A 270,816-nucleotide genomic window follows, 5' to 3' on the forward strand; every position below is an offset into this window, starting at 1 on the left:
ATGTGCCCGACAGCACTGCCCCCTTTCCTATGATCCTCCTTGCATTGACCCGTCGAGTCGCATCACTGACGCAACTTACTGCGAGTGACAATTTGCTGCATATGCATATTGAAATCAGAGAAAGCCAAGAGAAGGTGTGCATGGGTGCCACATATCTCCCAACAGATTGAAGAGGACTCACCTTCCTAGAATTGAATCAAACCCATGCCATGGCTACAATTGTCTCACAATCCGAATTCAAAGGGCAAAGCAAAGTGTTGCTATAGCTCTGCCCCTAATGGGGCAGTGCTAAAAACTCAAAAGTTTAATTTGAAGCTTTATTAATCCTTTTTGCATTTTTGGAGACTCTTTTCCCACGATGTTGGAAAATGCAAAATCAAACTCTTGGGGATAGTGATTGGATATATATTTATCTTTTACTTCACCATATGGTAACTACTCACATAAAATACATTGTGTGCAGGTGTGTGGATTATACCAATATATAGTGAACGAAAGATGGCTCCTAGAAATGTGCCCATTGGAGTACGTTCGATGAAGCACTAGGTGTGTGCGTGCCTGGGTACGTATTTATGTAACCTTAGGGAAGAAAGGGTTGATTTGTGCATACTAGACGGCAAGAGCTCTCAACTGTCAATCAACTGAACATGACGGACAAAGTCATTGGCAACTGAACATTGTAAGTCACATACACATCCGCACGACGTAGAGCTGGAATGTTTAACCTATTCAACGTTCACTAAAAAAGCAAGGTGGCAGCACGCTTCCATGTTGCTATATAGTATTAAACTTCATGTTAGCCTAGTTGCCTCTATGTTGGATACGGGAAGGACGGTGCAAGCAAGCTAGATAGCCTCGTAGGAGATCAAGATTCCAATGCAAGTGGACTTCAATAAAATGATGCTCGTGAGCATTAACAAAGATCTTGGATGTAGATGTCAATGGGCCAATTAAGAACACGATCCTTTATCGGATGGATGGCTTGTCGCAAAGGATGGGGACATTGTCTTCATCAATCTTTTCGAGGTAAAAGAAAAGAGAAGAGAGAGACATATCAATTGAGCAATTATGGTTAACGTGGTTAGCACATGGCATGCTTTGCCTAGGATTTATGAGGAGAGAAGGTCGCCTTGGGCTCGAAGTCATGAAAGACAAATGTGATTCTCTATGTTCAAAATGGATGCTCAAATTAGGTTATGAGCGACCATGTTCTAAGATAGACATATTCTGAACTTTGTGGGAGTCAAAGGGCCAAGGCATGACCTTGTCCTTTCTAATGATTCCTTTCAAAGTGCCTCAATCAGGATTGCTTATTAGACTATTGGTAGTAAATTTTACTGGGTGGGCTTCAGGGCGGCTTCAAGGCACTCTATGGAGACAAGTCTTTGGGGAGATCTTTCTAGGCTCACCACATGGGCCTTTAGAGGGGGAGATCCCTTTGTTCAAACTCATCCTAGACTAGCCTAAAGAATTATATAAGAAAGGTCTAAAAACATTTCGTGACATTTGGGACCCTTCCCTGAATGATGCTGCAACTATATTTGAGCTTTCGAACCATGAGACAAGAGAGATATGCCTTTTATTAGATAGAAAAAGGGATGACTGATGAGTGCAAAGGATTTACAATGTATCTTGGAAAACTATTGCATTGGTGTTCTTTAGAAGGAGTTTGGAAGATTCCAAGAGCCCTTGGTATAGTGGGTCACAACCCTAGCTCGGGATCAATGGAAGATTTTTGCCCCTTAATATAGGAAAATGGTTTGGAAACGAAAGGCTTAAATGAGTTTTGAAAGCAACCTTTTCTTCCAAAGACAGCTTGTTAGTTATGGAGGTTAATGATTCACTAGTTGCCAATCAGGGAAAGACTTGCTAAATGGAATTCGAAGGTTTCTCGTACCTTTTTTGGGATTGCGTAGTTATGAAGTATGTATGGTCGAAAATAAGCAGATGGTTGGAGAGGCACTCCATTTATATTTGGTCCACTTGGAAGAATGCTTTATTGGTAAGCTGCATGATTTACTTCATGCTTTATTGGCAAGCTGCATGATTTGCTTCATGACCTATTGCATCTATTGAGAGCAATAGTAATCTGTCATATATGGAAACTTCACAATGCGGTAGCCTTTGGTAGAAGTAAATATGCTTCAAGATAGGTGTTAATGGACTTAAAGTTGGCACTCAAGCTTTTAGGCAAAAAACATCAATTGTTTAACTTGGTATAGCTGAAATATGAGAAAAGTGATTTGGTGATTTTGTTTAAGTTGGTAGCTGAAATCTTGGATAAGTGATTTTGTGCACTTACATTCTACAACTTAAAAATCTACAGTACTTCACATTAAATCAACATTGTTATGTACATATCTTCCGAAAGCATAAAGGTAGTAAGAAAAATGCTTGATTAACCCTTAACTTGATGTAACCCAATCTCACCAACTCTAACCTAACACAACCCTTAGCCTAACCCAGTCTTAATCTAATCCATAACCTAGCCTCGATCTAGGCCTAATCCTTTAGCCATAGCCATTGCCGCTCCAACTTCTCCTTTCACCATCATAGCCAGCTATAAGCTAGCAAGCCATGAGGAAACAAAATTTTGAAGCCAACCCACTACCTTGTATCCATCTTCAAAAGTTTATGCTCCAATGCTTACACACTTACACCATCCATGAATGCAGTAGCCGGATAGCCATAAAAAATAAAGAAGCATTAATTAGCTGAGGGAGCATGATAATTTTCCCTACCTCTAACATGTAGGGAACACCACGTAGTAAGGAACACTATGTAGTTAAAAAATTCCCTCTCCAAGGATTCAACTCACCACCATGGACTTGATAATTTGATGATCAACTAACATTGAAGCCAAGGTTTTCTCATGCAAGAGAACAAAAATTCCTACTGCTAAGGTTGCAATACATACTCAAGCAACAAAACTAAGCCTCTTGTCCCATACATTCAATCTTTTGGATGAACCAGATGGAAATACTTTTGGGTACTCCTTTCTTGGTCAAGCCTGCTATAAATTATAAGGAACATTACCTAGTCCACTCCTATTCCAAATCTATTGATTAGCATTCCATACAAGAATAACCTTCTCAATCTCACTTATCTTGCCTGCCAATTTGTTATAGGCCTGGACTGAGGCCTGGACTGCTCTATCATATCTAATCCAATTGGTAGGCAACTCTTGTCTAAGATACTCTTCGTCTAATGCATGGTGAGAGAGGACCTGATCGGTGTTCATGCCCAGTATGGATTGGAAAATGGAGTAAATAGTATGCAGATGGGTGTCTAGATCTTAAATAAGCTGATTGTGCTCTTTGGTCTATCCTTTTCAAATCAGATTTCTACCAATTATGGGTTTGTTTGGTGTTTAACATATCCTGTGCTGCCCAGAATTTAGTATGGCTTGAAACATGAGGCATTTGCAAGATCATGATGACCAATGACCAAAATCAATACTTGTGATCTGAGATAGATGAACGGCTAATGCTAAAACCATTCGACGATATAGATTTAGGAGACAAAGGTAAAATTGCATGCAATCAAGATCAATGATGTTGCAATGGGACATATATGGTGGAAGAGAATCGCAAGAATTAGTTGATGTTTGATGGTCATTGAGTTTGAATTGAAAATCCTTTTGTGCAGGTCAGTGAGGCTTCTGGCAAATTTCGAATATGAGGTCCAACAAGTCCTTCTCAACAACCCCCACTCATCAAAAACTCACTATGGCTTTATTATGGCTTGCTCAAGCCCAACGAGTTCCTCCTCACCTCCATCAGCTCCGTGGGCATTTTCTTTGTACTTCTTTTATGTCTCTCAGTATCTCTCCTTTGCTTTAGGATCCCAATGGGTGTACCTTTGCATCCATTCATCTCCCCATATATGCATCACATTTTTCCATCCAAAGATACATTTCGACTATGTTTCAAGTATCGTAAAGCTACATTATGGGCTCATTTCTTGACCTCCGAAAGCTTTCCCAAAAAGTTATGCACATGAGCAAAAAATGCATAGTTGTGCGATAGCCATCATTTTGCTCATGCAATTTAATTGCTCAACTAGCTTCAAGCACTTAATGGAGTACTTGTAGGGAGCTTTACACAGACATCTAAGTATGGAGAGGGAGCTCTATGTTAGACTTTCCCATAAAAGTTTGTACTAGTTTGGGGAAGCATTGAAGTCATTTCAACAAAATGTTGGCACCAAATGCTAGCTTTCTATTGGCTGGTGAAGAAATGGCACCTTGGTGCTAGAAATGGGATCCTCCAAAATGGAGATGCCAATTTGTACACCAAAGGCTATTCAATGTGCTTGTCATTTTTGTGCCAGCCTCTAGAAAATGCCATCAAGCCTGCATTTTGGGCACTGTGTGCACATGGCCTAACTATGCTCAAATTCACTCACAAAATGTTTAGATAATTATAGTCGACGTTTGTTGCACTTGCAAAGTCACTTGTAATCATGGCACCATATCAATGGAGAAGTTACGATCCCAATCATGAAAGAAATGGTGGTTACGAGAAATGAAACGGTCCATGCTTGAAAAATTGCATCCAATGGATAGTATTTGATCTCAATAACTCATTGTTTTTTTGGGGTAGGAAAAAAGAAAGGCTAGACATGCAAGGACATGACTTTGGGAGAATACCCTCATGTTGTGTACAGTACGTTGAAAAAAGATGCTCTCATGCATTGCATTGTCATTTGAGAAAACAAATTCAGGTGGACATAAAAGGGCTGAACAAAATCACAAGAGTGCCGCCAAGGTCATCAAGGATGACAAGCAGTAATATGAAAGAAAAATAAACAAAAGAGATTATGGTAACTCAAAGCTTCAAAAACCCTGTTCTGAGGCCCCAGACAAAGAGAAATACTAGAAAACTTCTAACACTCTAATTTTTACTCAGAGTATAAAGTTTGGAGGGACTCTCCTATGATCAAACACTATAGCATTGTGAAAATACCACATATGCTGCATCACCATAGCACGTACTATCGACCACAAATGAAAATGAAAGTCGTTCATGAAGCCCTTATCTCCTAGCAATGCTTATTTCCAAGTAACTAGAAGAAAGGAGTGAGCTGAGGTGAACCACTTTTCAATGCTTCTCCGTAGCAGCTAGACAACTTGACAGTCCCAAAACACATGAAGATGAGTCTCGATTGACAGTTCACGTAACGGGGAGACATCCGACCTCCACTTCGAAACCTGATCCCTAGTCGAAAGCTGGCATAATAGCACCGGGAACAAAAGGAATTTAAGTCTATGAGAGGGTGTCAGGGACCATACTGTATGAAGCCGACCTCTGCAAATGAAGAGTGGATCATGAGGGGCTTTCCCCAAACGATGCACAACCTCTCTGGAGCATCGCTGGTATATGCAAAGGACAATCGATTATTTAAGGAGAGTTGATGCATCGCTGGTATATGCAAAGGACAATCATTTAAGGGGAGTTGATGAAGAGATTTTTCAGTCTCGCTGTGCACCAAACTTTGAGACCCTGTGGGATCACTAGAAGGCCAAGTCGTGCGACGTGCTGCAAGGATAAGAGCCATGCCACTCCTTTCTTCAAAGAGATGTATTACTCTTCAGACACTTTGAGTCGGACAAGCCTTCTAGTTTTTCATTACACTGGGTCTACGTCGAGCTTCCCTGTAGCTCTGGGGTCTGGACTCTGGAGAAGTCTCAATGCCAGTTTGCCACCACCATTTTTCAACAGCATGCCTGCATTTTGCGCCTCTAATTAATCTGTAAACGCCAAGTCGTCGCTTGAGGCAACAGCTTGGAAACCACAGTGTATAGCGTAGCGAGCTCACAAGCCTGCTGCTAGTAGAAATCTTACCGTGTATAATTCACAAAAAGAGAGACGGGTGTATCTAGTTCGTCAGTACCTCCGTTTCAGCTAATATGGAAGCCTTACCCGCAATTATATTTGTAGGGGACGGCACGCTTCGATTTTGGCAGAGCGCAAACTATATGTTGAAGTTGAAACGCAATACCCGGCCGGTCTCCCCCGTAGCTGCGTCTATGTTGGATACAGCGAGGATCGCTCTGCAGCAGCTCGCGGACCGCTCCAAGCAAGCAATTGAGAACTTGTTCAGGAACGATTCCAACTTCACCTCCTTCCAACAGATCAACGATCTGTACTCCCGGGGAGTTGATATGAGTATATGCAAGAAGAGGACAAATGAGGAAGAAAAAGCGAAGTTCACCGATCCGTATGAGCTCATCCGCGAACTCACGGCCGGCACCGACTCGAGTCTGCTCAAGTACCCGATTCCCAATGTGATTCGAGGTGCAAATCTCTTACCGTGCGCAAATTTGCCGCGAAAACAGAATTGTTCATGACTGGAGTGCGATGGCTTGATACACTATTTTGCAGAGAATAAGCAGGCATGGATCTCGGACGAAGAGTTCGCTCGGGAAACGCTGTCCGGCATAAATCCCTTGGTCATCGAGAGGCTAACGGTGTGCTGCCCTTCATAATCGACAGATCTCAAAGGGCCTTTTGAGTTCACATGTAATCTGTGTGCTATCGCCTCCGGCACTAATTTGTGGATACACTTCGTTGACAGGTTTTCCCTCCGGTAGGTGGTCTCGACGAGAAAATCTACGGGCCTCAAGCATCTGCATTTACCCGTAAGCACGTCGAGGCTTCTCTCGAGGGCTTGTCCATTGAGCAGGTGAACACCCCATGCTTCTTTGAAAGTTTCCAATCTAAAGATACGGGCGTTGATCCTGCTATATTTATGGTCCTCCTGATCCATTATTCAGGCCCTCGACCAGAATCGGCTCTTCATCGTGGATTATCACGACGTTTATCTTCCTTACCTAGACAGAATCAACGCTCTGCAAGGCAAAGGGTACGCTTCCCGCTCCTTGTTCTTCCTCACCGAAGAGGACACCCTGAGAGCAGTTGCCATCGAGCTGAGCTTGCCGCCTCCGACCAAAGGAGCTCGTAGCATTCAGAGAGTGTTCACTCCTGGCAATCTGGAGTGGGAGTTCGCCAAGACTCATACCGTCATTAATGATTCGGGATACCACGAGCTCGTCAGCCATTGGTGATGTTTCGTGAGGAGATGCGTCATGCTGGCTCCAACTATTACTTCTCTTTTCTGTCGTTGTTGAAGAGCAATGCCTCGCTGTGATTTTAGCAGGCTAAGAACTCATGCTTGCGTTGAGCCGTTCATCATCGCCACATATCGGCATATCAGCGCCCTGCACCCTCTCTACTCGCTCTTGACTCCCCACTTTCGAAACACGATGAATATCAGTGCACTTGCCAGGAAAGCTCTGATCCACTGTGATGGCGGAAGCGTCATCACTGGAGGAATCATAGAAAAGGCCTTCACGCCAACCAAGTACTTTATGGAGCTGTCGTCCGCTGCCTACAAGACCTGGAGATTCGACGAACAGGGTCTTCCAGCTGATTTGCTTAAAAGGTGACCAAAATGTCGTGCCTGTCTAGATGATCAATTATCACGGCTTTGTCAATGGGATCCTCTATTGCTTACTTCCTCATTCAGCGATGACAAAACCTGATCACAGGGGAATGGCGGTGAAGGATGATTCCGCGGAGCATGGCTGGACTGAGGCTATTAGTGAAGGATTATCCATTTGCCGTGGATGGTCTAAAAATCTGGTCCGCCATACAGGCTTGGGTAAGGGATTACGTCGAGCACTATTACAAGGACGACGCGGCTGTGAGGGAGGACACTGAGCTACAGAGATGGTGGAAGGAAGTCAAGGAATAGGGCACGGGGTGGGACAAGAAAGACGCGGAGTGGTGGACGGCGATGGAGAAGGTGAAGGAACTGGAGGAACTGGTGGTGACGCTGATTTGGGTGGCGGCAGCGCATCATGCAGCGGTGAATTTCGGACAGTATGAGTATGCTGGCTACATGCCCAACAAGCCGACGATGGGGAGGAAGCTGATTCCGGAGGAGGGACCGGAACAAGGGAGTACGCAGAGACGATGAAAGATTTGGAGAAATTGGCAATGGAGATGGTGTCGTCGAGGGGACAAGCAACCATCGTGATGACAACGATCAGTATCCTATCGCTGCATGCCTCGGACGAGGAGTATCTTGGGCAGAGGGACGTACTCAATTGGAGCAACCGTCAACGATGAAGCCGTGCTTGCTGCGTTCCAAAGATTTGGAGAGAAGCTTGCGCAGGTGACACAACGCAATGCAGATCCATGCCCGGAATACCAAGAATCGTATCGGGGCCGTCGTTGTTCCCTGCACGCTTCTCATTCCCTCCTCCCACGCAGGGAACACCGGCACAACAGTATCTCCGTTTGATTATGGGTGCTTATAAGAACCTGTTCCCACGATGGCAAACATGCCACGGTTTGCCGACATATCGGGATCCTCACACCTTTGGCGTGTGGACGTGAGACGGAATTTGTTCCTCCGAGGGTCGCTCTAGTTTTAGGAAAATTTCCAACCTCATAACTCACTTGATTATGAAAGAACGTCCTTCAGCTATGGCAGGGAAGATTGCTTGACTTATACACACCAAGCGACATCAACATGTGGGATGGAGGGCTCAGGCTTTGTAAATCCATGGTGCTTCTTCCTCCTTTGATCTCCTCCTTTCCTTTGGAGAGCTGCCTCCTCTTTCGTTCTCATGTATAAGCTACATAGTTGATTCCCTCAAAAACCTAAGAATTCATCTCAATTTTGTAAAAAGCCCAAAACTCACACATCTTGACATCCAAGATGCATTACAAATTGGAGTTTTAAATTTTTTGTTACCATGAGTAGGAGCACAATATGGAAATACGTTTTGGTGCTCCCATGTTTTGGAGATGTTTGAAAATAATCCTTTGTTATGGTAATGGGCATGTCAAGATTCAAGCTTTTCTTATAGGTACACACATCTTTCTACACTTCCACCTTCAAAATGGGAGCTCACTAGAGTGATCGATGTCTATAAAAACTAAAGTCAATATTCACCACAATCAAATCATAGTTACTCTACTAGTTTGTGACCACTTTTCAAATGTATTTTTCATGTTAAAGTTCCTTTGGAAGGTAGCAACAATGTATGTGCTTTCTATACCTTTTCAATGTTCATTCCACAAAACTTTGTTTTTTGTACTAAAGCATTATTCCTCTCGACCTTGAGCTCCCATGCCCCCCCCCCCCCCCGTGTGGCCACCCCCTTCCAATACCTATATCTTAGCTAACATAGACGTTCCAGAAAGAGTAGGGTTTCATATCACCACCCCAGAGTTCGACGGTCTGACCCCGGTGGTTCCCCTAAGGATGTTCAATATGCTCAAACTGCAAGAGAGGTAAGCAAGGGAACAATAAGGGTAAAATTAGATCTTCACTGGCTGACCTATGTGGGTGCCATGATCGCCCAGCACGAGTTCTCCTCTAAGTGGGGAAACATGGTGAGTAAGGTAACCACCCCCATCAGCTTTATAAGTACCAAGGAAGAGCCCCCTTCAGGTCCCAAATCCCTTGCATCCAAAGGCAAGGCAAAGGCCAAAAAGTCCATTACCCTGGTAGATAATGAGAAGGAGATTGAGGATAAAGAAGACCTGCGGCAGGTGCCAGCCCACTACAAGGCCTATACTATTCAGGATCGCAAGATCTTATACCAACAGGCCAAAAGAACCCGAGAGGACGATTGTTCTCAAGGATATGATGGATCGTATAGCTTCCTAGATGGATTTTTGGGCTACAACCAAGTCTCAATCGCCCCCCAAGATCAACATAAGGCCGCCTTCGCAACCGAATGGGGAGTATATGCAACCAGGGTTATGATATTTGGTTTAACCAATGCCCCAACAACTTTACAACGTATGATGATTACGATATTCAAAGAATACTTGAGGGACTTTGTGGAATTCTTCTTGGACGATATTTGCATATACTTGAAATGAGATGACCACCTGAAGTATCTCAAGACCGTCCTCGAGAAGTGCGGCTTATACCACATATCCCTCAACCCCCTTAAGTGCCAGTTTTGGGTCAAACATGGTGTCATACTGGGCCACATATTGCCTCGGAATGGAATCTCTACGGACCACAATAAAATCAAACTCATCTTGGAGTTATCGCCCCCCACCAACACTAAGGGAGTCCAAGGATTTACTGGCCATACGGGCTATTACTGTAAGAAAATAGTACGCAGCGGAAGATAACAACAAAACGCAAGTACACGATGGAAAGCTGGAGAGAATACAAAAATTCTGATATACCAAACTGCTGATACAACTGATGGTTGGCTGTCCACCCGTGCGCTCTACAGACAGAGCTTCGATGGTGATCTAGACAGATGCTGGACGGAGGACTATGAGCGTGAAGAACTGGTGATATGATGATAGGGGGTGGCCACTTATATAGTGTGAGTGGTTGACGGTCGGCCTTGTAATAGGCAGTCGGCCTAATAGACAGTCGGCCTGAAAGACCAACCGACCCTTCAGAAAACATGCCGTCGGGCAGATGAAGGATCGCGCATAGGTCATACCGTCGGGCCTGGGGCTACCGGCAGCCCCGGACCCTGCCGCTGGGGGCTTTGCCCCCAGACCCCCACCGGGGGCCTGCGCCCCCCGGACCCCCTGCTATCGGGGGGGCTATCGCCCCCCCGAACCCCCCCTTTGTGCAGATGGGTATCTACTCTTGGCTCCTAAGCCGTCTCATAACCATCTGGTCTACTCTAAGACCCCTTCCAGTGTCTAAATTGGGGATCCCTCCCAATATCTGATACCCATCATGGCTTCTCCTCATATGGGGGCCTTACAACATTGGGTACACAGAATATTGGTGGGTTACATGAGAGGTGGACATTTGAGCTAACTCTAACAATTACCGGAGATTTATTTTGTTTAATACCAACATAGCTCGCCCATTATATAAACTACTAGTATTCTTTGAGTGGGCCGAAGACTGCCAAACATCCTTTGAAACCTCAAGCTAGCTCTAGCCACCGCCCTAGTACTGAGGTCTCCCGACTAGAATTTAATATTCCACATCCACATTGATGCCTCTAACTTTGCCATTGGGTGTGTGTTAGCTCAGCCCGAGGAGCATAATTTGGATTACCCGGTATACTTTGCAAGCCATCAACTAAATGAGGCCAAAGTTAACTAAAACACCACCAAGAGAGAGGGTCTCGCCATGGTCTATGCAGTTAAGAAATTCAGGCACTACTTGTTAGCTAACAAGTTGTCTTCTTTGTGGACCATCAAGCACTGTTGTACTTGGTCAACAAGCCCTGCATGACGGGACGCATCACTAGGTGGATGCTGATCTTACTAGAATTCGACTTTATAGTCGCAGTGTGCAAGGGCAAAACCCATGTTCTAACCGACCACCTATTGAGGTGGCAAAGCTCCAACAGGAGTAGAAGATGATCTCCTTGACGCTGCCCTCTTCTTCCTCGATGTCATTCCAAATGGGCCATCGAAATCGGCCACTACTTGGCCAATGGACTACCCCTAAGCCAAGACCTTAAGAAGGATAGAGCCCGTAAACTCATTAAGGACGCAGCGCCATATCAATTGATAGCAAGCCAACTCTACTACATGAGTAAGGATGGCATACTACGAAGGTGCATATGCGAACACGAATACATCGAGGTGCTTGAAGAATCCCACTTAGGAATCGCAGGAGGCCATTTCGCCGTTGAGGTTACAACACGTAAAGTGCTGCAAGTTGGTCTCTGGTGGCCAATGCTCCTTGGAAATGCGACCGAATTCGTCAAGTGATGTGACCCCTGCCAGCGCATCCAAATCCCACATAGGGTAGACATGATGCCCCTGACCGGAATCCTGGCTGACCAACCCTTTGAGAAGTGGGGCATCGATTTCATTGGTCCCATAAGCCCAACTGCTAAGGGGACCGGGGCTCACTACATCATGCTAGGCACCAACTACTTCACTAAGTGGGTAGAAGGAAGGGCCACGGTAAAGGCTGATGCAAGATCCACCGCGAAGTTCTTATATGAACAAGTCATCACGCGGTTTGGATGCCCATTGGAGTTAGTCAGTGACCGAGGAACCCGCTTCCTCAATGAAACCAGGGAGGTAGCAAGCTAAGGGTGTCCACTTCCGGACCACCTGTGGGGGAGTGTGACACCCCCTCGAGTGAAAATACAAAGATTTTGCTTCGGTGTGCAATACCTCGATCGAGGTATTGTGTCCAATGAAATCGGCACACGTGGACATCCGAACCAAGCTAATAACTCGATCGAGGTCTTGCATTTTAATCAACTGAACCAAGCCTATACCTTGATCGTCGTGTCATGGCACCACAACTATAGAGGTATCGTGGCAAGTCCACATACCTCGATCGTGGTATGCTGGACCGATGACATGGAGGCATGTCAAATACCACGATCGAGGTATGTGGAATCCGACATGGTATTCAGCACAGTGTGTTGGTAGCTTACATATCACGATCAAGGTATCGTGGCAAGTCCACATACCTCGATCGTGGTATACTGGACCGATGACATGGAGGCGTGTCTAATACCACGATCGAGGTATGTGGCTTCCTACATGGCCAGTGGCTGGACTTAACGTGGAATGATTTCCTTACGTGGAGAAACATCCAAGATTATACATGGCACAAATACCACAATCGTGGTAATGCATGTGGAAAGCCACGTATGCATGTATAGACATGGCAATGCATGGCATGATATGTTCGTGTGAAATACCACGATTGTGGTATTTTGAAACCCTAAATTTTGCTACATAAAGAGAGGGACCTCAATCGAGCCCCTCGTTGTTCAAACCTCAATCAAGCTCCTCCTCATTGAAATCGATGGAATTGCTAGAGCGACGGAGAACGGCGGACGGAGATCGACGGAGAACGACAAAGCAACGGAGATGGACGACAGAGCGAGAGATTCCAGGTAAGGTTTTTTTAAGTGTAGCATTTTTTTTTTTTGGTGAAAATTTATTTAAATTTTAGTTTATACGAAAATGTAATTTGATTATAAAATATTTAAAATTTTAAAATGCATTTTAAAGTGTTTTTAAATTATTTTTTTAATTACTGAAGCTTTTATTTAAATGTTAAAATGTATATGTTTTGTTTTTTAAAATCATCTATTTTAAAAAAAAACATTAAAGTAGTTTTTATGTTATTTTTTAAATTAATGAAGTTTTTATTTAAATATAAAAACGTTTAAATTTTGCTTTTTAAAATCATCTTTTTCAAAAAAAAAAGAGAAGAGTTTAAAGTAGTTTTTATATTATTTTTCAAATTAGTGAAGTTTTTATTTAAAATGTCAAAACATATATATTTTATTTTTAAAAATCATCTATTTAAAAAAGAAGAGATTAAAGTAGTTTTTTTATTATTTTTTAAATTAGTGAATTTTTTATTTAAATATAAAAATGTTTAAATTTTGTTTTTAAAAATCTTCTATAAAAAAAAAAGAAAACAAGAGTTTGAAGTAGCTTTTATATTATTTTTCAAGTTAGTGAAGTTTTATTTAAATGTCAAAACGTATCTATTTTATTTTTTAAAATCATCTATTAAAAAAAAGAGATTAAAGTAGTTTTTATGTTATTTTTTAAATTAGTAAAGTTTTTAATTAAATATAAAAATGTTTAAATTTTATTTTTAAAAATCATCTATAAAAAAAAAGAAAACAAGAGTTTAAAGTAGTTTTTATCTTATTTTTCAAGTTAGTGAAGTTTTAAATTAAATGTCAAAATGTATATATTTTGTATTTTAAAATCATCTATTTTTTAAATTAAAAAAAAGAGATTAAAGTAGTTTTTATATTATCTTTCAAATTAGGGAAGTTTTCATTTTAATTGTAAAAACATATATAGTTTGTTTTGAAAAATCATACATTTAAAAAAAAGAGAAAACAAGAGTTTAATGTAGTTTTTATATTATTTTTCAAAGGGTGAGGTTTTAGACTCTATACTTAAAAGATGTAGTCTACAACCATCATGCGATCGATCATATAGAAATTCATCACATGTAGTCTACAACCATCATGCGAGCGATCGATCAATGTGTAGGGTTGTAAGAGAACCAAGCAATAGGTGATTGGTAGGCATGGCATCCTTCTTCAAGCTAACCTGGTGCTAGTAAAACTTTGGGTCAAGCCCTCGCATATCATAATAGTCCCACGCGAACACGTCTATGAACTTGGTTAGCAATGACACCAACTCCTTGAATTCCTCTTCTAGGAGTGAAGCTAGTACCTTAAAGGGCTATTACCAAGCCATGGAACTTTAAATATATTGATGGGAAACTCAATGTGTAATAAATTGTAAATGAAGTGTTCAACTTCAAAGAACATAGCTCTACTAAACTTGTCCTTCTAGTGTATTTGCCAAAATGGTTGTTCTCTTAGCATATCTTATCACCATGTATGTGACCACTAACTATACAATAGAAAGTGTAGCATCTTTAACACAAAGTTTGAAATTTCTTTGAAAATGAAATAAGACCAAGGATGTATAGTTACATAGACAAATACAAAGACTTATGTGATTCCATAAAACCTTGTCATGAGCTTTTATAAAAATTCAATCAAAATTGCCTAGCTAAAAGTTTTCATTACCCAAATAGAATATTAAGTCCCATTGAATTAGAATATTAATTTTCATTACCCAAATAGAATATTAATTTCCATGTGTTTTTTTGTGCATGCGCCAGCCAGTGCGTAGGTTCTAGCACCACTGTTCATATGCAGATAGCGATTTTGAGAGTTGAGATGAGGGCACTACAGGATGCTAGGGCACCCCCTCACTTGGTCACGAGTCTTGATTCAATCATCGATGCTCTAGGTCGATTAGGCACATTTAAGGACGTTTTGACACCGTAGGGTAGTTTGGACTAGGGTGTGGCCACATCACACATCTCCATTGCATGACCCGCAGGGATGATTTTTTGGCATTAGTTTCGTTAATAAGCGAAAGTTTTATATAGCTTGTGAAAGCTTATATGCTTTTATAAAAATAAACGCTTAGTATATTCGCCACAATTTGAAACTAAAATTAAAAAAAGAGCTAGGTTTAGCCTTTAAGATTATAAAATTATAAATACAGTCCATAAAAATTTGCCAAAGTTTTATATAACATATAAATATATTTGGAAACTTTCGCCAACATATTATATATACAATTTAAAATTTTGGCTAGATCTATAGAATTAAGCACCAAAAGAAGACTTGTGCAATCAAGAAGACTTGTGCCCTTATATCCAGCGTACATTTGGCTAACTTAAGCCTATGGTAGGCCCATCATTAGCAATATGTCTACCCCTCATCAAGTCATATAGTAGGGATATATCTCTTCATGCTTCTATCTTCAACAAGAACATGAAAGGACACTACATACATAGGTAAACAAAAACAACAAGTAGATTCTTAGCAAGAATAATCAAATGATTAAAATGACACAAAATTAAAAAATGAAATTTTCTATAATGGCCTGGTAGAAGGTGTCTTGTTAGATATTTTAAGTATTTCTTTAGTCATAGTTTATGATCGCAAAAAGTAGGTAAAAATTCAACTAAATTAATGAATAGAGCTAGAGTAGTGAATATGCAGTAAGTCACATATTTAGTTGTGTGTGTGTGTGTGTGTGAAAATCTAACTTTAATTTCATCATGTACTTCTATGCATTTATATTTAGTTGTGTGTATGTGTGTGTGTGTGTGTGTGTGTGAAAATCTAACTTTAATTTCATCATGTACTTCTATGCATTTATATATTGTTTAGAAATTTATCACAATGCAAAGAACTTGCCAGTCAATAGAGGCTTTAAATATAAATCTACCCCTCAAGCATTCTCATACATTTAGTACACTTAAGCCATCTATCTAGTCTCACAATCTTATATAGTGGAAGATTCTATATATTTATGACAACAAATAAGAAGAAATGAACTAAACTAAAATGCCACATGCAAATACTTAAATGTATGTATCAATGTATAGGGGGACATACTCTCTTTCTATTTTTACACACACACACATGTTGTTGGTCTTGGCATTGAAGTCCCATATGAGCAAGACCTCTCCTAGCTACTTGCACCTCTAGATGTCCTCGTGGAGTGCTAAGGAAGGTAAGATATGTCCCTAGAGATTGTCCAAATATAATCCAATATCTGTGGGGATACATAACATGTTGTAATCCCCTCTCTCCCAGCTCGCTTTAGGGATGCACATTGATGAATGAGCAAAAGGTGAGAGTGGAAGAAAGGAAGAATTAAGAAACCCCCTCTTCTACCATGTCTATATTAGCCCACCCACGTTCCCAACCCAATCCCATACCCACATTAGCCATCCAGCCCTGCGTGGGCATCATTTTGTCCTATCAAGATGTGTGCTCTAGCTTTTTATTATCCTTTCTCTCTTGATCTCTATATCTGCAATCTTCATGGAAATGCCACCCTTTTGAACCCTTTGGATCATCAATCATTGCTAATGCACCAATGCATATCGTTTTTGCTGATGGGCGAGGAAGCCTTTGCTAATGCGCGAATGCACATCGTTTTTTTTCAATAGCTTTTGTAGTAGGTTACATTGATAACATTGATGCACAATGGGCAAAGGATATTAAGTAATCTCCTATAATACTAGCCAACAATGCACGTCATTTCTGTTCCTAGGTTTGTAGTAGGTTTGAGTCCCAATATTGATGTACAATGCGCAAAGGGTATTTACTTTGTCTTGAAACATGCCTCTATTTAATGTATGCCAGATGGCCATGTGCAAGCACTTGAGTTTAGGGGCCAACCAACTCCACATGTCTCTTATGTACATGGCAACCTCATCCCTTACAATACTTGATTCCATTTGATTGGTCCCACTAGATGAGACCCCATTCGACAATTATCATGCAGCTAGTTAACTTTTAGGTCCTTTGAACTACATTTTAGGTTGGCTTCCATTCTATACCCACCAACTTTGTGGGTCTTCAAAACAAGGGCAAATGCCCTCCATACTCTTGCAAGGCCTGGCCCCTTCGGCCTTCCCTGATCTTAGCTTGGTAGGTTGGCTCTAATGTTGCTGCTCTCTAGTCGCCTCTTGCTAGGCTAGATATAGGACTTGATGCCCTCACCATCTTACACCCACAAAGTTGCCTTTAGATCCTAGCATATAAAGGAGCATCTAAGTGGGTTTATGGTATGAGTTAGCAGTTAATTGGATTGATTTCCTGTCATGTCTATCACCAATTTTACATTTAAGGTTATCTTGTCATAAAAACTCTCATGTACCACATTTGTCATAAAAGCTTGGTCCATGTGCTTTTACTCAAGTATCTAGAAATCCCATATTCATATCCCATGCCTTTGGAACTAACTATCTCACCCCCCAACTTAACCCATGACCACTCCTCAACTTAACCCTAACCCTTACATGTACTCACTAAATTGATGTAATTATATTGCATGCTGACATCACCTCCTCCCTCCCTCCTCCTTAGGAGGGGCCCCATAGGTTGGTTGAGTTTTGTGTAGATGTGTTAGTGTTTAAGTTAGTGTTAGTTGTTAATGAGGGACCTTAGTTAACCTTATCTTCCTCTCTTGCATTCTGCTCTACCAACAAGCTTCATGCCACCCCTCTCTCCTCTCAGCTTTCCCTCACTTTGAGACCTCATCTACGAGGTCAGCATCCTTCTTGCCTACCCAGGTCGTCATGGCCACCACCCAAGTCTTCAAGCACTCCTTCAAAGACTCAGAATCTTGAGAGCAGGAAGATATTCAATAAGCTTCATTGCAAACAATCTTTGATGAGCTTCGTTGCAACAATCTTCCAAAATGGTGACCCTTACGCATCACATTATGATTGGATTATTTTGGCAGGATGAAGGCCTGCGTACAATATCTCTAGGAGCAGTAGCAACAATAAGAGTGACCCCCAAATGAATAAAATTTGGTGTTTTAGATGGGAGGTGGAAGGAGAGGAGGAGGGAGAAGCTACAAGGGGGGAAGCAAAAGAGGGAGAAGCCATGAGGAGGGAGGAGAAAGGTCGATGTTGGGGAGAGACGACATGGAGCCGATGATGAGAGAAGACGATAGAATGGCAAAGTAGAGAGGAACGGTGAGGGGGAGGGAGATTAATTAGGGAGGCAGATTAATTTTGGGAGTTAAACTTAGGATAATAATTCAATCATTTGGAGGGACTTAGCTTAATTTTTCCATGCGAACAATACGAATTTCCCATTTTTCACCCATGTTCATGGCTCTCCTTTTTAACCCATAAAGCTAGGGTATTTTGATATTTGCGTGGGCGAAGGAAATTCAAATGCCAGTGTAAAGGGCACGTGGGAAAGGGTATTGGAGGTGATTTAGGTCTCGTTGGATTCTCTCCTACGATCGCCTCTCTCACTGGCTATGGCAAATCTACTTCTCTCCTACTATGGCGAGTTGTCTGCCTACTAATTTCGAGGTCCTTTGTTGATGTTTTGAAGGAGCAGGTGAGGTGCTCAAGGCAATGTTAGAAAAAAACCTTCCTTTAGTGTATTTCGAACCAGCAAAAATGGGAAAAAACCGGCTTAAGTGATGAGAAGAAGGTTATTTAAAAGGATAAAATTTTATGGCAATCTTGACTTTAAGGGTGTTTCCAAGATATATCTTGAAAATCAAGGCTAGATTAATAATGTATTAGTTATAAAATTTTAATCAAGGCACGACTTTAAAACTAAAGTTTATATTGGTATTTTCATTTATTATTGATATAAATTTAAAAAAATTGGTCCATGTGGCTTGCATGAGAACCTTTGATTAAATAGATCAAGATACAATCACCACCCTTGATTTCTCATTAGATCTATGGTTCTAATCTCTTATAGTTTAGGTCTCTTCCAAGTTCCAATTCCCTTTCCAAAATCAATGTCAAGTTTTGCCGCCTCCCCTTTCTCAAACTCTAGTATCTACAGTCTAGTCATTATGTCACATCTTTGCTCAATGACAAATACTCTATCCCTACTAATTGCAAATTGCTATCATCTTCTTGTGAGCACTGAGATTTCAGTAGTGAGTTGCGACTCGTGAGTGATTAGTGAGTCTGTAGGCTATCACATCAATCTTCAAAGGAAGCCCAAGTTCCCAAGTTCCCAAGTTCCCGAATCCCAACTTTCAAGTGCACTGTGTAGAATCCAAATTTGATAGGCATGGCCAATCATGCGACATGAACTCCTGAGTCGTCAGCTCATATGAACTTCGAAGGACCCATCACCCAAGACTCGTCACTCCAGGTACTTTCACTTTGAGCCTGTTTGAGGTTCAACTTTCATGCGCATTTCAAAGTTCTCAGTGAGAATCACGACTCAAGAGTCGAGTGTTTAAATGTTTTGGGTCTTGTCTAATTGCATATGTATTATGCTCGCCACTCTAGAGTCCATTTGGATTTTGGCCTCTAGGCTCATTAAAACTGCTGGTTGTAGCCTATTGGCCTCCCGAGTCCCCTCCTCACTTTAGATTCATCATTCGGTAGATACTCTTATTCCACGACCTGCTAGTCGCCTTGGCCCTTCAGCCTCCTAATCGCATATTGCCACCAGTGACCACAGCCTACTAGTCACCTTGGCCCTTCAACCTACTAGACTCTAGTCATCTTTAGCCTGCTATTCACCTGGCCAGAGCAAGGGACAATATGATGAAGGAGGGAGGCGGATTGTGCAGGTCGCCATAGTCCGCAACTCGCTATTTGGGAGGCGTATTGTGCATGTCACTAAACTACTCCAGCCCTAGTTCTACGAATGGAATTAGATGGTCATTGTGCAATGTCCAACGTAGAGTCCAGGGACCAGGACCTCTTACCTTGCTGGCTTTTCGCTATGCTATTTGGGTTAGTAACCTTCAACTTGACACCCTCGAACCTCTCGAGTCCCTCTGCCCTTAGCTATGTATGCAATTTTTTGCATGAATTGTGATCTGCAGAGTCCATATGGAAAATGGTAGAAGAATCGAAAGGCAGGGAAGGTACATTTAAATGTAGGAAAGGTGGATTGGACACTGCAACATGCAAGGAATGCTGTAAAACAGTTCGATATGTCATGCCCAGCCTTTTCGACCTGTTTCCAACTTCTTCATTGTGATTGCAAATTTCAAATGACCTTACTCGCAATTTGCAAGTTATGTCACATTTTTCTCCCCATCCAATCAATTTGATGGGTTAGAAAACCTTCTGCCCCTCAAACCCCGTGACCCCGCCTTGATTTTATTTTTTTTCTCTCATAGTGGCAAATCGTTAGGTATCTTGAATAGATGCTTTACACAATGTTGAATGAAGATTCATGACTCGTTTGAACTTTGCAAGCCTATTTGATTTCTTAAAGTAGGAGATATGCATGCCAATTTGTAATTTAAAGTTCAAGATAGGTGGTTCAAACTTGTTTCACAATTCATAATGTCTTTATTGCAAGGAGTCTAGCCATGAGTGTGATATAAACATTGACGAGTCTCTTTTGAGCTGCTTTAGAGTAGATTCAAGATAGCCATGGCACATAGTCTTAGATAAAATGGCCATCAAAATAGTAAGTAGTTAAACACAAGGTGATTATATTTTTAAAATGATTTAGGCATCTTTTAATACTTTGTTAAAGCTTTTAACTTTAATGATTTGTTGAATCAATGAGCATTAAGTATTTCCGCACTCACAAGGCAGGCGGCTAAGGGGCACCATGACCTAGGACCAAGTTTCTTAGATCCAACTGACAAACTGAAGAAAAATATGCTTATTTATTTTTTAAAAGTTTATGTTGTGGATATGCATATGCCTCATTGTCTGGTATGCATGATGTGATGTGTCTTTCTTTTTTAATGTATTTATTGTTCCTTTGTATAATATAAGTTGAAATTGGTTTGGGATGCTTTATGAGGTGTAGTATTATGATTTCAAACATGAAAGAAGGGCTTGGTTCAGGAAGTGGTGTCTGGTTTTTGTGCTCACAAGGCAGGGGGCTAAGAGGCACCACGACCTAGGACCAAGTTTCTTAGATCTAATTGACAAGCTGAAGAAATGTATGCTTATTTATTTTTAAAAATAATGTAAGTTGAAATTGGTTTGGGATACTTTATGTAGTATAGTATTATTATTTCAAACATGAAATAAGGGCTTGGTTTAGGAAGTGGTGTTTGGTTCCTATGCTCACAAGGCAGGGGGCTAAGAGACACCATGACCTAGGACCAAGTTTCTTAGATCTAGTTGACAAGCTAAAGAAATGTATGCTTATTTATTTTTTTAAAGTTTGTTGTGAATATGCATATGCATCATTGTCTGTGATGTGCTCTTTCTTTTTTAATGTATTTATTGGTGCTTTGTATAGAGTAAGTTGAAATTGGTTTGGCATGCTTTATGTAGTGTAGTATTATGATTTTAAACATGAAAGAAGGGCTTGGTTCAGGACGTGGTGTCTGGTTCCTACGTTCACAAGGTAGGGGGCTAAGAGGCACCACGACCTAGGACCAAGTTCCTTAGATCTAGCTGACAACCTGAAGAAATATATGCTTATTTATTTTTTAAAAGTTTATGTTGTGAATATGCATATGCATCATTGTCTGTGATGTGCTCTTTCTTTTTTAATGTATTTATTGGTGCTTTGTATAGAGTAAGTTGAAATTGGTTTGGCATGCTTTATGTAGTGTAGTATTATGATTTTAAACATGAAAGAAGGGCTTGGTTCAGGAAGTGGTGTCTGGTTCCTGCGCTCACAAGGCAGGGGGCTAAGAGGCACCATGACCTAGGACCAAGTTCCTTAGATCTAGCTGACAACCTAAAGAAGTATATGCTTATTTATTTTTTAAAAGTTTATGTTGTGAATATGCATATACATTATTGTTTGGTATGCATGATGCGATGTGACCCTTCTTTTTTTAATAAGTTGATACCAATTTCATGTATGTTGGGCTATGATAAATTTGTTCAATTTCTTAGATTTAAAACTATTTTTGAATGCTCTTTTGTTTTGATCTTGCATATGGTTTAGGGATGGAAGGATCTAAGCATAAGGTGAGAGTGCTCTCAACAAAAGCAAGAACAGAAGAAGGAGAGAGAGCGAGAGAGAGAGACAGAGAGCCACACAAGTTTTGGTGGGTGTAGAACCACCCTAATCTTTTTTTTCATTCATTTATATATGTGTTTGAGTATTGTACATAACTGGGTAAAGGCACAATGACCTTTAACCCCCACAACCTCCCACTTAAAGGATAATGTGCCTTTAAGGGAGAATAACCAGTGAGCATACTATCCAATGCCCATCAATACATGACAATACTCAAACCGCTGATAGGTAGACTCTTCGTCAGCATATCTGCAGGGTTATCATCTGTATGAACCTTGACAAGCTCTATGCGCTTGTCCTCAAGTACCTCCCTGATGAAATGGTACCTGACCTCAATGTGTTTGGTCTTTGCATGAAAGACCAGATTCCGTGCTAGCTGAATAGCACTCATGGAATCATTATGCAATGTTGGTACACCTGTATGAATCCCCAAATCTTCCACTAGCCGATCAAGCCATATAGCCTCCTTGCAACCCTCTGTGGCTGCAACATACTCAGCCTCTGTGGTAGACAAAGAAACGCACTTCTGTGCGCGAGACATCCATGACACTGCACCACCTGCAAAGGTGAACACATAACCAGAAGTGGATCTCCTACTATCCACATGCCCTGCATAGTCTGAATCTATGTACCCAAGTACACGCATGTCTCCTTTACCAAAGCAAATGCACATCTCGTTGGTACCCTTCATGTACCTCATGATGCACTTAACTGCCTCCCAATGCCTCTTTCCTGGATTAGCCATATACCGGCTAACAACTCCCACTGCAAATGCAATGTCTGGTCTAGTAGCTATCATAGCATATATAAGACTCCCAACTGCTGATGCATAAGGAACCTTGGCCATCATGGCCCTCTCCTCATCTGATTTGGGACTATCTGTATGACTCAGTTTCATATATAAGACTCCCAACTGCTGATGCATAAGGAACCTTGGCCATCATGGCCCTCTCCTCATCTGATTTGGGACTATCTGTATGACTCACTGCCTTCCCCCCCTCCATATTGAAATGCTACAATACTTTTGTAACATACTCTTTTTGTGAAAGCCAAAGGAGTTTCCTACTCCGATCACGCGTGATGCGCATACCAAGAATATGACCTGCAAATCCCAAATCCTTCATATCAAAGGCCTCATGCAACTTGGCCTTTAATGCATCTAGCTCATAAGTATTCTTGCTAGCCAATAGCATATCATCCACATATAGTGCCAGGATTATCAGGCTATTATCCTTAGCCCTTTTAGTGTAGAGGCAGTGATCAATTTCACTCCTCCTAAAATCCTGCGACCAATGAAAGCATCAAACTTCTGATACGATTCTCTAGGCACTTGCTTAAGACCATAGAGACTCTTCTTTAGCTTGCAAACTAAATGCTCTTTGCCCTTTTCTTCAAAGCCTTCCGGCTGCACCATGTAAATTTCCTCATGCAAATCCCCATGCAAGAAAGCTGTCTTGACATCCATTTGCATAAGCTCCATATCCTCTATTGCCACTAGTCCAAGCATGCATCTAAGTGTGGTCATCTTCACAACCGGAGAGAATATCTCATTAAAGTCCACACCCTTCTCTTGCTTGAACCCTTTAGCAACCAAACGGGCCTTGTACCTAGGCACATAATCACCTGTGACCTTCATTTTGTAGACCCATTTACATGGCAATGCTTTCTTTCCATGTGGCAAAGAAACCAAGTCCCAAGTCTTATTCTTCATAAGTGAACTCATCTCTGATTGCATAGCATACTCCCACTTGCATTGATCCTCATGCATCATAGCCTCTCTATAGCAAGAAGGCTCCCCGCAATCAGTAAGCATCACATAGTCTACCCCTGGAACAAACCTATCAGGCGGTCGGATGTGAAAACCATACTAGCTGCAAGTTGGGAGAAAAAGTCAGCAATTGCTTTCGGAAGGGTAGAGGAAGTAGCAAAAGGAGAAGAAAGTGCAAGGATTTTGAATGAAAAAATGCGGCAAGGTAGTGATTCTCAAAAGCTACAGATCAGGCAAGTCATATAAGCAATGTGTCCTTCAAGATGTACATAACTGAAAATGAGATCCAAGCTGGTGAAAAGATAGGTTCCGGCACATATGGATTTGTCTAAAAGTACAACTCATAGGTGCTCCAGGATTATTACAGTATATATTGGAAAGCAATATAAGGGTGACATAGGGGATCATACACGAGAGGCAAGGAAGGAGGGACAAATGCAAATTCGGCATCCTGTGCTTGTTCGTGTTATTGCAGCAACTCCAGATTCAGAGCCCTTGTGGACTATCACACCATATTTTAACGGCGGTGGCTTGATGCACTTCATGACTTTACCATATGAGCAAGGCAAGTTTAGGCGCTATGTTGACATCATCCTAAAAAGAGGTAAAGAAATGAAGGCAAGGGCACAAGGAACATTGGAAGATGTATGCACAAGGGAGCAAATAGAGCAAATTAACTGCTTTAGTGCAAATGTGCACCACATTATACATGCACTCATTGCTGGATTAGCAACGTTATATAAGGGTCAATGGATTCATACAAACTTACATCCTGGTAACATTCTGTTAGATTTCACAGCAAATGGTGCATGTAGAGTTGGCATAATTGATTGGGGGATGGCACTAGTTTCTTCAGAGACTAGAAAAGCTTTTAAGGATATGAAGAAGACATCTCTAGAGACTGACCAACAATTTACACAAAGGAAGCATAAAAAAGAGCAAGAGCATGCACGAAAGAAGTGGTTTGCACCTAAGCTTCAATGTTTTTCTAGGAGAGGCGTGTATAGCCCTCAATCAGACATATATGCATTAGGATGGATAATTACAGAGATTATACAGTTTTGGGAAGATGCAGTTGGGTATTTTGAACTTTCTCGCCACATGCCTGATAGTGCACTATTAAAGTGTATTAAAAAATATGCCTTTGAAAAGATGATGATTGAGAATTCTACAAAGAGAATAGCACTTATGGATACCTATAGTATCCTATCGACATTTGGATGTAATGCAAGTCTAGCAATGTGGCCCCTTGATGAGATGAATGTTGCTTTGAAGCTAGCAACATATAAAATATACTCTCTTACAAAAATATCTTGTTGTTGTATTCATGTGGTGGACTTGTATTCATTTTGTATTCATATGGTAGATTTGTATGAAAATAAATTAAAGTATTTCTGCTCTTGGAAGATGTGTTATACTTGATTTGCAAAACACTTGAAGTGCACATAATTTTATAAGGATAAGAAGTATTATGCTATTTTTTCAGCATGTGTTTAGAGAAAAGAAATTATGTTCTATTTTATGCTCAACTAATAAAGACATAATTTTTGAAACAGGTACTTACCATGGGAAGAAAGAAGAAAGTTCAAGCTTTGGAGAAAAATACAAAAATGACATCTTTCTTATTACCTTCTACATCATTGGGCACTAATATAAACATGTTTACAACATCAAGTACACTAGAGAATTTACTCTCAAGTTCATCATCCATGAATCATGAAGCAATTTATGGGACTCCTGAACATGCTTTGGGTACAATGCATCATGCTAGAAATCAATGTTCTAGATCACTGCTTAACGATGATAGTTTTAACAGGGATTTGAGTTTTCAAGTCTTGGAAGCAGGGAAGACAAAATCACAAAACTGTAATCAAGGGAATGCAATTGGAATTGAAAATTCATCAACTGGCACATCATTGACAAATAATGAGGTAGTGGATTTAACTGGATTGGAAAGTGGAAAAATGTCAGAAATAGTATCATCAATGTCAACACCAACTGAAGAAGCCATTGAGAATGCATCACAAAATTGCAACTCTTCAAGTAAGTAGAAGAGGAAGAGAGCTTGGGATATTTGTAGGAATTTTCAAGAAGATTGGGTAGCCAAATATCCTTGGTTACACGTAGAATAAGTTGACACTGGGGATGCACCAAAGTGGGCCATTTGTAAAATATGCACATGGGCAAGGAAAAAGGAGGCACGGTTACAATTGAAGATTGATATGATTGAGAAGCATTGTGGGAAGGTTTACAAGACTGTAGAAGGTACAAGTAATAAAAAGAAAGTGATCAAAGAATGGGACAAGGAAAATAACCGCCACTTAAAAAATGAGATTGAGTACAATAAGTTCTTGCTTGCATAAGAGTCTAGCAGTTTTAGGAATGTATCGATGATCAGGTTGACAGAGAAAAGATAGTGCAATTCTCAACTATCATGCAAATATTGAAGTACGGCCACTCAGTAATAGACTTCTCAGGTTACCAATCATATCTTCAATTTTTGGATGTTCCTAATTTGGCAACTATGCATTGGTCAAGGAGTAGTGCAATAGATATGGCTAACCACATGAATCAAGTCATAATTGATGATTTAAAGGAGACTTTAAAACTTGCAGACTTTTTTTCTATCATTGGATGAGTACACAGCTATGGATACTACATCGTGGTTGGGAATGCATTTGTACGTGGTAGAAAACAATAAGAGAAAACCATATTTTTTACATGTACACAAACTTGATTCAGAATCTAATGCTAATAGACATAAGAAGCAAGTCAGATGCAAGATGCAGCTCAGCTAACATACTTAAAGGGGCAGATGGCAGAACATACTAAGAGAAGAGAGATACTACACAATGTACAAAATGTCTGTGAGCTGCTTTAGATAGATCTTCCATGTTGTTTCTTTGCACCATGATTTGGCTCTTCATCTCTAGGTAGATGTGCCCCTTCATGTGTTGTTGGAAACTCCAAAGACTTGAGAACTTCTTGTGCTACAATCAACCTCTTCAACATCCACCATATCGCTTTTCTACTCCTTTGAGTGGACTGGATTGCCCAAAGATTGAGTGCTGCAATCAACCTCTTCAGCATCCACCATATGGCCTTTTTGCTCCTTTGAGTGGATTGGATTGCCCAAAGACTGAGCTGATGAATGCTTCCCCAAGGTGGTCCTTTTATAGTGCTGGAGGAGCCCTAAAGCGGGAACAAACTTCCCCACAAACTAGCTGACCCAATCCGTGGATATTCTATAGACCCGTATGCCTATAAATAGACCCAATCTGAGCACTTGACTACTGTGTGGTAGTCCCAACACCTACACCTCTATTGTGCCATGATTTTGGTGCTATCCTACTTGCTAAGCCCCCCTACATGAATTCGACTTGCTCCATTCTTCTCCAAACTTCAGCATAGCTTGCTCTGGCCCTCTGCCCACTTCATCCCCACAAAAGGTAGTTGCTATCAACCCAACTCCTTATAAGTCCGAGGATCTATTGCTTACAAGAAAAAAACAAATAGAAAACCTATGGTTGTTAAAGCCTAATTTACACTTTTCGATTGCCACCTTGTTAGTATACTTTTGCCAATACAAAAAACATAAGCAATCCAAAAAAAGAAGTGGTTCAATCTCAGAAAAGACTCCCATATGCTAGGTTGGCGGGGGGCATCACTTCCACCCGATCCTATGAATAGCGGGGGGGGGGGGATAACTTCCCCTGCTCATTGACCTCTAGGAATCTAGACCCTAATGCATAAAGAAGCATGCATATACAAGCAGTTTAGAGAGGGTAAGAAGGTCTTACATATCTCCACATTACAAAAACCAAAGAACAAAGGATTGTTAGTACAAAATTGTGCATTTGTAAGAACATGTGCAAGTTTGTGTTTGCAAGAACATGAGTATACCTAGGGACTATATGTACATGTTAAAGAGTATGTGCTCGTATTTGTGCATGTATAGACATGTGAGTACATCTATAAATATAGGTGCTTGTTGGAATCTATTGGGTAAAGCCAACGATTACTAAGAAAAAAGAAAGAATTAAGGTTAAACATAAAGGGGAGAAGAGAGAGAGAGAGAACGTTGACAAAGAGCCAAACCCATGCGTGCACCTAGCAACTAGGCCAAAGATGAGAAAAATGGACTATTTGTGTCCCAAACTTAGCAGGACAGAGCAACAATCAATTAAATCCTAACGAATGACAATCTATGGTCTAGTCCAATATGTAGAGCTCATTAACCAACTCCTCATCCAACATGCACAACCAACATAACAATGACTCGATACCACTACAAATTTAGGAAGGAGAATCCATGCCAATTGCTACCCAAATGAACACACGAAACACCAATCAATTAATCATGCCAAAGTCAGCCATAAGTTGATGCCACCAATAAAATTAAGCCAATATAGAAGCCATAAATGCATACATAATATGTCTATTTTCAAGCATTTGTTAATGCACCTTTCCATTCAGGATACACACACACATGTATGTATCTTACTTATGTGCGTAACATACATATATGTATGTATGTATCTTACTTACATGTGTATGCATGCATGCACATGCGCGCGCATGTGTGTGTGTGTGTGTGTGTGTGTGTGTGTGAGACAAAACTTTTTTCACCCAAAAAAAAGTGTGTAACAAGACTTTGCATCCATCAGATTGTTAAGTAACTATATAAGGATATTGACAACTTTTCATGTGGTATTTTAGTACTTATTAAAACATTGAGCATCATCAGAATGTTAGCAAAACTGGAGGATATCACCAATTACATATGTTGTTTGTTATCAAAGCTTTGCATTTATGATTCTCTCTCTCTCTCTCTCTCTCTCTCTCTCTCTCTCTCTCTCTCTCTCTCTCTCTCTTTCTATGTGTGTGTGTGTGTGTGTGTGATATGGGGATGCATGATGATGGATGACTGCCACTAGGGTAGATCAAAGAGTAAATAAAGGGCTACCACATAGCCATCATGCACGTTGCCATGTGTGCAACAAGTACCGTATCTGTGGCTACACTCAAGGGCTGCAAAGGCTCAAAAAAGGCCTTGAAAGAAGGTAGAGGTGCTAGCAAGAGCAACAACACAAGGAGCAAAAGAGTAGCCTATGAGGCCTACCACAAGGGGCCCTGGTACTGTGGTCAACAAAGGCTGGATCAAGCTAGAGGGGCAAAGGACAGTTGGTAGTCTACAAGGATTGCAAGGGAGAGTGCCACATTGCTTTATGACATTCATATACAATTATAATGGGTAGCAACATCTCATAGAGATCCCATAATATCCTTTACTAAAATGCCTATGACGAAAATGTCACAATAGCCTTTACTAAAATATATGGGACAATGTCTCATGGAGATCCCATAATAGCCTTTACTAAAATTCCTATGACTAAAGCTCTAGTGTTCAAATTAAAAAGCACTAGAGTCATCTACTTGACAAGCCTCATCTAAGTACCCATATAGAAATATCACTAATGTTAAAAGCCATCCCTACCTAAAAAGAATTGTCATCAAAAGCAAGTCGTGTTGTAATTGACCATGCAAAGGAATTCTCCTGCAATAAATCAGTTGAAACCAAAGCCCATTTAGCATAGTGCATGATAACTCTTCAGTAAAAACCTCTCAAACCCAATATCCCCTTAGTTGGGTAGAGTTTCTAGGCTGAGGCCACTCTTTAATTGCCCTTACTTTGGCTAGATCCACCCATATGCCTTCACTAGTTCAGCAACACTAAAGCCTCTCCAACATGGCAGCATGGACTTAGAAGAATGTGTAGAGTCGTTTATGTTAGAAATCGACCAACAAAGGGTACGCACAGTGGAAGACTAATAGAATAGCCCAAAAGATCACACAGTGTGGGGTGTAGAATTACAAACTTCTTAACTTAATGTGCATCACATAGATGTGCAGACTTATCAATAGACAATGAACTAGCCAGATATAACAACCACCAAAATAATATATTTCTGTCCAAATCTATGGACACAATACAAAAGAGAGAGATCTAGAGTCTCACCAATGGTGTGGTCCTCTAATCTTACCACAAGGTACTTCTACTATCTGCCGAATATCACTAGACTCGAGCCCGTGTGCTCCACCTCTAGCGTCTATAGACTGTCCTGGATGATCCTCTCCACCTTGCTACCTAAAGATTAGCCTAGGTGGGCAACCCTTCTAGCTCAGTCTGTAGCTTCTCCAAGTTTCTTGGTCCTCCAAGGTATAGGCTCCAAGATGGGTGGAAGACTCCAAGGTATAGGCTCCAAGATGGGTGGAAGACTGCTCCTGCGGTTGCATGTGAAGGCTGCTCCAGATGATGGTGAATGAGGGCCTAGAGGCCCTCCTTTTATAGGCTTTCAAGGGGCTACAAAAACCGACTAGTCAGGTTGCCCATGGCCAACCCAAATAGGCCGACCAGGCCCTTCACCTAGTCTACTATAAATGCCCCTTTTGGGCTCTCTTTTTTAGGGCCTATGGCCCACACTTCAAGGTAGGGGCGTAGCCCCTATGCAGGTTGCCTTGTGCCCTACCTCCCCATGGCTCTGTGGGGCTATAAAACCAGGGCATATGCCCTCTAAACCTTGAGGGGTCCATTCCCCCACAGTCTAGCCATGTTCCAAGCCTGGTAGGCTAGTTGTGACAGCCCTACTAGCCTCCAAACAATTGACTCCTGGTTGTTGGCTGCTGCACCATGTACAGTGGCTTGCTGTAGGTTGTCTTCCTGCCCACAAGCTCCGCCACCTGGCTCGCCTTCTCTCCTAGGAGACCCCACCATTACTGCGCTATCTTCTTACCCTATTCCAGGCCTGATGCTCAGTTTGTGGGTGTGCCTGCCCCTCTTGTGAGGCATAGGTAGAGTAGGGTTTGCCACGATGCTCAGTGCAAGAGAACGTGCTGGCCATGTGGAGGCTATTCAGGGCCTTCCTAAGGCTTTCTTTGTTTTTGTGTAGCAACCCCTATTGAGGCGCCTAGGGAGTCGGCTGTTGCAGGTCCCTTATGAGTAGGAGGATAGAGGGTGGTTGGCTGGTACAGCTACCTATGTAGGGCTAGAGGCAGTCGGCCCTAGGCCCTCGACCCTAGGCCCTTCTGGTCGACTAGCCACCCCCACTTAAGCATTTCATCATCTCTTGGAGAGCCTCGAAGACGAGCAGAGCCAGCCCTATTGTGCACCACAGAGGAGAAGAGTAGTGGAGCAGTTCTTCCACTCCCTCATGCTCTCTTCACTTGGTTGTTGAGCTGTGTGTTCCAAGCTCTCGAGCAGCCTGTTGTTTTCGAGGTTTTCCCCCAAATGTAGTGGGGTTTTCTCCAGAGATCACTTGCATTTCTCTTGTGCCTTCCTCTCTCCTTTCCCTCCTTAGTGTGTGTGTGAGGTGAGCTATCTTCTCTCTCTCTCTTCCATTCATTTCCGCTACACTTCTCACAGCTCTACTGTGAGATACCCTCTGTTGCTTCATTTCTAACATTCTTGTCCGTATCAAAGAGCTCATTTCCTTCACACTTGTGCTCTTCCTCATCACGCTACTTAACTAAGGTGTAGCCATATATCACTTTCTAGTTAAAACCTTTACGAGTGATTTCTAAAGCTATAGACAAAGGGAAAGGTTGTAGATTTAGAAGTATCATTTACCCCAGATAATATAGAAAATGTAGATATATTATTGAATAATGTCTGTAGATGCTTTTCTAGGTAATGCAGCTTAGTAATCCGTAGAGAATTTGAATTATAATGTAGATTGGAAACAAAACAAGGGTTAATAATACATGATTCTCTTTATTTAAAAGACCTCAAAACTCTTCTTGTGGGCGTGAAAACTTGCAGCAGCTAACTACGAATAGTTTCCTAAGAAGTTTGAACGTTTTTAATACTTTGTTTTCCTTCACTTATCAACACACATCTTTTCTCGTTTCCTGTTTGACCAATCAAAAGGCCCCATACGCGCCATAGCAGGTTTTAGCATTTCTGGGCTCCCCGCGCGATGCCGAACACATTTGCCTTCTGCACCATAGTGAAAAACATCATTTGACCACTCAAATTCACACTGAACTTGCATTCAGCACTACTACGTCTAATCCCCACATTGCAACCCATATTTTCGTCCAACCTGTTTTGGATTGGTAGAATGAGCATTAGTAATCATCGCTATAGGAACATAAAATTTGAAGCACTACTAGTGTCAATCAATATCCGATTAGCCTTTTCAACATCTTGACAACAATGGGCCTTTAGCATTCAATTCTGCAAAAGAAAATCTCATAGTGATAGATTTGTTCATGCTCATTGTTGCAAAAGTTCCAACTTTGCGCCTTACCTTCCTATGATAAATGGTCCATAAACTGCTGAAGTACAGGAACTCTAGAAGTGACGATTTGTGACTTGATATTTGAGTGATTTGAAGCATGCAATAGGCTATGATCAATGGATATGCAGAAGGCTATGAGGGGGAAGGAAAAGGCAAGAGAAGGGTGAAGTAGAGAGCAAGGTAGCAAGTGAGGAGGAGGGCCAATGTCAATATGATGCGGTTATGAGCTTGGAAGAGGCCATTTGAGATAGCCACGCAAAGGGAGAGAGGCTCAAAGGATGGCAATGAGGGAATGAGGGAGAGTGGTGACCGTGGAGTAGCGAGGCGGGAAGAAGAATGGAAGCCACATGTCATTCTTTGGTTGGTCTTTTTGAAACATTCTCATTAGAGGGCATTGCTTGTCATGCAAGGATGGAGGAGATGAGGAAGCAAGAAGCTCCCATTGGCTGAGCATGCATTGATAGGAGTGCATTAAAACCCTGCAGGTTTTTTTTAATATTTAAATAAAAGAGGGAGCTAGCTATATTAATAAGGAAAAAATGGGGTCAAATGACCTTACAAAATTTGGCCCACATCAAGGGCGGGGCCCGTGGCCTACACTACAAATAGCTAGACCTAACCTACCCATGAGACTCCGATCAACCTCGTATAAGGCTTGGCTGATCATCAGTTTGTGTTCTAGCAAAATCTTGAAGATAGGACTTAACTAAGGCAAGGCCTCGCCTTCCAAGCTAGACTATGTCTCAGCCCCCACCTCTTGTTCAGGCTTGCTACGGTGCCCCCACCTCTTGTTCAGGCTTGCCGTGGCACCCCCACCTCCCATCAGCTTCCTACATATGATTCTAGAAAAAATTTTGTCGATCTTGGTTTTTCCCATAGTCCAATGATGGTCCTTCGCCCCATTGGCCACCACCGTGTTCGATGGCTAGATTGCTAGGATCCTTTCCAAGGTCACCTTGAGCATATATGTTTCTCCATTGAAAGGTGCACTTCCCTCTTAATTTCCTCGAGGGTCTTTCAATCCGCCTTGCTCTGATCCCACAGGTCCTTCCAATGTTGAAATCCTTTTTTGTGAAGATTCTTGGCCTTCCTAATGTTGTGGAGAGCAAATACCTCCTCATCTCTTGGTGGGGCAAAGCTCTAACAAATACTCTCCAGTAGGCTCATGTCCCCTCTCAGCCCTTTTCTACCCTTCCACTTTAGATGGCGACTACAAAGCTTCCATGCATTGATCATCCCTGCGACCAAGTCTGAATCCACAATGTTGAGGGGGAATGCCGATAAGATTTTGTCATACCAGTTGAGACCTGGCTAGTACCCTGTTCCCTTACCCTTCGCCCTCTCAAACAAGGGATTTCACCACCTCCACCCATGGGGCATCATCCAAAAATAGACATGCGATCAATTTCCCAATAAGGGCAACGTTCCTAACTCTCACATCAGGCAAACCAACTCCTCCCTGCAATTTGGGGGATTTTAGGGGCTCCCAGGGGATGTAGTGCATCTTTCTCTTAGCCTCCATCTTAGCCCACAGAAATCCTCTAAAGAGGGCTTCAATTTCTAACCATTGTGTCTTCTTGAAGTGCCAATGGAGGCCACATACATGACCAAGGCCGCGAGGATATGCTGGACCACAAGGCATCGGGCATCCCACCTCAGAAAGATCCGTTCCATACACAGAGCTTGGCCTTAACTTTGTACTTAAACCACTCAAATCTTTGGCGCAGAGAAAACACCCACCCCTATCGGGGCGCCCAAATACTGACTATCACACCCCTTGGGACAATCTAGACTCCTAAATCCATCAACCATTGAGGCGAGGGATCCGTACTTGTTCGAATGGCAAAGGTTTTTGTCCAGTTGCATTTAGAGCCAGACGCTTTGCAAGAATACCTCGATGGCTTAGAGGAGGTGGGTGAGGCTACCTTGATCTTCTTGAGTGAACAAAATTGTATCATCACTGGCAAATAGTTGATTACAAAACTGATTCCCAGAGGGGAGAATCACACCCTTGACCAGCCCCTCCCACACACGATTCTTGATCAATGCTATGAGGGGGATAATGCGTAAAGTGAATAAGAGGGGGACCAGCGGGCACCCTTGCTTGATAGATCTTTTGAGCTCGAACCGACCCACAACATTGCCATTTACACACAGTACCATGCCTGTGTTCCCCAGCAAGCATTGGACCTTTTTGCCGAAGTCCGGAGTGTGCATGGGCCGATGAGTGCCGATGAAGAGACCGAGGCTAGAGAGCTTGCACAAGGAAATCCCGTCATATGCAGAGGTGCTGGCTAAGAAGATGCAAAGCAGATTCTCTTCGTTGCACGAGGAAAACCCTACAAGTTGTAGAAGGCCTTCTTTGCATCATTTTATTGGCTTAATTGGTCTCCATTAATGAGGTGAGAAGGTTCGAATGAGTAGCCCCTCATCTTAATGAGAGGCAATACTTCATTGTGGAGAGAAACCAATTCCCACCTTTTCGGGAACTGATTCAAGCCAATTTTTGAAATTTGGGCCATGAGTGGTTGTGCCCTTATTTCTTCTCAAATCTTTGATGCTAGAGGGAGGTCCTAAAACTATGGTGCAAATGTTGCAAAGTACAATTACTTAATCACAAATATCAGAACCATCATCTTGGCATCGTAGGAATGCCCTCTAAAAAATGAACTTTAGATTAAAGCGTTGCAGCCCACAATCATAACAAACAAGAACATACTTTTTTTGTAAGAAACAGGAACATACTTGTAAAGGTGGCAATCAAGATGTACTTTGAGATATTGTGGAGTATTTCTTAACCTTTATTAAAAGGATACTTGATTTGTTTAATTATAGCTCGCTCTAGGATTACAACCACTTAAAAATGCGGATCTAGCATTTATATATTCAATAGGTCCATAATGTAGCCAATACAACCAAGCTCTTATAGTCTAGCCAAAGCCAGCGGGGCTCACGTTAATGATTAGTTTTTTATGGGGGCCATAACTTAACATAATTGTATTAATTTTTGAAGGGGGGAGGGAGCGGGGAGGGAGCTAAATACTTAATTTAATTAATTTGTAAAGGGGGGAGAGAGCGGTGGGGTTGCATAACCTTGCCACCATCTCCCTACCCTCTCCTTCCATCCACACACCACCCATACCACCGTTGGCCCACTCCCCTCCACTCCAAGCTTGAGAATAAGATTTCTATTTTGGGAACTAAAGAAGTGCAGGACATTTTTGAGCATTTTGAGTGGCTTGTCTTCAAATTTCTTCTTCCAGCTAAGCTTCTCGACCCCTCCCATCTGCATTAGAAGAATCTTTGGAACTTGCCTTATGTGTTTACATGTTTGTTATGTCTTTGTGGTTGCACAAAAATAAAATATGAAATTTTCCTAGGAGAGATGCTGCCAAAATTTTCCACTTACTTGCTTGCTTGATATGATTGCATCTTGTTGCTTGCTTGCTTGATTTCGTTACTTTCTTGGTAGCTTGCTGTCTTGTTTTCTTGCTTTCATTTCTCTCATTTGTTTTCATTACTTTGCTACTTGACATTGTTGCTTTTTACTCATTGCTTGATTTTGTAGTATATTTTTTGCACTCATGCACAATGCATGGCAAGAAATTTGAAAATACACATGCCCAACCATGTAAATGATACCTAATCCCCATCAAACTTTGAAATCACAAGGGTTTTGATCTTGTTAAGGCTATGTAAAGTAACATGCCTATTAGACACACACAGATATGCTAGAACCATACCGATGCATATTTTTAACACTCATGCATGATGCATGTCAAGAATTGTAAAAATACACATGCCCAACCATGCAAATGATATCCGATCAACACAAAAATTTGCAAGGATAGGGGTATTACTATTATTAAGACTTGTATAAAGTATCATATTCTATCAAAACCACTCACATATGCTAGAAGCAAACTGATGCATATTTTTAACACTCATCCAAGATGCATGGTAAGATTGGACACACACACACATGCATATTTTTAGCACTCTTGCATGATGAATGGTAACTTAAAGAATGGTGAAAACACACATGACCAACCATGCAAATGATACCTACTCCACGTGAAAATTTCCATGCACAAGGAGCTTATTCTCATTTGGCTTGCATAATGAATCATACCCACTAGACACACACCGGTGCATATGTTTAATACTTTTGCATGATGCATGGTAAGAAACACTCATGCCCAACCATGCAAATGACATTCGATTCACATCAAACTGTATGAGTAGATACTATATATGTTTAAACCATAAATTATAAGAGGTGATTTGATAGGTGTTTGAGCAATGTTTGGTTACTAAAGTAAGGTTACATTGGATTATAGTTAGTGACAATTTTTATATATAGAAATAGTGACAGTAATATCAATGTCGTGAACGGTAGTACTAAATCTTTGGCAATAATAAGATACTTTGCAACATCTAAATGTCAACCATTGTGTAATTTTCCTCCACATATGCATTTGTGTTGCCATTTCCTGGTAAGAAATAGCAGTTAAGAAATGGTTGCCATTTTGTGCTGCCATTTCTTCACAAGAAATGGCAGTCAAGAGATGATTGCCATTTTGTGTTGCCATTTCTTTGTAGAAAATGGTAGTCAAGAATTGGTTGCCATTTTGTGCTGCCATTTCTTTGAAAAAAGTGGCAGTCAAGAAACGGTTGCCATTTCTTCGTACAAAATGGTAGTCAAGAATTGGTTGCCATTTTGTGCTGCCATTTCTTTGAAAGAAGTGGCAGTCAAGAAACGGTTGCCATTTCTTCGTAAGAAATGGCAGTTAAGAAATTGCTCTGAGTCAAGAATTGCCTGCCATTGTGTGCTGCCAATTATTCCTAAGAAATGGCAGATAATAAAATGTTACCATTTTTTGTTGCTATTTCTTCCCAAAAAATGGAGTTCAAGAACTAGTTGCCAATTCTAACTGTCATTCATACAAAAAATATGGCACTTTGAGAACCTCTTGCCAAAAATGAAAATTGTGTGCCATTTACTTTTGCCATTTCTACCAGCTAGTTTTGTAGTAGTGATCATAGCGGAAGCTCAATTGTCGACATATTTCATGGACAACGACTTTGGGAACTCGTAAGAGGTGGTGATTTGCTGCTCTTCACTTCTATCTTCCATTTGAACTTCCTTCTGTCAATTTTCAATGTGCCTTCCATTCATTGTGTTCTCGTTTCAGAACGGAGAAGACATGCGAAAAGGGTCCAATCCCAGTGAACGATGAAGGAAGTTCTTCCATGCAACGACCTGGTATGTGACAATAAGTTCCTTGGGTTGCACTTTTGAATTCTCCGCTCGAGGGTCAAACAAAGGTTGTTTTTTGTCGTGCTTGGGCATTTTCGTAGCCTGCAGTTACGATTCGTTGTTTGACATATTTGAGATGGGAGGTGTGATCCATGCTACAGCAACTGTGTGCGCGCATGCGATGAATGCCTTTAGATATTGCATGCCCACGCACTTCATATCGTGTGAGCCTCACGTAGATGTCCCATTGTGGAGTTGATTTCATTGTCGTAATTTCTACGTTGTTTCTGCTGCTGTTATTCGTAGAATTTGTGAATTTAAAATAAAGCTTTCTATTCACTGTGTTGTTTTGTTTCAGAAATGGAGAAGACATGCGAAAAGACTCCAATCTTGGTTTCACCCTGCAACTTTCCAAGCTTCACTAGATTCACTGCTGGTGATACGTTTCTATGGGTAGCCTTTCGAGTGATCTAAGAATGAGAGATATCATATGCAAATGGTTTAACGATACATTTCACAGTTGATTGTATCAACGACGAGTCGTGTGCTTTGAGAAAATGCAAATGTTGCTCTAGCAGCTGCTTCCAAGGGAGTAAGTGGCTGAAGGTAAAATAGTTGTTTGATAAAACAAGGATGAATTTTATTCATGAGGACTGCCCTGTGTATTAGAGCAATTAGGAACTATCTTGGAAAAAAGTGTACAAAATTGAGTGATCTGTCTAGTAAGCGAAGTTTGTGCCATATGTTTGTTGATTTCTTTTATTATTAGTCCATATGTGATCGATTGTTGATCCATATATCGTGATTGGTTTTTGTATCTTTTGTTGCATGTTATGGTTTGCCATGATTGTATTTAGATTTGTCAAGTCTTTTGTTTTTTTGTTAAAGTTAATGTTGAAGTTGCCTACAATATATGTTTCTTGATGTGTGTTTGTTTTGTTTAAAATTTGATTTAGGATTTCTATTAATGAGCCAGTTTTGTTTCTTGGGGGTTTTGTAAATATTTACTAAGTTTAGCTGTTCCGATTCTTTTGTAACAAATACTGTTAGCAAGCATTGTATACCGTTTTCCTATATGTATATTGTTTCTTTCAACTTGATGTTTTTTTTGTAATAAGTTCCTAATCCTAGTCCTTCGTGCTTTATTATTGATTTGAATCCTTTAATTTCGATGTTGTCGGTCGGGCGAGTCTGTGTTTCATGTACACATATGAATGTGGATGGCATAATGTTTGTTGTTGCCAGTATGTCTTTTTTGTGCGGCAGAAGACCCGCTATGTTGAAAGATTGGATAATGATTGCATTTGTAGTCAGCGGCTGAATTGGTCCTGGCTAGCCTCTTGTATGCCTGTAGGAGATTTCGGTCTTATCTATTGTCTAGGCCTTTTGTGGTTCTCACCTCATGTTCACTACTGCCTCATATGTTGAATAGTACAAACATCTCTAGGAGCATGATTAAATGGATAGTAGAGTTACAGGAGTACTCTTTTACCTTCTTGGTTGAGAACTCTACCAGAGCTTCCTTAACTGATCTCCTCACCTATAAGAAAGGACCTATTTTAGTTGAAGATGTGGAGAAGAACACTGACATGAATGAAGAAAAAGTACTAGAGGATGCATTTGTTTTACACTTTGATGGATCTTCCAAAAAAAGTTTAAATAAAAGTACAGGAGGAATTGTCATTTATGATCCAAGAGGAAATGAGATTCGGAAAATGGGAATTCAGCTCGAAGCCAGCAGTAATAATGAAGTTGAATATGCAGCCCTCTTCGAAGGTTTGAAAGTATGCATTAGTTTGGGTATTAAGAGACTCATGATTAAGGTACACACACCATTAAATTTTTCATTCATCCCATTACATTGAGGGTAATAGGGACTTGCATATCTGTGTATTTCTTTGTTTCGGAACTTCTTCAGGCACTTTACCAGTTAACAGGAAGCTTTCCTCACAAGCCAATGTCTCCCTTCCTTTGTATAAGGGCTCCTGCACTCCTATTGCATCAACATAAGCTGCTGTAATTTCCTGCGCAACATCATGTGCATTTACATTCTTACCTCTTTCAATATGCTGGAGTGTCCAAGCATCCAATTGATTTAACAGTTTCTTCACCGCGCTTATCCATCAAATGAACATGCTTAACCTTCCAGACACCTAAAATTTGCTTCACAACCAACAGAGCATCTCCCTTAATCATGAGTCTTTTAATACCCAGACTAATGCATACTTTCAAACCTTCGAAGAGGGCTGCATATTCAGCTTCATTGTTACTGCTGGCTTCGAGCTGAATTCCCATTTTCCAAATCTCATTTCCTCCTGGATCATAAATGACAATTCCTCCTGTACTTTTATTTAAACTTTTTTTGTAAGATCCATCAAAGTGTAAAACAAATGCATCCTCTAGTACTTTCTCTTCATTCATGTCAGTGTTCTTCTCCACATCTTCAACTAAAATAGGTCCTTCCTTACAGGTGAGGAGATCAGCCAAGGAAGCTCTGGTAGAGTTCTCAACCAAGAAGGTAAAAGAGTACTCCTGTAACTCTACTATCCATTTAATCATGCTCCTAGAGATGTTTGTACTATTCAACATATGAGGCAGTAGTGAACATGAGGTGAGAACCACAAAACGCCTGGACAATAGATAAGACCAAATCTCCTACATGCATACAAGAGGCTAGCCAGAACCAATTCAGCCGCTGAATACTTCCTCTCTACTTCACTCTTCACCCTACTGGCATAGTAGACTGGCCTGATATATTTGGAACCCTCTCCCTGTTGCAAAAGAATAGCACCAAGAGCATCTGGTCCTACAAATGGATTCACATAAAAAGTCCTGGAATAATCTGGTGGCTTTACACTTGAAATATGAGTCAAGGATTCCTTAACTGCCTCAAACACCTCTTCACTCTCTGTTGTCCATTTCAGAGGCTTAGATTTTACCACCTACTGAAGAGGATACAAAATCTGAGATAACATATGAATAAATCTCGACAGATACTTCACCTTTTGGAGAAAGGTATGCAACTGCTTGGTATTCTCAGGAGAGGACAGCATAACTAAAGCTTTCACTTTACCTGGATCTGGCTCAATTCCATTCTCAGATACAATATGCCCCAATATTTTAATGCTGGACCGAGCTAACTGAGTCTTCTTAGGATTTAATTGACCACCATTATTATCAATCTCATAGAATACCTGATCCAGCTTTCCACAGTGTTCCCTTCTTCCATTGTAGACATAGATGTCATCAATAAACACTACAAAATTTATCCAGGAAGGGTGATAAAATCAGAGCTGAATTCTCCTGATAGTGCGAGGGGCTGTTGGTAACTCCAAAAGGCATTTTCGTGTAACAAAAACAGCCCCAGGGGGTAATGAAAGTAGTCTTGATTTGATCTTCCTGGGCTATGGCTATCTGGAAGTACCCTGAATATCCGTCACACAAGCTGTACATTTCATGACCTGCCACTTTATCAAGAATATCATCCAGAAAAGACAGAGGATAGTGGTTTCTCTTTGTCACTGCATTCAGAGGTTTGTAATCAACACAGACTCTCCATTTGTCTACACCTTTTGGCACTATGACCACAGGACTTCCAATCAGAGTGAACTACAAGATAAATTATTCCTGCCTTGAGAAGGTTATCTACCTCTTCCTTCAACACATCTCTCTGTTCCGGGCTTAATCTCCTAAAAAACAGGTTTGGCACCTTCCTTCAGCTTAATCCTCAGAGGTTTCCCTTTAAATCCCCTGATCTCCTCATAAGAGGTGATAAACAAATTGGGGTATTTCTGCAACATCTTCAAATATTCTTCTTTCTCCTCAACATTGAGATCAAGATTCAATGATTGCTCAATCAACACCTGGGTTGATTCTTGAGAACATTTGGGCTGCATGAAATCCTCGATAACCTCAAACCTATCCACCTCTTCCTCATTAAACCCTGCTGTTCCCACAAAATCTACCTGTGAATTCTCATCTACCAAATCCACCAATGCTATTGTTCCTTCATCACTTTCTGAAGTCACCGAGCTCTCATCCTCACTGCTGGTTTCACTTCTCTCTTCCTCTTCACTTGCTGAATCTGAAACTTCAGCCCTGCTTACCATATCGAAATTCAATTTCTTCCCATTCGTATGTACAGAAAAGATTCCTTTCTGCCAATTCTGAATTGCACCTACCTTCCTCAACCACGGCCTTCCAAAGTAAGGATAAGCTCCCAACCCCGTAGGCATCACATGACAATCCACTCGACATGAAACACTGAATGCCTCAACCTCCAGACCAGGTTGTATCCCTAGAGTCTTCACCTTGGAGTGGTTTGCCATTCTAATGCGATAACTTGAGGAGCGATCTTCAGTCCTAATCTGTCCACACAAACTTGGGTAATCACACAAATCTGTGCACCTCCATCTATATAGGCCTCTCCAAAACCCTTTTCTTTATGCTAGGCTTCTACAGCAGGTAAAAGATTCGGCAATTCTGAAACAGACATTAGCTTGATTGTACCTTTATGAGAGTTCTTCTTTGTTGGATTTACAACCCGCCTCCATTCTTTTTTAAGCTTTGGGCATAGACCAATCATTTGAGCAAATGTAATGTCCGGTTTCCTCGCCGAAAGATCTTCCACCAAATCATAATCTCCCTGCTCCTTCCCCATGGGATAATCTGCAGTTCTGTACCTCCTTCTGGGCTTCCTGCTCTTCTTCTTTTGGTAGGTCATCATCTCCTCAGACTGCTTCCCCTTCTTTGCACTCGGACCAACCTCCTCTTCTCTATCTCTCTTTCCTAGTGGCATGACATCTTTAACTTCCTCCAACTCCAACAAGCCAAATGTAACTGCCTTACCTTTCCCTTTCTCTTCTGCAGTGGCTTTACAGATTCCAGAGGTACTAGGCTGACCTGCATCTTTTACTTCTACACTATGATCATTCACTCTATTATTTAACCGTGTTGGCAATGGATAAACATCACCTCCAGCACGAGGAGGCTTATCACAGTGTGTGCTGTAATGTCCCCTCTCTCCACAATTAAAGCACTGGACACAAGGTGCAAATGACCCTTGACCTCGTCTTGCTTGCCACGGGCCTGAATTATTTGAAGAAGGCATGCTGCCTCTGCCATAACCACCCGATGATCTACCTCTTCCCCTACCGTTCATCAAGTTCAAACTCAAACTCTTCATAAGCTCCGACATTTCATGAATTTCTTCTTTTATATTCTCCTCCTTCTTCACTTCAGGCTTCTGTATTTCTGGCTTCACATGAGAGATAATTTCAAGCACATGCTGAACCATTGGCATCTCCTGCATCATTTGTGACAATCTTATCTGCTTCCTCTCCTTCTCTTTTGCTACCTTGAGAGCATCCTCATAAGTGACCAGCTCTTTACATTCAATCTTTATCCTAATCTCCGGCTTCAGACCGGCAACAAACCTATCCTTTTTTATGACTCTGGGAGGAACTTCAGGTAATAAGGCCACCTGCCATTTAGTCCACAACACAGTGAACTTACCGACATACTCATCCACTAACTGAGTCGGCTGTTGTTGCAATAAACATAGCTCTCTCCAAATGCCATCAGGATCTTTAACACACATAAACCTATCTAGGAAAGCTGTCCTCACCTCTGGATAAGTCGGGTTTCTATGAGCACCCTGATCATCACGCATCCTTGCAGAGAAAGTTTGCAGCCAAGTTCTCGCTTCTCCCAACAAACAAAAGGATAGAATCTGAAGAAGGACTTTTGGAGCATTCCTGTCTTTAATAAGAGCTGTGAACTCCAAGCACTCTAAAAACCTCTCTGGATCTTCATTGGGCAATCCGTGCTATAGCATAAGCCCACACTTTCCTAGTTGCATCATCAATGAATGTCACATAGTATTTAGCCCCGCCTAATGACCGTGTAGGCATGGGACCACATATGTCTGAAGGCACCAAATCAAGCTTTTCAAACTCTTTCTTTCCCCTTCTTTTATGGGCTGATTTAGTCTGCTTGCCATAGAGACAGTGCTCACAAAATTCAAAATTAGAGAAACTCAAATGCGGTACATAACCCAAATGGCATAAGAGTTTCATTCCATTTTGGCTCATGTGCCCCAACCTGCAATGCCACAAAGAAGTGCTTGGCTGCTTGGTTATTGCAACAACATGATCAAATACCCTTGATACATGTAAGGGATACAAAGTCCCACACTTGGCACCCTTGGCCAAAAGCATAGAGGCCTTCTGAATTTTCCAACTCTGAAAGCCAAAAGTGGTGTGAAAACCAGCATCATCTAGCTGACCCAGAAATTCATGAGCCATCTCTCCTCTTAACTAACTTATCTCAAACACACCTCCAACTAGAAATACCACCCAACCTCTTCTGGGAAGAAAGCAAAAATAATCACTCTACTGAAGAAAACTTACCCTGCATGTGACTGGCATTCTTCTTCCTAAGAGCAATCACTTTCAAAGCCTTTTGAACCTTAGCACGTAGATGTATCACCCGAAGTTTAACATCAAGGCATCTATCTCTCCTGTGTCCACACCCCCCACATAACTCACAATGAACCACTCTCATGCGAGGCTTTGTCTTCATAGTTTCAATCCCTAACCACACAGAAATTCAAGCAACATTCCCCAGCCAATCTTCTGGGCTATTTTCTCTTGAGTACCCAATCTAAATTCAAAACTCCTCCATCCCAGCAGGATCGCCAAAAAGATGATAAGGGCAAAAAAAGAAAAACAACCAGGAATTATGTACTTCACCACGTCAGATAGTTGAGACTTCATAGGGATCAGCTACAATGTGGGCTCGTAGATGATGAGCTTATGAACCAGGTTTCAGAGCAGGTGTCTTTGTATTAGGCACCGAGACCAACCCCCCTCATAAACTAACTGAACATAGATCACACAGACTCAGAGTGAACCAAAAGACTACACAGCTTGAAACCACTGAACTTAGAATTGAACTTCCCCCCAAAACTCAGAAAACAGTCAGCCTCAGAATACTATGAACCCACAGCCCACACTCCTAAGCTTCCATCAAGAACAACAGCTCATAATTCCCGCAAAGCTGCAACAGTGCCTCCTCCTCTCCCTCTCTATCAATATCCAGAAATCTCCCGCGATTAGATCAACATAAGATCACAACCATGTCAAAGAGGCTTTTGATTCCTTTAGGATAGCTTCTCTTCCTAAAGACTCTCTAAGACTCCACCTTAAGACCCAGTGGAGTGGGTCTCTAACCCATCGTAGACGGGTCATGATACTCGTCCATACTACTAACACTTCTCTCAGAGCTAGAAAGTTCATCCTTATCCTTCATATTATCATCCACCAGTACACAGCGCGGTCTTGCTCCACAACTCTCGCTGACAGTCGATCCGCCACGCTGCAAAAGATTGTTCGCAGGCCTTAGTCTTTTGGCGGGTGGCCTCGATCGGATGGTCGAGATTTAAAGACCTAGCTTGTAAGGTAGCCCTCAAAAGTTGCTAGCAGATGGCCTACAAAGGGTGAGCGCCCAGATCGACGGTGTACGGGCTCCCTCGACAATTAGCCATTTTCAAGAGGCCTTAGCCTAAAGCCTTGCATCCAGCAAGGTCACTAGAAGCCCAGACGCGATCCGGCAAGTTGGTCAGGCTATGTGTGCACGAAGTGAAGGGTTCTATCAAGCAGTTCGGTTTGGAGGGAACACACGGTGGTGAGGCTATCAAAAAAGAGAGAGAGAGCAGATTCCAAGCCCCCGTGATGACAGGTGCTATCTCATGACCTCGAGTTTAGGGTGAATAGATGGTTATGCAATTTTGCATCGCTTAGCCCAAGAAGGAGCACTCCTAGAAAAAAACCCACCCTTTAGTTGATTATTAACAATAACATGAGAATCAATTGATGTGTCATGCATTCAATCATGACGTCTAATGTTATTGATTAGCTGAGTACAGGTGAAGACGTGGACAAATGGGAGTGAAGGAGCTCATGGAAATATTTCTTCTAGTTTTGTATGCAAGGCTACACACCTCATTTTTGTAATGTATTTGGCACCGGCTAAATTTGAAAAAATAACCTCCCTTTAGTGTATTTTGTACCGGCAAAATTTGAAAAAAACCAACTAAGATTTGGTTGTGCCTTTAAAATACTGGCTGGGATTTTGAATCGTTTAGTGTAAAAACCAGCAAATGTGTATGTTTTGAGACTAAAAAATCGGCATGAGGATTCTCCTTAATTTGATTGCTGGGAAAAAACTTCTTTTCTGGCACTGCTCCATAGCATCTGCAAATCCCCAAAACAACGGGTGAGCTTGTGGCTCAAGCCTCTCTTCTCTCACACTCTTCTCTCTCGCTCTGTGCGAATGGCCCCCTTCTCCCCTTACTTGTCTATTCTCCTTTCCTTATCCTGATCGATTGGCAGTCTTTCTATTCAAAGGCATGATTCTCATTTCCCTCCATTGGTATATGTCCCTACCCTTTGAACTCTTATCTTTGCGCTGTTATCCACTAGCTCGCTCCTTGATGCCTTCCGACTATGATGTTGCATCAAGAGACTTCACCATCTTTAGGTTCACCATCTTAAGGCGATGATTTGGCTTTTGCACCTGCACAGACTCCTTGGCGGTGTCGTAACTCCTACACCGTCTCCTTGGCAAGGTCATAACTCCTATACCGTCTTCTTGGCAGTGTCATAACTCCTTCATGTGGAGGGTAGCATCCATATGTATACTCTTTGGGAATCCAACTGAAGTTACCTTGGTATTGGTTCTCTTCGGCATCCATTAGGTGGGGCCGGTCGATTGGTTGGTATGGACTCTTCCATCATGGTGGGCCGGAGACCGTTGTTTCCGCATTGTCACAGTATTGGGACCAGGACTATGCTGGTCATTGGTTTACACACAAAGTCCGGTCGTCAAGTTAGGCTAAGTTTGGTCATCGGCTTGAACTAAGTCTGGTCACTGACTCGAACTTGATGAGTGACTTGGACCAAGTCTCATCATCAAATTGGATCAAGTTTGGTCATCGATCTGAACAATGGCTGGCCAACAGGTCCCCCGTCGCCGCTATCAATTCACCATCCCAGTGAATAGGGAGCAAGGATGAATGTGGAATTTGTGAGATAGAAGGAGGCATCTATATGGGGAGGGATCTCGCTGCAAGATCTGCTAGGATAATGTCGTGTGGAGCACATCTCTTCCCCCAATCATGCTAAGTAACATCATGACATGTAACCTCTCAAAATGAGCCCACTCATCCTCTTTTACGTCTGCTAAAGCACCTACATATAGGGGTGTTTGTTGGACTACGTAATCAAAGAGGACTGATCTCGTGTGCATATGTTGGAAATGAGTGTGGAAACAATGCCTCTCCATTCTCGACAGTGAGGCATGCCCAGGCCCACATTGAAGTTGAGCTTTGTTAGTGTTGAAGACTATAACCTTGGTTTTACCCACAAAGAAAGAAAGAAAGATATATTGACGTTCGCGGAAGGCCTCACGGGCCTATGGGACAAAGTGCAGAAAACACCAAAAGGGAAAACACTCATACAACCCACAAAGGGCTGGAGCAAAGTGCATGCTAAGGCCCTTGCTGAGTACTATGCTGAAAAAAGAGCTCAAGCAAAATCAAATACAAAACATGTCGGATTATATCATATCATGTCATGTCATATCATGTGCTATAGGTAGGAAGAGAGCTGGGACTACGATAGGATCTCAGAATCCGAAACCCGCCACTGTGGTGGCTCGTCTATGAGGGACGAAGATGTCATATATGCATCTGCTTGGGCTATGGTAGTGGACGAGGCGGTAGTCTCCTCGATCTCTAAACCCGTTGAGCTATGTTCAGAGTGATCCCTTGTCTCAGGCGGTCTCCTCTGAGGAAAGCTGTGATAGGTCGGACCTCAATCGAGTGTGTTCTGGTCGCTCTCTGTGTCAGAGGTAGCCTCTACAATCCTCTCTCAGCAATCTGTAACGCCCGCATATCAGCTAGCTCCTCCGCCTCCACCCCATTGTGGAGCTTACTCAAATGCATAGAAATCTGTGACATGCCGCTGTGTTTGGTCAGCCTCTGTATCTTGTGGTTTGGTCCCCTCCTGCTGCTCCCTGATTTGTCGTAGCAAGGTCTCCTTGTGGCGGCGCATCTCAATTAGATAGAGCCCAATGCAGACCTGGTCATGGAAGTGAATCAATTGCGATAATGGGCCGAACCCACTTCCATCCTGATAAAGATAGTTGTATCGCCCCCGGATCTCGTAGTAGGCTAGGCAAGCACAGAGAAAGTGCTCCTATGTCTCAATCTCTCCTAGTTTGCATGACATGTAGATCCGCTACTCTCTAGGTATACATGCTGGTCTCCTTGTCTCAATCCTCAACTGATGGGATGAAACCCCCATCTACCCAATGGCGATCCTCAGTGCATGTGACACTCCCCTATTCTCGAGATATTGGGGTTTGATGTGATGAATCTTTCCTCCGAGACTCTCCAGAAATGGTCGTGGTAGAACTAGGTCTTGGTGTGGAGCTCCTGATCTCCCCCCCAAGCCCGAGATGTGTGAAGCTAGAGGAAGTCCAACCGTATGATACGGTTAATGTCATCTTGTGGAATCGACTTAAGAGGATTGCATCCATATCATACTAAAAGGGAGGAAACCTGTCCATCTGCAAATCATGTGGATATCCGTGCATAAATGTGTCTGTCCCGCTCTCAGCCAGTCGTCTGGATGACTCCAGAGCCAACCTTGGCCGTCTCCACTAGGGTAAGTCCCAGACTTTGTGAATGAATGTCACTGTTTGGAAGATGGCATCAGTCTATAGTGGTGTCATGGCAAACTCTGCCTGTACTATCTCATGCGGGACTAAGGGCTTGCGTCGAATCATCCTAGATCCCATAGTCACCTGTAGCAGCTCAAATCTCCTCACTCTACTATCGGTAGGTCACATCCCCAGAAGGGTGTTGCATATGGTAGTCGGCTGCACTAGTGTATCGAAGAGCTAGCACTTCGTTGGTGGATCCTAAAAGTGTGCCTGGAAGCATTGTCTCTCCAAGTGGGCTAGAGCACCTCGCCCTCGTATGAATCGTGCATGGGTTGCATGTGTCATAGTGAAAAGGGGTCTTGTGAAGACTGCTCCTAAATAGGTGTAGGACTACACTATCTCCACTGGCTCATCTCAATAAGTGAAGCTGAGTTGATGGAGCACTGCATGTGAGTTGTTGAAGACGTGCTAAGGATGAGATCAAGACTATGTCATCAACATATAGCAATATCTGTATCATGAGATCGGCCAGAAGTGATCCTTCGCCTCCCAGGCGGTCTACAAAGAAAGTGATCTCATCAATGTAGAGCCCAAAGAGGGTTGGTGAGAGGGGGAAGCCCTGCTTCACTCTAATCGTGCTCTCGACCCAATCTGATAGACCACCTGGGGCACGAACTTTGCCTCTGATTAACTCATACATGTTCATCATCCCCCATATCAGTGTCTCTAGAATCTGTAGCTCCTGTAGTCTCCTGATCATGCGGGGCCGTGGAACAATGTCAAAAGCCTTCCGGAAGTCTACAAAGCATGTGTAGACCTTTTGGTGTTTGGACCTCACCTCCTCAATGATGGCCCTCAGAGTGAAAATGTGGTCAGGATAGAGTGGTACCTCCGAAATCTTGCTTGCCCTAGTGCCCGATGTCCCTGAGCCTGTGTGTGGCTGCTGAGCTCCCTCTCTAAAACCGATCCATGAATCTTGGCCAAAGTATGACCGGTCATGAGGATACGATTTAGTTAAGCTCAGGACCAATTTCGGATGAGCAAGTAGATCGTGATCTTTTGCTGCACAATAAGATTTAGGAGAGTATACCTTTGTCTAGTATGGCTGATTCTAGAGAACATGGAAGTTTGAGCAATAGGCTACCCAACAAGAAAATATTTGTGGCTCCAGATGATGATCTCCATGAAGAGGTAGTTAAGGCTAACATACAAGAGTTTGAAGTGTTGAAAAAGAATCCTCGATTTCAACATCTCTTTGAAGCTGGCCATATGGAGCAATTGTCCAACCATGTGTCAATCACTTCTCCCAAGAGAGTGAGCCACATACGTTCCCCTAGCCCATCGTCATATTCTTCAAAACAATCACCCCAAAAGAGCCACGGATCCCGGCATAGGAGAAAGAGTAGAAAACACAAAAGAAGATCCTCAAGTCCCTGTTCCTCTTCATCTAGCATGAGTTCATCTTCATCCTCTTCATTTGAAGCTCCACACCCAAAAAAATGAATAAAAAACAAAAGCGCTACAAGACCAAGGTAAAGAAGTTTATTGAAGAAGGCAAATGCATTTGGTTTCTTCCTTATGATGGAGATTATGGCCATACAATTCATATGACAATTTGATGTGGCCTTTGGCACAAAGATGTTTCAAGAACCATCCAAGCTAAGGATGGCAAATCTGCACCTCGCAGGGATGGTCCATGCTTGGTGGAGTGTAGATTTGGTTGATGGTACCACTCCCAAGAAGTGGAGGCATTTCAAGAAGCTATCCTACAAGTGATTTCTTTCAAACCAGTTCCTTGATGAAGTCCATAGTGCTTGGAAGAGCTTACACATGGAGCCAAGAAGACATATAATAAGAAGTTATGGGATGCATATTTATAGATTCCCCCGTTCAAGAAGCTTCCGAGAAGGTAAAGCTTTGAAAGTATCGAGCAGGACTGCCACAAGGTATCAGCTTTTGTAAATATCTTACCCAATACAAAGATCTAGGATCTCATGCATTCAGCTCAGGCAGCCCTTAGTAGCCTCTAGTGCGTTGTGCGCTCTTCTCTCCGTCTCTCCTTCATAGTTTTGAGCGCTTTTCTAGCTGCTAACCTTCACTCGCATGAACTTTCAGAAATTGGAAATAGTCTTGGACTTTGAGATCCGAAATACTAGAGTCTTGGACTTTGAGATCCGAAATACTAGAGCTACTGCATTTCGCTGAAGGGTTTGCAAGTCGACTGAGTTTCATGGTATTAGAGCATGGGTTCATTGCTTCTTTGGTGATGACGATCCCAAGCAAAAGTAGTTCATGGAGGGATTGCTGCTATCTAGAGTGCATGCGCCATCAGTGAGGATTAAGAAGAGAAGGGTATCCATGAGCTTGCGAGACAATCCAGAGAAGGAGCGGCGAGCAAATCAAGGCTTCTGGTGGATTTCGCCCAGGCCAAGCAAGCCAATTAGGCCCACGTGAGCAGCTAGGAAAGGAGCGAATCAGAGAAATTTTGAATTTTTGGCAATGCCCAAATCAGGTCCATGCTGACAATTTGGCAAGGGAACAGTTTGGCGAGAATTCGAAGATTCGTGGAGAGTTACTGTGTGTGTGATCAACCATCAAGTACCCCATCCAGAATACACTCAATCTTGTGGTGGTCTTTTAACTGTGCCACGCCTCTCTCTGTTTGGGTGGAATTATAAGCTTCCTTGTGCAAGTTTTGGAGCTCTCAAAACAGCGATTTAATATTGGTTGAAGTGTGTGTATGCACGAATTGAGATTAGCATAACTTTGATTTAATTCAGCTCGGGACCAATTTTGGATCAGCAAGTAGATCGTGATCTTTTGTTGCATAAAAAGATTTACGAGAGCATACCTTTGTCTAGTATGGCTGATTCCAGAGAAGATGTCAGTTCGAGCACTAGGCTACCCTGCAAGAAAAGATTTGAGGGGCCAGATGATGATCTCAATCAAGAGGTAGTTAAGGCTAATATTCAACAGTCCGAAGTGTTGAAAAAGAATCCTTGATTTCAATCTCTCTTTGAAGCTGGCCACATGGAGCAATTGTCCGTACATATGTCAATCACTTCTCCCAAGAGAGTGAGCCGAAGACATCTCCCTAGCCAATCATCTTCCTCTTCAAAAGAATCACCCCGAAAGAGCCATGGATCGGGCGTAGGGGAAGCAATAGAAAACACTAAGGAAGATCCTCAAGTCCCAGTTCCTCTTCATCTAGCATGAGTTCATCTTCATCCTCGTCCTCTTCATCTAAATCTATACATCAAAGAAAACAAGGAAGAAGCACGAAGCGCTCCAAGGCCAAAGTCAAGGAGTTTACTGAAGAAGGTAAATCCATCTGGTTTATTACTTATGATGGAGCTTAAGGCCATACAGATAAAGCAATACAATTCATCTAGTAGTTTGATGTGGCCTTTGGCACACAGAAGTTTCAAAAACCATCCAAGTTAAGGATGGTAAATCTGCACCTTACAGGCACAGTCAGTGCTTGGTGGAGTGCACATCTGGTTGATGGTACTGCTCCCAAGAAGTGGAGCCATTTCAAGAAGCGATGCTACAAGCAATTTCTTCCAAAGCAGTTCTATGACACTTGGGAGAGCCAAGAGAGTCTGCTGAGACATATAATCAAAAGTTTTGGTGGATGCATGATTATAGATTACCCCATTCAAGAAGTTTCGAAAGATGAATCTTCGAAAGTATCGAATAGGACTGCCACCGATGAAGATATGAGCTTTTGTAAATATCCTATCTAATACAAAGATCCAAGATCTCATGCATACGTCTCCATAGCAATTCTTATGCATATGTGGGATCCGCCTTCCTTTCAAAAAGGGAAGAAAGGAGGATCCAATAAGAAAAACTTTGTGCCTCCTTGAGTTGTAAAGAAAGAGTTTCAGTCTCAGAGCCGAGGGAAAATCAAAAGCCCTGTAAAAGCTAGATTAATTTCAGGCCAAAACAGATCAAGACCTTCCATGAAGAAGGAAAGTGTTTCTGATGTGAGAAAGAGGGCATACGGCTGCCCAATTCCCCGAAAAGCCCCCCAGATTTAGGGAGAAGACAAAGCCACAAGAACCACTAAAGACCTTGGCTAGAGGAACCCTTGATGTACTAAGGAGAGTAGCTAATCCAGAGGCTATCTTGGGAAAAGTAAGAGACCAAAAAAAAAAAAATCAAGAAAAAGACTTCTATTAAGTAGGAACAAAACCCTTGAGAGCAAGATCAAAACAGAAATACAACATGTAGTGCATGAAATAAAGCCTCTAAATAAGAAGAACCTCAAAAAGAGCTAGAAAACAAGCAAGGTTGAGGCTGAAAATTCCATCTCAACCCTATGAAAGACTCCGAGAAGAAGGGGGGGGATCTCCAATAGTATCTGTCCAAATATTGGCCAAAGTGTGAGAGGGGTGGACTTGGAAATGATCCAAGGCCTTTGTGCATCTGGTTCTCCAAATATGCTACACTAAAATCTCACTAGAATCTCCTAAGAGGAATCCACAGAAGCATGCACCGCTCTGAAGGGTGAGGCTAGAACATCATCCAGAGAGCATGACTCAACTAAGTGTCACCGAATCGAGAGAGCCCAAGAAGAGTCATGCCTCTTGTAAAATACATAAGGACCTAAAAGGGAAAGCCAAGCAATTGATCCCCGGGTCATGAAGAAAGGGTGGTGGGCAAAGGTACTGAAGATCCTAGCAATCCCTTTCCAAATGATCCTCGTGTGTGTGCAATCCCATAAGCAATGATGAATTGATTCCACAATAGAGTGACAATGAGGACATGTAGAGTCTGCCCCAAACCTGGATCGCCATAGGTTAACCGCAACCCCACCATGAATAGAAAGCCAAAAGAATAGATTGATTTTTCTATTCCTGTGGGACTTCCAGAGTTTCTTTCAAAAAAAATTATACAAATCAACAGAAATCTGAAAATTCTCTGAATGAGGAGCTCTAGAGGGTCTCCATAGTGTGATGAAAGAAAGAGAGGCTCTTCTCTCAATGGCCTTCATCTATCCATTCCCAGTCCCCTAGGCCCCATTGCAAAATTTTTATGCGGACTCCACCATAAAGCCAAAATCTCCATGAACCCAAGGCCAAGAGAAGTGGGTCGGTGTCTAGATGCCACTCAGAATCTGAGCCATTCTCCACAAAGCCAATGAATATGATAGCATAAAAAGCAATCTCTAGTAGAGAGTCGTTTGAAGATCTAGACGACCTGCTTCCACTTGGACATCAAAAACCAAGGCATCCTTGTGCGAGCATCGTAAAACAATAACCTGAAGTAGAATGCCCAAACGTGTAAAAGCTCCCAACCAAGTAGAACACAAAATAGGTATATGATCCATCTCCATCGAATCCACTAGAATGGCTACATCAATCTGCTGAATCCTCCCTGCACTTCCTCTGAAATGACTTACTAAATGCATTTTACGGTCCTCCGGAAGCTTTTTGAAAGCTTTCTAGGATCCCATGGAGGAAGCAGGGCCCCTCTTCCACATGGACCACTACACATAATGAGAAGTTCCCAGTGGTCTGCCATGCTCATCAAATATATTGTCATTCCACCTGATCGACTACCTATCAATATCTTCTAGAGAGGGAGGGGGAACTCTCCATAGAGTACTCTTGAAGCTGGTCCAAGCCTTCAAAGTAGCAGCCATAGGAGGGGAGGAAGGAGGACTAAGGTGGTTTGAAGCGAAAATCTATCTAGTACTACCCACCCAATCTTCACCCGAAGAAGGCGTATAGGAGTGTATGCATTGAGTGAAAAATAATTCCATGGCTCTTGCCCATGCATAAGTCCCCTCACAACAATCTTCCAAAGCAAGGCCTTGCATTGCAACTCAAGATCTACAATATTAAGATCCTTTTCCTGGATACGGAGAGTCAACGTCTCCCAAGCCACTAGGAATATAGCATCTGTTGAACCATCAAGTCCACTCCATAAAAATTTCCTTGATAGGTCTCTTGAGCTGAGCAATGCAGTCCCTAGAGTGGCACCAACAAGATGAAACAAACCAGGCTATGGAGGCTATGGCTAGCAAAACCCGGTTAACAAGCAGCACCTTGGACGCAAGGTCTAGCTTGGCTGAACTCCAAAAAAGGAGCTTCCTCCTGATGCTCTCTGAAACATGAGTAAATTGCTGCACAAGATCATTGCCAAAAGAAAAGGGGAAACCATTCCTATTGTATCAAATGTTTCAGTTGTATCATCAATAAAGTCTTCTATTTCTGCGTATATGATTTTCATCAGAGATAGAGGCCCCTAGCAAGAAAAGGACTTTATAATGCCAAAGGAGACGCAGCCGCTTTCCCCACTACTTTGATGGGCAATCCATATGCCAAATAGAATTGGCTTTGTCAGAACCCAAGATGGAGGTAACAACACTTTATATAGAGAAGGCACTGTGATATGTGACAGCTTCAAACGACGAGCTGACAAAGAGGAAGAATGGAGAGTCCAATCCTCAAGTCTATCCTGAAGTTCCAAACGAGGTACCGGCAAGAAAGGTTGAAGCATTTCTGAAATTTTGTGCCATAAAGGACGATAATGAGCTCCCAAACCATACTTGCTAGGAGCTGCAGAAAAAGATAAAAGAGTGCCATCATCCTGAAGTACATCCGCCACAGAAGCAATACCTTTGAAAGATATAAAATAAGAACACCTGGGTTCTTGTATAGCCAAAGGAGGGTGGAATACTTTGGACGAATAAATATTCTCAGCCTTCGAGGAATTTCCCAACAAAGAATCCCTGCCATTCCATTCGAAGTGGGATAAAATATGCTTCCAATCAAGAAGCAAACGAGAGACAAAAGGGCAGCCTCTGATCTTGCCTTGAATAGAGCCAAATAGAAAATCCCACTGTGTAGATTGCCAATGCTCAAAAGCAGAAGTATCAATATGCAACAAAAGAGAGCGGATCATGAAAGCCCAAGGCTGATCCCCTTGGATAAATTGCAACATCATTTTGCCCTTGTGGGCAAGTATATGCACTTGAATATTGAGTATGTTCAAACCCCCGTGCATCTTTGGAGAACAGAGACGAGGCATAGAGAGTAATTTGAGACTTTTCTTGCCATTTTTTGAACGCCAAAAAATCTCCATGATAGCAGACATAAAGGAAACCAGATCTGCCTTAGTAAACATAATGAGGGGCAGATAGAATTGTATGTATGCTATCAAAATGGATTGCGTTATTTGCAAACGAGCATGTAATGGCCAAGTTGCAAGCTTCCAATATTCAAGTTTTTTCCTCAGCTTTGTGAGCACCCAATTAGTTTGTTGAGAACGAGTGAGCCCCCAACCTAGAGGATAGCCAAGATGTCAAATAAATTGAGAAGGTGGAACAATTTCCCCAGGCCACAAAAGACTATGCCAGTCTTTAGCATGCAACGGCAATAGCTTGGATTTCTGAAAATTCACATGAAAACCAGTAGCTAAGCCATATGTGGAAAGAGCCTGCATAATCAAGGAGAGATCACTCTGAGTATTTTTCGGGGTAAAGAAAGAATCATCAGCATATGCTTGAGCAATCATGCTACGGCTGCCAGGAATTTCCAATCCATGCAACATGCCATTGTCCAAAAGGTGGTCGTCCAGGTTGTAGAAATATCCCCTGAAAGTATGCAGGCAGCTTTACTATCTTGATATAGCCAATTGATAACTTGCTGCATTTTTGTGCCAAATCCCAAGGCCTGCATTGTTTGTGGAATAAAGTCCCACTGAACAGTACCCACTGAACAGTATCAAAAGCTTTGGCAATATCAACTTGCAACAGCAAAACATCCTGTTGCATATATTTGGCCTATTCTATTTCAACATAGGCATTAGCAATGTTGTCTGTGATATGCCTACGAGGAACAAAACCATATTGCGCAGGATGCAACCCATCATGCAAATAGTCTTTTATCTGATCAACAATCATTTTGGTAGTAAATTTGTAAATAACTGGCATAAGCATGATAGGTCTCCAATCAGCCAAAGATTCACAGAGTTGCTTTTTTGGAAGGAGTTTAACAAGACCTCTCTTCCATGTGTCTGGCATTTTCTGATTTTGCCAAGTAGAATTCACCATATGCAGCAAAGTATGCTTCAAAAGAGGCCAATATTCTTTAAAAAACTCAATTGTAAGACCATCCCATCCTAGAGATTTCCATCTACCATAGGATTTGATTGCAACTGACGATTCCCTTTTAGTAAAAGGTTCCTCCAATTCCAAAGCTTGAGTATTGGAGATAATAGGAGAAACATGCTGCAGAATCAAATTTCTTGCAGACAAAACCTTCTATGAAGGAGGATCTGCATAACCAAACTGCTGAGAGAAATGATGTACACAAACAGAAGCAAGCTGTGACACCCTCTATGTCCAGGTGTCTTTCCACAACCTAAATGGCCAAGAGAGAACTTAGAACAACAAAGCTTCAAAAATGACAAATGGAATTCAAATGAAGGTCAGAATGATTGTAACCACTGTACACGGAAGAGGGACGAGCTCTGGCCTCACATGTATCCTTTGTCCACGCCCCCAGTAGTGCACAAAAGACATTCAATCATGAGAAAATAAAGGAACAGTAGCAAATGAACTCAAACCAGCTCCACATGGCATTAAACCAGCTCCTAGGTGCTCTATTTCGAGCTAGAACACCTCTAGAGGGCAGCAGAGCCACCAAGCAAGAGGCAGCAGGAGACATGGGCAGCTTAGAGAGTGAGAGAAAAGAGCAGTAGTTGGTGTAGAGATGATCACAGGCAGGAGAAGGGGATCTATACAGCTCATACAGCCAATTAATGCGCCTTGGAATGCAAGCAGCAAGTCTGCACGATCACGGGTAGGAGAAGGGGATAACGTGTAGAGATGATCACGGGCAGGAGAAGGGGATCCGTATAGCTCGTACAGCCAATTAATGCGCCTTGGAATGCGGGCAGCAAGTATGCATGATCAAAAAAATAGCCTTAGGGTGCGTGAGGCTAATCTGTACGTTCAGCCAAATACCTTGGGATGCATGCAAATAGGCCGCACAGCCACCATCAATTAGTCTAGAAATGCTTGCCAATTGATCCAGTAGGCATCACCATCAAGATCAGCTCCATCACCATCACTGTCTTCCATCAAGATTCTCGTCTTTTGGATTCTTTTTTGATCTTCTTTTGGAGGGTGTTGCCAAGAATGGATTGGATATGTACTGACTATTTCAACCAGGTGGTGCTGAGGTTTTGTAAAACACATTAAGCCTTTCTTAGACGGGTCTCCAACAATTCTCCACCACAAAGAGCATCTATTTTGGATCTTTTTTGAATTACATAGTAGACTATTGGACGGTGATTGGCTTCAATTTAGCCAAGTGTGGATTGGATATATATTTACTACTTTAATAGGTTGGTGTTGTGGTTTTGTAAAAGTAAATGGGTTTGTTGACATTAAGCATTTGTTGGATGGGTCTCACTCACTTTTTGCCGCTCGGTTCTTTAGGCCTACTCGCTTTTTGACCCTCGCTTTTTATGCATGCAAACAGCCGTACAACGTCTAACCAACCTCGAAATGCATGCAACCAGATCTGTACGGATGACCACGGGGAAGAGAGGAATCCTGTACGTCACATGAGCAGCCTCAAAGTCCACGATAGAAAGAGAAATTAACACATGCCATCACATGTAAACAAATGGCATCCACATGGCTCATTAAAGCCTCTAACCCACTCACCAAGGACACACTTATGCCTTCCCTTGGGCCCAACTTTTTGAGCCCTCTTTTCCTTGTCTTGGCCCTACAATTGGGCCTAGTAGGTGCACCTAGGGATTGGACCCACTTGTAACATCAAATCTTGGCCCTACACTTGGGCCTAGTAGGCGCACCTAGGGATTGGACCCACTTCTAACATCAAATCTTAAAGGTTTTTGCTATCCACGGGTTTATTTGCACATAGAAATCGCGTCCCCATGCAATACCCCCCTTTTGAGACAACAAACTATCTAGGTTGCTGCTGAAATTTACAGCAAATGAACAACAATGAAATAGGCATGAATAGCCCATACTAGAATGTGCATCATCTGCAATATACAACAGGCAATGATGAGAAGGTCCAGGAGAGCATGTAAGTCCATCCATATATCAATGCATCACCTTTGTGGAGTGATTGGTACACTCATTGTACAGGTGCCGTGGCAGAAATAGGTATGGCAGCTCACTTATGCTTGTTTAGGCTTTTCTGGAGGTCTTCTTTAATCTTCTTATAAACTGCATCCAAACTTTTCACACATCGATCTGCTTCAAAGATCTTTTCATTCGTGTGCAAAATGGGAGGTACCTTTCTTCCACATTCCACGATTTCAAAGGGTGCTTTCCTTGTGGAAGAATGCATTGTGTTGTTGTATGCAAACTACAATGCAAAAACTATTCCCACTTTGCCTTATGCTCTGAGACATTGCATTTTAGAAGATAAAAAACAATAGAAGTTGCCTCTTTTGATTGTCCATTGGAAGAGGATGAGAAATTCAGCGTAGTGCCCATGTTTTCAAAGAGACCTCTTCAGAAAAGACTGGTCATACATGGATCCCTATCATTGACAATGGATTGAGGCATTCCATGATACTTGAAAATATTGTGCACAAATATTTTTGCCATCTGATCCGTTGTAATCTTCTTGCTTGCTGAATTTGCATATGATTTTCCAGATCCCATCATGTCGAGTTGGAGTAGATCAAACACAAAATCCATGGCAATACTCTGCCAAGGCCTATCTAGAATAGGTAGTGGATGTAGCTATCCAAGCACCTTTTGCCTGTTATATTTCACTTTTTGACGAGTGATGCATGCTTTCACATATGCCTCAACATCTTTCCTCAAAGCTGGCTAATAGAAGAAATGCTCCACTGCTTTTACTGTGGCATCAATACGTGTCCTACATATGGTGAGGGATGACTCTCTGTTAAAACTTTTAGCCTTAGCTACTTTGTGACACAAAGTCTGCCATACATCATCAAAAAACCATCCTTAACAATATAGTGCTTATGTCTTTGGCCCTCAACCAACTGATCAGAAATCCCTGCAATGTCAACATCATTTGCATACTCATCCTTCATGGCATCAAGCTCACTATGGTATGCAATCGTGAAAGAGGGGCTGTTTGGCTTGGAGGATGCACGGAATGACAGGTTCAATATTTCCTTTGTTTGTCGGTAGGAGGACTATGGGAGAGATGCTCCATTGTTACAACATCTGGCCATCTGCATACACAACCAAGGTGGTAGCTCTTCACCTCTCAAGTGGTTGTGGAGTGATTTTGGAAACATTGCATCCAAAAAAAGATGCAGGCCAGGATAATTTGGAAGGGGACAGCCAAGATTCTCAGTACCTTTATTCGTCGCCCCTTCTTCATGACTTAGGGCTCAGTTGCTTGGCTCTCTCTTTCGGGGCCCCAGGTCTTCTATGAGAGACATGACTCATCTTGGGCTTTATCAATTCACTGGCTCGACTAGAGAGACAGTGCTTCCACTCCCACTTCCAGGACACTCGAACCAAGGCTCTTTTCTTCGACTCCTTCGTCCGACCAGCCAGTGATAGGATAAAACCTATATCAAGTTTTTGAGCACTGTATATAGCTATGGGTAGGCACATAGTTGTACACATCTAGGGTAGGTGTGGGCTTTTGGCATTTGTGGATTTTTCTTTCACAAGCATGATGGACTGATGTATAGTTTTTTTTGAGACAATAAAGTATGTTTTGCAGGGACTTCATGGGAAATGATGAAATGCAATGTGGTTGTACCAGACTTCCAGAGCAAGGGTGTCCAGTGTGTGGTCAAGCAAAATGTTTTTGGGGTTATGTAAAGTCAAGTCATGAAGGGTTTTTTTATATTTTCTTCAGTCAATGTGCACTTGCATGTTACAAGAATTTGATATGTTATGGTGTCCATGTCAAAGGGCTTTTCATATGTGTGTACGGGGTGGCATCCAAGCTTTAATGTGCATGCTAATATGCATGGGAATCGTGTGACAAGGTCCAAAATGTGCATTTAATGTGATTTGGGAGAAATGTCTTTAGAGTGGTAAAATGTCACTGATGAGGTGGCAAATTAGGCTGAGGTGGCTGGACTGATTGGGAAGGTATCGTGCTCATGCAAAGGTGGCTACGTGATGGATGAAGGGGAGCTTCTAGGTTGTGAGCTGGAGCTATGTGGAGATGGCGGCTGGGAGCTGATTCGGTTTTACACTGGAAGGATCTACGATGCAAGTGGGGGCTCCAAGAAGAGAAGGCTGAATGACGGAAAATGAAGGGGGGGGCTGCATGGTAGAAAGGGAGGCCGAGAAGATACGTGATGGAGTAGGGGCCTTGGCAGGGCAGCTTCTCGTCGAGCAGAGCTTGTGAGCAAGTGGACAACAACCAAGAGTGGCCAAGACATGAGCAGACTGGAGGTCCGTTGGAGGGAAGCTTGGGAGAGAAGGCCTACACCGGAAGCTACAAAGGAGGTCAAGGTTTGCGCAAGGAGGCAGGGAGGACGTGAGCTTGGGGTGGTGAGGAATTGCCAGAAGGTGGTAGCCGACGGGTTGGTTAAGGAGTAGCTAAGGGAGGCGACAAGGCAATTGGTGATGGGCGTACGTAGCGGTGCAGGCGTCGCCATTATGTGAGCTACTGGAGAGTCCTGAAGAGGGGGTCTCGTAGATGAAAGAGGGTGTGTGCGCTGAGAAGACCTGGGCGCTGGGGATCTCCAAAGATTACGAGCTGCTGTTCGTTGGCTGAGCATAGCTACTGCGTAGGTAGGACAGTCGTTGTTTGCACGTGAGCTGATGCAGAGAATCATGGTCTGGCTGAGATCATATGGAAGGGCTCTATTTTTATCTGATTGAGGAAGCTACGTGGCTGTGCGCGTGATGCTATAAATGTGAGCTAGTCTCTCTGTGAGAAATGAAGGCAGCAAGGCTATTGCTGGAAGTGTCTTCCGTTGGGTTTGTACGTAGTTGGTGATGGTCTATGGATTAGCACAGCTTAAGGCATAGCTGTGTATCGTTGTCTGCTAGCTTAAGGATTTTGGGCGATAGAGACTCCATGAACTCCGTATGCAAAGAGAGAGAGGGACCAAGGAATTGCAGGCTAAGGCGCAATGGATCGTGACCTTGATCGATGATGGTTGTCCTAAAGGAGCTAGGCAATTGATGCTTGCTGCAGATTTTCGTCAATCACTGATCCTTGCACACATAGATTTCTCCTTCTGGCTCATTACGGATATAGACTGCATCAAACAATTCAGATGGACATATGCAGGGCAATAGAGATTACCATGGCTGACTCTCTCGTTATCTATGCAGCTTGCAGCTGAGGGAGAATAGGCATGTCTATCGACCGTCTATTGCTTTAAATCATATCCACTAGACGATTCCTTCTTGTTTATTTGTGGGTATAGTATGGTTACATCACAGCTTCCTAGATCAGGACAAAATTGCGTAGATATGATGGATTACATATGCCCCTCCATAGGGTCTGCATCTCCTTGATCAAGGGTGCTATGTACACGTCCATATTTTTTGCCTTGTACTTCCTTGGCACAAGTAGGGCAAGCATGAGGTGTCCCTTATTTATTGTTGGCCATGGCGGGATATTGTAGTTCACCAAGATTATGGGCCATGTCAACCAAGATGTGGAGCGTAACATGAAAGGGTTCACGCCATCCATTGCGAGCCCGAGATGTAAATTGTGTGGCTCCCTCGCAAATTCCGGCCACATGTTGTCTATGTGCTTCCAAGCAGCACAATCTACTGGGATCCTCAAAGTGTCATCGATGGACCAGTCTATAGCATGCCACATCATCAGTTGTGAAGTAGTTGCGCAATGGAGTTGCATCTGAACATGTGCTGTATTCTGGGAAGTTGATACAGCAAGAGATTTATCAGGCTATTGGGGACGATCTATGGCAAGTATATACCCATAGGACATGGGTATCCCCCTTGTGCCACATGCAACAAAAATTGCTCTCTACAAAGAGCATTTCCTCAAAATCATACCATTAAAGTTTTTTTTGTTGAGCAAAATGATGTAGCAAAGCTGATATTTAGGTCTACCTATTCCTTTCTCTTCACAGGCATCTATATTTCCATAACTCTTGTTCTCCTCATTAATTCACTGTTATCCTGATATCAAAAGCTAGCAAGTTTGAAAGTTACAAATCCATCTCATTTTAACAGGCGAGGAAAGCTTATGAGAAAGAAGAACTTGATAATTGCTCCTTTTGGCCGAGAATAAATTGGCGATCCCAATTCTTTGATAAGATAAGCTACCAACCTATTCAGAAAAGGTTTCAAGAGCTTCAGGTATCATTTCAAGTCCACAGTATATTTGATACATTGTTCTTTTAGGAGTTTTTCATTTTGTTAATCTGGCTAATATTTTTTATTTTTTCTTTGGTGGGTGCATTATTTTGGTGTTCATAGAGACAGAAAGTTGAAAAAATAACCAATGCACAGTTGCAGAAGGATATTGGGCTTACATTCAAACCAGAGATAAATCAGAAATCAATACAACTCTGCAAACAGGTCTACATATGATTTTGCAAACTTGCTTCACTTTTCCTCTGCAAGGACATCCAGGAAGACAGTGCCCTGATCCTTCAAATTAATCACCAATCCTTAGTCTGTACTTCATATGTATAGAGCTTCATTGCTGATCTGACATTTGCATGTAATGTGCTTATCATAACATTAGAGCAAAAATCTCAATCAGTGGAGACTCTTTGAAATTTTATAAGAAAGTTATTGTGCCTTAAACAATAATCACAAGTGCAGTGAATACGATGTCCAACCGAAACGTTATTTTTCTCTGTAAGTCTTATGTTTTGGTTTTGGCTTTGTATATAATCATTTTGGGCCTCCTATTTTCTCTCCCTGCTTTTGAATCATTATGTTTCCTGCCACCTATTTTTCTCTAGCTCACTTTTGGGAATGCACCCAAGTGGAGTATCCATTCCTGCCAGGCATATCTTAAAGCCCGAAAGCCTCTTTGAAGTTATGAACAAGAACTGAGAAATTAGCGACTCACAAACATGATAAATCTGTGTATTTCAATACAACTCTTATCTGCAGGAAGGGCTGGAAACAATTCATGTAGCTGAACGCTTAACAACAATGCAACCTTCAGTTCATCTGGACTGCAAACTTGAGCCTGAGGTGCAAGATGACTTCACTATGAGAAAAAAAATACTTGACTTTTTTTCCCAGGATTGAATTGATGTTCTTTTAATGATGCAATATACTGTCCATAAGGTTTATCTATCAATGTTTGTAGAAAAGAAAGAGCACTTTTGGTCCAGAAATCAACAAAAACACAGACTACATTATTGCATCATCAAGGCACTTTGGAGGCTGTCCAGTTGGCTTTTTAGAAAGGCAGCAGCAATACCTACAGACTGTTGAAGATAGAAAGGTATTGGTCTGTTTACGTGAACAGTATGCTACATGTTATAATTTAACCCAAATTTTTGGTAGCTCATGGTCTTCTTGGACATACGTATGACATGCTGAAACGTGTAGCTGTTCCCTGCCTGGAAAACGTTCGTATTTACACTGAAAGTTATTTATTCAGTTCAGAACATATTTTGAGCATATTCTCTTCAAAAATGTGATCAAAATGCAGAGGTCAAAGGATCATGGAACACCTCATGGTCTGACATTTCGTCCAGATATTGGTAATTCTGCTCTTATTTTGAAGCAGTCTCAAGGTCAGAGCCTTTTACAAGAAACCACTCTGGAAAGGTACGAGAGACTTGCCTATAGAGACAAGGAGCAACTTTGGCATGCCCGTGAGAAAGTTGCTGTAAGTGTGGCCTCCTAATATTATCCCATGAACAAGCTGAAATTAATGCATCTAAAAAGGATTATGTATCTAAAAAGGTTGCATGTGAGATCCAACGCTGGCTGGAGAGAAGGCAATGCTTCACGTAGGTTGGGAAGATTATCGCTTCAAAAAATGTCCTAGGCAGCTCTAATTTTAACCCAGTCATTCATGCTGCGTCAGTTTGCAGCCTTTTGTTGCAGAGGAGATCTTCATCTTTGAATTGGAAGTTTCATCATATTAGGAGACCAAGTTGACCCTATAACTTGATTTTTAAGCCATTTTCAACTTCAGTGTTTCTAGACATTTTCAAATTCTCTTAGTTTTCGTTGCCTTTATCCATTTTTTCTCAAGGAATGCTTTATGAGGCAAAACCACAACAGAGGCAGATTTCCTGGATCTTATACAGATGAGCCTGTAGGGGTCAGCTTTAGGCATTTTCTCATTACCATGTACCATGCCAATGGATTTTCTAGGGATGGTGTTTGTACATGTCTCAAGTATGACTGTCACACACCATGTTGAGGATCCAACTCCACACTTTCTCTTGCATTGACCTCCACACCCTTGTTTTGGTGGACTGTCTTGAGCCCAAGATGGAGGAGCCATGGCATCAACAGACAAGGATTTTGGAGTGATTGGAAAATCTCACGTATCCGCTTCTCCAATTGTTTTACTTGGGCAAACGATCGTTGCACCTCGTACATGAGTGACAGATGACAGTTTCATCCAATTGGGTACCGCACTCTACAATTCCATACATAGGGCACAGGCGGAAGCTTTTCTGGTGGCCCCCCTACATAGGGGTCGGGGTCTGAGATTCAGAGCACTGAGACCCTGACTTTTAGTGTTTGGAATTGCAACGACACTTTATGGTCAGCTCATGGAATTTCTCGAATCCTATACAGGTGGAGACATAGCTTTTACATAGAGATGCATCAGAGTCCAAAGCGACCTTTGCCTATAGTAAGTGGGTACACGTGGGAGACATTGTATCGGGATGAGAACCGAGAGATAGGAAGAGTTCGAGGTCAGGAGGGGTGGCAGTACTCTACCGGTCATCACTTTTACTTGGATGGTCTCCATCGAGAGACGAGATGCTCATGCCAGGTTCTTATGGATTTGGATCTGACGATCTCCATGTGAAGACCTCTTCATCATAGTCTGCTATTTCCCCCTCGAGACCTTGCTTTTCACCAGAGACCCACACGAGGAGGCTAAGACCTCACCCTATGCAGTCCACTACCTCTTGGTTGGGGACTTCAATGCGAGGGCAGGTACACACCAGGTAACACTTCTGTATTTTCATGACGATGGTATCTTAGTACTAGATGTTTATAACAATGAGGCTGGGATGTCTCAAGTTTGCAGAGAGACGGGCACCAGTCACATCTTATGGGCATGCACTACCAGATTTGGCCAGGAGACATAATCTTATCATATATAATGGCCTACATTGCCGGCCCTCCTCAGGTGGGGTTCACATATTTTCCTCTTGGGCGGGGGGGGGGGGCGGGGGGGGCGGTCCATCATAGTTGACTATCTCATGGGATCTCATGCCTTCATCTCACATATGATTGACTTTTTTGTCTCACTACCACCCCCTGGGACATACCCCACATATCTGTTCTTGAGTATATCCATACCACTACCTAGCTCACACACTATGAAGTCACCTAGACATACCACCTACCATGATGACATACACTTCGATCAGCCTCTCAGACATGCTTAGAGGCATTGACCTTCTATTGCTCCTAGAGAATCGAGCTGCCTTGATCACACGCTCTCTCCACGAGGCTTCCCTACACACTTTCCCATACACCACCCGATCCATGCACCCCCCACCTCTAGGCTCGAAACCTTACAATAGCTGGTACGATGACAAGTGAAAAGCCTTACGCCGACAACTCTGATTCAAAACCAAGCATCGCGAGTACCGCCGGTTTGGTTCACTGGAAGAAGCAGGCCTTGATTCGTCGAAAGTAGGAGTTATTAAACATTTTGTTTAGTAACAACTCTAAAGACTTCTAGCAGAGGTTCCTAGAGCGGCGAGCCGCATCCCGTCTCACGAACACCAAAACTTGGCACTCTTAGGCTTTAGGTCATCACATATCTTTACCGCATTAGAGAGTATGGGTCTTACACTATAGGGCGACGTAGGCTTCCTTGGTTAACCCTATCCTCCTCCATGGTACTGGTAGCTGAGGGTGATCAAAGGCTATCACTCCTTAAGGATATCAATAGGGCAATTTCGAGCCTCATCATGTGTATCTTGTCACTATGGCTACCCTCTCTCTCCCGCTAGCCCCCCCTCCACTCGGCCTCTCCCACTAGCCTCTCTCTGTTCGTACCTCTCCCGCTAGCCTCTCTCTGTACCTCGCCTCTCTCTCCCGCTAGCCCCCCCTCCGCGCAGCCTCTCTCTCTCTCTCTCTCTCTCTCCCCGTTCGTACCTTGTCCGTACCTCCAAACCTCCAAACCTCCGTTGTCCGTACCTCCCCCCGTCCGTAGAGCCCAAGGATGGGTCGTTTTGAGCCTTCTTGTCGGTAATTCCGTGCATATGGAGAGGGTGTCATAGCTGCAACTGTAGAGTACAAAGTCTTGTTGGATGTTGAAGGAGTTGATATTGGAGTTGCAAGAAGGATTGAGCAAGTGAAGCAAAAGAGAGAGTTCTATTCAAGAGAGACAAGCCCAATATATAGGCTCCAGCTACATCCAGTAGTGACATCACATATGAGCTCCGTAGAGCATCTAGATACACAAATCTCTCAATCAGTTCCATGATTCTCTCAATTACACACCACACACCTAGATTCACTCAATCACACCTACTGACACCTATCCAAGCACACCATGTGTTCACACACTCACAAGCTTAGACCTTAGGACTCTAGATCCCATTACATCAATTTGTCCTTCATTCCCCCCCACAAATTGATGACCTCAACCCTAGCAGTAGTCCATGGGAAACTTCATGGCTTGCCCACCTCTAGTGGCAACACACACGATCCACAACCCGGTACTCACTCTAGTTGCATCAGCAGTAGACTCATTTGGGCATCCTTATCCCAACATGATCTCACTCTGACTTTGGTTTGTTGGTTTACAATTGGGAGATAGACAATGAATATGCATGGGAATACCCTTAGATCCAACAAGGTAACACATAAGACTAACAATCATTTGAGGGGGACATCCCAAGGCAGAGAACCCTTATTAACCACACACACAAAAACATTCTAAGTGGAAGATGTGGGGAAATACTCTCCTTTGATGGCATATCTTGTCCTTTTCCTTCTTCTCTTCCAAGCTGCCATAGTGTGAGGTTCATTGTCATTGGAGAGGTTCTTGGTGTAGCCAATCTTGTAACTCCTTTGCTCTTTGTCCTTCTCTACACTCTTTAATGTATCTTGTCCATATTCTGCAATACAAGATCCTTGTGGTCCTTCACCTTCTTTGAGTGTCCAAGTCTTAAAAACATTTTGTGAATCATATGGACCGAAGAGGGTCTTACCACTTGTCATGCAAGGGCAGTGTCTACTCTTGTACAAGAGGTGGTCATGATTGTATGGCAAGGTATAGTCAACCAAATGCAAGTACATTTCATACATCATGAAAGGTACTGAAACACCATAACTAAGGCATCTTCAAAATAAGAATCATAATGGTTGTAGTTGAAACCTTTGTGCCAATCATATCCATTGGAAATCATCATCCAAGTCATGATATATTCTTCCTTCATGTAAGCTCTTGTCATGGTCAATCCACATTAGTCAACTAGTCAACAAAATAGTATGACTTGAAATCCACTTCAAAGTATCATAACCTCAATCCTCAATATAAAAGACGAAAAATGCATTCAACTGAACTTCAAAGAGCATTCTCAGAACTGAAAAAACAATCTTTGAATCTCTGAAGTGTGCTTTAACTCCTCAAGCATCACCTTAGCATTTAGTGTAGCATCAAACTTCAAAAATAGTCTAGAAATGCTTGCAAAAAACAGAGGAACGTTTGGAGGGTTGCTACCTCACTCCACAAAGCATCAAGTAGAGGGCATTTGCTGCGCAATCAAAGGTACTTGGAAGTAGAAGACTCAGTGCAAGTCTCAGACCAAATGAAGATTCACACCACTAGGGGCAGCATCATCTTCTCCACCTCCAAAAACATGTCTTCTTCAAAACCCAACTGGTTTTTCCTTAGTTTCTCCTCATTCCCTTGATCATTTCCCCTCAAAATTCACCAGCAGGTAGCCCATAGAGTCGCCTAAGTGCACCTCATACCATTTTTGAAATGGTGGCTCCAGTAAGCTGAATTGACAAAAATGGCGTGGGATGAAGCTAGTATCAGTATGGGCTGTAGAAGGACAATTTCTAGAAACCCTCTGGAGTAGAAGTGCACCTATATGAGGGGAATCTATGGATGAAAGGGTTTGGATAATGCTTAAAGACTCTTCCGGAGAAGGGAGCAAGAAAAAGAAGAAATGCTTCTAGTGTGACCAACCTGGCCATCATGCGAAGGAATATAGAAGGAGGAGCTCAAGCAGAAGTCAGAGAAGTCACAACCAATGGTAAGTTTGATAACAACAACAAGAGGGCTTTTCTTGGTTACGAGTCACGACTCCAAGTATTGCCAAGATTGGTTTGCAGATTTAGGTGGAATTGTTTTAATGCCTGACATTGAAGATGGTCTGAGCTACAGGGACAAGAAACCTTTGTGAAGATGGAGGACAGAATTGGTTGCTCAGTGCTTTAGAAACTGAGGGGTTATAGAAATAAAAAATTCCACACATTATAGGGCATAACATTCTAATTTGAATAGCAAACATTGCACAAGGATATAACCCATGTTTGCTACATGGTCTGTCAGCATCACCAAACTTTCACAGGACACATCTTGCCCATGAGGACTACTTAATTGATTATCTCAAACCACCAAGGCGTGAAAATGTTATCTTGTTTGCAGTCCTATAGTCCAAGTGTGGCTTAATTTGTACCTGTGAACCATGGACCTGATTGTTTTCTAGTTAATTTGTAGTGTGACCCTCTCAGTTCATTCTTCTTTTGTTAGATTTTATGCATTTCGTGGCAAGGGCCACCTTAAGATATTTCTTGTATTTAAACCACATCACACGGACGTATTTTCAGTTTAATGGTGGTGATCTTGCTGCGAAAATGGATCATTCGTCCGGCTACAGAGAAGGTATCGAAGATAGCATTCGACGTTGTGAAGAGCTACTAGCTTTGCGGCCGCTGGCTTTCGTTTCTACGGAAAGTAAGTAAGAAGTTTCACTGTTATCATTTCGCTAGTCAAAGCTTGCATGCATGCAGAGCCGATTAGTGGAATGACCGTTAGCGTATAGGTTCGACAGTTAAACGGAAAGTCTTTAAGCATTATCTTTTCTTGTTTCAGCATCTTCTTCTAGCTTTAGGAGACTCTATGGTGTGAAAGAACCTCCTGTGAACGAAAACATTGGAAGTCCCGGAAGTGCTAAGGCTGATGTCGACTGTCCTTCCGAAAAAATCTGGAGAAAGAACATGGACTTGCTGAGCAGCGCTGCAGCCCCGTTGTCACGATCAGAAGAGAAAATTGAGCCAAAGTCTGAGCCTTGTATAATAGACATAAGTAGGGTTGAAGTATCGACCTCAAGCGAATGGTCACAATCGGGCCAAAAAATGCATTCAGTGTCCGAAAGCACCATCGAAAGTTCTACGCACAGTTTTGTGAAGAGAAGAAGTGAACGGAAATATGAATGGGAAAGTGAATGGTCTGGTGCATCTTCAGACTGGACGTTGGACAGACCGTCCCAGGGGAATAGTGCCTCTAATCAGAATTTTGTACCCCCCGATGAAACTTCCAATCAATCTTCCCATAAAACCGTTTCGATCAATAGCACCACCAATGTGGTGTGTGTCAACGAAGAAGCCTTGCCCGCACAATCTCATGCAGAGCAGGATAGACAAAATAATGTGCAAGAAAGCAGGGACACTCTAAGTAGCAAAGACAGTGGCGATGCGCGAGAAATAGTTTCTGTGGAATTCTCGGACCCGGGTGAGCATACAGAGGGACAATCCCCCGAGAAAACTCATCCTTGCAGCGATGAATTCAAAGGTGAAACGAAATTTGAAAATATTAGCCGTATTAATGACAGGGGCGTTGCATACAGCGAACATCCTCGATCCTTGGATTGCAAACGATTGAAGTTTGAAAAGTCTGGACCGTTAAGTCACTCTCAAAAGGCGTATGGTCGTCAGGAAACTGCGTCGGAATTTAGTGCCTCAGCGCAATCCGGACATTCTCAAGTAGCCGTTGATACTACCTGGGATATCTCGGATAGATCTACATCTCCATTGTCAGAACAGAGAACGGATACGGCAATTTCCACAATGTCAGAGCACACGGAGGACAGCCATTTCCAGAGCCTGGTAACACTTCCTTTCTCAGTGGTTAGGTGTTCTAGGTTGTACAGAGTATAGTAATACCGTCGTGAGTCCAAACTCTGCGCATGAAATCCCTTCATGGATCAGATTTTTACTCGAAGCGCTCCCAGAGTATTTCATCTAGCAATGGCTGAGTTTCTTGGCCCAGCTCTTAGCAAAGTTGAGAAGCCCACGTACACCAGCATCCCACCTAGAGCAAGGATCCACCACAGCGTGAGTGCTTTCTCTCCACACCGTCTTGATTTGCGAGCAGAACTCCTTACTCTGCAACCAGCCGTTATCAAATCTGAACGGTATATCAAGAGACCGATCAATAGTTAGGGGGATAGAAAACGACCACCATATGGGAGCATGGTTAGACATCCCCGGACTGGAAATCAGCCCCCCCCCCATCAGAGGTTTCATCCACCACCCCTCATTGGCGCAGTAGAACCGATCCAAGCGACCGGCCCTAAACTCCATCCCCTTCCTTCGATTAGTCCATGTGTACCCTAGCAGTCCCTCAGGATCAATCTCTGCACAGTCGGAAAGACCCCATGTCAAGCATAACATTTCCCAGGCCTCACGCTCCTTCCCCATAACATTTGCTTTGGCATGCGATCAATCTCGAGCATCCACTATCATATTCCAGTCACCACCAAGTAACCAAAAGGCTTCAAAGTACTTTTCCTTAAGGGCATTCCAGCAACTCATACGCAAGCCGGCAGAGTTGGGAGCATACATCCTCACTACACAAAAAGAGAACCCTTTAAGGGAGATCTTAGCCGCTGTATACCATCCCTCAGAATTCCAAAATAACTCTTGCAGCGTGAGCAAGTTGCAGACCACAATGGTTGTTCCGCCTTTCCCTCTGAAGGGACGGTTTAGAAGTTAGATTTTCAAATTAGCCATTCCAACTTCAATCGTTTGCTGAGATGCACATATTAGTGATTCCCATGTAGCATTATGTAGATTTTTGCTCCTTTGTGCATAATTACTCAAAACGTCAAGAGATGTTCTTTGCCTTTCTTCCGGTCCCAATAACTATTCTTTACTTGCTAGATATGTATACCTTGTGTTTAAAAAAAAAAAAATTATTAGCTCATTTTTCCTCTCTTTCGTTTCCTTGTTTATTTGCGTTGTAGAATTTTGGACTTTAGAACAAGAAAAATCTGAATTTGTACGATTGGATATATTCTAGTCTTACAAAGTTATATATGTTCTTTGCCTTTGTTCCAGTTTCAATAGATACTTCCGTACAAACTATGTGGAAGAGACCCATTAAGCTGTGCATTGATTAGAATATACTCCAGGTTTAAATACAAGAAACATCTTAAGGTGGCCCTTGCCACGAAATACATAAAATCTAACAAAAGAAGAATGAACTGAGAGGGTCACACTACAAATTAACTAGAAAACAATCAGGTCTATGGTTCACAGGTCCAAATTAAGCCACACTTGGACTATAGGACTGCAAACAAGATAACATTTTCACGCCTTGGTGGTTTGAGATAATCAATTAAGTAGTCCTCATGGGCAAGATGTGCCCTTTGAAAGTTTGGTGATGCTGACAGACCATGTAGCAAACATGGGTTATATCCTTGTGCAATGTTTTCTATTCAAATCAGAATGTTATGCCCTATAATGTGTGGAATTTTTTATTTCTGTAACCCCTCAGTTTCTGAAGCACTGAGCAACCAATTCTGTTCTCCATCTTCACAAAGGTTTCTTGTCCCTGTAGCTCAGACCATCTTCAATGTCAGGCATTAATACAATTCCACCTAAATCTGCATACCAATCTTGGCAATACTTGGAGTCGTGACTCGTAACCAAGAAAAGTCCTCTTGTTGTTGTTATCACACTTACCATTGGTTGTGACTTCTCTGACTTCTGCTTGAGCTCCTCCTTCTATAGTCCTTCGCATGATGGCCAGGTTGGTCACACTAGAAGCATTTCTTCTTTTTCTTGCTCCCTTCTCCGGAAGAGTCCTCCTCCTCATTAGATTTGTTCTCTTTCTTCTTGTTGGGCTTGCCATTGCTAGGCTTGCCCTTTCCTATGCCTTTACTCTTGCCTTGCGCAACAAAGGCTTTGTCTTGACCATCGTCCCTATCATAGATTCTTGCCCCTAGCCTCCTCTTGCACCAACATAACCCCCAACTCAAAGTGAGCCACCTTGACCTTTTCAAAGTCGTAATGATGGTCACATAGGTTCTAAAGCTCTTCGGTGACGTGTTGAACATGAGCTGTGCAGATCTGCCTCAACCAATCCCAGACAGCCAAGTGGCCTTTCCAAGCCCTTGCTGTCCTCCATGGTGTCTTTCATCCGCTAGGTTCTCTTTGGCTTGCTGCCCACAAGGCAGCCCATCCCCATGCTTTTCTTCTCTCGCTGGTCCATCCCCTGATGCACACCTCATTTGGGGGCTCACAAGTGGGGAGGTGACCATTCATATTCCAACAAATTGAACGTAAGATCATTTGGCCTTGCTTACCAGAGGTGGTTGGGAGGATATACGTTGTGCCATCGCCCATGAGTCAGAAAGGTTTTTGTGTTTCACTTTGGTAGGTTATTTAGTTGGGTCTAGCTCGGTAAATCAAAGCAAAATGTTTAGAAGAAACAAATATAGAGAAAGGTTAAGGCTTTAGTGGTTAGCACTCATTATACAAATAATAACATAAGAATTCTTAATAAACTAAGACGCCTTAGAAACAAGCATCTAAGACTTAGCTCAGATTTCACAAAGATAGATGCAAAGAGTTGAGACAGCTTTAGGTTTTGACTTTTTGTGGCTAAATAATAAACATCATGGCGTTGCTTCTAAAAAGAAAAGATGTTTGTTGTTGTATAGATTTTCTTGTAGATAATCTTTACATCACAGTAGGTGACTTTTTTTTTTCAACAAATCGTAGGAATCCCTACGGTCACTAATTGTACTATCTTTTTAGCAAACTTTATCTCTTTACTTATGAATTTGAGTTTATACTCTATCAATACCTGCCCTATCATACTACATAAGCTTAGCCAAGTTAGGCATTTTATAGATGATTTATTTGTCCCAGATCTTTCTGATTTTCAAGACTTCATGTACAAAGACACTAGTGCTTTTGGAGAAGGAATCTATCCTCATGACTCTTGTGACTTCAAGAGGGGATCCTTGTGTTCTCTTAGATCTTAAACTCTCTCAATATGCCGTAGAATTAGAGGTTAATATTTATGATAAACATCAACAACCTGAATATAGTGGTTTACAGATTATAAAAATGACCGACGTTGACTCAAACATTTCTAATATGCCAAAATATGGAGTTATTTCTTCCCAATTCCATAGGTTTTCCTACCTTTGTACAACTAAGGAGTCTTTTATTACTCAATGTAGTAATTTGATCACTTTGCTAATACACAAGAGGTATAATCTAAGAAAAATAATTAAAAAAGTACGCACAATCTTAGATGTGAAGTCTTAAAAAAGCTAAGTAAGGCTTGTATTCTCAATAGCAGCAACATGCAAAAGGAATTCAGAGATATGAAGAGGCCAAAATAGAGAGAGTAGGTGCAAGGCCTAGATTTCGATAGAGATAGAACACAACAATACCTCGCTTTTGTCCTTAAGGAGATGTCACGTCATTGGCTACAAGACTTCACATCTGAAGGTAAAAGACTTCCCCCCCCTCGCTGCCTTCTCCCTCCCCCCCCTCGCACCTCTCCCCTCCCTCACAGCCCTCCCTCACTGCCCCTCCCCCTCCTGCTTGCTGCCCCTCCTCCCCCTCGCTGCCCTCCCCCCCCACCCGCCTCCCCTTGCACCTCCCTTCCCCACCCGCCTGCTGCCCACTCCCCTCTCCCCCCCCGCCTGCTGTCCCTGCCTCCCCGCCCCCCTCCTTCCCCCCCCGCCCCCTCCCTCCCTCTCCCCCGCCCCCTCCTACACCCCCACCTACTCCCCTCTCCCCCCCCGCCTGCTGCCCCAGCCCTCCCCGCTCCCCTCCTCCCCCCCGCCTGCTATCCCTGCCCTCCCCCCCCGCCCCCTCCCTCCCTCTCCCCCGCCCCCTCCTTTACCCCTGCCCACTCCCCTCTCCCCCCTGCCTGCTGCCCCTGCCCCTCTTCTCCCCTCCCCGCCCCCCCTTCCCCCCCGCCCCCTCCTACACCCCACTTCCTACCCACGCCCCTCCCTCCCTCTCCTCCTCCGCCCCTTCCTACCCCCCTGCTGCCTAAACCCGTCCCCTCCTCTCCACCCGCTATCTCCTCCCTCTCCCCCCCCACCTTCCTCCTCTCTCTTCTCCTCCCTCCTCACCACCTTTTCCTCCCCTTCTTGCGCCCTTGTTCCAGGGCGTCCTGGGCAGCATTTCCATGGACGGAGTATGTTCAGTGTTTAAATCGGCCTTTTTACTTCGATCGGCGAATGGATCCCCACTCAGCCAATCTTCGTCCACTCCCACCGGCCACGAGAACCGTCATATTTTCAGAAGACAAGTTGCAGCAGCTCAAAAAAGATGTGGAGCTCGAGGGCTCCACATCGCTTTTCGCCCGCATCTTTGGGTCACACCCGTCCAGATCACAGGCTGGAGACTGTTGGATGCTAGCGGCATTACTAGGAGATCTCGCCCCACACCTCAGGGATATTTGACTTTTGGGACGAGGATTCTTCCAGGTGGTTTTTGACTCCCATGAGTCCACAGCCCTTGTTCTCAAAGCGAATCCTTTGGCTTTGGGTTCGAGGAGGATCTTTCTTTTGCCCCACACCTTGGGCTTCGATCCGGTAGAGGAGGACAGTCAGGTCACATCTCTATTCATCAGGTTCCCTGGTCTTTCTCAGGTCTACCATCGACTTCTTGGTACTATCGGAGCCACATTCAGAGTGGTCACTGAGATCCCCCTCCTTCCTAGCATGCCTTCTTCCTTGGCAAAGGCAGTCAGAGCGGACGGGGTGCCTTCAGTTAGGGTCATTAACCCTAACATTTCAGATAACCACATCATGCTTCAGCATCCAGATGGCTCTCTCTTTCGACAGAGAGTTGAGATTGCAGGTAGACAGAACCAGTGCAAGATTTGCAGGACCCTTGGGCACTTTGCTAGAGACTGCCCAAGGAAGAGAAAAAGACCTAAGAGGTCTTCTGGTGCAGCTCCAACTCCACGGTTATAGTCAAAAACTACCCAAAGACTCAACTCTTCTTCACACCAGGCTGCCAGTGCATGAAACAATCCCCAATCTATCATTGTGTCTTCTGTCGGCGTTGTCGATTCACCAACATATTCAAGAGTGTAAACATAAAGGATATGATCATGATGACCGTGCGAATAGCTTGAGCATCACCTTCACAATCTTCTAGTTCTCTTAAACGGGGAATTCTAGAAGGATTCCTCTTGCCTCCACACTCCTCCACATGCCTTCCACACGCTTGGCATGTGGCCTCTCTTATATTATTGGAACACATGGACATGAGCCCACCTCTTTATATGACTCACTCTTCCTATTTTCTAAAAACCCCATAATATCCCATACACAAATAAGTCTCACCCCATACCAAGGTATTTATAATTCATACCTATGGTATTTACAATGATCCATTCCACTCATCCTCTCAATCCCATACAATATCTTAGAAAATAGAAATAAGTGAGAGCCGCTAGGCTATCACTTGATACTCAAGCTCTTATCAAACATGGAAGAAAACAATACCAATGCCAAATAAAAAATATCAATTTTTGGCGTCACAGTATCTCCAACAAAATATCATCTGTGGATCTGGACAGCCTGTCCCCCGAAGAAACATCAAAGACTAGGGCATCCTCATGTGTGTTATGTAAAGCTATCACCTGCAAAGGAATTCCCAATTTGAAAAATGCCCCCATCCAGGTGGAACAAGTAATAGGCATGTCATCTGTGTCCACCCAATCCAAGGGCAAGGCTGCATCAATCCGTTGGACTCTCCTTGCACTCCCTCTGAGATTATGAACCATCTGGGCGTGACGGTCTGTAGGAAGCCTCCTGAAGGCTTTCCATGCTCCCACAGTAGATGCAGGGCCCCTCTCCGATCTGGGCCACTGCATGTAAAGAGAAGCTCTAAGTGGTCTGTCATGCTCATCCAAAAAACTGTCGTTCCACATGATAGGCTGCCTTTCAATATCTTCACGGGTGGACGGGGAATCCTACGAAGAGTACTCCTAAAGCTGGCTCATGCTTTCAGGATAGCAATCATAAGAGGGAAAAAAGGAGATCTGAGGTGGGTTGTGGTGAAAACCCATCTGGTACTGTGTGTCCAATCCTCTCCTGAAGTGGGCGTGCGAGACTGTATGCATCTGATAAAGAAATCCTTCCAAGGCTCTTGCCCTGGCAAAGGTCCTCTCGCAACGACCTTGCAGAGTAAGGCTCTGCACTGTAGATCCGGGTTGATGATATTCAAACCCCCTTCTCTTGTAGTAAGAATCAAGTTCTCCCAAGCCAGGGGGCTGTAACATCAGTTGTGCCATCTAGATCACTCTATAAAAAGTTTCGTACGGGCCTCTTAAGCTGAGTGATACAATCCCTAGAGTGGCATCAACAAGAGCATACAAACCATGCTGTGGCTAGAAGAACATGGTTAACCACATGGTTAACCACCACCACTCTAGATGCCAAGTCAAGTTTGGCTGAGCTCCAGAAAAGGAGCTTTCTTCTGATGCTCTCCAACACTGGAGCAAACTATTGTGAAGGAGAGATGTCCACTCTAAATTGGTAGCCCAAATATTTGACGGAGACACCCCTCTGTACCCAAGTGAAGCCAATATTTTTACCCCAATCCGGGGTGTCATCATCGCAAATCCAAAAACCATTGGATTTATGCCAATTAATGTGTGCACCTGCAGCCGTGCAAAATAAATCCAAGGCTGTCTGGAAGGAAGTGAGTGTCCTGGGGGAGGCATCCAAAAAAACAGCCGTGTCATCTCCCAATTCACTATCCAGGAGCTCTTCTTCCCAGCGGAGAGGAAGCCTTAGCGCATAAATATCAGCTTGAGATCTAAGGTAGATACTCATAGCTTCCGCCACAAACAGAAAAAGAAAAGGGGCAAGAGGACAATCCTGGCGGATAGATCTAGAAGTCTGAAACCTATCCCCTTTTACGCCGTCAATAAGCACCTAGCTATGGGCTGATCTATAGAGAGAGGATATTCCTCTAATCCATGCATCTGAAAAACCAAAGCGAGATAGAGTGCCCTCTAAAAAATCCCAGTCTACTCTGTCGTAAGCTTTCTCAAAGTCCAAGAGTAGAATGGCCAACCTCTGGCGGCTCTACATGGCCCATTCTGAGGCCTCCCAAAATGAGAAAATATTATCGAAAAAACTTTTGCCATGCACAAACCTTGTCTGCGTGTCATGAATCAAATTTGGAAGAAAAACCTGTAGCCGCAGACTGATCGCTTTCGCCAAAATCTTGTAAAAAGTGCCCAATAAAGTGATTGGTCTCCATTGTGACACTAGATTCCTATTACCCCCCTTTGGGATGAGATGAATGAGACCATCTGTAAGTGAGTCAGGCATCTCACCAGAGTCCCACACGCCCTGTAGGGCTGATGTAATGTGATCACCAATCTGCTCCCAAAAAGTAATAAAAAAGGAAGGGGTACGTCCATCTGAACCTGGGCACTTGCCCTTGTGAAAGGCAAGTAATGCAGTCCTGAATTCTGCATTGGTGAAAGGTGCATCAAGAGAGACATACATCTCATCCTTCACCAAAACAGGGATACACTGCCAAATAACATCTCTGGCATCATCTATGGCATGTGTGCCCGGGTTTGCAGTAAGAAGGGATGCAAAAAATTCCGAAGCTACATGCATGACAGCATCTGGATCTGACTATAATACTCCGTCTAAGTCAACAAGCTGCGAGATACTATCTCTACTATGTTTGGGCCCATGAGTAGAGAAAAAGTGTTTGTTGACCCTGCCACCCATTTGAATCCAAAAGGATGCCCGTGCATGAAAGGCATACTCTGCTCTCTGATCCAACAATGTCTGCATATGAGCCCTTGCTGCAACAAGGCGCTCCTGAATCCAAGCCTCTTCTGCTCTTCCCTCTGAACGGACGCTAACTGCTGGTGTATACCAATCTCACATCTGAGAATCTCACGTCTCCTAGAATCAGCGACTGTATGATAATAGTCACTAATTTCGGATATGGCTGCAACTGCCTGAGATGGCTAGACAACTCCATCCTGTATGTGAGAAACCCAAATCTGTAAAATATCCTTCGTGAGACTCTCCTCTGCATAAAAAGCATCCGGAATCCTGACATTGACAAAGCGTCCTCTTCGATGAGGCTCAAGAATCTGCAATACTACTGGAAAATGATCTGAGGTGGAAACCCCAGTAGAAATGCATATAGATCCGCCTCTGTCAAGTGCCCAATCGTCTACATAAAATCTGTCAATACGTGCATGGATAATTCTCAATGCTTTCAACTTCTTTTGCTATGCAAATGATGAAGAGTACAATCTTGAAGCTGTTATGTGCACTTTCAATTGTGAGAAGGGTGATTCTTGAGTACATGTATACACAATGTTTTCATGGTGCTGGTTGGTCACTTAATTTTGAAGATTTTGTTGAAGATCACATTGTGGAGGGTTTTCAACAAGTGATTATGCATAATAAGTTGGGCTTGGTATACTAAGGCTCTGTGGAATTATGTTTGAATCTTGTTTGGGATATTATTTGGATCTTGGTGTTTCCTTTTTGTGTTTCATCATGGTGAAGATTCCAGTGTTTCGGGGGACCCAAGGGGAAGACTCGGAGTCTTATCTTCGGGATTTTGTTCGAGGATGCTGGCTTTCTGGATGGTCCATGAAGGATCGGGCAGAGATTTTACCTGATTTTCTTGAAGGTGTAGCCTTGAGTTGCCTTGAGGCCTTGTCGGACTCTACCAAGGAGGACTGGGACCAAGTGATGGCAGCAATGAAGCAGAGATTTGGGCCAATGGAGTCGCGAAATGCTTTGATGTTGCAGCTGGACCGGTTCTATCAAGGAGAGAGTGAGATGATCTCTGCGTTGGCAATCCGATATGAAACTTTATGGACAAAGTATGAAAGGGCAGCTTTGCGAGCTGTGGCATCTGCATCATCGGTTTCTCAAAGTCTCTCAGGGATGGAGCACTTAAAGATGAGCAAATTTGTTATGGCTTTGGAGCCTCGTCTTCGCTTAAAAGTAATGAGTAAAGATCCAACAACATACATGGAGGCACTTCGCATTGCGACCAAGAAAGAAGCTTCTCTAAAGATTGAATCCTCTTTTGTGTCTTTAACAACTTCAACTTCTAAGGTGGAGGTAATGGGCACTCCTTAGGTACCAAAGTCCTCTGAGTAGATCATAATATCTCCCAATTGATGGCAGAGTTTATTGATTTGAAATTGCATTTGGTTAATGCACGACAACCTAGAACACCAAAGAGTGAAGATAGGCCTCGAGATAAGAGTGGGTCACTTGCTATGAATGTAATGAAAAAGGTCACTATCACCCCGAGTGTAGTTTTGGAGACCTAGATTGAGAAAGAAAGAAGAAAAACAAGTATCCTTATTAGAAGCTTCTTCAGGGGATGAGGAAAGAGAGGTAATGATGGCTAAACGGGGTGTGATAAAGCAAAAGAAGAAGAAGAAAGCAAGGAAGAAGTAGATGAGGAACATCAAGAAGAGGAACGCTGTATTAAGAAAAAGAGAGTATCTAGAAGGAGAATTAGCCAGTCAGACTTTCTTTTAGGACAAGGCATTGGAAGCTATGACTTGTTGTCCGACCTTAAAGAAAAGGAAGCTCATATCACCTTTGGTCAATTGCTTGCTTCGTCTCCAAAACTACGGAAGGAATGGGGAAAGCTAGCAAGCACAAGAGTGTCAAAGAAGAAAAAGAAGAAAAGTGCCAATCCTGCTGTTAAAAAGGTAGATATAGATGTTGGTGATGATGTACCTGTGGTTGATGTGATCATTGATGATCAAGTGATTTCTAATGTTTACATTGATGGAGGTGCATCGATTAATGTCATGAGTGAGAAGACCATGATAGATGCTGATTTAAAATACTGTAGTACTACCTCTCCTTATCGCATTAAATTGGCTGATAACACTAGGGTTAAGACCTCGAGAGTTGTGAAGAATCTAGAAGTGGATGTATGTGAAATTTCTGTTGCGACTACTTTTCAGGTGATCCCTATCAAGCCAGATATATGTGCCTATCCATTGATTTCGGGAAGGCCTTGGCTACGCAAGGTGAAGGCTATTCAAAAGTGGGATACTGGAGAATTGATTTTGCAGGGAAATGATAAGAAGGTGCGCTATAAGATCAGAAGTCACAAAAAGAAAGTTGTTGAGGAGGAGTCTTTAACATTAGAGAGTTCGAGCTCTGACTTTAACCGATGAAGAAGAAGAGACGGGGTGTAGCTTTGAGAAGTCCTGCTCAAAGGGTGAGGTGGAAGGAGTGGCCTTTGGTCTTTGTCTTGGTGCTGATCGGGATGAGTCAGGAAGGAACAAGGTGGTGGTGCAAGAAGATTCTGTAGAGACACTTCATGTGGAGGATGTGGAGCACACTAAACGACGCTAACACAATGAAGAGCTTCTTGGTGATTCTCTATCAGGTAGTGAGAAGCTCCAGTACTTGGATGTGCTAGATGATTTTCCATGTCTCTTTGCAAAACAAGCTATTCACAGGTTCGACCAGTCTCTCTTATGGAGCACAAGATTGAGTTGAAGCCAAAAAGCAAGTCAGTTGTGCAATGCTTAAGGCAATTGGGGGTGATCCAAGCTGAGGCACTAAAGAAAGAGATAACACACCTGCTTGAGGTGGGATTCATCTTTCCTGTTGATGATTCAGAATGGATATCTCCTGTAGTTGTCACACCAAAGAAAGGAAATAAGTGGCGGATTTGTGTGGACTTTCGTCCTTTGAATGCATGCACTAAGAGGGATCATTTTCCTTTGCCATTCGAAGTTGAAATACTAGACCAAGTAGTAGGGCATGAGATGTATTCTGTATGTGATGGGTATTCTGGGTACTTTCAAATTCGTATTCAGAAGGAAGATAAAAAGAAGACATCATTTGTCACACCTTGGGGAGTTTTTGCTTATAGAGTCATTCCTTTTGGGTTGACCAATGCACCAGCTACGTTTCAAAGGTTCATGAGTGCTTGAGCCTTACGCTTGAGCCTTACCTGGGAAAGTTCATAAGGGTGTTTTTTAATGATTTTTATTTATTCTCGGCGCATAGATCACATGGAGAAGTTAAAGATGGCCTTGGCTAGGATTGATGAAGCAAAAGGATGTCTAAATCCTAGCAAGTGTCGTCATTTGGCTCAAACAAAAGTAGTCTTGTTGGGGCATATTGTGTTTGAAGAAGCCTACAAATGGATCCTGACAAGGTTCAAGCAATCATGGCATTGCCAAGTCCTGAGAGTGTCACTAGTGTTCACAAAATTCTAGGAAAAAGCAAGTATTATCAACGCTTTTGTGATGATTTCACAGAGATAGTGCATCCCATGAACTTGTTGACAAGAAAAGGAGTTTCTTTCCAATGGGGTGTGAAGCAACAAGAGTCTTTTCAGCAACTTAAGGAGGCCATGAGTAAGGGCCAAAGATTGAAGCTCCCTGATTGGTCTTAAGACTTTTATGTAAATCCAAGTGTATCTTTGTATTGAGTTGGTACTGTATTGCTACAAAAAGGAGAGGCAGGTAGAATGCAACCCATCTATTATGCCAGCCGACAGCTTACAGAGGTGGAAACAAGGTATGAAGAAATGGAGCAGCAAGCCCTATCTTTGGTGTTTTCAATAAAAAAGTTTCGCTCCTATTTATTACCTCAGCCATTTTTCTTCCTTACCTCTCACTCTGTATTAGCATATCTAGTTCGCAAGCCTAATCCTCGGGGGAGATTTGCAAAATGGTTGTCAAAGCTTCAAGAGTTCTCTTTCTCTTTTGTTACTGAAAATACCACTAGGTCCACTATGGCAGATTTGCTCACAGGATGGCAGGATCTAAGAGAAGAAAATAAATATAAGGAGGACATTAATGATGAAAGGGAGACACCACCAACAGCTTTTGTCTTGTATTTTGATGGGACTTTTAGTCCTTTATGCCAACAAGGAGCTGGGGGATATAGTCTTGATGAATTCTGAAGGTCAAGAGGTGTGGGAAAGAGGACAAGAGCTTCCAAGTATCACAACTAATAATGCAGCTGAGTATAATGCCTTGATTCTTGGTTTGGAGGGTTGTTTTCAAAGTCAAGTTAAAGAATTAGAAGTAAGAGGAGATTCTCAGCTTAATATAAAGCAAATGCAAGGGCATTACAGGACAAGAAGTCCTCACTTGAAGGAGCTTAATCAAAAGGCTATGGCACTATGTAGTCAATTTGAATTTTGCAAGTTTGTTCATATAAACAGAAAAGAAAATCAAAGGATAGATGAGTTAGCTACTCAAGCTATTGTAGTACAAGACCGGGGGGTGGTTTCTTTGGTAGACACTGGATGGCTAAAACTGCAAGATGTTCAGCAATATGTGAAAGAAGGCGTGTTTCCTCGAGGGCTAACTCCACAACAGAAGCAGAGAACAGAAGCAGAGATTAGTAAGAAAGGCTTGTCCCCATACTAGTTTTGATGACATTCTTTATAAATTGGAAAAAGACAAGGTGCTCCATTGGGTGGTCCATCCCATGGAGACCAGGAGAATCCTAGAAATGTGTCATGAATGCTCCGGTCATTTTGCTTCAGCAAGCATATCTAGGAGGATTCTTAATGCAGGTTACTTTTGGCCACGCCTCCATAAGGATGTATATGAATGGTGTCGAAGTTGTAAAGTATGCCAAAAGTTTGGAAGGCGACAGTTGATTCCTGGGTCCTTGAAGCCTATTTTAGCATACGGACCATTTGAGAGGTGGGGGTTGGACTTTGTGGGATCACTCCCTCGCTCATCTCAAGGCAAGCATTATTTATTGGTGGCCACAGATTATGCGACTCGGTGGGTAGAGGCCAATACAGCTAGAAGCCTTGGATAAATGCATATTATAGGCCTTACAAAACTTGGAAGCTTCTCAAAAAAGGCTCAAGGCTCGTTTTGACACCAAATTACGCAAGAAGAAAGATATTGCAGAAGGAGATTTGGTAATGAGATTCGATAGCCGTCTGAACAAGCGGCTAGACAAAAAGTTTATCGACCGATGGAAGGGACCATATCGAGTTAAAAAGAAGTTCACGAATGGAACCTATCAGCTTGAGGATGTTGATGGCATGGTGATACCCGAACGCACCAATGAGTATCGCCTTAAATTCTTCTATGCTCGACCACCTTGAGGGCCAGCAGACCCTCTTTGTCATTAGAGAGGATCTGCTGGGAGGGGGGGGAAGATGTGACGCCAAAATGCGATATTTTTTATTTGGCATTGGTATTGTTTTATTCTATGTTTGATAAGAGTTGGAGTATCAAGTGATAGCCTAGCGGCTCTCACTTATTTCTATTTTTTAAGATATTATATGGGATTGAGAGGATGAGTGGAATGGATCATTGTAAATACCATAGGTATGAATTAAAATATCTTAGTATGGGGTGAGACTTATTTGTGTATGGGATATTATGGGGTTTTTAGAAAATAGGAAGAGTGAGTCATATAAAGAGGTGGACTCATGTCCATGTGTTCCAATAATATAAGAGAGGCCACATGCCAAGCGTGTGGAAGGCATGTGGAGGAGTGTGGAGTCAAGAGGAATCCTTCTAGAATTCCCATGTGGAATAAGGAGGATGTGGACATATGGAAAAGAGAGGGTTCCGATGGGCTCCATGTGGGGAGACTCTTGACTTTCTCAATATTTTAAGGGTCTTAAGTATCTTTTGATGGGACACATGGCAAGAGTAGCCAAAAAGGACATGGATGGTGACATACGGCGTTATGTGATCGATGGGGAAAAGAATCTACAGGTAGCAATTGTAGATGTGCGAAGGAGGGTAAAATCTCTATAAAAGGAGCCCTCCTCTCCCTTGTTCATGATCGCTTCCACCATTAGGCCTCATCCTCAAGCCTCTTTCATGAGCCTTCTCTCCCTCTTGTAGATATTCTCTTATGTAAACTCTTGAGTCCATCTCTCTGTTGTTTATTCTCTCTCTATGAGTAGTCTTGGAGCTTCTGCTCCCTCTTGTATGTATGAAACCTCTTCTTCTCCTTTGTGTTTGTAGTATTTTGAGTGTATTTGAGTGGAGTCTTACTCTCATGGCAATGAAAGTCACTTTTTATCATTTTCCTTGAGTCTCCATTCCTTTTTTTCATTCCTATGTTCTTTTCTCTCTATTCAAGTCTCTAAAGTAGTTCTTGTTCGGCCACTCACTGTGCACACATGGTCCATCCGTTTCCTGAGCTACCATGCAAGCTTCTTCCTCTCTTTTAGGCGAATTTTAGGGGTATTGGATCGTTGATAATTGTGGAGCCTTGAGGGAGTAGTTTGCTTAGGTGAAATCTGCATGGGCAGATGGCAGTTAATATAGCAGTTAGACCCCCTGTCAGTATTTGGTCTATAACTTTCTTCTCGGTGGTCCGATTTCAATGAAACTTATATCAGCGCGAAGCTCTCTTTAGGGTCTCCCTCCCATGTAATTAGTTTCTTGCATTGGGTCCAGGACAAGAAGTTATGAGTCTTTGTGTATGACTGTTTATTCCTGTCCATATCTCTTCAACTGGTTATCTGTTTTCAATGAAACTTATATCAACGCGAAGCTCTCTTTAAGGGTCTCCCTCTCATGTCCCTTTCCCAGTGATGAATATTTGTATCACTCAGTTCGAAAGCAGTAGGAAGTGAAGAGGCGCATGAAGTTTATTACCTCCAACTTCATGTCACAGTATCATTTCAGCCAGTCAGGATAGTGGGCTTCATGGAGCATGGCTCTCTTTCTTAGTGGTACTTGGATCCTGACCCGCTACTTATGACCATGGGCTCATGGAGGGTGTGGCTCTATGGAGGTGTCCCAATTAAGTTTTTGCAGTGCGACCCTGGGGAATGGGAGTGGATAGATGAAGGGCACCGAGAGAAGGGCATCCCCTTCTTTCGTTACAAGGTTAGTAATGCTAGGAAATTCCAGCGCAACTGTAGGGATTGGAGGTCCACTAGAGCTCCTTATTGGGATAATTTTCAGATTTTTGCAGACTTGCAAAAAAATTTTTGGCTGCCTTTCTGCTTTGGAGCATAGTTAGGGGAAATGGAAACGGGAAAACGGGGAGGAAACGGAAACGTTTCGGGATTTCTGGGAGGGCTGAAACGGGGAAACGCCACGTCAGCAAGGGAGGGGAGTAGATGATGATGGAGGGCTGAAGCAGGCTGCAGGAGAGAAAGGAGAGGAAATGGAGTGAATGGGGCTGAAGGAGGGCTAGAAAACCTTGAGGATGGAGAGAGTATGAGGCTGAAGGAGTGGAAGGAGCAGAAGGAGCCTGGAGACCAAAATCAAAAGCAAAAAGACAAAAAATGTGATTTTGGAGACCTAGCAGCCTGTGTTGTCTGAAACGGCACGTTTCAGAACTCTGAAACGCGTTTCAGACTGGCTGAAACGTTTCAGCCAGCCGTTTCAGGGTCCTGAAACGTTTCAGACTCTGAAACGCGTTTCAGGAAACGGGGCTTCTCTGAAACGGCGTTTCAGGCCTGGCTGGGCTCTGAAACGCGTTTCAGCGTAACTGTGCTTTGGAGACAATTCAACATTGCCTTTGGGATTGCAGACAGGCAAGAATCATATGGAAGGGGATTGCAATACTTTTCAGCACTTTTGTTCGCCTTGCCTTCTATATGACCTGGGGATCAATGGCTTGGCTCACTCTTTCAGGACCCCAGGTTTTCTTTAAGAGACATGACTTTTCTTGGGCTCTTCACATCCGACGACAGCTTGTGGAGTCGTGCTCTTTAGAGGATGTTCCGGCCACTCTCTTTAGGGCTGCTCATTCCTCGGTTGACTCTCCATGGGAGGTTTTAGCTAGCATTGCAGCATGGCATATTTGGAGAGCCAGATGCACTGAGGCTATGGAGGGTTCTCAGGTTCACCTTTCTCAGACCTTGGCCAGTACTTGGATAGATACGGTACACACTCTGATGGCCATTGGGCGACCATGCAGGGATCCTCTCGTGTAGCCTCCTCCAGGAGAGTTACTTTTCTCAGGGATTGGAGAGACTCTCCCTTCTTTACTGAGACTTCTACAGAGTTGAGTTGGCATTTTCAGCCTCAGCCTTGGTTTCTTTCTACCTCATTTTTCTGAGGAGTTTTTTATTACATGCTTAGCATGTTGTATTTCGGCAAAGAGCTTGCTCTAGCGAGTTTCTTTCTTACTTAATAGAAGTCTCTTTTTTGCAAAAAAAAAAAACTGACTTGTGGTTTGAAAGAGTGAGAGAGGAGAAGGTGTTTGACTTCCAAATCCTGGTCTACCAGAGATGAGCAATATAAACTCTATCCAATCTAGCTTCTCTTCTTAGAATGCCTATCCATCTATTGCACCAAGTGTTTGAGGTTTCCCACAAAGAAATATAAGATTTCACTAAAAAAAAAAGTAAATGCTAAGAGTCCCAATGTCAATCACTTGTAAGTTTTCCTTGAGGTCTTCCCAAAGTTGAAGTTCAGGACCTCTAATTACAAAGCCCTTTTGTAGCCATCTGTCCTTTGAGCTCTCAACCATATTAAAATCCCTTAGAATAGCAAAGTCACTGCCCAAGTTTTGGATTTCTGTCATCATGGTCTTTGAAAACAAGGACAAGCTTGAAATTGGGGATTTTGTAAGAAATCAATGCTCATTGGGGTTGGCCTTGAAGGAGGTGTTGGAAGGATTAGATGAAGAGGAGGTATCTTCTCAAAAACCTAGACAAGTGAGCCCAATTCTTTTCCGCCAAAAATATGCTGTGTTAGAGATTTTGGCCTTGATTATGAGTTCTCTATAAAATGTAACTGTGAAGATTCGGCCACTGCTCCTTTAGCCCCAAGCATATGCAACATGGACCTTTCCACTATCATTGAATGATGCTCTCCCAAAATTTGCCCCCATCTATATAGAACCAAACCCATTTGGCTGACACTAACGTTGCCCTAGGAGCCGAGTAGAGCATTGTTGCTTTCTCCTAGCAGTCCGTACATTGCCTGCATTGTTCCAGTTGTCTAGATTGTACTCATTGTAGGACATTTATGTTAGTGGTATGGACATGTAGGCTAGTCTAGGTTCATTTCTTTATTTAGACTTCCTCACATTATGTGACACACTATGGATCCATATATATACCTAGTGGTCACTAGGTGCACCATTGTTCATTGTACTCTTTCATCTTAGCTATTGAGTATATGTTCTTGGTTCTCTCCTGCTTGTTGTGTATGCTCATGCTGCTGTCCAGCTCTCTCTCTCTCTCTCTCTCTCTCTCTCTCTCTCTCTCTCTCTCTACGCGTTCCTACATATGGTATCAGAGTAAGTTTGCTGAGAGATTGAGTGCTGGACTTGCTGAGATCGCAAGTGCTGAGAGGTACTTGGGTTTGCTTGGTGCAAGGCTCAGTCTCTGAAGCATTAGCGGGGATCTGGAACCGTGGCTCAAGCTGGTCTATGTGCAGCAGAGGCGACGCTCCTCATTTTGGATAACTCGTATGGGAACAATCATTTGTCAAGCTGATTCATCAAATATGTTTGAGATTGAATTCATCCCATTCTGAGGTGACAATCATTCTGAGGTGATTTGTCAAATTCTGAGGCTAGAGTGAATCATTAGGTTTTGGTAGCGTGGATGTTAGTGTAGAAGCTCTTTGGTCGTATTTCATCAATGGAAGCATGTGGGAGCTGCAAGCGTTAACGCCATTGAAACTCTACAGTTCAGACACGAACAACGGAGTGAAGAACTATTTCTTAGAGGTCATAGGGAAGAAGAAGCACTTCTCATCTGATTTCGCTTGTGAAAGAAACAAAGAAAGCTGTGAAGCTACTAATGAGATGCATTATATGTTCCATCAGGCCTTGTACTGAGATCAATCATAGCTATCTTAGGTAACAAAAGTCTGGCCTCAAAATCGGCCTGACGTAGGAATTTCAAGAAGCCTTGGGACATGAAATAAATATGTTTCTTTAATTCTAATTATTCTGTCAACTATTTTGTGTATTTTCACTTGCAATGATTTTCAATACCGGTATGCTACCACTAGAGGGGGAAGCACTATGTCAATTCGTGGAATACCTCAACAAAATTGGGAAAAAGGATACAAATCGGATGTCACATAAAGCCATGGAGGCTAGAAGGATCATAGGCTGGAAAAGAGATGTGGAGGAATGGATGGAGATTTGGGGCCTATACGCTGCTGATATACCAGAAGACTCAAGTAAAATCAAAGAACTAGTAAAATGCAAAAAATGCTATAGAATATATGGCTAGACCCAGGAACAAAGATGCAATTCTACAAGCAAGAGATTAACTGGATGAATAGCGCATGACGTAGAGGTGGAGAAGGGAAGATGGGGCATGGCCTGAGATCCCAAGAGAGGAAAGAAATGTAAAATTTGCCCTACAAGGGAGGTAGAACACATGCTTTTGAAAAGCCGTGCATATACACACATCAGAGAAACATATACTGGCAGCAGGGCTAGTCTGCAAAATCTACTGGAACAGCCAGCCCAACAACTTGAAAGTTACCTAAAGGAAGTCCTGGAGCACCACAACAAAGTCCTCGAGCTAGCACACAAAACAGACCAGCATATACTCATGACATAGAACCAGTCCCATAGATCTTGAAGGATCTCAAGAGGACTTTAATACAATCATATTATCTCTCTGCCACACGCGCACAATTCCACTACATTGAAAAGAGATTCTCCCTCCCTCACCTTCATCCTCCCCTCCTGCCTCTCTCATCCCTCCTCTCTCTCTCTCTCTCTCTCTCTCTCTCTCTCTCTCTCTCTCTCTCTCTTTCCCCTACATGGGTGTATAAGAATGATGTATTCCAGATTTTGGTCTCATAGGCCTTTTGGATTTTATACTGATGTTAACAGACCTTTATTTCTTTCCTCTTTCTAAGGTGCGTACTTTTTTCTGAGTTAGGAAAATAAGCTTCAAAAGCATCAAAGGAGCAAGAGCGTGTCCAAAGAGAGGTTTGAGGTAGGGACTTCTAGCTATGCATTTTTGTAAATGAAAACTTCAATCTAAGATCATGTTAAAGTATTCTTTGGATAAAGGGATATGTGAAGATATATATGTCAAACAAAGCCTTGAAGCTTTCCTGCAGAAATAAAGAAAAATATTGCAACTTTGCCCCTACTTGTCCCTAAATCACAGGAAAGTTGTTTGTAATACCTACAATCTAAATGTGACTCTTGCAGGACAGGCTACAAACTTTATCAAGACCTAGAACTGAAGTTTACAAAAAGCTGGCAGAATTAAAAGCTATATTGGAGAAAGAAAAGTTACTGGAGTGCTCTTTTAAGGCAAACTTCCGAGAACCTACTCCAAGCTGCTGTATTCTCTTCTCCCAATTACTAATTGAATTACAGCGTGTTGTCTATATTGAATTACAGTGTGTTGTATATATGCATACAAATTCTGTTCTATCAAATACTTTTTTCAGGATTTGATGAGAACCCTAAAAAGATTTGAATAAAATATTTTGACTCGTGTTATGCTTCGCCAGCTTAAGTGCATGAGATTGTCATGAGTTGTCTGATATTCATGTTCCATCAAATGCATATTGTGTTCAGAATTGACTAGAAGACTAGAAAGATTGAAATGAAATACTGTGGCTCCTATTATCCGAGAGAGAAAGAAAGATGTATTAGTGTCTTTTGGAGACCTCATGAGCTGTTGGGTAGGCTAGGAGCTATGCTAGAGGCTAGGGGCTATGCTAGAGGCTAAGGGGACATAGGGGCAGCAAGGGAGGCTGAGCGGGAGGGGCGAGAGGCTGAGGGGGAGGGGGGGCAGGGGGCGAAGAGAGAGAGAGAGAGAGACCAATGGTCTATGGACAATAGAAAAAACCATCTAGTACATCAGCTTAGAGAGAGAAAGAAAGAAAAGAAAGAAAAGAAAGATATTAATCTCCACGGGAGGCCTCGCGGGCCTATGGGACAAAGTACGGAATCAAGTAACTCATATAGACCATTGTGGACCAGGGCAAAGGGCTCACTAAGGCCCTTGCTGATGAGTACTAAAATGCTATACTAGTACAAAATAGCAAAGTAGCAAAATGCAAAATGAGAGTGACATGAAGATATCTATTGCTTAGAGCTAGAGTCCCAAGTGCGTGGACCGGCCCTACGTATTCAAGCTCCATGATGGCTCTCTGATGAGATGCAAAGAGCTCACGTATCTGCATCTGTCGGGATGTCTCCCATGATGGTGGAGGACGTGGTCTCCTCGATCTCTGGATCCAAGAGCAAGTTGTTTCTTGATTCCTTCTTGCCTCATCCTCTTGCCTCATCCTGAGAGTCTGCATGTTTTCCTTCAGCTGCTCCACTCGGTTCTCACTAACATCAATAGCTCTATCTCATTCTAATAGCTGTAGTCTAAACTCTTGAAATTCTTTAGCAACTTCAATGCAGGCCTCTCTCAACACTGCCCAAGTACTTTGGGTATCAGAAAGGATGGAGGATTGCCCCTTCAAAATTTTCAAGAGTGACAACATGCTCCTCCAAAGTGGTATTGTAATTTAAGTGTAGGGCATTATGCCATTTTTCCAATATTGAGCCTTCTCTTTCCAATATTACACATTCTCATTCTCATTCTTGCTATGAAGTCCACCTTGGTTGCTCTCTGCTCAATCTGCATCTGAAGTTGGAAGGGACTATGTCTCACAATTTCAACATTGGAGGAAAGCTAAATGGGACTATGTCTCATGATTTCAAAATGGGAGGGGGTGGATGGCAAGCCAAAGGGATCCATTGGAGAGGAGGGGTTAGATGGTGAGCTAGAGGGATCCATTGAGGAGAAGGGGCTGGATGGTGAGTTTTGGAACTCGTTGTGGCTAGAGGAATCCATTGTGAGAGGGGATAAAAGTTATAGGACGGGATGGAAGTTGAAGGATGGCTGAGTGCAAGGGAGTATAATTGCAAGGGAGTGTGCTAGGAATTAATATGGTTGAGTGGAAGGGATTTTGCAAGGGGCTATGTCAAGAGTGATGCCTCGCCTCAGTCGATCTCCCCTAAGGAGAGCTGAAATAGGTCGAACCTCGATCGTGTGTGCTCTGGTCGCCTGTCGCACCGTGTATGATCTTTGTGCTCCTCGTCTGGTAGTGCTGTGTCGGCTACCTCCACTGATCCATATATCTCTCATGTCAACTAGCTCCTCCTTCTCTATCCCAGAGTGCCCTAGGGCCGAGTCAAATGCATAGAAATTTGTGACTTGTCTCTACACTCGGTCTACCTCAGTACCCTGTGGTGCAGTGGTCCCATCCTCCTACTCTCTGATATGTTGTAGTAGTGTCTCCCTGTGTCGTCGCATCTCCATTAGGTAGAGCCCAATGCAAACCTGGTCCTAGAAGTGGATCAGTCGTGAGAGTGGGACAAAGTCGTATCCCTCCTAAAAAAGGCATTGGTAGCTCCCCCGGATCTCATAGTAGGTTGGGCAGACACACAGAAAGTGCTCCTCTGTCTTGACCGCCCCCATCGTGCACAACCTGCAAGTCCGCTACTCTCTGGGTATGCGTGCAACTCTCCCTGTCTCGATGCTCAGCTGATAGGACGAGACCCGCATCTGTCCGATGGCAATCCTTAGTGCGTGTGAGACTTCTCTATCCTCGAGATACTGAGGTCTGATGATGAGCCCGTCTTCTGATACTCTCAGAAAGTGGTCATAGTAGAGTTGGGTCTTGGTGGGGACCTCTTGGTCCTCCCCCCAAGTGCGAGATGTGTGGAGCTGGAGGAGATCTAACCATATGATGCGGTTAATCTCATCTCGTGGGATCGACTCAAGCGGTGCATCCATGCTATACTGAAACAAGGGAAGCCGATCCATCTGAATCTCGTGATTGGCGAACCAGGCGGTGATGCGTGCAAACCATGCTATACCTGCCCCACTCTCAGATAGTCGTATGGAGGACTCTAGTGCCAGTCTCAGAAGTTTCTCACGAGGTAGGTCCCAAAACTCTGTGGAGGAAAGTCACTGTCCAAAAGATGGCATCAACCTGGAGAGGGCAAACTCTGCCTGTATTATCTGATGGGGAACTGAGGGCTTACTCCGAATCATCCTGCAGCCCATAATCACATGCAGCCGCTCGAATCTCTTCCACTCTGCTACTGCTGGAATATCACACCCCCAAAACGGTGCCACATACATGGCGGTCGGCCTCACTGAAAAGCCAACACTTCGCCGGTGAATCCTGAAAGTGCGCCTGGAAGCACTGTCGCTCTCATCGGGCCAAGGCACCATGCCCTCGTGTGAGTCGTGCTCTGGCTGCGTGGGTCATCGTGAAGACTGGCCTTGTGAAAACTGCATCCAAGTATGTATAGGACTGCACAATCTCCACTGGCTTACTTTGGTATGTAAAGCTATGTCGGTGAAGCACTGTGTAGGAAGTGTTGAAGATCATGACCTTGGTCTTCCCAAGGTTAACCATCAGGTCTCTCTCTGCAGAACACCTCTAGGGCATCTAGATGTCTCTGTAGTCCCTCTGCCGAAGATGACAGGAGGACTATGTCATCCGCATATAGTAGAATCTGTATCATCAAGTCCGCTACTAGTGGTGCTCCCTCGCTTCCTAGGCGGTCTATGAAAGATGTGATCTCATCAATGTAGAGCCCGAAGAGAGTCGGTGAGAGAGGGCACCCCTGCTTTACTCCGATCGTGCTCTCAATCTAGTTTGATAGGCCTCCTGGGGCACGAACTCTCCCTCTAACGGACTCGTATAGGCTTACCACTCCCCAGATCAGAACCTCTAGAATGTGCATATCCTGTAGTCTCTTGATCATGCGGGATTGCAGGATAGTGTCGAAGGCCTTCCGAAAGTCTACAAAACAAGTGTAGACTTTATGGCATCTCGACCTCACCTCCTCAATTATAGCCCTCAAGGTGAAGATGTGGTCTAGAGTGGAGTGCTGTCTCTCGAAGTCTGCCTGCCCTAGAGCACGGTGCCCATGTGCCTCTGTATGACTGCTGATCTCCCTCTCCAGTATCGATCCATAGATCTTGGCCAGCGTGTGGCCAATCATGAGAGTGCGATAGTTCCCAGTATCCATGGGGTTGCCTGCCTTGTGTATCGGTACTATGGTGGTGGTACTCCATGAGGGTGGGAAGCCGTGACATAAGGCATGTTTGAACATCTGTGCAAGTACCGGAACCAAGACCTCCTGTCCATTATCAAAGTGCTCAGTTCGTAGTTCCTCGTGGTCCTGTGCTCTCCGGTTATGAAGCCGGCTGAGTGCAGCCCACACATTCTGTGCAGTGAACAAGTGGCAAGTGGTAGGCCGAGGCATAGTGGACATATCAGGTGGTACCTGCATCGGGACATCATAAAGAGAGCATGCATAAGTGTGCCAAACGCCTAGGTCTGTGATGGGTATAGGTGGCTTCCCCTCCGATAGAAGCCCCCATCCAATGGTGGGATTCCCCCCCTCGAAATGAACTGATCACCTCGTCCATTCTATGTATGAGGAAGGCTTGCCGCTTATGACGTGTCAGTCGCCGTGAAATCCGCTGTGCCTCGGGTGATGTCAAGTGGCCAAGGGCTCGCTCGCGTGTGAGGTGAGCTCTCATCTCTCTGCACTCATCATCATACTAGGGATTTTGTGGCATCTTCCCTAGTGAGGCACGTGCAGATTGAGTCGTGGGGACCTGATGGCTGCGTCCATGACTACCGTGGGAAGGGTGTCTGAGGCGTGGGCGAGGTCTACAACATCTCCAAGTACTAGGGCTGGAAGTCCCTTCGCCAAGTTGCTCACATAGATGGGGTCTAGGGCGCGATCAAAGTGAACCTGTACACAAGTAGGCGTGGAGGGGACCCTCTCTGTGGTTGGCATAGTGGTACAAAAGGCTAGGTACGAGTGATCAGCCCCGAGTGGGGGAGGGGGCACAATGAAGTCGTATATCCATGAGGTAAAGGCCAAGGGACCCAATAGGTAGTCCACTGTGCTTGTCCCTCCGCCATGCGGGAAACAAGTGAGACCACCGGATGATGGCCATCTCTGTAGACCATTATAAATGATCAAATCATGAACCGCTGCCCCTAGCTCAAGTAGATGTCGTCCATCCTCTTTTACCTGTGGTGCATCTGCAGAATGTCTCACTATCCCGAGCTCAGTTGCATCTAGTTTTGGTGCTATGAGGGAATTCGATGCAAAGTCCAGTAGGCTCACCTGCCTATTCCCTGTGCACGCATTGAAGTCACCAAGAAGAAGGATGTCCCCCTGCCTGGAGAATTCGGTGATATCATCTTGAATCGACTCATATGGACTGTGCCATTCTGTGGTTACCTCACGTGCACAGGATGAGGTATCTGGAGGGAAATAGCACACTGCTATAAGAATCGGTCGTGCGTTTGGTAGTTGGACTCATATCTACATGTGTCGCGCATGCTCCTCTCTCCATGCCACTGATATGAGAGGTCTCATGTGTGATCTAAAGAGGATAGCCACTCCCCCCGAACCCCACACACCAGTGTCTCTCCTCGTCTCCTTCCTATGAGATGACTCCCATGTATATCCTGTCACAGTGGGCAATCCTCTCTAAGACCATATCTCTATCAGTGTATGTCTCCGAGAAACCACGTGGATCAAACCAGAGTGTGCCATTGCAATTCCACAGTGCAATTCTTAGTCCACTTTGCGTCCCTCTGGTCGAGCACCATCACAATTCACCCTCCTCTTTCTCACCCCGGTCCTGATCTTCTCTGTCTCGGATGATCACTATACCATCTCTGTATGCAGCCCATTTCCCTGCCTCTCTTGCTGCCACCATGACGTGTACCATGCCTTCCCTCCAGTGTTCTTGTTGTAGGAGGGTGAGGTCATCGTCCAGGTAGATCCGGGTTCCTATCAAGGTCACCCTTGTGCTCATGAGAGTCTTCCTATCCATGGCTGTTTGTAGCTTCATCACAAGTGGCCTTGGCGTGCATCGGGCTTACCAACTCTCCAAGCTGTCCCACATGTCAGGTTCACACCCATTTTGGTGAACAAAGCATTTGCATCTGCCATAGGGGTATCTCCTACTGTGAGGCCTCGGACTAAGACATTTAGGGCTTTACTGTTTCTCCTTTTATCCTCCTCTAGAGCATCTGAAATGAACTCTTTCTTGGACAATGCCTTTCTTGACCACGTCACTCTATTCTAAAATTGCAGCCTCTCCTTTCTTGATTTTCTGGGTGAATTCAGCATGTTTACCCTTCATAGTGTCTTGCACGAATGCCAAGTCTTTTCTGAGTTTTTCATTCTCAGATTTCAGTTCATTTATGATCCTACATCCTTCTTCAGACGTCCCCTTTGCGCCTTTGATCTGCTTCATTTGTTCCTCAATGATATTCAGCTCCTCGTGTAGGGATGGCTGAAGCTCCCCTTCATCTCCGTGTGTGTTTGCTTTCAATTTTGCATTCTCGTCTTGAAGACTAATCCCCTGAGCTTCCAAGCTCTCTATCTTGGATGTACACGTCCATTTCCCGCATCATATCCATATGCATTTTCCCAATTTCTTTTTCCCATTTTGCATGCATTTTTTCTTGCCACCCCTTCATGGCATCATTCATCTGAGCACGTATGTTTGAAAGCTCATCCTTCTTGTATTCTTCCAGTTTCTTTTGTAGGCATTCAATTTCAGCATCCTGTAGCTTACATACCTCTTTGATAGTAGATAGGCATACTTTGACATTCCCATCTTCTACTTTCTGCCCTTTGGTCCAGATTACGCTGTATTTTCTGTCCTTGTCCCCTCTAGTTTTCTGATCGGGTGAGCTTTCCATAGCCTCTCCCCTTTCTCTGATTTTTTAAAACTGATTTTTTCTGCTTTTTCCTGCTCTTTGGACTGCCCACCACCTAAGGGCTGCCCATAACAGTCTTTCTTGATTCGATTCTTGATTTCTTGCAGGTCAAGAGTTGGTTGGAGCAGAGGTATAGGGTTGGAGTCGAGACATGGGCCCTGTTTTGATGGCTGCAAGGGGGCCTGTGAACCCTGTTTTGGTGGAAGCCCCTTGACGTTGGTGGGCCTGGAGCGGCTTGAGCTCAAGCATTAGGTACAGGCGAGGGCCTAGTAGCCCGTGCGGTCTGCGCAGGCCCTTGTGGCCTGCATTGCTGTATCTAACAGAGGTCGGGGTGGCACGATGAGGAAACATTTTTGTAAACAGCCTGACTTGAGGGGCCGCCAAGCTAGGTGGGCAGAGCTCATGCAGGAGTTTAATTTAACGATTTGGTACCGAAGAGGAAAAGACAATAAGGTTGTTGATGCGTTGTCTCGCATTATGCACAACCTGAGTTTCATGGTATTAGAGAGTGCTCTAATGACCGAGATCAGAGAAACTCAAAAGGTGGACGAGTTTGTCCAAAGCTTATGGCCTAAGGCTCATGTGTTAAAACCCGGGGAAAATGAAAAGGATGACCTGGCATCCAGAAAAGGCCAAACATATGCAAGATATACCATAAGGGATGGTATGCTTGTTAGAAATAGCAAGGTTATAGTACCTAGCCAGAATGATCTCAGGCAGAGAGTCATTCGACAGTGCCATGATAGCTCGTGTGCGGGACATCCAGAAGTTGAGAAAACATATGATCTCGTGAAGCGAGATTTCTTTTGGCCAAAGATGAAAAAGCATATACATGAATATGTGACACGGTGTTTCTCGTGTCAGGTAAGCAAGGCCGAGCGGGTGAAGCCACCCGGACTTTTATAGCCCTTGGAAATAGCACTAAGTAAGTGGGAGAGCATTTCCATGGACTTTATTGTAGGGCTGCCTACGACACAAGGAGGGTATGATTCTATCCTTGTGGTGGTTGATCGTCTAACTAAGATGGCTCACTTCATTCCGACTAGAGAGTCTGTTAGTGCCCCGCAAGGAGCGGATTTGTTCATTAGACATATATTTCGTCTGCATGGATTGCCTAGATCCATCCGCCTCTTGAAGCAGGTGGCTGATATGGTGGGTAGTATTAGGGGGTTCCAAATTTGAGTGCACCCAACTTGATTGAGGGAAATATTAGGGGATCCCAATCTGATCTGAGTGCAGGAGCTTGAAGCAATATGGGATTAGGAAGAAGTGGGGGTGGAACAACAAGAGGTACAAGTAGCTCTGATGCATTCATGGATTAGATGTATGGGATAAGGATGCTCTTTGGACAACATCCATGAGGGATTCTCTACTGGAGACTTTGGTATAAGCTTCCTCAACTTGAGATACTTGCATTTAGAGGCATCATGGCCATGAATTTCACAAAAGGTGCAAAATGATGGCCATGAATTTCACAAAAGGTGCAAAATGAAACAAAAGTTGTTGTCTTACTTTTGGGACATTCTCACTATCCATGACTAGAACCTTTGTCCCATCAATGCACCACACAAGCCACTTTTGACTTTGGTTCTAAAAGATGATGGCTTCTCAGACCTCATTTTCCTCCCTTGATTTTGCAACTACTTCTTGATGCAATGACATTCTAATAATTCCACATCTATTGAGAGACCCAATGGTGGGGAATTATGGTGGTTCAAAACTGAATTGGGACCATTCCATCTTTACCGCTTCCTTCAAGATGTCTTGCAATGTGGTTCGCTAGTATAGTTGGTGCCATAAACCTCCCAAATAAATTTACTTGAGCGCCACTTCTACTAGCTCTCCATTTTAAGTGAATGTCTCTCGATGCAATAGTTCTTTAGATTCATTGGGTCCCCTACCTTGTGATGGGTCTTATGCTGTCAGTGGTCTAGTGGCATGGGAAGAAAGAGTAGACCTGTGTCAAGATGAGAGCAAGAGCTCAATAACCATATGCTCAATCTAGAGGATTTTGTCGCCCTTGATCCTAACATTATGAGGCATTTGTCTCGGGATTAGTGAAAGAATGGGGATGGGCTAGATGTGGATGTCAAAATGAGCGTGTGCATGCTCGGTTTCAAGAAATTTGGCCAAAATCTTTAGGGTCTTTACTTAAGAGGAGCTGAATTAGCTGCTTTTCACTTTCTACAATGAAGGCTTTCTTATGTTAGCAGATGAATCTCTTGTGATCATGTCTGGTTTATTTGGCTATTATCTTGTTTTCAAAGTCCATTTCTAGTACTGACACATGTTGCTTTAGGTGCATAAATATTTTCCTATAAATGTGGGTAAAGCATCAGGTTTTTACCAGCAACTATTTTGGCTTCTAATAGATTAGGGTTGAATTAAGAACTTTTTGATATTTAAATCTACGTTTAGTAGTGAAGAGCTGCCCAGAGTTCATCCATCAAGGAATCCATCTCTTGTAGCAAGTCAGGAGGTCTACGAGGAATAACCTCCGATGTGGCCTCGTCCTCCATCTCAATAAAACAGTAATCCAACGTAGGCGTCTCATTACCTTGATGTCCTTCCATGGCTGGAAAATATCTTGCTCGGGAGAGGGACTAGAAGAAAAACAGCTGCGTCCAACACGTGCTCTTCACACTAGCAAAAGAGAATCTGGTGCTTCAAATTGAAACCATGTGCATAGAAATAAAAACTTGTACTATTAAAAGATGGGAGATGCACCCAAGAGATGTAAAATGTTTCCATGTCTTTTATTGAACAGCCATTGGTGGGAAGAAAGCCGGACCCAGAATCACCACATTCGGCACCTATCTTTGAGAGAATTATGGAAATGCAACGACGACTTGAATTGAGAAAAAGAGTATGTGTAAGCTTAATGGAACTTCTGCTCAAAGCGTGCAATGTTTCTTGAATGGATTGACAAGTTTAAAATGTTGAAAATAGTTATGTTTTATAACCATACACATTTCTCTTTGTTCTTTACATTAATTTTAATATTGTGCTTTATGGAAAGAACTAATAAACAACATATTTTTTTTAATGATTATGTTCTTGCTTTCTTTTGTGCAAAATGTATGCTAACATCCTCAATCTAATTCACAAGAGGAAGATGTTCCCCCCTTGGAACGGTGAAACAGGCTCTTTAGGAATTAGGAAAGCTATGTGTTCCAGAACATTCAAAACGTTCTCAAAATGTGCACCTAGTCTAAAACTTCAAGAATGCTATTCCGGAGTCCCCGAAATGCCCTTCGAAATGCTATCCTGATGTTCCTTTCTGCAACATGGTGTTGCCACCAATAAGCTTGAAACAATACCATTTTGGCATCGTTTGTTGTTGTTTCTGTCATCTGATCCCTCCCTTAGAGAGCAGCCCTCCTCTCAGCCCTTTTTGAGCCCCTCATAAGTCCTCTCAGTCCCTCTATTCTAAACATTTCATATTCTTGTATATTTCCATGTGATTTGATGATGTGTCAACCCAAAATGTTATTGTTTTGGCATCAAACGTTCTAAGAATGTCTATGCTCCCTAGAAGCTATGATAGAGTTGGGAGGTCCATAGTTACCATGGAATGGGAATGTTCGGAGTATGTCAGATGCCAGAACGAGAATGTATCAGGAAGGGGGAATGGGAATGGGAATGCCACGTCATATGACACATCATCAAATCACATGGAAATATACCAAATATGAAAAGAAAACCGATTTTAGCAGCTTTGAACTTTCCATTTCAGTTTTAAACTTTTAAAAACAAACGGAATTCTTAGTAAACTAAAAGTACATGTTTGCAATGTGCATAATGGCATTGCAGTGCATAATACTATAGATCAGAGAGCATATGATATGCAAACTACGTCAAAAGGAGACCATGCTTCGGGCCTAAAGGCCTCAATACAAAATAAGCCTCCATACTCTTGAGTCAAGTACAGGTATATAGAAGAGGGAGAGTCAGCCCTAATGGTTTGAAGATGGCATAGCAATAGAGGCCTCTCCTTTATGCTGCTGAGCCTCATCATCTTGGTCCTGGGCCCCATCGTCATCTTCATGCTCAGCTTGCTCAGGAGCATCCTCTGCTGCATCATTGTCTCCGTCCTCATCAGGTCGAAATCCAACAATGGTTGAGGATTGTACTCTGTCTTGAACTTGTTAACCAAACACAAGTTTGCATTAACAAATACAAGATCCTTTGCCTTATGAATAAAACTTGCAAGAACAAGCTCAAGGCGAAAATACATCATGCAATGCATGAGAAAAAACTCCTTAAAACGAGTTAGAAAATGATCAAGGTTGAGGTTGAAAATGCCACCTCATCTATGGAAGTCTCTGGGAAGAAGGGTATTTTGTGCCTTTAATTTTTTTCCCATAAAAAGACTTCTATTAAGTATGAACAAAACCCATGAGAGCAAAAACTCAAGGTGGCAATACATCATACAGTGCATGAGAAAAGACCCCTCAAAAGAAGGTAGAAAGCAACCAAGGTTGAGGTTGAAAATGCCATCTCAACCCTGTAGTCGTCTTAGAGAAGAAAAGGGGAGCCCCTCCATTCTCGGAAAAATATAGCTCTCCTAGCAGGCACGTGAGGGCCCCTACATGGTCGCCTAGATGGCCATCTGTCTAGGTATAGTGTCTGTCCATATACTGGCCAAGGTATAAGAAGGGTGGACTTGGGATCCATCCAAAGCCCTTGTGCATCTGGCTCTCTAAATATTCCACGCTGTAATACTCACCAGTATCTCCACAGATGCATGTACGGCTCTGAAAGTTGAAGCTGGAACATCATCTAGAGAAAGAAAAAGAAAGAAAGAAATTTTATTAGAGTCTTCGGAAGACCGATGGGTCTATGAGACTGAAAGAATACCTAATACAAATCACAGTAAGGGTGGAGCTACTAAACGAGCATCATCACCCGTGCTGAGTCCTAAGTCTGATCATACATAATCAAATACATCTGAGTGTGACAATGAAAAGAAAAAAGACTGGAGCGGGAGTGGAATCCTCCATATGTCATGTCGCCTTGGTTGGTGCATAGCCGGTGATGGGACGCTGACATCTGTCAAGGGGTGCCGTGCGTCTTGGTCTCTTGGAGGAGGCTCGACGCAAGACTAGAGCCATTGAGACTCCCGTGGGGCGTGCTCCGGGTCTAAACAATGACGGGAGGTCCCCTAGAGTAATCTGTGTGTCCCCTTGATGCCTCGTGTGTCGTGCTACGGTCGTCGGGTCGGGGTCTTTGTCACGTCTATGTCTAGAGACTGAACGATCAATATCACTCGATGGGAAGAACTCTGTGATCCTGCTCTGAGAGGTGTCTGGTGGTGTGGCCAAGCCCCGTCGCCTGAGTAAGTACTCTCTGTGTCGGACCCCCTCGTGAATGAAGGCCGCTAGGCATCTCTGATCTGGGTAGGCGAGGAATATGGAAAGGAGCCCGAAGCTATTTCTGAAGAGACAGTGGTAGCGACCTCGGATCTTGTAGTACACTGGGCACCTGAAAATAAAATGCTCCTCCGACTCAACCTCTTGGCAGTCGCACAATGTGCATATGCGATGCTCCCTAGAAATCCCCTCTGCTCTGCCGCTCTCTACGTGGAGGCGGAGTTTCGATACCCGAAATTGTCCGATGGAGATCCGTAGTGAGTGAGGCATGTGAAGCTCAATGTACCCCGGTGGCGTGATGAATCCCTCCTCCGAAATATGAAGACAGTGATCTCTGTAGAAGCTCAACTTCACTGGAAGCTCCCTCGGCTCCAACCAGGTCCTAAAGGTGTGTAGCTGGAGGAGATCCTCTCAAATGACCTGGTTGGTGTGTGGCCCGATCGGGATGGTAGGTGGGAGTACCGGAGGGGCATCCAAACTATACTGAAAAGGAGGTATCCTATCGATGTGAAACCCCAGTCTCACAAACCATCTATGAGTCCGTGCATACCAGCCTGGCTCGTCTCCCTCTGTTGCCAACCTCATGGAGGAATCGAGAGCCAACCATGGCAACCTCTGTCTCTCTGATGTGCAGTCCCCATATGATCTAACCCGGTGTAGATATGTGATGGTCTGAAAGGTTGCATCTAGCTGGAGTGGAGAAGCACCAAACTCGGCCTGAATGATATGATGTGGTACATATGGTTTCCCCCGGATCATCTACGAGAGCACAAGGATTTGCAGGCGCTCCACCCATGTCCACTCTATATCTGACATGTGAGCTCCCCAACCAGGGCTGCCATACATACCGGTGATAAGGAAAAAAAAAGAAAAACAACCAGGAATTATGTACTTCACCACGTCAGATAGTTGAGACTTCATAGTGATCAACTGCAATGTGGGCTCGTAGATGATGAGCTTATGAACCAGGTTTCAGAGCAGGTGTCTTTGTATTAGGCACCGAGACAAACCCCCCACATAAACTGACTGAACATAGATGACAGAGACTCAGAGAGAACCAAAAGACTACACACCCCGAAACAGAGTGAACTTCCCCCCAAAACTCAGAAAACAGTTAGCCTTAGAATACTATGAACCCACAGCCCACACTCCTAAGCTTCCATCAAGAACAACAACTCGTAATTCCCGCAAAGCAAAAACAACCCCTCCTCCTCTCCCTCTCTATCAGTATCCAGAAATCTACCGCGATCAGATCAACATAAGATCACAACCATGTCAAAGAGGCTTTCGATTCCTTTAGGATAGCTTCTCTTCCCTCACAAAGCAGAAGATCAGTGATTGACGAACATCTGCAGCAAGCATCAATTGCCTAGCTCCTTTAGGACAATCATCATCGATGAAGGTCGCGATCCATTGCGCCTTAGCCTGCAATTCCTTGGTCCCTCTATCTCCTTGCATACAGAGTTCATGGAGTCTCTATCGCCCAAAATCCTTCAGCTAGCAGACAACGATACACAGCTATGCCTTAAGCGGTGCTAATCCATAGATCATCACCAACTACATACAAACCCAACGGAAGACACTTCCAGCAATAGCCCTCCTACCTTCATTTCTCACGGAGAGACTAGCTCACATTTATAGCATCACCCGCACAGCCACGTAGCTTCCTCAATCAGATAAAAATAGAGCCCTTCCATATGATCTCAGCCAGACCACGATTCTCTGCATCAGCTCATGTGCAAACAACGACTGTCCTACCTACGCAGTAGCTATGCTCAGCCAACAAACAATAGCTCGTAATCTCTGGAGATCCCCAGCGCCCAGGTCTTCTCAGCGCACACACCCTCTTTCATCTATGAGACCCCCTCTTCAGGACTCTCCAGTAGCTCACATAGTGGCGACTCCTCCACCGCTACGTACGCCCACGACCAATTGCCTTGTCGCCTCCTACTCCTCAACCAACCTGTCGGCTACCACCTTCTGGCAATTCCTCACCACCCCGAGCTCACGTCCTCCCTGCCTCCTTGCGCAAACCTTGACCTCCTTCGTAGCTTCCGGTGTAGGCCTTCTCTCCCAAGCTTCCCTCCAACGGACCTCCAGTCTGCTGACGTCTTGGCCACTCTTGGTTGTTGTCCACTCGCTCACAAGCTCTTATCGACGAGAAGCTCCCCTGCCAAGGCCCCTACTCCTTCACGTATCTTCTCGGCCTCCCTTTCTACCATGCAGCCCCCCCCTTCATTTTCCGTCGTTCAGCCTTCTCTTCTTGGAGCCCCCACTTGCATCGTAGATCCTTCCAGCGTAAAACCAAATCAGCTCCCAACCGCCATCTCCACATAGCTCCAGCTCACAGCCTAGAAGCTCCCCTTCATCCATCACGTAGCCACCTTTTCATGAGCAGGATGCCTTCCCAATCAGTCCAGCCCCCTCAGCCTAATTTGCCACCTCATCAGTGACATTTTACCACTCTCAAGACATTTCCCCCAAATCACATTAAATGCACATTTTGGACCTTTAGTCACACAATTCCCACACATATTAGCATGCACATTAAAGCTTGCATGCAACCCTGTACACACATATGAAAAGCCCTTTGACATGGACACCATAACATATCAAATTCCTGTAACATGCAAGTGCACATTGACTCAGGAAAATATAAAAAAACCCTTCATGACTTGACTTTACATAACCCCAAAAACATTTCGCTTGGCCACACACTGGACACCCTTGCTCTGGAAATCTGGTACAACCACATTGCATTCCATCATTTCCCATGAAGTCCCTGCAAAACATACTTTATTGTCTCAAAAAAAACTATACATCAGTCCATCATGCTTGTGAAAGAAAAATCCACAAATGCCAAAATCCCACATCTACCCTAGATCTGTACAACTATGTGCCTACCCATAGCTATATATAGTTCTCAAAAACTTGATACAGGTTTTATCCGATCATTTTGCCCATCCCCCAGTCTGCAGACATTTATGTGTTGCAGATAGGTGTATATAAGATTTGCAAATGCCAAAATCCCACATCTACCCTAGATGTGTACAACTATGTGCCTACCCATAGCTATATATAGTGCTCAAAAACTTGATACAGGTTTTATCCGATCATTTTGCCCATCCCCCAGTCTGCAGACATTTATGTGTTGCAGATAGGTGTATATAAGATTTGCATTTCTTCAGAGATATCCTCATCCATGAGGTCTTCCGGCTTGTCTGGTTTCATCACAGTAGGTCCACTGCTGCCTATACTCATGATCCTTTGAAAGTATTTCTTTAGTCTGAAGCCATTGACTCTATTCTTATGCTGATGACCATCCAAATCCTCAAGTTGATATGAGCCATTTTTAAATTTCTTCGTCACACAAAAAGGTCCATCCCATTTGGTCACAAATTTCTTCTTGAAGGTAGAATCCAGACTACTATTGTATCTCAAAACTAGATCACCCTCCCCGATTTTCTTATCGCTGAACTTCCTGTTTGCTCTCTTCTGATTCTCCTCTTGAATTAAAGCATAATGTTCCACCGCCTTTTGTCTGTCTAGTTGTGCTTCGTGCAAATCCAATAACCGGTTCTGGAAAGTAGAATTTGAATCCTCGTTTATCTTCATTAACATCTGTAATGCAGGAATTTCTACTTCCAACGGTAAAAGAGCTTCTTTCCCGTAAACAAGATGAAATGGTGAAAACTGGGTGCCTTCTTTTACTGCAACTCTGTAAGCCCATAAAGCCCAGTGCAAAGCAAGATCCCACTCCTTCTTATAGGTTCTCATGATCTTTCCCATGATATTCGTACACACACCATTAAATTTTTCGTTCATCCCATTACATTGAGGGTAATAGGGACTTGCATATCTGTGTTTAATCTTCAGCTTAGCACATAATAAATCCATCAATTCACTTCTGAAACCTGGACCTCTATCAGAAAGCAACTCCAGTGGTACACCAAATCTACAGCAGATATCCTCATACACAAATTTACATACAGATTTTGCATTGACAGCCCGTACTGCTCGTGCTTCAGCCCATCTCGTCAAATAATCCACAGCTGTCAGCATATAACAATTTCCCCTGACTGTCATGGGTAGAGGACTGATGGCATCTATTCCCCATTTCTCGAAAATATTATAAGCAAGCATGATATTTCTGAGTTCTGGATGTAAGATCCTCTTACTCATTTGCTGACACTGTAGGCATGACCTGTACCAATGTCTTATGTCTCTCTGGAGGGATGGCCACACATATCCTTCTGTAAGTATTTTCCTCAGCCTGATTTTGAAAGCAAAATGTCCTCCACATACTCCCTCATGATTAGCTTATAGGATCTGAAAAACTTCCTCATGCCAGGGAATTCTTTTGAGCACCATATCAGCCCCTTTCATGTAAAGAACATCATCTATCAGACAATAAGAAATACAGCTTTTAATAAACCCGTATTTTCTTTGTTTTGGAACTTCTTCAGGCACTTTACCAGTTAACAGGAAGCTTTCCTATTGCATCAACATAAGCTGCTGTAATTTCCTGCGCAACATCATGTGCATTTACATTCTTACCTCTTTCAATATGCTGGAGTGTCCAGGCATCCAATTGATTTAACAGTTTCTTCACCGCGCTTATCCATCTCTTCAAATGAACATGCTTAACCTTCTAGACACCTAAAATTTGCTTCACAACCAACAGAGCATCTCCCTTAATCATGAGTCTCTTAATACCTAGACTAATGCATACTTTCAAACCTTCAAAGAGGGCTGCATATTCAGCTTCATTATTACTGCTGGCTTCGAGCTGAATTCCCATTTTCCGAATCTCATTTCCTCTTGGATCATAAATGACAATTCCTCCTATACTTTTATTTAAACTTTTTTTGTAAGATCCATCAAAGTGTAAAACAAATGCATCCTCTTCATTCATGTCAGTGTTCTTCTCCACATCTTCAACTAAAATAGGTCCTTCCTTATAGGTGAGGAGATCAGCCAAGGAAGCTCTGGTAGAGTTCTCAACCAAGAAGGTAAAAGAGTACTCCTGTAATTCTACTATCCATTTAATCATGCTCCTAGAGATGTTTGTACTATTCAACATATGAGGCAGTAGTGAACATGAGGTGAGAACCACAAAAGACCTGGACAATAGATAAGACCGAAATCTCCTACAGGCATACAAGAGGCTAACTAGGACCAATTCAGCCGCTGAATACTTCCTCTCTACTTCACTCTCCACCCTACTGGCATAGTCGACTGGCCTCATATATCTGGAACCCCCTCCCTGTTGCAAAAGAATAGCACCAATAGCATCTGGTCCTACAGACGGATTCACATAAAAAGTCATGGAATAATCTGGTGGCTTTACACTTGAAATATGAGTCAAGGATTCCTTAACTGCCTCAAACACCTCTTCACTCTCTGTCGTTCATTTCAGAGGCTCAAATTTTACCACCTGCTGAAGAGGATACAAAATCTGAGATAACATATGAATAAATCTTGACAGATACTTCACCTTCTGGAGAAAGGTATGCAACTGCTTGGTATTCTCAGGAGAGGACAGCATAACTAAAGCTTTCACTTTACCTAGATCTGGCTCAATTCCATTCAATATGCCCCAATATTTTAATGCTGGTCCGAGCTAACTGAGTCTTCTTGGGATTTAATTGACCACCATTATTATCAATCTCATAGAATACCTGATCCAGCTTTCCACAATGCTCCGTTCTTCCACTGTAGACACAGATGTCATCAATAAACACTATAAAATTTAGCGAGGAAGGGTGATAAAATTAGAGCTGAATTCTCCTGATAAAGTGAGGGGCCGTTGGTAACTCGAAAAGGCATTTTCCTGTAACAAAAACAGCCCCAGGGGATAATGAAAGTAGTCTTGATTTGATCTTCCTGGGCTATGGCTATCTGGAAGTACCCTGAATATCCGTCACACAAGCTGTACATTTCATGACCGGCCACTTTATCAAGAATATCATCCGGAAAAGACAAAGGATAGTGGTTTCTCTTTGTCACTGCATTCAGAGGTTTGTAATCAACACAGACTCTCCATTTGTCTACACCTTTTGGCACTATGACCACAGGACTTATCCAATCAGAGTGAACTACAGGATAAATTATTCCTGCCTTGAGAAGGTTATCTACCTCTTCCTTCAACACATCTCTCTGTTCCGGGCTTAATCTCCTTATTTTCTGAAAAACAGGTTTGGCACCTTCCTTCAGCTCAATCCTCAGAGGTTTCCCTTTAAATCCCCTGATCTCCTCGTAAGAGGTGATAAACAAATTGGGGTATTTCTGCAACATCTTCAAATATTCTTCTTTCTCCTCAACATTGAGATCAGGATTCAATGATTGCTCAATCAACACCTGGGTTGATTCTTGAGAACATTTGGGCTGCATTAAATTCTCGATAACCTCAAACCTATCCACCTCTTCCTCACTGAACCCTGCTGCTCCCACAAAATCTACCTGTGAATCCTCATCTACCAAATCCACCAATGCTATTGTTCCTTCATCACTTTCTGATGTCACCGAGCTCTCATCCTCACTGCTGGTTTCACTTCTCTCTTCCTCTTCACTTGCTGAATCTGAAACTTCAGCCCTGCTTACCATATCGAAATTCAATTTCTTCCCATTCGTATGTATAGAAAAGATTCCTTTCTACCAATTCTGAATTGCACCTACCTTCCTCAACCACGGCCTTCCAAGAATCAAAGGATAAGCTCCCAACCCCGTAGGCATCACATGACAATCCACTCAACATGAAACACTGAATGCCTCAACCTCCAGACCAGGTACTATCCCTAGAGTCTTCACGTTGAAGTGATTTGCCATTCTAATGCGATAAGTAGAGGAGCGGGATATCTTCAGTCCTAATCTTTCCAGTCAAACTTGGGTAATCACTCAAATCTGTGTAGCTCCATCTATATAGGCCTCTCCAAAACCCTTTCCTTTATGCTAGGCTTCTAGAGCAAGTAAAAGATTCGGCAATTCTGAAACAGACATCAGCTTGATTGTACCGTTATGAGAGTTCTTCTTTGCTGGATTTACGACCTGCCTCCATTCTTTTTTAAGCTTTCGGCATAGACCAATCATTTGAGCAAATGTAATGTCCGGTTTCCTCGCTGAAAGATCTTCCACCAAATCATAATCTCCCTGCTCCTTCCCCATGGGATAATCTGCAGTTCTGTATTTCCTTCTGCGCTTCCTGCTCTTCTTCTTTTGGTAGGTCATCATCTCGTCAGACTGCTTCCCCTTCTTTGCACTCGGACCAACCTCCTCTTCTCTATCTCTCTTTCCTAATGGCATGACTCCAACAAGCCAAATGTAACTGCCTTACCTTTCCCTTTCTCTTCTGCAGTGGCTTTACAGATTTTAGAGGTACTAGGCTGACCTGCATCTTTTACTTCTATACTATGATCATTCACTCGATTATTTAACCTTGTTGGCAATGGATAATTTAGGGAGAAGACATAGCCACAAGAACCGCTTAAGACATTGGTCAGAGGAACCCTTGATGCACTAAGGAGAGTAGCTAATCCAGAAGCTATCTTGGGAAAAGTAAGAGACCAAAAAAAAAAAAATCAAGAAAAAGACTTCTATTAAGTAGGAACAAAACCCTTGAGAGCAAGCTCAAAGTAGAAATACAACATGTAGTGCATGAAATAAAGCCTCTAAATAAGAAGAACCTCAAAAAGAGCTAGAAAACATGCAAGGTTCCATCTCAACCCTATGAAAGAATCCGAGAAGAAGAAGGGGGATCTCCAATAGTATCTGTCCAAATATTGGCCAAAGTGTGAGAGGGGTGGACTTGGAAATGATCCAAGGCCTCTGTGCGTCTGGTTCTCCAAATATGCTACACTAAAATCTCACTAAAATCTCCCAAGAGGAATCCACAGAAGCATGCACCGCTCTGAAGGGTGAGGCTAGAACATCATCCAGAGAGCATGACTCAACTAAGTGTCACCGAATCGAGAGAGCCCAAGAAGAGTCATGCCTCTTGTAAAATACATAAGGACCTAAAAGGGAAAGCCAAGCAATTGATCCCCGGGTCATGAAGAAAGGGTGGTGGGCAGAGGTGCCGAAGATCCTAGCAATCCCTTTCCAAATGATCCTCATGTGTCTGCAATCCCATAAGCAATGATGAATTGATTCCACAGTAGAGTGACAATGAGGACATGTAGAGTCTTCCCCAAACCTGGATCTCCACAGGTTAATTGTAACCCCACCATGAATAGAAAGCCAAAAGAATAGATTGATTTTTCTCTTCCTATGGGACTTCCAGAGTTTCTTCCAAAAAAAATTATACAAATCAGCAGAAATCTGAAAATTCTCCGAATGAGGAGCTCTAGAGGGTCTCCATAGTGTGATGAAAGAAAGAGAGGCTCTTCTCTCAATGGCCTTCATCTATCCATTTCCAGTCCCCTAGGCCCCATTGCAAAATTTTTATGGGGACTCCACCATAAAGCCAAAATCTCCATGAACCCAAGTCCAAGAGAAGTGGGTCAGTGTCTAGATGCCACTCAGAATCCGAGCCATTCTCCACAAAGCCAATGAATATGATAGCATAAAAAGCAATCTCTAGTAGAGAGTCGTTTGAAGATCTAGACGACCTGCCTCCACTTGGACATCAAAAACCAAGGCATCCTTGTGCGAGCATCGTAAAACAATAACCTGAAGTAGAATGCCCAAACGTGTAAAAGCTCCCAACCAAGTAGAACACAAAATAGGTATATGATCCATCTCCATCGAATCCACTAGAATGGCTACATCAATCTGCTGAATCCTCCCTGCACTTCCTCTGAAATGACTTACTAAATGCATTTTACGATCCTCCGGAAGCTTTTTGAAAGCTTTCTAGGATCCCACGGAGGAAGCAGGGCCCCTCTTCCACATGGACCACTACATATAATGAGAAGTTCCCAGTGGTCTGCCATGCTCATCAAATATATTGTCACTCCACCTGATCGACTACCTATCAATCTCTTCTAGAGAGGGAGGGGGAACTCTCCAAAGAGTACTCTTGAAGCTGGTCCAAGCCTCCAAAGTAGCAGCCATAGGAGGGGAGGAAGGAGAACTAAGATGGTTTGAAGTGAAAATCTATCTAGTACTACCCAACCAATCTTCACCCGAAGAAGGCGTATAGGACTGTATGCATTGAGTGAAAAATATTTCCATGGCTCTTGCCCATGCATAAGTCCCCTCACAACAATCTTCCAAAGCAAGGCCTTGCATTGCAACTGAAGATTTACAATATTAAGATCCTTCTCCAGGATACGGAGAGTCAACGTCTCCCAAGCCACTAGGAATATAGCATCTGTTGAACCATCAAGTCCACTTCATAAAAATTTCCTTGATAGGTCTCTTGAGCTGAGCAATGCAGTCTCTAGAGTGGCACCAACAAGAGCAAACAAACCAGGCTATGGCTAGCAAAACCTGGTTAACAAGCAACACCTTGGACGCAAGGTCTAGCTTTACTGAACTCCAAAAAAGGAGCTTCCTCCTGATGCTCTCTGAAAAATGAGCGAATTGCTGCACAAGATCATTGCCAAAAGAAAAGGAGAAACCATTCCTATTGTATTAAATGTTTCAGTTGTATCATCAATAAAGTCTTCTATTTCTGCGTATATGATTTTCATCAGAGATAGAGGCCTCTAGCAAGAAAAGGGCAGTAAACCATAACTAACTTGATATCCACACTAATCACAGCCACAATGCATCATTTCCAGCCACTTCCATTAGTTAAATAGCAGTGAGAAACAAACTGTAAAAACACTAAAAGGAAGACTAGAGTGCCCCTGCCGATAAACCATATACAAGAGATGCAGATTGGCCCCAAATGCTTTGGCGCCCCTTTCAGTATTTATCTATTGCTTCGGTCAATGGAATTTTCTTTTACAACAAGGGCTCACCCTTGCACTTTGCTTCATTGGCAAATCCACTGTCCAAGCCAATTCCTAGCTTCAGTAGGCATTCAATTCCAAGCAGCCACTAGCACCCAACTGCCAAGGCTAAGGCATTTCCTAGTATCTGTGTCTAACGAAAAGCTGACTGTGCATTCTATAAGCCATCCAGCTTGCTTTAGAGGGTTTGGCAGTCCCACAATCCAATGTCCAACCTCTCGGGGCGACAATGCAACAACACAAATCCCAAACTGCACAAGTGACCTCAAGGCAGGAAGAAATCCACAACACTTTCCCTCTGCCACCAATCTAGGCACACTTTTTTTTTGTGAGAAGAAATATTTTATTGCTGTGAAATAATTACATTCATAGGTACTCCAACAACGGAGTAACTACTAGTCAACCGAAAATCTCAGTATAAGCCATATATACATCGTGATCAATCAAATGAGTCTTAAAGAAATCATAAAATGATGGAAAAGTAGGATCACCAAAGACTCTATAATTTCTGTCCATCCATAGAGTCCAAAGTGCCTAGTAGCGCACCCAAACAAAAAATAAATCAAAACCTTGTCTAGCCGAATGAAAACCAAATAACCAGAAGAACCTGCTAAAAGTAAGAGTAGGAAATCTCACTCGAAGCCCCTGACGAATGAGAGCGAGGAAATCACAAGTATGTGGATAGTGCCAGAAAATGTGAGGCACAGATTCAGCAGAATGTAGACATCGGGTGGCAAACAGCCGGGGCAATATGTCTATGCGCGAGTAACTGCCCAGATGGAAAAATGCCAAGTAGGACTCGCTAGAGGAAAAGCTGTTGCCGAAGAGGGACTTTATAATGCCAAAGGAGATGCAGCCGCTTTCTCCACTACTTTGATGGGCAATCCATATGCCAAACAAAATTGGCTCTGTCAGAAACCCAAGACGGAGGTAACAACACTTTATATAGAGAAGCATTGTGATATGTGACAGCTTCAAACGACGAGCTGACAAAGAGGAAGAATGGAGAGTCCAATCCTCAAGTCTATCCTGAAGTTCCAAACAAGGTACCGGCAAGAAAGGTTGAAGCATTTCTGAGATTTTGTGCCATAAAGGACGATAATGAGCTCCCAAACCATACTTGCTAGCAGCTGCAGAAAAAGATAAAAGAGTGCCATCATCCTGAAGTATATCCACCACAGAAGCAATACCTTTGAAAGATATAAAATAAGAACGCCTAGGGTCTTGTATAGCCAAAGGAGGGTGGAATGTTGGACCAATAAATATTCTCAGCCTTCAAGGAATTTCCCAACAAAGAATCCCTGCCATTCCATTCGAAGTGGGATAAAATATGCTTCCAATCAAGAAGCAAACGAGAGACAAAAGGGCAGCCTCTGATCTTGCCTTGAATAGAGCCAAATAGAAAATCCCACTATGTAGGCTGCCAATGCCCAAAAGCAGAAGTATCCATATGCAACAAAAGAGAGCGGATCATGAAAGCCCAAGGCTGATCCCCTTGGATAAACTGCAACATCATTTTGCCCCTGTGAGCAAGTATATGCACTTGAATATTGAGTATGTTCAAACCCCCGTGCATCTTTGGAGAACAGAGACAATGCATAGAGAGTAATTTGAGACTTTTCACGCCAGAAAATCTCCATGATAGTAGACATAAAGGAAACCAGGTCTGCCTTAGTAAACATAATCAAGGGCAGATAGAATTGTATGTATGTTATCAAAATGGATTGCGTTATTCGCAAACGAGCATGTAATGGCCAAGTTGCAAGCTTCCAATATTCAAGTTTTTCCCTCAACTTTGTGAGCACCCAATCAGTTTTTTCCCCAGGCCACAAAAGACTATGCCAGTCTTTAGCATTGACACATCCCAGCACTCCTAAAACCCCTGATCTGCAAAACAACCACACACAACATCAGATCTGAGCAGGCTGCTCACCACCCAACCATGACATCTACGGGATGTGATCCCGAATCAGAAGATGTCCCCTCCGAGCCACGAGCTGAGCTACTAGCACGAACTCCCAATCAGATCCAAACCAGCCTGGTGTCCCATACCACCAGGTGGCGCTGTGAAGCCCTGGATCTATCACTGGGCCTTGGGCTACGCTAAGATGCAGGCGCGCGTCCGCGACTCAATCCAGGATCAGACCTAGCACCTGGGAACGAGACTTGCTCCCAACTGCACACTGAGAACTGAACCCCCTGGGCCTCTTTTATAGACTCGGGCCCCGGCGCCAAAAATAGCGAAGACCTATAAATAGTTCGTACCCTTGCCACTCAACCCGAGAATCAAGCCTGCCTAGCTCTAAGCCTCCCCAAGATAACCTGAGCTAGTTCTGTGTACCTAGTACACGTCAGATACCAATCCGTGCACATGACATACTCCCCCTCCTCTAAGAACTCACTCCTGAGTTCGCTAAGAAATCTAGAAATGTTCTTTGGAGGTTTTGTAATATCTCCCATGTTGCATCCTCCTCAACACGATCCTTCCACTTGATCTTGTATTTCGTGATAGTACGATTATGAATCTGTCGTTCACGAAATTCAAGAATACACTCAGGTTCGTGAGGAATAAAAGTCAATTCTGTAACTTCTATAATCTCATAAGGAGAAACAAGTTGATCATCTGCACCCAAGACTTCTTTCAGTCTACTGACATGAAAGATTGGATATACTTTAACATCAGGAGGCAATTCTAGTCGATACGCAACTGATCCAATTCTTTTAATGACCTTGAAAGGACCACAGTATCTGGGGGATAATTTCGGAACCAAACCAGTACTTAGGCTCTTGGATTTCTTAGGAATTCGCAAATATACCATCGTTCCTTCAGAGAACTCTCTGGGTGAACGATGTCTATTAGCATAAAATCTGTCCCGATCTTGGGCACTTCTAATAGACTCCTTGGCAAACTGCAACATTTCCTGCATGTCTTGCAAGAAGTTCTTAGCAGCATCATTTTGAATCCCTTTTAATCCAACCATAACTGGTGATTTAGGTTGAAACCCGTACATAAGCATAAAAGGACTGTAACCTGTACTAGAATGCTTTGCACTGTTGTAAGCAAATTCAATCATAGGTAGATAATCTTCCCATGAAGACTGTCTCTTAGATACATATGCCCGAAGCATGTCTTCAACCAACTGGTTGACCTTTTTTGTACTGCCATCGGATTGTGCATGATCCGAGGAACTCATACTTAGAGTAGTTTCCAACTTCTCAAATACAAGTGTCCAGAAGTTACTTGTAAACTTTGAGTCCCTATCACTGACTATGTCAGATGGCAAACCATACAGCTTGAACAAGTGGTCCACAAACTCGTGAGCCAACTGAACAGCTGAAATAGTTGTACTAGTAGGTAAGAACCTAGCCATTTTTGTCAAACGGTCGACTATGACCCAAATAGAGTCATGACCCTTGCGCGTTCGAGGCAAACCAGTAATAAAATCCATGGAAATACTTTCCCATTTATTACCTGGAATCTGTAAAGGCTGTAATAAGCCCGCGCTTCTAAGGCGTTCGGCCTTAGTAACCTGACAAACCCGGCAACCTACTACATAATTCTCAATAAATGCACGCATCTTAGGCCAATAAAAGGTATGCTTCACAAGAGACAGAGTTCTATGTATACCCGGATGTCCAGCACTAGGAGCATCATGACACTCCGAGAGAATCTTGGATTTAAGGTCCAAAACATCAGGCACACAAATCTTTTCATTCCGGAACAGCAAGCCGTTCCTAATCATCCACTGACCTCCCGCCGCCTGTACCGTAGGTGGCACAATCCCTGAGTCCTGGTTGACCATGGAGCTCCCATCCTGGACTCTCTGCCAATAAGAACTGAAATGACTATCAGTTGCGTATAGCCCTCTCAAGGATTGAAATAGGTCTGAGGATATTTCCGTAAATGACAAAGCATTTATAAACTTAACTCGACTTAAGGCATCCGCCACACTATTCAACGAACCCTTACGATAACGTATTTCAAAATCAAAATCCTGCATTAATTCTGCCCATCTAGCTTTCCTTCCTCTCAATTCTGATCCATCACACACATACTTAATTGACTGGTGATCAGTCAATACAAGGAACTTTGAACCATACAAGTAGTGTCGCCAAACCTTAAGAGCATACACTACAGCATAAAGTTCCTTCTCGAGTGTGGGCCAACGATATTGAGTGTCGTCTAGCTTCTTACTCTCGAAAGCTACAGGTCTGCCCTCTTGGAATAGAGCTGCCCCAATCGCATAATCATCGCATCGGCCTCTAAAACATAAGGCCGGGTAGGATCGGGTAATGCAAGAACGGGTGCTTCCTTGATAGAAAACTTCAAGGTTTCAAAAGCCTTGTTCATTGCATCATTCCAAGGGATCGGCTGAGTAGACCTGCGTCCACGACCTTTCAATATGTTGGTCAAGGGTGCCGTGAACGTGAATAATCACGCACTGACTTCCGAAGAAATACCGTAAATCCTAGGAAAGAACGAAGTTGTTTCACAGTCTGAGGGATAGGCCATTCTAAAACCTTCTGGATACGATTCAGATCAATGCTAATACCTTCAGAAGAAATCTTGTGTCCTAAGTAAATGATCTCCTTCATAAAGAAGTCACATTTACTCATCTTGGCATAGAGCTTATGCTGTCTTAGAACAACTAAGACAACCCGAAGGTGTCCTATGTGATCCTCAAGGGTTTTACTATATACCAAGATATCATCTAAGAACACTACAACAAATTTGCCCAGAAAATCCCTGAACAAATCATTCATCATCTGCTGAAAAGTAGCAGGAGCATTGGTCAAACCAAAAGGTAATACGAGGAACTCGTAATGACCATACCTAGTCCGGAATGCGGTCCTATCTATGTGTTTAGCATAGATACGGATTTGGTGATAACCCGTACGCAAATCAATCTTAGTGAAATACTTCGCTCCGGCCAAACGGTCTATCAAATCATCGGAACGAGGTAAAGGATAGCGGTTCTTAATTGTGACTTTATTTAATTGTTTATAATCTATACACATTCTCCAGGAAGAATCCTTCTTCTTTCTTAAGAGGACAGGTGCACCCCAAGGTGATTTACTTGGGCGGATATAGCCCATATTCAGGTAATCCTGAAGCTGGATAGCTAACTCATCCTCCTCTACCTGGCTCATCCTATAAGGTGGTACACTGATAGGTTGAGCCCCTGGGACTAAGTCTATGCGATGATCTACTGCCCGTTCTGGAGGTAAACCTTCCGGCAGTTGAGCTGGGAATATGTCCTTAAAATTATCTAACAGCATTCTCAATTCACGGTGTTCAAACACACTTAATTCATTCTTGTTAATTACAGAAACAACAAATGAAGAAAGTGGAATCAAAACACTGATAGACATCATAATGAGAATTGTTTAATATATTCCGAAGCTGCATCGCAGATACAATAGGCCCCTGAGAAGAGGAAATTTTATCACACTGAATACAAAATTGGGTGTCCTTATCTACAAAAGAAAGCGTATGCTCCGTCCATCTGATCTGAATATTGTGGGTTTTAAACCACTCTATCCCGATCAACAAGTCTACATGCTCCAGATGCATAACATAACATGTAAGAGCTCCCGTGTAGGCTTGAATCCGGATAGGAAGCGCTTCAACCTTGCGATCCCAAAACTGCTTCCCAGCTGGAAGCTGCACCTCATAGGTGTGGTCGCTAGGTACTGTGGACAGCCCCATCTTCTGCACAAATTTGTATTTAAGAAAATTGTGAGAGCTGCCCGGATCAAAGAGAATGTGAACCTGTTGGTCCCTAACTTCTCCATAAACTCGGAAAAGATCATGGGAACCAAACAACGAAGTATTGAAAGTACAATTACAAAAGAGTGGGTAGGTAATGACATTTATTGAAATACCTGTCATCGCGACTTGGTTCGCTCCCTTGGCTGCGGTACGTGGACCCGCCTGGAGCTTCGATTCTAGCACCAACTTTTGGTTCTTCCGCTTAGAACACTCATTCTTTGTGTGGCCCCGCTCCTCGCAATAGAAGCATCGCCCTTCTTTCTTGAGCCTCAGAGTGCGAAGGAAACGGGCTTTACCATTCTTTGCTGGAGTTAAGCTTTTCTTGGAGGCATTGTCCGTAGACTTCGTCTCCGCAATACCAGTCGTATGCTGAAAGAACTTGCGTTTGTTCTTTCCACTCGTGTCGGTAACTGTGGTTGCTTTGGTACCGGCCATGGTATCATCATATATGCGCGCATAAGTCATGGCCTCCTGCAACGTTGTGCACTTGTTGTTCTTTATCTGCAACTTGTAGGAGTCTGGCAAACCATCCACGAAGAAACCTAACAAGGTCACTGGATCCATCTTAGTGGCCCTGGTTTGCAAATCCCGAAATCTTTGAAGATAAACTTCAAAGGTCAAGTTTAATTTTGACATATCGAGGGCTTTGAGCTTGCGAACGATATCGTAATCATCCTCCTTCTTTAGGAACTCCTTCCTGAAGATCCCCTCAAAATCTGTCCAAGTATCTGGCTTAGGCTGGAGTTCCTTCCACCATAGCAAGGCTTTACCTGACATAAACCCTGCTGCAAGCTGGATCTTTTTCTCATCTGGATAGGGGTGGAATTGGAAGTGTACCTGCCACTTGTGTAACCAAGTGTCAACTACCTCCTTTGTTCTCGACTTTTGGTTGCCCGAAAAAGGGTCTGGAGTTATATTCGGGCCTAGCACTGAAGCCATGGCATCCACATGCGTGAGTGCCTGCACAGTGCTAGCCAGAAGGGTGAGAGTTGCTTGTATCCCCTGGAGTTGCTGTGTCAACCCCGATTGATTAGCATTGACCTGCTCGAATTTGCCATCCAGGGCAGTCGTAAATTCACTGAAGGCCTTTTTGGTTATCAGGTCGTCATAGAGACCCTGATCCTCCTCTCCCACAGGAGTGTAATCAAAGTCCTGCTCTCCCATGGTGAACTCGGGATTTGGAGCATTAGACATGGCTGAAATCTGATTTGAATACGAACTGAGAGAAATAACTGACTGAAACGAAGCACAAAGGAGAATGGAGCAGAGGAAAACCGTCCCGAAAGATGCCGACGGAAGGAGATGCTGGAACCTGGCGAAGCCCACGAATCCCGAGACCTCTCCGAACCCGCAACCGGATGCACGTGCTACTGAAGTGGCTGTACGGTCTGCTGACGTGGCTGTACGGCCGCTTACGCAGGCCGTACAGATGCTGACGTGGACTGTACGGTGTCCGTATAGTCTGCGGGTATCGTCTCGGAGCAGGGGGTGCTGACGCAGGGCTCGCTGCAGCGGGATCCGTACAGATGGCGCTGGCTGTGGCGTAGGCTGGCGCAGGGTGTTCCGTACAGATCTGTATGGTGCTGATGCAGAGCCGTACGATGGTTGACGCAGGCTGGCGCTGGCAGTGTACGGCCGTGTACGGCCGCTGTAGGCTGTACGGTGCAGAGGTAGAGCTGACGCAGGCAAGTACGGCTGATGCAGGCTGGCGCACAGTTCGAGGCACTGCTTCGAAACACTAGGCTGGGCTTGTGGGTAGGCTGGTACCCTGGCCCCCACCTATATAGGGAGCAGGGCAGCCTTATTTGGAAGCTCTGCTTCCAAAAAAGGCTAAGCTCCCCTAGCTTTGGAGGGGGTGATTTTTCGAAAAAAAAGCACCCTCTGCGCAGGCTGCACGCAGCCCAATGCGCAGGCTGTACACAGCCTTCTGCGCAGCCTGTTCGCCGCCCGACGAGCCTCTCTTTGCACCCAGCCTGTACCGTACTGTCCTAGGCGCCACTTCTACGCCACCCTTGTAGCTTTTTTCGCCCCTCTCTCCTACCTTTCTGCTCTCTCTCCAGTTCCTACAGCCTTCTCTCACAGGCCCTTTCAGGGATCTCGATTTCTCTCCCTCCTTTTCTTCTTCCTTTTCTCAGATATCTCTCCACCCCTCCTATCCCAAGTATCCAGCAAAAAACGCAGCAACAGATTTCGAAATTTAGGGCATACCTGGAGGAAAAACTCGTCAAAAGTTCTCGCACCAGAAGTTCCTACCTCAGGAGTTGGCTCTGATACCAACTGACACATCCCAGCACTCCTGAAACCCCTGATCTGCAAAACAACCACACACAACATCAGATCTGAGCAGGCTGCTCACCACCCAACCATGACATCTACGGGATGTGATCCCGAATCAGAAGATGTCCCCTCCAAGCCACGAGCTGAGCTACTAGCACGAACTCCCAATCAGATCCAAACGAGCCTGGTGTCCCATACCACCAGGTGGCACTGTGAAGCCCTGGATTTGTCACTGGGCCTTGGGCTACGCTAAGATGCAGGCGCGCGTCCGCGACTCAATCGAGGATCAGACCTAGCATCTGGGAACGAGACTTGCTCCCAACTGCACACTGAGAACTGAACCCCATGGGCCTCTCTTTTATAGACTCGGGCCCCGGCGCCAAAAATAGCGAAGACCTATAAATAGTTCGTACCCTTGCCACTCAATCCGAGAATCAAGCATGCCTAGCTCTAAGCCTCCCGAGGCTAACCTGAGCTAGTTCTGTGTACCTAGTACACGTCAGATACCAATCCGTGCACATGACAAGCATGCAACGGCAATAGCTTGGATTTCTGAAAATTCACATGAAAACCAGTAGCTAAGCCATATGTGGAAAGAGCCTGCATAATCAAGGAGAGATCGCTCTGAGTATTTTTTGGGGTAAAGAAAGAATCATCAGCATATGCTTGAGCAATCATGCACGGCTGCCAGGAATTTCCAATCCATGCAACATGCCATTGTTTAAAAGGTGGTCCATGTATTGAAGCATTGGATGAGTCGCTATGGCAAATAGTAAAGCATTGAGGGGACAACCTTGCCGAACAGAACAACCAAGAGTCCAGGTTGTAGAAATATCCCCTCAAAGTATGCAGGCAGCTTTACTATCTTGATATAGCCAATTGATAACTTGCTGCATTTTTGTGCCAAATCCCAAGGCTTGCATTGTCTGTGGAATAAAGTCCCACTGAACAGTATCAAAAGCTTTGGCAATATCAACTTGCAATAGCAAAACATCCTGTTGCATATATTTGGCATATTCTATTCCAACATAGGCATTAGCAATGTTGTCTGTGATATGCCTACAAGGAACAAAACCATATTGCGCAGGATGCAACACATCATGCAAATAGCCTTTTATCTGATCAACAATCATTTTGGTAGTAAATTTGTAAATAACTGGCATAAGCGTGATAGGTCTCCAATCAGCCAAAGATTCACAGAGTTGCCTTTTTGGAGGGAGTATAACAAGACCTCTCTTCCATGTGTCTGGCATTTTCTGATTTTGCCAAGCAGAATTCACCATATGCAGCAAAGTATGCTTCAAAAGAGGCCAATATTCTTAAAAAAACTCAACTGTAAGACCATCGCATCCTGGAGATTTCCATCTACCACAGGATTTGATTGCATCTGACGATTCCCTTTCAGTAAAAGGTTCCTCCAATTCCAAAGCCTGAGTATTGGAGATAATAGGAGAAACATGCTGCAGAAGCAAATTTCTTGCAGACAAAACATGCTATGAAGGAGGATCTGCATAACCAAACTGCTGAGAGAAATGATGTACACAAACAAAAGCAAGCTGTGACACCCTTTATGTCCAGGTGTCCATCCACAACCTAAATGGCCAAGAGAGAACTTCGAACACCAAAGCTTCAAAAATGACAAATGGAATTCAAATGAAGGTCAGAATGATGGTAACCACTGTACACGGAAGAGGGACGAGCTCTGGCCTCACATGTATCCTTTGTCTATGCCCCCAGCAGTGCACAAAAGACATTCAATCATGAGAAAATGAAGGAACAGTAGCAAATGAGCTCAAACCAGCTCCACATGGCATCAAACCAGCTCTTAGGTGCTCTATTTTGAGCTAGAACACCTCTAGACGGCAACAGATCCACCAAGCAAGAGGCAGCAGGAGACATGGGCAGCTTAGAGAGTGAGAGAAAAGAGCAGTAGTTGGTGTAGAGATGATCACGGGCAGGAGAAGGGGATCTATACAGCTCATACAGCCAATTAATGCGCCTTGGAATGCGAGCAGCAAGTCTGCACGATCACGTGTAGGAGAAGGGGATCACGTGTAGAGATGATCACGGGCAAGAGAAGGGGATCCGTATAGCTCGTACATCCAATTAATGCGCCTTGGAATGCGAGCAGCAAGTATGCACGATCAAAAAAATAGCCTTAGGGTGCATGAGGCTAATCTGTACGTTCAGCCAAATACCTTGGGATGCATGCAAATAGGCCGCACAGCCACCATCAATTAGTCTAGAAATGCGTGCCAATTTATCCAGTAGGCATTCCCATCAATATCACCTCCATCACCATCATTGTCTTCCATCAAGATTCTCCTCTTTCGGATTCTTTTTTGATCTTCTGTTGGAGGGTATTGCCAAGAATGGAATGGATATGTATTGACTATTTCAACCAGGTGGTGTTGAGGTTTTGTAAAACACATTAAGCCTTTCTTAGACGGGTCTCCAACAACTCTCCACCACAAAGAGCATCTATTTTGGATCTTTTTTGAATTACATAATAGACTATTGGAGGGTGATTGGCTTCAATTTAGCCCAGTGTGGATTGGATATATATTCACTACTTTAATAGGTTGGTGTTGTGGTTTTGTAAAACTAAATGGATTTGTTGACATTAAGCATTTGTTGGATGGGTCTCACTGACTTTTTGCCGCTCGGTTCTTTAGGCCTACTCGCTTTTTGACCCTCGCTTTTTATGCATGCAAACAGCTGTACAACTTTGGAATACGTCCAACCAACCTCGAAATGCATGCAACCCGATCTGTACGGATGACCACGGGGAAGAGAGGAATCCTGTACGTCACATGAGCAGCCTCAAAGTCCAAGATAGAAAGAGAAATTAACACATGCCATCACATGTAAACAAATGGCTGCCACATGGCTCATTAAAGCCTCTAACCCACTCACCAAGGACACACTTATGCCTTCCCTGGGGCCCAACTTTTTGAGCCCTCTTTTCCTTGTCTTGGCCCTACACTTGGGCCTAGTAGGTGCACCTAGGGATTGGACCCACTTGTAACATCAAATCTTGGCCCTACACTTGGGCCTAGTAGGTGCACCTAGGGATTGGACCCACTTCTAACATCAAATCTTAGAGGTTTTTGCTATCCACAGGTTTATTTGCACATGGAAATCGCGTCCCCATGCCATAACCCCCTCTTGAGACAACAAACTATCTAGGTTGCTGCTGAAATTTACAGCAAATAAACAACAATGAAATAGGCATGAATAGCCCATACTAGAATGTGCATCATCTGCAATATACAACAGGCAATGATGAGAAGGTCGAGGACAGCATGTAAGTCCATCCATATATCAATGCATCACCTTTGTGGAGTGCCTGGTACACTCATTGTACAGGTGCCGTGGCAGAAATAGGTATGGCTGCTCACTTATGCTTGTTCTAGCTTTTCTGGAGGTCTTCTTTAATCTTCTTATAAGCTGCATCCAAACTTTTCACACATCGATCTGCTTCAAAGATCTTTTCATTCGTGTGCAAAATGGGAGGTACCTTTCTTCCACATTCCACGATTTCAAAGGGTGCTTTTCTTGTGGAAGAATGCACTGTGTTGTTGTATGCAAACTACAATGCAAAAACTATTCCCACTTTGCCTTATGCTCTGAGACATTGCATTTTAGAAGATAAAAAACAATAGAATTTGCCTCTTCTGATTGTCTATTGGAAAGAGGATGAAAAATTCAGCGTAGTGCCCATGTTTTCAAAGAGACCTCTTCAGAAAAGGCTGGTCATACACGGATCCCTATCACTGACAATGGATTGAGGCATTCCATGATACTTGAAAATATTGTGCACAAATATTTTTGCCATCTGATCCGTTATAATCTTCTTGCTTGCTGAATCTGCATATGATTTTCCAGATCCCATCATGTCCAGTTGGAGTCCGAGGAAGATCAAACACAAAATCCATGGCAATACTCTGCCAAGGCCTATCTAGAATAGGTAGTGGATGTAGCTATCCAAGCACCTTTTGCCTGTTATATTTCACTTTTTGACGAGTGATGCATGCTTTCACATATGCCTCAACATCTTTCCTCAAAGCTGGCTAATAGAAGAAATGCTCCACTGGTTTTACTGTGGCATCAATGCGTGTCCTACATATGGTGAGGGATGACTCTCTGTTAAAACTTTTAGCCTTTGTGACGCAAAGTCTGCCATACATCATCAAAAAACCATCCTTAACAATATAGTGCTTATGTCTTTGGCCCTCAGCCAACTGATCAGAAATCCCTGCAATGTCAGCATCATTTGCATACTGATCCTTCATGGCATCAAGCTCACTGTGGTATGCAATCGTGAAAGAGGGGCTGTTTGGCTTGGAGGATGCACGGAATGACAAGTTCAATATTTCCTTTGTTCGTCGGTACGAGGACTATGGGAGAGATGCTCCATTGTTACAACATGTGGCCATCTGCATACACAACCAAGGTGGTAGCTCTTCACCTCTCGAGCGGTTGTGGAGTGATTTTGGAAACATTGCGTCCAAAAAAAGATGCAGGCCAGGATAATTTGGAAGGGGACAGCCAAGATTCTCAGTACCTTTATTCGTCGCCCCTTCTTCATGACTTAGGGCTCAGTTGCTTGGCTCTCTCTTTCGGGGCCCCAGGTCTTCTATGAGAGACATGACTCATCTTGGGCTTTATCAATTCACTGGCTCGACTAGAGAGACAGTGCTTTCACTCCCACTTCCAAGACCCTCGAACCAAGGCTCTTCTCTTCGACTCCTTCGTCCGACCAGCCAGTGATAGGATAAAACCTGTATCAAGTTTTTGAGCACTGTATATAGCTATGGGTAGGCACATAGTTGTACACATCTAGGGTAGGTGTGGGCTTTTGGCATTTGTGGATTTTTCTTTCACAAGCATGATGGACTGATGTATAGTTTTTTTTGAGACAATAAAGTATGTTTTGCAGGGACTTCATGGGAAATGATGAAATGCAATGTGGTTGTACCAGACTTCCAGAGCAAGGGTGTCCAGTGTGTGGTCAAGCAAAATGTTTTTAGGGTTATGTAAAGTCAAGTCATGAAGGGTTTTTTTATATTTTCTTCAGTCAAGGTGCACTTGCATGTTACAAGAATTTGATATGTTATGGTGTCCATGTCAAAGGGCTTTTCATATCTGTGTACGGGGTTGCATCCAAGCTTTAATGTGCATGCTAATATGTGTGGGAATCGTGTGACTCAAGGTCCAAAATGTGCAGTTAATGTGATTTGGGAGAAATGTCTTGAGAGTGGTAAAATGTCACTGATGAGGTGGCAAATTAGGCTGAGGTGGCTGGACTGATTGGGAAGGCATCGTGCTCATGCAAAGGTGGCTACGTGATGGATGAAGGGGAGCTTCTAGGTTGTGAGCTGGAGCTATGTGGAGATGGTGGCTGGGAGCTGATTCGGTTTTACGCTGGAAGAATCTACGATGCAAGTGGGGGATCCAAGAAGAGAAGGCTGAACGACGGAAAATGAAGGGGGGGGCTGCATGGTAGAAAGGGAGGCCGAGAAGATACGTGATGGAGTAGGGGCCTTGGTAGGGCAGCTTCTCGTCGAGCAGAGCTTGTGAGCGAGTGGACAACAACCAAGAGTGGCCAAGACATGAGCAGACTAGAGGTTCGTTGGAGGGAAGCTTGGGAGAGAAGGCCTACACCGGAAGCTACAAAGGAGGTCAAGGTTTGCGCAAGGAGGCAGGGAGGGCGTGAGCTCGAGGTGGTGAGGAATTGCCAGAGGTGGTAGCCGACGGGTTGGTTGAGAAGTAGCTAAGGGAGGCGACAAGGCAATTGGTCGTGGGCGTACGTAGCGGTGCAGGCGTCGCCACTATGTGAGCTACTGGAGAGTCCTGAAGAGGGGCTCTCGTAGATGAAAGAGGGTGTGTGTGCTGAGAAGACCTAGGCGCTGGGGATCTCCAGAGATTACGAGCTGTTGTTCGTTGGCTGAGCATAGCTACTGCGTAGGTAGGACAGTTGTTGTTTGCACTTGAGCTGATACAGAGAATCGTGGTCTGGCTGAGATCATATGGAAGGGCTCTATTTTTATCTGATTGAGGAAGCTACGTGGCTGTGCGTGTGATGCTATAAATGTGAGCTAGTCTCTCCGTGAGAAACGAAGGCAGCAGGGCTATTGCTGGAAGTGTCTTCCGTTGGGTTTGTACGTAGTTGGTTATGGTCTATGGATTAGCACAGCTTAAGGCATAGCTGTGTATCGTTGTCTGCTAGCTGAAGGATTTTGGGCGATAGAGACTCCATGAACTCTGTATGCAAAGAGAGAGAGGGACCAAGGAATTGCAGGCTAAGGCGCAATGGATCGTGACCTTCATCGATGATGGTTGTCCTAAAGGAGCTAGGCAATTGATGCTTGCTGCAGATGTTCGTCAATCACTGATCCCTGCACACATAGATTCCTCCTTCTGGCTCATTACGGATATAGACTGCATCAAACAATTCAGATGGACATATGCAGGGCAACAGAGATTACCATGGCCGACTCTCTCGTCATCTATGCAGCTTGCAGCTGAGGGATAATAGGCATGTCTATCGACCGTCTATTGCTTTAAATCATATCCACTAGATGATCCCTTCTTGTGCTTGATACAGCAAGAGATTCATCAGGCTATTGGGGACGATCTATGGCAAGTATATACCCATAGGACATGGGTATCCCCCTTGTGCCACATGCAACAAAAATTGCTCTCTACAAAGAGCATTTCCTCAAAATCATACCATTAAAGTCTTTTTTGTTGAGCAAAACGATGTAGCAAAGCTGATATTTAGGTCTACCTATTCCTTTCTCTTTACAGGCATCTATATTTCCATAACTCTTGTTCTCCTCATTATTTCACTGTTATCCTGATATGGAAAGCTAGCAAGTTTGAAAGTTACAAATCCATCTCATTTTAACAGGCGAGGAAAGCTTATGAGAAAGAAGAACTTGATAATTGCTCCTTTTGGCCGAGAATAAATTGGCGATCCCAATTCTTTGATAAGATAACCTACCAACCTATTCAGAAAAGGTTTCAAGAGCTTCAGGTATCATTTCAAGTCCACAGTATATTTGATACATTGTTCTTTTAGGAGTTTTTCATTTTGTTAATCTGGCTAATATTTTTTATTTTTTCTTTGGTGGGTGCATTATTTTGGTGTTCATAGAGACAGAAAGTTGAAAAAATAACCAATGCACAGTTGCAGAAGGATATTGGGCTTACATTCAAACCAGAGATAAATCAGAAATCAATACAACTCTGCAAACAGGTCTACATATGATTTTGCAAACTTGCTTCACTTTTCCTCTGCAAGGACATTCAGGAAGACAGTGCCCTGATCCTTCAAATTAATCACCAATCCTTAGTCTGTACTTCATATGTATAGAGCTCCATTGCTGATCTGACATTTGCATGTAATGTGCTTATCATAACATTAGAGCAAAAATCTCAATCAGTGGAGACTCTTTGAAATTTTATAAGAAAGTTATTGTGCCTTAAACAATAATCACAAGTGCAGTGAATACAATGTCCAACCGAAATGTCATTTTTCTCTGTAAGTCTTATGTTTTGGTTTTGGCTTTGTATATAATCATTTTGGGCCTCCTATTTTCTCTCCCTGCTTTTGAATCATTATGTTTCCTGCTACCTATTTTTCTCTAGCTCACTTTTGGGAATGCACCCAAGTGGAATATCCATTCCTGCCAGGCATATCTTAAAGCTCAAAAGCCTCTTTGAAGTTATGAACAAGAACTGAGAAATTAGCGACTCACAAACATGATAAATATGTGTATTTCAATACAACTCTTATCTGCAGAAAGGGCTGGAAACAATTCATGTAGCTGAACGCTTAACAACAATGCAACCCTCAGTTCATCTGGACTGCAAACTTGAGCCAGAGGTGCAAGATGACTTCACTATGAGAAAAAAAATACTTGACTTTTTTTCCCAGGATTGAATTGATGTTCTTGTAATGATGCAATATACTGTCCATAAGGTTTATCTATCAATGTTTGTAGAAAAGAAAGAGCACTTTCGCTCCAGAAATCAACAAAAACACAGACTACATTATTGCATCATCAAGGCACTTTGGAGGTTGTCCAGTTGGCTTTTTAGAAAGGCAGCAGCAATACCTACAGACTGTTGAAGATAGAAAGGTATTGGTCTGTTTACGTGAACAGTATGCTACATGTTATAATTTAACCCAAATTTTTGGTAGCTCATGGTCTTCTTGGACATACGTATGACATTCTGAAACGTGCAGCTGTTCTCTGCCTGGAAAACGTTCGTATTTACACTGAAAATTATTTCTTCAGTTCAGAACATATTTTGAGCATATTCTTTTCAAAAATGTGATCAAAATGCAGAGGTCAAAGGATCATGGAACACCTCGTGGTCTGACATTTCGTCCAGATATTGGTAATTCTGCTCTTATTTTGAAGCAGTCTCAAGGTCAGAGCCTTTTACAAGAAACCACTCTGGAAAGGTACGAGAGACTTGCCTATAGAGACAAGGAGCAACTTTGGCATGTCCGTGAGAAAGTTGCTGTAAGTGTGGCCTCCTAATATTATCCCATGAACAAGCTGAAATTAATGCATCTAAAAAGGATTATGTATCTAAAAAGGTTGCATGTGAGATCCAACGCTGGCTGGAGAGAAGGCAATGCTTCACGTAGGTTGGGAAGATTATCTTGAACAGATCAAACAGGCTTTGAATCGGTACCTTTTATTTTACTTTGAAGGCAAGAAGTAGATACTTTTTATAAAGGACAGAATGGCACAATAATGAGTCCACCCTTGAGGAAACAGAAAAAACAGCACAATTTTGCACCCGCAAAGCTGCAGCAACTTGAACCAGGTGGATGTTGTGAGAAAGGAAATAAAATTTCATATTTACCTAGTTTTGCATGAGGGGACCAATGCCTCTGGAGAGTACGAGTCAAAATGAGTTTGAGACAATTTACATTAGGATTTCACCAGTGTGGCCTTACTTTCATGTAGATTAGATTTTAAATCAAATATCTTTTTTGGGGGGATGTGATCAGTTAAGCAAAGTTATCATATATGCCTAAGCTATTCCTGATGTTTGGTGTGCCAGATCATATCTTTTAGAATAAGTACATAAGCTTGCTTGCACTTTATTCAGTTCATTTATTAAAAAAAAAAAAAAGAAATAAGAGTGATATATTCCATTCAAAACAAATCATAGAACAGGTGGGAGAGAAAGTACTCTATCCCTAGCCTCAACAATGTGACAAAAAAGCCATGGAGGTGGTCTAAAATGCCACGACATCCCAAAAGGGGTCAAGTGAAAAAATAAAGAGCAGTCCCATGTCCTCATGAAGGATATAAGTCTCCCACGAGCTGCCAAAGAGGTGCCTATACACCGCTCCCACTGACTCCTAAGAGTGAAAATAATCTCTGCCCAAATTGAGTTCATTTTACTTTTGTGGCTCTTGCAATACAATCATTACTTTATTCGCACTCTTTTTTACATTCGGCTTCCTTCAAGGGATATCAGCACCAAGTTTATTGTCTCGCTCGTGCTTCAAAAAATGTCCTAGGCAGCTCTAATTTTAACCCAGTCATTCATGCTGCGTCAGTTTGCAGCCTTTTGTTGCAGAGGAGATCTTCATCTTTGAATTGCAAGTCTCATCATATTAGGAGACCAAGTCGACCCTATAACTTGATTTTTAAGCCATTTTCAACTTCAGTGTTTCTAGACATTTTCAAATTCTCTTAGTTTTCGTTGCCTTTATCCATTTTTTCTCAAGGAATGCTTTATGAGGCAAAACCACAACAGAGGCAGATTTCCTGGATCTTATACAGATGAGCCTGTAGGGGTCAGCTTTAGGCATTTTCTCATTACCATGTACCATGCCAATGGATTTTCTAGGGATGGTGTTTGTACATGTCTCAAGTATGACTGTCACACACCATGTTGAGGATCCAACTCCACACTTTCTCTTGCATTGACCTCCACACCCTTGTTTTGGTGGACTGTCTTGAGCCCAAGATGTGGAGGAGCCATGGCATCAACAGACAAGGATTTTGGAGTGATTGGAAAATCTCACGGATCCGCTTCTCCAATTGTTTTACTTGGGCAAACGATCGTTGCACCTCGTACATGAGTGACAGATGACAGTTTCATCCAATTGGGTACCGCACTCTACAATTCCATACATAGGGCATAGGCGGAAGCTTTTCTGGTGGCCCCCCTACATAGGGGTCGGGGTCTGAGATTCAGAGCACTGAGACCCTGACTTTGTGTTTGGAATTGCAACGACACTTTATGGTCAGCTCATGGAATTTCTCGAATCCTATACAGGTCGAGACATAGCTTTTACATAGAGACGCATCAGAGTCCAAAGCGACCTTTGCCTATAGTAAGTGGGTACACGTGGGAGACATTGTATCAGGATGAGAACCGAGAGATAGGAAGAGTTCGAGGTCAGGAGGGGTGGCAGTACTCTACCGGTCATCACTTTTACTTGGACGGTCTCCATCGAGAGACGAGATGCTCATGCTAGGTTCTTATGGATTTGGATCTGACGATCTCCATGTGAAGACCTCTTCATCATAGTCTGCTAGTTCCCCCTCGAGACCTTGCTTTTCACCAGAGACCCACACGAGGAGGCTAAGACCTCACCCTATGCAGTCCACTACCTCTTGGTTGGGGACTTCAATGCGAGGGCAGTTACACACTAGGTAACACTTCTGTATTTTCATGACGATGCTATCTTAGTATTAGATGTTTATAACAATGAGGCTGGGATGTCTCAAGTTTGCAGACAGACGGGCACCAGTCACATCTTATGGGCATGCACTACCAGATTTGGCCAGGAGACATAATCTTATCATATATAATGGCCTACATTGCCAGCCCTCCTCAGGTGGGGTTCACATATTTTCCTCTTTTGGGGGGGGGGGGGGGGGCGGTCCATCATAGTTGACTATCTCATGGGATCTCATGCCTTCATCTCACATATGATTGACTTTTTGGTCTCACTACCATCCCCTGGGACATACCCCACCTATCTGTTCTTGAGTATATCCATACCACTACCTAGCTCACACACTATGAAGTCACCTAGACATACCACCTACCATGACGACATACACTTCGATCAGCCTCTCAGACATGCTTAGAGGCATTGACCTTCTATTGCTCCTAGAGAATCGAGCCGCCTTGATCACACGCTCTCTCCACGAGGCTTCCCTACACACTTTCCCATACACCACCCGATCCATGCACCCCCCACCTCTAGGCTCGAAACCTTACAATAGCTGGTACGATGACAAGTGAAAAGCCTTACGCCGACAACTCTGATTCAAAACCAAGCATCGCGAGTACGGCCGGTTTGGTTCACCGGAAGAAGCAGGCCTTGATTCGTCGAAAGTAGGAGTTATTAAACATTCTGTTTAGTAACAACTCTAAAGACTTCTAGCAGAGGTTCCTAGAGCGGCGAGCCCCATCCCGTCTCACGGACACCAAAACTTGGCACTCTTAGGCTTTAGGTCATCACATATCTTTACCGCATTAGAGAGTATGGGTCTTACACTATAGGGCGACGTAGGCTTCCTTGGTTAACCCTATCCTCCTCCATGGTACTGGTAGCAGAGGGTGATCAAAGGCTATCACTCCTTAAGGATATCAATAGGGCAATTTCGAGCCTCATCGTGTGTATCTTGTCACTATGGCTACCCTCTCTCTCCCGCTAGCCCCCCCTCCACTCAGCCTCTCCCGCTAGCCTCTCTCCGTCCGTACCTCTCCCGCTAGCCTCTCTCTGTACCTCGTCTCTCTCTCCCGCTAGCCCCCCCTCCGCGCAGCCTCTCTCTCTCTCTCTCACTCTGTCTCTTCGTTCGTACCTTGTCCGTACCTCCAAACCTCCGTACCTCCGTTGTCTGTATCTCCCCCCGTCCGTACAGCCCAAGTATGGGTCGTCTTGAGCCTTCTTGTTGGTAATTCCGTGCATATGGAGAGAGTGTCATAGCTGCAACTGTACAGTACAAAGTCCTGATGGATGTTGAAGGAGTTGATGTTGGAGTTGCAAGAAGGATTGAGCAAGTGAAGCAAAAGAGAGAGTTCTATTCAAGAGAGACAAGCCCAATATATAGGCTCCAGTTACATCCAATAGTGACATCACATATGAGCTCAGTAGAGCATCTAGATCCACAAATCTCTCAATCAGTTCCATGATTCTCTCAATCACACACCACACACCTAGATTCACTCAATCACACCTACTGACACCTATCCAGGCACACCATGTGTTCACACACTCACAAGCTTAGACCTTAGGACTCTAGATCCCATTACATCAATTTGTCCTTCATTCCCTCCCACAAATTGATGACCTCAACCCTAGCAGTAGTCCATGGGAAAGTTCATGGCTTGCCCACCTCTAGTGGCAACACACGCGATCCACAACCTGGTACTCACTCTAGCTGCATCAGCAGTAGACTCATTTGGGCATCCTTATCCCAACGTGATCTCACACTGACTTTGGTTTGTTGGTTTACAATTGGGAGATAGACAATGAGTATGAATGGGAATACCCTTAGATCTAACAAGGTAACGCATAAGACTAATAATCATTTGAGGGGGACATCCGAAGGCAGAGAACCCTTATTGACCACACACACAAAAACATTCTAAGTGGAAGATGTGGGGAAATACCCCCCTTTGATGGCATATCTTGTCCTTTTCCTTCTTCTCTTCCAAGCTGCCATAGTGTGAGGTTCATTGTCATTGGAGAGGTTCTTGGTGTAGCCAATCTTGTAACTCCTTTGCTCTTTGTCCTGCTCTACACTCTTTAATGTATCTTGTCCATATTCTGCAATACAAGATCCTTGTAGTCCTTCACCTTCTTTGAGTGTCCAAGCCTTAAAAACATTTTGTGAATCATATGGACCGAAGAGGGTCTTACCACTTGTCATGCAAGGGCAGTGTCTACTCTTGTACAAGAGGTGGTCATGATTGTATGGCAAGGTATAGTCAACCAAATGCAAGTACATTTCATACATCATGAAAGATACTGAAACCATAACTAAGGCATCTTCAAAATAAGAATCATAATGGTTGTAGTTGGAACCTTTATTCCAATCATATCCATTGGAAATCATCTTGCAAGTCATGATATATTCTTCCTTCATGTAAGCTCTTGTCATGGTCAATCCACACTAGTCAACTAGTCAACAAAATAGTATGACTTGAAATCCACTTCAAAGTATCATAACCTCAATCCTCAATAGTAGATTGGTACTCTCTTTTGCTCCTCCCTTTTTCTGATCTTGTCAAATTTAAAGTCTCTTTGAATCTTCATGAATGTCTCATCATCGATGTCATAGTCTCCCATACATTTTTGAGCTTCCTCAAAGCACATGGATAGACATTCCTGTGAGTTGAAGTTGTCTTCCATGTCGTGGAAAGGGTCATCCTTCGCAATGATCTCAAAATCCAAATGGTACGCTTGGGCAATCAATGCCAACGTGTAATCTTCCCTCTTAATCCTGCAGAAAAGGCTCGACTTCTTGAGTTACTCAACAAAGTCCATGTGAAGACTCAGAAGTTCAAAGGTCACCTTCATGAGGATGCAGAAGCTCATGTGAGGGAATTTCTCACGGCATGCAAAGCTAAAGGTGCAGAGAACGAGCATGCCTTCCTACACATCTTTTCGTCGTCCATGGAGGATGCAACTGATGTATGGTATAGTCAATTTCCCCCTGACCATTTTCAAACTTGGACATCGCTAAGGGAGGAATTCTTACGGACTTTCAAATTGGAGAAGTTCGAATATATGATTGTCTAGGAGTTATCCGTTGACACTATGAAGCCTGGGGAAAACATCTCTGAGATGTACACAAGGATGAGGGTCTTGGCTGCCAAGATGTCTGTGCCATCTAATGATGCTGTCATGAAAGGGTGGTTTTTGAAAGCATTGCCTCCTACCATTGCTATAAGGTTGGTTGACAAACTCCCTGAACATGCCTCATTACAAGATTTCTTGAGAGAGGCAGTGACGATGGAATGGTCACAGTTAAGTTTTGCCTCATCGCCGACTTCAACCACCCAACCCCTGAGAGAGGAGGGATCATCGGCATGGCAACAACTCAAGAAGGATTTAGAAGAAATCAAAGTAGGTTTGAAAGACAGAACAAGGGTTAATGGACAATCATCCCCTAAACATGCCTCACTCCAAGACTTCTTGAGGGTGGCAGTGAAGATGGAAGGGTCACAATTAAGTTTTGCCTCATTGCCAACTTCGACCATCCAGCCCCTGAGAGAGGAGGGATCATCAACATGGCAGCAACTCAAGAAGGAATTAGAAGAAATCAAAGTAGGTTTGAAAGACAGAACAAGGGTGAATGGACAATCATCCTGTGAGGCCTAGATCAGAAGTGGTCTTTGGTAGCAACTCAAGAAGGAATTAGAAGAAATCAAAGTAGGTTTGAAAGACAGAGCAAGGGTGAATGGACAATCATCCTATGAGGCCCAGATGAGGCCCAGATCAGAAGTGGTCTTGGTGCACATAATGCAAGGGCTTTGGCCATGGTTAGTGGGAGTGTCCCTCTAAGCATAAGGTACCTACTTCTACCTCCTTTTGTTCATTTTGTGAAATCCATTGACATGATGCTTCAGAGTGTAGGTGATTAAAGGGTTAAGGAATCTTCTACTAGAGTATTCTTTAGGGGAACCCCTAGTGGCTGCAATCAACAGAGCTACACCGGTAGCTTCTAGCCCAGCACTTGTACCTCCTGCTCCTGGAAAAGCATTTGAGCCACATTCCCCTCCTATCATTCCACCCCCATTGCTTCCTAATCCCCCTTTGCTTCAAGCCCCTGCACCCAATCCGGTTGAGGCACACAACGAGGTCGACGTGGTGGTTTTCGAGGACGCCGGGGACGCACTGGTAGAGGGACTAACCCTAGAAGACCTATCATGTGTTATTGAAACGGAGAGTATGGCCACTACCAAGATGATTGTCCACAGCCGTTTGGAGGACCCTCTTGCACACAGTGCAGGACAAATGATCACTACAGTAGAGACTGTCCCAATACCAAAGGCGAACTAGCATCCCAAGTCAACATGGTTGATGTGGTAGTGGCAGGGGAGGGCGACATACCCCATTTGATTGGTGCAGTGTTGGGAGCTGTGACAAGGTCACAAAAAAAGGATGGCGATTGTATGCACGACTTTGTCTCAACACCATCGGCCTTGTCACCGACTAGTATCAACTCTGTCCCTGGCAATGCATCTTCTCCGAAGTCACCCCCTCCTTCCAGGTTAAGGCCACCTCCTCTCTCTAGGGTGGACAGTGGGCCAAGGAATACATCTCCCTCGTCCTCTCCTGTTAGTCGATCAAAAAAACCATCAAAGTTCTCACACCCATCAAAGCCCATCAATAGCTCCAAAAGTGGCCGACCTTCAGACGACCAATCTTTGCCTTCAAGGTACCAGGTAGTGGTTAAGAGCGTCATCAATGATCTTCAAACGAGTAGTTCCGAGGAGGAGGAAAGCACACCTCAGTTTCCTTCCCGAAAGCTCAAAATAGTTCAGTTTGCAAAGGAGGTGACAACCCTAGGACAAAACAAGGGTACGGAGGAGCAACCAGGACCTTCCAATCTTCTCCAGGAAAGAGGGCCATTGAGACATGGTATGGCACAAGACAAAGGGAAGAAGGTGATAGAAGAAACATTACATGAGTCACAGGCTGGACATTTGAGACATGGTGCGGCACAAGACAAAGATAATTAGGTGCTGGAAGAGACATCACATAAGTCAATGGCTGGACATTCACATTTGCACCCTGCACCTCGCGTGAGCTTTGAGAAGCTAGGAGAATGAGGTTACAAAAGGCAACTACCCAGCCCTACTCCTTGATCCAAGACTTGATGGAATTCAGGCCCAACATTCCACAAATCAAGGACTAGACCATTGCATTCGTGAACCACATGCCAGGGGGTCGACATAGGCTCACTATGGATATTAATGGCGTGGAGATGAAGGATGTCTTCTTGGATGGGGGTGCAGCCGTGAACATCATGCCCAAAGGTACATTACAACAACTGGGTTTGAAGTTGAGGAATGACTCTCTTACCAAGTCCGCATGGTTGATCAACGCACAGTGAAGCCTATGGGGGTAGTCAAGGGTGTTAACATGAAGATTGGCGGTGTGACATTCTTGTCCAACTTCATTGGTTTGGACATGACCAAGGATGAACAAACCTACCCTTTACTTCTTGGTCGACCATGGTTTCGGTCAGCAAAGGCCATTCAAGATTGTGGTCCATAGATGACGTTCGGTTGCCCTTAGGATCCACATCCTTGAAAATAGATATGGTCACGGGAAAAGCACGGCAGTGACCCATCAAACTAGGTGAAGAGGATTTTGAAGAGCAAGCTTGAATGGAAGAGGAGCGTTGGGCTCTTGGGGACTGGCCCATTGCAGATGACCAAGATGGAGGAGAGGAAGCACAAATGGTGGAGGGCTCCTTGTCTGTTAACATGGTGGAACTCAGTTCTTTGTATCATGATGACCAGCCTCCAAGTGAGAGGAACTAGCAAGCAGCAAGCCCTACTATATCTTTGACCCCTGGTCTAGGTGAGCTCACCTATCACACGATGCCCTTTGGTCTCTACAACAATCCTCACATGTATCAATGGATGGTTCATACAACTACAGGGGAGGTTGATGCTATGGTCACTAGCGTCGCCAGAGCCGATGAGCAGGAAGGTCAAAGGTTGACACACGACATGTGTAGCACCAACCCTCAAGAGCTAGGTCCAATGTTGACACACGACATGGGAAGCACCAACCATCAGGGAGGCCATTTCACAATCACTGTAGAAGAGCAGGCTTATGATACTAATAGTACAATGGAGATCAGTGACAATGACACAGATGACCTAGAGAGTACTAGTTGGGTGGATGATTATTCAGATCAATCTGATTGAGAAGCCGAGCCTGACAACAACATGACTAGTGTTGACTAGAGACCAATGGTGTGGCCACTACCTCCTCCAAGGACACAAAGCATTTTCAAGCATGATGTTGGACATAGCCGGAGCCATAGCCGGAGCCAAGAGCATGGAGAGCACCTACGGGAGTAGTTCACATACGCACTGGAGTCAAACCTTTCTCGAGTACCCGGCAGACACACCTTGCACCTGAAGAAGAAGATGTTAGGGACCTTACCTTGCTTGACATGTACCTTTTTGAAGTAGATCTCAATAAGACAGAAGATGTTCCTGGAACCATGTATGAGGTGGAAGGCTTACCATACCATGGGATGCTCAAGCAGGCACAAAAGGGTAAAAAGAAGTCCTCTACTAATGCCCCTTGTACATATCCACCAGTTCCGGAGACCACATCAACATCCTTTCCTCCATCTTAGTTGAGGGAAGTGAGGGTGGATTTCTCCCTCGAAGACACTCCCGCACATGTAGGGTTGGTGGAAGGAGCAACCAGCCACCCCACATCCACAAGTATTCCCCAAGTGGATCAGGCATGAGATTGGCGGTACCTCAACATCGAGACTGAGGACGACCCTCGACATTTGAAGGTAGCAAGATGGGTCTGGGAGCATGAGTATCTTCTTGCTGCTTTAACTGATTTTTTCAAGGAATATGTTGACATATTTGCTTGGTCCTGCAAAGATTTAAAGGGAGTCCCGGCTGAGTTCATGGAGCACCGCATCGACCTATACCTAGAGGCAGCCCCTGTGATCAAAGGCCCTTATCGCATGAATCCCAATTATGGCAAGGCAGTCCAAGCTGACAATTACAAAATGGAACAAGCCGGGTTAATATATCCCGTGGACTACTCTGAGTGGGTCAGTGGAATTGTAATCATGTCCAAAAGGGAGACGGGTAGGCTTCGGGTCTGTGTGGACTATCGTAGTTTGAATTCCGCGAGATAGGTTCCCCCTCCCCTTCACTGATAGGGTGCTGGAGACAGTGGCTGGTCATGCTCTGTACTCCTTCATGGATGGGTATAGTGGGTACAACCAAGTTCGGGTCCGAGAACAAGATCCACCTTTATCACCCAATGGGGAACATATGCCTACAGGATGATGCCTTTTGGTCTATGCAACGCCCCAGCAACATTTCAGTGACTCGTCAACAAACTCTTCCAAGAGAATATTGGAAGGTTTCTTGAGGTATTCTTGGACGATTTTTTGGCTTTCAATGGTAAGAAATCCTCTCACCTCGACCCTGCTGTGCAAACTGATCACATCAATAAGTTGAGATGGGTTTTGCCAAGTGCAGGAAAGACCGTTTGTGCTTGAATCCTAACAAATGCTTTTTCCTAGCATTGCGAGGGGTTCTCTTAGGTCACATTGTGTCGGCCGAGGGTATGGCCATCGAACCAGCTAAGGTGGAGGTGATTCTGACCTTGCCCATTCCTCGCACACCCCGCGAGGTCAAGTACATGTGGGTTATTATCACAGATTCATCCGGTTCTATGCCGACATAGCAGTAGCACTGACAGAACTCCTCCGCCAAGAACAATGCTTCCTATGTTCCACACCTCAGCAATTGGTATTCGAAAATCTCAAGGATCGTTTAGTGAAGGTGCCTATCCTACGGCAACCCCAATGGGATATCATTTTTCATGTCCATGTCGATGCAAGTGGGGTAGCCATTGGCGCAGTATTAGCTCAACCGGATGCAGAGCACAAACTGGACCTGCTTGTTTACTTTGCCAGTAGACAACTCAATTGTGCAGAACACAACTACAGTACCATGGAGCGCGAGGGCCTAGGAATGGTTTATGCCATGAAAAAGTGGGCAATAAGTTTATTATCATCACTGACCATCAAGGTCTCAAGTATTTGCTAAACAAACCCACACTTGGGGGTAGATTAAGCAGGTGGATACTTCTTTTTAAAGAATTGGACTTTGACATTGTAATGAGGGCAGGCCTATTGCACCAACCTGCAGATTATTTGTCACGGAATCTCTTCGGGTGAAGCACCAACAGGGGTGGAGGATGAATTGCCGGATGCAGGCCTCTTCGGCGTGACAGTGACAAAGGATGATTGCTTGTTTGCGGTGGACTCCATTCCACCGTGGTATGCAAACATTTGCATTTGTTGTCCACAGGTGAGATTCCCAAAAGGTTAACGCCAGCCCAAAAGAGAAAACATATCATTCAGGCTGCCCCCTCCAAATTGATGGGTGGACGGTTGTACAATCTAGGTAAAGACCATATCCTTCGGCGGTGCATGCTCCCTCATGAAACACAGGCCATTCTTGATGAGGCTCACTCAGGCATGGGGGTGGTCATATGGCCCTGGAGGCCACTACTACTCGGAAGATAATGCATGCAAGATTGTGGTGGCTGAAGTTGTTCCAAGACTGCTATGCTCATGTGCGCCGTTGTGACTCATGTCAATGAGCTGGTCCCAAGTGTACCCGATGGGAGTTCCTTTCCCTAAAGCCATTCAGCCCTGTGCCCCCCTTCTATAGATGACGCTTGGGCGGCATGAGAGGAACCTCCATTGTCGTGAGTTTAAAGTGGGTGATTTGGTTCTGTTATATTCCAGTAAGTTTTTGAAGCATAAATCTAAGTTTGTTAGTGGGTGGACTGGACCTTACTTCATCTCCAAACTTCTGCCCAGTGGCGATGTGTATCTAACTACTTCGAACAAATGGTGCTCCCAGTCCCAATGAATGGTTCCAGAGTGAAGAAATATCAGCCTGCGTAAACTCTTCTGGAGGAGTTTGTATATACCTTTTCAAAACAAAATAAAATTTGGATGTTCAATTTCGCTTTCTTTAGGTTTCACTTTGTCCTGCTTTTTCACTACATTTTCCAGGCATTTCTCCCCTTCATGGTATTTCATGGGGTGTCAGCGGGTCCCCTTTAAGCTTCACAATAGGTCTGTCACAGGTGAAGGCATGTTCTACTTGCTTCATGCTACAAGACTTGGGTCATAGGTCATAGCATGACTCAATCACTTGGAACAAGGATACATGCCTTGGGACATATGTTATATCATGACTCAATCAATTGGGACAAGGTTACAAGACTTGGAACATGCGTCACTTGGACAAGGATACAACATGACGCAAGTCACCCACCAACTTGTGCAATGTCTCATATCTACACTCAGTCCATGGTGCATTGGTTTTCTTTCCATAGACAGACAGAGACGGGGCGTGATAGTATCAACACTTCCTAGATGCACTTTCTCCCTCTACACTCACTCTCTAGGCGCACACTCTCTCTAGAGACCTTTTCTCACTTTCTCTCTCTAAATGCCCTCTCTCTCTAGATGCACTTTCTCACACACACACACTCTCTCTAGAGACCTTTTCTTACTTCTCTCTAGATGTACTCTCTCTCTAGAGAACTTTTCTCACTTTCTTTCTCTAAATGCACTCTCTCTCTCTCGACTCGACCTCTCTCTAGAAGCCAACCTCAAAGCACAGGACCCTTCTCTCTCCTAGTGCACAACCATCTTCTCTCTCTTGTACACGACTGCCTTCTCTCTCCTGGTGCACACCCACCTTCTCTCTTTTCTCACTTTCTCTCTCTAGAGAACTTTTTCCACTTTCTCTCTCTAAATGCACTCTCTCTCTAGACTCGCCCTCTCTCTAGAAGCCAACCTCAGAGCACAAGACCTTCTCTCTCGTGGTGCACAACCATCTTCTCTCTCTTGCGCACGAGCACCTTTGCTCTCCTGGTGCACACCCACCTTCTCTCTCCTTTGCACAAGACCCTTCTCTCATGTGCACGACCACATTCTCTCTCCTGTTGCACAACTACCTTCTCTCTCCTATTGCACAACCACCTTCTCTCTCCTATGCACAACCACCTTCTCTCTCCTAGTGCACAACCACCTTCTCTCTCCTATACACAACCACTTTCTCTATCTTAGTGCATAACCACCTTCTCTCTCTTGTGCACAACCACCTTCTCTCTCCTAGTGCACAACCACCTTCTCTCTCCTAGTGCACAACCACTTTCTCTCTCCTGTGCACAACCACCTCTCTCCTATGTAGAAGGCCCTTCTCTCTGTTGGTGGTGCAAATGACCTCTCTGTTGATGTAGAAGGACCTTCTCTCTCTTGGTGTAGAAGGACCTTCTCTCCAGGTGGTACAAAGTACCTTCTCTCTCTTGATGCAAAAGGCCCTTCTCTCTCCTGATGCAAAAGAACCTTCTCTCTCCTAGTGGTGCAAAAGACCTCTCTCCTGATGTTGATCTCCTGGTGCAAAAGGACCTTCTCTCTCCTACAAAAGACCTTCGCTCTCTTGATGTAGAAGGCCCTTCTCTCTCCTAGTGCAGAAGGACCTTCTGTCTCCTGGTGGTGCAAAAGACCTTCTCTCTCCTAATGCAGAAGGGCCTTCTCTCTCCTGGTGTAGAATGACCTTCTCTCTCCTGGTGGTGCAAAAGACCTTCTCTCTCCTGATGCAGAAGGCCCTTCTCTCTCTTGGTGCAAAAGGACCTTCTCTCTCCTGGTGGTGCAAAAGACCTCTCTCTTGATGCACAACCACCTTCTCTCTCCTGGTGCACAACCACCTTCTCTCTCTTGTGCACAACCACCTTCTCTCTCCGGTGCAGGACCTTCTCTCTCTCTTAGTGGTGCAAAAGACCTTCTCTCTCCTGGTGCAGAAGGACCTTCTCTCTCCTGGTGGTGCAAAACAACCTTCTCTCTCCTAGTGTGCAACAAGCTTCTCTCTCCTCTTTTTTTTTTAAAGAAAAAAAAAAAAAAGAAAGAAAAAGAAAAAAAAGAGGGGTGCTTCTCTCTCCTGGTGCATGGAAACCAACATTTTCTCTCAAGGTGAAAAGGACATGCCATGTCCTTTAGCTTCAGTGGTGGAGTGAACAAGGAGACTGAGTGTCCTCTAGCTTCGGTGGTGGAGTGAACGATGAGGCTCTATGTCCTCTAGCTTCGGTGGTGGAGTGAACAAGGAGGCTCGGTGTCCTCTAGCTTCGGTGAAGGATGGACAAGGAGGTTCAGTATACTCTAGGCTTGGTGGTGGATGCAAAAGGTACACTCATGTCCTCTAGCTTCAGTAGTGAAAAGCGCTTTGAGCCCTCCTCTCTCTACCAAGCACTCTCTCTCTCCACCCCATCACCTTTCTCCTTCCCCACCCCATCATCTCTCTCTAGCGTCATCCCTCTCCCCCCCTCTTTCCCACCTCTCTCTAGATCCCTCACCACCCCTCGTGAGCATGATCGCCTCTCCTCACCGCTAATTTTAGCCTTTACCCGCTAATTTTGGCAAAGTTGCTTTTGGACAACTTTGGCTGCTCCTATCTTCACCTCTACCTCAGCTCCCCCTCCCTCCATCCATGTCACTCTCCTCCTTGCAAGCACCCTCAACTTGCGACCTTCAATCTCCCTCTATCTGCCCCCATCTCTTTTGTGACCTCACCCTCCTCTAGCCCCCTCCATCGCCCTCCTCCACCACATCCTTTCCTCCTCATCCCTGCTCCTTCCACCCCCTCCTCGCTGCTCCCTCCCTCCTGCGCTATCTCCCTCTAGCCCCCTCCATCGACCTCCTCCGCCACCTCCTTTCCTTCTCCTCCCTGCTCCTTCCACCCCCTCCTCGCTGCTCCCTCCCTCCTGCGCTATCTCCCTGCAGCCCCCTCCATCGCCCTCCTCCACCACCTCCTTTCCTTCTCCTTCGCCCCTCCACCCTGCTCCTTCCACCCCCTCCACGCTGCGTCCTCCTTCCTGCGCTATCTTCCTCCTGCGCAATCTCCTCCTACCCCCTCCGCCATCTCCCTGCTGCGCACTCTCCTCATACCCCTTGCACCATCTCCCTCCTGCGCACTCTCCTCCTCCCCTTTCCGCCATCTCCCTCTTGCACTCTCCTCCTCCCTCCTGCGCAATCTTTTGCGCCATCTCCTATGCTACCCCTTCTCTCCTGCACCATCTAATTTACCTTCGTTCCCCCCTCCTGCGCCATCTCCTTCCTACCCCCTTCTCCTTTTCAGCTGCTCCCTCCCCCTCCCTACAGCGCACCACACCCCTTCCCTCCCCTCATCTACAGCCCTCCCCTCTCTCCTTTTGCTCCTACGGGACCCCCTTCGCTATCACCCTTGCTCCATAACATCTTGCTCCTACAGCCCCCCTTGCGCCATCACCGGGCTGTCCCCTTGAGCTGTCTTCCTCTCTACCTCTTCGCACCTACAGCCAAGTATCCTCTCCCCCTTCTCTTGGGTACCTCCTTTGATCAATCGCCCCCCTAGCATCTCCATCAAACATCTTATGTGGTTATCACCTCCCCTCGTGCTCATGCTGACTTCTCTCCTCCCTGACATCTCCTTTATTCTCTCCTCCCTTATGCCAGAGAGGCGCACCAAGTACAAACCTCGCCTACCAAAAGACAAACTCTTCACTCCCTTTTATGCGAAGATGACTCCTCAGGGGGCCCCTTCAGATCCCATTCCAATGCCACAGAGCACTCAGGCAAGCAGCTCCATGAATCCCCCTACATCTTGACCACTCCCCAAGAAGACCACCAGTTCTTCTCCCACAGCACCAGGTGCATCTACTGCTCCGGATTCTCCTGCAGGAACGACAGCATCAAGTGCAGCTGCTGCCACAAGTTCTCCTGCAGGTACTTCTGCTTCAGTATTTGCTCCACCGAGTACTTGTGCTGTACATGCTCCAATGGGCCCCAGCATCACAGTGAGCTTTGACGAGGACCGGGATCATCCTACAGCTCATTCTCGCACTTCCTTGAGCGACTCCAGTTCGGACCATGGGGGCTCTGATTATTCACCCTCTCCTGCCTCACAACGAGTGGCACTCAACGATGATGAGCATCCCTCTAGACTCAGAGTGGTATTCAAGACAATTCTTGATCGGTCCTATGTATAGGAGAGATTGAGGCGCTCGCCCTCACGGAGTTTGATGGTATTGATTTTCCTCCAGTGGACATTTCCATGTGCACAACATTCATCTGGAGTTATGACATGTCCTCTGACACCTTCGAGTTTATGGGTTCCCACCACATTCTCACCCATAAACTCTAGTGTCTACTTATTTGCGTCTTCCCACACTTGCTATTCAGCCTGCCTATGGTAAGTCTCTGATCCTGACATTGTTTCTCGCTGGCTGTAACGGTGGTCAGTTCTGCACAGGTCCCAGATGCTTCCTCCGTGGCTTTGGCATCTTCTTCTGGTGTATTATCTCTTCATGATTCATCTCACAGGGGTATCCTCAGTGGTCAACACTATCACAGATTTCATTATTGCTACTGTTCCGGAAGGAGATAATACTCTGGAGCCACTTGATCTGCCACTCCATGTCCACCCAGTCGGTACAGCTTCACTCCGTGTTTCCCAGGTCCTTACATCATGCGCACCGTAGGTCTGTGCTCTCAAGAGCCATTCGATCTAAATCTTACATTGACCATGAGCGGTGACGTGACTATACATGGGCAGCAGGCACTCTTAGTTCACTCCTCATCATAGCTACTGGCCCCCCACTTATCCCTCCTATTGCCCTCCATTCCCGCGCCTCCTCGCCGACCATGTACTAGCTACGCCACACCCAACACTTTCGACATCACAAGTGCTGCTACTCAGGTTGTCACATGTACCAGTGCTGCTACACAGGTCGACTCGATTCCAGGGTATCTCTTTGAGGGTGGTGTCTTGCCGGAGTCTATGGAGTGTCCTCCTGTGCATGAGAATGATATGATGTCCATTTATCTTGCTTCATCATTGGGACAATCATTCTCCACTGTGGCACAGACACGTAGACAGGAGGAAGATCACAGACATTTGCTCACTGGAATGAAAAGGAAAAGGTCTTCTGTCAACCCAGAAGAAGAGGACGTCGATGAGATATTCACTATTCCTCTGCATGAGATCTTGGCACGAAACAACCGCGCTATGAGAGCACCTACTGACTACATCAGGCTTGATCATCTAGCGCGTGTGGCAGCTTGGAGCCAGTGGAGCAGAAAGGTATGCAGGCCAGCTTTGAAGAGCTAGGCCATATTATCAATATGGCTGATCGCATGTCCTTCAATGACAAGTATGCTTGGGCTTAAAGGTCGTTGCATTTACATCAGCGAGTTGTGGATGACACCTTTGCCCAGTTAGGGGCTGCTGTTTTTAATACAACAGGCCATACACAAATGCTCCTGTGCTAGAAGCAACATCTAAACTCGAAATGGAAAAAGAAGCATGCGTTCAAGAGCAACAATACAACGAACAACTACAGGGCAAGGAGAGAGCCTATAACACGGAGACGGACAGGCTGAAAGCACAACATGAACTGGAACTGCTTTAGAGGGACTCTCAACTCCAGGAGGTTTTATGCACACATACCACAGAAAGAGATAGGCTGGCACAAGACCTAAGTGTACTTCAAGCCAACCATGACTGCCTAGCCACTTCACATTCTGCAGCAGAGCGGAGGATAGCTGAGTTGGAGTCTCAGCTTGAGACTCAAGAGTAGGACCTCAAGGAGATCTAGGAGCAGCACTTTGCATTACAAGATACACATGCCATAGTCCCTGCAGAGATACTATCCCTACAGGCAGAGCATACTACTTTACAGTCCGAGTGTGACCTGTATAGATCAAAGTATCACCGATACAAAGGAAAATATGAGAATCTCCAGAATGTGATGAGACACCATTGCGGAAGAGAATGATCAAGTGTCTGGAGTCTCTGTAGCACCACCTTGGGGCAGGGATGAAAAATGACATATGTTTCAGCAAGAGGATTTTGTATATAGGAAGCTTATTTGGCTCCTCACTGTGGCATCTCTAGTTAGCATCTTGGCTTCTCCGTTGGTTTTGGTATTGGGTTAATCTGTTCAGCTCAAGCAATTTGTACATAGTCAGCCTTCTCTGGGTGATTTTCTTGGATTTCAGCACACTTTTGTAATCTCAGGAGGTCTTTTTGCATGCCAATGGCTTCTGTAAAACAGTTTTTGTTAATTGATCAGCAAATTTTTGTAACCAGTGGTTTAATAAAGTTTTCGGCGGGTTTTCTTTCAACTCCACTCTTGTGAAACACAATGGATCTGGATTGGTGATACATTTGAAAGTTGGGTGACTCTGATATGTTTTCGATAGGACTTTTTCCTGCACCTATGACGATTCCTATATTTAGCAAAGGCATTCTTTTTGCACATCTTTCAACATGACCTATTCACCGGGACGGTGAATGATAGTGGCGGGGGAACTGTTATCCAGAGATCATGCAGGACTAGCTATGTCCACTCACTTAGTGAGGGGATGACATGGTCACGAGGATGACACAAGTTAGGAGATGACATGGTCACAAGGATGACACAAGTCAGGGGATGCCATGGTCACAAGGATGACACAAGTCATGGCGATGACATGGTCACAAGGATGACACAAGTCATGGCGATGACATGGTCACATGATAACACAAGTCATGGAGAGTACATGGTCACCGGGATGGCATAGTCATCAGGAGGACATATCACCCAAGCACATGGTCATGCGTCAAGGGTCTTCATGTCACACAATCATGCTCTGGCAACCTCTACAGACCTGACTCATTGGTGGCATAGATGTTTCATCTGGCTGTGCCTTGTCAGATACCCCTGTATATGCAGGCGGTGCACATGGAGTAGTTACAACGCACTGACTTGGCGCAAGCTGGCCGTTGCAAGAAGCGGGATGGCTAAGGATGAGGGGACAGCCAACAAGAGAGAGGGAGGGGGTTTCCCATCCGGAAGGCGAGGGTGAAGAGGGAAGATGAGGGGGATGGGGATTCATTCAACATTGTACGAGGATTGACAGTGAGAAAGAGAGAGGCTGGAGTTAGGAGCTCGCCTGTTACATTGTTATGGTGTATTGCTACTGTGGATGAGTGATCTCTAATCTATGTTTCGGAGAGGTTAGTGTATGAGGACCCTTCATTCTTGATGGATATCTTATTATCTTCACTTCTACAATCCGATCAAGCATGTAAGGAAATATTCTATCATGAAATGAAGAAGACATCAGAGAACAAACAAATACTCAATATATCTAATTCTGATCGAGCGATCAGAGAATACACTAGGTAAACCTTAAGAGATCTCCAATACTATGCCATAATTGTCTCCTCAGGTCGACTGACCTTGTTGGAGCTCACAAAATTGGCATATCTACTTGTAGAACTAGCCTATTGAATCCGACTCTCATCTACATAGATGTCGGTCTACACAAGTCAGTGAAGAAGAAGCACGATCTCGTGCTCATGCGAAGATATAGGAGCCAGAGTATTCGAGGAGCCACCTTTGATAACCGCGAGTTGCCATGCACTCTCATCAACCCTTCAGTGGCCAAGTGTCTGATGCATGAGCCCTTAGCCAATCACAAGCTCGTAACGTGCATGGGCCAATAGCTTTCAAGCTAACAGCTACTAATTCTAACTCCCATGAGGGTGCACCATCTAACATACCCTCCCTCAACCGAAATGGGAGCGACCATAAAAAATCAGGACATCGTAGTCCTAGTAGAACTAGGCATCATAGCCTTACATAGAAAAATCTATCGTGCATCGTAGCTCGACAGTGGCATCGAAGCCAATAACCACAACACACAAACTATCATTCAAAATGACTCAAACTCAGAACGTCCAATCTTGGTCAGGGAGATTGTCTGATACAAAACCCGCTATCTCATTCGGTCCCGGTGATTCCTCAACTGCACAAGCACTAGCTCTTCCTCGTTTGATCTCTTCATCTTTTTGTTTCTTATGACAGAACCTCCCTATATGCCCAAGCTTTCCACAGTAATAGCAAGCACGTCGATCCTTGATTGAAAATTTCTTATCTTTTGCTGCATACGTAGTATCACCACCAGTGTATGTGTTCTCCTTGTGTTTCTCCTTGGCCATGAGCAAAATCCCACACAGTCGATGAAGTCTGCCTCATCATCAAGATGTAAAATTCTTGCTGTCTCAAAAAATCTGGAGGGAAGACTCTTTAGTAAAATGGCTTTTGGATCTTCATCTTCCACCTCGAACCAAGCTCTGATAATTGCTTCAATAAGGACTGCATGCGATTAAGGAAGGTAGCTAGATCCTTGTTGTCTTCCATGCGTAGATCATAGATTTGTTGCTTCAAGTTGGCTTTAGAATGGCGCATTTTTACTCCAAAGAGTGACTCCATTATTGTCTACTTAGCAGCAGCTGCCTTCGTAACTTCTAGGCGATGAAAATAGTCTTCACCGATGGCACGGCCCATCATTCCTATTGCTTTATCATTGTCTCTTCTCCACGCTCGTTTTTCAGCACCATCAGTAGTTGGTTCTTTCTCTATTCCAAATACAATTCCCCACAAACCTTTTTGCATGAACCACAATCTTGTAGACAGTTGCCAGCTCGCAAAATTTCGGCCGTTAAACTTGAGAAGCGATGCGTCTGTCTTCGTTCTCTTCTCCGGATCCATAGATGTATGAAATGATACCTAACTGCTTGGAAGCACGCCTCTGCTAATATAGTCAGCGCAGATTTTCTCCTAAGACAAGATTTGCTTCTCGGTCTTCTTAGATTCCTTGGAAATACCAGCAAAAGTTCTTCGCGTTTCCTGGCAAGATTCTTCGACATGCATGCAACACTTGATCCTTCAGAACACCAACAGGTCCCCGTTGATTTGATCCTTCTCCTGCTCTGATACCACTGATGGATATCTTATTATCTTCACTTATACAATCCGATCAAGCATGTAAGGAAATATTCTATCATGAAATGAAGAAACCAGTAGAGAAAAAACAAATACTCAGTATATCTAATTCTGATCGAGCGATCAGAGAATACACTAGGTAAAACTTAAGAGATCTCCAATACTATGCCATAACTGTCTCCTCAGGTCGACTGACCTTGTTGGAGCTTGCAAAATCGGCATATCTACTCGTAGAACTAGCCTACTGAATCCGACTCTCATCTATATAGACGTCAGTCTACACAAGTCGGTGAAGAAGAAGCACGATCTCGTGCTCATGCGAAGATATAGGAGCTAGAGTATTCGAGGAGCCACCTTTGATAACTGCAAGTTGCCATACACTCTCATCAACCCTTCAGTTGACAAGTGTCTGATGCACGATCCCTTAGCCAATCACAAGCTCGTAACCTGCATGGACCAATAGCTTTCAAGCTAACAGCTACTAATTCTAACTCCCATGAGGGCGCACCATCTAACAATTCTATGATACACACTTGATCGCGTTATGCTCTTATCTACTGCTTTCTCTGTTATCTGTCATTAGCATTGTTCCTTCTTATCTCCTTTCTGGGTTTGTTCTTCCTGTTCTAGCACTCAGCACTCCGTAGCACATTGGTTTTTCAGAGGCAGATGTATGGCTATGGTAAATGACTTGATTTCATTCTCAACTGTTTCACATGATCCATTGGAGGAAGGCAACATCGGGGGTGCTCAGGACCCCCCGGGGGAGGGCTTGAACACATGGGGTGAAAAGTTTCCAGGAAGGCAACATCAAGAATGCTCAGGACCTCACCAAGGGGGGTTTGAGCACATGGGGTGATAAGCACCAGGGAGGGCTTGTACACGTGTGATAAGGACTTGAACATGTGGGATAATTGCTTTAGGCATTGGAAGGACCGTGAGTATCTGCAGCATTTCAGACGTTTTGGTTAGGCTATCTTCATCCAGAGGATTAACCTCTATCCAGAGGATGATATGATCTGGTTAGGTCTGGGGATTTAGACCATCCTCAGGGGTTTGATTTGGGAAGTAGGGGAGTCTCTGCTGCTTGTTTCCCGGAGAAGAACAAGCAAGTTCCACATTTGGTACCATTCTGAAAGAGTGTTGGAATGCTCACAATACATAGAAGAAATGGAATTGATGTGTAGCTGTATGAATTTTCCAGAACAAGTTCATAGCTTCTTTTGAGTGCAGCTATTATGCTTCTTTCTTTTAAAAATTAAAATTAAGGCAGGTTTCTTTTCAACATAAAAAAGTTTTTTGCTTTGGAGGAAATATGTATGTAGCAAAGGGTCTTGGTGGGTGATGTCTATCTCCCTCTTGGTCATGGCTTGTCCTTTGTCCCGTCTTTTGTTATGATCCTTAATCCCATTCCTGTTCCTATTTTGTAGCATCGTTGCCCCCTAGTGTCCAACTTGGGGAAACCCCTATACGCCAACACTGCAAATAGGCTATGCTCAAAGCTTATTTCTACAGCATTATTCAATACATTTAGAAAGAAATGTGATGAGCAATCTGCGAGAAACATATGGATGAGAGTGATGAAGCAGCCAGTGGCCTTCATGCATCTTTGTTACTCTTCATTTGAAATGTCTTATGAAAACTTCTAGATCCTTCTTTTTTGATATGTTATATTAATATGTAATACTACTAAGCTATTATGTACTAGAATCTGGTTTAAAATATAATAACTACTAGCTGATCTTGTCATTGTAGGAGGCTTACTATGCACAATTTAATTTCCAGCCAGAGATTGATGAGTTTTCACGAATCTTGGCTGGTCATACTACAGTCCATGATCTTTATAAGGTGATTTGATCTCAACTTGTTCTCTGAATTTATTTATATTTCTTTCAGTAAAAGAGACTTTTGTGAAGTATGAAGAGAACCCAAAGAGTGTGAACTGAAGAACATCATGCGTATCATGAAAACTTAGGGGGACCAAGCCCCGTGTAAAACAGTAAACGACCATGCTTGTGGCTGAAAGTGCCACAGTAAGCCCAAAGGTGACTAGTCCCTCCATCCCCTAAGAAAGAACCTCCTCCTGGTTGCTTAAGATCTAGAATTCCCTTTGCATCCTAGACTAGATGGACCTCAAAGTATGCACAATATCTGTCCATATACTTACTGGCCAAAGTCTGAGCTGGGTGTATTTGTGTACCACCTAATTGCCAAAATCTAGTCTTCCAAATGTGACAGGCAACAGTACTAGTAACAAGTCTGACAGCTCATGTCAACAGAAACATGTGACGGCCTGTAGAGAGAAATAGGGACAATATCTAAGCAACAAGCTGAACAAGATGATGCTGAATACTAATAGCAAAAGAAGCATCCTGACTTTCATGGAAGATCTGAGGATCACCATGCAACTAAGGCCATTGATGAATTTTCAGAGACACTGGTGGGTCATATTGAGCAGTGTTGGCTTGCTTCAAATGGCATGTTGGTCCTTGTCCTAAGGGTTTTACTGGTGGAAATTGGAGATTATGGCTTTATGGTGGGGTCCCAATAAAATACCCCATAAAATACCTACAGTGGGATCCCGGCGAGTGGGAATAGATCGTTGCAGAAAATCATTTAAAAACCATTGCTTTCTTTCACTCGTTCTTAATGCCCGGAAATTTCACATTCAAGCCAACAATTGGAGACCATCTAGAGCTACTCATTGGGAGCAATTACAGCCAGCCCCACATTGTGAATAGAGTGCAAGAGGTGGGTCATGGTATGCGCGAGAGATTAGAAGTGGGCTGATTGGGGATGTCATATAAGGTGGGGACATAGGTGTGTCAAGCCTGAGTATCTGAGTGTTGAGGGGGACCGCTGTTCCAAGAACTTCGGCCAAAAGTCCTTGGAGTTATTACTAAATAGAATGTTCAATGATTCCTCCTCATTTTGGGGAATGAAGGCTCGTTTCTTCCCTTGGACTAGACGACCATACTCACATATCATGTCCAGTTTGCTTGGGAAGCCACGTTTGGACTTGAGTCGGAGTTGTCGATGGCCAAATGCCTTACACTCTTCATCATACTAGCTATTGTATGGTACCGACCCCAGAGGCGGTGGATGATTGGAGCGTGTGCTGTATGGGAAGGTGTGAAGGGCAGCCTGGTGTAGTGATTGGCTAATCAAAGCGGCATGGTCCTCTAGGAGAGGTATGCGATCAATATAGGTGAGTAGAGTGTAGAGACATGCGGAGTATATTGGTGAGAGGTTGTGATCAGATTGTATGTCAAGGTAGGAAGTGTAGGTAGGTGGTGGTGTGATGGTGAGGCGAGACAAGGGGCGGTGATGCTAAATAAAAGATATGTATGATTAGCCCCAGGTGGTGGTGGTGAAATAGAGAAGTCTGTGATGTGTGATATCTCAAACCACTCCTAGCGAGGAGTCATGTTCTTAGTAGCACCACTGTCGATACACCATGTATCACTTGCAACAAGGGAAGCATCCCTTGATTGATTTTCAGCATTCAAATCCCCCTTGGCATCCATCTTCTCATTAAATGCAGCAAACAAAAAATCTCTATTACCTTGGGCAAGATGAGCTTGACCATGTGCATCTAAAGCACGAGTTTCAGTGGAGGCAACAAAATTACCGCTAGAGCTGTCCCTTTGCCTTTTCTTTTCATTGGCAATCCTTTTCTGACACTCTGCAATGTAATGTCCTGGCTTCTTGCAATAGTTGCATTTGCCCTTTTTTTTATTTTTGCTTGAACTGCTTGCATTCCCCTCCTTAGGCTGAGTTGTATGGCTGTGTTTTGGCTCAAACTTTTTCTGAAATTTGCCCTTTCCACCCATGGCAAGCGCTTGCTCACCCTGATGAGAGGCTTGGGTGAAATTTGAGCATCTCTCCTCTTCTTGCAACAAAAGTCCAACTAACTTATCAAACGAGAGTGGGGTTGCTCTGAGAACAATGATCAATGAAGTGACGAATGTGCCATATAAGAGCGCTAAGCTTTTGAGAGTAATAGAGACAAGCTTCTTGTCTTCTATTTCCTTATCAATACTTGCAAGCTAATCATGTAGATCAGTGATCCTAGCAATATGATCAGTGATGGCCTAGCCTTCCTGCATGTTGAGATCCTTGAGATGATTTGTCAAGGCCATTCTTAACATGATACAGGTTTGCCAATCTTGCCCATGCTATATTTGCATCCTTGCATGACTTGATAGTCGTCATAATGTGCCTCTTCACATTTGTGGCAATCAAAAACATCGCTTGGGCACTGCGGCGGTCAAACTTCTTCTGCTCCTCCATCGATGCTGTGGGAATAGCAAGAGGGGCTGTAGCAGACGACTATTTGTCTGTAGTTTGACCCGAAGAAGCTGTGCTAGATGTAGATGAGCCTGCTGGCCTCACCTCATCCCCATTAACAATATCCCACAAGCCCTTACCAACCAAGATGTTCTTAAGCATGAATGACCACAAGGCATAGTTTGGTCCATCCAGCTTGTCACCCTTGGACAAATTGCCAAAATTGTCCAAAAGAGTCGACATGATGCAAAATGGGATACCCACAAGCTGCAAATGTACCTGCAAAACGAACTGCAAGTCCCAAAAGTGCAACTGGCTGCTGCAAATGTGCTTGCAAATCCCAAACTAATGCTTTTTGCAAATGCAAAGTACGACTGGCTGCTGTGAAATGCCACTGACTACACAGTGCAATCAATGCAAAAATAGCATAAACCAATCACTCCACTCTACTGCAATCTGAAGTGCAATCCCAAACTCAAAATGCACAACCCAAATCTGAAATAGCACACCCACGAGTGCTCAAATGCATCCAACGGAGCTCAAAGGCATCCACAACTGTAAAGTAACTGCAAATGCACCCAACAATGCAAAGTATCTGCAAATGCACCTGAGAGTGCAAGAGTATGGGCTGCAAAAACAGTCCCGAAGCGAAATACAAAGCTCAAAACACTTACTGAAAGCGCACCTTGGCCAGAACCACCTGCAAAACAGTCCACTAATTGTGTGGGTAAGCTGGAGATGACAAAGGAGCTTAAGTGCTGCTTGGAGCTGAATGTAGCTGTCAAGAGTACCTCTCAACACAATACACATGTAGGGAAGAGCCTGGAGAAGTATGGGGATGCCTAGAGCTGCTGGAACACACTCGGGAGAGGTTGGAGATGAAAAGAGTCCCATCTTTAGAGCCCATTCCTGCACTTGCTTCCAGACACCCGCAAGCTTGGTGCTCCAGTGCGCGTTCCTGGTTCTCACATTAAGCTCTCTAGCTTTCATTTGAGGTAGCTCTAGCATTAAGCTCCTTCTCTAGTTCAGTCCGGTGCCTCGTTTCGTCGCCAGAAACTTGTTTCATAGCAGGGAAAAAAAAACTAGTCTAGCGGGTGTTTTTGACCTTTTGAGGTCCGATTTCGATTTTTTTTGAAATTTCTGAGCTGCTCGCATACAAACAAACTTGTCCCGCACCATTTTAGGCGAAAAAAATATTTTGATTTTTTGTCCGTACAATTGTAAAGACGTCCGTACGTCCGTACAGATCTGTTCATACAATTGCACGACAGTGCTGGGAGTCCGTACGACTTGTCAGAATGTGATTTCGAGTAGTTTTCGGCTGTTTTTCAGCTTTTTTGCTCAAATAGCTTTAGCTATTGGCACTTAGGTCACCTAGTACTTTTAGTGTCTTATGACACCTAGCACTAGTGGTACCACTAGGACACTAGTTCCTAGGGTTCTCTTTTATTGTACTTTGTTCTTTCATTTTCATTCTAGTTGATGTGACGGCTTCCACTCCTTGCTCCACTCTTTGCATCCTTGTGCTTCCGTGAGCCTACAGTGGTATCAGAGCAGAACAATCTTCTTTGAGCCTACAGCTTGTGCTCCCTAGCCTGTTCCCACATCTTCCATACAACTCCATTCGTACATGTGCAGCTCTGAGGCGTCCGTATTGTGCCTTATGTACCAAGCGCACGTCATCTGCAAGGGCTTGCGTTGCACCAGTCACACGTCCGTACAACGTTGTAGCAGCGCGGTACACCTGCCCATACACAGTGTCTTGAGCCTGTGAACTTGCACTGCCTATCCGTTCCTGCACGCGTGGTGCTACCGTACATCTGCATCAAGACCAATCGTACAACGTACGGCAGTACCTATGCATACGTTGTACTTGCAAGCATCGTTCTTCCGTACAGGTGCCGCACGTGCGACCAAGCAATCGTTTGTTGTCCTGTCCGTATGTACATACCTCCGTGTACTTGCGCGCTACGTACAACTGCATCAACAATTGTACGTTCGTACATTGGTGGAAGGCGTCAGTCATACATACTATTTGCAAGAGTTAGACGTACATTGCAGCTGCTCTTGCTTTGCAGGTACTCCTTGCAAAAAGGTTCTTTACATTTGCAGGTGATAGTTGCAGATTGCATACGGGGCATTTTGTTTTTACAAACATTGCAATCAATTTCAAAATCTACACCAAAATTTGGGGCTTTTGCAGACAAATTGGAATTTTTGTAACATTTGGGGCTTTCATTGAGTTTGCTCTCTTCTGGTTGCAATTTCCCTCAAGAAATTGGGGCTTTTGCATTTGGGCTACAATTTTGCAGGAGAAAAGGTATTTGGCAAATTTGCAATGAGATTGCACGATACTTTCAAATTTGCAATGAATTTGGCAAGAAATTGCAGGCCATTTGATCACATTTGCAAATTACAACTTAATTTGGGGCTTTTCCAAATTTGGAATGACTAGCAACAATCATGATTTATTTGGCATTCTTCGTGAAGATGATAAGTTGGATGGTACCAACTATCCGATGTGGTCTTATCTCATGAAACATATTCTTGTTGCAAGACATTTTTGGAACATTGTTTCTGGGGTTGATTTGAGGCCAGCCAATGCTATAGTGGCTGCCCCTAATGCTGGTCCCTTGGCAAAGGGTACTCCTCCTGATGCTTTATCCTCTAGCACCCCTGATGCTGCTCCTCTAACTCAGGAACAAACAAGATGGGATGCAAGAGATGCAAATGCACATTCCTGTATTGCTTTATCATGCAAGAGAATCATTATTCCACACATCCAGTCATACAGGACAACAAAGGATGCTTGGGACAAATTGGCTTCTCTTTATTAGATTCGCAATGAGGCACGTGTTGCATATTTAAGAAGACAATTGCAGGAAGTCAGCATGAATGAAGGTGACTGGGTGTATACTTGACAAAGGTCAAGGACCTCATGGAACAACTTGCCAATATTGATGAGGTGGTGCCCAATTCTCAGCTTGTTAGTACCACATTGAATGGGCTGCCAGATACATATCAAGGGTTTGCTACAACCCTTCAACTAGTGGCCATGGGTAATCCATACCACTACTCCTTTGATCAGTTAGTAGGCAAGCTACTATTCCTGATCATGCATTTGCTTCACAGCAGAAAGGAAAAGGCAAGGCTTCCAAGCCTATGGGCAAGCCTAAATATGCGCCTAACAGTGGCCATTCCTCCAACGCATCTCAAAATACAGCAGATAAGTCAAAGAAGAAAAGATGCAACTATTGTCGCAAGCCAGGGCATGAAATTTCAGAATGCAAGAAGCGCATTGCTTTGGAGAAGAAGAAAGCAGGATTGATAGTAAATGCCTCACATGCAATTGAATCCCATGAGCCAACAGATGCCTCACATGCACATGCTCTCCAGGATGATTGGGCATGGGCTGTCCATCGCTTTGATCCCTCCAAAGTTGATGCATTCTTTACTGCTAATGATGCTCAGTCTTGGTATTTTGATAGTGGTGCTTCCAAGTACGTAACCTCTTGCAGACAGTTGTTTCATTCCTTGGCTAATGCTCCGCGAGGGGGGACTGTCACATGTGCTAATAATGCTTCCTATGCTGTAAAAGGAATTGGAGATGTGCAACTCACATCCATTTCAAGCCATCTTGTCACTTTGACAAATGTTCTTTTTGTACCTGGAATTGAAGTCAATTTGATTTCAATTTTAGCAATTGACACTTCAGGTTTCAGAGTGATATTTGATGGATACAGATGCTTAGTATATGATCTTCGTGATGACAATGCCATAGTTCTCACTGGCACTTTGCAAAAGGGGCTTTATCACCTTGATTATCACTCAGCTGCACTTTCTATTGAAGCATTTGCTATTTCAGATTCACAGCTTGCTGAAACTCATCTTTGGCATGAGAGAATGGGTCTTCTCAATTATAGAGCTCTTGCCAAGTTACATTCACAGGGCATGGCAAATGATGTACCTCAAACTCACGCAATTTCCAAACATGTGTGTGAGGGTTGTCTTTTGGGTAAGATGCATCGATTTCCTTTTCAAAAGGATTGTCGAAAATTCTCACAAAGGAAATTGCAGCTAGTGCACAGTGATATGTGTGGCCCAATGAGGACAAATGCCATTGGTGGGTACAAATATTTCATGACTATAATTGATGACTTCACAAGATATTGCTGGGTATATGCTTTAAAAGCCAAATTTGAAGTGTTCTCATGCTTTCAGAGGTGGCTGAATATGGTTGAGAATGAATCAGGATGCAAGCTTTGTTGAGAGTTGTGGTGCCATGAGCACATAATTAGAGGCTAAGGTATGTGCTAAGGAAAGAATCAAAGTAGCCACCCTAGGATGTGGACTACATGATGTGGAGATATGCACAACGAGAGATGTGGATGAGAGGATCCCACAAGTGTTGACTATTCAAAGGGCACTCTCTATATAAGAGGCCTATCACGTATTATTGAGTACACACACACTTTTTTTTGTGAAATCTTTGATTGATTATATTATATGAGTAGCAACCTCAAAATAAGGTGCTACAATTACATCAACTGAAAATTTCAGTATATGCCAAAAAGACCTCATGATCTACGCAGCGGGTCTGCAAGTAATCAAAGAAAGATTGCTGCAGAGAACGCCTAAAAAAGCCAAAGAAAGAGAAAGTAGGATCACCAAAGACTTTACAATTTCTATATGTCCATAAAGTCCATAGTGCCCAGTAGCGAACCCAAACGAAGAAAAGATGAAACTCCGGTCTGGATGGATGAAACCCCGGTCTGGATGGATGAAACCCAAATAGCCAGAAGAACTTCCCAAACGGAACAAGTGGGAATCTCGCTTGCGAGGCGCTGTTGAAGTAGATAAAAAAACTCATGAGAGCACGAACAATGCCTAAACAAGTGAGGCACAGTCTCTGAAGAAGCAGAACATCTGGGGCAAAGTGCAGGAGCAATGTGTCGATGAGCTAATAGCTGTCTAGATGGAAACACTCCCAAAAGAACTCGCCAAAAGAAAAGCTGTTGCCGAAGCGGTACTTTATAGACCCAAAGTTGCTGTAATCTTTTCCTCCACCACTTGGTTGGGCGATGCATTCGCCAAACAAAATCACCTCTCTTTGAAACCCAAGGTTGAGGCAAAAGGATTTTATACAATGCAAGTAAAGTAATCTGAGATAGCCTCAAAGGACGAGAAGAGGACCTTGGAGAAGTCAAAGTCTAATCTTCCAGCCGGCGGTCTTGGAGTTCCAAAGGAGGAATTGAAACAAAAGGCGAAAGCATAGAAGGAATTTGTTGCCACAAAGGACGATAATGAGAGCCTAATCCATATGTAGTGGCTGATAGAGAAAAGGGGAGCATAGTATCAGCATCATCTATAACATCAGCAACTGAGGTGATGCCTTTAAACGAGACAAAGTAGGAACGTCAAGGTTCTTGAGATATAGATTTGCTATCTCTCTCTCATGTCTTATTTAGTGTGCTTCGAGCCTCCTTGTGTGCTGATCTTGTGTGCACTAGGCTAAGTACGATCCGCACTTTGTCACTGTATCAGAGCAGGTTTGGCTAAACCTAGATTAGTTTTAGGGTGATTGAGAGTTCTTTGTGAGCATTCTTTCTTCCGAGATTCATGAGAGTTCTCACCATTTTCGTTCTTGTGAGAAAGAGACATTAGAGTCCATTGTATCCTAGTGTGAGAGAGAAAGTAGTGAGGAGCAGCGAGATTTAAGTTCTCTGTACTCTTTTAGAATTCTTAGCAACTTCTAAACTGCAGGATGGATAGCATGGATGAGATTCCTACTTCTGACAATCATGAGCTTGATGAGAAGGCCTATAACCTTAGAAAAGAGGCTCAACAAGCTTCTGAGGTAGCGGCAATAGCTTATGCTGCCGGATGAAGCAAACGAGTGAAGTGGTTCTTGATAGTGCCCACAAAGCTGCCCATTCGTCCAAAATATAGACTACAAGATTCAACTTGGAAAGATGAGTTTTGGAAGTAAGAAAGCTAGCCAAAGATCTTGATATTCATTCTGAAACATCTTGATATTCGTTCATGGACTGACATCTCTTCTCTCAGAGCTTCCAACAGGGCTTTTGCTCCTCTATCAAATACACTTCTGAGAGGTTTGGCTGCTCCTTGGGTGCGTGAGTTAGCGCAACCCCAGCCCTGTTGGGGAACTGAAAGGAAAGCATGGAGTGAACACAAACTGAGAATTCTTGCTTATGGAATAAGAAAGGTGAGGTCCTTAAGTAGGCACCTCTTACATGATCACTGACATCACTGATGACCTCTGAGCTCCACAATCATCTACTCAATCAGCTCCTAGATTCTCTCAATCATCCTATGTGGCTTCTACCACCACCTAACAGTGCTTATGGGCACCTAACTGTGCCTTTAGCACACACACATAGAAACCAAGGTGTGCCTAGGGCATACACCTTGAGATATCCCATCATACCCCCCCTCAAGGGAATGCCTCAGGCTATGTCAAGGATACATCTAGTCTCATAGTTTCTCATGCCATTTCATGGTGGTCAAGGATAAATCTATGGTTAGGTTCTCATGCTAGCAAGGGGTTCCCAAGGGTGTGAAGTAAACAAAAGGGATACAAAAGACCTTCCAATGGTTATCTCCCCCGCATGTACATGCACACAATGTCTGTAGGAGGTACCATGGAGCAAAACGCATACACATGGCCTACATCATATGGTGACCAGAGGTGTTTACAAAACACACAATAGTTTATTTCATTCATTTTGGAGGACTATCCAGGCTGAGTACGGAGGACTATCCAGGCTGAGTACCTTGACTCAATAAAAAGAGAGATCTGGAGCATACATGGAGATGATTCAAAAAGCATAATCTTCATAGGATGCCTCATCTTGTGGAGGCACATCAACTGAAAGTAGATTGGCAGTTTCTGACTTTGTAGCTGCTTCCTTTTTGACTCTACAAAACTTTTCATGGTGATTGTTTTACCACAGTGTTTGCATGGATTGATCTTGAAGCAGTCTTTTGAGAGGTGATTAGTCTTCCCACAAAGGTGAAAACTTGCCCTTCTGAATTTTTATGGCATAGGTTGTGTCATTGCCTCTCCGGAGTTCCATGTGCCTTTCTTCTTCTTGAAGAGCAAAAATAAGACCTTCAAGATTAGGATTAGGAAGATTTTTCAAAGTGGTAACAACATGATCATAATCTTCAGGCATACTCTTGAGCAACACTGCCATTGCATCATCTGTAGTGATTGGAGAGTTGATAGAAGGAAGTTGAGTCATGAGACTCCACATGTAATTGACATGGGTAGCCAAAGGAGTGCCACTAACCTTCTTTAATTCAAAGAAAGCAATCTCAAGTGACAATTTTGAGATGTGAGAGCTAGCACCAAAAATAATGTCAAGCTTCTGCCAAGCTTTTGAAGGAGACTCTAAGTCAAAGATGTGATGAATATAGTCATCTCCTAAGGCAAGAGCAATGATGCCATAGGCTTTCTCCTCTCTAGCAGGATCTCTTGCCGGGCGTGTCGGAGCTGAGGATTCTCCACCATTTGAGACTGTTGAAGAAGAAGTTGAAGCCGGTTTGACAAGCCCCTTGAGATTTTCCCTCATCAATGCAAACTTAACCTTCATCTGCCATGTGTGAAAGCCCTTACCATTGAACTTATCCATATTCAAGATGGTAGCCATGAGAGGGTCTAACCCAGAATGGGCAGTGTCTACTCTCTTACAAGGCTAGAAAGAGTTGAAGAGCTTCAAAATACAAGCATTCAGAGTAGCAAAGGCTTGCAACAAAAATCCATACTACAATTCAATGATGCTTTCACTTGCATGCTTCATAGAGGTGACTAAATGAAAGTATTCCAAGCAAATCCAGGTATAGGAACTTAAAAGAAAGTTGTAGCCACAGCTATACTGATGCTTTTCAATACCTTAAAACCTCAGAAATGCTAAAGTAGCATCTAATGTAGCATCAAACTCATAACCTTGTCAAAACTGTCCAAAACAGAGGCCTGAACTTGGAGGGCTTGTATCTCATTCTTCAAAGCAAAGAAAATAGGGCTTTTTGAAGCAAAAGAAAGCTCATATACCAGAGAAGATCCAGCACAGAGGTTGGGCGAAATGGCGTGCTGTTTTGCCCGGGGGAGTTGCTGCAGGCTGAACCTGTGTTTTGACATTTTCTCCTTCGTTACTGAACCAAATGGGCTGCAAAGTGACTCAAAATGTTCATCGAGGTCGCCCATCTACTCCTAAGAGGGCTCGAGCAATGGTGCAGCCGGCAGGGAGTATTTTGCAATAGAAAAATGACGAAAAAATGCGCTATTTGGGGAATGGCGACCAGCAGAGACGTCTTTTCTTCAATTGCTTGCAGGTGGAAGTTCGCCCATTCGAGGGGTATCTCCAACAGGAGGGGTATCTCTAGCACACACACATAGAAAACAAGGTGTGCCTGGGGCATACACCTTGAGATATCCCATCAAGCCCGGCCATATGGATTATTTTGAATCTGAAGGGCAGTGCAAGGGAAGCAACGAGAAGCGACTAATTGCTTTCTACCTCTCCAATGGAACGTCAAGAAGCTCTTCCAACGCAGGCTCCTCCGAATCCACCCAGCCATGCTCCAACGCCCTTCAACGGCCGAAGCAACTACCAACTACTAATGACTACAAATTGGACCTTGCAGCACAGCCACAACCCAGTTGGAATTGAATCATGTGGGCTTCCAAGCAGCAATCCTTCAAGGTGCGGGTTCCCATTGGTTCACACTACTAGCCTGTCAAGCTTTTATTTTTTCCCCAGTTCTTTTGAGGTTCGACCTCAGGAGCTGCCAAGGCAGCTATAATGAAGAATCTAGGCGAACGTTTGCAGCCGTGTCCTGAAAGAAAGAGCTAGGTTTGAGTCCTACGTGTAATCAGCCTTCTAAGCTTGTGTGCAAGTGAATTTGATAGCAAGATTTTGACCCTCATCTAGCGGCCTCAAATGAGCAGCGCCCATAGCACGCCTCACCAACTGCTATTGCCAGCCACCAGCAGAGCTCTAAAAATGGCACATGTTGGCTCAAAGACTCCAAAAACAATGATCTCCAACTGTTCCAGCGCTCTCCATCAACTAGGTGCTTACGTGCTTCGACGCAGACTCTCCATCGACTCATGGACTGCGCCCAAGCTCCTGTGGAGTAGACGGAAGCGGAAGCAAAGGCGAGAGGGAGAGCTGAAAGAGCTCAGTCGCACGGACGGGAGCAAAGGTAGCTGAGATATGATCGTAGAGCAGACCACGTGAAGCGTCGCCATCTCCTCCCACAGAGAGCTCTATCTCTCTCTAAAAATCTATCTCTAAACCTCCCTCTGCCACGTGGCAGATAAGGCTGAGTGTTTTTTGAACCTTGGTTGAGTAGTTAACTCACTAGTAAAATTTTTCACAATAAACCATGGTTAAGTTTATCTACCCTAGAGTTAACTCAGTTTGGTTAGAAGATTGCTACATGGCATAGTGCCACCTAAGCACAGTCCCCTGGACAAGCACAGTCCTGCAAGCTGCATATGAACAGCCTCTGCCACATCATCAAGGGCCCCTCTTCTTCACAAAAACTTCAACAAGCCGTAACTTCCAATCCAGGAAGAATTTGTGTACGCTCCAAAAATGAAAAGTGATTGCCTTTTTGAGATCTACGCGCCTATCAGATCAGAATTATTGTTAGCAATTAGACACTACCATTGAAGCATAACGAAGCTCATGGTAAGAACTTTGCAACAAATGACAATTCAATGCATGAATGCAAAAACAAAATGCGAGAAGCACAAGTGCATGAGATGACCATAGCACAGAACATGGCATCCACACATAAAGCATTAAGGCACATCGAAGAACAAAGCATCATGCATCAAGCTACATCAAGCGAAGAAGAGAACGCCATCGACATTAAGCATTGAGAAGCAACAGCCTTGCCACCTTCAACCCATATGTTTGTAAATCAAACCTGACCACCTGAGAGTAGCCATGTAAGCACCCAGGGGAGGATTTGATCTTGTAACTCACATCCGACCACCTTGCAGTAGCCAAAGGATCATGGCGCCAAGGGGAGATGTTGAGAGTTGTGGTGCCATGAGCACATAATTAGAGGCTAAGGTATGTGCTAAGGAAAGAATCAAAGTAGCCACCCTAGGATGTGGACTACATGACGTGGAGATATGAGAGTGAGGGAGAGGCTAAAGGAGGAGAGGTTGAGCAAGGAGAAAGAAAGAAAGAAAGAAAGTTTATTAAAGTCTTCGGGAGACCGTGAAGGTCTATGAGACTAAAGATAACTGATACAATGAGCATAACGGTGGTGGTCTCAAAACGGGCCAACCAACCGTTTCTACAAAAAAAGAGGTTATGAAGGACTATGTGTCTAGTCCTGATACAAAAAATATGTGTCTACCTCCAGGTGATACAAAGAAGAAGAAGGGAGGGGCACAAAAAAGTGGGGCAGAGGGGGGAGATACAGTATACATGTGCAGGTGGTGATCGTCAGAGACCAATCATAGAGGGGCCGTCAAATGGGAAGTCGGAAAAAACCCTGCGATAGATGATTGGCCTCTAACGTCACGCGGCCTAGTCGAGCTCGGTCGTCGGGGGCAGCGGGTGGCCCTGTGGATGAGGGCAACTGTAACCCCAGTGGGGCGGGCCGAGAGCAGAGACGAGATGTCATGGACCTAGATGTGTGAATCTGTCCTCTGACGCAGCTGTCGTGACTCTGGCTCTCGCTCACGTCCGCGTCGTCGGCTAGACTGAGAAGAGGTATCCTGTGGCTGAAAGAAGTCAGTGATAGGCCGTTGGATATCCTCACACTGTGTGCTCTGCTCGTGTCGCCGTGCTCGGAGAGAAGTATCTCGGTGGCGGGTCATCTCATGTAAGAAAGCGGCAAGGCACCGCTGATCCGGGAATTGTAGCATGTGTGAGAGGGAGCCGAATCCGTTGCGGAAGAGGCAGTGGTATCGGCCTCGAATGGCATAATAGATAGGACATCTGAAAGCAAAATGCTCCTCCGACTCGATCTCCTGTAAGTCGCAAAGTGGGCAAAGGCGGTCCTCTCCTGGGATACCCTCTGCGCGTCCACTCTCGATCCGTAATCGGTGTGACGAGACCCTAAACTGACCGAGGGAGATCTGGAGCGCATGTGGTAGATGAAGTTGTGTGTAACCCGGAGGTGTGATGAAGCCCTTCTGTGAGATCTGGAGGCAGTGTCGGCGGTAGAAGTCGAGCTTCACAGGAAGCTCGGAGTAAAGAAACCATGTCCGCCAGGTGTGGAGCTGGAGCAGATCCGTCCGAATGAGCCGGTTGACCTCCTGGTCAGTGGGGGAGAGAGGAGATGGTGGAGCATCGAGGCTGTACTGAAAAGGAGGCAACCGGTCTAAGTCGAGGCCTAGTCGGGTGAAACAACTGGAAAGACAACTATACCAGCATCGCTGGTCCCCATCAACGGATAAGGCCATAGAGGAGGATAGGGCTAACCAAGGTAGACGGAGGCGACCGTCAGCAGAGGAGCCAAAATCCCTGACTCTGTGGAGGTAGGTGATAGCCTGAAAAGCCGCATCAAGTTGTAGGGGTGAGGCGCCGAACTCTGGTAGAATGATCTGGTGTGGTACCGATGGTTTGCTACGGATCATCCGAGCAAACATCAGTATCTGCAGGCGCTCAACTCGAGCCCACTCTGTGTCTGAAAGGTCGACTCCCCACCAAGGGCTACCATACATGCCTGCTGGGTGGACCAAAGAATCAAAAAGGAGAGACTTGGTCCGCGGGTCCTGGAAGTGGGAGTGGTAGCACTGTCGCTCCAGCCTGGCAAGAGCGGCGTATCCCCGGCTGATCCTAGCCTGCATGGCCGGGCGCATCGTGAAGATCGGGCCTGAGAAGACAACGCCCAAGTATGTGTAGGAGTCAACTATCTCAACAGGGTCGCCGGCGAAGAGGAACTGCTCTCGGTGCATAGCGGGTCTGGAAGTGTTGAAGATCATCACCTTGGTTTTCCCAAGGTTGACCTTCAAGTCATGTGTATCACAGAAGGCCTGAAGTCCATCCAAGTGTCGCTGAAGACCAGTAGCAAAAGAGGATAGTAGTACTACATCGTCTACGTATAGGAGAATCTAGATGGCAGTCCCCGCAAGAGAGCAGCCTACAAATCCGAGTGTCCTGATGGTGGTCTCGAGCTCGTCGATGTAGAGGCCAAATAGAGTCGGTGACAAGGGACATCGTTGTTTGACTCCGATAGTGCTCGTGATCTCTGGGGTCCAGCTGGTGCCAATCCTGACCTGCCCCGTCACCCGCTCATAGACAGCTACTACTGCCCAGATAATCGCCGAGTCGTAGCCTAACTCCTGCAGACGTCTGATGAGTCGGGCGCGGGGAACGGTGTCGAATGCCTTGCGGAAATCCACAAAGCAACAATATACTCTCTGTCTCCTGTGTCTGGCCTCCTCAATGATCCCTCTAAGTGTAAAAATGTGATCGTAAGTCGAGTGATCCATCCTGAAGCCGGCCTGTCCGGATGCCCTGAGCCCCTGTATCTTTGCGCGAGCACTGACCTCGCCATCTAACACTGATGCATAGATCTTGGACATAACATGTCCAACCATGATGGTCCTGTAATTCCCTGGATCCATGGGATCTCCTGCTTTGTGGATGGGTGTGACAGTGTTCAGGGTCGAGGCTCTGGGGAACCCGTGATAGACAGCTTCATTGAACAGCGTTGCCAGGATGGGGGCTAGAGTTTTGATGCCGTAGGCAACAAACTCTGTGCATAGGCCCTCATGATCCTTAGCTCGACCGTTATGAAGCTTATGTGCTGCGTGGGTGACTCCCTAGGTTGTGAATAGGATACAAGAAACGGGGCGGGGGGTGGTTGAGAGTCAGATGGTCTATGCAAGAGGTGCCCTAACTACACAGAGGATATTCTTCATTTGTTTGTGATCTGTCCGCCTGCTCAATACGTAGAAAACAGCTCATGCTTGCATTCGTATTAGATGCAATTTGGGACGCTTACCTTTTGGGGATGGTCATGGAATGCAAAGAAAAGAGTGGACAAAAATCTAGGCCCAGGCTTTTAGCAATTATGAATTTCTAGGAACCATTTTGTTTTCTATAACAAGATCAGTAATTCGTCAATTATTTGGTGCTCTTGGTTTGTCAAGACCTAAATCTTTGGCTACCTTGCTCGATAGTACAAGAGATATTTTTTCTGCATGTCTGTCTCTAGAAACTTTTCAGAGTAGATTTTATTTGCACGACAAGAGGATCTTGGGAGAGGAAGTATAGCAGCCTACATCCTGGCTTCTATGGCTTATGGAGGTCCCCGAAATTGGCTTCTGGGATTCACTTGTTATGGGTTCCAGGTTTCGGGTTCCAGTTTACGAGTTTCAGTTTAATTGTCTCTGGATTCCAATTCTGGATTGACTACTTCTAGGTTTTGAGTTCATGAGCTCAGTTTTCTTGGCTCCCAATTCACTTATTTTTTAGTTCCGAGTTCCGTGTTCTGGTTTGTAAGTTCTGTGATCTACGTTCCGTGTTCCAAGTTCTGCGTTCTTCAAGGTTTTGGGTAGGTTCACTTGTTTCCGGGCTCCAGATTCTGGGTTCACATGCTCAAAATTCCTGGTTCCGGATTTTGGGTTCACTTTTTTTGAGTTCCATGTTCTCTTATATGGGTTCTGAGTTCACGTATGTGTAGCTGCTCAAATCTCCTCCGTTTTGTCGCTTTTAGATCATCCCCCCAAAAGGGTGCTGCTTACATGGCAGTCGACCTCATATGGATGTCGAAAAGCCAGCCTTTCGTCGGCGGATCCTGAAAGTGCACTTGAAAGCACTTCCTCTCTACTCGAGCCAAAGCTCCTTGTACTCTTGTGAGTCGTGCCTTGGCTGCATGGGTCATCGTGAAAACTAGCCCTATGAAGACTGCCCCCAAGTATGTGTAAGATTGCACTATATCCACTGGTAAGTGAGGCTATGTCGATAGAGTATTCCGCGTGAGTTGAGCTTGGTCTTCCCAAGAGGTTGAGTGTCAAGTGGATTTCGGGTTGTATTCACTTGTTCTAGGTTCCAAATCTACTTGTTTAAGTTTCCAATTCTGGGTTCACTTGTCCCAAGTTTTGGGTTCTCTATCTTAGGTTCTGGGCTCCACGTTCATTTGTCCTGGGTTCCAAGTTCTGGTCCCTAGATTCCATCTTCCCTTGTTCTAGGCTTCGGATTTTGGATTCCCTTGTTCTGGGTACATTTATCCACTTTCAATGGATTCTAGGTTTACCTCTATATTGTAATCTTCTAATATGATATAATATACAATTCTTTTTTTGCCTCGCAGAAAAGTGCTAGCCCGCATTGTGACTATGTCGGTACTTCTTGTATTAGGTTTAAAAAATTACAAAGAAGTATTTATAGATGTGTCCTCATATATGTATAGATATGCAAATGAATGTTTAGTTCTGAGGGCATATGTTTTTACAATGACACTAATTGTTGAAAGCTGGCGGTATGTGTTAGTTCTTATTCTCTTCTATATGTGAAAGAATTGATTACTCTTTTCCATATCGGCTCATCTTCAATTTGAGTATTGAATCTTTTGTCTTGCCCCCTAGTATCTACATAATGAGTTCAGGCATGTGTTTGCAACCATATGCATGAAGGAATTAAGTTTTGTGAATATATTGATCAATTCCAAATTTGGCAATACCTTTTTGCAGATTGTATGTTTTGCAGAATATGATGCATGAGAGCATAAAGGAAGTGGTGGATTCAATTAGTCTTAGTCTTGTCAAAGTCGTGTGCATGACATGGCTAAACGATATTCTCTTAAAATTGTTGACTAGGTAAATAATAACTTTTCCAAACATTGGCTCAAGAAAAGTAAATTTCTTTTTGATTTTGTGATGCTACAGAATGAGAAAGGTCAAAAGGCGAGGGAGGCATTAGAGCAAGCTGCGCAAGATGAATTCCAACAAAAATGTCCCTTTCGTCCTGAAGTATGTAGTCATTGCACATATTTCTAGTAATACCTTGATGGTAGACAAAATCAAATTGATGCTTTTTTCCGCACACTTTAAGTGCTAGCACAAAAAAGATAATCTCTCCCTGAAGCAGCTCCTCCCAATCACCTCCTTGCTGCCCTCCCCTTCCTGCCTTCCCCGCCTGCCCTTCTCTCCCTCGACTCCCTGCCCCTCTCCCCGCTCTCTCTCCCCACGCTTCCTACCTTTCCCACTTGCCTTCGTGCTGCTTTCCCACATCATGCTAACCTCTCCCTAACTCGCAGCTAGCCTCCTGCCTCACCCACCACACTCTCCCTCTCCCCCACTGCTAATCCACTCCCCATCTCTCTCTGTCTCCTCTGCATAGTAACCAGTTGCTTCTGTCCCACCGCTCCGCAACTAAAACCCCCTTCTTCTCTAGTCTCTCCCTCTACTAACTAGCTCTGCTGCCTACCCCTCCAACTATCAGCGTGTCCCCTCCCTCTTCCTCAAAACCCCCTGATAGTTGGAGGGGGAGGAGGAAACAAAGAAAGAAAGAAAGAAAGTTTATTAAAGTCTTCGGAAGACCAAAGAACTCCACTGCCCTCTTTGCTCGCCTCCATGGGTCCCACCCTTCCAGGTCATAGGCCAAGGACTAGCTGCTTACTGCCTTATCTGACTAGGTGCTTACTGCCTTATCTTCAAACTGTTAGAATCATTATCATATTCTAGGCAGTGGCCAATGTATTGTAATAAGTAGGTTAGGGTCGCTTTTCCCTCATTGATGTTTTTCTCCCTAACCGCGCTTCAATCCCTAACTACGGTTAGTGGATACTATAGGGTTTTGTCACTTAGACCAAACCCCTCACTCTTTCTTTGTTCTTCACTTCATTCTACTCTACTATTCAGTACACTTACGTTTGCTCACTCTTGATCATTGCTCTCCTTTGTTCACATTTGGTATCAGAGCAGGTTCTCTTGCTCTTGCTCTTACTCTTGCTTCACAACTGCCTACAGCTCCCGCTCTTCAGCTCAAACTTGCGACCTCCTGTCCGTATAGTCCGTACGACTGTATGGATTCGCTTGCCCCGTACAACTCTTTGCTGCCATTTGTACAACTCTTCGCCGCTGCATAGCCCATTCTGTCGCATTCCGTATAACTGTACAGCAGGCGCCAGCTCGCCGTACATCCGTACTCCTGCAACATTCAAGTCCGTCGTCGTCCGTACTTGTCAGCACCGCACGTGCAAACCGTACCACCGTACTGCATGTCACATTCTGCTCTATTCAACCGTACTGTTTGTCGTACAATCATCCATGTACAGAATCCGTACATAGACGGCCGTACCATTTCATCCGTACAAGCTCGATGACAGAGTCTGTACACTGATAGTTCCGTACTGTTAGTCTGGTACAAGGTGAAGGTTTCCGTTCTTTTTGGTAGGGTCCATTTGCAGGCATTTGTGCATTGAGCCATTGTTTGGCTGTGGTCTCTAGCAGACATTTCTTTGCAGCAGGTGGAAGTTTGGGGCTTTTGCAGGGGACTTGAAATTTGAGTGACATTTGCTCAATTTCACCCCAAAATTTGGGGCTTTTGGTTTTGAACTGCAATTTCAGGCATTTTTGGGGCTTTCAGTTATTTTGCTCTCCTTTGGATGCAATTTTCCTGAAGAAATGGGGGCTTTTGGCATTCGGATTCAATTTGGCAGTTGAAAGACCATTCGGGAGATTTGTAAGCAATTTTGGACTCAGTGTGAGTCAATTTGCAGAATTTTGCCACTTTTTGCAAATTTTATATCCAGATTTTTGGGCATTTGCAGAGCATTGGGGTGCATACTAAGCCTTTGATAGGATGTCACAGTAATTGTCACTATGGGCAGATTTTCTTGAGCAGAGTCTGGTTGTGCATTTTACATCCCAGGAAGGGATTTTACTTGTTCAATTTGCTGTGTTTTTTGAGTTTATCTGGCAAAAATGGCTCAAAACAACCCCAATGAGGTATTTGGAGTTCTCACACAGGAGGATAAGTTGGATGGCACAAACTGGATTATGTCGATGGAGATGAAGCAAGGCCAGATTCTGTGGCTACACCTGTCACTCCTATAGCTGGAGGCAGGGGTAGAGGTCAAAATGCAGCACAAGTAATTGGAGCAGCTGCTGCTCTAGTGGCTCTCACAGCAGAGCAAAAAAGATGGGATTCTAGGGATGCACAAGCTCTTTCTGTGATTTCTCTTTTTGTCAAGAGGTTCATTATTCCTCACATTCGGTCATGCAAAACCTCAAAGGCAGCTTGGGAGATTTGGGAGAGTATGTTTGCAGCAAGAAATGATGCTAGAGTTTCCTTCCTAAAGAGAAAGAAAGAAATTTTATTAGAGTCTTCGGAAGACCGATGGGTGTATGAGACTGAAAGAAAACCTGATACAAATCATAGTAAGGGTGGAGCTACTAAAACGAGCATCATCACCGGTGCTGAATCCTAAGTCTGATCATACATAATCAAATACATCTGGGTATGATAATGCAAAGAAAAAAGACTGGAGCGGAGCGGAATCCTCCGTATGCCATGTCGTCCTAGCTGGCGGTGATGGGACGCTGAGAGAGCTATCTCATACGCACATGGATGAGGGAGATCCCATGAATGCTCACCTCACAAAGCTTCAGGATTGAGACTGAATATGAAATGCATCATCTAACCAAACATCTCTGCCACTGAACCGTAGGCTGAACCGTAGGGTGCAGATGCCTATCCATGCCCGGATTGATAGATTCGATGTGGATGATTGGGCTCTTGATAGAGGGGGGACAGTTTGCATTGCACCTGGTGTTTCCATCTCCGACCATTTTCCGGTAGTTTTGTCTATCTCAGAGCCCCATCTAAGAGGATGGTCTCACAGTATCAGGATCCCCGATGCCTTATACACAGATGAGACTCTCACAGAGGCAGTCTTGGAGATCTGGGTTTCTCACTTGCAAGGGGGGGTGGCCGATCCTTCACATGTGGCCACATCACTTGCCAGTATCAGCGACTTTTGTCACTCTGTTGCTAGTGCTCAGCGAGGTGAAGTACTCAGGCGGGAGATTGGTATCTGCCGGCAGTTGGCAACCTTGCAGAGGGAGGAGCAAAGACGACCTTCAAATGCTTGGATACAAGAGCGCCTTGCTGCAGCAGCAAGGGCTCACTTGCAGACATTGCTTGATTAGAGAGCAGAGTATGCCTTTCATGCACAGGAGTCCTTTTGGATACAGATGGGAGGGAGAGTCAATAAACACTTTTTCTCTACATTTGGTCCCATACATAGTAGAGAGAGTGTCAGGCAGCTTATTGACTTTGACGGCGTTTTGCAGTCTCATCCGGATACCATCATGCACTTAGCGGTAGATTTTTATGCCTCCCTTCTTTCTGTAGATCCTGACACACAAGCCAGAGATGTGGCTAGAGATGTAGTTTGGCAGAGTTTACCTGTGTTGGTCACACTAGAGATGATATGCTCACTTGATGCATGCTTTACCAACACAGAGTTCAGGACTGCTCTCTCTGCCCTTCATAAGGACAAGTGCCCTGGTTTCGATCGTCTTACTCCATCTTTTGTTACAGCCTTTTGGGATATGATAGGTGATCATATTACTTCAGCCCTACAGGGCGTTTGGGACTCAAGTGAGATGCCTGACTCACTGACTGAGGGACTCATACACCTTATCCCGAAAGGTGGCAACATGAATTCATTATCCCATTGGAGACCCATCACTCTTTTGGGCACTCTATACAAAATCCTTGCCAAGGCGATCATCATCCAATTGCAGCCCCTTCTTCCAAACCTCATCCATGATACTCAGATAGGCTTTGTGCATGGCAGGAGCATATTTGATAATATCTTTTCCTTTTGGGAAGCCACAGAGTGGGCTATGCAGAGCAGGCAAAGGCTGGCAGTTCTACTCTTGGACTTTGAGAAAGCCTATGACAGAGTAGATTGAGGTTTTCTTGAGGGCACTCTTCTATGATTTGGATTTTCAGATGCATGGATAAGAGGGGTGGCCTCCCTTTACAGATCAGCCCACAGCCAGGTTTTGATCGGAGGGGTAAGGGGTGACAGGTTTCAGATTTCCAAGTCAGTTCGTCAGAGATGCCCTTTAGCCCCCTTCCTCTTTCTTTTTGTGGCAGAAGCTATGAGTATCTTCCTTAGATCTTAGGCTGATCTTTATGGGCTGAGATTGCCCTTGAGACAAGAGCAGGAGCTTCTTGACTGTGAGTTAGCTGATGACACTACTATTTTTATTGAGGCCTCTTCACAGTCACTTGATTCTTTCCGGACAGCCTTGGATATCTTTTGCTCAGCTGCAGGGGCACACATTCACTGGCATAAATCCTTTGGCTTTTGGATTAGTGATGAGGACACTCCAGGCTGGGGAGTTGACATTGGCTTTTCCTGGATTCAAAGGGGTGTTCCTGTCAGGTATTTGGGATGCCAAGTAGGATTGGGCATCTCTCCGGCACAGCAGTTTGCCCCAGTACTAGAGAGTATAAGGAAAAAGCTCATTTTTTGGAGCTCAACCAAACTCGACCTTGCATCTAGAGTTGTGGTAGTGAACCAGGTTCTTTTGGCCACCGCCTGGGTTGTGTGTTCTTGTTGGTGCCAGTCTAGGGATTGCATCACTCAGCTCATTAGACCAGTCATGAATTTTTTATGGAGTGGACTTGATGGCACAACAGATGTTGTAGCGAGGGTGACCTAGGAGACCATTATTCTCCCTACATGTGAAGAGGGCCTTAATATCATTGACCCGGACTTGCAGTGCAGGGCATTGCTTTGTAAGGTGGTGGTGAGGGGACTCATGCATGGGCAGGAACCTTGGAAGGATTTCTTTTTTGGATGCATTCAGGCTTGCACACCTACCTTGGGAGATGATTGGGTGGACAGCCCTCGCTGGATTTTTACTTCCATCCCTATCAGATCTCCTGCCTCTCCTCTCATGACTGACATCCTGAAAGCTTGGGGGAGCTTCAGGAACACTCTTTGAAGGGTTCCACCCTCTACCCTCAAAGAGATTGATAGGCAGCGGATCATTTGGAATGATAGTATACTTGATGAGCATGGCAGACCATTGGGCACTTCCCATTACATGCAGTGGTCTAGATGGGAGAGAGGCCCCGCCTACACAATAGGCACTTGGAAGGCATTTATTAGGCTACCTGAGGATTAGAGACTACAGTCTGTGAGTCACCTCAGAGGGGTAGCACGCAGGATTCAGCAGATAGATGCAGCCATCCTGGTGGAATGGACAGTTGAGATGCCTGTTACTTCCACCACTTGGATGGGAGCTTTTTTTAGGACAGGAGTTCCTCTATAGGTGATCGCTCTTCGAGGTCTCGGGGAAGATGCACTGGTCTTTGACGTTGGGGATGGAGGTATATTCTCTAGATCCATGGATGATATTCTTCTAGAGGTTGCCTTTCAGCTTTTGTCAGGATTGTTGGTTTTATAGACCATGGAGTGGGCTTGCAGTGGTACTTAGACCACGACCCTCTGCTCTTGGCCCTGGGATCCTAGAGATTGTGGTTATATGGAGGTGCACCTATCACGTGCTTGCAGTGGGACCCAGGAGAGTGGGAGTGGATAGATCATGGGCACGGAGAGAGAGGGATTCTCTTCTTTCGTTTCACGGTTGGTAATGCCAAGAGATTTCAGCTGAGCAGTAGGGGTTGGATTCCTTCCAGAGCCCCCTATTGATGTCCAAACCAGGACCTACCGGATAACCGAGCTACTCAAATGCCTTCTCCTCATATGGGGGGCTTACAAGTAGAGTTAGCTGGTTGCCGCGTAGTTACACGAGAGTGGAGCATTGATATCTAACACCCCCCTTCAATGTCCACCCGCAAGTGAACTTACTTTTTCCGCTCAATGCCAAGTCGATGAAGATGCCTCTCCAGCAAGTCTCTTCCAAGAGCCTTCGTGAAGATGTTAGCAGCATTCTTTGTAGTCGGACAGTACACCAAGTCGACCTCTCCATCCATGATGAGCTCACGTACAAAGTAATATTGAATCTCAATGTGTTTTGTGCGAGCATGGAACACAGGGTTCTTTGCAATCGCCATGCAACTCTGATTGTCACATGATAACTGCGTAGGCTTGTTCTGCACTGCACCCATGTCCCCCAAAATCATCCTCAACCACACTGCCTCGCAAGAAGCAAAGCATGCTGATTTGTACTCAGCCTCGGTAGAAGAAAGAGCAACTGTGGGTTGCTTCTTGCTGACCCATGACACAGCTCCAGATCCAAGTGAGAAATAGTAACTTGTCACTGATCTCCTACTGTCCACGTCTCCTGCCCAATCTGAGTCATAGAATCCGGTCAAGATGTTGCCCTTGGTATAGGTGATGCCATAATCAAGTGTACCTTTGATGTATTTCAGCACCCGCATCCTTGCCCTCCAATGGTTCTCCTGGGGCTTATTGGAAAACCTGGTTAGTACACTAGTCGCAAAGCTGATGTCCGGCCATGTGTTGCACAGGTAAATTAAACTGCCCACAAGCCTTCTGTACTTCACTTCGTCCACCGGTGGTGATGAATCCTCATTTGAGAGCTTCACGTCAACCTCCATAGGGATACCAACTGTCTTGCACTCAGCCATGTTAAATGCCTTCAGTATCTCTCCAACATACTTCAGCTGTGAAATGAAGATCTGTTTCAGCTCTTGCCAAACTTCAATCCCCAAACAGAAATGCATCAGTCCGAGGTCTGTCATTTCAAACTCTCTTCCTAGCAAATGCTTCGTCTGCGAGATCTTCTCTTCATGGTTCCCTGTTATGACAAGGTCGTCCACATAAAGGACCACAATCATACACCTGCCTCCTTCTCTGAAGATATACAAATTTGCATCAGATGGGCACCTTCTGAATCCATTTTGCAGAAAGTAGGCATCAATTTGCTAGTACCACGCTCGTGGGGCCTGTTTCAGGCCGTAAAGTGCCTTTCTTCAATTTGCAGACCTTACCTTTTGAACCAGGGATCTCAAAACCTGGTGGTTGTTCCACGTATACCTCCTCCTTGAGATCTCCATTCAGAAAGGCGGATTTCACATCCATTTGAAACACGGGCTAACTTCCCTGGGCAGCTAAAGCCAAAACACTACGAATTGTGGTTAGTCGAGCTGTGGGAGCAAAAGTATCTTGATAATCAAAACCATGTACCTGTGCAAATCCTTTTGCCACAAGCCGAGCCTTGTACTTATCCAACGTGCCATCGGACTTATACTTGGTCTTATACACCCACTTGGTTCCGATTACCTTGCGTTTTGGTGGTCGATCCACAAGGTCCCAAGTGTTGTTCTTCGTTATGGAGCCATACTCCGACTGCATAGCCTTCATCCACCTATCATCACCCTGTGCCTCTTCAAGACACTTGGGTTCATCAGCACGGATCACTTCTGTCATCAAAGCATAGTTGACCAAGTGTTCCTGCGCCCTTCTTTGCTCCTCTAATCTCTTGGACCGGCGGTGTTCGGATGGTTCCTCCTCAATGGTTGGAGGTTCTCTGCCGTCCAAAAGTTGCTTTACCCACTTCGAGAATGGTCGTTGCCGTTGTGGTTCTGCAGGCTCTTCTTCATCTTCTTTGTCTTGAATCCTCCCAAGCACCGTTGGGGGAGTTCGGTCTGCTATTGGTGGCGGTACTTGATGGATATCCTGGTCTTGGTGGTCTGGGAAGGAAGCATCCTCCTCCAATTGATGCGACTGTTCTGAGAAGACCACATTGCGACTTACAATTACCTTCTTGGTAACAGGGTTATAGAGACGGTAATCCTTCGCCTCTTCACTGTAGCCCAAGAAAATACACTTCCGGCTCTTCGGTTCCCATTTGGTCCTGGTAGCATCAGGGACATGCACAAAACAGTCACATCCAAAAACTCTGAAATATGCAACTAAAGGTTTCTTACCAGAAAAGGCTTGCAGTGGAGTCATCATGTTCACAGCCTTTGTGTAGCTACGATTCAGGATGTAAACTGCAGTGTTACATGCTTCAGCCCAGAAAGTTTTTGGCAAATCTTTCCCTTTCATCATACTCCAGCCCATTTCGCAGATGATTCGAATCTTGAATTCTACTACTCCATTTTGCTGTGATGTATGTGGCGGGGGTTTCTGCCTCTTGATTCCGTGACTTTGGCAGTAACTTTCGAATTTAGTTTCAGGTAATGTAATGATGTGAAACCATATGTGAACATATGGACGAATGGCAGAAGGAATCCAAAACTCACATGATGTGAACTCTCCACCTCTGTCTGATCTCAACTTCTTCACCTTCCTCCCCGTTTCTTTCTCGACCATTACATGCCATTCCTTGAACCTACTAAAAGCCTCGTCTTTAGTCTTCAGGAAGTATATCCATATCCTTCTATTGTAGTCGTCGATTAGCGTCATGAAGTAGTAGGAACCACCCAAAGCTTCCGTCTCCATCTTTCCGCAAAGGTCTGTGTGAACGAGCTCTAGAGGAGCCTTTGCCTTGCTGGCCTCTTTAGGAAAGGGATGCCGATGTTGCTTGCCCATCATGCAAGCTTCACATACATCGGGCTGGTAGGTTTGCAATCATTCCACTTTTATGCATCTCCTTCAAAGAACTAAGGTTTAGATGACCAAACCTCTGATACCACAGCTTAGTGTTCTTCACATCCGCTTGAGTACTGAAAGCTGAGAGTTCGTAAATGTTGTTGGGCCGTGTACCTTTACCAACGACCTTCCCTTGAAGATCCACAATCTGTAGACCAGTCTTATCGAATTGAACTTTGAGATCCTGATCCGTGATCGCAGAAACGGATAACAAGTTCCTCTTGATATCTGGCACATAAAGAACATCGAACAACTGTTTTACAACTCCATCTGACTTGAGAGCAATCGTACCTTTTCCTTTTGCTGGACATTTTGCATCATTGCTAACTGCTACCAGGATGTCATTCTCTACCGGCTGTAGAGAGGTATACCAATCCTTCCAACTGGTCATGTGGCGCGATGCACCACTGTCAATGATCCAAGGTTCATCCGCAGGTACATGAACTGCCTCCGTGCAAATCTCCTCAATTGCTACCACCAGCTCTACTGGTACTGCCTGCGCGCTGTTGTTGGACTCTTTCTTTACTCCATTCTTCTCATCTGCAATCTTAAAATAAGAGTGATATATTCCATTCAAAACAAATCATACAACATGTGGGAGAGAAAGTACTCTATCCCTAGCCTCAATAATGTGGCAAAAAAGCCATGGAGGTGGTCTAAAATGCCACGACATCCCAAAAGGGGTCAAGTGAAAAAATAAAGAGCAGTCCCATGTCCTCATGAAGGATATAAGTCTCCCACGAGTTGCCAAAGAGGTGCCTGTACACCACTCCCACTGACTCCTAAGAGTGAAAATAATCTCTGCCCAAATGAAAGCGAGAGTGTCAGCCTCCGTGCATAAATGGTCCCCAAGTACAAAAGAACATCGTGAACACCATATCCGCCATAGGGTAATGCTGGAAATCACCTCCCAGGCTGACCCTACAGCTGAAATAGGCATGGAATCCTGTGCTGGTATCGGTACCAAAAGTAAATCCTGCAACTCCATGATGCTGGCCTCCGTGGGACCCCGTCTCTGGCGTCGCTGCATGAAGAAGCCAAAGTCTCCTGGCTCTGCCTCAAAGAGAGTAAAGGCTTCAGATCTTCTTTCGGCACTCATTCTGCTTGTGCCCTGCCTTGTTGCAATAGAAGCACTTGATCTTCTTCTTTCTCTTTTTATCATCAGAAGAAGATGGGTTAGCAGAGTCCTTACCCTTACCTTTCTTTGATCCTGTCCAGAAAGCCGAATCTTCTCTAGTCCTCGTCTTTTGACGCATCTCCTCCTCCAGAAGCATCGCGCTGAAATCCTCAAAGTTGAGAAGCGGATTTCTATTCTGCGTATTCAGCGCCGTAACAAGACCGTCGTACTTTGGTGGGAGAATCCGTATGCACCTTCGTGCTAGGTTCTCGCTGGTGATGGTGATGCCAATGGCAGTCATTTGATCGTGCAGATTCTTCACCCTGGTGATGAACTTCTCTGCCACTTCAGACTCAGATAGTTTCTCGTTCGCGAGTTAAGTCTCCAGATTCTGAACACGCGTACTGATTTTTCAAGACCGTCCATGCCTCCTCCGCTGTGGTGACATGTTGAATTAACGCCATGACTTACACTGCAGACAATAGAACACAGCGCATCTGCATTTCTTCTTATCCACGCGAGAATCTCATCCGCAGTCAGTACTATCTGTTGTCCTGCATTGGCTAGATCCGGTCTCGCAACCGGCCTCACATCCACCCCAGTAGCAATGTCCTAAAGCTCATATGCGCTTAGGATGGTCTTCATCTTGAACTTCCAGAGTGGATAGTTAGAGCCATCCAACTTTTCGCTTTCGCCGAACGGTGGGATTCGCAGTCTTGCGGGCTGGGCCATCTCTCACAATCTGCTCGCAAACAGAAACACACTACCAAATCTTCTTGCTAGAGTCCAGGCTCTGATACCATGTAAGAAAATAATACGACGTCTATGCTCAACAGATAACAGGATCTCGTATGCAAGAGCGAAAACAGATAGTATGGAGAATAAAAAATTTGATTACTGTAAAACTGATACAATAGATGGCGCTGCCTCCCAGCCATGTGCTCCTGTGAAAGAAGCTTCGATAGTGTGTTGGAAACAGTAGAAGACGGAGGCTGGATGCTAAGGAATCAGGGTTGCTAAAGCCAGTGATTAAATGGGCTTCACGGGCTTGCTCTTATATAGCCACCACCAGTCGTAGTCGGTTAGGCTCAATTGGGTAACCGACCCAGTCCGCCCAAAACGGTCGACTGGGGGTCGGTCCCGAAATAGGCTACCGACCATACGATAGAACCGGTGCACAAAACAGAGCAACTAGCCTACGGTCCCCGTTCGGCCCAGAGTCATCCGGGATTATCTGAGGCTCCAAATGGGCCCCGCAACCCGAGAGTGGGCTGCCCCGAAAAATGCTCTGTCTACCCTCAGTGCGGTCAGTCATGGGATGCCTTCCCGCACTTGCATGTAGCCTAGTTGGTGGTGTGCCAACTCTATTTGAAGTCGTCCAACCATCAGGCCACACATGGCCCCCATCTGGTGTCCAAACCAGGACCTACTAGATAACCGAGCTACTCAAATGCCTTCTCCTCATATGGGGGGCTTACAAGTAGAGTTAGCTGGCTCCCGCGTAGTTACACGAGAGTGGAGCATTGATATCTAACACACTATGCCTTTTTGTCTTGCATTTCAGATTTTTCAGTGGGTAGTTTAGATACCACATCCACTTTTGAGGATGATCCATATGCTTTCTTGACTTGCAGTTATGATCCTTCAAAGGATGCATGCTCTCTCAGTGTCAATGAGACACGGAATACTTGGTATTTTGATAGTGGTGCTTCTAAGCACATCACTTCTAAGAAGAGCCTTTTTGCATCTTTGTATCCTCCACCTACTAAAAAGAAGGTGACTTGTGTAAATAATTCTTCTTTTTCAGTGTGTGGAGTGGGGGATATCATCCTCACATCCACTGATTGCACAAATTTCAGAATTTCAGATGTTCTTTATGTGCCAGGTCTAAAGAAGAATTTGCTTTCAGTGTCCTCTCTCAATAGAGGAGGATTTCAGGTTATATTCGATGATGCTAAGTGTGCAGTCAGAGACAGAGAGAATGACTATGCTTTGATGTTGCCTAGCACTTTGTATCGGGGTCTTTTTCAGCTTGATATATATGAGAGAAGATCCGATCTTGCATCTTCAGTGAGCACTTCCACTGCTGTGATGCAGAATGCGGAGTTATGGCATGCCAGGTATGGGCACATGAGCTATGGCAGCTTAATGACACTTTAGAAGCATTGTACGGTTGATGCATTGCCTCCTTTGGAGTCACCTCCTTCTCATGCATGTGAGGGTTGCATCCTTGGCAAGATGCATAGATTTCCTTTTAAGAAGGATGGTGCAGTAAGAGCTACTCCAAAATTACAGCTCATACACAGTGATGTTTGCGGTCCCATGAGGACACCTATGTTTGGTGGTTATCTCTATTATGTTACATTCATAGTAGATGACTCCACCAATTATACTTGGGTCTATGGTCTTAAGGCAAAATCAGAAGTGTTTATGCATTTCAAACACTTTGTGGCTATGGTTGAGAATGAGACAGGACTCAAGGTGCAAACACTTCATACAGATAGAGGGGGGGATTATATGTCTCATGAGTTTGAGGCATTTTTGAAGGAGAAAGGCATCACGCATCAGCTTATAGTGAGGCAAAATGGCAAAGGTGAGCGCAAGAATCGCACTCTTATGGAAATGGATAGATGCATACTTACCAGTAAAAAGTTGCCTCACAGGTTTTGGCTCGAAGGCCTCATCTGTGCAAATTATGTTTTGAATCAAGCTCCCACAAAGGCTTTGAAGACAATCACTCCCTATGAGGCATGGCGTGGGAGAAAGCCTTATTTCAGAGTTTTTGTTTGTGTTGCATATGCCCATGTGCCTGTGGAGTTTCAACATAAATTGTAAGATAAGGCACTTAAATGCATTTTTGTTGGGTATAGTGCACAAAGCAAAGGCTATCGTCTCTACAATCTTGCTTCACGCAAGATTTTTGTGAGTAGAGATGTTATATATTTTGAGAGAATTCAGCACATACACATGCTGAAGTTACTATTCCAGCTTCTTGAGAAACAGGCATCAAAGTGATTGGCCTCCAAATAGAGAAAGTTTCACACAAACGTTTCTTGGGGACCAATTTCACCATGCCATGCTTCCAAGCACAAGGAAGGTGCTGCTTCTGTCAAGCTAAATTAATCATTTTCAGAAGAATATCTTTCAACCCAGCCGAGAAAGCCACAAAATATTCCACACCATCCTAGCCTGGAGATTTGCCTTTTGCCAAATGTGCTAGCATCATCAAGTTCAATGGCTGAAACATCAACCATGGGCTCATCTACTTTTTCTTTTCTTTTTCATGATACTTGCATACCACTATCTGCATTGCTTTGAGGAGATTCTCCTGATCTCAATTTGCATGTCCATGGCAAAGTATGTGAACCATTGCTAGAGGACACTACAAGTCCACTAATATTTTGTGATTGTTGTTGTGAATTCTGTGCAGCATTGCCATTTTGTGCATCTACATCATCAATCACATTTACTGGTTTATACCAGCTGCTCATCTCATCAAAAACAACATCTCTGCTCACTGTAAACTTACAAGTAGAAGGGTTATAGCATCTATACCCTTTCTACTGCAGAGAATAACCAATAAAGATGCACTTCTCATCTTTTGGATCCAACTTGGATCTCAACTCATCTGGCACATGAACATAGGCAATGCAACAAAAAACTTTCAAATGAGAAATATGTGGTTTCCTACCAGTATACCTCTCCTCTGGCGTCATGCCATGTATTGTTGCAGTGGGAGTCCTGTTCGTTATGTAGACTGCTGTATTATCATGATACATGAAGCCCAATGTTTGAGGCTGAGAAACTTTCCACAAATCCTCTGCATCAAGAGTAATCTGCATATTCTCCCATGTCTGAAATTCGGAGGGTATCATATGAGATTTATGTGAGTAGTGTTATGAAATTCAGAGGGTATCATATGAGATTTATGAGTAGTGTTATCTTGTGGATGAGGAGAGTTATTAAATTTCCCACATAAGAAGGCATTAGACTTCCAAGGATAGTGACTGATAGCATCCCACATCTGTGCACGGAAAGCTAAAGTTTGAGAAGCATACACAGAAGCAAACTCATAGATATCCTCATCAACCAGGCATTGTATCACCATCCATCTGCCATGCTGATCATTAAAAGCCAGCAAAGAGGATGCACTTCATGCTTGACTAAGATACATATCCCAGAGAAACTCAAAATGCCTGCATAGAAAATGTCATATCCTGCAAAGTGTCCTTGCTGTCCAACCATATCATGCTGATTACGTTCTTGCAAACAAACTACATCAGGATGCACAGTATGTACATAATGCCAAAGTAGCCTCCATTTATTTACATTGCAGAGACCTTGAACATTGTAAGAAAGGCATTTCAAAGCTCTATACATATGTACAAGAAATGTGAGAAAGCATCAAGTCACTGCCATGTCCTCTGCCTCCTATTGAGACCCATGCTCATTCCGTACCTGCAAATCTTTTCCATCTTGATACTCAGACTTTTGCTGTGTTTTTTCGTACCGCTTTATGTGGGTGTGGATACCCCTTACGCTGTCCATATCCTCTTCTACGCTTTAGTTCTCCTCCGTCACCTCTTCTGTGATGGATTCTAACCCTCAACTCAAGCACTATTTGCACAGGGATCGCTCTCTTGATCCCAAACGAAGACTTACAGAAGCTCCTGCAGAGGATAATGTGGATGCACGCTATGTCTTTGACACGCTTCATGATGAATTTTTTCAGAGTAGGCAGGCATGGAACAAACCTATTTCGGAAGTCAAGTACAAACTGAAGCTTCCTTTGTTGTTGGTAAATTCTCTGAAAAAGCTATCACAGACTGCTATAATTTTGTTTTTTCCGGGAAGAAGGCTTTTATTTAGTACATCTTGCTGATGTCACTTACAAGCAAAAGTTATTGGAATTCTCCCCTTTGTTTTATGGTAGACAAATGGTACATGTTTTACCTTGGTCTCCAAATAAAGATTATCAAAGTTTGATCAGGCACCATTGCCCTGTATGGGTGGAATTGGTTGATTTTCTAGACTATATGCGTGAAATTTGCTTGGACTGGCTGCATCTTTGGGGCAAGTGATATGTCCTCCTAGACCTACTGGCAATCGTAATAGATTTTGCATTTTATGGGACACTAACAAGCCTACACTTCCTTCCATTGCAGTTGAGGTGGAGGAGGTTTAGATGGGAGAGAAATATTTTGAGTTGAAGTGGGGGGTTTTGGCAAGAGCTTGCTTTGCATGTCACAAGTTTGGTCACTTGGCATCTGAGTGCTGTGACACCAAAAATTGATCTTTTTAATTTGGCATTGGTATTGTTTTTCTCTATGTTTGATAAGAGTTTGAGTATCAAGTGATAGCCTAGTGGCTCTCTCTTATTTCTATTTTCTATGATATTGTATGGGATGGAGAGGATGAGTGGAATGGCTCATTGTAAATACCATAGGTATGAATTATAAATACCTTGGTATGGGGTGAGAGTGGAATGGCTCATTGTAAATACCATAGGCATGAATTATAAATACCTTGTGTATGGGATATTATGGAGTTTTTTTTGAAAATAGGAAGAGTGAGTCATATAAAGAGGTGGGCTCATGTCCATGTGTTCCAATAATATAAGAGAGGCCACATGCCAAGCATGTGGAAGGCATGTGGAGGAGTGTGAAGTCAAGAGGAATCCTTCTAGAATTCCTATGTGGAATAAGGAGGATGTGGACATGTGGAAAAGAGAGGGTCCCTATGGGCTCCATGTGAGGAGACCCTTGACTTTCTCAATATTTTAAGAGTCTTGAGCATCTTGTGATGGGACACATGGCAAGAGTAGCCAAAAAGGACATGGATGGTGACATACGTGCTTATGTGATTGATGGGGAAAGGAATCTACAGGCAGCAATTGTAAATGGGTGAAGGAGGGTAACAAAATCTCTATAAAAGGAGCCCTCCTCTCCCTTGTTCATCAATCTCTTCCACCATTAGGCCTCATGTTGCTGTAGCTCTAGTCTCCTCAAGCTTCTTCCATGAGCCTTCTTTCCCTCTTGTAGATATTCTCTTATGTAGACTCTTGAGTCCATCTCTCTCTAGTTTATTCTCTCTCTATGAGTAGTCTTGGAGTTTCCACTCCCTCTTGTATGTATGAAACCTCTTCTTCTCCCTTGTGTTTGTAGTGTTGGAGTGGATTCTCATTCTATTGGTAATGAAGGTCACTTCAGGCTCTCTCTCTCTTGAGTGTCTCTTCCCTTTTCTCTCTTTTAAAGCCTTGAAAGTTCTTTCTATTCGGCCGCTCACTGTGCACACATGGTCCATCTGTTTCCCAAGCCACCATGCAAACTTATTCCCCTCTTCTAGGCAAATCCATGAGGGGTGGATCGTTGATGAAGGTGGAGTCTTGAGGGAGCATCCTGCGCAGGCGAAATTTGCATGGGTGGAGGGCAGTTTTCATGACAGGTTGACTCCTGTTAGTGTTTTGCTCATAACTTTTTGCTCGGTAGTCCGATTTCAATGAAATTTATATCAGCGCGAAGCTCTCTTTAAGACGCATGTCCTTATGTAATCAGATACTGCTGCAAAAAGTTATGAGTCTCTGTGTCTGACAGTCTATTGACAGTTTTTACCCCCGTCTAGTAAACTGTCCATACCTTTGTGGCTGCTTCTCTGTTTCTTACAAAACATATATCAGTGCGAAGCTCTCTTTGAGGCGCATGTTTGTATGTGCTTAGATCTTGAATTTGATATTTCTGCAAAATGTTATGGGTCTCTGTGTCTGACAGTCTGTTTTCATGATAATTTTTACTCCCTTCCAGTAAACTGTCCATATCTCTTCAACCGTCTATCTGTTTTCAAGGAAACTTATATTAGTGCGAATCCCATCTCAAGGCACATCTCTTTGTGTGTTTGAATCTCTGATATCATGTCTTTGCTGAAAGTTATAGGCCTCTGTGTCTAATGATAGTTTGTAGAGTGTTTTGAGCTAAGTGTGAAGGTGTCTATGAAGGAGGTGCAATGTTTGCTCGGAACCTACCCATCCGACCCAATCAGTCCCTTCAAACTCCTCAATATATATCAGTTCATGTCATGTTGAGCCGCAAAATCTTCTTTCAATAACGCATCGCTCTTCTCTTTGGCGCAGATCGGCTCGCTGAGATCATGGCCTCTGCTGATCCTTTGCTTCTCCCTATGCTTGATTACAACATCACTTGGGATGTTACCATCTTCATTCTCATCTGAGGGAGGAAATTATGGTGTGGTATCTTGGCATAAAAGCTTCTTTCTAATGTCCCATTCTCAATGATAAATATCTTTATTAGTCAGTTCGAAAGCAGTAGGAAGTGAAGTGGTGCGTGAAGTTTATTACCCCCAACTTCATGTCACATCTTTTGGCGGAGACGTCGGGTATGTTTGGTATTGGATTCATCCTACCTTACTAAACGGCCTCGGGTGTACTTGATTGCATGTTATGCCTAGAAGAGGCATGTGTTTTTGATGAGATATAGAAGATGCCTGGAAGAACTTCGTTAGAAGAGATTGCAGCCCGTTTAAGAGAACTTGAAGATTGTGAAGGTGATGCTCAAGCTATTCGCACAGTCACCATGATCATATCCTTCATGTTTGCACTATTGAATATGTTGGTGAATCGACAACGTCGGCAGTAGGCACAATGATAGATTGGGGGAATTGTTCCATGCACTGGCAGCTTGGTGTGAAGAAGAGTTGAGTCTTTGGGTAGTTTTTGACTATAACGATGGAGTGGTGATTCTCAATGCTTTCAGCTTCTTTTGCTATGCAAATGACGAAGAGTACAATATCTTGAAGCTTTTATGTGCACTTCCTATTGTGCGAAGGGTGATTCTGGAATGCATGTATACACAATGTTTTCATGGTGCTGGTTGGTCACTTAATTTTGAAGATTTTGTTGAGGATCACATTGTGGAGGGTTTTCAACAAGTGGTTATGCATAATAAGTTAGTCTTGGTATACTAAGGCTCTGTGGGATCTTGTTTGGATCTTGTTTGGGATATTATTTGAATCTTGGTGTTTGCTTTTTGTATTTCATCATGGTGAAGATTCTAGTGTTTCGAGGGACCCAAGGGGAAGACCCAAAGTCTTATCTTCGGGATTTTGTTCGAGGATGCCGGCTTTCTGGATGGTCCACGAAGGATTGGGTGAAATTTGCATGTGTGGAGGGCAGTTTTCATGACAATTTGACCCCTGTTAGTGTTTTGCTCATAACTTTTTGCTCGGTAGTCCGATTTCAATGAAATTTATATCAGCGCGAAGCTCTCTTTAAGATGCATGTCCTTATGTAATCAGATCTTGAATCAGATACTGCTGCAAAAACTTATGAGTCTCTGTGTCTGACAGCCTATTTTCATAACAGTTTTTACCCCCCGTCTAGTAAACTGTCCATAACTTTTTGGCCGCTTCTCTGTTTCTTAGGAAACATATATCAATGCAAAGCTCTCTTTGAGGCGCATGTCTGTATGTGCTTCAATCTTGAATCAGATATTTCTGCAAAATGTTATGAGTCTCTGTGTCTGACAGTCTGTTTTCATGACAATTTTTACTCCCTTCCAGTAAACTGTCCATATCTCTTCAACCGTCTATCTGTTTTCAAGGAAACCTATATCAGCGCGAAGCTCATCTCAAGGCACATCTCTTTGTGTGTTTGAATCTCTGATATCATGTCTCTACTGAAAGTTATAGGCCTCTGTGTCTAATGATAGTTTGTAGAGTGTTTTGAGCTAAGTGTGAAGGTGTCTATGAAGGAGGCGCAATGTTTCCTTGAAACCTACCCATCGGACCCAATCAGCCCCTTCAAACTCCTCGATATATATCAGTTCATGTCATGTTGAGCTGCAAAATCTTCTTTCAACAACGCATCGCTCTTCTCTTTGGCGCAGATCGGCTCGCTGAGATTATGGCCTCTGCTGATCCTTTCCTTCTCCCTATGCTTGATTACAACATCACTTGGGATGTTACCATCTTCATTCTCATCTGAGGGAGGAAAGTATGGTGTGGTATCTTGGCATAAAAGCTTCTTTCTAATGTCCCATTCTCAATGATAAATATCTTTGTTAGTCAGTTCGAAAGCAGTAGGAAGTGAAGAGGTGCGTGAAGTTTATTACCCCCAACTTCATGTCGCAGTGCCCTATTGTTCTTCATAGACCTCCTCCAACAACTATGCCTCAAAATAATGCTCAGCCTTTGCCTCGCAATGGAGGGCAACTTCCCAACATTTCAACCAATACTACTCTAGATAAGGCATCTAAATCAGCAACTGAGCATTTGATAAAGGTAAACACTCCTACAAAGGTGAAGGACAAAGGTAAAGAGAAGCTAAAGGATAAGGATACTTTAGAGAATGAAGGTTGGCAGAAACCTTAAAAGGTTATTTCTTAAAGGCAGAGACCTTTGCAATCCAGACACTGGGATGCCTCTTCTCCAAGCTTCTAGTTCTCAGGTCTCCCCTGTCACTGGACAGATGTCCACACACCAATACACACACACACACACTTTTTTTTAAATAGTGAAATCTTCTCTCTCTCTCTCTCTCTCTCTCTCTCTCTCACACACACACACACACACACACTTTTTTTTAATAGTGGAAGCCATGGTTGCTTATATTACAAGAAAAATCACCGCAAAGTGAGGAGCTAGAAATTACATCAGCTGAAAACTTCTGTATATGCTAAATATATATCATGATCGATGTAATGAGTCTGCAAGCAGTCAAAAAAAGATTGCTATAGAGAACGCTTGAAAAAAGTAAATAAAGAAAATGTTGGATCACCAAAGACTTTACAATTCATGTTTATCCACAAAGTCCAAAGTGCCCAATAACGAACCCAAACAAAGAAAACATCATACTTCTGAGTGCGCGGATGAAAACCAAAGAGTCTGAAGAATTTTCCAAAAGCAGGAGTCGGGAATCTCGTTCTCAACCGCTATCGAAGAAAATCCAGGAACTCACGGGAGGACGGGCAAAACCAGAAAACAAATGAAACACAGTCTCCTGAGAAGCCAAACATCTGCGACATAGAGCAAGAGCAATGTGTCTATACAACTTTTTTTGGTGAAACCAGTGTATTTATATTAAGAAAAGTTTTTACAATGAGAGTAGTCTAAAGAAAAGACTATTCTAAAAAATCAAAAGCAGTGGGAAACACCTCTAAAAAAGATACATCCAAGTCATCATGATGACAAGCATCATAAAGAGATTGCCATATCGATGCTCTAAAAAACTCATAAGGTTGGGGCAATGGCTGCTCCAAGAACACTTGATTCCTCTGCTTCCAAATGGTCCATAGTGTCCAGAATCTGACCCAATGAAAAAAGAGAGAGTATTGGGCCTGTACTGCAATAAGCCTGCCAAAGATCCAAAAATATTTCCCAAAACGATGACCTCGGAAACGTAGTCGAAGACAGTGGAATTGTTTATATTACAAGAAAAAACAGGTCAAAGCAAGGAGCTAGAAATTACATCAGCTGAAAACCTCAGTATATGCTAAATATACATCATGATTGATGTAGCAAGTCTGCAAGCAATCAAAAAAAGATTGCTACAAAGAACGCTTGAAAAAAGTAAATAAAGAAAATGTTGGATCACCAAAGACTTTACAATTCTTGTTTATCCACAAAGTCTGAAGTGCCCAATAACAAACCCAAACAAAGAAAAGATCAAACTCCTGAGTGCGCGGATGAAAACCAAAGAGCCACAAGAATTTCCCAAAAGCAAGAGTCAGGAATCTTGTTCTCAACTGCAATTGAAGAAAATCCAAGAACTCACGGGAGGACGAGCAAAACTAGAACAAATGAAGCACACTCTCCAGAGAAGCTAAACATCTGCGACATAGAGCAGGAGCAATATGTCTACGTGCCAGTAGTTTGCCAGATGAAAAAACCCCCAAAAGAACTCTCTAAAAAAAGACATGTTGCCGAAGAGGAACTCTATATGCCAAAAGTTGCCTTAGTCTCTTTCTCCACCACTTAGCTGGCCGATGCATTTGCCAAATAGAATTAGCCTTATCTGAAACCCAAGACCGAGGCAAAAGGATTTTATATAATGCAGGCGCTGTAATTTGAGATAGCCTCAAAGGACAAAAGAAGGACTCTCAGCAAGTCAAAATCCAATCCTCCAGCCTATACTGAAGTTCCAAAGGAGGAATTGGGACATAAGGTGAAAGCATACAAGTAATTTTTTGCCATAGAGGACGATAATGAGATCCCAAGTCATACCGTGTGGCTGTGAGAGGAAAAGGTAAAATAGTTCCATCATCATGAATGACTTCTACAATAGAAGTAATTCCTTTGAAAGTAATAAAATAGAAACGTCCAAGTTCTTGTAAAGTCAGTGGCAGAGGCTGAAAAGCTTTTGACCCGTGAATGCTTTCAGCCCTCAAGGAATTTCCTATCAGAGAATTGTGGCCATGCCATTCCAAGTGAGAAAGGACATGCTTCCAATCAAGAAGCAAGCTGGAGACCAAAGGGCAACCATGCAATGTACCATCAAAGCAACCAAGTAAGGATTCCGACACTGAGTGGGTTGCCAGTGACCAAAGGCAGAAGTATTGATGTGTTGTAACAGAGAGCGAATCATAACAGCCCAAGGCTGATCACCTTGCATAAATTGCAGCAGCATTTTCCCTTTGTGAGCAAGCATGTGCACCTGGATATCAATGATATTAAGACTACCATGCATTTTTTGTGAACATAGTCGATGCACTAAAAGCAGTCTTAGACTTTTCTGGCCATGCTTGGATCGCCAAAAGAGTTTCATGATTATAGACATGAAAGAAGCAAGATCCGCTTTAGGGAACATGATCAGAGGCAAATAGAATTGAATATAGGCCACTAGAATGGACTGCACTATTCAAAGTCGAACATGCAATGGCTAGGTTGCTAGTTTCCAATATTCAATCTTTTTTTCTGAGCTAGACAAGCACCCAATCAATCTGCTGACGACGGGTAATCTCCCAACCCAAAGGGTAACCAAGATGATGAACAATCTGAGTGGGTCAAATTGTTTCCCCTGGCCATAAGAGACTATGCCAGTCTTTAGAATGCAAGGGAAGCAGCTTAGACTTTTGAAAATTCACATGAAGACCAACCATAGAGCGAAAGAGCTTGCATCAAAGCGGAAAGGTCATTATGAGTATTCTTTGGGGTAAAAAAGGAATCATCAGCATAGGCGTGAGCAACCATGCTGCGATTTTTTGCCATTTCCAAGCCATGAAGGATTCCTGTATCCACCAGATGGTCTATATATTATGCAACATAGGATGCGTAGCAATGGCATACAACAAAGCACTAAGGCGACATCTCTGACGGACCGAACACAGAAGAGTCCATTCATAAAAAATGTCTCCAGAGAGAATACAGGCAGCTTTGCTGTCCTCATAGAGCCAGTAGATAACCTGCTGCATTTTTATTCCAAACCCCAAAGCTCGCATGGTTTGCGAGATTAAGTCCCATTAAACTGTATCAAAAGCTTTTGCAATATCCACCTGCAAGAGCAGAACATCTTAATGTGTATTTTGCATATTCCATCCCAACATAAGCATTTGCAATATTGTCTGTGATATGCCTACGAGGGATAAGCCCATATTAAGAAGGATGCAGCCCCTCATGCAAATAACCGTTGATACAATCTGCAAGCGTTTTGCTATGATTTTGTAAATGACCGACATAAGCGTGATTGGTGTCCAATTAGAGAGTGAATCACATAATTGCTTCTTAGGAAGGAGCTTTACAAGTCCTCTTTTCCATGACATTGGCATGTGCTGATTTTCCAAAGTGGAATTAACCATGTGCAGCAAAGTAGATTTCAGAAGATCCCAAAAAGCTAGGAAAAATTTAACAATGAGACCATCCCATCCTGGAGATTTCCATCTACCACAGGATTTAATTGCATCAGACAATTCACTTTCTGTGAAGGGGCTTTCCAGCTCCAAAGCCTGTGTAGCAGAAAGGATAGGATGGACATGCTGTAAAAGAAGGTGCTGTGCAGACACAATCTGAGGAGGAGGAGGATCCACATGCTCAAAATTAAAGGAGAAATGTTGCACACAAGTAGCAGCAAGTTCTAAGCGAGATGAAGACCAGGCACCATGAGGCATCTGTATCCGGCAAATATTTGCTGCCTATCACTTATAATGCAAGCCTTTAAAAAATTGCTTTGAGGAGCAACCTTTATCAAGAAAAGCTTTCTGTCGAGAGCGTGTTTCCCATTTAATGAGCTTTCTTTTATCATTAGATTGGAGACAAAATCTGGCCTAGCATAGCAACATGTTTTCTTCCGAAGACAAAGGCCTAAGATGACCAAGCTTTGTTAAATCTTGGCAAGTGTATTTGGCATGAGCAACAGTCTCCCGTATTGCTCTCATATGAGATATGCCATAATCCCGAATACCAGCTTGCATTCTAGCAACAAAAGCTTGCTATGCATAATCAAGATCTATCTATGTCTGATGAGAAAGTGGTTGAATGGCATCACAAACCAATGATTTAAAATTAGCATGCTCCAAATAACTATTATTTATCGACAGTAGCCTTCTACAAGGCAATCTGTCATCTGGAAAAGCATGTAGGGAGAGCCTTAACCAAAGAGGCGCATGATCCGAATGTGTGAAGGCATGGTGAATCCAAAGTTTACAAGTAAAATTATCACAATGCTGCGGATCAACTCGATACCTTCAATCCAAGAGTGCCTAATAAGAAGATTGGCGGCCTCGGTGGTACTTGTGGCTTTTTATGCTCCTTAGATACCGAAGGCTTCTCAGGGCACCTGTAAATAAACCCCATCTCAACTTATAAAAGGCACTGCCCACCGAAACATTGTTGACTATAACGGAATATGATTCTGGGGTCGGATTATTAGTGTCCCACAACAAAACACAAAATCTTTTGGAATTGCCATTTGGTCTCGGTGGACAAACCACCTTACCAATAGAAGCTGCAATTTTTGGTAGAAGAGAGGCTAAGCATTGGGAAAAATTGACCACTTCTACCCATACAGGACAGCGGTGTCAAATCAAAGCCTCATAGTCCTTGGTAGGGGACCAAGGCAACACATGAACCATCTACTGTCCATAAATGAGAGGGGAATGCTCCAACAAAATCTGTTTATGCTCTTCATCAATCATGATTACCTAAAAAAAGCCCCTTGTTGCATAATGTACTTTCTGACATAGCAACCACCCAAGGTTCTAGTCAACCAATTACCAACATCTGCAGCAGCAGGCATACGTCTCGGAAAGAAAATGATAATAGCATGCTTAGCATAATCCTGTATGGGATCTGCTTTTGTTTTTTGTTCTAACCTGACCTTTCCTTCTGGAAGGTTTTCTCATATGCATAGTCTACCATTTTATCTGAAGAAGTGAAAAGCACCAAAACCCCAAATACCTGAGAGACCGTATAGAGAACTTGGTAGAGGCCTGTTCAAGTATGCATAGAAAAAGACATCAAGCACTATAGAAAATCCCTGCAAACAACAGAAGCAGATTGTACGTAATCTTGAATATGTAGTCCAAGATTTGGGATCTAGGCTGTAGTTCAGTTTATGAGAATGAATGTATGGAATGAGCTAGCAAATCTGAGAATCAGACCGGGATATTATCCAGGACTAACCTGGAGATTGGAATTGGGACCTAGGAGTGAGCCTTCGACATCTAGGAATGAGCGTCCATAATTGGAGAGAAATCAGGGAGATGCCTATGGATAGAGGAACTAGAAATTTAGAAATGTGCTTCCAGACTTTGAAACTGTCACTCTAGATATATGCCAGAGTCTTTGCTAGGAATGTCTCTTTGGGTCCAAAATCTGCCACGGATCCCAGATGGATACACTCAGAATGGAAACTAACCAAAGTAAGTTAGTTTGACCCACATACCACACATAGACCACACCATGGTTTCCTACATCAAACTGAGCCAATATGTCCTACAACTTACACACCCAAGTTACATCAAACCATCTTCTGGTCTGTCTAAATACTTGTGTCAGCTGATTCTTCTGAGGTCATGTTGCTTTCTTTTTCTTTGGACAAAAGATGTATTTGTGTTATGTTGATAATGGATCATAAGATCAGTCTTTATATATCTATGTTTACATAAGACACCAACTCGTACGGAGAGAAGAAAGAGCCAAAAAGAGCAACACTATGAGCATTTACAATCTTTAAAGATAGTGAGCTTTCAAAAAGAAACTCTGAGCTTCTATCCTCAGCTTGAGTAGCACTTTTAGTTCTCCTCAGCTTTGACCTGGAACAAGATAGGTGCCTTTGGAACTTGAAGAAAATTATGCTGACTATCAAACAGCTGGTCATGTGCTAGGATTTCTTTGTGAAGTTGCTCGAGAGCATCATTGTAATTAAAGATATGTTGGTCAACCAAGCTCTGGGCCTATAGCACCACTAGATTGGACACAAGCGGAGTGTAAGTAGCATCAACAGCATAAGGCAGAAGTAGAGATATACCTACTGAACCATTTCAAAGCAGCCCACTTTAGGGTTAGAGCTTGCATCATTAAATTGAAAGTTATTCCTAGAGATCCAAATGAATCACAATGCACGAGCCCTCATTGTACCATTGATTGTTATTGACTTTAGTAGCATCCCCAACATGTATGGCTTTCGAATTTACTAGTTCACCTTGATGGAGCTGGATAGCCTTTCAAACTTTCAATTGGAAAGTAACAACTAAGGCCCTAGATGGAATCTAGACCTTTGCCTTCTAGTCACTCCTAGTTACTCGTGTGATTTACTTGCAGTCACAGGGGCTTCATGGCATTTGCACTCTCTGTATTGGCTATGCTAGTCTCAATTCATGTCTACTTGGTGTATTTGAGGGTTTGAATAGGATTTTATCTAGTCTTCATGTATTTTGATCATGCTTAATAGAAGTGATATCTTGCATTAAAAAAGAAAAAGAAAATGGTTAACTTCTTAGGCTATGGAGCATTTCCTTTGTTTGCATATGGGATATTTTGGAAAATATAGTTTTAAATTAGAAAAGGCAATGGCTTTATAGATCACAATTTTAATTTTATTTTCAAAAAATATTACTTCATTAAGTATGAATGAAAGCCGCAAGAGCAAGCTCAAGTGCGGAAGTACATCATGACATGCATGAAAGAAAAAACAGCTTAAAAAGAGCTAACAAAAATCCAAGGTGGAGGCTGAAAATGCCACCTCAACCCTAAAATAGTCTCAAAGAAGAATGGAGATCCTCTCCAAACTCTGAAAATGGTATCTCTCCTGGTTGTAGCTGCTCTGGATGATCCTTGCATGCTCGCCCAGATGGCCATTAGTGTGTATATAGTATCAGTCCATATATTGGCCATAGACTGGGACAGGTGAACCTGTGAAACCTCCATCGCCTCGATACATCTAGCCCTCCAAATACGCCATGCTGCAATGCTAGCTAGAATCTCCCGAGATGTGTCTACTGAGGCATGAGCATCTCTAAAAGGAGTGAAAGAAACATCTTGGAGAGAACATGACTCCACAGAGTGTCGTCGTATAATAAAGGATGAGTCTGAGTCCTATCCCTCGAAAAACTCCTGAGGTCCAGTAAGAGAGAACCATGCTACTAATCCCCAAGTCATGAAGAAGGGTGCTCTATGAAATATGCAAAGAATCCTGGCAACACCCTTCCAGATCGTCCTTGCCTGTCTGCACTCCCAAAGGCAATGCTAAATTGACTCGACTGCTGCGTGGCATCGAGAACAAGTAGGGTCAGCCCCGAACCTGGATCTCCACAGGTTCACTGCAATCCCTCCATGAATAGAAAGCCAAAAGAAGAGAGCGATCTTTCAATTTCTGAGGGATTTCCAGAGCCTCCTCCAAAATTTTTTCTGCACCTTTGCATAAATATGAAAACTATCCCAATGAGGAGCTTTGGAGGGCCTCCAACCTCTACTACTAAGATGAAATTAGATCACAATAAAAACTAGCATTGGTAATCAAAATAACGCAATAGTTTTTGTCAATTTGCAAACAATTTAGAGTACTAAAGTTTCAATCAGAAAAGGTTCTAAGAATGATTGATTGACATCACATCTTACAAGTTTCAGACCTTAATATTTGTATATTGCATTTCATGTTTAGGTGAGCTCGACTATTCGCAGGAATGGTAATGGTCAAATACACAATATAATCACACAACGGCGGCAAGTACGAAAGGTAACACGAGACTAAAATTGATGTTTTTTTCCAAAAAAATATTTTTCTAAGCATGATTACTAGTGCCTTGACAATGCCATATGATATCCTTTCCTCAAATTGTTAATCCAAGAATTTGTAAAGGAGTGCAAGTTAACTTGAATATTCCTTGAATGAAGAAAAATAGCTGGATGAATGTACTGTGATCTCGGTGTGGTTGATGCTCACAAGTTTTTGAATAAAGATGATTAGATAAGGGCATTAAAAATTCAGAGGAAATCTTCAAGTACTTTTTTGTTTTTGGAATCATAATGGCATGATTGAGTCCGAAATCCATTCCTTTTGAAGTCATGCCGATTAATGAGAGAGGTCATTAGAAGGTTTTATCTTCAAGCTACAAAATTTACAACTGTTTGAAATAGGCCATATAGAAGACAAACAAAGGAAGACATTGGGGTGACAACTTTTCTCGGTGTACATAAGGTATCCCAATCATCTTAATCAGGATGAGGGAGAGCAAAGGTAGCAAAATACTATCATCACACGAGGACAAAATATAGGTCTTCCCATCTACTATTTAACAAGGCTGGTGCCTCTTCAGAACTTCTATATCTCTTCTAATAATGAATAAGATCCACCCAAATTACCACGCTAGCCATTGGGTGATCGAACATTTATGCTATAGCATGGCAGATCTATCTCTGACTCCTCATTGCTACAGCCTCCGTGCTTGCACCCACTCCCATGTGCTATGGATGCAATGTCAACATGCACTAGGCACCACCCTTTTTCTTTTTCTTTTTCTTTTTTGCAAAGAAAGGAACCTTCTATCAATGCTTGAAAGACTTCATACAAAACAGCAGCCCCGAAGGTGCTAAGTATGGAGAAAACCCGAGAAAAGGCTGAAAGAAGAACGGCCTGTTCGAGAGAAACCCAGTTCATTGCCTAGGGGATCTCTGGTTTTGGGGCTAATAGCCAGGTGAGGGGACTAGGCACCACCCTTTGGCCACTACTTGTGAGGTTTTGCTTTTCCAAAACTATAACAAGGACCCATTCAATTGGGTCATATTTAGCCATGCTGGTCATGATTGTTGCTCCTAGAACTTCTCTATCTCTTGTCCATCCTAGCTTTAGAAGTGGTCGCTTGCATGCCCCCTTGGTCCACTACTTGCATTTCAATGTAGGTGAAGCCAAGAGGCAAGTCTTGTGAAACATATTCTCTCCCAATGCCTCTCAACTTTTCAGTTGACTTAAGTACGAGTGAAGGCATTCCACCAACTTGAAGTCACAAAGCACAACGTATTAAGTTAGGTTGTCTCTTATTAGCTATCAAAATATCCAAGATCGATTCTTTTCAAGTACAGGCATCCCCTCCCAAATCTATTTTCTAATAGAGACTCATGCTCATACTTATTCCATGGAGAAGGGCTTTGTTGATGGGAGTGCCATATATAAAAATTGACGTAATCTCGGAATAGTGTCCAACTCCCTAGTCAATGGAATTTAACCAATCTCTTATATTGCTGAAGGATAGGGTTACACCACCACAAGATGACATTGTATTCTTATGAGGTGGAATTAGAGACAAATTGGAGAGACCCTTCTGCTCGAAATAGAAGGGTGATTCATCTCCTTGCAGAAAGTTAGAACCAATCTCCACACAGTCTACAATCCTGACGAGTGAAATACTCTCTCTAGCAAAATGCAATCTGAAGATCTGGACAGCCTACCTCCCAAACGCACATAAAAAACTAGGGCATCTCCATGTAGATCTTGAACTGCAATAACTGAATTGGAATGCTGTACTCGAGAATGCGGCCATTGATGTGGTGCAAGTAACAGGCATGTCATATGTCTCAACCCCATCCACTAGCACGGTTGCATCGATCTGCTGAACTCTGCCTACATTCCCTCTGAGATGACAAACCATCTGAGCTTTCCTATCCTATGCAAGCTTTTTAAAAGCTTTCCAGGCACTCATAGTGGAGGAGGTCCCCTCTCCTAGCTGGACTCGCCAAGTGATCTACATATACAAAGGTGTTGGAGGGAGATGGAGGTCGACTTTGACGGGACAGCCCGTCCTCTCCAACTCTCCCCCCTAGATCTTGTGCATACGAATCCAGCCTTCGATGTGACCTCCACTCCCCAGTCTGATGCCTTTTGTTTGCCCTATGTCCCTTTCCGCTTGGAGAGATTTAATATCCACTTTTCTTATCTTTCCAAGTTCCCACATCTTGGCCATCGCTTGAGCTATAGTAGACGTCGTCTCCTTCGCCAGTCGAAAGCGACAACCATGGAGCGCCCTTTCCTCGATTCCCTACTGATCCCCAAGACAGAAGTCAAGGAGGAACCGATGGATGTGGCAGCGTAGGCTTTGGTAGACCCTCCTTCCCTGACAGAGATGGAAGCTCTGCAGGCAGGGGTACAATGAGACCTGGTCGTCATAGTGAACTCACCAGAACACTTTTTGCGAGTAAGACTGCGAGCAAGACAAGCCAAGGTGCTGAACCCCACACTGGGGCGCTACAGCATAAAGGCAGGCTTCTTCTGCATCCCCACAAGGTGCACCATTTTGGCAGCTACCAAACCGAAGAAGTTACTGGAAGAGAGACAAGAGCAATATAGAGAAGATCTACATGCCGGCACTAAGAAGCCGGAAGAAAAGAATGGCACACCAACATGCAAGGCCAACAATCAATGAGCAGGAGGGACCAATGTCTCCAGCGGAGAAGAGAGAAAGTGATGAGCAGTGATAGGATAAAAAATGTATAAAGTTTTTGTGCACTGCATGTACATAAGAGTAGGCACTTAGATGTGCACAGCTAGCTAGTTTGGGGGACTTTGGATTAAGAGGGAGCTCTTTTGCAAGTTACCATGAACTAATGTAAATATTCCAAGTTATGTAAATATGTTTTGCAGGGACGCCTATGGGAGATGATGAGATGCAGTGTGGGTGCTAGGCATCCAGATCACATGGTATCCAATGTGTCACGGTGGTGGTTGTGGATGACATATGTCTGTTATTATAGTCCTTTGCCAAGTATTTATATTGACATGCGTGGTGTTCCGCATTGTGGTGAAGTCTTGTGAGCATTCATGTATGGGTTGGGGCTGATTTATGTGTGGTCATGTGGGCATGCATGCATTAAATGCCTTGCTTGAACGTTATTGAAGGTGCATGGCGGAGAGAGAGAGAGAGAGAGAGAGAGAGAGAGAGAGAGAGAGAGAGGGTAGGCTAGGGAGAGAGAGGGTAGGCTAGGGAGAGAGATAATGATACTCAAAGAGAGACATAATGAAATGAAAGTGAAACAACAAGAGCAATGAACAAAATGAAAGTACTCACATGTAGACCAAAGAGATTGTAGGCTTGATACTTGATTGATATGACACTAGACAAGTACAGCTCTTATATAGAGCACACACATACATGTGAACACAAACACATATGGAATATCTCCCAATGTGACATGTGGCATCCATAGGACACACTAGACTAGAACTCACTAGAACACACCAAACTAACTCATCTTGACTCCATTTCCTAACATCCACCCGTGGAGGAAAGGTGAGTGATTACTGGAATGGAACCAAGAACAGAACATGGCAATGACGGTCATCGAACTGTGCAATGATGGTCTAGAACTAGACATGGCTCCCATGCTAACTCAGAGGCAAGTGAGCATGAGTGAACATTGTATAGGCTCAGAGGCTCAACTAACATGGCTCAGAGGCTCATCATGCAGGCCAACTCAGAGGTCTAGGACATTAATGCACCAACATCCTAGAACTCACATGCCAGGCCTGATAAATAGACCTATCAAAGCCAATGCATGGCTCCCACAGTACATCCCCCTCTTGGCTCTGGGGACTAATGAGGGACATGGAGCCACACATGACAAATATAAAATCAATATATCATTTTAGGAGGACTATCCAAGGTTGAGAATCTTTATCGACACCTCAAACATTCTTTTTAGAGGGACTAGTCAAGGTAGAGAACCTTTATTGACCCCAATCATGGAAAATAAAAATATTTTTCGTTCATTTTATGCATAGCAAGGTCAGAGGACCCCAAGTAGCTATTGCACATAAGAGTGCACATCCCGATCCGAAGAAGTATGTCGGTGAAGAATAAGGCGAGAATCCCCCGAATGATATGTTGATGTCGGCCATGGGGCCATACAAGCAGCTACAAGGAGCGATCACATGATGACTCTCAAAATGTCGTGATGTGAGTCGCCAAGATCAGAGTAGAGTCTCAAATTTGAGCAATTATGCCCAAAGGAGATAAAATGTCCAAATGAATGTACCAAATAGTAATAAAATTACATCAATTTTGGGAAATCGCAAAAAAAATTACATGTCAGAGACTTCAATTATGCCAAAGGACTACAAAAGTCAGAAAAGTCATGATTTCTGGAAATTAGGGTTTTTGAAAATTTAGGGCTTTTCAAAATTCGTTGCAGGAAAGTGTCCTAGCAACACCCAGGAGCCCTCTAATCATGAAAGTCCCAAAAAATACTGAGTATCCAACCTGAAATTTCAAAACTCAACTTTTAGGTCAAAAAACACAGTTTTGAGTGTTTTTCTGAGATTTCTGGAATTGTTGTTTAGAGTGTCGTCCAGCAGCAATAGAGGTGGGCGACTGTAGAGATAAAGGCAGCAGCTGAAAAATGACCTCAACCAAACCCTAAATCATCCAAAACAGTGTGGCGGTTGGTAGAGAGGCCACGAACTTGCTGAAAAAGGAGTCTAGAGTGAAGTTTTCATGATGAAGAGCGCCAAGACCAGCAGCTTCACCAATGATAGCAGCCCCAAGCTTGAATTTGTTGAAGAAGAGCAGCTTATGGAGAGGCTAAGGCTGAGAAGAGAACATGATGGGGAGAATGGATTGAAGGTTGCTCAATCATGGAGGAGAGGATGGCTTCCATTTGCGGGCTTCCCTCATCCTCTAGATTGAGCATGGAGAAAGGAATGGTAGGAAAAAAGGCTTTGATACCACATGAAGGTGCATGGTGGAGAGGGGGAGAGAGAGAGAGAGAGGGTAGGCTAGGGAGAGAGATAATGATACTCAAAGGGAGACATAATGAAATGGAATTGGGTTCTGCAAAGAGAAGTAGAGGGGCATCAACTACATCGAGCGCGGGTCCTAGTGCCACAAGAACACCCTTGCCACATGGATCAATTAGTGTGGATGCTAGTGCGGGGAAAAGAGGATCACTGCAAAGGTCTAGCATTCAAGCACGCTTGCAAAAGCAAGCAGTGAAGGAGGCCACTAGTGAGCTCACAAAGCTCTTCATACAATGTGCAATACCCTTTCATGTGGCGAAGACTACACGATGGAGGAAGGCCATGAGAGCCGTAAGCCGCATTGGGTATGAATGGGAAGGGCCTACATATGAGGCCTACACGATGGAGGAAGGCCATGAGAGCCGTAAGCCGCATTGGGTATGAATGGGAAGGGCCTACATATGAGGCCTTGCGGACAAGAGAGCTAAGAAGAGAGAGGGAATGTGTGGAAGACCAAATGAAGCCCTTGAAAGAGACTTCAAAAAAATATGGATGCACACTCTTATGCGATGGATGGTCAGATGCACGCAAGAGGAACGTGTACAATATTTTAGTGTCTTCTTGCAAGGGAACCATGTTCTTGAGAGCCATAGACGCTTCCACTGCAGGTACAGTGATTACAGGGCTGTATATTTGGGAGCATTTACGGGCAGCCATTATGGAGATAGGTGTTGAGTATGTGGTGCAGGTGGTGACAGATAATGGCAGCAATTGTGTGTCAATGGGTGCCATGTTAGAAGATGAGTTCCCTAAGATTGTGTGGACACCCTGTGCCTCACATTGCCTTGATCTTTTAATCGAGGACCTAGGGGAGATACCTTGGATTGATGCCATCTTCTCCACAGCCCGCAGTATCGTGAAGTTTGTCATGAAGAGACCCAAAGTCCTCAGCATCTATCGGGCTTACAGTGACCTTGAGCTATTGAAACCTCCAACCACAAGGTTTGCTTACATGTTCATAGTGGTGGAGAGGCTTGTGCGAGTGCGCCAGGGCTTGTTGCGCACGGTTGTGTCTCGGGAGTGGGGAGATTGGGATGATAGAGGCCAAGCAAAGTCTATCAAATTTTTTCGCATGATCATGGATGAGTCTTGGTGGAATCAGGAGGAGGCATTAATCAAATCGATTAATCCTATCTACACGGTGCTTCGCATCACAGACATGGAGGGAAGCACATTAGGGCTCTTGTACAAGTTTATGGACAAGATTGGAGAGGCCCTCAACAGAAACACTTCCCTATCGCCTGATAAGTAAGACTTTTTACTTTTGTAATATGTATAATTATTGCAGTTACTAAATGGCAATTTGTTATCATGAAGCCTGGAATTTTCAGATATATATTATGTATGTACTATTATCTATAGTCTATGAATTTTGCATGCATAATGCATTCTAATTTCTTGTGGCATGATTTAGGGTTGAGTCCATCCGTGCTATATGGAATAAGCGGTGGAATTGGTTCCACCGCCCAATCCATGCGGTGGCACATGTATTGCATCCGCTCTGGCGCAGTCAAGAGCAATATGAGAATGACGAGTTGGAGGAGGGGATGCAACAGTATCTACAAAATTGGACGGGTGGTGACTTGGAGATGCAACGAAGACTGGAGGATGAACTTCTATTGTTCCGCAATCACAGCCTCTCCTTTGGTCGACCTACAGCTAGGCTCCGAGAGACACAGTTGCAACTTGTCTCCTGGTGGGAGAAATATGGCAACTGTACTCCTACTTTGGTAAGAGTCTAAGAGACAAGTTCCAACGCCACTAGTTGCAGCTTAGTCGTTAAGTAATTTGAAGTTTTATCTACTACAAATATGTTTAAAGTTATCAAGTTCCTGATACTTATCTCGGCTTAATTGGCTTATGGCAGAAACGCCTTGCTATACGTGTTCTCTCACAGGACTGCAGTTCCGGTCCTTGTGAGAGGAACTGGAGCACTTGGGCCCTCTTTCACACAAAGAAGAGGAACAGATTGAGCACGGCTCAATTGGAGCGGTTGGTGTTTTGTCATTGCAACCTCCGTCTCCTTGAGTTCACCGCGGGCTGCCCCGAACCTCGCCAAGTGAATGTAGACAAGGTGGGCGTGGAGAAGATGGAGGTCATACCAGATATCCCACGGGAGGAGCTGGACATATACACCATGTTGTATGAGGAGCTGTCAGCACCAGCACACCACACACGATCATACACTCAACCATCTGGAGATGGTGTAAGTACTTCAGTTGCACCCGATGGTCCTGATCATGATGTTGATGATTCTTCTTCAGACAGTGACACAGATGCCTCGAACTTATCTGAGGACGCAGAGGATGACGATGACGAGGAGTCCATGGATGATGCAGATGATCAGTAGTCCTGCTGCTTTTTTTTATATCATCCATGAGTGCTTTTATTTTGAGTCTTGCATGACTCATGAGTCATGAGTCATGAATCATGATCATGAAATTTGTGGACCATGAATCATGATCATCTATGGAGTCTGGACATTGAATACTTTCAAGTTTTAAGTTTCAAGTTTCAACTTGTGTGCTAAGTTTAAACTTTTAAGTACTTCAAACTTCTAAATTTCAGATTCTTGTAATGCCAAACTTGTTAGTCATGACTCATGATACATGTTGATTTCAGATTATTGAAGCATCATTCAAGAATTTAGAATCATAGAGGCATGAATCATGAATGATGCATTGATGCTTGAAGGCTGAAGCCTGAAGCTTCAGCCTTCAAGTATAGATGATTGTAATTTGTATTATGTATGATTTGCACTCTATTGATAATTATATTATGTATAAAAAATAAATTTTTATACATAAATTGTATCATATTGCCGTTTCTTCCGCCAATCTATTTATTACTTCGTATGAGGATATAAGGGAATTCAAAGGGAGACCGTTAAAGATTCAGCTCAAAGAGAATGTAAGGCCAATCTTCCAGAGGATGAGAAGACTAAGTCCTGAGCAGACAGAGGTATTGAGGGAGGAAGTTGTTAGGTTGTTGAAAGCTGACATTAGATATCCTGCAGTACATTCTGATTGGGCCAGCCTTGTGGTGATAGTACCAAAAAAAGATGGCAGGTGGAGGGTGGTGTGGATTACAAGCACTTGAATGCTGTGACTAAAAGGAACCATTATCCTTTTCCTGATTTGGATGATATATTGGATAGGGTGGCTGGTCATGAGATGTACAGTCTATGTGATGGGTATTCTGGCTATTTTCATATCGGTATTGCTCCAGAAGACTAGGAGAATAATTTTATTACTCCTTGGGGCTGCTTCATATATAGAAGGATGTGCTTTGGTCTTACAAATGCTCCATCACATTATCAGGAGAACTTAGATGAACCGTTCCTTGATAAATTTTGCAAAGTGTCTCCTACATAGGTCCATCATTATAGTCCTTTGCGAAGTGTTTATATTGACATGAGTGGTGTGTGGTGAAGTCTTGTGAGCATTAATGTACGGGTTGGGGCTGATTTATGTGTGGTCATGTGTGGGCATGCATGCATTAAATGCCTTGCTTGAAGGTTATGTGCAAAGGGTGGTGCCAGAGGTTGGGATTTGGGGATTAATTCCCTCAGTCTAAGTTTTGGGGGAAGGGAAAGTAGAGTGGGAAATTCCATATGGTGATGTGGCTGGAAATTTTGTGTGCATGCAAGTTGGCTACGTGATGAAGATTTCCACGCTTTAGATAGCGAGTTGGCAATGGCACGTGAAATTGCAATTCTTGGAGATGGTGCGTTGAAGAGAACGGGCTGAAATCTATTGCTGCGCGTGTACGTCAACGGATGAAGTAAGCATTCTGTACGTTTTGCAAAGATTGAGTGGTAATGTTGTGGGCTGTCGGGAGCTAGCAGCTGTTTTGTGATTCCGTGGTTGGTCGATGTGATAGCTGCCTTGGAGTACAGGTTGTTACGGGGTTCTTGCCATTCTTGGTGAATGATATCTTTTCATGGCACTATACTTGAGTTTTCTGTTTACACATCACTTGCAATGTGAATCGCCCACTTGTCAAGCCCTTGTTAAACACTTTTTGTCTCCTATCCAGTTGTACCACAATATCTCTCATACACTTGCACCACCACATCCTTCATTCACTTGCACTGCAAGCGCATGCAGTAAGTGATGTAGGAAAGTGCATGTAATAACATTAGTGCTTTTGCATTACTTCAGAGCCTCCACCTTAGACACCCTCTCAATGACTCATTGTGGGCCCGCATTGAACCATTCAAAGAACTACTCCATCTACTTCCATTAGAGCTCTTAGGAATAGATTGAAGGCGTCAATGAAATCCAGTCCATACTCCCACATCTCTTGCACTTCCAGGTTCGTCTCTGCAAATCGTATTTGAACAATAGGAGGCAACTTGGATCTAGGAACAAGAACCACTTACTCGCTAGAGTCTTCAAGGTACCGAAGGAGGCAATCCGGATCTAGGTACAAGAATAGCACCATGCACTTGTGGCACTGCCAATCCTTGTCACTAACTCGCTAGACTATTAAAGATGCGCAAGCACCACCAACACGTTCATCCCACTGTCCCCCTTCAAGTTTAGAAACAATCCACAAAGCCTGTTAAGTTCCAGCTCTAGAACCAAGATCTCACTGAGCTCCACTCAAGTCTAAATCCTAAGCCTATAAGGCAGCTTGTAATCCCTCATGTTCCCTTGGCTTTCCAATCTTTGACAGAAAATATTCAGCTAGGTCACGAACACGCGTATCGAGCATCAAGCCAATAAATCACAGCTGACTCCAGGAGCATCGCCGTCTCCACACATCTATAAGACCAATGTCAATCAACCAAGAAGACCATGAGAATTCCCCCTTTGTCTATCTGAAAGGATTTCACCCTCCATGTGAACAAAAAATGTGACCAAAGCATGCAAGTAAATTCACCATCAATGCACAAAGAGAAAACATGTCGTGGTTTGTTTTCTTCCCATTGCTAGTATGGCAAGCCAGGTACCTCCTTGAAGTACCCATTAGATTAGCATCACCATAAATCTCTGAGCTCAAAAACACCAGTCAGTGTTGCCAACTTCCACTCGCTTGGTCTTAGAGTTTCCTTCCACATCATCTTCCTTCTGGATGCAAATGGTCATAGCATAACTCAAGCAACCCTTGCGCTTCACCTCCACAAATAAATCTGGATCCTCACATCAGACGTGAGCAATATAACACCTTGATTAATAAATCCATTCTCGGGGCTACTGGTGTAACCACAAGAAAGTATCTCCACAATTAAAGTCCTTGTCTTTGGTTTTGACTATTCTTTCTTGAAGTGGTGGAGTAGTCTCTATCCCTCTTTACTTGCTTGTGACAAAATCTCCCAATTCAAGTAGGCTTATATATTGCCTTGTATACCTCCCTTGCTCAACCCATGACTGCTATCCTTGGAAGAAGATATGATGCAAGGAGGAAGTAAACAATCTTGTATCATGTGGCAATCAGACGAGTATTGAATGTTTTGGGATAAAGACAAGTGGAGCATAGACAGGCATGTGGGGATGGTGGCCTATGGTGCAATCCAATCTTGTAAACATTGATTGACATGGCTCGTGACCAGTCTGTGATCTAGGGTGTCCTCTGTACGCTGTGGTTGCTGTACATTGCAGTAGTTGCAGAATCTTGATGTGGAGCCACACAATTGTGGGGGAATTGCAGTGCTTGCAATGGTAGGCAGGCCCCACTTTGTGCATGATAACAAGTGGTCAGCAAGTGGAAATGGCCCAGTCCACTTGGTGACTACTCTTTGTAATTATCAGGATTCATTGTAATATTATTCAGTTCTGTCCTAAGGATATTGTTCTAGCTTCCCACTTTAAACCTGCCAAGCACATGTGGATACAAGCCGGGAGATCATTGCTAGTGTAGCAGCATCGCATATTTGGGGCACAGAGGCCATAACTGCATACAAAATTCATCCTTCTCAGACTTGTTGCATCCAGACGGATATTCTGTATACATTGATGACTACATGAACGAGGATTCAGGGCCCTTCCAGATCAGCAGCTGCAAAGAGGAATTCCCTCAGAGAGTGGAGAGGTCCTAGTCCCGCTCTGGTTTGTTATTATATGACCCTTTTTCATGCTTTGCATGGTGTATTGCTACCTTGAGCCCTTGTATCCTTCTATTGGCTTTTCAAACTTAATAAAAGTATCTTTTCCTGAAAGAAAAGGGAATTTCTGACTAATGATAAATGTGACCTCATAAGGCTGACGTAGGCATGCACAAAAGAGAAAGGCATCTGACAAATGAGCACCAAGGGTTGTAATATCTGGAAAGGTAAACAAGCAAGGGGGCTCCTTATATCTGACGATATGATTGTAATCTCGGGAAAGGTCAAGAGGCAAGAGTCTGACGGCCTGTGCAACTTTAGCCATCACAGTTAGACCCAATCCAATTATACATCTTATTAATCCTCTAATCATGGTCAAAGCCAGTTAGGGATCTTGTTTATCCTCTCACTAAATACTCCAAATTTCTATCATTTATGTGTAAATTCTTGAATAGTTATTATCAAGGGCTATCCTGGCTAACGTTAGCCCAACTTTTGAGTACAGTGGCAGTATACTAGGTCTTTGACTTGCCATCTCACAGTTGGACCCATCCATGCATTCATTGGGATTGTTCAGTGAGGCTTAGCTCTGAACCCTATAGAACATTCTTTAAATCCAATTTTAACCATGTGCATGCCTAGCCATTTCGACTGAGATAGATGGTGACCAGTAAATGCTGCACCTCTTTATCAGGTTTTACCTGTTTCAATTGTCTCTCCTATTTAATTGGTATTTGACGAGAGAGACTGTTTTTTCATGAATGGATAGCCAGTTAATCAATAACAAAGATTTGTACTAAGTATCTTACCAATGAATCTAAATGTGATTTGACAATCATCAGAAACTTTCTGACATTTAAGCCAACCTTTTCCTGGTGATTTGTATTATATAGTGAATGTCATAATGGAAGACAGGTTCTCATGATCAATTTTTGTTTGGCACAGCAGACGTTTGGAACTTCATTATTCGTTTAATCTCAACTTGAGCACATAAAATCGTTCTTGTTGCACAGGAAAAGGCCAACTCCGAACAAGAATCTAGGACTTTGAAAGAATTACAGGAATTAAAAGAATGCACTTTCAAGCCCTGTGTAAATCCTTCTCCACCCAAAGAAATGGCTCCAGCCATCATTAAGGGTTTGGAAAGGCACCTTGAGCTACAGTGTATTGCTAAGCAAATGAAAAGGGAGCAAGAAGAGCTGGAACGAAAAGTTTTCTTCTCTCATGTATGTCTGCAATGGTCTTTAATTTCGCTCTCAAAGTACGTTAATAATGCTATTTAAGTATCATTATAGCTTTCCATCATAGGTGGTTTATATGTTTTATCTTTTAATTGCCTTTCTAATATTTATTCATTGTCACTTCTGCAATCTCTCACTTTGCAATGATGAAATGATGTGCTGGTGATGCTGTCAATGAACTTGATGTGGATATTTATAGATGAAGTGTCACTTCTACAACTCGAAAAAATTGTTTTTATTTTAGAGTGAAGCATGCAGGAACACGCATTGTAGACTGCAAAATGGCCTTGTGGAATACATTCTATGATTTTAAAAAGAGCTAGACATAATCATAAGCAAGAGATAGATGATGGGCAAAATCTGTTTTAGTTGACAGAGATTTTTTTAATATAAAAAGTATTAATATTGATTGTACTTGATTGACGTCAGAGAAATCATGTTTTAAATAAAGTCTGTATGTAATTGGCTTAGCAGGCATATGCATTGCCAATGAGACAGTACACAATACCAAGGCCTTTTGTACTCCAGACTGCTCAAGGAAGGTGCCATAGGAGATTGTGAAAGAAGGATCAATGCACAATTGTGTCACAATCATGGACTTAAGGCAGAAGCAACAGCAGTTCCTCCCTCAGCTTTGTAAATTTGAGTCTTCAAGAATTCCTGGAACTTTTGGCTGTAGTTCAAACAAAATCCCCTTTATCCCTTTCTGATTGATGTGAAATTGCCTACCCTGTTTGTATCAAGTATTATTTGTCAAGGTTCAGCTTATGGAGGAAAACTAGTAACCTCGTCCTGTCATGAAAAAATCAACGATTGAAACAGTGAGACCCCATATGTACCTTAGATTTTGAAGGTGAAACTTGCAAATTAGTGGTGGAATATGTCAACTGGTTCAACTCACAATCGATCTAAATTTCAGTTGGAACAACCCATGATCAAATTAATTTGTGTAATCATGAGCATGCTCGTGTGCATAAACACTCAACTAAAGGTCTTTTATTTATTATAATTTTTAGCGATTATTTGATTATGTCCACAATTGTTTCCTTGTGTCCAATAGGAGAATGAACATCTCATGCATGACAAAATAATCTCATATATAGAAGAGAACGGATGACAATGCCCCCTTCATCCAAACAAAGGAGAAAAAGGTCATTCTGTAGCATACAGCCCACCAGCCCATATTTCTTTATTGGAAAGGTAGCATGCACTGCATTCTTACCTTTGTAATTCCCTCATTCTCAGACATATTTCGATTCACATAATTCGCTGCACCGAGCATCCTTTCTTTGAAATTAGAATATTATTTTAGTATGGCTTTCCATAAACTCCTTTCTTTCCTTCAAATCTTGACTTTCATCATAAAGTATGAACCACAAAAGTAAATCTCTCAACTCAAGACACAATAGAAGGTCATTTGTTTTAGATAAGTTCTCCAAATGATATATTACCTCCCATTCATCAAAATCCTGGAGTAATGAATCTGCTATCTTCTACGAACTCCTTCTGGTCAATTATTTCTAAGGATTTGTAATATGATACAATGCTCTTAATTTGCCTTGCAAATGTGCACAAACATATCCCACATGAATCCATTTATTTTACCAGGATGGGAAAGAAAAGAAACTCTATCGGTGATAGTATCTCTTATATTGATACTTATAACAATGTTGCTTGTCAATGCTTATTCCAAAACTGACTATCAATACTTAATTAGAATATTGACCTAATTTTTGCCTTGGGTGAATTGGAAGGAACCTAATGGTAATCCTATCTCTTATATTGACCCTTATAGCAACGTTGACTATAAAAAACTGAGTCACAATATTGACCTAGGGTGTAGCTTGGATGAATTGGAGGAACCTAAGGGGACTTTAGGGGTCGCAATCCATGCAATTGGTGTTAAGATATGAAGTTGGAAATGCTAAGTGCCATCAACTCTTGGCAAAGAGAGGACAAGTTTTATATACCTTGCAAGCTTGCTTGCTTGTCTTTACAAGAAATAAATGTGGCCCACAATATGACTGTGTCATTATTAGGACTTATTGTTTGGAGTTCTCATTTGGCTCAATCCATGGCCTTGCAAATGTTTATTTGTTTAACTACTACTTGTATTTAGTAGTACATGGTAATAGCAAAATTAGCTAATGTATCTAGATGCTTACTTTCTATAATTGTTTGCACTTTTTAGAAATATCTCCATGACATGCTTTAAAATGCATGTGTTTGTTATGTTTCTTTATGAGTTTTGCCTACTCTTTGTTTTTGTAATTGGCCCCTACTAATTTCAATGTTAGTTCTTAGTGTTTAAACATTATAATATGTGAATGATTTAGAAACAATGAAGTTGTTGCTGGCTCTATACAAAAATATAGATAAAAAATGTGTTTGGCGTTCCTTAGAATAAATTTAGAACTTGTAAAGGGAATAGGGTGGTAGCCAAAGGGGAAAATAAGTGAGAAGAAGTTTGCAGGGGATGCCACGTGTCTTTTGGTCTGTTCTGGATTGAATTGTAGGTCCTGTCATGCCACTCATTGGGCTTTTAATACATTATTCATACCATCATGTTTGACTATCTTTAGATTGCAACTATATGACTACTCTGCTTGAGGTAACGTGTATATTTGTGAGGATTTGATGATGCCTCTGCCCTTTAATTCTGACTCTGATATAGTCCTACCTACCCTCGTCTTTTTTTGCACATATCACAATTTTCAATATGCAATTCAATAAACTATTGAATGATTCTATGAAGTTCAGACTTATCATAGGACTTTCTTAAGTTTCCCTTTTGACACAACAAGATCAACACTAGACCAAACAAGATAAGTCAATGCATGGAAATGATATAACCACAAAACTAATTCTAAGAACAAACCAAAAATTGAACATAATTATTTTCCTTATCCTCTCCATTCAAAGTCACTCTTTTAGAGTAGTATGAGACAATCTACTGCTACTGAAGAGAAGATCATCAAGAAGGGCATTGAACTCTAGTTTCCTAGATCTATGCAAAAACAAAAAGTAGTGAAGATGGGTAGCTAAAACTGCAAGAACTCCTTTCACTTTAGATCCCCAAATGGGTTCTCAATCAGCCTATCCCTCCTCTGCTCCACCGGCCATGAAAATATGTCTTTTTTTAATAGACCAATAGCACTAGCTTAAGAAGGACGTTGAAGTTGAGAGTTCAACCACTCTCTTTGCACACATCCATGGCTCTCAACCTTCTAGTGATTAAGCTCGAGATTGATGTTGGCAACACTTCCCCTAGATCTTTGCAAAGAGAGTGCAAGCACTCACTTTGCATGCATCCATGGCTCTCAACCTTCCACAAGTCAAGGTCAAGATTGGATGTTGGCAACCCTTTCCCTAGATCTTTGCAAAGAGAGTGCAACCACTCTCTTTGCACCCATCTATGACTCTCAGCCTTCAAAAGTCAAGCTCACGGATTCGACCTTCTTTGTTTTGGTGGTGCCTATTCCCTTAAGCTTCAAAATATTTTTCTTGCTCTCTTTTCTCTTGGCTTTGATTGGCTTGTGTGTGTGTCCATGCATGTGCAACGTCCATTGTCCCTCGATGAACAATCCGGCTTTTAGGTTGCCCTCCATTGTTTGGCTAAGAATGACCAACGGAAGTTAAGAAAATGGTAGTTATGTTCTTGTCACAAAGCCATGAAGGATAAAGGCTTCTCTTTTAAGACTTTTTTCAAAAGCCTGCATACGTCCTGACATATACATTCATTGCATCAATGCTACATCCAAATGGTTCGTGGATAGAGAATCTTGATGATGTAATATAGCATTACTACATTGATTTGTTTTTTGTCCTTCCTCCTCCTTTAACTGTAGAGGTTCATGCCTGATATGCCTTTCTTCGAAATGTTCCATCAATTCTCTCTTTGGATGAGGTGCATGTGTTGTAATTGCCATTTATTGATAAAGAACTGAAAGCAACATTGTCTCGGTTTGGGCCTCGAGGTGAGATGGCCTTACAATTGAGCTCTTTTCTAAATTTTGGGATTCGTTAAGCCTACTACACATAAACAATTATGCTTGGCTTTCTGGCACTATGCTTTTTATGTGGAAAAAAAGATTGTTGCATGGGATTCCCAAAAAAACCATTATGTGGACATTTGTTACAAATTGGTGACCGATTACACTCATGCCTATGGTGTAAACAAATTATGGGTAATATCGCTAATGCTTACATTTGGAATTGAATATGCCAAATACATAGACCAGTATGTTTGATCATGCAGGTGGATATTAAGAAAGCAATTAATACCATTCACTAGTATTTCATTGTGGATGTTATGGCTCCATTGGGCTTTAGACCCAAAGTACTAAAAGTGGTTTATTGGCTTTATGAAGTCGGCATAGTATGTTGCCTCTTGTCTGATGCCCTCATTTTTCTTAGACCTTGAGTCAATCTGTTCGTCAAGGTTGTCCTCTTAGTGCCTTGCTATTTGCTATAACTACTCATCCACTCTTTGATGCATATCAATGCTTGGTCTCACAGCAGCATTTGCATGGCATTGACTTTCCTGAAGGTGCACCCTTTGGCTTATGCAGATGACACTTTTTTCTTTTTACAGAACTCTGAGTCAAATGTTCGACACCTTATGCAAGCACTTGATTTGTGTACACACACACACACACACACACACACACATTTTTTTAAGTGAAAGCCATGGTTGTTTATATTACAAAAAAAACCACCTCAAAGTGAGGAGCTATAAATTACGTCAACTGAAAATCTCTGTATAAGGTAAATATACATCATAAAACGAACAAAGAAAATGTTGGATCACCAAAGACTTTACAATTCCTATGTATCCATAAAGTCCAAAGTGCCCAATAACAAACCGAAACAAAGAAAAGATCAAACGCAGATGAAACTCAAAAAGCCATAAGAATTTTCCAAAAGTAGGAGTCGAGAATCTTGTTCTCAACCACTGTCGAAGAAAATCCAGGAACTCATGGGAGGACGGGAAAAACCAGAACAAATGAAGCATAGTCTCCTTAGAAGTTAGACATCTACAACAAACAGCAGGAGCAATGTGTCCACTTGCTAGAAATTGACCAAATGGAAGAACGCCCAGCATGTTGTATGGCTGACACTTTGTTGGGATCTATCTCCATTCCCTCTTGTGAGATACTATGCCCTAGGAGAATTCCTCTACTCACAACAAATGCACATTTGGCTGGGTTTAAGTTGAGACCAGCCACTCTACACGTTGCAAAACATTAACCCAAGTGTTGCATATGTTCCATTCTTTTCCCAAATACTGAAATATCATAAAGGAAGACTTTTATAAAATATGTAAGATACTCAGCAAATACCTCTTGGATGTACTTTTGAAAGGTTGGTGGAGCATTCTTAAGACCAAAGGTCATGACATTAGAAGTAAATACTCCCCACTCGGTGAAACAAATGTTGTTTACACACACGCGCGCATGCACGCACTGACACACATTTTTTTAAAGATTTCTTTGTGTGATTTTTTTTTTTTGCATTAGATTATAGAGTCATTATCCCAAAGTGGGATGTGCCGAAATACATCAAGAAAATATCTCAATATATGACAAGTATACATCATGATCTATAGACTGTGTTTGCAAGCAATCATAAAAAGATTGCTGCAAAGAGTGTTTGAAAATAGAGTAAATTGAAAAAATTGGATCACCAAAAACTCTATGATTTTTGTCCTTCCATAAAGTCCAAAGTGCCCAATATCGAACCCAAAAGAAAAATAGATCAAAATCATGTCTATGTAGGTGAATTTTGCCACCTTGGTTATCCTTTAGGTTGGACGATTACTCGTTGCCAACAATTTGATTGGGTTCTTGCAAAGTTAAAGAAAAAGCTTGAATATTGGAAACTTGCCACTTGGCCATTGCATGTCAAGCTACAGATTGTTCAATCCATTTTAATGGCTTACATACAATTTTATTTGCCTTTGATCATGTTCAACAAAGGATATCTTATAGCCTTCATGTCTATGGTTGTGGAAACCTTCTGACGCTCTAAACATGGCAAAATAAGTTTGAGGTTACTTTCGCTGTGCAGCATCTTTGTTCACCAAAAATGCCTAGAGGTATTAATATTCTTAACCTTCATGCATATATTATTGCTCACAAAGGCAAAATGATGCTGCAATTTATACAGGGTTCTCAGCCTTGGGCTGCTATGATGCATCATTTGCTCTCACATCTTACTACCCTTGCCTTTGGATATTGGTAGCCACTCCTTGGGATTTCATTTTGGGTTCTATTGATGGCACTGGTTTCCAATATGTTGATGGATTGGAAGCACATTCTTTTTCATCTAGAATGGCATGGTAGGGATTCTTTACAGGGAATCTCCTTATGATCTGAGAGCATACATTGGTCGAGGGTCTTTTCCCCTGTGCTAGCTTTGCAAGAGCCTCGACGTTCTTATTTTCTAAGTCTCAAAGTGATCTTCAGTATAGCAGATGTTGTTCATGCTGATAGGACCCCTCTTTCTTTTCCTTTAGCTACTACAAAATATAGTCTTGGCATGCACTATCATCCTGTATGGCATCATATTACTTTTATGCTTCAAGATTTTTTACCAATACAGAAATTGAAGACCGACTGGACTCTTCATTTTCCAAAGTCGTCATGCCACCCATTACAATTGTCTCATATTACAGTTTCTTCACTGTACAAAGTTCATTTGCCCTTGCCTTGGGCTTCACAGAGATTGCGGGGGATTTGGCATTCGAAAATTCCTATTCGACAATAGGCTTTCTTATGGAGAGTCTTGCTAGGAGTTCTTCCATCTGGGCAGATGCTAGCATGTAGACATATAGCTCTAGCTGTTTGCCACAAAATCCATATGCTTGGCTCCATTGGAATCAGTACCTTATCTTTTTTGGCATTGTTTGTTAGAGTTAGCTCAAATGTCCACCTCTCATGTAACCCACCAATATTCTGTGTACCCAATGTTGTAAGGCCCCCATATGAGGAGAAGCCATGATGGGTATCAGATATTGGGAGGGATCCCCAGTTTAGACACTGGAAGGGGTCTTAGAGTAGACCAGATGGTTATGAGACGGCTTAGGAGCCAAGAGTAGATACCCGTCTGCACAAAGGGGGGGTTCGGGGGGGCGATAGCCCCCCCGATAGCAGGGGGTCCGGGGGGCGCAGGCCCCCGGTGGGGGTCTGGGGGCAAAGCCCCCAGCGGCAGGGTCCGGGGGCTACCGGTAGCCCCAGGCCCGACGGTATGACCTATGCGCGATCCTTCATCTGCCCGACGGCATGTTTTCTGAAGGGTCGGTGGTCTTCCAGGCCGACTGTCTATTAGGCCGACTGCCTATTACAGGGCCGACCGTCAACCACTTTCACTATATAAGTGGCCACCCCCTATCATCAGATCACCAGTTCTTCACGCTCATAGTCCTCCGTCCAGCATCTGTCTAGATCACCATCGAAGCTCTGTCTGTAGAGCGCACGGGTGGACAGCCAACCATCAGTTGTATCAGCAGTGTTGTATCAGCAGTTTGGTATATCAAAATTTTTGTATTCTCTCCAGCTTTCCATCGTGTACTTGCGTTTTGTTGTTATCTTCCGCTGCGTACTATTTTCTTACATGGTATCAGAGCTCAGGCTATCTGAGTAACGACTTTATTGCAAGTTCAACGAGCTTTGTTAGCAAAGGCTACTAGGAGTGATGGCTGCACCAACCCCGTTGCGAATTCGTCCACCTGCCTTCAATGAAGGCAAGCTCGATGGGACGAGTTATACTTTGTGGAAATTCAAGATCAGCGCGATCTTGGATTCATATGAGCTTCTGGATACTGTTCTGGGATTGGATCCAGAACCGGTTGGATCACCGAATCCAAACAACCCCAACGTCATAACGCCACCGAATGCAGATCTTCTTCGGGCATGGAAACGAAGGAACGCAGATGCACTCTGCGCTCTTGTTACCAGTTCAAGTGATTCTGTTTTGACTCTGATTCAGCATACAGACAAGGCAAGTGAGGCTTGGAACATACTGAAAGGTCAGTATGAAACGCGGAATCAGACCAGAATTCAAAATCTGGAGAATATGCTTGCTGCAGAGAGGTGCTCTGATGGAGAATCAGCTGAGATATTCATCACACGGATCAAGAATCTACGTGATCAGATGGCGGCGGTTGGGATTACAAAGACCAGCGAAGAGTTGGCCAGAAGGTGCATTCGGATCCTTCCACAAAAGTACGATGCGTTGGTCACGACACTCAACACGCAGGTAAGAAATCCACCCCTCACTTTTGAAGAGTTTAGCGCGATGCTCTTAGAGGAGGAGATGCGAATGAAGACCCGCGATGGCGAAAGTGATGCAGCATTCTCAACCACATCCAAAGGGAAGGGTGGAGAGAAGAAGAATGGTAAGAAGAAGAAGTTTTCAGGTAAGTGCCACTACTGCAACAAAAGCGGTCACATGATCAAGGATTGCAGAAAGAAGCAGCAGGACGAAAAGAATGGCACTACACAGTCTTCTTCGAAAGGCAAGGAATCTGCCAACACAGTTGAAACTGAGTTGGAGCTATGGGTTGCAATTGAAGAAATATGCTCCTCAACAGAAGTTTCAACAACGAATGATTCGTGGCTCCTTGATAGTGGAGCGTCCCGTCACATGACCAGAAAGAAGGACTGGTATAGCTCTTTCAAGCCTCTACAAGAGCCCATGAACGTGACGGTCGGTAATAATGCAAAATGCCCTGTGGAAGGTACAGGTACTATCTCTCTTTCCATTCAAGAGGGTGAAACTAAAGAGCTTTCTGATGTATTACTAGTTCCTCAGCTAAAGAAGAACTTGCTTTCGGTTGCTGCGATAACTGATCGCAACTTGGAGGTGCGTTTCAAGAGGACCGGAGCAGAAATCCTTAATGCAGCGGGCAAGGTGGTCGGCAAGGCAGTAAGGAAGAACAATCTCTACGAGCTGACGGCACTAACAGTATCTTCAGGAGTGGGCATCAGTAAGGTATGGCATGAAAGATTTGGTCATCTTAGTTATCCTATTCTTTTGGAAATGCAGAAAACAGGGATGGTTGCACACTTGCCTGCACTCTCAAAGGTGCAGGAACCTTGTGAAGCTTGTATGATGGGCAAGCAACAAAGGAAGGCTTTTCCACATGAGAGCGGCTATCGGGAAAAGGCTCCTCTAGAATTGGTTCATGCTGATCTCAGTGGGAAAGCTCCGACTCAAGCTTTGGGGGGATGTAACTACTATATGCTTATCGTCGACGACTACAGTAGATACATGTGGGTGTATTTTTTACGAGATAAGGCTGAAGCTCTTGGAAAATTCAAACAGTGGCAAAAGATGGTGGAAAACGAAAGCGGGCTGAAGGTAAAGAAGCTTCGCACGGATCGAGGAGGAGAGTTCCTGTCAAAAGAGTTCGACACATACTTGCACGAGAATGGCATTAAGCGCCAACTCACGACTGCACATACTCCGCAACAAAATGGTGTTGTAGAGCGTCGCAATCGTACTACCATGGAGATGGCACGATGCATGGCACTAGGTAAAGGATTGCCTAAGTCTTTTTGGGCTGAGGCAGTCAATACAGCAGTCTACATCCTCAATCGAAGCTTCACAAAGGCCTTGACGGGCAAAACACCTTTGGAGGCTTACTCAGGTAAAAAGCCTTCCGCTTCTCATTTCAGAACATTTGGATGTGAGTGTTTTGTTCATGTTCCAGATAGCACCAGAAAGAAATTAGATCCAAAGAGCAGAAAGTGTATCTTCATGGGCTATAGCCAGGAGTCAAAGGCGTACCAGCTATATGATCCAGAGGCAAAGAAGATCGTGGTCAGTCGTGATGTGGTGTTTTGGGAACAGCCACATACAGTGGAGGAGGAGGTATGCCCTTCCACTTTATCATCAGCCGTAAAAGTAACTCACCTTGTGCCCGTATCTAAAGCAGAGTTGCAGAATGAGGAGGAGTACTTCGAGGAACAAACTCCACCAACACCACAACATGCCTTGGCTCCACAAGGTAAGCCACTTCCAAAGTGGGCAAGGCAGCTCTTTGATGAGAAGAATCCGGTTCCAGACTTGGCGGAGTCATCTGCAGATGGACTTCGACGATCAAAGAGGATAGAGGAGCAGAAAAGGGCTTCTGAACACATAGTCAATATGGCCTTGATGGCTGAGATTATGAAAGTTCAAGAGCCTACGAATTTGGATGAGGCAATGGCGGATCCAAATTGGAAAGCTGCCATGCAAGAGGAGTATGACAGCATCATGAAGAATCAGACTTGGGACTTGGTTGATCGTCCAGAAAAAAGGAAGATCATTGGTACCAAATGGGTATGGAAGGCTAAGTACAAATCTGATGGATCTTTGGAAAAGTACAAGGCTAGGCTTGTTGCACAAGGATACTCTCAAGTTGAAGGCTTTGATTTTGAGGATTCCTTTGCTCCTACAGCAAGGATGACAACTATTCGGGTGGTACTTGCCTTGGCTGCTCATAAGCAGTGGCCGGTGTTTCAAATGGACGTGAAATCTGCGTTCTTGAATGGACATCTCAAGGAGGAGGTATATGTGTTCCAGCCACCAGGATTTGAGGTGCCCAATTCAGAGAACAAGGTTTGCAAACTAAAGAAGGCATTGTACGGGCTGAAACAGGCCCCAAGGGCATGGTACCAACGGATTGATAGCTTTCTCATATCTATTGGTTTCTCAAAAAGTGCTTCTGATGCTAACCTGTATGTTTGTAAGCAGGATGGCAAGTATGTGGTAATAGTCCTTTACGTGGATGACTTGATCATCACAGGAGATCATGAGAAGATGCTGCAACAGTTGAGGGAGTCGTTGAGTTCCGAGTTTGAGATGACAGATTTGGGGCTCATGCACTTTTGCCTCGGCATTGAGGTTTAGCAAAAACCTGGCAGGATTTTCATCTCTCAGCAGAGATATGCTCGTGAGATCTTGAAGGCATTCGATATGACCGAGTGTAAGGACGTGGTCTCTCCCATGGAGGTGAATGGTAAGCTCTCAGTGGAGGATGCATCACCACTTGTCGACATCAAGGAGTATAGGAAACTTGTGGGGAGTCTCATTTTTCTGTGCAACACTAGACCTGATATCAGCTTTGCAGTTGGTGTACTTAGTAGGTTCTCAAATCAACCTCGAGAGAACCATTGGAAAGCAGGGATGCGTGTGCTAAAGTGCGTGAAAGGTACACTGGAGTATGGCATTACCTACAGAGCAGGGAAGACCTTGGCGGGTTACTGTGACTCAGATTGGGCGGGAGATTGTGATTCTAGAAAGTCAGTTTCTGGATATTGTTTCTCACTTGGTTCAGGAGTGTTCTCTTGGATTAGCAAGAAGCAACCAACAGTGGCACTATCTTCGACGGAAGCTGAGTACAAGGCAGCATGCATTGATGCTTGTGAAGCAGTTTGGCTAAGGAGGATCCTGCAAGACATAGGAGTTTCAATCGAAGATGCGACGGTTCTGAAATGCGACAATCAGAGTTGCATGGCCATTGCAAAGAATCCTGTGTTCCATGCTCGTACAAAGCACATAGAGATCCAGTATCACTACGTACGAGAGCTCATCGAGGATGGAGTCATAGAGCTGGAGTATTGTCCCACAGAGGATAATTGCGCAGACATCTTCACGAAGGCTCTTGGGAGTGATTTATTGTTGCGACATCTACATCGACTCGGCATTGGTCCGATCACATAGTTCATCTTCGGGTGAACATTGAGGGGGGGTGTTAGAGTTAGCTCAAATGTCCACCTCTCATGTAACCCACCAATATTCTGTGTACCCAATGTTGTAAGGCCCCCATATGAGGAGAAGCCATGATGGGTATCAGATATTGGGAGGGATCCCCAGTTTAGACACTGGAAGGGGTCTTAGAGTAGACCAGATGGTTATGAGACGGCTTAGGAGCCAAGAGTAGATACCCGTCTGCACAAAGGGGGGGTTCGGGGGGGCGATAGCCCCCCCGATAGCAGGGGGTCCGGGGGGCGCAGGCCCCCGGTGGGGGTCTGGGGGCAAAGCCCCCAGCGGCAGGGTCCGGGGGCTACCGGTAGCCCCAGGCCCGACGGTATGACCTATGCGCGATCCTTCATCTGCCCGACGGCATGTTTTCTGAAGGGTCGGTGGTCTTCCAGGCCGACTGTCTATTAGGCCGACTGCCTATTACAGGGCCGACCGTCAACCACTTTCACTATATAAGTGGCCACCCCCTATCATCAGATCACCAGTTCTTCACGCTCATAGTCCTCCGTCCAGCATCTGTCTAGATCACCATCGAAGCTCTGTCTGTAGAGCGCACGGGTGGACAGCCAACCATCAGTTGTATCAGCAGTTTGGTATATCAGAATTTTTGTATTCTCTCCAGCTTTCCATCGTGTACTTGCGTTTTGTTGTTATCTTCCGCTGCGTACTATTTTCTTACATTGTTCTCATACACGTGATTTTGTTGGACTTGTGAGACAACGCTTAAAAACCAAATTTTCAAGTGCCACTTTTAGAAAGTCTTTCTGGTTGTAGAGCTAAGCATCTGCAATAAATACCTAGAGCAATATTATAGAGTCACTATCCCAAAGTGGGATGTGCTCAAATAATCAAGAAAAGATCTCAATATATGACAAGTACACATCATGATCTATAGATTGTGTTTGTAAGCAATCATACAAAGATTGCTACAAAGAGTGCTTGAATACATAGTAAATTGAAAAATTTGGGTCACCAAAAACTCTATGATTTATGTCTTTCCATAGAGTCCAAAGTGCCCAAAAGTCTGAACCCAAATGGAAAATAAATCAAACACCTGTCTAGGTGGGTAAATCCCAAACAATGGAGGTACTAGTAAAAAATCTTGAAGCATGAAAGTAATATGATGCCATACAGGACAATAATGCATGCTGAGACCATATTTTGTAATAGCCAAGGGAAAAGAAAGAGGGGTCCCATCATCATGAACAACATCTACAACCGAATGGATCCCTTTATGACATAGAAAATAAGAGCATCAAGGCTCCTGCAAAGCCAGCAAAGGTGAAAAAAACATGCTCTCAGATTGTAAAGAGTTTCCCTGTAAAGAATCCTACCATGCCATTCCAGATGAGAAAGGATGTGCTTCCAATCCATGAACATATTGGATACCAGTGGACAACCTTTGATTTTACCCATCAATAGAACCCAAGATGAAATCCCAAGGAGTGGGCTGCCAATATCCAAAAGCAGGGGTAGTAATTTGTGAGAGCAAATGATGCATCATGGAAGCCCAAGGCTGAGAACCCTGTATAAAATGCAACATCGTTTTGCCCTTGTGAGCAAGAATATGTACATGAAGGTTAAGAATGTTAAGACCCCCATGCATTTTAGGTGAATAGAGATGTTGCACCGAAGGAAACCTCAAACTTTTTTTGCCATGTTTGGAGCGCCAGAAGGTTTCCCTAACCATAGACATGACAATTGTAAGATCCCCTTTGCTGAACATGGTCAATGGCAAATAAAACAGTATGTAAGCCATTAAAATGGATTGAACAATCCATAGCCTGACATGCAATGGCCAAGTGGCAAGTTTCTAATATTCAAGCTTTTTCTTTAGCTTTGCAAGGATTCTCGAACCTAAAGGAAAACCAAGGTGGTGAACCAGCTGAGTAGGTTGGACAATTTTGCTAGGACATAAAATAGAATGCTAGTTTGTGGAATACTTAGATTTCTAAAAATTAACATGACAAGCAGCAACCAAACCATAGAGATATAATGCAAGGGATGATACTTCTATTAATGCTTGAAAAACACAATACAAATTAGCTTTCGAAGGGAGCCAAAGATGTAAGTACAAAGAGAAAAAAACCTGGCTGATAGAGAACCATGCTGTACTGGTGGAGAACTTGCTCATGACTGTCTAAGGATTCTTTAGAACAGGGGCTAACAACCAAGGTTGTGGTCTAGTTGCTCTCAAGATCGTGCTCCCACATGGCACACAAAGTAAAGATGATGTCCTGCTAGATGGCAACAAGGGTAGCAACCTTCTATCTATCCTCACCTGGCTACACCGTGCGACCCAAATCCATGATGTTGGACACTATCTCCCACACACTGTCCTCTAACAAGGACGTCAGGCATACATGGCAAGGTGGAGAAGCATCATTTATCTCTATTTGAGAGACCTTCTGACCACGAACCTTGTATGATGGCAAAAATGGATCGGTCGAGAAGGCATGCCTCGCCTCCATGAGCCATGCAACCATCCCCCAGGTGAAGTGCTACTACATTCGCTATGTGCGAGCCATAATCTTGAAGGTTTCTCATCAAATCCTCTGAGCCACAAGGCAGCCCCACAGGTAGTGGGGGATCATCTCCAAAACTCCCTCCATGCAGTAGAAGCATCTTCCATTTATCCACATTTGCTCTAACCACAGGGTAGCCCCACAGGTAGTGGGGGGATCATCTCCAGAATTCCTTCCACGTAGTAGAAGCATCTACCATCCGCATCTACTCTAGCCATAGGCAAAACCCCATGAGCCAATAACCTGAAGAAATAAGAATTCTTTCATGGTCTAATGTTGGCCCAAAGACAAGGCCAAAAGAGGGAGACAACCTCTCGGGGAACATCCTGCTCAATCCAATGGCACTCTCTCGAGGGTGTCAAAGAGGATGCCTCTAGCTAAAGGTTCCACCCAATGTGAGTCGTGTATGAGAAGAAGGGAACCTTCTCTACCCTATCCAATTGTCTTACCCAAGCTAGCCAGAGTCACTCTCCAAGGTCCCACTAAATGTCTGAAAGAGGTTGACCCTACTAGTGCCATAGGCACCAAACCACTCCCTTCAAGGTTGAAAGAATTGTGTCTGGATCAATGTGCCAACCCTTGCCCAATTGGCCCACTATCATGATCCATAGCCACTCTAGGCTCTCTAAGGCTGCCTCATATCAACCATCCCTCTCTATTAGTAGGCCGCCTCATGTAAAACCTTTGCCCCTCTAAAATGTGAAAGAGCCTGCACTCTAGTCTTTGTATCCCAAGGGAGCTACCTCCAAACCCTGAAAGATTTAGTTGGGTCTTTGTCCCACTGTGCCTAACCAAAGTGCGTCCTCTAGCCTAGCATATGACCCTCCACATCTCTAACCTCTGGATGCCAAATGAGTGGCTATCTCTCAAACTCATCCTTGCGAGAAGGGATAGTGTGAATGATCCTTCCCACCAGGCACTACAAGACCCTAAAAAGGCTTCTCATAAGGGGGGGGGGCTTTCTTATGAGAGGAGCCTCTGAAAAGATCCATTTGTAGGACTGCTACCATTTTCCACCTGTATGCAGAGTGTTCCCAAGGAGCCCTAGTTGAAGGAGGAGCTTCCAAGGCTCTTGCCTGGAATAAGAATGCATACCGCTAGCTTGCCAAGGAGGGCTCCACTTTGCATCTCCAAATAAACTACACCCAAGCCTCCTCATGCCTCCCTTGTGCCTATGGCATAATCACAATCTACCAAGCCACTTGGGCTCTAGTATTCACCGTGCCATTTGATCTAGCCCAAAGGAAGTTTTACACCAAGCATCTCACCTATCCCATGGACCCCCGGTGGAAGCACTAGTAGGAGACGATGTATGTTAACCCTGAGTTAGAAGGCTAATTGGTGCATGGTCATTAAGCATTGACCTCAGTTTACGAGCAAGAAGCAGTGGAGCAATCGAGCACCCATTTTGTAGTAAGAGGTATAGTTAGTTGATCATGGCAAGTCAACCTATAGGCAAGTACGGTTGATGCATCGAGCACACAGGCAACTTTTTAGGTAGAAATCAAGTTGTAATAGGCGAGGAAGAGAACAAGAGAGTAGTGAGCCGAGTTCTCTTCCTTGGACCTGAGTTGATAGGTTAGGGAGTGTTCATTGCAAGCCAAGGTGGCTTGATTGTATCAAGATTGAGTTGATCCAATGATAATGAACAGACTTATGATTCCCTTTCATTTAACTCTATTGATATGCTTTATTGTCTAAGTGTGAAGTGCGTAATAACTCAGTATTATCTCATAATCATATGGGTCTCCTCTGTTAGCTAACCTCGACCTTCAAGTGTTGTATTTGTTGACATTTGTTTTGCACCCAAGCACGCTCACCTTAGGATTGCAAGATTGAGCATCTTTACTGAGCATAGCATGAGTTGAGAAATAGACTGAGCACTTCTAAGTTGGCTAGGTGAGAGTTCAATACCGTCAACATTTTGGCGATCCTGCTAGGGAAGGAGGTTCAACTGCATTCTGAGTTGACAAGCTATCAAGGTAGTAGATTTAAATAATCGAGTTGATGTGACAATAGATGAGGCGTCATGATAACCTGTGACAAAGCAAAAAAGCTATTGGGAATTGTGGGTCATTATAGGAAATTTATTCAAGTAACTCCAAAGACGAGTGGCATCAATTGGTAGTGTGCTTGAAGACCAAGGTGTAAAACACAAAAAGTACTCGGATTGCTCTTTGATTGCTTTCTAACTTAAGCAATGGCTGACACATGCTTGGAGAGGCAAAGAAGATACACATCCAGATGTGAAGAGTATCTGAGCCAGAGGTAGTGACTACATCCGACTATGCGAGGTGGAGCAATCTCAAAACCAGAGTTCGATGCTCGAAGGAGGCTGGCAGAGGCAACTGTCTAATAGAAGCAACGATCATGAGAAGGGACACTCAGCTATGCTACCCAGGGGTGGAAGTGACTATTATGTAGGGTCGGAAGGTCAGAACAATGGTGTCGAGCTGAGGCATCCAAGAAGGTTGGCAGGTGAAGGCCCATCATGGCAAGTGGAATCCGAGCACTCATCTACAGAGAGTTTGGATTTCGAATGGATGGCCATCTCCTTGGTAGAACATCAAAATGAACACGAAGACCAATTGAGAGAGTGATAAGATTGAGGTGGATGAGGAGCAGCCAAGGTAGTTTTCTCGAGTTCCTCTCACAACACACAAAGAACCTACTCGGCCAAGAGGTATACGTCAAAGCTGTGCCCTTAAGGCCTAAAGACGGTACCAACCAAGTCAAGAGTCTACAATGACCTCACAATTATGAAGGCGACGAGAGGTGGGGAGTGAGCGAGTCAGTTCTTCCGAGTGGTAGATCGGCCTCCTCGGGTTTTGGGACAAAAAAGCTCAAGTCCAGCTCTAATATCAAGGTAAAGTTTCAAATTTTCAAAGGCATAGATGATGAAGATCCTTACAGTCACTTGTAGACTTTCCTGAGTGTCTACCACATCAATGGTGCAACAACAAATGAAAATTATATGGATTATTTCCATGTACCTTGATTAAAAGTGCTCAAAGGTGGTTTAATCAATTTTTGATTGGGTATTTCTCCGAGTAGTATGCCATGTTAGAAGCTTTCTTGCGGAGATTTCGACTGGAGATTAATGAAGAGGATATCAAAAGAATGTTGAGCAAACTGAAGCAAAATAGAGGCGAGTCTGTCCAAGACTTTGTGCTTAGGATAAGAGCTCTTATTTTAATAAATCAATCATGGTTCCATATGACAAGTCTATACAAGCTTGGTTAATCATAGGATGTACCCAGGTAGATTTGCACAAACCAAAGATAGTTAATCTAGCTAAGACCTATGAGAAACTGCTAAACCGAGTTGTTACCTTAGAGAAGAGCGAAGGTTTGAAAAATCAGTGAAAAAGGATGCTGAGAGTGACACTGAGGGGAATCCATCTAAGAAGGATAAGTTAAAAATCGAGCAGGGAATCCATCTAAGAAGGATAAGTTAAAAATCGAGCTGAAGAAGGCCTTAAAAGAATTGGAAGTGGTGTAATAGGTGTTCCAAAGGTGGACATGTGGAAGTCAAATGCAAGACTAAGTAATACACGGACTCGCAATTTGCCATTTTTCTTAGGGACTAATCCATGTCACATTTTCTAGAGGATATATGATCAATTTGTTGATTTCTTATTTGACAACTTGGCATGGTTAGGATTCATTTGATACCTCTGCTGCACTACTGGAATTGCATCCTTCTTCAGATTTATGCGATGAACACATATTCTATTCTTAGAGGGATTTAGGTTCATTTCTTTAGTGTGTGAAAGATATGGAGAGAGGCAAGTCTTGAATCTGTCATTTATGTGTGAGGAAGTCAAAGAAAAAGAAAGAATCGCAGAGAGAGTCAAGAAGGTCTTTTCAGGTGACGGATTGCAAAGAATAGAGAGCTCTAGGTGTTGTTGCTTGTAGAGTCCCTCGCACCTTCAATAGAAGCAGTTCATCCTTGATCTTCTATGAAGAAACGCCTCTGCAACAACAAATGGAAGGAACCTCTCCATCCAAAGGTAACCTTCGAGTCTCCCAACCCAGCTCAATGCAGCCCGCACTCAACAGACTCACTCCAAGCAGCTAAGCCACCATCAACAACTCAAGCAACTCGGGTTGTAAGGCAACGACTTCTTCAACAACAACTAGGCTCTACCTCTCCAACGACTACAGCATGCGCAACGGCCTAATACGGCTCACCCCGGTTCCAAAAGCTTCAACACTAATAGCATCTCAGTCGCTCTACAACAACGATGAACAAACCAACCGAGAGGACTACATCGACTCTCTGTCAACCAACGAGCTCCGAACAACCGACAGCGTGACGGCTACCACACTCCAACGGCCTCTGCCCTCCTTGGTCTACCCAAGCAGCACCAGCAACACACAACTCCAGTAGATGTGACTCTCCAAACCAGCGGTGGAACCATCTCCTACGACCACGGCTGACCAATAGTAGCAAAAGAGTCGACTCCACCGACGACGCAAATGAATCTGAATCTTGGCCTCGACTCAACGTTCAGCATCCACGAACCCCTCCACAGTTGAACCTTCAAGCCAACGAATGCTTCGATCAACTTGCAGACTCCAAATTCTGCAAACGGCGACCTCCAATGGCCTACCAGCTGCACCCAATGCTGGCTTCTCCAAATGATGCATGACACTGCACAAGGAACGGCAACTCTGCAATCCGTCACCTTCGCCTCGCCATGCAGACATGGAGAGCTTCTCTCTCTAATCTCTCACTAGTCTATCCTTCTACCTCACTCCCTTCTCTCTCTTGCTCTCACTCTTCCATGTGGTAGATAACCCTAAACTCTAGTGAGGTCAAGCTGACCTTGGTTTGGGGTAGTGATCAGTCTTTGGCCCCGTGGCTTATTTGACACGTCACCTTGGTTATCTCTAACCACGGTTAGCCTTGACCATGGTTTGACTATGGTTAAAGTCGACTAAACCTCTACCACATCACCCCTAGTCACCCAACCATGGTTAGTCTAACATTAACCACAATTACCTAACCATGGTTATCTCTGACCAGTGCGGCCTTACTGCCTGAGACGTGGCAATGCCAACTAATAGTGTCACCTCAGCATCCGTGCTTCATAGGCACACTGTGCTTTAGCACATGCACACACTGTCTACATCATCAGTGCATCCACATCATCTTTTTTTGGCCCTCTTGTGCTGAAAATTTTATCATTCTTCCAGGGGCCATATCTTTCTATCCAGGTGGAATTTGGAGACACTCCAAATGTATAAATTAAGGGTTTGACTTAAGAGTAGATAGCGGGAATGGTACTGTGCTTAGCATTGTTATTCAGTATTTTGTAGGGTCAATGGAAAATATCCACTATGCATACGTAATTACTTAGAACCGCTTGATGTTATATGTAAGATCATAGAATGGAGGATACATAATGGGTCTCAATTTAAACAAAGTCATAAGGAATGGAGGATACATAATGGGTCTCAATTTAAAAAAAGTCATAAGTGTGGATTAGTAGTGTCAATATGAATGAGACAAAAGGAGATCATGGTCAAAAGAGGATGTGTATTAACATTAGAGAAGTTGTTACAAAGTTTTAGGCCTCCTAAAAAGTTAATTGCTTACTACACATTATCAGATCATTTCAACAATCTGACAAGTCTCCAAAGCGCAAAAATGCATGAATTTATGTGAATTCTATTCTTGGGCTGGGTGACCAAATATATGTGGTCCCTGAAATTGTCAGTAGCACAAAGAATATAATGGAGGAAGACAATTGTCATGTGCATGGTTCAAAGGACCTTAACGATTCAATCAAACCCTAGCCCTAATGATCATGTACATAAACTCTATTCGTAAACATAGCCTACTCTTGTGTGCAACTCTTCTCATTTCATCCCCACTCTTCCAACATGGTATCAAAGCACATGATCTCTTGTACTCTTCTTTTGCACTCCTCTCCTCTCCTATCATGTCAATTCTTCCACGCTGGTATCAAAGCACATGGATCCCCATGACCCTGCATGGATCGAATTGCTAGCTTGCTGCTTAGGGCCAACCTTACAATTGTCTAAACCTTCAAAGTATCTTTGTACAGCTTACTACCATTGTGAAACATGTCATTTTGAGGTTGCTGATTGGATCTATCCTCATTTGGAGTTTAGAAAGTACTCAAACCTTCATTTAAAGGTTTTTTGTTATCTGAATTCAAGGAGTGAGAGAGACCTATTCTAGAGATCTAGGAGAGGTTGTGAAAGTTTAGAAACTTTACATGAACCTACAAAAAATGTTAAAGGCTCATGTTGAAATATATTTGCTATTATAATACTTTGGATGAAAAAGTTTTGTCTTGAGGCATCACCTTTAGAGCATCTATTGATGCAAGTAATACTTCATTGATTTCATCCTCCACACCCATCCCTAGAGCTTCATATACAAGTAGTGGCCTCATATGGGTGCACTGGTGTCGTGTCATCAGAATAGGTATAGCAATAGCAAGACCACCCCTCCCACATTCCTTCCTAGAGCATCTTCTTACTGAGACATCTCGCACCTCAAAAGAGTACATAATCATGCCCTGTGCTATAACTTATCCATCTATAGCACTTGTAGATATGACTGCAATACACTGACTCATTTGATATCATTGGAGTCTTCTCCAAGGAGACTATCACCTTGAACTCCTCCTCTAAAACCAATGCCCCTGCTTGGTGTTGCATTTGAATGCGGGTGCTGTAATTTTGAATAGAGCTTTGCGCATGCCACATCACTTGTTCGTGTCACATCATAATTTTTAGGACACTCTTTCTTGACAAAGTTTGGTAGATCTTCAAGGTGGCATAACGTTTGATCCATAAGAATTTTGAGGGGTTATAAAAAGGCAAAAGCACCAAATCTCATGCTCTCCAGGCATTGTTTTGACCTACTCACTATGTAGTTTTTTTTTCATCTTCGTCATCAAAACCATTCATTGAATCTTGTTTACCACCAACCCTACACATAAAAGGAACAAAGAAATGCAATCATTTGTTGCATTTCTCATGATGTGCAGTCTGATTGTAGACTTTCACATCCTTAGAGGAGATCAACTCCACAAATCCCAATAAGCCCTTGCTTTAAAAATCTTATTATTTGTTACCATCATCAATCTCATTGAATCTATCATCAATTTTCTCATTCATACATTTGACACCACCTTAGCACCTTCGGCAATGTCCAATACCACATCAATGATTCACTTGGTTGAGAGATCTTTTCTTTTTGGATACAAGACAGTTGCATTTCTTTTGTACTACACTTGCCACCCTTGGAAAGTCACTTTGTTGGCTATTGCTAGCATTGATTCTTGCACACAAATCAGCCCTTGTAAAGTCACTTTGTTGGCTATTTCTAGCAAGGCCAAACTCCTTCCGGATGGGCAATCAGCAAAACAACTAGAACTCTCCCCAATGCATTAGCCACCATATACAAAGATTTTCCCATCGATGAAGGCATCCTCAAAAACTCCGAGCATTCTCTAAAAATAATTTTGTTAATACAAAAAATAGGAGTCCATAAAATTGGCAATACTGCAACACTAGAAAACATGTATGAGTAGCCAAGCACATAATTTCTAATGTCTTGAATCGCCAATTCTACATCATTGGAAAACATGTAGGAGCGGCCAAGCACGTAAAGGTTCCATGTCGACTGAGATTAGATCTCAATCATTCGATTAAGCCATTTTTAGAATAGGAATATGGCAGGCCCTTTGAAGTGAGTAAATTCTGTGACCTGGCCTCGGCAAGTATCTCCCAAACACCCACAACTCAAAAATTTTTAAATCCAATCGTCTCCTCAAGACCCTCCATGTGAGAGGTTGTGGCTATTTTTGAAAGTGCTACTGCAAATGTTTTTGGCTGGCAAAGGGGTGTTATGGGTGGGGATTCTCACCAGTCGCTCCCCATTAGCCGGTCACTTTCCTTCTTGGAAAGGCCTCCCCTACCCATTTTCCTATTTATCATTTGTAATGTCTTCTGAAACACAACGAAATCCCTGCCTTGTAAAGAGTTGCGACAGTCGGCTTAGATTTTAATCTGCTCCATTTGATCGTAGTGGCAAATTAAGAAAGATAAAATGGCCTCCTAACTTCGGCCGATCACATTCCAGGAAGCAAAATTTTTTGCAACAGTCCACTAGTTACAAACTAAGCACACCTAACCCCAAGAAACCTAGCGACACCCTAATACCCCAACCACTTCCAAAATAACCAGACCTAATCAAAATAAACCTAACCTCTACAACAGAAATACAAATAACCAGAAATAACAAAAAAAAACCAAATTAACCCAACAATCAATAAAATACTAAAAGTCTCTTACTCATTACAAAAACTTGAAAATATTCACATAATGCAAAAAATATCAACGTTGTCCATGATCACAATGATCATATATCTAAATAGCATATTTGTAAACTTTTCCAAACTATCATATGTACAAAGTTTTCCAAAATTGTAATCACATCTACATATCCCAACTATTTACAAGATCAAAAACTAAAAAACAAGAAAATTCTAAGCTTTAGGAATCCTCAAACACCCCTTCCACCACTAGGTCTTCCACAAACAAAATTGATGACACAATTCTTAAACACCGGCTGTTCAAATAAGCACGATCCAAGAACAACATTACAAAGATAAAGCCTTGGCACCCTGTAGCCAAATTTTCTCAATTAGCTTCAAATCACATGCATCCAAGCCATGAAAGAGCTCCAATACCTTCGCCAATCCTTCCTTTGTGCAAGGAGAAACATTAAGAGAATGCAGTACAACTGTCGCACTAGACTCCACGCCTGTGGATGCATGAGAAGAAGAACCACCTCCATCAAAAACACAACCAGAAGAAAAAACTCCCGAAGAAACATTTCAACCATCATTCAATTTGTCATCCTTTCCACCACGAGAAAAATTCCCACCATCTTTCAATTTTTCATCATTCCCACCATAAAAAACATGCCAAAATTACCCACACAACCAACAAAGCAACTTTTTGAACAACAAAACTACCAGGCAAACCCAAGCATCTCCACATCAGCATATTTTCGAGCTCCACAAAGACTCGCAATACCAAAATCCCTAAATGAACAAGAAGAAGATCCACTCGCACAAGAATTTCCAAGCTCAAGGCCACTAGAAGTTGTTTGTGTATATGTCTTTTTAAGTATATACTTGGTTGTGATGTTGTTGATCGTAGAGAAAGTATAAATTGTTCGTCTGTTAAACCTGCTGATTGCAAGAAATAATCAAAGTTTGTTGTTGTAATAGTGTTTTCTTGCAATATACGAAGTACATGCTTTCCATTTGCTTTGTATGTTTCATTTTGTTCATCATTTTGTAGTGGTTGTAGTATCTCTGTGTTTCACATTGGAGGTTTAGGAAATCCAAAGCGGCACCTTTTTTTATTCCTTAAGCATGTTTTCTGATGGTTATGATCTTGTGTGTCAGCATTTTGCATGTCAAGCAAGCTGCTTTCAGTTGTAATGTATGTGCCAATGAAATTGGTTATATCTTTAGGCATTGAAGTGTGAAGCGATGGTGCATTATTAATCCATAACAATCTGTGGTCATGTTGGCTTCCTCTATTTTGGAACTCTGTCACAAAGAAGTAGTCGATTACGTGCCCAAGTATTTCTTCATCTTTAAGCAAGAGTGTCTTTTAAAGTGCTTGAAATATGTGAACATAGTACCATGCTCTTGTGATTGGGTCAGACCTAATTAGGTCTTTGATTTGTGTAGTTGGTTGGTCTTGCTAGGTGGCATTATGCAAGTGTCTCAAGTATTGTAAGTAGTCTACTAAAGGTGTCCATAGTCTTTCAGCTATTGCAGATAGAGTTATGAAGAATGTCGGTGCACCAAGTTGTCGTAACATGCCGAACACGTTTTTCTTAAGCTTATTCTTGTAGTCCATTGATGTTCTTAAGCACACAAAATCTTTATATCCAATATTTGATCGAAATAAATTCTCAATGTTTGTGTTAGCTACAACATCTTTTGCACAGAGCCTATGTCCTTTCAATTGAGCTTTTCGCATTCGTACCCATGTTGACGAAAGTATTTGCCAAACCGTGATTTTCATCATCTTAAAAAAAAGATTTTCAATTGACAAAGCAAACTTCCTATCACTGTTAGTGAGCTCCCATTGTGTTATAGCTTGGTATGAAGTGCATTTAGGGATAATGAGGCTTTCTTGAATGCCCCAAAAATAGAAGGAAATGCTAGTTCCTCACAATATTTATCTTTGAAGATAATGAGTGGTGAAAATCCTTCAGAGGGGGCAATCCCAATTGTTTTATATTCATAGTCGACAACTTGTTGGCTAGTGTAGATTCCATGGACTAGTGTGTTCGTGTCTATATCTTCCTCATCTTCACTATCCACGAATGCTAAATTTTTTTCTGCTCCTAAGTAAGCTTGTGTTGCAAATGCAGTATGTGTTCTACCCACATTGGGTCTAATTGGACATTGTTTTCTTTGTATAATGGTGACTCTAATAGTTCTTTTAGAGCACACATTGTCATCATTGGCCGCACCGCACCACTCATGTAGCTATGAGTATATTATACCTTTCTCTTTAAGGCCACCATGACTGTTGCCAAGTCATCAATGAATTGTGGAAGTACACGTTGGGCTCTATCAGTGTCTGCAAAAACATTTTACCATGCTACCTCTCATGCTAAACTAACTCTCATAAGATAGCTCTCTTATTTATGAAAATGGAATCCTAATTGAGATGAGCTTGCTTTCGATCTGGTTTAGTGTTGCAATGGAATGTATTGGTAATGATAAGATCATGTTTGTTTTGCAAAATGTTGGCACCTTTTCTCTTCGTACTTGATTAATACACATAGAGCATAAGCAAGGTCCAGTTGCATCTTCACTCAGTGATATCAGGTTATGTTTTTGCAAAAATGATTTGTTGGTCTTCGACATTTTCTTCAACTTCCTAAAAAATGTTAATGTACCACAACATAAACATGCATGCCTAGGCGAATCATTTATTTTCTTGATGTATGCCTCTTCATTAGATTCACTTTTCCTTTTTCTTTTTTTTGTTCTTGCAAGTTTATGAGCATGATCTGAAATGATATTTTCAGTTTGGGTTGCTCGTATTCTGTAGATTTTCTGCATTGTTCCTTTTAATGTATATTTTGGAAGTGTGTCCATGCCTATATACATAGTTGCAATGTCCTTGGCTGTGTGTTGTGGAAACTTGTTCATGAGTTGTATTAGTTTATCCTCATCACTTTTACTTCATAAAGCATACTTTCTTTTTGAAGGCATTGAAAACAATGGTGATATAGTAGGTGGGTCTTTTGATTCATCAAGCAATATTTCGATACATTGTTTTGAGTATGAACTCCCAATGTTGAATAGTTCTGTTGTGCTTTGCCCATAAAAAATAAGTAATTCACATTCCACTTTAAACGGGTTTGATAGATGGGTGAGGGTATCATGGATTAAAAACCTTGAAGATGATCTTGTACGTAAACATGTTGCAATGTGTTGCTTTGCTATGCTTTTCCCTTCTATGCTCCCCAAAAGCCTACCTTAAAAAAACCAAGGTGATGCTTCTATTGCCGTGGAATTATTAATTGATGTAAACAACATATCCACTATTCCGTTGTAAGTTGTGTGTGGAAGAAGTTGTAACAAACTTAAATTGCAATACTCGATGAAAATTATATATATTGACTTGTTTGCTACCCTCCATTTTCAACGATGGCAAATGTATATTGACTTGTTTGCTACCATCCATTTTTAATGATGGCAAAGGTATAACAAATGAACAAATTTCAATAGAAAGTTAAAGTACTTCTTAAAGCATTGCAATGCAAGGTAATCAAGAGAAGCACATGGAAGGCAAGTAGATGAGGCATTGAGTGAGTATAGTAATGTATCTGAAACCACCGAAATGAGGTTTTCATTCCCTCTTTATTACAATCCAAAACAAAGTGGTTACACATTGGATGTGTCAACATAGTGATCCTACATTGTAATGAATATGAAAGTTGCGACTATGTTTGCTACCAAAATGAGGTTATCACTCCCTCTTTATTACAATCCAACCAAAATTCACTCCATAGTAAAGATGTGTGTCTAATCACTCTACATCAAAAGCGATCACATGACCAAGCTATTAATGATGGTAAAGTATCGAGTGGGCTTTAGCTCCAGTAGCATAGAGCAAACACGTGTCACATTGTCCACATAGAGGACCAAGAAAGGAGTCTGTAGGGAAATATCAATGTCAACATGTGCTCCAACAACTTGCACAGTGATATCAGAACCGACCTGCACAAGGATGCATCCCTTAAGAGATGGTACTACAATAACTCTATGTCCTGCACCACAAGTGAAACAATAGAGCCGAACTGGATCCCTGCTAACTTGTGTGCCAGCACAGGTGCAGCATTGGTGTTTAACTAGATCACCATTGAGGCAAGTAAAGTGGAGAATGCCATGTACCTGCGAGCATTCAAGTTAAGAAATGCTAGCTTATGTGCTTAAGGTTTCCAGTAATACCTTTCTCCCATATCCGAGATTTGATACTTGAATAATGAAGACTTGTTTCAACTCCTCCCTTTGATTGCCACCGTCAGGAACGTCACCAAGGATAGTGAAGTCATATACACATAGGCAATCACATGCACACATGTATGAGACATTTCTAAGCGTATGCATAACAATTCCATTCTCATAGAATTCTTGAACCAATTGTGTATGCACACTCCTTCGCTCATTAACAAAGGTCACCTATCATAGAAGTTGAGGTTAGCGAATGTCTATGGCCAGAATATGCTGATAATATGGCACTACGACATAACACTTATTGTAGCATGGTCCTCATTGTGGGGGCCATCGGCAATGATTAAAAGATTGTTCTTTGCGCCTTTGGAGTCAACCTTTATTACCACGAACGCAATTGTCCAAGCAACATTGAAGATGTTTCCTAGTCTAGCTTTTACAGTGCTTGAAGTAACATGCAATTGTGGTTTTTGGAAGGAAGCAGATGTTTCCCTCAAAAGGTTGACTCTCACTAATTGTGGTTGTGGCATTTACATGTAAGGAAAAGCTTGAGGTCCCGCCCTCCCCATTACCCTTTGGAAGTACTGTTGAGCCTTCTATGTGATAAAAGCCATCCACCTCCAAATAGTTTCTATACTGCTCAACAAACGCGTGTGGAACAACTAAGGTGATGGTGTCGCAATTACGATTGTCACATAAGTCGGCTCGAAGGCAAATAGGGTAATTTGGATTCCTAGCCTTATATGTTCCATACTTTAATAGCAATTTTCCCTCAAAAGCAAAGCGATGTTGGATGAACTCGGATATAAGATCAATAGCTAGCGTAGGGGGAGAGTACGTTGTGCCAGTAGAATGTTGACTTAAGGGCACAATTGCATGCAGATTGTAGTGCTTGCTATTGAGAGGTGGTGCATCAATGAGTCTCTTTTTAACTAATGTATATGATATAGCATCATATTCAATTTCTTTCTTTGTGATTGAGTGGTTGCTTCCTGGAATAAACCAAAAAAAAAACTACATAAGGAATGTGCACGCTTTTCTCAAAAAAAAAATCTCACAAAGTGCACGTATAATTTAATTGGAATGTGTATCACAAGTGCATTTACGAGTAGAAATTGAGAAAAACATCACATTCCAATAAATAAAAAAGACTTATAAAAGCCTCTGAATGTCCAAAGCAAGTATTATTAAAATGGGTTTACAAAGATGCCGAACTTCCTCAACTCTCTCCAAGTCAACTTCAAAGTGTGACATCAACTATGACTATAAGCGTGATTTTATAAAGAGAACAACCAAATGGTTTTTCTATTCTGCTGATCCAAACGACGAAACGTATTCACTCAAATGTTAAGAGTGTAGGAGCAACCAAGATAGCTACAACAGTAGCTATAAAGACGTGGGTTTTTAAAATGATAACCTGCAAATGATCAACCTTGTCAAAGCAAGTTCTAAAGTCAGCGAAGGAAGACACTGCAATGCTTGCACTGTTGCACACCTTCCTCATACGCTTCCTCGTTGGCAGCAATCTGAAGAGCACGTTTCAACGTCTTTTTTGGGCGCCTTTCCTTTTCCACACTGTTGTACTGTAGCCCAGCCTACATTCGGGCTCTCACTGTGACTCCCCAGTATAGGATAAGCAAACTGGCCTCCACGTGCTGTGACATACAATTCCACGCATCAGAAGAGAACTGCGCTAGTGATGGCAGTAACCAATGCAGAACTACGTCCAGATAAAGTCGCCACTAGCGAGAGACCTCTTGCCTAATTCCATAGGCTGATCCTTCACGATCGCTTTTCCACGGCAAGGGTCCCTCACAATTACGGTATTCGTAACAGTAGGCTTCCCTACTATAGGAAAAGTTAAGGTAGTCCCAAATGTATACAACTCTGGAGGCGAACACGTGACGAAAGTTTCGATTCTGTGGAGGATGAACATGCAAACCTACCATGCATATCTTGAGCTACTGGCTCATAGCTGTCGGCCTCCGTCTTTATTTCAAGTCCTGGGAAAATGCGCATCTCCTGCATGCAACAATCCGACGAATCTACCTCCTCTTTCACTTCCACTAAACGTGCAGGTTGGTACCAGATTGTCAAGTATGAACTACCACCACCTATCTAACAGTAGGATAGAGTTGACGAATGCATTACCATATTGGACGTCCGATTTGCTGTGTGACGTATCGCCCAAACTGGACGACATGCATAGAAGGCGTCCTGATACGTTTCCTTTAGAATCTCTTGCTTCGACGGGCTCCGCAAACTTGAGCAGCTCTAGAAGATCCAAAGCCTCAAAGTTAGAAGTAGGAGAAGGAAGTAAAAAATATACGAAGGAAGTGGAAGAATTTCGAAGAAGGAATACTAGAAGGAATGAAGTACGAGAACGAAGTGGAAGATATATGAAGGAACTGGAAGAATTTCCAAGAAGGAATACTAGAAGGAATACGAAGGGCGGGACATAAATAATTGTTTCAGCTGCTACCGCGTTCGAAATTCTCATGCTCGTCTCCGTCGATTCACCACAAAAGTCAGTTTTGCAAGCCATGAGTAGATAACAATCGAATGTCTGAGGCAATGTTTCGGAGCGGAGGCAAGAGGTAAATTGCATGAGCAGAACTTGTACGTTTATATAGCCACTGTAAGATGCGCCCCAACCAGAATGAGAGAGGACCCGATGGTGTAAGACTGCCAATAGTTACGTCCTCTCGTGGCTCCTCCAATCGTTCGCATCTACCCTTAGCTTCTCCCGCGCTCCAGCACGCAAGTACCACAAGCATACCGACATGCAATCGGTTGAAACGATGAACCAATACCAAACCTTCTCTCTTCACACAACCGGGAAGTCGCACGACGAAGGGTCGAAAACCACCTCCAAGAATGTGGGAGAGGCAAATCAGTCGACAAGGACATGGCCCAGTTGCCCTCAACTTCTCCCGCGCTCCAGCACACAAGCACCACCAGAAGAGGGAGGCGCAAAGTGGTGGAGGAGAAGACGTCCCTGTAGCTCCGACGTAGGCCAACCTCTGCGTCAACAGACAGGGTCGCACCTTCCGACAGGCCCGTCATTCTCGTTGAGACTCCAACGGACAACACAATAACAGAGCAAAAGCATGTACGCGGGGCGCATGCAGAGCGGATATCGAAATCGGAAGGGCCAACCACAAAATTCAAAATTTTTTTTTTCAAATGCGTATTTTTCTCTTCTAAACACAAACGCCGTCACGATAGCCTACCCCCAATAAACCTCCGGCTCTCCACGTGGGTGAATAAGCCGGTGTCCGGCTTAAGTACGTGGAAATGGCTCGCGACGGAAAGTTGAAGTGTGTTTGGCTTTTGAATGTGATATTCGAGCGGACGGTTGTTTATGTATTGGGGAATGGACTTCTAGCATCAAGGGGTGGCTGAGAGGAAAGTGAGTTCCAACTTCCTATCCATAAAGCCTTCCCGCGGTCCATTCCCCAATAATACGCCTGAATATCACATTCAGAAGCGTGAAGCTTTCTCAACTTCCGAATCCCGATCAATCCGACTTATGCTTCACTCCATTTTTCCCTTAGATCCTTCCTTGCAAGCTCGTTTTCTCTCCTCGCGACGTCTGCTCACGCAATGCTCCACGCCTCATCGTTCGACAAGTGGCTTGAGGTCGATGACAAAATCTGTAGACCAGGGTCCTGTTGTATGCTGATGAGGCTGAGAAGTCGTATGATGAGAAAATTGGTAAAATTGTGTTATTAGAGAGTACAGTTCTAAACGTTGAGCTCTCGCAAAGGATTTAAAGTAAACTTGAATCTAAGCTTATTTTAGCAAACAATGGCTACGTAGTTAAATTCTCAAAAGTGAAGTATTTACGGCACGAATGGCCCCCTCCAAGTGCTCAAAGGCTCGGAACAAACTTCCGCACCCTTGAGTACTGCTACAGCAAAGTTCTAGACGATGTTGGAAGAGCGGGGAGGACAGGAGAAGAGTTGCACACAAGAGTAGCTAACTACACACGACTTGATTAGTTTAGAAAATAGATTTTGTATACATGCTCATTAGGGCTAGGGTTCTGTTGAGCCGTTAAGATCCTTTAAACCATTCACATGATAATCCTCTTCCCTCCGTCAGAATTATTCTTTGGGCTGCCCTCTAGACTTTGCTATGCTAAAGATATTTCTCTGTTGCTCCCACCTTGAATCTTCACTTTTCCCAAATACATCTGAAATATGTCATAGGTAGGAAAGATGTAATTGAAAGGCGGTACTCAAATTAACCTTCATGATAAGCTTGTAAGATGCTTAGTTTAATAGTATAATGCCGTTAAATCAATCAAAACATCAAAATCACGATTCTCTCATTTTAAAAACCTTGGCATATATTAACAACAATAATTTTGTAAGTTGAAGGCAGTCCAACATTAGCCCAAAAGTTGTCATTGGAATAATTATTTTTGAGTGCAACTTTAGTATGCGTATTAAAACTGGCCTTTTGTTAGAGTTTTCGTATTGCTTTGAGTGCCATCATAATACATCTATTCAAAGTGGTTTTTGTCATCCCACTGTCGCATTCTAGACATGTGAAATTGATAGTTTCGTTTTAGGAAAAAAATTATGCTATTTTCCAAACATTTCTCCATGAAGGACAAAACATATGTAATACAGCACACAAAAGCCATAGGTTGTGGCTCATGTAAGACCGGGGGCAGGTTATTTTGGCATTCAACTACTCACAGTGCAACTTTAGCCCGACAATTGCACAGAAATCTATGGGTTCGATTGAGCATGCCTGTATCGTATATGCATATGATAAATCAATCTGTTGCTTGCTGTCTCGTATCACTTAAAAGGATAAATCCAAATCCAGAAAGTAACAACATAGACAGAGCTTTGCTTGCTGACAAATTGCCACATGTCACTTTCACATGCTGTCTACAAGTGGATACATTTGTACACGTATAAAACATGCAAACAAGCGTACACATGACGTGCAAACACACCAAGTGTGGTTTCACATCCCTACTTTTCAGCTTCTTTATCCAATGATAAAGCTAAACAGGCCATCATGATGGCTCCTAACAGAAAAGTCAAAATTTCTGAGTACCTATGTGTAGAATCTCTTGGCGGCTATGCCCATACATTGCTTCCTACTGTACATCTTCTTAAAAGGATAATTCCCAATCAGGGAAGAACACTGTGGAATATACTTGAAAACACGAAATCCCACCGCCAATAGCTTGCTTGCCTAGCTGCAATATGGAAAAACGTCCCACAAAGTCTCAAATCATCACATTGTGGAGTATTGAGAGATGACTCAAGGTTAACCCCAGGAATATTGACAGAAAGGTGGGAAAAGGGACCTTAGGTCTTCTGATTACTGTGTCCAATATTTATTTCATATCCTGTGAACACTGAAGGAATGTTCCAAGGACTCTATGCTGTTCAAGAAACGCATCAGAAGTTGATATTGAACAGCTCAGAATGTTGACTTCATCTGCAAGAATTGTTACATCTAGGTTCTATTCCCCATGCCCTCTAAGCAATCCAATTTTTTTGGATAGTAGTCGTACAAATCATAGAATGGCTGCAAGGTTAGCTTTGATATACGACTCAGTAAAGAAGCACCTCAAATATGCCTCTTTGATATAGCCTTGGAGCTTCCATTTAACTCAGCACCATTGACCACTTTCCTGCCAGAGTATCTTTTGATCTCCTTTGAGGGGGTTGTGCCTGCATCTACCTCAGATTCTTGACTTCCACTGGATAGCCTTTTGATTTCATTGAAGGAATTTGGAGAGATCTTTTTGAGTGCACTCTTTTTAACCACAGAATTGGCCTCCCCTGCTCTGCCACGTCCTGTGGAGCTAGCCCGGCCAGTAGAAATCTGAGGAATGCTTTCCTTCATCTGCTTTTCTGTTTTACCGATAATAGGAGTCTGTTGTATTGAATTTTTAAAACACATTTCATGCTTGAAACTATGATCACTTCTCGCATTGGATTCCTTTCTTGAGGATGAGTGCTTCTCATTTGTGTTGACCTATCCACAATCAAAGTCCAGCAGAATATAACACAGTTCAAACAATTAGTCAATAAACAAAATTGATGGCTTTGTAGGTTATTCAACGTATCTGATTGTTCTATTATGATATTCCTCCTCCTATGGATGGGATGAGTCACATACCTTCATTTGAAGCTCCTGTATCTGATCTGTTAAGTTCATTATGATTCTCTCAAGGTGGTTGACCTGCATTGTATCCAGGCAATAATATCAATTAACAGTGTGTTTTTCTAATCCAGATACATGCAAATAATGAATCGTAGCAGGAAACAATAGTAAACTTATCTGGGGTTAAGGGGAAAAAAGACTGAACTGGTATGCATCATTTAAAAAATGCAAGACAGGATAATGACAAGGAATCCTTTAGAATGAGAGGCTATGCTTGGCATGCGAGGCATAGAAGTCCTGATGATGCAGTTCTATAGACTCAACATCCACTGAATAAGTGGTACAGAGGGAACATCGCTTTTTTTGGAATGCCCACCTTATAAATTTAAAGGGTCTTCTATAAAGAGGAAAGACTTCTAAGACCATTTATGTCCACCAGCACCCGTGGGCTCTGCTCACAAGTGAGGATGGCGTAGGCTGTACACTGGTTTTCCATGGGTCCATCTTCACCATTCTCTTTTGAATTTGCCCCTTCTATTGCCCTCCTGGCATTTGTTTCAGGAACGCCATGGTTTGATCCTTAGAGGGGACAATTGACAAAGTTGACTCATAGTAATGTTGGGCCGAAATTCCATCAGGTCTTCAATTAGGGAGTAATTTTCCATGGTGACCTTCTGAGCCCTAGAAAACATTGGCCATACTTCCCACGTCTATATCTTCCTGGTCCTCAAAGGTTGAGCATAATCCTCCCTGACCTCCCCAAAAACCACCCTGTGTGTCGGTATGATGGGTATTACAACTGAACTATGCATAATGCCGCTTCCATTGGTTCTAAACAGGCACCCAATGCATACCTGGGAAGAAAAGTCTTGTGACCGTGGGAACTGAGAAGCAGTATGCTAGGAGAGCTCTTGCTTCTGTGAAGGTGTGTGTCTTACTTCCCTGGCCTGCCCCAAAGCGGCCGGCAAACTTCGAGCAAGACTTGGCCAGATGACAAGCTCCCTAGAACAGTGGGACTACCCTAGGAGTGCTGCTACCTCCATCTACTGAAGCAGTACCTCCCTCCAAGGATTACAAGAGGATAGGGCAAAGTGGTCCGTGACCACTAGGCAGATCTTTGGTACCAATAATCCACAATAAGGACAAAAACTGAGCTCCAGAACCATCCCAAATCGAGGAGAGAATTGTTGACTAGGATAGCTGACTTGGGGACTCAAGAACTATCTTAAACTTGGCAGCAATCGAAGAGAGAGTGCGCTTGTACTCCTGTGGCATGCTTGGGTCGCAAGGTCACTGGGTATCTTGGTGTCTCTCCATGTCGTCCACAGTGAAACTATAGTATAAAGAAAACCAAGTGTGTACCAAGGTAGGTTGGCAAACTCTTAAGAAGCATATGAACCATCTTTGAGGCGGACATCTGGATCACAAAATGCGACGACCAAGTACTGTCACCTCTTGGATGTGATCACCTTCCAGGGTGAGGCTCACGTATACCCATTCTCGGTCCCTGCATAGCTTTAGTGGGCTGTACAGAGCAGGCATTTTGGGTGCTGCTTGTCGTGTGACACGTGGCAGCGACGACTGTTTCAGGACCTGTATGTGCTTGTGCAGAGTGGGCATTAAAGTGCGACTCGCCATGGAGGGCCATGATTCATGGTGGATTTCGAAGTCCGACTGCATGCACCAGTGGCTGACTGCCTTGTTTGGTGGTGGTACAGGTGTTTGGCACTTTGGGAGGACATTGGTTTGTCCTTTGTGTGCGGTTTTGTGTCCCCCGGTTTGTTGGTTGGGCTGGCCTTTGGTCTGGTTGGCTCACCTTTCAAGGAGCCCACTGGGGGTGTTGGAAATGGGGTAACCGCCTTGGGTGCCCCTCTTGTGGCTTGTGTGGAATATTGTATATGGCCTCATGCAGGCACTGCTGGACACGTGGATTGTGGCTCTAAACTAAACCCATAAGCAATAGTGGGATGGTGAGGGCCTTTGATATATTAAGGAGTTAGGCCCCTCTCTCACATCCCGCCAGCTCTTTTGGGAGTGGGAGAGGGCTTTGACACGGCTATGGGGTGGGGGATTGGGACCCCCTGTACCCGGTGTCCTCCCTGATGACACACACGTGGCATCCTCTGTGGCTTTGCAGACTGACAATCTCAGACCTGCTTGCTGCTTTGGAACTACAGCCAATCTGAAAACCTGTAAGCCCTAAGTGCAGGTAGGTGATCTGCAGACTGTTCTGCCCAATGTCTAGATGATCCTTAGGCTCACTGCTGCCCTGGTAGACAGCCAGCATTTCAAATGCATAGGCACCAGGGCTAGGGGCCCTTTTATAGACCCCTGAAAACTGCCTGACCAGTTTGCAGACTGGCCCGATCCAGTTCTGCAGACACGTGGCCCAAAGTTGCTGCCTGGCTGCGGCGTGGCAGCCTTGCTGTCTGCTCCTATCTTCTGCTCTTCTCCGACTGTTCCTGTCCGACCAGCTTCTGTCCTCTGCCCAGACAGTTGCGGCTGGTCGCACTCCTGTTTGCAGGTCTAATCATGCCTGCCGTTCTGCTGGACCTGGTCATAGTACTTGCTCCATGTGTTGACCCTTCTGTCCACCTTTCAGAGCTTGTGCTGCCCCCTGACAGCAGGGTATTGCTGCTCATGCTGCTCACATGGTAGCCTGCAATTTGCCCATGTGGGAGCCCTGCACATTCCCTTAGATCTGCCCTGTGGCATCCATTTCTCCAGTACACCTCCCCCATCTCCTTCTCATTTGGGGCACACAGGTGGGGAGTGACCTAGATAATCCCAACATGCTCTATCATTGAGCTGATGTACTGCATTCTCAGGATGCTGCCATCGGAGCTCCTTTGTGGCTAGACCTGGAGGGGTCACCTTAACTAGTATACTAACAATAGGGAAGGGGGATCAAGAAAAAGCAAGGCAAGAGAGTGAGAGGAAATAAGAAAAGCAAGGGGGGTAGGAAGGGAGGAGGATTGGAAAGGGCTTGAAGGGAACACAAAAGGAAAAGGAAGGGTGGAAGAGGGAGAGGGATGGAAAGGAAACAGGAGTGGGGAAGGAAGGGGAGGCGGAGTGGAAAGCGAAAGGAAGGGAGCAACTCATTGACAACCCTCAACTCGCCTTCCCCTAGGGCTGTCAACGAACACCCTCAACTCGCCTTTGTGGCTAGACCCGGAGGGGTCACCTTAACTACCATACTAACAATAGGGAAGGGGGATCAAGAAAAAGCAAGGCGAGAGAGTGAGAGGAAATAAGAAAAGCAAGGGGGGTAGGAAGGGAGTAGGATTGGAAAGGGCTTGAAGGGAACACAAAAGGAAAAGGAAGGGTGGAAAAGGGAGAGGGATGGAAAGGAAACAGGAGTGGGGAAGGAAGGGGAGGCGGAGTGGAAAGCGAAAGGAAGGGAGCAACCCATTGACAACCCTCAACTCGCCTTTCCCCTAGGGCTGTCAACGAACACCCCGCAGCTGGCATCGGGATGGGTGGCGGCAGACCCCATGGGGGGGGGGCTGAGCACTAACACAAGGCCCCTATGGGCTGGTGGCCTGCAAAGGGATTTGTGTGGTACATTGCTCCAAAAGGAGCAAAGGGCCTAGTAACCACACGTAGTAGAGGTGGAAGGGAGAGTCGGGGCAGAAAGCCAGGTGGGAGAAGTGACAGGTATGGGGGAAAAAGCCAAAAGCTCAACGTTTAACTGATAAAGAACAATCATAATTCTCAATGGACAGTACCTTTGTTAAGCACCATGTATAATTGTTTTACATCTTCATTCTCTCTCTCTCTCTCTCTCTCTCTCTCTCTCTCACTCAGTAACTTTAGACTGAGTTGGGTAGGTTTACTTACGCTATTGCACATTATCATTGTTTTTCTTGTCCAGCAGAGTTATGTCTAGAACTCTCTGGACCTTGTATTTTGTAATTGCTATCTTTTCCAGTACCATAGATCCTAACGGGTCTTGTACAGATTTAATACAAGCAATTTAAACAAACAAAAATTACCTGCTCTTCCTTACATATATTGAACATATGCATGTCATGAACCCTCTGCTGCTCCCAGATTGTTTTTTCACTTGCAAGCCATGCTGCAAACGCTTCATTTTCCTGATCAAGCACTGGCATGTTACACTCAGTTGGTATAGCATTGAGTGTCGTGTTCCCAAGATCTGAATTGTAAGAATCATATAAAATGGAAATTTAATACTCATAACACAGAAACAGATGGAGTAGGATCTGCATTATGAGAATTACCTTCACCAGCTTCTGTAAATTCTTATTCTCTGCTTTGAATTTGTCAATCTCTGCCTCTAAAACTTCAACCTTTTTACCTATTCTGTCCAGCTCTGCTTGATCCTCCTTAGGCACAGGTAAATGTTTTTGTTGTTTCATCTTGCCGTCGCCTTTGACCTTCATTGCACGTGAAAAAAAAGAAAAGACCCATGTTGATACCAAGTCCCTTTGAGATTCAAGCGATGAAGCTGTGAAATCTTGTGTCTGGTCCTTCTGTGTCCCCTTGGCATCACAAGATGTGTAGGTCGCTTGCTTCACATCTTCTTCACCGAGCCCTGCATCAGTGGATCTCATAATTGCACCTCCTACAAAAAGGTTTGCTTCATGTAGAGGGTTGACCTTCACCTACAGCAGGCAATATGAGTGTACAGATCCTTAACACCAATGTAACTCTTAGCAACAGCACTACATATACGATGAGTTCACATCAAGTATATATGGACAGACCTCATGGTTTTCATGTATAATAGATAACACTTAGCAACAGCACCACAGATACAACTACTCCACACTAAGTATGTATGGGCAGACATCTTTTACAGTTCTCAAACTAAAATTAAACATGCGATAAATGAGTCCGAGGAAATAAGAGCAGAGTAAGGACAACTTACAACGGGCATGCTGCTATTAACCTGGTATTTTTCATATGCAGAGTGATCACTTTCATCATATGGGAACAGCTGGTGTGCTATCTTTTGTTCGTGCACACTCTCAATAAGATCGGGAATCAACTGAGAAACCAACTGCTGAGAGATTTGCATGTTGCCATGTTTGGAGATGTCGTCATCTGTATCCTCTAAATGATAACAATCTGCACAAGCATAAGCAATAATATTGCATAATCAGAATTTGGTAGCTTCAGAACCAAGACAATATGTTTACACCTGGTACTTGGACATCTACAATTTAGACTCGCCCCCAAGATCAATTTAGACTTACAGACCCGCCTCCAAGATCAATTTAAACTTGGACGACTTGCAGACTTGTCCCCATGATCAGACTGTTGAAACACTCCAGTAGAGGATATGCCTGAACGTATTAGAGAGTCTAATTGCCATTCTTTGAATTGCTAACTGTTTCTAGAGGATATACCTGAATGTATTAGAGAGTCTAACTCCATCCTTTGAATTGATATTGCAGAACTAAACTTCATTTCTGAAAGGTTCGGGATTGTGAGGTGGGGGGTTGTGACATGTTTGCCCAGTCAAATATATATGTACACTATAAATGCGGTTAACATGAAAGAGAGACAATATCCCAATCAACTAATGGGATCTGAACATCAAAGAGTTTTGAAAGGCTTGATTTAAAAAAGAAATCACAACCTGAATTTCCCAGATGATTTGCAACATCATGACCCATCTCTAACCAATCTCTTCCAGCTACAGTGCCATTTTCTGTAGTCTTATCGCTGGCTGTCTCTGTGTCACAGAAGCTTTTCTCAGCATCACCTGCTTTGCATGCTGCCTTGACCATGTTTGAGTTTTCCATCTGCATACTTAACTTAGTGGGATCCCCTTCCCAATTACTTGTATCTTGTAAGGCGCCTGACATTCTTGCTGCTGTGATCAACCTGTAGTCAGCCACGGCCTGCTCTTTCCCCACAATAGCCAGCTTTTGAGGTGTAATGCTGCCACAAATGAGCTCATTGGGATGGAGTGGATTGATCAGAAGAGATCCATAAGGCCAAGCATTAGCATTCTTATGCTCCATACCTTCCCTGTAAACTTGGCCTGAATCTAATTCGCCTTTCAAGGCCTTGGAGCTTATAGCGACGCTTCCAGGAAAAAACTGTCTAATTTGGTTTTTAAGACTCTGCTGCAGTGGAGCCAAACCTTCCAACCTTGTAAGTTGCTTCAGAGGAAATACTGGGTTGGCAGTTAAAGGCTGGGCATGATGCTCAACAAGAGTAGCATTGGTGGCCTCCTTGATTTTGTCTAGACAGGAAAGTGAGGAATCATAATTCATTGTTGTAAGACTCAATGGCCTCACAAGTTGAAGTGACTGCTCCTGCTGACGTGTAAAAATGTCCAGACTATCGCTTTGTGATCCCACTTGTTTCATACTATCAGACTCACAGCCTTCATCAAAGCAACAGGTTTTCAATGGCAATGAGCTTGACATACAAATGGTTTTATCTTTGCTAGCTTCGATGGACTGGCTCGAATTGACCAAGGCAAGGAAGAGACCATCATCGGGAAATTGACTATCAGTGTGAGAGGGAGAAGTAGTCAATGGAGTTAGAGCTCCATCGATACCATCATAGGTGTTCCAAACATCGTCAACATAATTTGTGTAGAAGTCAATCCTGGTGCTTTTTCCCTCCAAAAGACTTTTGTCTCCTCTATTAAGATAAGAGAGGTCCAGCTGACTGTCCTTGTGAGTTGTTTCAAGATCAAGGTTGAGTTCTTCTGACCATAAGGGGTTCTTGTAAACTGACAGCATAGATGGTGAAGCTTTTTCTGTTCTATTTTCTGCGTGTCTGGATAAATTACTTTGTCCATTGCCCTTGATATTATTATCTCCTTCTGTCTTTAAAAAGTAAACCTCATTGTGCTGTACGTCTTTCTTCTCTCTCAGTTTGTGTTCAATGAACTGTAAATCAGAGTGAGCAGTTTCAGCGATGTCTACCTGTTCTGGCGTCTGCAATGAGCCAAGCTGAGTCAGAGCATGTTCTTTGGCTACTCTGCAACTGAAAGTAGGCCCCAATCTCGTTGGTGAAAATTGTTCACCTTCTTGAATCAGTCCTTCAGGTCCATCTTCAGGAAGCGTCTCCGTGAGGTCAAGAGCAGACATATCATTCTCCACACTAATCACTTCAAGCGATTTGAAAGTCCCAAAAGTCTCTGTAGGCATATTATTACTTTTTGGAGGACCTTCAATCTCATCAAGTTTGCACTCAAGAAGTCTACAATCAGAGGATTCAAGGTAACAGCTCTCCCCTCCAGTGACAGAAGGGAGGCCAGTTGTTGAAACAGTGGAATCCTGATTGTGCAGCGAGAGGTCATGTGACAGATTTGATGCTTTGTCCACCAGAGGACTCCAATCATTGTCTACCAAACCATCTCTAACAGTGGTGTGTTCCTGAACCTTCAAAGTGACGGGATGACTGGATGTGAAATTAGTTTCCTTTTTGGAGGTTTGTTCTATAGCATGGCCAGCTCCATTTTCTCCTGATGTAAGCACTTTCTGCAGCTCTTTGTCCACCATAGAACTGGTATTGGATTCTGCAAGACCATCTGAGACTACAGAATGTTCCTGAAGGTTTGAATTTTGTCTAATTGTAGTTGGAGTGGTAACCGAATCATGCAGTAATTTTGAGGTAATTTGGGATGCCTGATTTTCCTGAAGCAACCCATCTATGGGACTGATGTTATATCCTGGTAAACTTTCCAGAATCTCAGAACGTTCGTGCTCTTGCATTTTATCTTCCTTTAATCTTGTCCGGAGACCACCTTCCAGAACCTCAGAACGTTCCTGCTCTTTTATTTTTAATTCCTTGCATCTTGTCCGGAGACCCTTTTCTTCCTGCATATCTCTGACCTGAAATTTTCGACCTCCTAAAAGATGGCTGTTGTGACCATTTTCACATCGTTCGAGGCTTGAAATCCTTGATAGAGACGAGCCTTTCCTCCCTTCCTGACGAAAACTTGCACCTATATCCCTCTTGTCTTCTTCACTGAAAGATAAGGAACGGACCACTCTTGAATATAACCTGTCTTTTGGGGTTACTTCCTCTAAGAAGTCCTGCAATTGAGACGCAGCCTCTTGACATGTGTTATCACTCTCATCGGCAGGAATAGAAGTACTGTTGTCATTCTTAGGTAGCATGTCAAGAGACCCAGGAATATTGCATTGTTCAGTGCCGGGTGAAATTAACCCTGAATCAATCAACGCAGTTGTGGATGTTGACAAACCAGTGCTCTTCTCTGAGACAGAAATATTTGGATGTCCATGCCTTAATTGAGTCTCCCCAGGAGACTTAGCTTCTTCCTTCAATTTATTTTCCGTCAGCTTCTCCGCTACTCTATCAAACTCTTGTAGATTTTCCTCTGGCCCTGTGAATTCAGTATCCACACGTAAAATCCTTGCACCCCTTGAGACCCCGCTTTCAGAGCCAATAGCTTCATCGTTGCTATATGAAGGGCGACTACGCAATAGATCATCTCTCAAATTAGGACTGAGGGAGGCAATGTGAAACAAAGGGCCTTCCGGATTCAGTGTTAGATCTACAAATGAACACTCATCTGAAGCCCCAGCCAGAGTGTCAGCATATCTTGCACTAAGGCTGGCCATGGGAGCTGAGTGATCCTGTGAATATGAAAGCATCCCTTCTTTACCATCAAATTCTGGCGTGCCAACCAAGCTTTCAATGCTGTTTTTCAAGTTGCGACTAGCAGTATCAGCAGAATTCGTACACAAATTCCGTTTGTATTCCGGTAGTTGCGTGTCGTGATCTGGAGCTGTTGAGGAAAAGTTGAGGTATTTTTTGACACGGTGCTCACTACCAGGATTTCGCGATTCATCAGTGGAGCTCAAAGACTCAACCTCATTCAGTGTAAAGGAGCGACTGCCTAGAAAGTCATCCACGTTTTCGACCGTTGTCCACCTTTCCCCATCACAATCCCCTTCGTTTTCCACCTTGTGTGACGAGATTCCCATTTGCCCCTGCCTTCCAATTGCGAATGCTCTAAAATCATCCGCCTGGTTAGCGCAACTGATGGCATTGCTGCTCGTTTCATGATTCCGATGCATAAACGCCGTGCGTCGAGCTGGAACAGGACCGCATGTTCTGAATTCTCTCCTAGCTACATCTGGATGAATCTTAGGCGAAGAAAAGCCAATCGCCTGGGGACTAGATGCACGGCTGTTCTTTGGCAATCCATACAGCGGTCTAAGAGAGCTATCCAAAGATCTTCTGCTCTTTGGAATCGGAGATCCTTCTCTGCTCTTGAGTTTCGCAACATTCCTGGTGCAATTGATTTCCTCCGGTCGTTGCCGAGAGCTGAAATCCTGGCGCTGCGGTGACAAGACGCCTCTTGCTACTCTTACACTACAATCTCTTGCTCCTCTTTGCCTTGCTGTAGGGGAATCAACATTTTCAAACACAGGCTCCTCGTTAGACAGGGGCAGATAGTACTCGGGTCTGATGGTTCTTGTGGAAGATAGAAACAGAGGACTAAAACTGGCCTTCGCTTCGGCGTCGTCCTGCGAAGGGATGGATTTCAACCAGCAGGTCGAATCGCTTAACGTTTCAGAACTTGCGCGGTGAGGCCGGATAAGGGAATCTTTGCTACCAGTATTGATCGCATTGCGCTTAATTGCAGATATCCCTTGCAACGGATCTTGTTCCAAGTGCGAAGCATAGGGGAAGCTCAACTCTTTTGCAGGCTCATTGTACAATTTCGACGATGCGTCCTCTTCTTCCGCTACCCACTCCGCACTGGACTGAACTGCATCAAGATTGAGGACTAATTCTCCTTGTCTTTCGCAAAACAAGCTGCCAGTAGATATAGAAGACTTAGGAGTATTCGGCGAGCTTCTCATCTCCGGTAGTGAGTGATTCAAGGTATGGTTCCGCTCGGCGCCGAAAGAAGGAGACGCCCTGTCGAAAGTCTCCGGAGCTATTTGGCCAAATTTCCGGGGAGTTTGCGGTGAGTGTGCCGAAGCCAGCATGCAATCGATTGAAACAGGACGGTCTTGAGCTGATAGTACCGACGAAGCAGCATCCACGGATGTCATCAACAAATCCTCCTCGCTCAATATGACTTCCGACAGTTTGAAGGCGGACAAAGGTTCGTCCGGAATGCTTGTCTGTGCAATTTCTGACGGCAAATTTATACTGTTAGAGCTGGGAAAAAAACTGAGCGAGGACGCTTGAAGTGCTGTAATTCAGAAATGCTCAGATGACTGAGGTCTGTGCGTTGAGGCAATGTTGCGGACAGTTTAGCGGGCTCCTTGATTGATCTCGAATGGAAAATCGGAAATGAAAAAAGACATACGTTCGTCGTCACTAATGCTAACAGATCGAGACTTGACAAACCTGCATCGATCGGATCGAAGTTGGAGGCGACAGCTGCTTCATTGAGACGGGAAAGTAATGTCGGCTCGTGCAAGTTTGCAGCATTCCAGATTTTCGGCGAAACTCGAACATCATCTGCTCCGCAATTCTTCCAATTTACGAACTGCATTGACAAGGTGTGATTGCCGTGCGCGGATTGAATTGGCGGACTTGCTGCACGGCGGAGATTTCGTGCGGGAGACATCCTTCTGTTGGAAAGTCTGTCCACCGGTTTCGTTTCCAGCAAATCATGAGATTTGGAAAGCGGTCGGGTGGGGAATTTGGCAGCCAATTTGTGCGGGGATAGCAGCTTGGAGCTGCTGCTGCTACTCGGATGCGTGGACTCATTCCATCGGGAGCCAAGTCGGTGCGGAGACTCATGTCTTCTGGGTGCGGAGCTGGTTCGGCGAGGGGATTCGTTGCGCTGTGGAGTGGAAGAGGCCATAATGGAGCAGCAGGAGAGGGAAGAAAGTGGAGAAATTGAGCTACGAGAAGTTCTCAGGGGGGGGGAGAGGCCATAGCGGGATGTGGAAGAAAGCTTGAGAGGGAGAGGAGCTATGGAGGGAGGAGGAAGAAGAGAGATGAGAGAGATGGAGGAGGGGGGGAGGGTGCCGTTGGATGGAGGAGCCGTTTGTTTGTTTGGGAGCATGGAATGGACGGAGGGAGCAGCTTTTTCTGTGTCGACTGTGTACTTTTTACGACACACACACTGTGTTGCTGCTTCTGCTACCCTGACGGACGGGACCGCCCTCCCTTAACGTGCCCACATGCACTTGCTTGCTCCTGGTCCCTTTCTATGGTGAACGTATATGGTGAATGGTTTGGCCAAGTGTTCCTTCACATGCACACACTTATGTCCTCCATGGAATGCACCTTGGTAGGCTTTCCCTCCACCGCCCACCTTCAACCTAGATCCTTTTCGTGTCACGCCAACCTAGGTCTTTTTTTTTTTGGAGCAAAGCCATTTCTTCCGGTTTAACTGGCTTTCTGCGCAAGCCGCGACCTTGACGGAGTAGGGAAAGGGAGGGGGAAAGATTGAACCCCCCCCCCCCCCTCCCCTTTCGTTAGAGGTGTGGGGAGCATGCCACGTGTACCATTCTGATAGCGGACAGCTGTTTTGCGTAGGGTCAAATTTACGATTTTGCAAGATCTCTAATCGAACGGCTGAGATTGCGTTTCGTGCGACCCCAGCCTTTGACGATTTTGTAATGGTCCAAGGTCTATTGAGATTGAATCTCGGCCGTTCAATCGGAGCCTTTTCAAAACGGGAATCGCTAATTTCTGGCACTCGGATTCCCTTTCTGACAAGTAAATACAATCAATTGCGACCATTAGATCCCAACAAGAGCTACGATCCGCGAGCATCGCCTCACTACAACCGTTGGATCTGACTGCGCCATTGCCACTTGCACCATTATCTCTCACTGCGCAATTGTGGTTGTTAGATTTGCAATCATCAGATGGCTTGTGCCATTGCTTCAATGCAATCGATGGCTCCCATTCCTTTGGATGGCAGCACGGCCAACCATGGCCCTTAGATCACACGCGAAAATCGACACTCGTTCGTGCACAACCTCCCCCACGGCCCTCCACATGAGGCTTTTCGAGCAAGAAATTGCTCGAAAATCAACTCACGGCCTCCGGTCGCTCAACAATTTTCGAGCAATTTGTTGCTTGGAAAGCCCTCCTCCCTATACATGATTATGGTCCCATGGTGATGGCAATGTGAGCACTAGAGTGGCATTTCAAAAAATGGTCAATCCATTTCTGCACCCAACAGTCAGAGTCTTTTGCAGAGCCCATTTTGTTCTCTTTCCTCACTCTGTCTACCTCCCTTGCCATTATCCACAGCAATCAAGGAATTTTCCAATTCTCCAGTTGTTGCTCAAACTGGGGTCACACCTACCAATCATGGAAATAAGTCCTAAGTGGTGTGGCTACTATTTGCCCCATCCTTCGGATCGCCTTTCCTTGCTTAGAGCGCATTTTTGTAGCCAACTATGTTGGCTTAGAGGAGCCCCCCACTCTAGCCAGTGGTGCTGTGGGAGCCTCACTAGCAGTAGATTCTTGTAGCCCCATGGTTGGCGAATGCTGAAAGAAGGACTTTGCTTGGCAGTTGAATGCTACCTTGGCTTCAAATTCTAGCCCAGCATTTGGTTGCTCTAATAGTTCAACCGGTACAAATGAGCATTGATTGCTGAACCTACCTACTCAATGTGCCTTCAAGCTAGGAATTTGAAGTGGTGGAGACCTGCAAAGTAGGTTCCACATGGTGCAGCCTCGCAAATTTGTGCAGCAAAGACCTGTAGCCTACACGGGGGGATGCAATTTACATTCCAGCCTCCATTGCTATGACAGTGGCCTCCCCAGCCTTATCCGTGACGTGGGGAGGCCCTCTTATGTGGGCAATGAGCATCCAAACATGGCAAAGGTTCCCACAATTATGTGCAACTTTACTTGCTCCTAAGGGTGACAACCTATGCATGAAGCTAACACATTCAAATTAAAGAAGTTGGGATTGAAAAGGCAATGCCCACTCAACAATATGAAAACCCCTTCTCCAATAGAGCATTCCAGTGCTCGGCCCATAGGCAGCCTTGGCAATTTCGCTCAATTCACTCTTATCTCTACCGAGCGAACCAAGACTAACACCACCTTGCCTTTAAGAATGCATTGCCATGTTGCCTTTTGGCAAGCTCGAGTGATTTTAGGGTGCAAACCATAAGTGTATAAAAAATTAGATCAAGCAAGGTTTGTGATTATAGGAGAAGCTTCTCCTTCCCATTTGTTGAGATGAAGCTACAAAAGTGGAGCTTATTTTCCCAAGGTTAATGCTACCTCCTGCCTTGAAGTATTGAAAGAGCCAAACAAGGCTAAGAGTCAAAATAGGGACCATCCATCGAAGTATCATGGGAACATGCTTTGAAAGATTTGTGGAGCATACTTGGCTAGAAAACATGAGCAAACTTGCTTGTTGGGATCCTCTCTACATTCTTGGCGTTTCCTATGAGAATCTCAAGTGAAGGAAGTCTCATGTTTCATCCCACACCATAGTTAAAATGAGGGGAGCATATATGATCCCACACTTGCCCACATGCACTTGCTTGTTGCTGCAAGTCACCTTCTTTTCGTGAATGACACACACATAGGGTCCATTTCTATGATGAATGTATATGGTGAATGGTGTGGCCAAGTGTTTGACGGCCTCTTGCCACACTCCTCACATGCACACACTCGTGTGCACCATGAAGGTCATAGGGAAAGGACCTAGGGAGGCTTGCAAGTGACTGGCAGTAGCCGGGAGCCTGTCAAGCCAACCTAGGTCCTTTTTTGGATGTCAAGGGCAGTTACAAGCAGTGAAAGCCACAGATACAATGTTCTCTTCGGTAACTTTGTCTACCTCCCGTGCCATTATCCACAGCAATCAAAGATTTTTCCCAATTCTTTAAAGAATTGACTGAAGGTTTCCTCGAAATGTGTAGGCCCTGTAAATGTTATTTGATCCAGAAAACTATTTTTGGTTGGTAGCTTGAATGCCAACTGCCCGTTAAGCCACCCCCATCTCCACCATTGCTCCAACTGGTGTCACACCTATCCCAATCATGGAAACAAGCCCTATGTGGTGTGGTTGTTGCTTGCCCCATCCCCTCGAATTGCCTTGTCCTACTTATAGCGCATTTTTATAGCCAACTATGCTGGCTTATATGGGCAATGAGCATCCAAAAAGGGCAAAGGTTCCCACAATTATGTGCTCATTTTGCCTGCTCGTAAGGGTGACAACCTATGCATGAAGCTAACATATTCAAAGAAAAGAAGAAGTTGGGATTGAAATGGCAACAAAGCCCCGAAGTGCCCTCTCAACAATAGGAAAACCCCTTCTCCAATAGAGCATTCTAGTGCAGGGCACATAGGCAGCCTTGGCATTTTTGCTCACTTCACTCTTATCTCTACCATGGGAACCAAGACAAGCACCACCTTGCCTTTAAGATTGCATTGCCATGTTGCTTAAGAGCGAAAACATATCAGAAAATGAAGCCCCTCGATCCACAAGAGCATGTCATTACTTAGAGCTTCAAGTCCAAAAACAAGCTTTAGCTTGCAGCCGGGAAGGGAAATCCATGATACGGAGGGCAATGGAAAGCAAGAAGTCATCGAGGAGGTGCTGCACAAGTATAGTGCATCTCCACCAACATCACAGTTGGTTTCTAAAATGTAGGAAATGGTTAGCTCTAGGTGAAACCCATAAAACAAGAGATGACAACAGATGTAAATAGTAAATTGAACAAAGCTGATCTCTATAGGGAAGTGAAAGAGTAGGAAATTAGGGAAACTAACAAGTTGATCCTTCTTCTTTAGTGCTATCCTTCATCATGGCTGAGTCTGCCCTTCACCTCCGGAGTGTCGACAGAAACTCAGTACGAAGACTTTGTATAAATGGATGCTCAAGTATGTGTGGGTGTGTGGATTTGTGTATGTGAGAGCATTTTTTTATACTATGGTCTACACCCACTATTGGGCGTTGATGACGTCAGTGGGGGTGTCATAGTAGCTAGTCCTGCTATGCATGATGGAGTTTATAGTTGTCAACCTTATGGGTGGCTATCATGAGATCGAAACTACACTATGTTGTGTTTTTAGAGGATGAGTTTGGGAATGTTCCTGGATTCATCTAGGTATAAGTTGATCCTCCGTGGGGGACATTACCAGATGGTTGCCAAGTCACAAGGACATAGAAGACAAAATTAACTACTTAATTTCCCCTTGTTGCCTTTTGGCAAGCTTGAGTAATTTTAGGGTGCAAAACATGGGACCACAAAGTCTACAAAAAATTAGATAAGAGAAGGCAAGGTTTGAGATTATAGGAGAAGATTTCGCCTTCCCATTTGTTGAAATAAAGCTACAAAAGTAGAGCCCTATCTTCAGGCTTGTTTTCTTTATTTTCCCAAGTTTAATGCTACCTCCTGCCTTGAAGTATGGAAAGAGCCATACAAGGCTAAGATTGAAAATAGGGACCATCCATTGAAGTATCTTGGGAACATGCTTTGAAAGGTTTGCGGAGCATTCTTGGCTAGAAACACGAGCGAACTTGCTTGTTGTGGGATCCTCTCTAGTTCTTAGCTTCTCCTATTAGAATCTCAAGTGAAGTCCCATGTTTCATCCCACACATAGTTAAAACGAGGGGAGCATATTTGATCCATTACTATTTACCTAGCCATGCAGAGGGCTACTAGGTGCAAGAGCTTCAGGGTGCCTCAAGAGCTCTTAGAGATGCTCATTAAATAGAGTTGTATTTTTCAAATTCTCTCCTCATTATCATTTTTTTTCCCTTGAAAAAAAGTCTCATGTTTCATAGGTGGAGATGAATCTAAGAACTTAGAGCTTCGTCAAAGGCTAGGGTCGCAAGAATGTAGATATGGACCGTTGGATTGAAGATCTTCCATAATGGTAATCTCCCTCCCTTGCCCGACCCGCCCAAACTGCCATGTGTCAGCTCCCTAAGCCTTTGACGATCGAGAAAGGTGGGGCAATCCCACTTTCCCACTTAGAAAATGGCTTGTGGGTTGCCCGCGCGCTCACCATTTTCTAAGTGGGAAAGTGATCCTCCCCCACTTTCCCTACTCCATGACATTGTTTCCATTTAGAGGCTTTCAAGAATGGCAACAAATTTTACTCTCTCTCTCTCTCTCTCCACATGGGAACGTGTTACACAATGCACGTTTTACAATGCATTCCCATGGCAACCAAAGTTTCAAAGCCAAGCTTTCTTTCAGTCAATCATAGAGGGATGATTGAATTAGCCACGGAATCCTTCTTGGCATGCTACTACAGCCCCAAGGCCAGATGCTATGGTGGGGGCCAAGTGTGCGCGTAGCGCGGCTGTTGCCCTTTCGTGTCAACTAGAGTGGTCTCCACTTTCCGACAGGTTTCCCACCGTGTGACGTCCCTGCACCAACCACCGCTTAATTTGACTCGTTTCCATTGAGCTGTAGTGCCGGAACCGTCACGATTCGCCAGTCCACCCGCCCTAGATCTGCGTTCTCTCTCTCTCTCTCTCGAATCTTTTCGGTTCCGTGGTCTGAGCATGGTCTCATGAGTCACGTCCTGCGCAGCCTCACTATCCTTTCATGATTAGCCAACGAGTCGCCACTACTCACCACTCCCAACTAACATATCCCTTGTAACCGATTGCTCGCCCATGACAGACACACATACAGATCACATCATGAGCTATCGAAAGAGATACTTAAGAGCAGGTCCACAAGCCCAAGGAAATCTCAACTCCGAGGAGTTGAAATCACCGACGCCCTCCTTTGCAGCAAAGGAGAGCCTGCCCAAAATATTTGTCCAAGGAACTCGAGTCTCCAAGCTTTGGAGGGGAAAAAAAAATAGCCTTGCCCAAAATATTTGTCCATTCTAGAAGAGGTCGTTTGCTTCACCAATGGCTCCTCCCACACTAGATGTGATGCATTCAATGCTTGCTTTTTCTGGAACAAATGCATCAATTTCCACATCTCTGGCTCCCATGAGTACCCTAATCCACCCCCATAACACCTTCAAATGAGCTCAAATCTTTAAAGCTATTGCCTCGAAATTCACAGAGCGGTTCTGTTAGTGCTTCCATGGGGACTTGTTGCATCGCTTAAAAAGCTCAAACACTTCCAAATTCTCATCACATGGGGACCTACTCCAAGTCATAAAATATTTTTCACAAAGTTTTGTTCACATTTTGAGGGAGGTTCTATGTGCTCTCTTCTTAGTGTATGTCTAAAGCTTCTAGGGAGAGAAAAAGGGCTAGAGATCTACATATAGAGATTATGTCCACCCTTAGAATATAAATATAGAGAGTATAGTTTTATTAACACTCATGATATGGCAGAAGGGCTTAAGAACTAAAGAGAGAGAGGAGGAAAGGAGAGGAGGGCTTTTTAAACTTCATGGAAACAATTCCAAGTAGTGTGAAGTTGATCCGAGGTCGAACATGCAACACACACAATGACAAAATCACAACACAAATGAATAAGTCTACTCAAGTGAGCATTAGAACTCTTGATCATGATGTATTAAATAGATAGATAGAGAGAGAAAGAGAGAGAGAGAGAGAGAGAGAGAGAGAGAGAGAGAGACTCAAGAGTGTATTCCATGAACTCAACCATAAGTGGAGGAGGTCTAAACCTCAAGGGAGCACCATAGGCCATTTCATCAAAGAATGACTACAACGGTCCTGTCACTTCAAAAGGGGGTTATTATACTTGTAGCATAGATCATGTACTTACAACCAATCAATACTTGTACTCTCAATACCTGAAGCCGGTACTTACAATTACATTTCACAATCAATACTTGCAACACAATTTTTGTAGCGAGTACGCATGTTCAATACTTGAATTCATAAGTCACAATCAGTGCTCACAATAGAACTCATGGTTGGTAGCCACAATATAAGCTCTCAAATGGAACATATAGTCAAAACTCGTCATTAGTACTTACAATTGCTTCTAGCCAAGAATATTTGAAAATTATGTCAAAACTCACCATTAGTACTTACAATCGCTTCTAGCCATTCATATTTGATTATCGTAATTTTCAACTCAAAACTTGGATTTTGGTGATTATCTAACCATCTGCATTGGGTTTCATGAGATCTCTCCATCGGCATCATAGAGAGATGTAAACGTTTGCATTGTTGTTCTCTTTCAAAAGCTACACTAGACATCCATTTGACTACTACCTAAGGTCTAGAATCCTTGAGAGTAACAAACATTAAGGATTTTGGTCATGGGTATATCCTTTCATTTCGTGCCAAAGGGGTCTTGAGCCCTTTTTCCTTGGCCACAACTAAGCTTTACTTGGTATTAATGAAGCACTAATGCAAAGCAAGGCATTGACCTCCGTTTGACTACTGCCTAGGTAGTAGGTCCCTAGAATCCTTGAGAGCAATAACCATTAAGGATTTTGGTCTTGGATATATCCTTCCATTTTGTGCCAAAGGGCTCTTGAGCCCTTTTCCATTGGCCACAATTAAGTTTACTTGGAATTAATGAAGCACTAATGCAAGCAAGGCAAGTAATTATATAATCGTGATAATAGTCACAGATGAGCTTACTTAGGCAACAAAGACACATGTGCATTACTTATATAAAAATAAGGTCATCTATTAAAAATGACAAACAAAGGTATACCACCATTGTCATGCTTTGGCATGGAAAGTTCGTTTATCAGGTGTGCTATGGCCATAAACCAATCTTAGATAGGGACTATTGCTCATTTTCATTATCAACGATTAAGCACGAGTATAGTGTCATTAGTGACATACCTTTGTGATTAGATAACATAAGTAGATCAATAGACAATCATGTGACCACGATGGAGAAAACCCTCATTATAGAAGATTTCGATTGTCTACTTGAGAACTTTCTACTTAAAAACAACTTTCTACTTATAGAAACAATTGATTTTGTGAATAACGAACCTCACCTTGTGAAAACCCATCTTCGTCTATCATGTTCTTTTCAAAAGGTGACCCATTTGACTTTATAACCTTCTTATCACATTTGTCATAGTGAATAGGTCATACCAAGGAAAGCACATCCTCTACATCTTAATATCAACATAATTTGTAGAACATACGTAAATGAAACATAAATAATGTTGCTACTTCTATATTTAAATGTTTATATTTATAATTTATAAGCTTTTAAATCTAGAAGTGTGACGTTGGAATTTAGATCTCAATCCCAACTAATTGGCAACACATGGACACTTCATAAGAGGCATGAAATGGTTTTATTATTTTCAAAGATGACATACATATGTTACAATACTATCTCCACATGGTCACTCATTACATAGATAAAGTACACTACAAGGCACATAAAACAAAATTCCCATCAAATAAGATTAATAATATGGCTTATGTACAATCAAAAGAATTTTCAATTGTTTGCTTGGCGCAAAACACATTCATATAAAAATGCCCAAAGAATGTTAAACAAAATCAAGACAAATGAATATGATAACTTATAGAAGACCAAAAGCTAAAAAACAATTAGATTCTTGTTATATGTGCAATAGTATCAAATGCCAAACCCTTAAAATATGAGCTACGTACAATTCAAAAGATGTAAAAAGGACACTTCCTCATAGTGTAAATGTATCAAATGCCAAACCCTTGAAAGATGCACCAAAACATGCAAAGAAACATAAAAATTACAAACAAGATGATTTGAAATGCAGAATTGACCCTCTCCCATGCATAGAGATCCTCTTCCATGCATAGAGATTTAAGTAGCACATACATAAGAGATTTTGAAATGTTCATTGTACAACTACCAATATACAAACAAACCAATAGAGATTTGAGAACACAACAAACAAACAGACCCTTGAGTAGCATGTGCATAAGAGATTTAAAATGTTCTTCGTACAACTACTAATACACAAACAAACCAATAGAGATGTGAGAAGATAACAAAAAATGCATATATTTAGTCAAATAACTAGAAATACCCTGTAATTTGCGATATAAAACTTTAGCCATGTCTATCATGAAAATAGCTGGTATGATAGACTCCTCTCACAATTCCCTTGCAAGATTGTCGGATCGGACTTGGCTGCAGGCCCGGTCGGGAGCTTGGAAGGAGTGCATCCCGCTCCTTGCTTGGAAAGGTAGAAAGGGGTTGAGGGGGGATGGCAGCCTGCTGGAATCCCTATGGTGGAGTGTCGCGTCAAGTAGACAAGGTGATGCATTCGGCCTGCACGATCCAACCAAAGCAAGGAACCTCTTTCGTAAAGGCCTGCAGTTGTGGAACGATATTTGGAACCAAGGTAGAGCAGATTGGAAGACCTTTAGGAGCTGGCGGACGAGTTTGCAACCTCCCAAGGGGAGGAAGATCTACTAAGAGCAGTGCTGGAGAGAATCCCTGAGGGGTGGTCGACTAATCAAGCCCACAATCCAGATGGCCAGTGGGTCATCGGGTGAACTCTACTCAGGAACGTCTCTACCCGGGTCATTAGTAGATGCCTGCACCAGCAGGGAGGATTAGCGGCCAGGCTCAATAGGATTTGGGGATTGAGAAGAGGACCAGCGTGGTGGAAGAAGAGGCTAACCAAGATTTGGAGAGATTATAGGATGGGGAAGGCGAAGTTCATGCTTTGGAAGGCCCTCCACTAGTGGCTCCCAGTCCCTCCAAGCTAGCGAAACATATGCAGGTTGATCTCGGATGTACCCTCTACAGAAGTGCGTGTGAAGACGTCATTCAGTTGTGCTGGAAATGCCCGGTTGTCAAAGAAGCTTAGAGTCGCATGGAGGCTGCAGTAAGAGGAGCTGGGTTGATGGCCAGGTTCTACATTGGCAAGCGTTGGAGACTCCCAGTTCTAGGAGAATGTGTCAAGATGTCGTCAACCCTGATCGCTAAGCTGGTCATACCTTAGGGCGGTCATAATTCTAGGAGTTTGGGAAGTTAGAAACAAAATGGTGTTTAAGCATGGCATCCAAGTTGGCTGTAGAGCCACTGCTATCCTAGCAGTCATGAGGACCTACCTAAGGGACTTCGAGAATCTGCTAGGTACCACGGATCCCGTTGGTAGCCACGCCATCATCTCGGTAGAGGCGAGCTTTAGGGTAGGGTAGCTTGCTCTCTTCTGGGGCGCAGGCCTAGGGTTTCCAACCCCCAGTTGGTCAAATTTTGCTCGGATTTCTCAAGTACTAACCCCCCCTCTTTTTTGTAACCTCCCTATTTTGATTACTTAATAAGAGCCGGCATTTATTTTTATTTTCTTTAAAAAGAGAAAGAAAGAAATAAGCCCATTATAAGTATTTAATGGGCAACAACATAAAGTAGAGTATATCTCAATTGCCTATAGATATATATAAATATAGAGGACAAAAGGTTGGACATAAAGCCCTAAAAAGATTTCTTAGAATTTATTAAAATTACTAGTAATGCAAGAAGACCTTATTGTTAAGCTTATTAATGTTTTTTCTTTTTATTTTGTAAATTAATATACAACAAATCCTTGCATTGAACATTTTTTGTTTAAAAAATTGCTATAAAGGAAATTAAGTCATTTACTCATTATTCACAAGAAAGAAAATAAAGGGTTATGACGGAAATAAAGTTATAATTGTGAAAGTGAGGTTGACTCATAATTGATAACTAAGGCGAGATTAGCTAAAAACAGTCATAAGTTTAACCAAGGGAAAATCAAATTGACAAATTGATGGGATGAAAGAAAAAAGGAAGTAAATTAATTTTAACTAAAACAAAATTTAAAGAGCCTAAATAAAAAATTAAGAGAAAAGTTACTATAAAGAAAAATTGGGGATACAACTATATATGAGTACCTAAATATATAGATAAAAAAAGTGTCCAAGATAATTAACAAAGAATCGAACAAATTAGTTCAAGCTATCAAATGAATGAATTGAATCGAAAATAAGGGAATTAAAAGTACAAGAAAATTCTTTCTCTCTCTCTCTCTCTCTCTCTCTATATATATATATATATATATATATATATATAAGGAGCTATAAGAAACCAAATTATATTAAAATATATAGAGCCAACATAAGCAAATAAAGAAAAGTGAATATATATAAATATATAAATATAAATAAATAAATATATATATACTTTAAAATCTAGAAGAAGAGCCAATAAAGATGAATTAATAAAGAAATTTTTAAGGCGAAAGAAGGGAGATAAAAATTAGAGGAGAGAAAAAAATATTTAAAAAATTAGGTGATAAATATATATATACGTAGAAGTAAAAAATTAAAGTATATATATCTAAGACTATAATAAAGGAGAGAGCATAAAAACCAGGATAATTTGAATCGTAAACAAAGGAAGCTTCAGAGAGTGAAAAGAGAGGGTGCGGCACACAGAATAGAGTATACTAAGTCCACAAGATAGAGTATACCAAGTCCACAAGACTTCACTATTCCCGAGGAGTTCAACCAAGAGGAAGCATGAAAAGTTGGTCACTACTAGGCACTGACGTGAGGCATTGAAAATGGCCAAGGTGAGCCAACCAAGGGTGGCAGTTGCAACTGAGGTGGAAAGAAGGTTTAAACAGCACATGTGCAAGAAGAGCTACCACGCATAAAAGTTGTTGAAGGAGTGAAGTCTCGATAGCTAGGAGGGAGGTCTAATTAAGGCAACCGATCAAGTGAACCATTCTTCCATGTTTGGACAAATCTACAAAGTGTAAACCCAAGGAGCCAAAAACATCAACCTTCTCTTTGAATTGCAATTTTCCACATGAACAATCACACCTTACATGCACGCGTCGCAACCAGACCCCTCAATTGTGTGCGGTGCCACACAAAGTCGAGAGAAATTGATATCCAGCCCCACCATTCCCCCCTCCCCCAACTCTCTCTCTCTCTCTCTCTCTCTCTCTCTCTCTCTCTCTCAACATGCATCATCTTGCATGGTTGCGATGTTTTCAAAGCTGCTATGTGGTTGTTGTCTCTATGGCATTGCCTTGTTGAGGCTATTGTTATCTTCTTGCCTACAAAAGTTGTTCATTGTTCAGGTGGTTGCAATTGCTCTCTATAGAATCTCTTGTTGTAGGTGTTTTAGGTCTTCTTGTTGTAGTGCTTTTGCTACTTTGGCTTGCATTTTGTGTTGCTATTATGGGCTAACCATGTGCATAGAAAAGTAGGAGTCCTTCTAACATGGAATCCTTCACTAATAGAATGGTGCCATTAGATTCATTCACTATGTGCATACTGGTGGTGTCAAAAGTTTGAACTAAATTGAGCGTGTGTACAATTTAATGTTTTTGAAAAACATCTAGAAGGATTCCTTCGTATAAAGTAGAGTTGCCCACCTTACAAGATAGCTAGGATCAACAACTAGTTCAATAATTGTTTAGGATTATCACTCTAGTAAAGTATCGTAATGTCTAAGGATGGAGTCTCTCTTGTGCTGTGTTTGTCACTCTATACTTTCGTGTATGCCTACAATAAGTAGTTCTTCTTGTGTCAACATGCAAAAGTTCCACAGTCCCAAAGCTTATAGCAAGCAATCTATTTTTGCATGCAAGAGCGGGGCCTTCAACTATGGGTAGCACTGCACATAGTTGAAGCATAGAGCAAAGTCTTTGGAAGGGGGGAATAGATGACTATGTTTGGGGTTCTAACACTCTTCCCCCCCTTACGTGCTATCAAGGATGATGCAACCTTTTTTTATTGTAAAAGCATGCTATTGTGTGAGTGCCCAAGGTGAAGATAACAAGGTGAAGATAACATAAAAGTTCTAGGAACTCTCTCTAGCATTCAATTCATTCCTTTGATGTCCCTACCTTGCTCAGTGTTCCATTCAAAGGCATGGTTGTTTTTTAGTATTTTGGCTAAGGGCAAGGTTTGTGTGGCATAATTTGGGATAAATCTACACTAGCAACCTACTCCACCTTAGAAAGCTTCAAAATTGTTGATGTGCATGAGCGTTAGATGCAATCGGATTTGGTAGACTTTATCTAGATCCACAATGATTCATTGGACATTATCTAGATATTTATAAGGGCTGAAGGCTATCAGATTTTTTAGACTTTATTTGGATCCACAATTGTTCATTGGAAGTTATCTAGACGTTTACAAGTTTTGAAAGTTATCAGATTTGCTGGATGGATCCACAATAATTCCTCTATGGCTTATAATGTGCCCTAATAGAGCCCCATAAGACACTTTGAATAGATTTGAACATGCACTTCTCTAGATTCAGTTGATGGAGTGTATTTGAAAATTCAAAAACATGCTCTGTAGCTTCTTTACATGAGAGGCTATGGGAATGTTGAGGGTAATGTTGTCCATGAAGGCCTTTGCATCCTCAAAGAGGAGATTCCCATAACGATCATTCACAAAACACTAATACTTGAGAGTTTGTTAAGATTATGCATGGCCTTCCAAGAAGGATTGAGTGCTAAGATTGCCCTTCTTCATGATACAAGGCATTGGAAATGCCAAGCACATGGAAATCATTCACGGCTGATAGCTAATAGGATATTCCTTCAGGTATACCAATTTGATTGATTGTCATCCTTAGGGCATGCAATTCTTGGTTGGATATATTTAACCCAAGTTTCTCAAATGTTTTGATGTTCATCACATTGGCTATGACCACATCATTGATCAATTTAGGCAATCTTTTACTTAACTTTGTTGATAGGTAACTTAGGTAGAATAACTCGGGTCCCAATTCTTTGCCTCCTCATGGCTTGTAGCATAGTCATGGGGACACTAGCTCTTGCACTAGGTCTTTGATGACACTATATAGCTAAAAATCCAAGAGAGGTTTCTCTCATACTAATACTTGTGTGCCTTGTTAATAGGCATCTCATGTCTGATTGCTCTCATACTAATACAATGTGCCTTGTTAATACATGAGAAACCCATTGATGGGATCTCATTGGGCTCAACATTTTTAGGTATGATTTTTGATAGTAGACGTGATTGATTTTTCTTGATTTGGAATCTACAGAGGGTATCAAATTTAGTGCTAGAAGAGTTGGGTGTGGGTCTAGGCTTTGAATCAAGCCATTAGATCTTTACCTTAAGGAATTGGTTGAATTTTTTCTTCCATTGTGGCCTCTCAATCTAGGATTTTATCAAATCCACTTATAGCGACAATTTTTAGAGGGGATCCCTAGCCTACATATGCTTGATCAAGTTCATACATCAACAATTTTATAGTCTTAGGTGTTGCATCAAGTAAGGCCTATTAACCCTCTTCTTTTTAACCTAAGATCAATTTAAGATGTATGCCTCTAGCTCTGCTATGGGTTCATAGGCCACAAGCTATATTTTTGCTGAATTAGACATGGATGGGACATTCTCAAAGTTTTCCTTGTCTTTTTGCATCAATTTAATTATTTGTGTTGGAGGAGGTGCTACTGCATGGCGATTGAGTAGACCCAATTCCATCTTGGCATCTCCTTATAGTTTTTTCCTATAGATATCACTTTGATGACCTTGCCTTTTACAATAGTAACAAAGATTCTTTGAACACTTATTAGCATAATGGCCTAGTTCATTATAGACCTAGCATATGATTCCACTTTGAGGGATTCGGGTACCTATCAATAGTATCAAAATTGGAGTGGAAGTTGTCCTCAAGATGCTATTTGGACCAAATTCTTAGAGATCACACTAGGATCTATTATGAATGGTCAAGCCTCAGTTCTCATCCTAGATTTAGATAGCTTCCACAGCAAGTTTATCGCTTTGAGGAACTTGGAACTTAATCCATTCTTTTGTAATTTGAACATGGCTTGAATCTATCCTAATTATAAGTTCATGTAATGTAGATTTTTTCTTTGAGTGTATCTCAAATGTTTTCTCTCACAAACATTTTGTGTTGATGACTTTGGTACAAAGCTATGGTGTGACCTTCATTTCATGATACTCTAGAATAGACTCGCAAACTCGTAGCAAAAAAACTCTCTATAAAGTCAACCCCATCCAAGTATACATTTAGAAATAAATTCTTGGCATCCAATTAATACATATTAAAATTTCCATTTGTGGTTATTGAGACCAAAATTCTAATTGAATCTATCTTGTCTATGGGAGAATATGTTTCTTCATATAAAATCTTTCAATACTGCCATATGGATAGCACTTCAATTGAGATATACCCATTTCTTTTCAAGTGCTTTCTCTCCTATTTGCAATTCGACATAGTTCCCAAGTGTTGTTATTGTAAAAGCATCCATTTCTTCCCTCATGATATTTGCATATTCAAATAAAATTGGCTCTTTATCTTGCATGATAATTGTCATGAGAACATGGTATGTTTGGTCTAAATAGGTCTTCCTTTTTAAATATATGTCAATCGTGGTGTTTGTCTTTTTTCTCTATTGGATCTCCTAAACTCTTGTAGTTTTGTACACTCATCTACTTGTTTTGATACTTCTTCTTTATCTATGGGTACTCATCTACTTATTTTGGTAGTTCTTCTTCTTTCTCTATGGGTACTCGGCTTGTGGTTACCAACATCTATGGGTACTCACCTTGTGGTTACCAATGTCTCTTTTGAAATTCGTGATTTCCATTATAAATCATCATCAAACACATCTCTTGAGATTATTATTTTCCTATTGATTGGATCATAACAGTTTATAGGCTTTGATGTTCACCATATCCAACCATAGTGCTTTTTGGGGAATTTACATCCAACTTTTTTTTTCTATGATCATTGCATATTATATGCATTTAAAATTATAACATGAACAATTTTTGGCTTGTATCCTATAAATGCTCCGTGAGGATTTGCTCCTTGTATTGGTTTGATTGGTAGTCTATTTGATAAATAGTTTGTTGCATTGATGGGTTCTACCCAATACTAAGTTGGAAAGTGCTTTCATAGAGCATACTTGAGAATTCTTTGCTAAATTTCTATTCTTTATATTCTACAATTGAATTTTGTTGCTATATATATGCACAACTAAACTATTTTCTGATCCCATGATCCTTTAAAAAATTCAACAATGTTGAAGGCATCTTTTTCCCCTCTACTTAATCTGAGAACTTAAGTTCTCCTTCCTATTTGGTTTTCTATCATGGATTTGAATTATTTGAACTTATTGAAGAATTTAAACTCTTCTTTAATATAGTAGACCTAGCAATATCTTTGTGGTCATTAATTAAAGTCAAGTAGTATAATGTATAATTGATGCCTTAGGTTTGTATATGATCCCATACATCAAAGTGTGTCAAATCAAGAGTAGCTCTTGATTGTGTACCAAATCAATAAGCTTCACTAAAATTTTCAAGAAATCTAAGTTGCAAAAGACCAATTTGCAAACTATTTTGACTTTGAGCTATGTCAATCTTCTAAAACTTACAAGTCCATATCTTGAGTGCCTTGTTTTCAAAATTAGCAGATGCTGATACTTAGTTGAGGTTGCATGCATATTCGGTATTGAGGATATAACTTTCCTTTTCTAACACCTTTTTTAAAAGTGAATATACTTTCAATTAGACTGTAATTATGCATTCATGTCCATCAATATAGTTCTTCTCTATCATTTGTTTGATTGACAATATATTCTTGCTAATATTTGGAGCATAGAGTACATCATCAATTAAACCTTTCTTTTCACTATGTTTGTCCATGGGAGCTTTTTTCTCTTTCCTTTGATAGGATTTGGTGTGTTACCAGTACTATACATTACCATTTTTTGAACTTTCTAATGGTTTCATTTTTACGAACCATTTTTTGTGATATGATGCACCACTGTCAATATAGCATGGATGTTTGAGTAGCATAAATGTTATTTATTTGAATGTTGCACATGACAATTGCATTCTCCTTGTAAATCTATAATGGCCAACATGTATTTGTCATCTTGGACGCTCTAAATCTCAATGTACATATTTTCTCAAATGTTTATGTAACCATGTTCTTATTGATTGGCATAATGACCATGACTCTTATTATGATTTCCTATTACTCTAAAGTTTCCTTAGTGTTATTGGATTGACCACCTTGGTCAATTTGCTCCATTTAAATGATTTCCTTAGTGTTGCTTCCCGTTGGACTAAATTGAGTGCAACTAAAAGTCTTTTGAATCATATTGCTTCACATATGCATTTTGATAAAAGCAAAATCTGCCTCTATTGTCAACAAAGCAATTGTGTCCTACTTCTTGCTTGACCATATTATACAATGTTGCTTGAGCAAGAATGTAAATTAATTATCAACTTTACTCCACCCTAAAATGTATCGTAAAATCCCATGAATTATGTGTATCTTTTAGATAAGAAGTTTGTGCTCCTATGATTTTGAGACTTGAATGTTCTATTCACTAGCCTCCAATGATATTCACGTGTATTTTTCATAAATTGATTGAACAAGCCTACTACATAATTGATGTATAATCTAGTGGAAGGGGCAAGTTAAGAAGGGGTTTCTTAGGCAAGAAAAACCAAACATAGATAAAGCTCCAATTAGGCTCTATAAAAACAAGCATATGTAGTGTAGGTATCATTACTCTTAAAGGTACTGAAGAGTACATCAAAGTAGAGTCTTAACATGAGGATACACCCATATGTATTACCTATCATCTGCAATGTGGCAACCCGCTTTGGCTCTCATAATTTAATGAGGATGCATGGAAACATAAGGAGTAAAAAGTAAGGATTGTGGTTGAGGATTGTGCCACACATCATTTCTTATACTACTCATAGGTTAAGAGATTAAAATTGCCTAAGAGTCCAACTAGACATAAAAATGTGGTCTCTCTTGCAAATGCCAATGAGACAGTTTGGGATACCATGATATATGGTCTAGAGGTGGATATTCAAGGCTATCAGGATGCCTTGGATTTCCAAATCACACATGTCAATGGTAGAACAAAGAATGGTCTTGGTAACAGCTTATAGCAAAGCTATTTAAACAACTCCATCATATTTGAAAAGCATGGTAGAGTCTTCTAGATCCATGGGCAACATGATGTACCTAATTATCTGCTTATTTGCTCAATGGAATTGGAACTACTTCTACACCATATAAACGCAAGGTATGTATTTGTGCACTTAGTTTTGTTGTTGATTTTCTTATGCATTTGAAAGAACTAAAATTTTACGTGAAATTGGATGCTTAGATCTAGAAGGGGATGGGATGGTGTTTCAAGGAAGGTGATATCATGGGCACTGAGACCAACAAGATTGTCATCATCTCCTAAATTCCTTTTTAGCCTACTTCTTTACATCCTTATGGTAGAGCTAATTAGTAAGCAAGTTCTCCAATTCTCTTAGGTATTAGGAATGGTCCATAAAGCCTAGGTAACAAGTTTTCTAATTCTCTTAAGTATTAGGAATGGTCCATAATACCTAGGTAATAAGTCTCAACATTTACTCGTTTTTAGGGTTTTCAAAGATTCTGGCATCCCTAAGATAGACTCTCTCGTTTTCTTCAAACTCCAACTTTCTAGTATGGTGGCGTTTTGCAGAACTTCTTTGTCTAACTTGAGCCAGAGTCTCGTTTTCTTCAAACTCCAACTTTCTAGTATGGTGGCGTTTTGCAGAACTTCTTTGTCTAACTTGAGCCTTTTTAATGTTAATTTAAGCTTTTGATTCATATTTTCAAGAAAGTCTTTGGGTGCTTGAATCTTCTCTTTTTCGAGTCCACTACAATTGGGACTCTACATTGAACATACATCACCATGAATGGACTAAAACCTATTATTGAATGTTTGGTACTATTATATGCAAATCCTAATACGGGAAAGTACTTTTCCTAATCAATTTGCATTTTCCTAATCAATATGCTTAAACCATATCCTCAATGACATGATTTACCCTTTCAATTTGACCATCACTCTATGGATGATCCTCAATACTCATATTCAAAGTACTCCCAACCTCACAAGTACAACCCCTCAAAAATGGCTATTACATTTACTACCTAGTCACTAACAATAACGCTTAAGAGCCTATACAATTTATAAATATGCTCCACAAATAGCTTATCTAATTTGTGAGTTTTAACCCCTTCATAGGTTGTAGTAAACCGAGCCCCACAAAGTCATGCCTCCTCTTTGTCCTAGGTAATCCAACAATAAATTCCATGAAGAAACTTTCCCATTTGTTAGACAACATCTTAAAAGGATAGCAAATCACCTTATCTTAAGTCTTTTAGCTTTATTGACCTGGCATTCTTGTCATTTTAATACATAATCTTGGATATGCTTTGTATTCAAAGCCAAAAGAATTGTCTTTCTAAAATTCTAAATTCCTGAGTGTGCAGCACTAGGACTATCATGACTATCATGACACAAAAAGAATTTGGCACCTAATGTCGTTATTATCCGAGACACATACTCTACCTTTGTAGAGTAAGTAGCCATATTCAATACTGTATTTCTTTCACTTCAGTCTCTTATCACCAACCTGTGGTGACCGTAATCATGTGTGCTTCTCAACTTATTGGATCCCTCCTCAGATTTTATTTCTATGTATTAGAAAAGTGAGGATCAAACTCGCATTTTATTTCATATATCAAAAAAGTGAGAGTCAAACTCACATCTTGCTTTCAAGAACCTAGGAAATTATTTTGGATTGAGTAAAACTCAATTCATGAACCATTGGCATTTGGCTTAGGGAATTCGCTACCACATGAAATTTCCCCTTTAAATATGTCAATTTGAAATCGAACTCTTGCATTATTTAAGCCTATACCTAGCTTTTCTTCCTTTAAGTTCGGGCTAATTGCAAATCCATTTGATAATTTCTTGATAAAAAATTATCTCAAACTTAGCACCATATATATAGTGCCTCCAAATCTTTAAATATGCTAAGTAATTTCATCTAACGTTTTGGTTTCAAAAGCTACTGGTTGACCCTTTTGTAAAGGTATGGCCCTAACATCAAGATCATCGCCATGTTTCAATCATTGCCATATGTTTCAACCATGAATGGTTCATTGGGATCCACTCCTTTTAAGAAAGGACTTGCAACTATAGCTACTTTAATGTTTCCAACCTTTCTTGTGAGTCCATCCCCTTTGAAGGTACTTCACTTTCCCTTAATTTAATCTGTCATCAAAATAATAAAATTTTAGCATATTGCCGGATGAATCTCCTATAAAATCTAGACAACCTAAGAATATTTGTAATTCCTCTAGGCAAGGAGCTCATCAATGTGAGGCATATGATATTTATTTTTTATTGTGATTTTATTTAGAGCTCTGTAACCTATGCATATGTACATAGTATCATCCTTTTTCTTTACCAATAATATTGGTATAGATCAAGGGGAACTACTAGCATGAATTTGTCCTTTTCTAAGATATTCAGTCTGCTATCTTTCTAGCTCACATTATTTTGCTTGACTAAGTCTATAAGGGGTTTACAAACAGGCTAAATCTAGGAAATATGTATATTTTAGGATCTATTTTTCCTCATGGGGTAAACCATTAGGTGAATCAAATG

At 43.2% G+C, this 270,816-nt stretch overlaps 3 protein-coding genes and 1 pseudogene across 5 annotated transcripts; 3 read left to right on the top strand and 1 right to left on the bottom strand.

Annotated features, from left to right (window-relative positions):
• Positions 1-6,576: 6,576 nt before the first annotated feature.
• Positions 6,577-8,310, top strand: LOC147884767 (putative linoleate 9S-lipoxygenase 5; annotated as a pseudogene). The gene is made up of 4 exons (XR_015543537.1): positions 6,577-6,687; positions 6,779-7,065; positions 7,162-7,446; positions 7,553-8,310. The product of XR_015543537.1 is annotated as a putative linoleate 9S-lipoxygenase 5 (transcript).
• Positions 8,311-62,032: 53,722 nt separating this feature from the next.
• LOC147884768 (uncharacterized) lies at positions 62,033-207,525 on the top strand. The gene is made up of 18 exons (XM_087397848.1): positions 62,033-62,355; positions 62,476-63,207; positions 63,326-63,463; positions 63,674-63,853; positions 89,308-89,364; positions 89,586-89,690; positions 98,925-99,023; positions 126,392-126,517; positions 126,638-126,739; positions 127,286-127,369; positions 127,488-127,625; positions 127,836-128,015; positions 149,852-149,944; positions 167,274-167,357; positions 194,158-194,232; positions 197,131-197,187; positions 206,344-206,556; positions 207,046-207,525. Exons 2-18 carry the CDS (start codon positions 63,166-63,168, stop codon positions 207,130-207,132), a joined length of 1,860 nt encoding a protein of 619 aa, XP_087253974.1. The 5' UTR covers positions 62,033-62,355; positions 62,476-63,165; the 3' UTR covers positions 207,133-207,525.
• Positions 69,043-70,629, top strand: LOC147884769 (uncharacterized). The gene is made up of 3 exons (XM_087397965.1): positions 69,043-69,142; positions 69,281-70,293; positions 70,396-70,629. Exons 1-3 carry the CDS (start codon positions 69,043-69,045, stop codon positions 70,627-70,629), a joined length of 1,347 nt encoding a protein of 448 aa, XP_087254091.1.
• A 30,765-nt stretch (positions 207,526-238,290) lies between the features above and the next one.
• Positions 238,291-250,467, bottom strand: LOC147884770 (uncharacterized). 2 transcript variants are annotated; one of them, XM_087397489.1, is made up of 7 exons: positions 249,859-250,467; positions 245,141-249,640; positions 244,427-244,626; positions 243,777-244,160; positions 243,528-243,629; positions 239,548-239,610; positions 238,291-239,403 (listed from the first exon to the last, which is right to left on the bottom strand). In XM_087397489.1, the coding sequence occupies exons 1-7, from the start codon at positions 250,319-250,321 to the stop codon at positions 238,993-238,995; spliced, it is 6,123 nt and encodes a 2,040-aa protein (XP_087253615.1). In that variant the 5' UTR covers positions 250,322-250,467; the 3' UTR covers positions 238,291-238,992. The 2 variants fall into 2 exon arrangements, with proteins under 2 accessions (XP_087253615.1, XP_087253616.1); XM_087397490.1 differs by having other exon boundaries at positions 239,316-239,403; positions 243,528-243,640.
• Between the last annotated feature and the right edge of the window lie 20,349 nt (positions 250,468-270,816).

The sequence above is a fragment of the Dipteris shenzhenensis genome, chromosome 26 (genome assembly GCF_047967505.1).
Source record: "Dipteris shenzhenensis isolate YYH24624 ecotype China chromosome 26, Dip_SZ_1.0, whole genome shotgun sequence".
Lineage (NCBI taxonomy): Eukaryota > Viridiplantae > Streptophyta > Polypodiopsida > Gleicheniales > Dipteridaceae > Dipteris > Dipteris shenzhenensis.

Coding starts and splice junctions, on each gene's coding strand:
- LOC147884768 (XM_087397848.1), top strand. CDS start 63,166: ATGCAACCTTCAGTTCATCTGGACTGCAAACTTGAGCCTGAG. Junction 128,016..149,851: donor ATGTCCGTGAGAAAGTTGCT/GTAAGTGTGGCC, acceptor TTGTCATTGTAG/GAGGCTTACTATGCACAATT. Junction 149,945..167,273: donor CAGTCCATGATCTTTATAAG/GTGATTTGATCT, acceptor GTGATGCTACAG/AATGAGAAAGGTCAAAAGGC.
- LOC147884770 (XM_087397489.1), bottom strand. CDS start 250,321: ATGGCCTCTTCCACTCCACAGCGCAACGAATCCCCTCGCCGAACCAGC. Junction 244,627..245,140: donor AAATCATCTGGGAAATTCAG/GTTGTGATTTCT, acceptor ATGCTTGTGCAG/ATTGTTATCATTTAGAGGAT. Junction 239,404..239,547: donor TACAGGAGCTTCAAATGAAG/GTATGTGACTCA, acceptor GATTGTGGATAG/GTCAACACAAATGAGAAGCA.
- LOC147884769 (XM_087397965.1), top strand. CDS start 69,043: ATGGATCATTCGTCCGGCTACAGAGAAGGTATCGAAGATAGCATTCGA. Junction 69,143..69,280: donor GGCTTTCGTTTCTACGGAAA/GTAAGTAAGAAG, acceptor TTCTTGTTTCAG/CATCTTCTTCTAGCTTTAGG. Junction 70,294..70,395: donor ACAGCCATTTCCAGAGCCTG/GTAACACTTCCT, acceptor TTCATGGATCAG/ATTTTTACTCGAAGCGCTCC.